At 38.6% G+C, this 287,497-nt stretch overlaps 18 protein-coding genes, 1 long non-coding RNA gene, 1 other non-coding gene and 1 pseudogene across 26 annotated transcripts in view; 10 read left to right on the top strand and 11 right to left on the bottom strand.

Annotated features, from left to right (window-relative positions):
- LOC146464510 (uncharacterized) overlaps positions 1–34,982 on the bottom strand; it is a 46,773-nt gene extending 11,791 nt beyond the window's left edge. The window contains exons 1-27 of one of the 4 annotated variants that reach the window (XM_085129698.1): positions 34,843–34,982; positions 31,642–31,725; positions 30,062–30,190; positions 29,647–29,739; positions 28,908–28,932; positions 27,755–27,840; positions 27,051–27,139; positions 24,462–24,499; positions 23,681–23,823; positions 20,198–20,250; positions 19,862–19,907; positions 18,571–18,681; positions 16,247–16,310; positions 16,020–16,146; positions 11,172–11,349; positions 9,894–10,043; positions 9,032–9,229; positions 8,253–8,450; positions 7,872–7,938; positions 7,630–7,730; positions 5,914–6,082; positions 3,339–3,488; positions 2,949–3,235; positions 2,044–2,145; positions 1,266–1,457; positions 926–986; positions 88–210 (exon numbers count right to left, since the gene is read on the bottom strand). In XM_085129698.1, coding sequence (XP_084985824.1) covers positions 88–210; positions 926–986; positions 1,266–1,457; positions 2,044–2,145; positions 2,949–3,235; positions 3,339–3,488; positions 5,914–6,082; positions 7,630–7,730; positions 7,872–7,938; positions 8,253–8,450; positions 9,032–9,229; positions 9,894–10,043; positions 11,172–11,349; positions 16,020–16,146; positions 16,247–16,310; positions 18,571–18,681; positions 19,862–19,907; positions 20,198–20,250; positions 23,681–23,823; positions 24,462–24,499; positions 27,051–27,139; positions 27,755–27,840; positions 28,908–28,932; positions 29,647–29,739; positions 30,062–30,190; positions 31,642–31,725; positions 34,843–34,956 — 3,178 coding nt within the window. In that variant the 5' untranslated portion in view covers positions 34,957–34,982. Of the gene's footprint in view, positions 1–87; positions 211–925; positions 987–1,265; positions 1,458–2,043; positions 2,146–2,948; positions 3,236–3,338; positions 3,492–5,913; positions 6,083–7,629; positions 7,731–7,871; positions 7,939–8,252; positions 8,451–9,031; positions 9,230–9,893; positions 10,044–11,171; positions 11,350–16,019; positions 16,147–16,246; positions 16,311–18,570; positions 18,682–19,861; positions 19,908–20,197; positions 20,251–23,680; positions 23,824–24,461; positions 24,500–27,050; positions 27,140–27,754; positions 27,841–28,907; positions 28,933–29,646; positions 29,740–30,061; positions 30,191–31,641; positions 31,726–34,842 lie in introns of all 4 variants that reach the window. The other 3 variants (XM_085129699.1, XM_085129696.1, XM_085129697.1) reach the window with 3 other exon arrangements.
- Positions 34,983–36,703: 1,721 nt separating this feature from the next.
- Positions 36,704–101,469, bottom strand: LOC146464509 (bridge-like lipid transfer protein family member 2). The gene is made up of 70 exons (XM_085129750.1): positions 101,310–101,469; positions 100,524–100,647; positions 98,915–98,964; positions 98,181–98,299; positions 97,328–97,377; positions 96,825–96,940; positions 95,030–95,087; positions 93,864–93,953; positions 91,916–91,961; positions 91,555–91,679; positions 90,234–90,289; positions 86,264–86,373; positions 85,764–85,831; positions 85,452–85,618; positions 83,550–83,722; positions 83,202–83,235; positions 82,303–82,480; positions 81,153–81,348; positions 79,697–79,756; positions 79,458–79,582; positions 78,669–78,755; positions 78,161–78,269; positions 76,960–77,098; positions 76,365–76,476; positions 75,687–75,778; positions 74,871–74,940; positions 73,790–73,888; positions 73,574–73,633; positions 72,687–72,783; positions 71,975–72,045; positions 71,102–71,238; positions 70,242–70,317; positions 69,840–69,936; positions 69,172–69,270; positions 68,858–68,929; positions 68,113–68,168; positions 66,722–66,860; positions 66,228–66,324; positions 64,869–64,965; positions 64,306–64,386; positions 63,517–63,588; positions 62,603–62,697; positions 60,929–61,199; positions 60,054–60,106; positions 59,305–59,377; positions 58,960–59,061; positions 58,225–58,290; positions 57,125–57,241; positions 56,385–56,475; positions 55,152–55,318; positions 53,916–54,212; positions 52,565–52,660; positions 51,306–51,371; positions 50,389–50,486; positions 49,859–49,942; positions 49,171–49,263; positions 49,024–49,073; positions 48,422–48,536; positions 47,707–47,803; positions 46,934–47,021; positions 45,082–45,240; positions 43,808–43,851; positions 42,747–42,881; positions 42,034–42,096; positions 41,775–41,846; positions 41,448–41,588; positions 40,297–40,367; positions 39,559–39,595; positions 38,874–38,955; positions 36,704–37,985 (listed from the first exon to the last, which is right to left on the bottom strand). Exons 1-70 carry the CDS (start codon positions 101,372–101,374, stop codon positions 37,852–37,854), a joined length of 7,026 nt encoding a protein of 2,341 aa, XP_084985876.1. The 5' UTR covers positions 101,375–101,469; the 3' UTR covers positions 36,704–37,851.
- A 96-nt stretch (positions 101,470–101,565) lies between these two features.
- LOC146464508 (putative tRNA (uracil-O(2)-)-methyltransferase) lies at positions 101,566–113,249 on the top strand. Its single transcript, XM_085129749.1, has 12 exons — positions 101,566–102,010; positions 102,553–102,706; positions 105,206–105,440; positions 106,206–106,274; positions 107,035–107,142; positions 107,870–107,941; positions 108,542–108,648; positions 108,831–108,891; positions 109,430–109,552; positions 110,125–110,680; positions 111,145–111,261; positions 112,200–113,249. The coding sequence occupies exons 1-12, from the start codon at positions 101,572–101,574 to the stop codon at positions 112,436–112,438; spliced, it is 2,280 nt and encodes a 759-aa protein (XP_084985875.1). The 5' UTR covers positions 101,566–101,571; the 3' UTR covers positions 112,439–113,249.
- Positions 113,250–117,579: 4,330 nt separating this feature from the next.
- On the bottom strand, positions 117,580–123,134 carry LOC146464507 (uncharacterized). The gene is made up of 2 exons (XM_085129743.1): positions 123,066–123,134; positions 117,580–119,495 (listed from the first exon to the last, which is right to left on the bottom strand). The coding sequence occupies exon 2, from the start codon at positions 119,473–119,475 to the stop codon at positions 118,453–118,455; it is 1,023 nt and encodes a 340-aa protein (XP_084985869.1). The 5' UTR covers positions 119,476–119,495; positions 123,066–123,134; the 3' UTR covers positions 117,580–118,452.
- A 63-nt stretch (positions 123,135–123,197) lies between these two features.
- On the top strand, positions 123,198–134,816 carry LOC146464506 (uncharacterized). 3 transcript variants are annotated; one of them, XM_085129744.1, is made up of 9 exons: positions 123,277–123,380; positions 127,531–127,548; positions 127,646–127,749; positions 128,280–128,377; positions 129,276–129,340; positions 132,163–132,277; positions 133,274–133,335; positions 134,134–134,261; positions 134,508–134,816. In XM_085129744.1, exons 3-9 carry the CDS (start codon positions 127,693–127,695, stop codon positions 134,787–134,789), a joined length of 807 nt encoding a protein of 268 aa, XP_084985870.1. In that variant the 5' UTR covers positions 123,277–123,380; positions 127,531–127,548; positions 127,646–127,692; the 3' UTR covers positions 134,790–134,816. The 3 variants fall into 3 exon arrangements, with proteins under 3 accessions (XP_084985872.1, XP_084985871.1, XP_084985870.1); XM_085129746.1 differs by having other exon boundaries at positions 123,198–123,380; positions 127,531–127,749; XM_085129745.1 differs by lacking the exon at positions 127,531–127,548 and having other exon boundaries at positions 123,244–123,380.
- Positions 134,817–136,817: 2,001 nt separating this feature from the next.
- On the top strand, positions 136,818–141,642 carry LOC146464505 (uncharacterized). The gene is made up of 4 exons (XM_085129729.1): positions 136,818–137,130; positions 139,277–139,401; positions 139,927–140,042; positions 141,222–141,642. The coding sequence occupies exons 1-4, from the start codon at positions 136,849–136,851 to the stop codon at positions 141,335–141,337; spliced, it is 639 nt and encodes a 212-aa protein (XP_084985855.1). The 5' UTR covers positions 136,818–136,848; the 3' UTR covers positions 141,338–141,642.
- Positions 141,643–142,590: 948 nt separating this feature from the next.
- Positions 142,591–143,473, bottom strand: LOC146464504 (carbohydrate sulfotransferase 1-like; annotated as a pseudogene).
- Positions 143,474–149,997: 6,524 nt separating this feature from the next.
- On the top strand, positions 149,998–152,873 carry LOC146464503 (bile acid-CoA:amino acid N-acyltransferase-like). Its single transcript, XM_085129702.1, has 2 exons — positions 149,998–150,557; positions 151,052–152,873. Exons 1-2 carry the CDS (start codon positions 150,065–150,067, stop codon positions 151,768–151,770), a joined length of 1,212 nt encoding a protein of 403 aa, XP_084985828.1. The 5' UTR covers positions 149,998–150,064; the 3' UTR covers positions 151,771–152,873.
- Positions 152,874–156,256: 3,383 nt separating this feature from the next.
- On the bottom strand, positions 156,257–158,811 carry LOC146464502 (uncharacterized). The gene has a single exon (XM_085129723.1). It carries the CDS (start codon positions 158,567–158,569, stop codon positions 157,721–157,723), a length of 849 nt encoding a protein of 282 aa, XP_084985849.1. The 5' UTR covers positions 158,570–158,811; the 3' UTR covers positions 156,257–157,720.
- A 321-nt stretch (positions 158,812–159,132) lies between these two features.
- On the top strand, positions 159,133–161,449 carry LOC146464501 (uncharacterized). The gene is made up of 2 exons (XM_085129725.1): positions 159,133–159,312; positions 160,811–161,449. The coding sequence occupies exons 1-2, from the start codon at positions 159,169–159,171 to the stop codon at positions 161,006–161,008; spliced, it is 342 nt and encodes a 113-aa protein (XP_084985851.1). The 5' UTR covers positions 159,133–159,168; the 3' UTR covers positions 161,009–161,449.
- LOC146464500 (uncharacterized) lies at positions 161,197–164,054 on the bottom strand. Its single transcript, XM_085129724.1, has 4 exons — positions 163,987–164,054; positions 163,758–163,879; positions 162,885–163,181; positions 161,197–161,432 (listed from the first exon to the last, which is right to left on the bottom strand). Exons 2-4 carry the CDS (start codon positions 163,842–163,844, stop codon positions 161,355–161,357), a joined length of 462 nt encoding a protein of 153 aa, XP_084985850.1. The 5' UTR covers positions 163,845–163,879; positions 163,987–164,054; the 3' UTR covers positions 161,197–161,354.
- A 558-nt stretch (positions 164,055–164,612) lies between these two features.
- LOC146464499 (uncharacterized) lies at positions 164,613–167,778 on the bottom strand. 2 transcript variants are annotated; one of them, XM_085129754.1, is made up of 5 exons: positions 167,613–167,778; positions 167,000–167,067; positions 166,550–166,694; positions 165,444–165,667; positions 164,613–165,013 (listed from the first exon to the last, which is right to left on the bottom strand). In XM_085129754.1, exons 1-5 carry the CDS (start codon positions 167,668–167,670, stop codon positions 164,855–164,857), a joined length of 654 nt encoding a protein of 217 aa, XP_084985880.1. In that variant the 5' UTR covers positions 167,671–167,778; the 3' UTR covers positions 164,613–164,854. The 2 variants fall into 2 exon arrangements, with proteins under 2 accessions (XP_084985880.1, XP_084985882.1); XM_085129756.1 differs by having other exon boundaries at positions 167,000–167,064.
- A 113-nt stretch (positions 167,779–167,891) lies between these two features.
- Positions 167,892–188,501, top strand: LOC146464498 (uncharacterized). The gene is made up of 16 exons (XM_085129751.1): positions 167,892–168,054; positions 168,360–168,472; positions 169,805–169,911; positions 170,840–170,938; positions 171,620–171,718; positions 173,875–173,933; positions 175,253–175,320; positions 176,523–176,901; positions 177,734–178,008; positions 179,258–179,420; positions 180,318–180,415; positions 181,410–182,534; positions 183,968–184,224; positions 186,767–186,913; positions 187,038–187,646; positions 187,739–188,501. The coding sequence occupies exons 1-16, from the start codon at positions 167,985–167,987 to the stop codon at positions 187,905–187,907; spliced, it is 3,837 nt and encodes a 1,278-aa protein (XP_084985877.1). The 5' UTR covers positions 167,892–167,984; the 3' UTR covers positions 187,908–188,501.
- A 927-nt stretch (positions 188,502–189,428) lies between these two features.
- Positions 189,429–214,914, bottom strand: LOC146464496 (uncharacterized). The gene is made up of 17 exons (XM_085129752.1): positions 214,472–214,914; positions 211,552–211,849; positions 209,652–209,993; positions 208,320–208,446; positions 207,669–207,842; positions 206,885–206,968; positions 205,958–206,128; positions 205,212–205,292; positions 202,876–203,062; positions 202,242–202,461; positions 201,099–201,229; positions 200,821–200,927; positions 200,318–200,420; positions 199,592–199,734; positions 193,887–193,979; positions 190,749–190,833; positions 189,429–190,137 (listed from the first exon to the last, which is right to left on the bottom strand). The coding sequence occupies exons 1-17, from the start codon at positions 214,847–214,849 to the stop codon at positions 190,012–190,014; spliced, it is 2,850 nt and encodes a 949-aa protein (XP_084985878.1). The 5' UTR covers positions 214,850–214,914; the 3' UTR covers positions 189,429–190,011.
- Positions 193,986–199,555, top strand: LOC146464497 (high affinity cationic amino acid transporter 1-like). The gene is made up of 2 exons (XM_085129753.1): positions 193,986–197,964; positions 198,661–199,555. Exons 1-2 carry the CDS (start codon positions 196,260–196,262, stop codon positions 198,939–198,941), a joined length of 1,986 nt encoding a protein of 661 aa, XP_084985879.1. The 5' UTR covers positions 193,986–196,259; the 3' UTR covers positions 198,942–199,555.
- Positions 214,915–237,091: 22,177 nt separating the features above from the next.
- Positions 237,092–248,778, bottom strand: LOC146464495 (splicing factor, suppressor of white-apricot homolog). The gene is made up of 12 exons (XM_085129769.1): positions 248,439–248,778; positions 247,278–247,441; positions 246,788–246,928; positions 245,171–245,325; positions 243,009–243,528; positions 242,088–242,213; positions 240,974–241,348; positions 239,939–240,250; positions 239,072–239,192; positions 238,730–238,792; positions 238,112–238,232; positions 237,092–237,453 (listed from the first exon to the last, which is right to left on the bottom strand). The coding sequence occupies exons 1-12, from the start codon at positions 248,636–248,638 to the stop codon at positions 237,412–237,414; spliced, it is 2,340 nt and encodes a 779-aa protein (XP_084985895.1). The 5' UTR covers positions 248,639–248,778; the 3' UTR covers positions 237,092–237,411.
- Positions 248,779–248,869: 91 nt separating this feature from the next.
- LOC146464494 (uncharacterized) lies at positions 248,870–258,477 on the top strand. Its single transcript, XM_085129770.1, has 9 exons — positions 248,870–249,062; positions 249,796–249,881; positions 250,901–250,955; positions 252,414–252,479; positions 254,003–254,070; positions 255,196–255,351; positions 256,468–256,534; positions 256,891–256,971; positions 257,910–258,477. The coding sequence occupies exons 1-9, from the start codon at positions 248,969–248,971 to the stop codon at positions 257,957–257,959; spliced, it is 723 nt and encodes a 240-aa protein (XP_084985896.1). The 5' UTR covers positions 248,870–248,968; the 3' UTR covers positions 257,960–258,477.
- A 2,994-nt stretch (positions 258,478–261,471) lies between these two features.
- Trnas-aga (transfer RNA serine (anticodon AGA)) lies at positions 261,472–261,545 on the bottom strand. Its single transcript has one exon. It is a non-coding gene; the product is annotated as a tRNA-Ser (tRNA).
- An 859-nt stretch (positions 261,546–262,404) lies between these two features.
- On the top strand, positions 262,405–265,598 carry LOC146464492 (carbohydrate sulfotransferase 3-like). Its single transcript, XM_085129721.1, has 2 exons — positions 262,405–262,967; positions 263,079–265,598. Exon 2 carries the CDS (start codon positions 263,100–263,102, stop codon positions 264,294–264,296), a length of 1,197 nt encoding a protein of 398 aa, XP_084985847.1. The 5' UTR covers positions 262,405–262,967; positions 263,079–263,099; the 3' UTR covers positions 264,297–265,598.
- Positions 265,599–268,588: 2,990 nt separating this feature from the next.
- Positions 268,589–269,891, top strand: LOC146464491 (uncharacterized). The gene has a single exon (XM_085129700.1). The coding sequence runs from the start codon at positions 268,793–268,795 to the stop codon at positions 269,435–269,437; it is 645 nt and encodes a 214-aa protein (XP_084985826.1). The 5' UTR covers positions 268,589–268,792; the 3' UTR covers positions 269,438–269,891.
- Positions 269,892–277,500: 7,609 nt separating this feature from the next.
- On the bottom strand, positions 277,501–279,944 carry LOC146464490 (uncharacterized). The gene is made up of 3 exons (XR_014868480.1): positions 279,790–279,944; positions 279,569–279,650; positions 277,501–277,881 (listed from the first exon to the last, which is right to left on the bottom strand). It is a non-coding gene; the product is annotated as an uncharacterized LOC146464490 (long non-coding RNA).
- Between the last annotated feature and the right edge of the window lie 7,553 nt (positions 279,945–287,497).

The following is a 287,497-nucleotide window of genomic DNA, read 5'->3' as shown; positions in this document are numbered from 1 at the left end:
CCTCACCTCACCTCTCCTGTTGTTATGCGGCAAACTGACTTAGTGGCGGAATAACAAGTGCGTTAAACACCATTCTAACTTGTTTACCTTGTTCTGATCTTGGTGTAATTGGTGTCTTTGTGATAGACACCTGAAGTGGTTTCCAAGATCTTCTCCTGCCGAATTTTGTTCGCTTTTGAATATCATCCCCAAATGGTGTTTCACCGATACCTAAAATAAAAACACAGTGCTCAAAGGATATTGTTAACCAAGAATAATGCAAAGCACAGAATGAAGGCACTGTAAACAACAATTATATTATTAATTTATGCAACGTGATCGGTTTCACAATTACAATTATGCAAGATTATCAACCTGTGATTTTGGTCATCAGTATGGAATTTCCTAGGCTATATTGCAAATGCTGAGTGGGGCAGTGAAGGGCAGCTGTATTTGCAAGCTAAAAACACTCAAGGTCTCCTCAAATGGAAGGTCAACTTATGGTTTTGTAGAGCGGCTATCTTGCAAAGAAAGTAACCAAATGGTCTTAAGGGAATGCAGAGAGCCAAAAGGACTCTAGAATCTCTCCGAGGCATCCATGTCGCCATTGTCTATCAATTAAATGGAGTCTTTGACACGACACATGCTAACGAAAAGAAAAAGCTTCTATGAAGCAAGTTTATATCTGAAGCACCACAGTATACGATAGAGCATCATACACAACACTGCTTTACAAACGGCTTAACATTATCGTCGTCACCATCAACAACAACAATAATGACCTTCAAGTGACAAAACCAAGATCTTGATAAAGGGCAACAAAACAATGCATGATCATTTTGTAGGTAAAGCACCCGGCCACTGTCAGAGTTATCATGCCTGAGGAAGAAGCATGGAAGCCATGATTTATTTACACAAAACAATTTTAAACTTGAGACCTAATTACCTGAGTCATTTAACAGGACAGAACGCTTTACAGAACTTGATCCTCCTGAATCTGGGGCCTGCTGAATTATTAATAACATTATTATCTGTAGAATTTGGGCGACGTCATGAGGATGGTGTCTAAAGCTCTCTCAAAATAAATGCGTTTGGAGACAGTGTTCAAAACAATGGCGATTATCTTCGAACGATTTTAGAGCTGTTGATGGAAATACTCTATCTGAATATAATTTTGATGTTTTGACAAGTTTCCATTACAACACCTTCGATTTAAAAGGTTCATTTTTTTTAAATAAAAAAGCAAAATAATACAAGGGAATAAAACAAGGAAATAGACATCGTACCAATCTTCTATGCTGTTTGGTGTAATGTGTTTGATAACGAGGTGTGATGTTTACATTGAAGTCGTAATCCAGTTCAGTTGGTTCAAATTCCGATTCTTCTTCAGTATCATCCTTCTCCCCATCCTGTTCAGTACCATTACCAGCCTCTGATGGCTGTGATAAATTGCTTGGAGTTTTAACCGCCACACTGGTCTGGAAATGACAGTAAACAAACGACATTGATAGTCAAACAACAATGACCCAAACTGGAAATTGTCTGTACAATAAATGCTAAAACAACACTTGAACTCGTAAATAGTACTTGATTTAAGTACATATTAAATAATGACTATTCATGAGCCATCATAACTTTTGAAAGCACGCATGCACGCACGTTTGCGAGGAAGAAGGATCATGACGTAAGGATTGAAGCATTTGCTTCCACCCATGTAACCCAGGTTTGATTCCTGGATCTGGCCTCACATAGGTGGAGTTTGTTGGTGGTTCCTTTCCTTCCTTGTAGAGGTTTTTCTTACTTAATTTTAGTTAATTTGCTCCTCTTTTCAAAACCTCACATTTCTAAATTCCCAGCAAGATCTGGATAGGGTCCCAAATTAACACTTGATACTATTGACATTTAATTGGGTGATTAGTCAATTAGTAAATTAATTAATTAATTAATTCATTTAACCAGAAGTTGAATTATGTACACAGGCAATCAGAGCCAAAATTAATTAATCAATATCTGCACTCAAGACTAGCTAAGCTGAGGAGGAGTTGAAACTGCCATGTGCCTAACCTTGGAGTGTTTTAAAGGACTTGCTTGAACGTCTTCTTCTTCTTCCACTTCTTCTTCCTCAGAATTTTCATCGGATTTATCTGACTGTTGAGCATGTAGGGACTAATATACAAAATAATGAGATATCAATAAAATGCAACAAGATTAGGTTGAATAGCCAATAGTCTAACAAGGAAATGAAGACTTGCTGTAGACAAAAAAGTCCAGTGAAACTGGGTAAATAACAAAGCAACAAATACGCACTTTCCTCAACACATCTATTATTGAACAATTTTCCACAGTATTATAATTATATAAAAGGTGAATGCAGCAAACGTATTGATAAAACAGCCATTGCATAACTAATTCTTTGAAATGTTTCCCGTTAAAAAGCTCTATAACTTTAACGTAAAATAGCTTCTATAACCAAAATAATATTTTAAACATAGTATTTCTAAAGAGATACAACCATTTTTTCAGGTCAAACAACCAAGCATGCAGTATAAATGAAAAAAGGTGCTAAAAGAAAAACATCATATGGGCGTATGACTTCATGTCCACCCTTCAAGAAAATAAAGTAGCCTTAATCACTTCCCTTAACACATAGGGCATAACAATGTTTTAATGGATATCTTATCTTTCAAAGTACCTCTCACAGCGAAGTCAGGAAAAAAAACGTCGCTGGACTGTTAGAGATGGATTATGAAAATTGGCGAGGGCCTGTCAAATTCTCATGTGAATAATAAATGAAGCCATTCTTTAAACCAGAAATTCAGTCTTCAAATGAAAAACTGATTATTGAAGGGAAAAATGAAAACAATATCGCAATAACCAAATTTAAATTTTATTCTTGGTAGGAACGCTCGACCGGGCTTCAGTGTAAAAGCCCAATAGTGGTCACTAAAATGCACCAACAGTTGACTCACCTGGGGAGTATTTTCTATGCTCATTTGAAATACATGTTCATGTTGACGTGCTCTGTGGCTACTTCTCCTATTGCTATTGTCACTTTCCTCTATAATTCGCCTCTTCTCCTTTGGTTTCTCTACCCTTGGCGAGATACCAGGACTAGGATACCTAGAACAGCTGTCTTTCCTTACTGATTTTTGCCTTCTTGTTCTGTTTCCCATGGGAGCAGCTCGTGGGGAATTTATGAGAGGACTAGTGTCTTCAACATAGCATTCTGTAACTTCATCATCACTGCCACCATAACCTACATTACAAGAAAAAAACAGAAAAGAGGTGTCATACTCTGGCTTGTTTGTGAAAGCAAAAGGGAATTTGCAGGAAAATTCATGATTATTGACTTGTTTTACCTTCCAACGCCGGCTCCTTTAGATTTTCATGAATGTCATCACATTCATAGTTACTGAATTCAGGCTCATCCACATGAAGGGGGTCTTCAAGTTTCTTATGTTTTTGTTCAACGCTCTGTAAAGCCCTCTTCTTTGTAGTCCTTCCCTTAACTTCTGGAAAGAGAAACATACAACAAATCAAAAACAAAAATTAGAATAACGCGTCCTTACAATCTTTATCCCTATCTAGACTGGGTTCCCACCTTGAAAACTCTAAGAGTATTAAGGCTATGACAATAAAACTTAGAAGGTGAATAGTATGCTCAGGGATTATCTAAACAACATGAAAGTTACCGTAAGAAAGTTCTGCCCATTACAAACATGAATTTTCTCATTTCTGAAACGCTTGCCTACCAAAATTGGTTTCCATGGGAACATTAAAGTCAATGAACGTTGACCTATCACATCGTAGAGCTCAACCAGTCCGGTCAATAACAATAACAGCAACAGCAACAACAACAATTAATTTGAGAAACAACGGAATGAACTGTTTGTCCCGCAAATAGTTACAAACCTAATCGAGGCAGGACAAGACGAATAAAGGAACACTTGAGAAAGATAACAAGACCTTTTAATTCGTCAATCTCGTTACGCAAGGCTTGATTTTCTTTTCGTTCCAGGTCATAATAAACAGAACAAATATGACAAATTGAATGAATTTGTTTATAGCTTAAAGAGCGCTGAAACACACGTCCGCCCAGCTCGAGCAGTCACAGCACTGTCATGTAACTTAGCTTGCACGTGCTTCATAATGATGAGAAAAAAAGTCATAGTAAAATGCCGCTGGCATCTCTCTGGGGCTTTGAAAATGTTTGCTCTGGTATTTCAGACATTGTAGCCCATCACAAAGACCTTTCCCATTCCTTAAGGGGGAGGGGGGAAGATTCTGCTCTCGGTGACTTTGAACCTCTTTGAACCTGAATAACGTTTTCAACATTCGTGCAAACGCCATGAAACTTCAGGACTTTTTCAGAAATTTATCTGGAAAAAAATGTAATGTGGTCGGTTAGTGTTCATTGACTTTGATGTTACCATGGCAACCAATTTTTTGACGGGCAGTTTTTTCAGAAAAATCCTTTTTAAAGTGAAGGAAAACTTTTATTACCGTACCTTTTGTGTTCTTATCTCATATTAATGTTCTTTATTGGTTTTGATTACTTTCCGCTCAATTTCGGCACTTTTCTGAAGTTTTGGGGAAATCCAGAAATCCAAGATGGCCGCCATTTGGCAATCATGACGTAATTACCTCGTCAAATCAGGTCGTCACGTCACGTTGCGAACCTAAAAACATATTTGGACGTACTTTCTACTCTCAAGCCTCATTGTCATAGCTTCTATAGTTGCGAAGTTATGGTTTTGGGAGGAATCTATAGGCTTATATTTTACATATTTCTTTTCATAGCCACGGAGTTAATGCCCTCTGTGGTATTGGTAACTTTATTTATACACGGTAAATCCTTCAGCAAAGATTATAAAGAGATAAAAGATAAAATGTAACCAAAATCATCCCTAACTAAACTAACTAACCTAAAATACTATTAACCACATGCTAAAAGCTGCTTTACAATGATGCCGTGTTAAGACTCATTCGAAACTGTGGTGACGTAGATTAAATTTAAAACTAGAAATACGTGACTCGCAAAACCTCGCGAAGCTGGGGCTGGATGGAAAGCCCTCTTTACTCGCATTGTAGCATGAAATGAGGAGATTTTAACCAAGCAACTATTTTGATGAGCATCGTCTTTTCGTAGTCCCACAGGCTAGTTTACGGTTGAAATCTATTCCTAACACGACGAAATGTACAACGGGCGTGCAGCGCTGTCGTGTTCGATGAATTTATTTCCCACGGAAAATTATTTTACAGCAGCCAAAAACGTATAATTTCTTTCATCAATGAGTTTGTCATATCAGCCACATCCCACAGGTTAACCATTCTTGTGATGCCATCCAGCACTACCGTAAATGGTCTAATAAACGCCGGGGGCGTTTATTGAATTTGAAGGTTCCGAGGGGGGCGTTTAAAAGAGGGAGGCGTTTATTCTAATAAATGTAACATGGTAACCTAAATACGGTATTATAATAACCTAAATGACAGAGCTTTAGCAGACTATCAAGTCAAACGTGAAGTAGGCCTTGTAATTCCGGGATGCTATAATGCTAGGACAAGCCGAAAGAAAATTGTTGGTATCAAGAACATTAAAGAGCGCTATCCTCACTTTGAACTGGAAATTGAGCAAGACGCAACTCGCACCCCGATGTTAATTAAGCAACAACGCAAATAAATTGATTGATTGTATAATTCATCTGTTTCTAGTTTATTCGTGGTTTTCAGGGAAGGGGGGCGTTTATTATACAGGGGGCGTTTGTTAGAGAGGAGCGTTTAATACAAACTTGTCAGCTTGGGTGGGCGTTAATTAGATAGGAGGCGTTCATAAGAGAGGGGGCGTTTATTAGATCATTTACGGTATGCATATTGAAATTGCCCTTTCTTGTTATTTTCACTAGGAACTTGTCTCTTGGTCACTCTGTTTCTTACCTGTAGTCTTTCGTTCTGGTGCCTTTTCAGCTGGACTTTTTGTCCTCTTCCTCTTCCTGTCAGTGGCAGCCAGTTCCAAAACCACCTCTCTGTTTTGCCTCCTTTGGTTGGTTTTCTTCTTGGGAGCAGACCTTTTGTTACCACCTGTGTTGTCTCGTGCACTCTCATTCTAGAAAATTTATATTTTTTAGAATATTTACTACCGGCCGTCTCCTATTTCCTTGTCTACAAACGGAAAAGAATGCCGTTGCCAGCTTGTTCCAGTATACCGTTGCTGTTTGGGTTTGACAATTTGCCCGAATTATGGATTTGCTGGCTTAGTTTCCTTTAACTTGTACTGCGGTTTACAGGTATTTACAGAGCCAGAATGGTCTTTATCTGATCACTCCAAGATTATAGGCCTAACAGGAGTAATCGAATTGTTCTAACAGAATTCTTGGGACGGTTTTCATGGGAGTTAATTATGTAAGTGACGAACTAAGAGACTGTTTGAGGAACAAGAAAACTGTTTATTCTCAAAAATTCGTTTCTTAGGAGAAGCCGACGTTTCCAAACTGTCCTTTCCAAGTGTTGGTTTGACTGTCTTCTTCATTTGAAAACTTAAGAACTGTTAGTAATTAACAGTTTCCCCTTGATTCTTCACAACTTGTTGTAAAGTCCTGGTCGCTTCCATAGCGTAGTAGGGAAAGGACTTCTATGTAAACGTTTAATTCTTAACGACCTTGAACAAGATTTCTGTCTATATACTTCATAATAAGCGAAAAACAAAGCACAAAATCACAAAAAAAATCACTTAGTGTAATACTTTGTAAGTTTTGTACAATACTTAGAATACGTTAACTAAAAAAAGAGTTTTCAGTAGACTAAAACGCTTCTATATAGAAAGAACCACGTTCTACCATAATCTATTACAGTTACTTTGAAATTATTCTGCTGGATCGCTAGCATTTTAACAGAGCGGGAGATTCCAGCATTTCTTTTCGATCGTTCATGACATGGCCTTGCTTGAACAGGTTCAGGTTAGTTTTAAAGGTCACAATACCAAACCAACACTTCTACCAAGAACAATTTGTCTGCTACGCGCTTGTACATTTCTTATAACGATTCAACTGATTAAAAGCAGTTCAACCATAAAAAAGTTGTCTTTTAAATATTTCAATGAAATGGGAAAGGGATTGTGAATTTAGAGAATATTTACGGATTAAGAGGGAATATTTATGCAACGTTGACTTACATTTGAGAAAACTGCAATAGTTACCATTGGGCCGGGGCCCAGTTGTTCAAAGCCAGATTAAGCTAATCCTGGGTTAACGTGAACTTTGATTCGAGTATATTTACTAATCCATAAGGATACGTCCAAAAGATTTTGTCCCTAAGTTTTCCCTTAGACTTTTCTTCAGCAGTAGCTTAAAATGAGCCTTTAAAATCATTTTTACTGAGCGAGATGATAACCTCGGTTAACTTTTAATCGTGGATAAGCGTTAATCGGCTTTCGAACAACCAGGCCCTGAAAGGCAGGAGGTTTTCCTGGAAGCCCTGGAGAACATGATGGTATGTTTTGACTTTCAAAACAGACAAAAAAACTTTTAATTTCTGTTCCTGCCTTCAACTTACAAGAAAGCTTTTCAAATTAACCAAAAAGCAGTCCATAAAATAGAAATACTAACAGAAGTTGTGAAACAATTTAAGGTTCTGTATTAAAAAGGTCTTACTCACCTCCAAGCTATCAGCAAGTGGCAAAGAGTCTTGTATAGTATCAATATGTTCCTCTTGATTGATTTGACCACCACCTTTAGTTCTATTTCTTGAAACCATACCTTCATTATAACAAGAAATATCACTTGTCACAGAAAACACACTTGATGAGGATGAGCTGAAAGCCGATTTTGGCTTTTCTGCTTTCCTCTTTTTATACCCTTTAATTGGTAAAGGTGTGTATTTGCCGATTCTTCTCTTACCAGATCTCGGTTCTCTTCGTCTCGCTGGAGCCACCATGTGTAACTTCGGCTTGATTTCCTCGAGGTTCTGTACATTCAAAGAAAGAGGGGTGTCTGAGTGTCTAAAGGATGGCCGCTTTTTTGACGAAATTTAAGGAAAATAATTTAACATTTTCTTCCCGATTTCAACACAAAAGGACACTAGCTAACGATCTACTATCATTTTCCTAGTAATTCAACCTGATAAAGCGGCTCAAAATTATAAATTAAAATGCAAAGGAAGGAAAAATGCAAAAGTACTAAAAACACGCGATGATTCTCAAACACATGGAAAGAAAGAGTTAATTAGAATTACACATCTCATTTGTTTGTAATTTAATTAGGCCAATGAATTACACTCACCTCTAAAATTGGAGAAGAACGGACTGTCCTGGCAAAAACTTTTTCCTTAATGGCCTTGCGACTTTTTGCAGCATCTGACAAAGATTTAGTTGGAACAGATTTTCTCTTCCTGGCAGCTAACCTTCTGCTAACATTAAAGGCTGATGGAAATGACTTCTCTGAAGAATCACTTTTTGGATTATCACTTTTTCTGGGGTGCTAAAATTGAAGAGGTGTATTACAACAAATTAGTCCATACCTTTTTGAATTGCTACATGTAATGTTACCATTTCCCGATTAGGTAATGAAAATTGGAAACGTTTGGGGTATGTTTTTGAACATTCATTGCCACTACTATTTGACATCACCTGTAATACACTGTAGCTGTCTGAGACTGAAAAAGAAATCATAGGGGTCAAAACTAGACCTGGGTTGGAAAGTGGGTCAGTTCATTAATAAGAAATGATAAAGAATTCATGGACGGAGAGAGGGCACGTAATATCTTCCACCCAGAAATATTGTTTTAATCATTAATCTGGTCCGTAAAATGGCGTGTAATCAGGACCCACAGATACACTGCAGGTGGCTCCCAACTTGGAGTTTGAAAGTGACCAAAACACATCATCCAGCTTCTGGAATCATTCAACACATTTTCAACTATTCATAGCAAGTTGTTGATTCAAGGGAGATGAAAGAGGCAGTCGTTCAAGCAAATGGAATAGTATAAGAATCTATAGTGGGTGGGTGTACCCACTGAATAGCAAATAGGTGTTCTGTTAAATGCCATCGATAAAACGTGCCTGTTGTGAGGGCATTTTAGACTGTAAACGTTTTGAAGTCCGTTTTACAGGTTTTCTCTCGGTTTCCACTTTTTTAGTGCGTTTATGATCCTCTGCTTCTCTTCTTGTCACTGGTTCACCTTGCATTGCTGTCCGTTTGGATACATTTTCATGCAGAGTTTGCACATCATCCAAATTACCATGAAGACCCTTGCCAGTCTGCAGCAACACAACAAAAAAATATAGATCATTTATTCATTTATCAAACTATTTCTTACGTCACACCTTTTTAAATCATCTATTGTTCTTTTTTAGTATTTATAGATTACAATTTGCAAACATTTTTGACTTCATAATGACGTTAAGCTACGTCGGAACGTCGTCGTTTTTTAGCATTTTTTTATATCTTAAAATGTTTTTAAGCAATATTTCATCGCCAGTATTTATAATCAAATGTATTTTATTTTACACACTAAAGGGCCTTTTGTATGATCTACCTCAATAAAGGAAAGACCATGCAAGTAAAACGTGATGGGAGACTTCAGAAAGGGGAAGTGAAATGCATCCTTCCACTGGAACTATCTGATTAGTATTCAGTCACAGTCACTATTCTCTCTATGTTCAGTCATAGTATCAGAGATTGAAGTTGCTCCTTTCTTTCTTCCTTTTTATTTTTATTTATTTATTTATTTATTTATTTTTTGTTTTTGCCTTTTTAGCCTGTTAAGAATTAGCCTTGATAATTTTTCTGTTAACAAAATGGAGTGCCACCATTTTCAAAGACAGTTTAAAGTAACATGTCAATAGACTACAATCAGTGAGTGATATAACTAAGAGGAAAAACAACGGGACCGGGCATTGAATAGTAACTAAACACATTTACTTCACGCTCAACTTCATCTTTTTCTGTGGAGAAATCCTTTTCCTGAGTGTTCTCAATACTACTTCTTCTGTGCTTCCCATCGATCGTTCTGCTAGCTTTTTTCTGTGTTTCTACGGTCTCCTCTTCATGTTCTGTTGCACTTTCAGAGAGCTACAATATAAAACAAATATCATTTCACTGAGTTTAACAATTCAAGTAGCAAAAACGTTACAGACTAATCCTATGGGGGGCAGGGATGTTACAGAGCAATGGCCTGGCCTGGGTTCAAACTCTATGTGTGGGTTGAGTTTGTTGTTGGTTCTCATCTTTGCTTTGAGGAAACTCGTAAATTTCAATTCAACCTGGAATCCGTGGGCCACAGGTTTGTTCTTTACTTTTTAGAACTAACAGCAAGATTGACTCCTACACCAGAGAAAAACCGGCCTTGCGGGAAGAGTTTTCCCATGTACTGCTGGAGATAACATGACTGACCGCTAGAAGATACTTTTGATAGCTAATTGACAAAGTAGGAAAACGTCTTACAAGGCACATCTAAATGATTGTGCATGACAGAATAAACTGGGCCGGGGGAAAAATACTATCCTTCAACTATTTCTTCCCAAAGTCAAAAACACTTGTCCCTCGAGCCATTGACACTTTTCATTATACATTTTCACATTCAAATGGAAACTTTTTCAATGCCAACAAAGGCAATTAAAGAGGGCGATAAAACCACAAAATACTGTGAGAAGAAAACCAAAACATAAAAAATGAAAGAGAAAAAATTGTCTCTCTGTGGTTTCGTCTCAAAATCTGGTTTTATGTTCATACCCAAAAATGAGAAGAGGATTAATGTTAATTATGATGCAAACAACGTTTTTGACAGTTTGGCAGGAATTTGTCAGAATAAAGGCCACAAAAAGGCTTCCGTGGGTTTGAATTGCCTCTTTGCAAAACTCCGCAGTTTTTAAGTTACCAAGAGTCATTTTTTGTATTATATTGATATTTATATGAATGTATAACGAGATCATTAATAAAAATGTCACCAATTAATGAAATCTTGCCAAAACCTATCTGAGCAGTCGCATTTTATAAATAGATGTTCAAACGAGTCGCTCTCTCTTTAATAAAACGTCCATATGGAGGAAGATACCAAGACAATGCTGTGGTGAAACATATTCTTCACTAAATAGCGGAGTCATTGTGTGAAATAACACAACTATCAATTCTGAGAATTTGGAAAATAACAAGTCTTGTAAAAGAATTCATTTGAAGAACTCAGAATAATAACCAGCTTACCTGTAGCATTATACTAGCTGTAGGCATAACAAATGCCATTTCGGTGTTCTTGCTCCTTATGTGCACAGGATTAATAGCCACTGAAGCTTTCGAAGGAGTTGAGTTTACATCTGATTCTCCACCACTGTTCTGATTTTTGATGGGCCTTCCTAAAATCTTTACTAACACAGATGATAACCTGGAGGTATGTCAGCAGAGTTAAGGGACCTTTGTTATTAAAAGTGTGACAAACTACAGTGCCGCATAGTACTATTGCCAATTGACAAAGTTTTTCATTAGTTCAGAAGAACGTTTTGACACTTGTGAGACCTTTTGAAGCCTGATGGCTTCTATTCCAACTAGACTTTCAAAATACATGTAGGTGGAAGCTGCAGTTGTCAATCATTCGAAAGCAAATATCAAACTTGAGATCATATTAGATTTGACAAACTTACAAAAACCCAAGACAAAACAGTTTCATTACAACAGAAAACTCACTAGATAAGTACTGCACACCATAATAATATTTGCAAGAAATGGGCAACGCTAAGTGCACATCCACAACATTTAAGAAATAGAAAACATAGTTGATGTTGCTATACGGTCGTACACTTATTTCTTTTAAAAAACAAGCCCCTGTACATTTATCATTTTTATTATTATTATTATTTAATATTTCCTCCATTTCCCCACTTATCATGTTTCTCATTTGGGTTGGCTACAGCTTGGTGCCTTAAACTCTTGGGAGGGGGGGGGGGGAATGGAGGTACTGCACTGCCTCGTGGTTCCCTGATTCCCTTGTAGACTGATATGGGCAATACTAGTACATATGTTGCCTGGCGTGGGTACCACAACATAACAGAAATGAAGCAGATGTGCCCTTCCTCTCAGTAGTGAAGAGTGAGGTCGTATCGATTGACAGTACAAGGGTGGAAAGGAGAGAGCAGCTCCAATGGCTTGGGGACCAGTATTGCTCATATCAGTCTACAAGGGGTTCAGAGAACCATATCCACCCGTCAGGTAAGTACTAACCCTCCAAGGAAATAATACATTCTCCTTCACCCCTCTCAACTGGTAGTCGCAATACTGGTGCAGAAATCCAAAGCAATACTGCCAGGCGAAAGGACAATGCACGTAACATAACCAAAACAGTTAAATACATTCTATAAGAGGCTAGCTGTACCATTAAACAAAACCTTAAAAACAGTAAAACAGAGGTAAATTCTGCAATAGAGGCAAAAAATCACATTCCACTTGTCGTCGGAATCTTCTCCTTTACAAAGAGGCGTACTATATCAATCGCCTAACACCTTCTCAACAATGAATTGAAATCCAGCGGAGAACTTCGCCTTTTCTCATGAGTATACTTTTTGTTTCGTTTTCTAATTGTTGCTAGTCTGATGATGGTATAGTTCGTACTGAACCGCAACTTTTTCCTGTCATTTTTTGTCTAAATATTTTGAAACAATGAACATACTCGGAGTATCTTTCATTCTCTATGTACTAAAATTATCAACAGGTACTGGGTTTTAGTGCCTTTAAGGGTAGAGCCGCAGGTCGTAATTCCAAGGCATTGATGTGTGCCTTCGTAGCTTCTTTTACATTCCAGTTGCCCCTGTCCGATAGATAATCCCTCGTACGCTGCGCCCCAGCCCTTCCTAGAAGCACCGGTCCAAATGGTAGCATCCACAGGGTGGTGTTAAATTAGAAGGCCATTCAGATGTTTGCTCTCAGAGACCCACCACTCCAGGTTCTCCAGGGCCCGATAGGTTAAACGGATTATCACTTTCCTCCCATGGTCATACTGGGCCACTACTTGTAGGTGTAAGCGCTGGAGACCTCTGTAATGAACTGGGGCAAGCATGATCCCCGTCTGAGAACCATGACTCATGCGTCCAATCCGAGTGGACAGAGTCCTCATTGACCAACTCCTCTGAACAAAGAGAAGTTGACATGCGTCCAAACTGCTGTTTAGCTTTTGATAAGGAAGAGAGTGTCATTGTTGTCGAGTCCAACTGGGCCCCTAGAAAGACAATACACTGGCACGGGGTGACTGAACATTTCTCTTCCTTGACCAGGAAGCCCAGCTTTTCCACTGTAAATGTGAGTGGATGAGTGTTTATAGACCTGGGAGCAGATAGTCAGCTGGAACTGGGTCTGGTACCAGAGAGCTGGGAGGAAGATTCTTCTGTTTTATTACGCTTGGGGAATTGGTGGTAAGATTTTGAGCCATATCCCCATTTCCGTTTTCTTCCAGTGCAGCGGTTGTCAGTGGAGCAGTAATCTGAATGAAAGGACTGATCCTTTCTGTAGGGTTGTTTGAACTGGCGTTTTGCAGTGGGGATTACTGATAAATTTATCCGGGAAGAGGTACTTATCTGTGGGGATACAGTCCTACAAGGTATGTTTGCCCACTTCAGTAAGAAACTCAGCAAACCGCTTTTGCCTCCAGGAATTCAGCCAGAAGTTGGCAATGTCGAGTAGACCGAGAGCATCCTCCAATAGATCGTTTCTTGCATCCTTCATCACTCTCATCTTCCCCGCCTACATCACTGAGTACTGACAGGGCTGCTACGATGGGGCTTGCTACCGCTATAACGGGAGACTGGCGTTCAGCAAGACCATCATCAAAGGTAAGAAGCTTCTTAGTTTTTGTGCAACTGTGTCGTTTCTTCATATCTTCTTTCATGCCAGCACCAGAGACTCCGAGTCCTTAATATGACGATAAGAGGTAGTCAACTCCTCCCACTTTTCCTTGGTCAGGGCCTTGTAGAGTGCCTTGATTGCGAAATCCAGCAGGTCTTGGGAGATAGTGGTCTCCTACTCATTGCTGTAAAAACGGTTGCCTCGAGAACTACTTTGGCGTTGCGTCAGTTGATTTTTTCACCATTACGCATAGCATCAGTATTTTTTAAAAGGGTTATCCAGTGAGCAGCAGTTCGGCGAACTACTTGCGTAGTAAGACTTTTTTATTTTCTCCTACGCGTTTCGTGTGACTAGCGCACACTTCATCAGGGAGTTTTACAATACTAACAAGTATGCCTATATTTATACCTAGCACAAATAAAGGAATTTTACAAATGATAAAAACACACCTACGGATATGCGTGGCAAAGCTACGCCTGTATTTGCGTTCAGGAAATAGGCGGCAAGAATTTTAAATGCGTGACATATTTTGAGCGTTACATAACTAGCTGGGGTCCAGAGTTTTAGCTAAACCTCCGGACCCCAACTAGTTATGTAACGCTCAAAATATGTCACGCATTTAGTTGGGGTCCAGAGTTTTAGCTAAAACTCCGGACCCCAACTAGTTATGTAACGCTCAAAATATGTCACGCATTTAAAATTCTTGCCGCCTATTTCCTGAACGCAAATACAGGCGTAGCTTTGCCACGCTTATCCGTAGGTGTGTTTTTATCATTTGTAAAATTCCTTTATTTGTGCTAGGTATAAATATAGGCATACTTGTTAGTATTGTAAAACTCCCTGATGAAGTGTGCGCTAGTCACACGAAACGCGTAGGAGAAAATAAAACAGTTTTACTACACAAGTAGTTCGCAGAAGTGCTACTCACTGAATAACCCTTTTAAAAACTCAGACGAAGTGTCCTTTTAAGACAGCTGTTTTTGGTACAGCATTCGCCACTAACCTCTCGATATTTTGTAGTCTAAAGACAACAGAAGGCGGTCATGACTAGTACCTTTGATTGTGAGCATCACCTGCAAAATATTCCAAAAGTTGGAACGACAAACTCACAGAAATGAAGGTTCATTGTTCGAGGTTCCATCATTTATTTTCAATGGTTTGACTTGCAAAAGGTAGGAGAAATAAATAACGGTAAAGAAGAGGAGAAAGAGAACAACGTGGATGGCCGAAATGAGCCTCGAAACGAAGAGGAAGAGCACATGTGCGTCATTTCCTGGTACCCAGGCCATGCACCGCACAGCTGCAACTATCAGTCGGAGAGAGGGGTGAAGGGGAACCTTATTCAAGTTTACTCCACCCTTGTTGGTTTTGTGCCAGGGTCTCAGCAAAGGACTTACTGCTCTTTTATGTAAGGAAATCGTCTCCCTGCCTGTTGCTTTTTTTCTTCCTTCCGCAGTGCCTTAAAGGATGGATTTGGTAAGGCCAGTGGATCTTTTGACCACACATTCTCAAGTCTTTCTCTTCACTGTTGTCAGGAGATCTTAAAATGGAGCAATATGTTGTTGGATATGTTCGTTGGTGAAATCGTCATTTTAGGAAATGCCCAACAACTTTGATGACAGTTACATGCGTACAGAAAAATAGAGAGAACTATTGCACGGTGGAGTCTGATCATATACTTTACGGTGATGCTTTTCTCCTTCTAGGTCGTTTTGAACTTGGACAGTGCTGTAGTCATTTGTACAGCTCATACAAGGATTTCCGGTTTTGAAACCTCACCACAGAGGGAAGAGTGATGATTAATGACTGAGTCAAAGGAGTGGGCCATTCGCCTGTCTGCCAGATCTCATTGCAAAGTGAGGATGGATGGTGAAGATGTCTATGTTTCTAGAGAGCTATAAATACGGATTTCAACCAACTACACTGTAGTTTTTGCTTCCGGTTATGTTAAAACATAAAATGGGTGCATAAGAAAGGTTGGCAAGTTAATAAAAAGAGTGCAAACGTAAACAATGTTGCAATTCTCAAGTGATCTAAAACCCTCCCTTTGTGCGTCCATAACTTAAAATTTTAGACTATAGATAGAAACATTACCCATTTAACATAACACAACTTCTTGACCCCAGACGGAAGATAAAAAGTATATATGGAATTCATCACTAAGCTAAAACAACAACAAAACATCACTAGCTAAGCTATATGAACCATAAAAGTCTAGTATACCAAAGGATATAATCTCCATTAAAAGAAAATTTGATGTACTGACTGGGATTATGAGGAAGAAAATTAACCAAAGTGGAGGCAGCAAACTGCATCTTTAATAGCAGTGCAATCTCGTCATTGTTAGTTCCTGAAATCCAAATATCAAAGGGGTAATTATGTTATAAAATATAAGGAAAGAAACTTGAGTAAACTGTCAACAGTTGCTTTGATGCAAGTGGCTGCAGTACCCGTCAGGCGATAGTCCTTGACATTCTCTGCCTTAATCAGCACTGTCTCCCATAAGTTCTCGTCCTACGAAAAACAAACAATTTGTAAAGAAAGGAAGGAGACATACTGTACATTCCTTGCACAAAAACATTTTTGTACATAATAATGCCACTTTTGTGAATGAGATATGAATCTCCTACAGTTGGAAGTTAAGCTTATGGAAGTCTACACAGAAGCGGGTCTCTGCACCATTTTCGTAAGTGCACCAAAACTAGAAGATGACGCGCATCGCTAATCTTTTGAGTCTGCCTTTTCAACTCTCCTACCACCAACTAAGAAATCAATTTCTGTTACGTTTTTGTTGGGAAGTTAACATATCATGGTACTTAACAAACGTAAGGCTGAATTTGCTCCTAAATGCAGGCGACGTTTTGTTCTACTCAACTAGTACGGCTGGATGTTCTTGAGAAATGTCCACAAAAATGGTCTCTGCAAAAACGGTCACACTGTACGTCAGCAGTGTAACAGGGCTGTCCTTAGTAGCAGGTAGCAGGCTATTTCGGCTAGCAACTACATGAAGATAGCCAGCTACCTAGGGTTTGAAAATGACTAAAGTACAACAATAGTGCTAGACTTTCATTTCCTTACGGACGGCTACTTTCCTTGTGAAGCTGGCTTCTCCAAAGCTTAATGACAGCCCTGTGTGTATTGTAAGCTTAGGAAAACAAACGTTTCAGACATTGCCCTTCACTGCCGTTATATTCATGAATTCTCCACATTCTCATTCACATCGGCTGTATAAAGACCAACACCTCACTAGTGTCTTTGCTGGGATAGCTCACTGCCAATGAATGTCAACACCAAGTTTGGAGTGCGTTGCATAGGGCAGCCACATGAAGAATACACTTTGAATAAAATAATGAGAGACCATTACAGTTATGTACACAACTTAAGCCGTTGCAAAAAGAAAGCCTGGAAACAAATTAAGGCATCAGCCCGCTTGGGCATGATTCGAACCTATGATCTCTGCGATACTGGGGCAGCCCTGGACCAACTGAGCTATCAAGCCAACTGGGGGTCGATCATTGTATGATCAACAAACCCCTTGGACTGTTGAAGAGAATCAAGTATCTACTACCACACTCGGCACGGCTTCTGTTCTACAATAGTCTGGTGTTTCCACTTCGATTATGGCGACCTCATCTTTTTTTTTTGGGGGGGGGGGGGGGGGAGGGGGATAAAGACAACATCGTGTTAATGGAAAATCCTGAGATCCCACAGAATAAGGCAGCTAAAGTAATTCTCGATCGCAGCCTCCATTCGTCAGCTACTGGCGCTTTGAAGACATAAGAATGTAGAAAGCTTACGGTACGACGTTTCTATAACAGATGCCTGCACATATTTAAGTGCATGAACGGTCTCTGCTCTTCAGACGTGAATCTTAAGACCTCCCAAGAAACTCATAAATACAACACAAGAAACAAACGTAAATTACCTTTACCAGCAAGAAGGCGCAACTGGGGAAGCCAAAGACTAGCTTTTTAAGCTTAAGACTGGAACTCATTAAGCGAAGACATTAGATTGTCAGGTGTGAAGGGATATAAAGTAAATGACATACATATATATTTGAACTGTGGATGAAGGAATGAATTTATGAGACCGTTGCAGTTATGTATGCAACTTAATAAGTTGCGAAAAGAGAGCCTAAATAAAATTCAGGCTGCTCTAGTTTCAACCCCATGACCTCTGCGATACCAGTCCCAAAGAGATGAAGAAACGGAAGTGAAAAATATGAAATAGTACATAAATTTGAGCTGTGGATGAGGAATGAATAAATAAGAGACCACTGCAGATATGTATGCAACTTAAACAGTTGCGAAAAAAAGCCTGATAAAAATTCAGGCTTAAACGGAAGTTGTTCCGATTTATCGATTCTTTCATCTGCAATTCATTATATTTTACTTCAAAAGAAAGAAAGATGATACAAATGTTTTTTTTTTTTTAATTTTTTTAATTGTGATTTTACTCCACATGGGTTTCCTGTGGCAAAAGATCAATATTTTGGAACTTCCCCGAAACACGTTCAGTACAGGTGTATACTGCTGAGTGGACCACCCACTTATGCAAAAGAGTGAGATAAATTGAGGCCATAAGTTTGATCATGACCATAAAAAATTCAGATTGACTGGCCTTATAGCTTCTCTAGAGATCCTGTGAATTTCAACTTCTATGTTAATTTAAAATGCATGGTTTAAATCTTCCTTTGGCAGTGGCAATTATTCCCTAATTAAAAATACTGGTAATAAATAAACAAAAAATAATAATGAAATAAACTAAACTAAACCTGGTAATTTCCTTCAGTGTCCTTCTCCTCAGCAAACAGTGAGATAGACTTGCTTTTCAAGTTGAAATCCACCCAAAAGTCTTGTATTTTAGGATCCATTGGTTGGTACACCTATGAAACATAAGGTCACTGTGAATTTTGATGACTGAAACATGCAAACTTTAAAGGAATCTGAGCCAACCCTCCATGATAGCTTAAACAAATTACAAAATAGGAAAAATTGTTCATTAGATGATGTAATCTGCATGTACTGTAATCAAACTGAACTGTTATAAATTTGGCTTTTTGGTCTGCAGATGACTTCAGCTTCCTTATATGCAGTCAGCAACGACAGCCCTTCTCAAATCAAATTGGGTGAACCATTGTATTCTGAAGAGATTACTAAAAGACTTCTCATTTGCAAGCATTTGTTTTACAGTAGACTCTTATGATAAAAATGCCAACCAAAGTTGCTTATAGACCTCAAGAGGACTAAGGCTGTTTGATACAGTGGTATGGTGACTCATATCTAACGAATCTGCGGCACAGATATATTGTATAGTGAAAATTGGACGTACCAAGAGTAAAATTTAGTATCAAGTTCATTTCTATATTTTAAGGACGGTGCATACTACTAAGGAAGTATTTTTGTGTGGTTTATGACTATGCGGGTAACGAAGATCTTAGAGAGGGCTATTGAAATAACCATGCATTTGTTAAAGATAATGAAGCAACTATTATTCTCAAAAACAGTAAAATACAAAGCAATGTATGGCATGTTTTTCCAAATTGAAATTATTATCTCTGAAAAATGCATGGTAATATCCCCAAATTTTCTTTTTGGATACCAAGAGCATTTGCTAAGTTCTGCTTTCTCCGCATAGTTTTAAAACGCGCAAAAATATCCCTGTATTAGTGGGCCCCAACCTATAGGGAACCTGAGAATCTCGAGATGTGCAGAACGTATGTGCAGTAACAAAAGTAGGCACCGTCCTTACGTTATGCTGAAAGCAAAATCATGTATATTTACAAGCTGCCATAGAATGATGTTGAAAAAGATCAGGAGAGTACTCTGAACAACTAAAAAGTTTAAAGCAACGGCGTAAACTAATCGTCGTTGCTTACAGGAAATCTTGGCCAGCTCTGTTCAACTCTAGGTAAATATCACTTCAATTGACAAGAGTTGTACGCACCCACTGGAACACTCGATATATTAAAAATAAATTCTGTATGAGATCATTTTATTATCAGATAGTATCACGACACTATTAGACTTCGAAAGTTGCACATGGAACTTTTGATCACTACCCACCTCTGCTGTTCCAAATTTAGCTGAATAGCAAGGAAATGAAGTCACACTGTCAAAAGAAAATTGAAATAACGATGTACACATTGGTGTTAGAAAGACAAAAGTACTACATCTGATGAAACAACAACAACATAAATGATTTAAGATGGTTCTAGGGGACTCAGGAGAGGAAACTATAGCCAGGGTGAAATTGAGGTTCCTGTTTTTAGAGCAATTGTGTTTTATACAATACTTTTTGAGAAGAAGCTACACTTTCCAGCTACTTAATATTCACGAGTTGTTAGAAAAATCTGATAAAAGGCACTCTTCCAAAAATTAACACCAACAGCTGTACTATACCTTCGCTTTTCCTTCTGACTCTCATTCAAAATGTTAAGGAAGATCCGACAGCCCTACAGACATAAGGAAAGTATAAAAGTATAAAAGAACATCTGATGTGACAGGTACAGTGCTGTCTAACAAGAGGAAACCAAGCACAAGACGAACAAGAACTTTCAATGAAATTCCTTTGATGACCTTTTTCATTCCACACATGGAGATCATAAAGTTTTAGAACAACCAACATCATCATTGTAACCATGACAACATGACGATTGATTGACTGATATCTGAAGTGGCTAGGCAATGTTTTTCGTGAACATGTGTATTGTAATTTTGGTGTGACACAAGTTACACAAAAAATTGCTTGGTGTAACAGGCCCGGAAATGAATGCCTCACAATATTTTTGTTGCTGCAACTGTTGCAAGAAGTACAAATTGATTTCCCTCATGCAATACTCACTGCAACAAAAACATTGCAAGGAAAAGAAATGAAAAACAGCAGTGGATCAGAATACCATCTGGATTAACAAGTTTTTTACCAATGCTTCATGGAGAGCTGTTTAGAGGGGTTATGCTATGAGATTTGCATATCCTACTTAGATGACATTATCATGTTAAGTCGATAATTTGAAGAACATGTTGAACGACTCCAATTTAAGGGGGTGAAGTCAAAGCCTCGCAAGTGCAAGTTGTTTCAGCGAGAAGTACACTACTTGGGTTCCATCGTATCAGAACAGGGTTGTTGCCCAGACCCAGGTTATGTGGAAGCAGTTACAAAACGTAAGGTTTCTGGATGATATTGGAAAGCTGTTAGGATGGGATATACAAGACTCTGCTCGTGTTGCTAAACCACTGTTTGACCTGCTAAAGGATGGTAACGAAAATGGTAAAAAGATTCGATCTTCACCAAGGAGCAAGCCTAAAGGCCAGTTATCATCTAAGACACCTTTCATTTGGAGTAAGCAACACCAACAAGCACTAGAACACCAAATCACCTGTTTGATACTATCACCCATCTTAGCATGTCCAGACTACAACCAACCATCCATTTTCCATACAGACCCCTCAGCGGATGGGCTAGATGACAAAAAGGTATCGAGCGTTATTGGCTATGGATCTAGGGCCTTGACTTCAGCAGAGAAGGGTTACCATTTACCTGCTGGAAAACTCGAGTTCCTAGCCATGTGCAAACATTTTCGCGATTATCTATTCTATTCCCTGGGTTTTACAGTCTACACAGACAACACCCTCTTGACATATATACTGACATCGGCCCGCCTCAATGCAACTGGACACCACTAGGTGGAGTGAAATTGCTTATTTCCAGTTCGACATCACTGGCACAGGGAAGGAGAAATAGAAGGTACAAGAATCCTTAGGCGGGAAATTGGAACTGACTCATACTGGGTGAAGACCAGATCTTACGAGGAAGGAAAGGAGACAATCTTCAGCTTCTGTTATCACAGAAGTATCATCGTGAAGTCCTGAAACAACTCCATAATGAAATGAGGCACCTAGGTTCCAGTCGAGTGTTCCAACTTGCGCAGGATAGATTTTTCTGGCCACGAATGCAAAGGGATATAGAACTGCAGTTGTTTAAAACAGAGAAGGCCCAACTGTGTTGATCGAGCACCATTACAGCATCTTACTTCCTCAGCTCCATTTGAACTAATCATCAATTGATTTGTTTGCAGTCGGAATCCATAGTGAAGGATATGAATATGTACTTGTCACAATTGATCATTTTACAAGATATGCACAAGCATGATGTACAAAGAACAAGTTGGCCCGAACCGCTGCAGAGAAAATGTTCAATGGTTTTATCCCCCGCTTTGGGATCTCCAGCCAGATTCACCACGACCAAGGCCAAGAATTTGAAAACAAGCTATTTCATACCTTGGAAAAATACTGTGGAACAACTCACACTCGCACAACTCGATGTCATATCCTCGGGGGAATGGCAGGGCAGAGAGGTCCAACAAAACCCTCCTTGCCATGCTACGTACGCTACCTGAGTCACAGAAATCTCGATGGAAGGACCATGTCAACAAGACGGTGCCTGCCTACAACATTACAAGGAATGAGGCAGCAGGGTACTCACCCTTCTTCTTGTCATTTGTTTGCCACCCAAGAATCACTGTCGCTTGTATCAGCCCTTCACACCTACCAGCTACCCAGAACAGCAAAAAATGGAAAATATTCTCAGCACTTGGCTACCAAGAATGAGGACCGGTATGATCGCAGAACCAATGCAGCTTTCCTTGAGCCTGGTGATAGAGTTCTAGTCCGCAAACTCAGTGAACGAGTGGGACCTGGCAAACTGAGGGCACTTTGATAAGACCATGTACACGTGGTGAGAAGAACACTTGGCAACGTACTAGTGTATGGAGTTCAGCCATACATCAAAATAAAATAATAAAACCAGAGAACTAAGATGATCGCACAAGGCCGATTCACAGGAACCTTTGCCGCCTTGCAACTCTCTACCAGTGGAACAGCCAGCTCCCACTACTGTCCATTCCCGTTATCCAGAACCTAGCCTTCCTCAGCAAAACAGCAACCAAAATGTTATGACAGATGAAACAAAACCTGGATGGCAACGACCAAAGCGATAGAGGCGACCACCAAGACGCATTACCAGCCGTTAGTGTACGCTTGCACAGCTTTCAATCAACAGAAACCTATGGCTGTGTCACCATGGAGTACAGTTACAACCACCTATTCATATCCAGTCGTGTCATCACATCCCAGTTGGCCTTGTTCAGCCTACTGGCCGATCCCTTGGTGTTGAACGCCATTCATGTTTCCAATGTCGTGGAAGACATTTTTGTTTAAGAGGAGGAGTAAATGTAAGATGTACAGAACTGTGCCCACAGGAAGACTTACAGTAGGAAGAGAGAGAAAAGACACGTGCGGGGTTCGTTTGAGCTTATACTGCTTGAAGTTAACATACTCAAAGGAATTAAAATTTCCAAGCGGAAAGTTCTGAGTGCAAACGCGCAAAGCAAATATAAAGAACAAATCATGGTCATGGATAAAGATACCCGCAAAGTCAGCTTAGTGGGCATGGGTGCGTTCAACAATGTTGAACAAGGTGGCCAAACGAATGCAACATTGTTGTTCACACGTGAGAACAAAAGAAATGTTGGACGATGTTGAAGACGATGTTTGATGGAAATCAAACTTCGTTCAACACTACACCCAACCTCATGCAACATCGTGCAAAATTGTAGCCAAACGAGTGCAACATGTTGGATTCTACAACGTTGGACAATGTTGCATTGGTTTGGCCGGGCTTTAACAGCTTCGGTGGATAAAACAAGCCAACTGAATTTCCTGTTAAATAAGACAAAGAGGTCCAGATTATTTTGTATGCAAAAATAGACCAACTACCCTGTGTTTTGACCACTATGACTGTGTTGTATTCTGTGCTAATAGATTGGATTTGTCTCTAAAAAGAAAGAAAATGTGCTATGACCATATAGTAAATTTTGAACTTACTGCTTCAAACTCTGAACTGGTGATATCACTAAATGCCTGAGCTACAGAGTTACTGCTGAAATACTGTTGAGCCTTCTCTTGTCTGACATCAGGAGGAATCAGACGGAAAACAAGTTCCACCAATCCAGCTTGAAGTTCAAAATCTGTAAAGAAAGCCCCCGATATAACTGACAAAAAACACAAATGTTAACTTTTTCAAGAAGCTTGTTACAATAGCCACAAAGCCATATTTCAGGTCTTCTATTTTAAGCCAAAGCTGCGAATAATGGCCAATATTTGCTTTAAAATACATAACAAAATTTTTTTCCCAGCCTATTTCCACTCTGAGAGAACGAACTGGTGATAATGACAATTCCATCTGGGGTTGGCTAGCATTATTAATGATGGATATCATTTTGTAAATGAATAACAATCTACCTTAAGTAATGTTTTGTGTGCCTCCAAGATACTGGTCCTTCAGAAATAATAAGCAATTATTACATCATGTGACATCACCCCATTTTGTGGAAATCGAAGGAAACAGTTTTGGATGTGCCATATATAGTTACACTGTACAGTTTAATTGTCACAACTTTAAGCTTTTTAAGTTACAAAGTTGGCTCCCACAGACTTAAAAAAGACCAGGTGAAATAGTTAAAGCATATCACAGTTGTTCAATTGCAGGGTTAAGGCTAGAGCAGTAGATGAGGTGACCATTCTCTTTTACAAGTTGAATTCTACGTTACAAGAACTGTTGTGACCTTACAATAACAAATACTACAAGTGAGTGAAATAATTATACCTCCAGCTGTAGCAAGTTCGTGCTCCATGTTATCCTCCCTGTACAAATTAATTTGAAACAGTTTCTTATCACCTTCATTTTATCTTGATTTTTTTAATATTAACCCAGACGTTGATACCAGAAAAGATAAATGATTAAGAGTGAGGGGGAAAAAGAGCTCCACTTTGATCCATAAGAAAAACAATAGACCATTTCCGAGTTGCTTTGAACCTCATTTAAAAGCGAGGCTAAGTGCAAAGTTTCCCTTATGAAAATTAGTTTGCTTTCAGATGCAAACAAAACTAATTTTCATATGAAAGGTTTTGCACTTAGTCTCGCTTTCATAATGAGGTTCACAGCAACTCGGAAATGGCCTATTTGTGTTGACCTAGGAAACTTACAGTCAGGACAGAGAAGGAACTTTTCTACTAGGCAAGACGTTCCAATCATTACAACTGTAATGTTTACAATAAATCCTCAAATAATGCTTCAATAGCGGTACAACCTCTACTCCTTGGATCACTGAGTTTGCTTGCATGCCATTGCCCTATCAGATGCACTTGTTACCATGAATAGTGCTGTCAATAGCGCGCTACTAGCTGGAAAGCTGCTTACAATGACCTGGAATTTAGTTTGGTCTATTTACAGCTAATAAGATATTTAATTGTTGCATGTTTGATGATTTATTTTTTGTAATTTTCATTACTACAAACTTGCTTAATGGCATAAAGCAGTTGTCCTTTTTTCTAGGAACATGTGTGGGGTCTCAGTTCACAGAAGAGATGGAACCAGACCTTCCATTATTTTAAAGTAGACAGTGAGACAACACACTACAAAAAGAATCCAGTCGTGTACTGGCACTAAACGCAGTCCCTGACTATTCCCATTAGGAGGAAACAGCTTAAGGTGAACGACAGGCAAGCAATGATCAATATACAATAAAAAGTCACCTCAATGCAGACATGGCTTATAGTATCATTGCAGACATTTAGCCATCACAGGCATATAGGCATTCACAATTCTGATCACTCTCCATTGATACACTTTATGTTCTCATTTTGGGAAAATTATTAAATTCAGATTCCAGCTACAGATGATTAGTGGATTTGATGAAGCCTAATTTTTATAACTGAAGACCAGAAACTGTTGACATAAATTTCTTTTATACAAGTCTTTGAGAAATCATTAAACATCAAATGCAAGAACCCAGAGTGATAGTTGAGACGCACTTTTAAGAGACCATGTTTCTAGCAGTTCATTATAGTATCATGAATGCTGTGCCATGTCTGACATGGGCACTTTTTAAATGACACAAATGACAGATCAGAGAATTAACTCTTTCCAATATACTTATATGACTTGCCAGTATGTATGTTTACTCAATTTTTGAGTCAAATAAAGTCATGTAATAACTGGAAAAATGAACAACTAAAGTTTGCAAAAATACAGCAAATTTTAAAGATTGCCCCTGTTGTGAACCATTTGGATTTGTATCCCATATGAAAATACATGTATCTTGCCAGGCCCTGGTTGTTCAAAGAGTAGATAATTTTATATAGTGGGTACTAATCAACTTTATCCTGTGGATAAAGTTATCCATTCTTTGAATAACTGGGGCAAGGAGTCACCCAATAACTCAGTGGATTTAAAGCATGCATTTGGTGTATGGAAGGTCATGGGTTCAATTCCCATTGTGACTCAGATCTTTTCTTTGAACTGCCCCCTTCTGGAGACATGCTGAATATCACATTTCCTCAACATTTTGATTCATTTGCAAGCAAGACTTAAAATCAACTTGAGAAATCTTACTAAAGAAGATCTTAGCTACAACCGTAGAAGACAGAGACACTTGCTTGATTGAACCAAAATTCTGTTAATGTGAACATGTAGTTTTGACAAGACTGGGCTCAAATTTACTCACAATGCAGTTTGTCCTCACAAATTCAAAAACAACAAAGATTGCATGCTCTCCAAAAGAAAATGCAGGAGAAACCCCACAAAATGGTCCTCTAATATGCAGGTTATGATTGAAAGGTCATGTCATTACACACTGTATTTGAAACAAAGGAAGGACACAAACAAACACAAAATGGCCATTCCGTTTTAGTAATCAAGATAAAATTAATGTATTTGTTCTTCAAGAATTCTTACCTAAATTGTCGGTGTTTCCCCCCCCCCCCCCCCAAATGACAATAACCAAATCTTGGGGAGAGGGCACATGCCTATGAACACCAGAGTTAAATATACTGCACTGGCCTTGTCCTGTTCCAGCATGCATCATAAAACGTTTCACTAGGTACTGCACGGTTCATAAATAAGCTTTTATAACTTTTTAGAAAATATTATTATCTGTTTCACCACAAAAAACTATCATACATGTCAAAACTTGACGTAATTATTTAAGTTAACATCTCTTGATGACTACTAGCTACATGTACACTGAATAATCTGCTGTACTTTCCACCCCAGAGCTTTCACACTCTTTCCTTAATGATGCTGTACAGTTTACAAGACATTGAATATTCTAAACAGAACTAATTAACACTTGGAAAAAATAAAAGTTATACATATTAGTTCAAGTAACTAAACATTGGGAAAAAATTGACATACAATTCCTTGAATGCCAAGTTGAAGGCCTCTGTTTGATCATTTCCTTCATTTTCAGTTTCTCCAAGTGTCAAGTTTGTTAACTTTATTGCCTAAAAATAAATAATAGTCCAAATAAACAGATTCAAATACACCAATTGATGACTTTAATCTTGAAATTAATTTTTCAAAGACTTCTAGAATATAAAGTACATGTATGCAAATACTTTAACTTTTTTTAACACTCATTTGCTTATTCAGATTACAAATTGGCTCTCAGTGCTGATGTGTTTGGTCTGTTTACCATTTAGGCCATCCTCCATGTTTTCTGTGATCACTTGGAGTGAAAAAAGATTTAACAAAAAAGGGAAGAGAAGGAGTACATAACCAGGAGTTGCAGCAACCCAAGATGGGTTTTAAAAAAAAACAACAGATGTTGGGGCCAGAGTTCATAGAGCATTATCACTAAATACCAAACCGTTACCTTAAGTGATTAAATTTAATTTGGTGATCAGTAACTTCTTCAGGAAAGAAATGAGCGTGTATACTGGACATGGAAGGAATACAAAAATGACAAATGAAGGGCTCAGTGGAAAAAGGGCACAACTTAGTGACAATTTGGCCTGATAAAAACCAAATTTCCTCCAAATTAGTTCAACCTTGGCATACAGACTTAATTGCTATCATGTTATGGACACAGAATGAAGTAGTTTATAGTTAACACTTACTTCGATCCTCAGAGGAATGCCTCTTTTCTCATTCAAAAGAATGTCATGAATTAGAACTGGAACCAATGAAGACAACTTTTTCTTGCCTTTCATAAAAAAGAGAAATATGAATACATCAAAACCCAGGAACAACCACACAGTCAATAAGGAAATAGAAACGGCCGAACAAATTAATATAAAGAGCAGAGTAGAAAACTGCATGATAGTCAATAATGATAATTATATTGATCACAAGCTTAATTTAAGGGGTAGAAGGAAAAAAGGGTGTAAAATAATAATGTTTAATTTTGGCTTTGAAATCCAAATTAGTTTGCTATATAGACAGATGACTCCACCAACTAAGAACGGCTGTGTACCACCACCATAGAACCAAGAAGTGCATGCAGCCTGGTCATCATGTAAGAAATACAGTTCTGTGTCACTACATTTTAGCCTTAAGGTTTAAATTTAAAGAAAATCAGCTTTTTACTTTCCCTTAATAGCTAAACCAGTGCAAACAGAAAAATAATAAATGGTTTGTTTTGTTTTCTGTGTAGTTGGACAAATTTTGTGCCAAGATTTAAGGTGGCAGCCAGCAGTGAAGACAGAGGGGGATGAAAAGGTCTATGGATCGGCGGATTTGGTAAATATTTTAGCCCGGATTCTGGATTCAGAGCGAAATTTTAACCGATCTGCGGATCCTATGATCACAGCGGATCGCGGTTTTATCCAGTTTTGGGGCCCGGATTTTGGATTTTGGTTGTTAGGAAGTTCAAGTTTGTTCTTTTTTCTCGTATGTGCAAGATTTTGTTTCGATACAGAGGCTGGTTACATAAATATTTTGTTGATAGTCATCCTCAACGCTAAAACACAATATCACGCAAGGCAACTCCAACAACTGAAGTCGGTTTGTATCTCGCGTATCATCTAACGCAACAAACAATTTGTGGATTTCGGATTTAGTTGATTTTTTGAGTGGATCGACGGATTCAGCCATTAATTTTAGCGGATCGGCGGATTTACATACCCCTATTCACCCCCCTCAAGACAGGTAGCTATTTAGAATTTGAAAATGACTAACAGACATCAACAAGTTGGAATACTTTCTTTAGATAATGACCGTGTAATTTAAATAGATAATGACCGTGTAAATTATGATATTTCAATTACTTACCTAGAGAAGACTTCTCACATGAAGCCTGTGGATGTGTGAAAAATAATTTTGTACTTTAAGACACGACACCAGAATATCACCGTTAAAAATATAGCACACATTCTTTAGAATTAATGGTTTTCTTTTTTAAGGTTTCTTTTATAGTTTCTTTTTGTAGCTGCTTGAGTTACGTAGAAACTGTGATGGTCTTTCATTTATCACGGTTTTTGTTAAATTGTCAAACAGATCTGTTATCTGGCTGGTTGCCTTGGCTCTTTTATTAGCTTTGGCTCTTCTATTGGCTCTTTAGATTTCATGTAATTTACATGATTTTTCATGATCCTGACTGAATTTTCATGATTTACTGGGTCCTTGTTTAATGACATTGGAAAATTCCATCTTCAACTATACTGTATGAGTGACCTTTCTTTTTACAGCAATAACTTAAAAAGTAATTGCCACAGTTTTGTTAGCAGAAAAGTGCAAGCTGAATCTCTCACTGATGTTCTTCCAACTCAGGCTCTAACTACACAGTTGCTAGCTTAGTTTCTCTATCTTAAAATATTCATAACTTCTGGTGAGAATATTCTGAAATAGCAATTTTCTATGGAAAGATGCCAATATTTTTATTAAAAGTATGGCTGCACACATTTCCAATTTGAAACATAAATGATTTAGGCATATACATCTCTTTAAACTGGTACATGTATATGTATTGATTTATTTTTTTAATGCTAGTATAGAAAATCTTCATACTTACACTGAGTAAACCAAACATGGAAAGCAACAATTCCACAGCATCTGGTGTGCATGCAACATCATCATGAAGCACCACTTCAAGAACTTCAGGGAAGTAAATTGGAAATAAAACAAAACATACAAAGTTCAAAGTCAACTGAATCTACTCCCTTGAAGAAACAGTAAAATAATAAATTCTGCTAAATTACTTTAAAACAGAAAAACCGTGCACTTTTATAAATACTGCTGTGTTAAATAAATCATGCAAGATACAAATTATAGTTATTATTATGCTAACAAATAATTTAATACAACAGTTACTCATTCTGGAACCAAGAAAATTTGTTATGCACCACACAAAACACATGAAGCATACACTGTACAAGCTTGACACAACAAGCTAACACAAACAAAACAAAAATGTTATGGAATGGTATAATTAAATGAAAATCCAATTCAAAGAGCTGGTCAAGAGTGGCATTGTCTGTCTCACTGAGTTTCTCAATAGCATCAGTTATATTCTTGAAACAGTCAGTCAGGTGGGCTATGTGTCCGGTGTGTTGCTCCTGAGAAAAGTAACATTGAAGAAACTCAATAATATGAATCCTCTACTAACAGTACAGAACCCTCCTGAAGACAAAATATGGGTTAAGATTTGAACAAATGCAAAATTTACTAAACAGTCTAATATGTTGAAGTTAGTTCTTCACTTTCTTTGGGCATATCTTGGGGTAAAACTCAGGCTGCAGCTAAAAAAACCACTACAGTTAATTTATACTAACACTATTTATAAAGGTGTTTTCAATGAAAAGATGTTTAAACAAATTTATAGGATGAGATCTGCACATTGGGTTAATTATTAACAATATGCTAATTTGTGAAAATGTCAAAAACACGTGGGCTGCAATGGGTTAAGTAAAAACCTGAAAATAAATTAACTGAGGCTACATTTAAAAGTTTCAGAGACTTTTTCTTAATCAATATAATTTAAATACATGCTATAAAACATGTCTGTGCTACCCCCTCTACCAAACCCATACTCCCCCATAAAATACATTAGTGAAAGTGAACATGACAAGCCTGGCAAGACTGAAAAATAATATTGGTTTTGCCAAGTAAAATCAAACCTGTCACTAGCTACTGGGCTATTAAACTGAAAAGTTTCAAGGTCTAACATTCCCGTAAATTCCTGGCAAAACCATAGGTGATTATAAAATAATTTGACCATGGAATTTTTTTTACTAATATCACTTGCTGACACTGGACAGAGAAATATGTTTCGAATTTCATAAAAGCCTCCTCCCAATTGGGATTTTAAGCCATGTCATTTTTAGTTTCAGTCATTTGTTTCCAATATCTGAATGCTTGGCCCCACCGTATCGCATTAACACTTACCAACACCAAGGGTAATAGATGATAATGTACTGTATTACATGTCTTTTAAGTTATTTATGTATTTATTGGTCAAACATATGCATTGGTGCCACATGTACATGTAATTTGAATAACCAGGCCCTGGTTTAAAGAAACTAGGGTTATATAGTAAGGGTAGTGTGGGTTCTTTGAACTTTAGAATAAAAGAAAAGTACAATTTCACTAAATGTAGAATAACATGTGACAAGTTTGTACTGGTGGTTGATTATAACGACAGTGTAAATCTGAGTAGACAGGGGATGTCATTAGTATAGTAACTGGCAACTTCAGTGGAGCAAATCAGCTATTTTTCTTGCATGTAGAGCCACATACATTATTCAAAACTTAATGAGAGCCAAGAGCCAAGGTGATTTATTAAAACTTAGATTGATGAGGTTAACAAGAATGCTGTCCAATAATCAGATCCACCACACAACTGTCAAGTCACTAATTTATAGGCCATTTCACCTTGGAGTGACTCATGTTTCCATCAAGAAGCTACAATAATTTGTACAAGGTGTTCTATAAATGCTCTGTATTTGATCAAGGCTGTTGTACTTAATTTACACGTATGCTAAATTAATTACAAAATGTAACTGCTCACCTGTGTTATGTACTTAGTAAAGTTTCCAACTGATGTTTCTGCAGGATTCTCAAAAAGCTCCTTACAAACCTCTGAAAATTTATCCTGCAAACCAAAACAAAACTATGGTACTAGTAACCTCATCTTTTTTTAATAAAAATATGCAATTCTTGCATTAAAGGCTATCTAAGAATTTGTGCCACATTTGTGCTATGAAGGTCTTACACCACCAATCAAGGACAAAAGGTCTTGGGTCAAATCTTCCAAGTATACTATTAAAGTGCTAATTTAGTCTCACCCAACTAAAGAAGCCATGTTATCTATTTACCATGCATTTTACTCCCCCATACAATGTTCAAGTCCCACGAGGCATTTTCCTTAAATGGACTCAACATCGTACGGGGGTGGAGGTCAGTGACTGGACATTTTTGTTCTCGCTTACCACATTGGTGGGAGGCAAGTGCTCTCACCACTGTGCCATCCCTGCTCCCCCCAATTTTGACGACAATGATTTATTTGTACCAAAAAAGAAAGAAATTACAATTAATTGTGATTTGAATAAGAAAGTTGTTTGTATGGAACCCGAAATACTGAACTATGACGACCTGCAATAGTTGAGTGGCAAATGTTTACATTTAATTTGTTTGATCAAGTAAAATAATAAATAATAATTAATTCATTAATTAATTGAAATAAAAAAGTGCAACAAGTACATACAAGTGTCAACTAATACAAAGTAATGTATTATTGATAAAGGCTCATGAATTTTACTTCAATTTTTTGTTAAACAAGTGATTACTTTAAGAGACTTGATTAAGTCTTTGATTTTGTTCCAGATTTTGGGGCCTGAATCTAATATTATATTTACCACAATAAGTGGCAACCTAAGGAAGATAAAATTTAGATTGAGTAACAAAACAGGTACTGTAGCTGTGCTTATTATGAGTTCAGAGGAAAAGCAATTTAAAAACTTTGGGAAATATTAATTTACCATTAGAAAACTGATGCATGAAATAGACCAAGTTTAACTGAGCAAAGACTGGAGCAGAATGATCGCACAGCATCAAATTTGGAAAAAGTAATGAGGCAAATAGATTTCTTTTGCAGAGCAAATGGGCAAATGGTTACAGGTGAGAAGCTCACATGTGTCTAAAACCTTAAAGGGAACCTCTGCTCCGAAAACAAATGGACGGTAAATTGTTAAAAATGGAGTCTAAATTCAAAATTTTAGTTTAAGAAGTTATAGAAATAACACTCAAGTGTGCTTAAAATTAGACAATTGATTGTCGCCTATTTTTGCTTTTCAATTTCCCTGGCGCGGCCATCTTGGATTTCATGACGTCATTGTGTCGCTGCTATTGTAAATTGTTATTGGTAAATTGTTGGAAATGGTGTCTAAATTCAAAATTTTAGTTTAAGAAGAAGAAATAACATTTAAGTGTGCTTAAAATTAGACATGATTGTTGCCTATTTTCGCTTTTCAATTTTCCTGGCCCAGCCATCTTGGATTTCATGACATCATTGTGTCGCTGCTATTGTTAGTAAACAGAAGTTTTTTTGTGTGAAACAATAGAGAACAACAGTGGCAATGCAATGAAGTTATGAAATTTATCCACGATGGCTGCACCTGGGAAATTTAAAAGCGAAAATCATATCTAATATTATTTAGGTTGATATTATGTTAAACTTGACCATCACTGTTTCCATTTGTAGTAATTTTCAGTAATTATGTTGTCTATACTGTACTAAGTCAGTTACACTATTATTTCTATCAGGAATGGGTAGGTTGCATCTCAAAGACCAAATTTTGTCACAGAAACTTTAAGTTGGACATAATTGGCAGTAAAGGTCAACACAACTGTGGGGACAAGTTCCTGGTGCTTGTTACAGGGACTATTATGTCCTATAATGCGAACTGTTTTTTTGTTGTTGAAAAGTTAGTCCCAGGGACCAAATTTTAGCCCATATGGACACGTCAAACTAGTTTCAATCAAAGGGACAAGCCCTCCTCAATATTTATGACCATTATGCTTGTCCCTTTGATCAACTGTTTGTGGATCAAGTTCTATAATAAGTCTCCTTGTTATATACCTAGACTTTTATTCAACAAAATGAGCACTGTGATTGGTTGATTCTTGGTCACGTGCCCCTGATGAAATACAAATGTATCCCGACTGGGATACAATTTGGCAGCTGTTGCCCTCTCAGTTGTTTGTTTGTTTTGCTGTGATTGTTGAAGGGAAAGTCTAAATATATAACAAAGTACTTAATGTACGCAACGGTCCCTCGCCGCTGAAACTAGTTGGTTTTGTTTTCCCTCGAGTCCTGGTGTTACCCTTAACTTCGTCTCTGGAAACATCAGGTCTCTCGGGAAAACAAAACTTACTGTTTCCCTCGGGGCCATGCATAATTTTAAGTGTATAATGTGTGAACACTACAAGGATGCCAAGCTTAAATATTCCAAAAATGCTTTCTCATCAAATTTACTTCCAATTCATATTTTTTTTTCCAAAATGCAAATTTATAGATCATTACAACAAAATAACAAGTCATTGTTGTCTAATTAAACAGATTTAGCAGCCATTGTTCATCTCCCTTCTTTTCCAAGGAAGTTGAATGTATGTGAATTCAAATGTTTCACGTGAATATTTTCCACATAAAGAAGAGAAAAGGAAAAAACTTGAAATAAAGTTAGAAGATCAGTAAACTCTAAAAGCAAAACATTACACAAAACTGACAAGCATCACCTGGTCTGGACAAGATAAAACTTGCCGTGGAAACCCTCACTTCCTTATTACTGACGACCAAATTGTTTTGCCTCAAGGTAAACAATTTCGTCCATCAACTATTTTCTAACCTAAATATCGCATTAATACGAAGTCTGTCGCGTCGGTGTTCATTCGGGATATCACTAAAGCTTGCGTACATTAGCTGCATGGAAAGAAATATTGGCTATAAGCTTAAATATAGAAAATAGTTGTGAAAATACCGAGGAATTGGCGGAGCACATTTACAGTATGAAAATTCACTTGTCCATTGTAACGAGAGTTAGAAGCCCAACTGGGAACCGTCCTTTTCAGTAGCAAATGTAACGCACAAACTCGTCGCAAAATGTAAATTTTACAAACAAATTTTCTAACTGCTTTCGGCCGAAAGTTAGACACTACAAGTTAATGTTACAACGCAGTAATTGGAAACGACAAAGGAAAAAAATACGCTTACCAATCCTTTCTCCATAAGTGATAAACTCCGTGTTTTGGCCTTTTTTGTGTGTAGCTCTGGACTTGCTAAAAACCGAATAGACGAGAAGAAGTGACAAGGAGACTTTCCCGCCATACAATAGCATATCCATATTTGGACATGAGTCATTCCCAGGCTTTTTCATCTGTTTCTCGTCAGCTGAACAGCAAAAAATCCTCATCTATACCAACTGAAAGTTTAGATAAACCAACATTTCCTGCTTTCAGAAATACTGTAGACACTAGGCTCACACAACACTTTCGCCTTTCTCTTACCTACATCTGTCGCGGATATTGAAAGCGCGCAGAAGACGCGTGGTGATGCTCGCGCGCGCGCCTTCCCCAGTAGTAAGATGGTATGCGAGGAAAACTTTAGCGAAAGTAAAAAGAAGATTAGAATTGTTGTCCTGTGTCTTTTTTCTCTGCAATCTCTTTACCTTCTACCACCACCTTTCCGATTCATTCCCAATATCAGGCCGTCTCCGGGACGAGGTCTGTGATTGGAGAACGAAACAATAGGTCATTGGTTGGGAACAATGGATCCCCAGCAGAAAACAATGGGATGTACAGTACTAGAGGACCAATGAAAATAGAGGTCTGGAAGAGGTACTGTATATCCGGGTCTCCAGGGGTAGCCGGAAGTTAAACTGGAAACGGCTGACATTTAGGCTACTCCTAGACTGCGTTTACCAAAGAATGAAAAACTGGAACAAACGTAATATTGCATACTTTGCTAGCAATGCAATTAAATGAGTGTTATGGCTCTAGGCACCGTGAACACTAGTGTGCCAAGCCAAAGCCCACGTGTATTCGGTGCTGTGGGTTTTTAAAGAGCTCTCTGTCAGTCCTCTTTGCAGTCTACTTGTTGTACCAAGGCAGTCAGTACATAGCTCCGAAAATACTTGTATCAAGTTCAAAGAACAAACGCATACATTAACTTCGAGTAACGCCATGGCAGTAGAATGTAGAGCCCAGAAAAAACTAGGTTAATATACGTTGGCAGCGACAAAAAAGACAAATCCGGCCTTGTCCCCCAAAAAAGTGTGGTTATAAAACACCCGCTAGGATTCTTAAGCCATTACGGGAATACTAATACATGACGGTAATTCGTAAGATCATTACCTCTCCAAGAGTTTTTATATGCAATTCTCTAACGCTAGCAGATTTCTATTCAACAAGGAAGATTTCCCTTTCCTCCAAAGAGCCACAGACTCAAAGGAGCTCTGAGGAGCGCTTGACCAATCCTCCACTCACTCTGCGCAGCGACTGCGTTCAAAACGCCGAAACTCCCCATCGAATCACGCACGAACAAGCGCAGGACTAAGGCTTTATTTTTGCCGTACGAGTTTATATTAATTTAAGACAAAGTGTAAGATTGCAAAAGAACATCAAGGATATAGCACTCATGGAGGCTCAAGGTTTTATAAGATTTTTTCCCAGAAAACTGACCTATGTCGGGTGTTAAGTTAATTGCCGACCGTGTGCTCCTTGAGCCATTTCGAAGCCGTTCAGGAGTGGTTAGTAGTATAATATGCATGATCTAGACCCATTCTTGGGAAAGGAATACTAACACCGCCACCCTCGTAGACCAGCCATGGGTGGAAGTTTTCTAAGGCAGGAAATGAGTTGAGCCATCGTATACACCAAATGACAGGAGGCTATTAAACTGAAAGCTGCAAATACAGTGTCGGTTGTTTTAGCTTATTCTCAATCCTAGAGACGAGAACACGAGAGGGAGAGCAAGAGAACATGAGGTAACGTTATCATTTGTTGGAAGCCGATGATAAGGGGAAGACGAGGAGTTCACGCGCGAATTTGGTAGGTGCATAAGTTCACAAGAAGACTCCAAGTAGACATGTGTGGTCTTATTTCTCTTTCGTAATACACATACATCATTCAAAATGTACAATCGTTCATAATTTAAAAATCCCCACCTATACAATTCAAATATCATAGATATCATCTGGAAAACTTGCAGTACGACGACGCGTTCTGTAAATAGTAAGTTTCAAGTGTTCAACGTTGTTAATAAAAATCTTCATCTTTATTACTCGGGCCCTTACTGGTTGCGGGTACAATATCACGCTACATTTTGTACGCGTTAGTTTAGAGCGGTTTCCAATTGTAGTTCACATTTCTGTTAGTTTAGCATTAGAGAGATTAAGCGCCAAGTTTACGGCAAACGTGAGATTCGCGTTTATGTTTTGTTGAAAAAATGAGTGCATATCTGAAGATAGTGCAAAATTATTCTGGCCTTTAGATGCTAACGCAATTCTGCTCAATTTTTCTGAGAAACTGAAAACAGCGAGCGGCAAATGAAGGATAATCATAGTCACGTGGTCATCTCTGCCGTTTCCCGTTTGCCATCAACGTGGTGCTTAATCTCTCTATTATTAGCGTTGTGATTGGTTAAATTGTGTCACCTTCTAACCCAAACTTAACTGTAGGCCTTTTCTCAAGCTTGGCGCTGATTATAACCCCAAAACACAACGTTCCTATTTTTGGTTAACATTCTGACTGGTTGAAATATTTTTGTTTCTCTTGTGAATTAAAGTAATTACTGTGGTTTTGTTTTTAAGAGCAGAAGGGAAGGATTTGGGAGAATTTCAAAGAACTTATCCAAGGCTCGGTTTACATTAACTTTCAATTCTCCCAAACTCAGACCTTGGATTTGTATTTTATTAAATAATTCACGTGTATTGCACGAGTAGAATCATTTACACCATTCACTTTGAAAGTAGACTGTAAATATCATGTAATGAATCGATCGCTGTTTCAAAAATCCTCTGAGGACATTGAAGTGTCCAGTCCTCCTGTGCTATTTGATATCGTTGCTTCCAGTCCCTTCCGCAATAATTGGTATGGCAATTTCGGGACCCTCTGTTACAACAGGAATCGTAGTTTCCCCATCTTGTGTCAAAATGGAATCGTAGTTTTCAGACCCCTTTGTGATTCTCTGCGCGAAATGTAGTTGTTTCGAGACCCTTCTACGTCAATTGGCATAGTCGTTTCCAGACTCCTCTTCCTCTTCTCCCGGTTGGTCGTCCAGGGTACCGAACTCCTCAAAATCCTCGTCCTCTTCCAAATCTACGGGCTCAGGTCCCGCTCCGTCGGGCTGGAGTAGACCTGTGTCGAATGAAAAATTCGCTTTAGTTTGCATTGCAACAATGACGACTATTAGTGCCAGGTGTATTTAATTTTAACGGGCGTTGTAATGTGCCTTAAGGCTGATTTAGATATGGCCGCCAACGATCGCTCGGTAGCTCTAAAAACAGATCAACGATCGTAAGCGATCGAGTCTAAGGACCACAGTAACTGAGCTTACGAACAACATAATAAGCGTCGAAATTAATACTAACTTTGCTATGTGCTAAAATTGCCCTCGTAATCCAAGTTTACGCTAAGTTGAATATATCAAGCCACCATCGGAGCCCGTATAAATTTTAAATTTCAAATATTTTTATTGTATTTAATCTTTCCTTTTTTTTTCTATATTGTACATAATTCAGTTGTACGACAGCGAGGTATGATGTCTAATAAACGATTTATTTTATTTATAGACACAAGGAGAGATCACGGTCCTGATTCATGTTCTCCACAGAATCCAGAATTTGGTACCCTGCAAGCAGAGGCCCTTCAATCTTTCTAAATAAGTTGAAGGTCCTCCGCTCGCAGGGTAAGAATTTGGTGATTTCTGTTTTCAACCTTTGGCGACTAAACGTTGCGTTTTACCTTGCCGTCTTTGTTGTGCCTTCTGTTTGGTGGGCTCACTTTGGTCCATTTTTTGTTTGTTTTCTATTTTTCAGGGATTCATTGCGGATTGACAGCGCTTTAAAACACAAACTTCAGTCGAGTATTATCTTTAGCATTCGTACGTTACTAACAATCACCGTAGATTGTACATGCAGAACCATTGTAAAACCTTAACACTGCTCCTTTTTCCACCACCACCTGGCAAGGAGTGTTTAAACTTCTTACTTTTGCTAGAGCACACGAAAGACTCACGAAACAAACCTTTTCGTTTTGATCCACGGGCAACTTTAACCAACTTACTCAGCAACTTTTTCTTGGTCTTCTTCTGCTGGTCTTTTGGCTGCTGAAGTAATAAGAACAACAGAGTTCAACTGAGGAAGTTACACAGCATCACCCCGAACGAAGAGTGCACACTTGACTGTATATGTGCTATACTGATTTAACCAGGCGTTTTTAACAGAACGGGTTAAGGTATATAATTGATATTCTAGACAGAGAAATGGCCAGCGACCACAACTGATGTCAAATTACCTGTACTATCTTATGGCCATATGATAATGTACTTTAAAGGAGACAGCTTTTCAGACCTGTCACCAGCATATATTTATTGGATACGTAATGCCTCATACGATTGCACTGCTCCTGAAACAGGGGATGTCCCTCCAGATCCCAGTTCCTACGTATTGACTACTTCCTTCACAATGTTAAAAAGATGAAGCGATCCCCAGCATTTTGAATGCAAAGTTTCCAGAGGTTTCATAATAACGCTACGTAAAACTAGCTTTCAAATTCGAGCGAAAAAACAATACAAACGGTACAAGAAGGACATCCTAATCATTATCGTCCCTAAGTAAATGGGAAAAATTTTAAACACAAAAACAACAGATTACAGGGGGAGGGTGCTGGGTAAGCGGAGAATCAGGGATAAACATGACAGCCAACTTACAAAGCCGCCTAGCAGCATTCGTGCCTTGTCTTCCTCTCTAGGATAAAAATTAGAAGAGTTATGATAAATAAAAACGTATATAAAAAAGATAATTCTTTCCTTTTTCCGAGAACGGATTGGTGGCTAGTTAACAGGCATTTTGAGCAGGCCATTTCCGAGATGCTTCGAATCTCATTACGAAAGCGAAGCTAAATGCAAAGCTTTTCATGTGAAAATCAGTCTTGTTTGTATATGAATGAAATCTAATTTACATATTAAAACTATACACGAAGCCTCGTTTTCATAATGAGGTCCAAAGCAACTCGGAAATGGCCTATTGGTTTAGTAATATCAATCAAGCCGAAAACGTGTGTCCACGAAATAGAAGGGTGGAGTTGGGTGAATATTGCACACAATGTTTTACGGTCTTTCCAAGAAAAGTATTCGGTGGTTGCACGTAATGTCAAAGAAAAAGCAATCCGAGATTTTCCTCTTTTGAAATAATCACCACAAACAGGAAAAGATCATAAACGAGAAATACATTATTACTCCGTAATATCTACAACACACGCCCGTCCTTAATTATCATTCACCAACAATTAGTGCACGAAGTACATTCACGGAATAAATACTAACTTCCTCAAAGTTAGAACAATCTTAAAGAAAAAGAAGACATGTAAATTTTTCCTGCACTGTTGTCTCGTGATTGCGTTCGATAAACCGTGTTTGCACAAAGTACATTTGCTAAGTTTGCCTTACTTGGCTTGTGATTTAGATTCCTTGGTTTCCGCGCCATGTCCGCCTACAAGATGAAGCTTCTCTTTAATGGCCTACAACCAAAAGCAAAACAGAATCAGAAGGGGCATCAGAGAATCAATGCAATTTATGAATACTAACATCACGATAGGAATTTTAAACCATGGCAGAAAGGGAGGCATACCTAGCTCAGGGGTTGCTCGTCATACTTTTGTGGTTTGATACTACTTAGGCTGTTTAAATATCAAATTAACACCATAAGAGCTATCCCATTACCTTTTGGAATGTCAAGCGAAAATGAATAAACGAACAAAAGAACAAATGAATAATGACAGAACAAGATTCAAGTAATTTTAAGGGACTGCTTTAAAACAAATCCTTACCACCAAATGCTCTGTAACAGAATCAATTCAGTGTCAAGCGTTGCACAAATACTGTATGTGGATTGTGGAGAATACTGTGAATAAACCAAAAGCCTTAGACAGCGAGCCAAAGGGCCTTCGAAAAGGAGTGAACTTCGATGCAAAAACCAGCATCGATTCCCTGTTTGTAAGCGAATGCACAATTGTCTTTTTCTTCACGGAAGCAAATTTCACGGTCTAAAATGCTCAGTATTAATGACAGACCTACCCGGTAAATAAATAAATAAATTTCACTTCCTCAACAAATATCGTATGAGCGCGCAAACGGGAAAAATTTTTGGTAAAACGATGAAATTCAGAACTGTTTCCGCAACGAAGTTCCTTGTTTGCGCGTTTCGTGATACCGTGGTTTCTCGTGACTAGTGTAGGACAGTGCCTGCTTTTGTTACTGCGCATACGTCCTGCGCATCTCGAGATACTTGGGTTTCCTGTGGGTGGTGCCTTGTAATACAGCGATATTTTTGCGCGGTTTAAAACTATGTGGAGAAAGCAGAACTAAGCAAGTGCTCTTGGGATTTAAAAAGAAAAAAATGCCATACATTGCTTTGTATTTTAGCACTTTTTAGAATTATTGTTTCTTAATTATCTCTAAAAAATGCGTGGTCACCCCCAATTCTCTTTTTGGATTTCAATAACCCTTGATAAGATCTGCTTTTCACGCATAGTAATAAACCACACAAAATTACTTCGGTAATAGTAGGCACCGTCCTCAGTTAAGAGACATTTTCTGACCTGTGATACTAGCACGTTAATACAGTCTTTCTTCATGGCCATCAGAAGATCGTGCCACGTCCATGTACGATTGTGATACTCCAGGGTGGGAATCACCAAGCTAAAGTCATGCACGTCTATAATGTTTCGATCTTTCTCACCCTGCGGAACAACAAATAAACTAGTAGATTTTTTTGTCGCAGTCAAATACAATTTGGGCGTGGTTAACCTCGCGACTATGCGCTCTAGTCAACAGCTACCCACATTAGGAACATGACATACAGGTTACATTTTGTTTTTTGATTTTGCTGGATAACTTTATGGACACCAGGAACTTTTACAACAAACCTTGTAGCTCACTAGCAGGGACACTTCAGGGATCTTCACATAGATGAAAGTGTTATTTTTGGAAGCTCTTTCCTAAAAACGAGAAGAAGAACCTGTCAGTTACATCTTTACGCTGTTTTTTTTTTTTTTTTTTTAACTAACAAAGACCACTTAACTAAAACATCAAACAAAAGGGGTCAAGCGGACATCTTTGACAGTTGGCTCGGAGATTTGCTCCTCGCCGACTCCTTAGGCGTTATTAGCACAGTGGTCCGTTTACCTTCATTTTGTCCAGGTCATCATAGTCACTGATTCGTTTATAAAATTTGCTCTTCGTTTTGGTCTGAGTAAAAAAAGAAATAATAATAATAATTAAAAAAACAAATCAATAAAGAAACAGACAGATAAGCAAACAAAACACGGTATCCGCAAAATGTACATCATGTATCAAATTTTCACTTGCAGAATCATACTTAAGATTACTGTTTTTGGTATCAGTGGATTAATTGCCAGAGTGTGACCATGAATTTAAAATTGTTGGACAGTCTGACTTTCCCGCAGTGCTGTTTATGATTACCAACAAGGTCTTACTAACTATTGAGTCAGAGCAATAAATGTTAAAATTGACCAGAAATTTTCCTGTGGTGGTTTATGTTTAGAATTGATTTAAACACTTCAATCTTATACGTGGGCGTCTTCCAGAAAGCTCACTTAAAGAAGATTGTAAGTTAAACTCAAAAGTAAGCTTACACAATAGGACAGCTGAAGAGAGGGGAGGGCGTGTTGTAATTTCTAGTTTCCAAATTCATCTCAGCTTGCCTCCTCTGGTTAACTGTTGTCATATCGTCAACTAACAGAGCACTACTTTTTAAAACAGACTAAAATCGCATAAAAATCGCGTAAATTATAAGTCGCCCGTGTTTCCACACCAGGACATTTTGCTGCCCTTATCTCTCAACCGTCCTATTCACACTTATACTAATGACTGTCTACCGGTTTGTCCTTGATTGCGGGCGACATCGGAGGGGAGTCCGTGACAGTCATGCCAGATTTGGATGAAACCGTGGATACAGAGCTGGGTGATCGCTTTAGAGAAGTGGTTCTCCCAGTGGGAGGGGCTAACATGTCCTGAAAAAACAAGCAAAAAAAGATGATATTCTAGACAGGAAGCCATATATAGGTCGAGGATGGTTTTCAGGCAGGTCTTCTGCAATCCAAATAGTTAATAATTCACACTCACATAATAGCCACTCTGTGCTTTAAAGAAGATACGTTATGGGCGAAAAAATTTTGCTTAAGGCGCAGAGTAAGCTGAGGGTTTTCCAGCGTCGCTGAAAGGGAGGTGGGAGGGGAAAAACTGGACAAACCCAAAAACTAAGAGTGGACTTGCGGAAAGAGGGCGAAATATGCCAAGCAGGGCGTAAAAAAAACCTTATGAGGACCCCACGGACTTGAAGGGCCAATAGGAAATGGACAATCCAAAAACACGTGGTTTAAAGAAGTGACAAGGAGCACGTCGCGGCTTTTCCGTGAATGAGAATAGAATTGGAATATGCCGGGAAATCTGGTTCTTGAGGAGTGTGGGTTGGGAACCCGGATCATAGCCGTGGCAGACAATCAGTGCTCGGGCACCATTGCGCCATCCCTATATCAAGCTAAAGACAGATGTCCAACTTGGATCAAGCTTTAAACTCAAAAACACAAGGGAACGAATGCTACTATAAATTTAAACAACTTAAATGTCTTTTCTTGGGAGAATTCCAAGTGTTTTCCATTCATTACTCATGAATGACTCTGATCACTTTGAGACACTGAATTTACATTTCTATAGAAAGGATATCGTTCATCCCGACCAGAACAAACGTTTATCATAAACGCATACCATTGTACATGTAGCCCTGTAGTTACCGCAAAATGTTCGAATTAGCGCCCGGGCGCTTATTTAATTTTTTGGTACGAGGAGGCGCTTATTTCGTTATTTAACATCATTAGCGCTAATTCGAAGGGGGCGCTTATTTAAAGGGGGCGCTAATTCAAGCATTTACGGTCATTACCTCGTCATCGTAACTAAACACATCCTTGTCCTCCACTTCCATACCTGTTAAAGCAGCGAAATAAATTTTCTGAGTAAATGACACTAAACGAGCCACGCAAGCCAACGACCGTCCGAGAAAACCATCGCGTTTATTTATCTATTTTTAAATTATTACTTGGGCCGTAAGGCGGACCGAGTTAAGGTTTCGGCAGCATTATCAAATTCTTTTTTCTTTTTGGGGTCGCGATGGGCCGAGAGATAAGACTTCGGGCCACGAGTTATTGTTCTCGGTCTCGTTTTTTGTACTCGGCTGGTACGAGTTACGTTTTCTGTCGTGTTATCAAATTCTTTAAATTCTCGGTAGCGTTCTTTGTTTTCGGGCCGTGAGGAGTGTTTACAATATGCGAGCCAGACGTGCGAGGCATGAACAAAACATGCGAGGCATGCGAGGCATGACCGTTAAGCTAACCGGGGAGCTATTTAAGCTAACCTAAGTGCTATTTAGGCTAACTGGAGCGCTCTTTTAGGCCAACCGGAGTGTTTTTTAGGCTAACCTGAGTGCCTCAAGGTTAGTTTTGTTTAACCGAAAATTTGGCAACTAAATCAGTCTAGGACAAATGGTTTCTGTCTCTAAACGAAAGGTGAAAACGTAAGGATTAAAGCCCGGGGATTATAAAAAGCATTCGTATGACAAATGTCGTTTTCCCCTGTATTTCACTCTGACTGCAAGAAATGCAATTCTATCTGGTGGTAACTTATTGCCTCACTATATCTCTGTATCTATCTATTTGGTAGCCTGCGAGCAAGCTGTCTTGGGGGTCGGGGGCGGGAGGGGGAAAGAGGATCCACCCCCAAGAGAGCTTGCTCGCAGGCTATCTATTTGAGGGAATTGGCGATGCTGGAGGTTATCACTGTTAAAAGATTGTCGGCTTTACGCACCACACAGTCAAATATGGCCCGAGTATAAGCTGGAAACAGCTTCCTGTTTATTAACAAACAGGTTGCTTTTATCGGATGATTTATATCTTGTACGTTTACTAGTCTTTTTTTAATTCAACCTTTCATCTGGAGGGTCAAGTTGTCAAGTTATAAATTCCAAATGCCATGCTAGGATTGGACTACTGAGCCACATCCGGCACTGCTCTCAGCAGAAAGACTGACCCAACAGGGCGCACACCATTGTCTCCCGAGACTGAAGGATGCCTACTATTATTATTATTATTATTATTATTATTATTATTATTATTATTATTATTATTATTATTATTATTATTAGTGTCCTATAGAGCTGACCTCTGAAGCCAAGTTCAACTTCTCCCACTTCACCCTCGTACTCATGCGCTCTTTGAGGAAAGAAAAACACCATAACTTTCTTGAACATGCGGTGCGTTAGACGAACGGCCAGTGGACACACGTTCACTTCAAAATGTTCCTTGACTCCGATGCCGCCAACTGCAGAGAACAAAACAAAACACATAATACAATGTAAAATAATTTGTTATTGCAGAGAGCCTCCTAATTATGAACAATCGCACGTTCTGGTTTGTTTATTAAGGCCCGTTTAAACCGTTTCAATATTTGCCCAACATTCGTCCAACAAAAGTTGAAAGGATGTTGGGCAAATGTTGGATGAACGGAGTGTTCAAGCGGCTTCAACGCAATTCAACATTTTTAAGAAAAAAAAAAACGCTGAATCGATGTTGAATGAAAGTTTATACCAATTTAAATTTGATTCAACAAACTTTCAACAAGCTTTCAACATTTTTTTACGCTTTCAACAATGTTGAACGACCTGTTCAAACGTCCCCGACGTAATGGATCAAAACACGAGGAAGATTGTTTCCTCCGATTTCCAAACACCGAGAAGTAGGTTGGAAAAACGAGGCGTAGCCGACTTTTTTTTAACCAACTTCGAGGTGTTTGGAAATAGGAGGAAACACTCTTTCGAGTGTTTGATATAGCTTTTCAAACTATTGATAATTCGAAGCAATAGTTCACAAAATTTTATGATAATTACGATCACATTTCCAAACCTCCTACACGGTAATGATTTCCTTTGTTTTCTCTTCATGAATTATTAATGAGTTTGAGAAATTTAGTTTAATAACTGTTGAACGCACGTTGAAGGAAATGTTGAAACCGTTTAAACGGGCCTTCACTGTTAAGCTAAGTTCACCTAAGCAGCGAAACGTGTTTGGACTAAACAAGGTTACAAGAAACACGTTTCACCTTAACATATTTGTATTTGCATTTTGCACATTCTGTGTCTGTTTAGTTCAAACCATTACGCCTGGTCTTATCATTGATTCGATTTTTGCGCAACAAGCATAAATCTTTATAATTATACATGAACCGAAAAGTGAAGCTCGGTCGTACTGATGCATTCATTCTGTGGCTTAATGTCAATCGCCAAACCCTTCACACACGCTTCCTCTTCGCTCTCGGCCCCTATGTTTAACCGACGTGTTTCGTCTGGTTTCAATCGAAACTACCTCATGAGACAGTTGATGATTCGCACCGCCATATGTGTACACTTCACATAGAGAAACATGTTTATTCGTTATCAGACTAAATACATTTCGACCTAATGTGAACGCAATACTAGACTATCAGTTCATATACATATTGAGGAAAAGCCACATAAGTAATGTATCCTTAATATACATAGATACTAAATACATATTTGATTGAAATTATTCTCTTGGTCAGTAAACACACTTGCCTCGAACACATGGGCTGTCCGCACGCTTCGTTGGCTATGAACCGTGTACAACTCGATGTGTGAATGACTGCCTAATGCACAATTCCAATGACTAAACTACTTTTTATCATAATGCCATTATCAATCCTCAACATTATCGACATATCTTGCAACCCTACAATTAAGAAGTTTAATAATACCCACAATGTTTTCTTGGGCAACGCCATAATAGCGCGAAAACCTAAAACAAATTAGGTGGAGCTTCAAAAGACGAGTCCCACAATAAAATAACGTCAACGGCTAACAAGCTGACATTGTTTTCGATGTGAAAATAAAAAAAAAAAAAGAAAAAGAAAAGCGTCCAAAACGAAAGGCCAATACAACCTTAACAGCCTGTTTAAAACAAACTATGACCAAGTTCTGTAAAGAAACTTATCACCACACCTGGAGGCCTCACTCGACTGAATAACCTCACAGCTATGGCTCTGTCCACGTGACCCTTACCACTGACGTCCAGCGGGCTCAGGGCATCCTGCACAACAATGGACAGAAAATGATTTTAAAAAATGACTGGGGTTTACCTGTGCTCATTTTGTTAAGAACTAGAAAAAATCTAAAATCGAAAACCAAAGCTTTAATTGGAAACTGCAAGGTAAGGAACGCCCTAGGAACAACGAAAGGACCGAACCGGAGAAAGGCAACGATGACTGGAAACGAAAGAAGCACACTGTAAGTCGGAGTACATAGGAAGGGACGGCTCATAACCAAGTCTGTACATCTGCTTTCTTTGGTAGTCTATGAGCTGGGAAGGAGTGCAGACGGTTCTAAAAGCCGGGTTGTAATCGCACCTGGAGGATCTCATTTCTGTTCTCAGACAGTTACCATGTAAAAACGAGAGAGAGGTGACCAAACTGACCGCACGTTCATTTGCTTAGTCGCGAGGAAGAAGTATGAGGCAGTGATAAGAACAATTGCCTACCAGCGTTGTGGCCCTAGCTCAAATCCTGGAGTTGATGCAATGAATGGGTCGAGTTTGTTGGTGGTTTTCGCTCTTGCTCTGTGCGTTTTCCTTTCCAGTCCATAAAAGCCAACGTTACTATTTCGAAATCGATCAGGTAATTGTGGAAATGAGCCACTCGCGTGGATGCTCTACTATAACTTATTCACAATTACATTATTCAACTAATTTACGTAACAGCAGATCAATCAATCCTTACCTTGTAGATGCTGTTTGGCAATAAGTTTCTAACATGAAATTTTCCCAGCTCTAGACGATGCTCCATTGTGGCACCACTAAGAGTTGTTTTCCTGTAACTAAACAAAGCCAAACAGAAAGCAAATTTGTTTATGTTGTTGGCAACTACTGCTTCCCTTCTGTGTCTGTCCAGTTAGAAAAGATATTCTCACTAAAGGCTTCCTCATTTCGTGCATATGCAAACAAAACTAATTTTTTATAATAAAAGCTTTGCATGATTCCTTGCCTTCATAATGACGCTCAAATCAACTCGGAAATGGCCTATTGGGAAACCTGTTGTTGATATTTTGGCGGCAAATAGAACTAGTCTCTAATATTGCCAACTAAGTTCTCAAAACCTTTGGTAAACTCGTATTTGACGTGTGAATGTTGGCAGCACTTGAAGGAAGCATAATCACACAGGATGAATTGCCATCAAACTCGGAATTAAACAATAACTGGACATTTTCAGGGAACTGTCGAGTGTACGTACTTAAGATATCGGTTAAGTTCATCTTAGATAACTCATTGTTTGAAGTCCCTTGTTAACTAAACCTTTGACTCAGGAACAGGATCATGTATGACTAGACATCAATCTTTTTGTTTCACTTTCTAAAGTTTCTGAAACGCTCTGAAGTAGAATGCACCAAACTATCTTCTCGCGCAAAAGATAAATTTTGCAAACCAAGAGACTGTACCTGAAGTTAGTAAAAGTAACGTCAGCTATTGCCAACTGTCCATCTTCCTGATTCAGCTGCCATGAGGCGTGATTAAAGTAAACCTCAGCCAGTTTGATCACCTCTGAAGTGGGAGCTGAATATAAAATCAATAAAAAAACGAGTTCACTTAAAGCTAGGACGAGCAAATGGCATAAATCCAAGAAACTCCGAAAATGGCGAATTCATACTTCACCAAGGGGGTCTTGACAAAATTTGTGAAGTAAATACAAGTCTTGACTTTTTTGATTGTTAGTTGTCACCATTTTCACGCCTAAATCTGTAATAATTGATCTACGAATACGAATAGGCCATTCCCAATTCCGAGTTGCTTTGACAACCACTACGAAAGCGAGGTTAAGTCCAAAGCTTGCCCCGTGAAAATCAGTTTTGTTTGCATATGAATGAAAACTACGCAAGAAGCCTAGCTTTCAAAGCAACTCGGAATTGGCTATTGCTTGAGTGGTGCACCTTCATCTTGTCCCTTCTTGACACCTGTTCTGTTGTCTATGAACAATGATGCAACAATAGACATAACAATACGAGTTATTCTTTTCGATAACTTTTGTGGTCTCATGTTTTACCTTTCTCATGTGTGGGTGTGTTCAAATTCATCAAGAAGTCTTTGTATGCACTGAAAAGAAAACAAACAGTTTTCAATCGAGTGTCAATTTCCAACCCAGCCAGTACCTAGTCATTGATGAGCCAAAAAGCTCACAAAACATTCGTACCTTATCATAATCCGCAGCTCAGTGCTTGATGAACTTAGTTCCTCCTTTTGTTTCACAATTTCCCTCTCCAGTTGAATGACAGCCTCAGTCAGCCTATGGTAACATTTCAATTGTTTTGAGTGAAAGAACCTTTCTGAATCCATAACAGGGGAAGGGCGAACAACACACATACAGTTTAGTGCTAACTGAACAAACTATGCAATTCCTTTTAAACCAAACGGAGTACTAGATGGGTAGCTTTACACTAGTATCACAACGTGATGAGTTCGAGTCTTGTTCTGGCTCTTATTATTTACCCGCAGTCCAAAGACATGATTATTAATTTTCATACATTCACTTTTAAATGTTACGGCTGGTCTACTGTAGTAAATTAATGATTAGACATACATTCACTTTTAAGTGTTACCAATATTTGTGTAAATGCTAGCGGTTGGTTTACTGTAGTAAATTAATGATTAGACATACATTCACTTTTCAGTGTTACGAATATTTGTGTAAATGCTACCGGTTGGTTTACTGTAGTAAAATAACGATTAGACTACGAGTTGGCTCTAATTTCTCTCAGGGAAAGTAGGATGGGCAAAACACGCGAGCACGCGTGAAAACAGTTTCCTCGTGGGAGGAGCGAGGCGATTTTCGCTAGCTCGCGTGTTAAGGTGGTAGTGATCTATAACAATGATACACGTACTCCTGATCATCAATCGCCTGCTTTCGTAACAAGTTTACTTCGTACAGTTCTCGCTCCAGTCTTCGCATGTCTATGTGATTGGACCTGAAAGAGAAACGAACAAACAGTGCATGTGGTATAACTAATAATCCAAGTTTTTGAGTGCGTGGACCGACCAGAGAATATTTTCCATCATCATGATGTAAAAGCACCGTAGAGATTCTGTAAAAGATCACTTTCTTTCAGCGGAAACTCACAAGTGGTAAAAGACAAGGATACATTCTGTTTTGATGGAAACTAACATAAATTCGCACGGTTCCTGTCACCTGTTTTATAAAACTGCATTATTAAAAACATTCACATAGCCCTCGCCAACTTTCTGATCAAACCATCGATTGTGAGAAAACCGAATAAAATTATTTTCAACAGCACCAGTTACCATTTTCCCACACTCAAGACTATGAACGGTAGCATAGGTGCTGAAAGGTACTGAATGTCTTTACTGGGCACAAATTCAGCAACGAGAGAAGGAAACTGAAACATTGCTATACCTGATGGTATTCTGTAGTCTGAGAATTTGTGCTCTTTGATCTTCTGATGTGGAAAGGCGCAATTGAAACCTCATTCTCTGGAGTCTGTCAGAAGCTTCCTGTTGGAAAAAACAAACTCAATGAACTGAGCATAATTGGAAAAGGTTAGACTTAATCACAATTTCAAACAAGTTTTTGAGAAAAAATACAAGTAATTGTTTACCAGTTACACACGAGGTCATCCTTTTTTTTTTCGTTTTAAACCAAGTCTTTTCAGGTAAACTGACTGGTGATTTTTTTCCCAAAGCAAAGTGTCAGTGTAAAAAGTGATTTGAACACGTGTGTGTATCTTAAATGCTTGCAAAAGAAACAACAAACTGTCACACTAAACGGATGAACGAAAATCGTTCAACGGGGATTAGGTAACTGAGGGGCTGTGTAATTAGATTTTAGAATCACTTTCAAACGACCAAAAGAACATTTGCATCAATGACAGTCTCGTCATAATGAACAAATTCTGTAAGGCTATTCAATTGTATAGGAACTATTAATTTGGCCAGGATGGAAATGAATTACGCCTTGACAAAGTCGGCCCAAGTTCACTAGTTTCTTTGATAAAATCGGTGGAAACAAATTCACTCCATTCGTCCCACTGGAGGTCTGGAAACAACTAAGAGCAGGCTCCTTCGATATAAATAAATTCAGCACATTCTCTCCCCCCCCCCCCCCAAACAATCCTACAAAAACAACAAAAAATAAACATAGTAACCAACCAACAAACAAAAAGAACAAAACAAAGCCATCAAAATCTTACCAAGTTGCCCCTTTAAGAGAATTGACTGGATAACATAACATAACATAACATTTATTCCAGATGACTAAAATAAAAATATAAAACAACATCTTGAAAACGAAACAAGAGGTTAGCCCTAACGCACCTTCTTTTTAGGTTCTGTGTACAACACAACATTATGGGCGATGTCAATAAGCATGGCATACTGGGCCTGAAAAAATAAATACACATAGGTTAGAATTCCTAAACGGAAGATAGACCACTCAAAGTTAAGCAGACGATGCGAGAGCTGACGTGCGTTTCTCAAAACTTCCGAAAACATGCCGGGCCCGAAAAACTATTTTATGTGCTCAAAGTTCATTACCAGGAAACACAATAGGCTAGTTTGCACTAAAAACTACTATCAATCGATAGTGAACGGATTTGAAAAATATTTCTCGGGCAAAAAGCTCTTCGGAACTCTTGAGAAACGGACTCCAGACGTGTGGATCCTATACGAAGCAATAGGCCATTTTACAGTTGTGTGCTTAGTGACTTGGCCTTAGATTGGAAGCGAGGCTGGGGTTGACCTTGTTTTGATACAAACGTCACTGCTTTTCATATGTAGATCATGCTCTTCTTATGCTAACTAGTTTCAATTTACATATGAAAAACAGTGAGGTTTGTATCAAAAAGAGGTCACCCCCAGCCTCACTTACAATTCAAGGCCAGGTCACTAAACACAGAACTGAAAAATGGCCTATTAGGGCCATAACTTCTTCTGGGCGAAGAAATTGTGGACTAAGGTAATGTTTCTCGTACAACACGATAAACTAGTTTCTATACTCGAAAAACGGCGATTCAACCATAAACGCCACATCTTCACACTACTGGGTGACAAATGACCATTGGGTTTACACTGAAATACGTACTATAGACTGCAAACGTACCTCGATTTCAGTAATGTTCCATAACGAAAATCGGCCAAAGATCTTGGACAAGTTTCCGAGATTTCCGAAGATTTCTCTAAGAGTTATTGAAACGTTTCCGATCATTTTTACAAATTTCGGAAGAATATCGAGCATTACCGAAGTCTCCCGACTATTTTTCGAACATCTCCGAAGACAGTCTAAAAGTTACTGAGCATCTCCGACCATTTTCTGAAATGTCCGTAAATTGCTGAAGACTTCCAAAGGCGATGTTTCAACTTTGTCGAAGATACACTTCAAGCTCAGTTTACCAGTTCAGTTTACGATATATCGCCACGCAAAACGTGACTAGTGCCGAGAAACTGCCATAAATACGACCCTTGGAAATAGGTTTCCAGCTTTCTAAATGGTTGTATTTTTCATGACATAGATTGAAAATTATTACACAAGGAATTTACACATGACGTTTGATTTTACGAATTGATGTAGGACATACGGAGTTTGTAGAGATCTCCAACAGCTTGTGTCTGATAGTGAAGGTGTTAACAGCAGCACTATCCTCTCGAACGTGACTGGAGGAAGGCGGGGGAGGCTAAAATGGAACATGAAAAGAAGAATTTTGCTAGTAAATACAAACTATGTGCTACGTTTAAGGCTTCTAAGGGGAACATGAGGAAATCCTTAGCGATCCACAGCCAAATCTGTCATGTCATGTGGCTCTAAACTTTAAGTTCGTGGAAAATATTACACGGTGTAAAATTCAAATGGAACTCTTTCGCATTACATTCCCGTGGCGCTGTTTGTTTCTCAGTAAAAATTTATTGTATTTTGACTTTGGCCGCTCTTAGGAATTAGTGGAATTAAGTTAAGTGCATACAAACCATAATAAATTTGTGCGGTTTCACAGGAGTCTCGATGGAATACGTATATCGTGCATATAGGATCGTATAGGGTGGTCAGTAATCCAGTGGGTTAAAAGTAAACTAAGAAATAAGCTCCCCAAGGAGAGGGTATTTCCCGCCCGGAATAATTTATTAAAAGAGCCTGAGCATAAAAATGTGTCCAACCATCGTACGTTGATTGGTGTCACTTGTTTGTTTGATTCTTTGTTTGTTTCTCGCACCTTTTAATGGAAGCGTTGATTTTAGTTAAAGTGCCCCTAACTCTTCAATTTGTTTTCTTTTGGTAGATTTCCATATCTGTGAAGAACTCATTTTCGAAAATTATTTTTAGAAATATTGAATCCTTTTTTTTTTTTTACGAGCGCTAAAAGTTACTAAAATTTTTAAATTTTTGCGCGCTTTAAGCCCTGCTGGAAAAATTTTTGTCTCGTGGGCTCATTAGGAACGAGCCAATGAAAAGCGTCCGATATTTGACACTTTCTTAGCTGTGACGTAAGAAAAGGACACCAGAAGGATTCAGAAGGAATCTTATGTCTGCTGATTCCTTTCTCTACATTTCGACAGTTGCTGCATCCACAAACCACACATTTTTCAACCATTTTCTCTGTTTACAATTGAAGCATTACCGCGAATCTTCGGATATTTTTGCACGATGTCCTTTTCTTGCGTCACGCTCCATATTTTGACACATTTGGCCGAGTGGGGGACTAATGCGAACGATAGGTGAAAATATCGACAAGACTGCCTTCAGCGCTCGTAAAAAAAAAAGGATTCAATATTCTCAAAAATTTTTTCGAAAATGAGTTCTTGAAAGATATGGAAATCTACCAAAAGAAAACAAATTGAAGGGTTAGGGGCACTTTAACGTAACTAATGAACTTTTTAACCCCAAGCAAGCTCGACTGAAACGACCAGTCCCAGCAAAACACTCTCGGGCTAACTCACCACAATCTCGGCAGCATGCTCCTCTGCGACAGGATCCAGATCTGGGCTGAAACTAACAAAGTAGAATTCACAGCTACATCGCGCTACAATCCTCTGCAACTGTGTAGGCTCCTGGCCTGTCGCTCCTCCAATCACAGCATTCACCATGCCTCCAACAGCTTCACCTGAACCCACAATATTGGCAAGATCAGCAATGTCAAAAGAGTTCTTGTCTAGTCTCCCTGTTATAACAGACGTGCTTAGCCAGGGAGTGCTGTCTAAACCAATGTTGTCCTCTGCACCTATCGTAGCAAAGTACTACAAAAAGAAAAAAACAGTCTGTTAATAGGGCCGTAACCTACGATAGCTGTAGATCATTTGCTACCTATAGGCAAAATGTGATAGTTATCTTAAAAATTTGTCTACCCTTTCCAAAAATTTGTATATGCTCTCTAAACAGCTACAAAATGGAGAAGCTTTAAATGTGCAATCAGCTACATTGTAGTTTATACTGTCAAATGTTAGACTTAGATCGTTGTTGCCAGGGACATAGGAGACAGTACACTCAACAATGTTCAAACTTACTGTGCACCAGGAAGTAACCCACTCGCCGGAAATTGCTAAATTATTCCCAGCCTAAGCCACGTGTTTGGTACCATGTCTTTCATTCGACGTGATTACAAGCTGGTTTGTGTCAAAACCATGAAACAGGTTACCAAAACAGTTTAAAATGTCCTAAACACTAGACATTTCTCTGAAACACGTGACTTCAAGCTTTTTTCCAGGAATATACAAGCTAGTACACTACAACATTCAGAAACACAACCTCGTTTGGTGCTCACAGCATTACTGCCACTAAACGAATTTCAAATGCCTCAGTCAAACTGCTCTAGCTACAATCGGTAGCTTTAGAAGCGAGTGTACTAATGATGCTGGATGGGAATTTTCATCTTATGGATGATCTTGACTATCTTAGATTCATTTCAGTATTTACAAAACAGGTTTTTATGAGTATATAGTTCAATGCAAAGGCTTCGCACTTCACGACACTCTTTTCTTAGACTCGACTTTCATATAGAAGAGGAAAAAAGGACTTTCTTTAGCTTTGAAAATTAGACGTTGATTCCGCGATAGTTACTTGACTAGTTACAATAAGTAACGTTTTTTAAATCCTCAACAACTTAAAAGCTGTTGAGAATTCAACAACGAAGCAGTTGCTATCTTAAAAAAATGGAAATAAAAAAATCATAAAGTTACCTGCAAATTTTCTACATTTCCAACCCAAGTTCCCTTATTGAAGATCTCTCCATTACTCCAGACTGGTGTGTGAAGTCTGTTCAGGATCCTTGCGTTACCAGCCGCTACAAGCACACATCCCTCAGACTCGTTTCCTTTCAATACAATCTGCGAGTTCACTAAGGCGACTGGTGAAGGAAAAACATTAATAACAGAGAACTATTTACAAGCAAAAGGATGCCAGACAGCGCCATTGGGACAACCAATGTATGAACGGAGCCGCGCCTTCATAAGAAAGGGATGTTCGAAAGCCGATTAGCGCTGATCCACGATTAAATGTTAACAGAGGTTTTCATCTCGCGCGTTAAAAATGGTTTAAAGGCTAATTTAAAGCAAAAGGTAAAGAAAAGTCTAAGTCAATACTGAAGGACAAATATCTTTTGGAAGAATGTCTAAACTCGGATCAAAGTTCACGTTAATCCAGGATTAGCTTAATCGGGCTTCGAACAACTGGGCCCTGAGGTCCAGCCAAATAAAGTATTTTGTGACAGAATGTTTAACGGTATATACATATAAAGGTAGTTCATTGCTGTAAAGCCAAGGAAGCAATTATTGTCATGGAAACACAATTCTATTATTTGTTGAGACGCTCTTTAAATGTCAGGTCTCGATAAACAAATACCTAATATATATGGCATTTGATTAGAAGAAAAATGCATCAACGGAGAGAAAATAAAACGCTAGCAAACAGATTGTCTCTAGGTAAGATATGGACAAAAAAGATTGCAATGGATAGTTTACGATACTAAGGGAAAGATTTTTCTGGTTGAATTTGAAGGATGTAGCTGAGATACAAATGTGGAATCGAAGTTTCAATGTATACATCAATCTGCAAACCTCTGTCAGAAATCGTGCGGAAGGTTTACAGGGAGGTGACCGAATGCATTGAAAATTAACAACGTGATTGCATGTTTCATACCAGAGCTGCATCTCGCGTTTTAACGGAAAAATTTTTTACCTGGTACTGACATGTATCTGAAGTTAAAGTTCATAATTCGTTGAGATTTTCACTCTCAGAAAGATTGTTTGCGATCACTTTTCGATTTGCCCCATTCAATATTTTTCCTGTTTTCAAAACTGCAAATCTGTTAGAGTGTACACGATTCCAGGAATGAAGTGCAGATGACGTCATCAAAAAAGATGACACCAACACCACCGCCTAAACAAATGGAACAAAACTAACAAGTCACTTACTGTGCCATCTGTCCTCAACAACATCATTTGCACTGCACAATGCCACCCCGTGGAGGTGGGCCTCAGTAACATGTTCATGCTCACCAGTCCCCTGAAAAATGTTCACGACACTGTTAGGTCCTTCCCGCTGAGGGTCAAAACCATGAGTCGGCGTAACGTGGAGCTAAAGCTTCTTATGCTATACGGCGTTGTACTAGCGTATCAGTCCATGGATTCAGACCTTAAGTGTGCTGGTTGAAATGTTTGTGAACTGAACTAAGCTAAACGAGACTGTGTTTCCACCAAAATAACAGCGAAAAACCCACCTCACTAATCAACAAATGTTTCGCGACCTTATGCACACAAAAGATGATGTTTTGCGCGGTCTTGGGTTTATGTATGAACAGAGAGTAAAGGTTGGTTTGACGGCACAACCTTGTGACGGTTAAAATGGTGGTATAAAAACTCTAAACAACAGTAGGCAAAGATTACACTGAATGACGGGAGTCATAAGCAAACCTCGCATCGTCTAAATTAGCCTAAACAGGGTGGCGGACCACATCAGGATAAAAACACTGAGACTGCATTCAGGCAATCTTGCTTACTTTGAGGGACAAACTGCTGAGAAATACTCGGGTGGATAGGGATATTGAAGGTACAGAAAGAGGGGTTCATCCTTTACTAGATGGACACAAATGCAATAAACAAAATCGGAAAGAATAAATAGCAAGCCCGGGATTGTGAGAGAGTGTATACTGTACCTCTTCAGTAAATGCTACAAATTTCATATCTTTTTCCATAACCAGCTTTTCCAGCATGTTGGTATAAGAAACAGATCGTGCTTTGCCGCTCAGAGGGGTCCCAGCATTTTCGGCATCCTGAGGCAAAACATACTTTTCAGGTCACTCTTCAATTCATGAGCAACTGATGCTCCAAAGCCTTGCAACACTAGCTGCATTTAACTGGTCATGGCATCATAGCATCTCTCAAGACAAGCAGTACTCAGGACACCAGGCCCCGGTTGTTCAAAAAGCGGGTAACTATATCCAGTGGATAAAACGTACTCCAACTAGTACATTTCATCCGCTGGATAAAGTTATTCGCCCTTTGAACAGCTGGGGCCTGACCTATAACATATGAGGTTGTTCACCAAGGGCTCAGTAATTAGAGCACCCGGCAACAGGAGTGTGGGAGCCGGTCATGGGGAACAAAGCCACTTATAGGCTGTATCAAAAGCTTTTCTGGCTCAAGTCCGAGGAGGCGAAAAAAGAGAAACGAAAACGTTTTCCTTCCCTCCTCCGTCGACTATCGCTGGTTAAAGAGTGCATTGACAAAAGGAAGAGCGCTAAATAAGCTAAGGGAGGCAGTCGGAACTTTTATCTGGAGCTCCCGGGTTCCAGTCTTCCTTTATGAACACTTGGATTTGTTTGACAGTAGTCTCCTGTTCAATACTGGGCCAAGCTAGTCTATTCTGCGGTTAGATAAAAGTTGGGATTTTTAAGAACGTTTATGTTTTGCTTATGTTACTCGCTTTCATTTACAGCGTCCCAATTAGCTCTGCCGTGCTAAATAATTCGACACTTAAATAAAGTGACTTCCCCCCCCCCCCTAGGGTCGCAGAGTGCACTACAAACTTCACATCCTCCTGCAACAGTTGATAGCGCTTGTCCCACGAGGTGTACCCTGTTTTAAAACAAGTTCCGACAACCACAGACAAGTAACGTACACAACAATCTCATTCACTGACGTTCTTTCGGCTTGTCCGCAATCCCTAAATTACACGCGAACAACGTTCATGAGGAGAGATGAAATTGTTTAATACATCACATTATACTGCATCATAACATACATAACGATTTACCTGCTCGTCCTTCTTTTCCACAATTATGAACTTCAGAGCATCAGCAGAGAGATTTTTCTTTAGAACCTTAATATGACACAAGAAAGAAAAGAATATTCCATTGGGCGTTACACATTCACTGTTGGGAAGATTGAAAACAATTTGTTCCTGTAACGTGGTGGGTTTGTCAGGTTAGAGAGTTACTTTCCCTTAAATATAGCATAAAAATATATCTCCTTTTTCTGTCCGAGAAACTAACAATTTTGTACGCCCAATAGACGACAATTGCAGACAAAAGTCTCGCGACAAACCCTATTTACCCTATCTGTGGACTTTTGCTTGTAAACCCAGGACGTTATACAAAGTTCATTAGTCTACTGCTAATAGTTGTCCTGAGAGAAAAGCAGCAGCATTTATTGCAAAGTAACCTTAACTGAAATGGATTTTCTTCCTTTATCTCTGGACGTTTTTTCGCAACAAATATAAATTGGATGGTTTAATGTAAGAAAGCACGCACGCTATTCGCTGCGCTCTAATTCAGGCACTACTCTATTACATCCAGCAGGGAAAATGAAAAAATCCTTTGGTAACAGATCTTTTAGTGTAGCTGCGCCTACACTGTGGAACGCGCTCCCAGCAAGCCTGCGCAATATTGATTTTATTTTAAATCTTGTCTTAAAACATATCTTTTTAAGTTAGCTTTTAGTCTTTATTATTATTGTTATTATAGTCGCTCATTTCAACATCTCTTCTCACCTCTGCGTTCGTGTAAGCTTCAAACAATCCAAATGCTATGCGGCGGTTGGTTAGTGTCCAGGCTCCCTTCAGGTCATGACATACAAGACGATGACTGTAATTCTTTAAAAAACCAAAAATATAAAAGACATTAATTTAAATAGCATTCTTTCAACAATACATATGTTAAGTTTTACTCATTTTTTGTATAACATTTTTTTTATCACCAATGTACTGCGCATTTTATCATATTTACATATGTTAATTTGCGCATTAGAAATATTAAACATAATTGTTATTTATACATGACAGCCTTACAGTTTCCTCTTTTGTTCTGCAGTATGTATTTTCAGGTGTCATCTCTACCTTAAATTCAGGTGATGGACCATCCACATATGAGTCCTTACGTTTGGTGCCCTCCTGTCGTGTGTATTCCAATCTTAAAAAAACACATCAATATAACAAACATTTGGCTTTCACCCAATACCAGGAATCACCTTATCCCGCATTAAAAGAGAAAGAAAGTGTTCCAAGTATACTAAACCGTTTTAAGGGAATTAGTCACTACAATTTACCAGTGATATCAATAAGTTACACCTTTCCTTGAACCCTTGGTGACTAGTTTCAGACGCAAAAAGTCTCAGTCGTCATTTACCTATTGCACTACAGCTAGTGCTTAAGAGCCCACAGCGCGCAGATAAATGCCACATACAGATGTTCTTGGATAAAAGAAATATATATACAGATGTTCTTGGATAAGAAAAAATACGAAACAAAGCACAATGGATATTTGGGAACACAGCATTGCAAGCCTGTTAGTAAGTACTCGTTTCTGTTTGTTGATATTCAAGAAATTATTACTCCCACAAAGTTTTTCGAGTACATTTATAGGTCTGTTTTTTTTTTACTACAACAAACACAGCGTCTGAGAATAAAAGTAAATTTTCCCACTTTCCAGAAAAACATTGGGTCGTTTCATTCATGGCTTAAGCTTTGCTTATTGCTTGGATGTATTAGAAACCAATGTTGACCAAATTATGACGTTTATGTATCATTATGGCACCGCAGCAGTAAAAGGGAGAACTCGGTCCTTTTGTATTGCCTTTCATGCTTACCTTTCTGCTGCTAAAAGATAATACTTAGTAGGCTCCAAGTCAATTGAACTAACCTGCACAAGGGAATAAGTAAAAACAGTGAGGACAAGAAAAGAGAGTAATCTAATCTGTCTGAAAGTAATTTCAACTTTAAAATATTTACCGCCTACAAATATTTGAGATGGTCATCGCATTTATTCTTAAATTACAAGAAATTTCCAAACATAAAAGTTCACCAGGGTAGAAAAGCACGAAAGGAAAGTTTTTTTAAAGCACCCATATTAGGCCAAATTTCAAAATACTTTATGGTTTAAAATTTTACAGCTTCCATCATTAGGCCATTTCCGAGTTGCTTTGAACAACATCATGAAAGCGAGGCTAAGTGCAACGTTTTTCATATGAAAATTAGTTTTCATTTCTTTGCAAACAAAACCAACAGTTTAATATTAAAAGCTTGGCACTTAGCCTCGCTTTCAAAATGAGGCTCGAAACAACTCGGAAACGGCCAATTCAAAAACTTATTTGCAGCAGAAATATTCTCGCAAATACTTACTTGGCTGTTATCATTACCATATCAATGCCACAACTGCCAGACTTTGGCGATATCTAGACTTTAAAACAATCTGTCCAGTTAAATGGAATCGCAAAAATGAAATCCTTGTTCGCACACACAGAAGATCCTACAGACCCAAAAGATCGCCAATTCACCAAACAAAACGGAAATGATGTGCCACAGGTATACGGCACTTGGTTACTTTACCAGAGACAGTTCAACTTTGATGGCCTGATTAGTTTAGGCCAGGTTTCCACAGTCAGATTTTCTAAAAGATTTGGCCGGGGCTAGAAGCTACCTAAAAAGAAAGGTGTAACAGTTACTGTAAAAGCTGATAACTTACCTCAGCATACTCATCACTATTCTCTTTGCCATCCACTTCCTCCAGACCATACAAATGACAAGTCACATTTGACAATTCACTGCGCAGTTTTGCTGCACTCCAGTCAGCTGCTGGTCTCCTTATCAGGCCATCAGTGTACTCTCTCAGTGCCAGACGGTATGTGGTCTCTAGGTAACCACTGCCGAGTGACAGCTCAAATCCTCTTTGTTGAGTGAAAGAGCCCCAATACCAAACGGACAGTTCAGGGAACTGAAGCGACAAGCTCGCCTCCCTGCCAAACACATAATTGAGCCACAAAAGTTGTCAGCTTCTAAAAATGTGTTTTTCCAGGAATTCGAAATATCCATAACCCCTTCCATTTTCAACCCCTTCCCCTCTGAAAATTTCAATTTAGCTTCCTACGTTCCTTTACAAGATGGTGGCTTCGGAGACCACTCCCTTCTCGGAATTTGCAATAAATTTCCATGGGGGAGGTATGGACATTTTATGGAACTGCACGAGAGGCTTCATGATGGACAACCTAGGGCCACAATTTAGTGTTGCAAAAGGGATCATTTTTTCAGTTACAAAACGAGCATCATCATGAACATCTTAGTGTTCACATCAAGCTGAAATGGTTTCACTCAAATTTCTTAAACTTGAGGAGCAGTCGAGAAGGTCCATCTGTGCAAGCTAGGACTATGTTTACAAGTTCGGTTTAGACTGTTATAGTACAACAACTTAATACATCTAGATGAAAAAAGGAATCGCAGAGACCTATGAACTATCATTTTAAAATGTATGTACCAATCAGCAATGCAATGTAAAAGCTACCTAACTTTGTTACCATTTCCAAGTACCAACAACATCTAAAGTTTAAATAGAAGAAAGACCCTCGCAGTTATTTACGCAACTTAAGCAGCAGCCATGAAGCAGTAGGATCTTTCTTCTATTTAATCTTTCATCCGCAGTTCAAAATATATGTTTCATATATTGTTATTCATTTATTCACCTTCCACGGGTATATTAGGAACTCACAATATGGCCAGGCCAGCTCCCAGTTGGCTTGACAGCTCAGATGGTAGAGCACTGCATCGGTATCGCAGAGGTCATGGGTTCGAATCGCGTTCAAACCTGAATTTTTTTCAGGCTTTGTTTTCGCAACTACTTAAGTTGCGTATTAACTGTGAGTGTCTTTCTTTTACTTAATATTTCACCCAGAGCAGGGATGCGTGCAAGACCTCAAGCTATTGTTTTATCGATACATGAGCGGGCGGCATCCTAGAAATCCTGCAATTGATTGTTTCTAGCAGCAGACGGAATGGACCAATTTGAATATATTAAAATTCTAGCTTGGCTACGAGGCTAAGGGGAATAAAACAACAGAAATTACATTGAGGCTCAGATGAATAATTAATTTCTTTTGTTGCATTCCCCTAGGCCTTGAGCCAAGCTGGAAGTTTAATATATCGAAATTGGTCTATTTTCCTATTCCCGATCGCGATACCTGCGTAAAACCAGTGAGTGAAACCACATACCGACCTCCCCACCGGTAAATAACACAGCCTACCTCGATGCACAAACTACCTTTTAGTACTTGGACTTTCCAGTGGATGTGACTATGATTTGATGTAACTAGTAAGAGTCCTTGTATAACATATCCTAATGCATGTTGTGGTGGTGTTGGGTACAAACCTATAATGCCTTCCAACAGATTTCTTCTTCACTCGTTCACGTCTGAAGTAAGTGCCTTTTCTGATGGGTCGTGACACATATGAAAATACCACAGCCTGAAAGAAAATAAAACAATTTACATGTAAATGGTGTCTGTGGTGTAAAACGCAAATGACAAGGACCCCCTGGGGTTATCAAACGGTCATCGTATCCCACCCCATCCCAACCGGTAAACAAATGTTAGTAACATGTGAACAGCGTGACTATAGCGTGATGCAATAACAATGCTTAAAAGGTTATAATTTAGTCTATCATTGCAAGCTATTAGTACAATATGAATGTCTATACCTCTAAAATACAACTACTTTCTTCTGTTAGTTAATCTGCCAATACACTGTATTTTCCAGCTAATTGTCACTGTGTGTTGTTGTATATGTTTGTCTTTAGTAACCGACCCTATAAAAAATTGATGTAATCACTAAGGATGGTTGTCCAGCTTCTAATTAGCACGTTATGGTTATTCTGGGCAGCCATGTACTCAAATTTTTTTTACTTTATTTATCCTAATTTTGTAACATAATTCTTTAATTTGGGTACAAATAAAGTTGTTGTTGTCTTTGCGACGTCATATTTACAGTGGATGGCTCAGCGTTTCTTGAGGACATTGTCGTCGGTGAGTATTGAATGCAGGACAAGTTCACTTTTAGCAATAGCTACAATAAAGGTAGCAGTGGCTAATCTAAGACAAATAAAAATGCAGTGAGGCCTAATGTTCACTTCAGTCAGTGAAATGGAAGACAAGAGCCGTGATTTTGTTACATGTTTCATTAACAAGAAAATGTCATGTCTGTGATGTTAAACACACATAAAAGTACCACAGCCTAATACAGCGTGAAACAATTCCGATTAAATTCCGAGTTTAAATGTACACGTACCCGATAGTTCTGAAACCATCTAAATGTGCTGGCAAACATGAAAAGTTGGGGTGGGTCAATGACAAAATGATCCTGTGAAACAAGATGAACAAAGGTTAACGTCAAAATTTGCATCCAGTTTGGTAAGTAAAGGCCAAGACTTCATTATACCATATGTCCACAATTGAGACTGCTGCGGCCAATATGGCTTGCAGCAAGCCCAAAGTAGAATGGTGAGTGCAGTCAATGGACACCTGATACGATTTTGCTGTGCGTATTGTTGACTGCAAATTTATACCATGTGCCAGAGCCTTAGTCGTAATTTCTGTAACAAGAGAATACTGAAAATGTTGCTGATCGGCATGAACAGAAGTTAGCTAATTACAGGTTACTATTGGAAGTTTTTATTCTACTGCATGTGGGTGAAGAGAGGTAAATACATTGGGTGGACCTCTGGACACAAATTGCCCAAGCTGGTCACCATTAAAACCAACATCAGAATGCTAGTCAATGCTTCTCCATTTGATCACTTGGAAAAAAAGGCAAAGTAATGAAGCCGTTTGTGTAGCGACCATGACCATGTCATTCTTTGCTATTGGTTAAGCTGTTTGACAACCTCACTTCCACTCTTTTATTCCGTTCTTATTAATACCTAGTTAACAGACAATTTACACTGTCTTATAAAATCAATGTTGCCTAAGGCACTAACTCTCTTCCACAAAGGCTACTTCATAAGAACATCAAAGAGAGTTAACAAAGAGGTAAGACGTTTTGTCCGCAGTAAGCACACCTTTTCATTATTTTACAAACCTTTAGATTGCTTATTGCTGTCTCAAGAGAAATGTCAAGAATAAGGTTCTGGGATCTGAAAGCAGCATACGAGTCGTGAACCTGAAAACCAACAAAAACAGTTAGATCCAGTTTATCCATCCCGTAAAGCTCATATCTCCACAATGCTCACGTTGTCTTGCACTGACCACCGATCCATTCACTCTTGCTGAAACCACATAATAACCGCTAAATCCATTAATTGGCCATGTTTTCTTTCTTAAACAACCGATCCATTCACTCTTGCTGAAACCATCAAATTATAATAACTGGTAAGTCTGTAAAATGGCCATGTTTTTACCCCAAACAACCGAACCATTCACTCTTACTTAAACACTTTCAATAAAAGACACTTATATATAATGGGCAGTAAATTATGTCGAGCGTGGTGTTGTAGAAAGAGTTAGAATTCTACAGTTAACGTTGGAATTCTTGGTTAACGACTCTGATGTAATCATATTCAAATACATATAGTTTACAACCAGCTTTCCAATTCTGATTAGCTCCACGGTCCAGACAGTCCTTTGTTGTTTTGTATCGCTTACCTGGTTAGGAGCCAGTTCTGGTATCTTGTCTGGAGCACACTGGATCACTGAGTGATGATCATTAGGGTCTCCTTGACAAATCCACTTCATGTTAGAACTGTTAACAACAAACACACAGAAGATCACACGGGACGTAGGATTAGCCAGAATTTGACAAGTCAGTGTCTCAAAGCATACAAGCCAGAAGTGTTATGAACCCAAAAGAAACGTGAGTATATTGATTACCTTTCACATCCACAAGATAAGTTAAAGACCCTTACAGCTTAACTTGGAGACAGGCATTACAAAAATAGGTATGTCGTCCAGGAAAAATAGGCAATCATATTCATTAGCCTTGCTTCAAACAAATACCCTTTAACAAACGTAACACGTCCAAATAACGACAGTATAAGGTATTCTCGGTTTTCACGTGACGTCACCAAATTCTAGAATTCAAAACTGGGAGGCCTACAAGATTTTTACCTTCATTCAAGGAAAGACCACCTAAAAATATGTCTGTTCACAATTTCTTAGCTCGATGTCGTGCTTCCTTTTGAAAATAGAACAGTTTCAATTTCCGAGTTTCCATCGTGCGTGACATAAGGAAGACGGCCGTGACAGAGCTTTTCCGTATCTTAAAAATGACTCTTCGGGTGATTTTCAGCATTCTAAACAATTTAAGTTTGAGGAGAAATATTAATCTAAACATTCGAAAATTCACAAGGGCAAACAAACCTCTTTTCTGGCAAAAGTGAACTCCAGATGTTTTTTCGTATTTCCGGTCGCCATGTTTGTGCCCCTCAGAGGGACACAAACATGGCGTCTCCATACTAAGCTCTATAAATTTATGTGGAACATTTTTTCAAATAACTCGAGTACGGAATGCCGCACAGACCTGACACTTGGACAGATGCCTTATTTATTTATCCTCTATACCATGTCAATTTCTTGACTTCATTCATGGAATGGTTTCGATTTTTTTTTTCAATGGCGTGACAATGAAAACCGAGAATACTGTCGTTATTTTGATTGACTATGCAATAGTTACAAGCAACAAAAACATCACTACTGCAGACCTATCACAACATGAAGCACTTCCAGGTAGTTCAACACTGGCATGTCATTTGATAAGCTTGGTAGTACAGTAAAAAGGTTAATTACACACTGAGTATAAAAATCATTTATTACGTTGTTGACTGGTTAACTAAAAAGTTCAAATAGAATTTATCTCTATCATTTCTCAAGACTACATGTTAGGCTGTACATTGTCGGGGCAGACGTAACACAAAATGAATGGGAACCAAAATCAGTTGATGGCGTTCAGTTAAGTGCAATCAACATAAAACAAAGACTGATGATGGCTAAGGCCCTTCAACTTACCACACTTTAAAAGAAGGCAAATGAAGAACACGACAATCATCGTATTTCGATGCTGCTCTCGTTTGCAAGTCAAAATCACCCTCAATAACAATTCGACCTACAACATGAAGCACATTTAAAGCAGTGGAACGACACTAAGTTTGTTAGGTAACATTCCATTTAAGAAACTAAGTTCGCTTCACGCCATAATCTAAGCATCGCAACGATTTGATTAAAATAGACAAAAATCGCATCAAAATATATCAACTTTACTTCAACAAAAGAGTCAAATAGCGTCTGATCTAGACTTGGAAATGTTCGTAATCGGAACATAGAAACGTTGCTTTTGAAGAAGGAGGAGGATTGGGCAAAATCTTGGAGCAAAGATGGGACGAACAGAGTTGAAGAACGACCTGGGAGATCTCACTACTATGTCATTCTTGCTGTGCTTATTAGTTAAATACGACGCTAAAAACTGAATATGAATGAGTTCCTTGATTTTCCATATACAGTACCATTTGTCCAATCAAAGTTGGCTTGTCTCCACTCCCATTGCATTCTCTCAGTTGTATCGTAAGGATTCCTGGATGCACTGAAGTACCAGTACCACTCATTAATGGCCATTTGGAGATGACCATGATACAGGAGACGCATCTAGGCAGAAGGAAAGTAACTCAGATTAAAGTTTCCTTATTCAACTGGCAATCCAACTCTTGTGTAAACTCTTGTAAGGATTCCATTACCAATTTAGACAAAATTGGGTAGACAAGAGAAAAGGCAAATCTTGAACCCTGGTGGGTATTTGTTGGTTAGGGTGTCCAGAATTTACGAGTTCAAATTCCACCAGAATCTTTGTATTCCAAGCGATTCAATTTTTCTTTCTAACGATAGTGGTCCGCTGGAATCTCCGCTAATAAAGGTACATATTTTTAAAAATCTGCCGAAGTTTCCTTTTTTCCGACCACAGGAGGAGCGTGGCCTTCCTCTAGCTTTTTAAAGAAACTTCGTAGCTCTTCACTTAACGTCATGATGGAAAGGATGACCCTCCCCCAGTAGATGTAACGCAATTTTGAAAATCACCTCACTAAAAAGCAAGCAACTGTTAAAGCAGTTTACTGAGACTGTGGCATGCGCCATGTTGGTAACTTGAGCACTCCACTTAAAATGGTATACGTATCGGCAAGAAAAGAAACAAATTTTGAAGTATCATAATGCCCATCCTCGGAGACCCACAGGCAGTCAATCGGGGGCAGGCGAAATGGCGCAACTTTCGTCGCGCCACTTTGCCCGCCTCCGACTTTCTTAGAAACAGTTTCGTTGTTGTTGGTGGTGGTGGTGGTGGTAGTGGACTGCTTTTGACACACCATCACGCAAGTGTATCTGTTGACAAAAAGTTTGTCATTTAGACACTAAAATGTATGTTTGATACAAAATTCAAGAGACGTCTGGCTAAAGGGACTTAGTAGTGTAGTTACAAGCCTGTTTCCAAAGCTACACAGTGTAAAACATCTAGTATGGAATATTGTCTGATGAAATGTACAATGGGTATGGTAATGTAGTAGTGCAACACCATTCAGTAAAACAGCAGGATGTTTTCTTTCAACGATAACCCTCCCCCACTATGGAAAATTAAAGGGATCACCCTCCTTCCAAAAACTCCAGCTCACCCCTTTTCATTAAAAAAGTACCGTACTTAGATTCTAGCAATCTCGTATACACTAAATGGGTGTTATGTAACCGGCACACATTGTATCACATCTTTCATGTTTTAGAATTAGACATGTTATAAAAACTACATATATAGTTACCACTGCTGGGAATGCATTACCGCCCAACAAACTATCATACATTCCCTCAAGCATGTATAGCCAAAAAAAGACAAATCAAAGCATTGTCAGAGCTGTACCTTGTCAAAGAAGGGCAGGTTCTTGCTTGGATCACGGCTGGGAGAACTCAAATTCTCTGAAAGGATTACATGTCATATGCCTTTTAGTCAAACTACAAGTGTTAACTATACTCTACTGATTATAAAGCAAGCTTGTTTATCTTGAAACAGTCAAAAACGCATCAGAAGCAGAAGCTTGTTGTAAATAAATGTAAATATCCAAGGTGAACAAATTTCCGTTCAATGAGCCAGACGGTGTTTAAGAGAGTGGAGGTGTACTGTATTCTTTGATTCATTTTGTCCTTCAAATTGTGATTACTGGAAAGTAGTTCCTCTGAGTTACTAACATTTATAAAAAATAATTTAAAAAGTCACTTTCAAGAAGTATTCTCACAGGAAAGAGTAAGCAAAATGGACATAAAGTCCGGAAACTCTACGAAGCAACTTCAACTTCAACTTATTAATCTTTGTAGTTAAATACAGTTTATAATAACACTGGACCCGCAAGTGCCTTTGCTAATCTAGGCGGGTAGTGTAGAAGCGAATTAATATAAATATAAATTAAATATTTTTACAATAGTTTTAGAATGAAAGAAAACGTGTAAATAAATTAATATTAACATAAATGACAAACAAAAACGGTAATAGAGTAATAGAGCAATTAAACGAGACAATAATTTCAATGACAAGGGCAAAACCAGAAGGGGAAGAACTCTAAAAAAAAAAAAGAAAAAAGAAACATTCAACAAAGAAATACAATGCCTACCGAATGCTATGGAAACCATTGCTATAACAGGATCAATGTCCACACCCCAAGCCAGCTGCATAATATCAACATCTAAAGTTTGAAAAAAAAAACAGCATCACCTCTGAAAAGCAGATAAAGATCCTACAAAACAGTCAAACAACGCTAAGATGACAGTCATCCAAGCCTCACACAAAATCTTTGAAATAGCATTTAACATAATTATTTCATGAAAGCAATTTGTGGAAGAGTACATCAGCAAAACTTGGATTGATGTCTCCAGTGCCACATCTGTCATGCAAATGAGCTGATAATTGTCACAAACCCTCACATACCAAACTTCAGGTCATAGAAGAACTTGAGTGAGCTTAAACTCCGTGACACAGTGACATTACTCCAAGGCTTGCCAACTTCCACCACCGCCTCTCGTTTACCTGTTGGTTAGATAGGAAAAGGTAAATGATGCATTACACTGAGTAGGATTACACTGTAGAACCTGTATTAGCAGGAAACAAACAATGTGTTTGGTCACTTTGTCCACTCAAAAGACATGAAAGTTAATTGTAATCTTGATCGATTTCAAGTAAAATCCCTGATTTAAAAACTTGAAAAAATGTCACAAAAACAAGTAAAACTTATTTAAAAAAAAAAAACACCTGATTCACTAACATTGGTGCATATTACAGTATTGTAACCAACAAACTCGTAGTCCTTGGATCACATAAAATCGAGGTTTTGTGATTTTGTAGAGGTCAAAGAAAAAAAATAGAACCTGTCAGACAACCCCTAGAACAAGGCAGGTGCTTGAGAAAAACCCTACTATTCATATGGTGTCTGGGTGGATTCAGACCAAGAGAGAGAGAGAGAGAGGAGAGGGAGGGGAAACACACAAATTTCATTTGTTGCCAAACGTCGGAGGTGTCCCAAGACTTGATCAACATTGTAGTTCTTCAAAATGACACATCTAAACGAGATTCGTAAATTTTTGCACAAAGATACATACTTCTATTCGCTGGTTTTTGCTCTGCACCAAGAAAGGTCCCTTTTACTTCAACAGACTGTGACGTGAATATCGCCTGGGGAAAATCCCTAAGACGACACTGGAAAAAAAAAGCAACAAATGCAACGGACTCAAATTGTTAAGCACATTTGAACATGCTCATAAGGAGTTTGTACTACAGAAAAGGGTTACAACGTTCTCAGGGAAAAAGGAGAAGTTAAAAAAATATGTATACCTATTACAAAAGCAAAGTTGACGTTAGATTAAGGACAATTAAAATTGATTGTTCCACGATCCTGCAGCATTTGAACCTTATTCTAACAGCTCATAGAGACAAAATCTCTTTCCGCATGGCCCAGTTCAACCGCTATAATAATACCAAAACAAGCGCAACTAATAACAAACCTCATGTGACTGAAGCTTGCATTGAACTGTGCGACACCAAAGTGTTGTAAATTCAAGTCCCGATGCTGGATATGGGCTAGTGGAGGAAAGGAATAAAAATTTACTAGTACAATCAGAGAGGTGAATATCTTAATAGCACAAAGAAGAGTAAATACCACAAAACACCTTGTTTCTTCTTGGGTGAATGGGCCAGATAGAGACAGTAATCTGGAGCGCTTACCATTTACACGGAAAATCCGAAAATTCCAGTTGGAAAATCAAATGGTACGCGTCATTCCATTTGGAACATTTCTCAAATTATGGGCTCCCGATGGAAGTGCATTTTACTCGTTATCCATTCTCTGTTAAGCCAAGTTAAATCATTTCATATTTGTGAAGAAAATATCCAACCGGATGGTTTAAAAATGGTAAACGCACCTGTTGTCTCTCAAGCAACTAGGAACATTGTCGCTGCCCCCTCCCCTTGCAAGGAATGCTATTGCATTCCACGACCACCCTACCCAATAGTCTTTTATTTGATCATGCACACTGAGACACCTGGATGGAGAGAGGCAGGACAGATTCCCACTGACCTTCTTGCAAAATGTTGGATGTGCCAACCGTGTGGATTGACCCTCATGCCTAATAATTTGTGTATTTACTACATGCACCTTTCAACAATGCATCAACTCTTGAATTTATATGCCAAACAAAACATACCCTTAATTGACTTAGGAAACTTCTTAAATATACAAACAGTAACTGAGATTAAATTCAAAGCATGCGGAATTCGCGACCCATGGATTTTGTCTGTCTCTTTTTCTTGGTTATCATGGTCCTCATCAGTTCAGTGCGTCAACAATAAAAATTTGAAAATGTACCTATCTTTGTCAAGCTGTTTCATTACATCAATTGCCTTCTTTGAATGATAAGACTCATCAGCGAGCACGATGAGTTCCAGGTTTTGAAACTCCCATGTCAGCAAACTGGTTCTCATGGGCGTCTGCTCATACAGCGTCTGTAATGATGATATGTGATCTGAATGATTACATCGATAAATACTAATAGATCCGATAAATCCATTTTCTATAACGTTTAAGTGGGTCCTCAAATACTACTTAGATCTATGAACGGTCAGTTGTTAATGGTGCAGACACCCGAAAGGCCCCGATAGAAAGTGTACCATCAATTATGTACTTAAACTTTATATCCAGAAACTGCGATTTTGAGAATTTGACACAACGTCGTGAAAATGCAACAGTAATTTTGCACCTCCGTGGCAGAAACTGAACACCAGCGTTCTTTAGCAATTTCTTTTCAAACATGGTACTGCCCAGATGAAAGGAATATTTACACCCTGTGAGTGCGCATTACACATTTTAACCCCCTTAAAGCCAGTTTTACTCTGAAAACGTTTATACCTACGTCAAAATCAAACTGAAATTGCAGTTTTGTTTTGGGTATACATACTGAACAATCATTCCGCAGCCAGTTGCCCAGATGGGAGGCTAGGGCAACTTAATTTACAGGTAAATGGTACACGGTTTTGTTCGGAGTTTGTGTGAGATCACCAATGTTCATTTATAAACTGATGGAGAAGGATGCTGCCTCCGGTGAGGGTAACTTGTCCAAAACCACAACACAAGGTAACTGACCATCGCTTCAGGCTGTGCCCTGGCCTCCACAGTTCAATGCATTAACCAAGCGATCAATGCACATAACTGTATTATTTTCAAAAAGAGCAAATAGCTTGCCTTGGAACGTCCAATGTAGATTTGAGAATTTTTTTCCTCCAGAGACCGCTTGAGGGCTTCTTCTTTTTTCACTGGAGAACATAAAATTGCATGGTAATGTTTTTTAAAAGCAGCGCAGCAAACTGTGGAAGAGTTCAACTGATCACCTTTTGAACAAAATAGTGCACAAGTGACTACAAGAGAATACCAGACAGTTAGTGCTTAGAGTGACACTTCCACATCAGAGAGCATTGTATATTTGAGAAACATGCTCTTCACGTTGGCCTGGTCCAATCAAAGTTACCCCCCCAAAAATGTAGTTCCTTGTATTAAACACAGCAAGAACTTTTGTATATCCCAGAATAAAATCTCTATAATGCGACCAGCATTGCAGATAAAAAAATACTGCTGCAAAAAGCATTTAAAGAAAAATTGGAAGAGGGACGTCTGACTGTGTGACTGAAAATCATGATGAAGCGTTGTGTGATGTTTCCATGAATGCGTGAAGTATGATATGATTGACAATTGCATTACATTAATGATCTAGATAACGCCTTTAGACTGGATACTGTTTTCACGGGCTACTCCAAAAGGCAGCAGCAAAGTAATATAGGACTGGTTTATAATGATGTCATAACACTGTGAAACAACGGTCCATTTTAAAAGCTCAAAGAACTGGAGCCCATGACACTTGTGTTTAAAGAACAACAAAAGCTGTAATTCAGGCCCATACTTGTAAGCGAGTTTCCTGGCTTCTTTCTGATTTCATCCAGCTTGGCCTCCAACAGCTGTTGTCTTTCATTCCACTGCTCCATCTCATCCTGCAACAGCTGAAGCAACAGTAAAAACAGTGAATAAGTGAATGATCATCGCAGTTATATACGCAGCTTAAGCAGTTTTGAAAGAAAACCTGAAAAAAATTCAGGCTTGAACGGGATTCGAACCCATGACCTCTGCGATGCCGGTGCAGTGTTCTACCTACTGAGCTATCAAGCCAACTGGGAGCTGGTCATATTGTGAGTTCGTAATATACCCGTAGAGGTGATACAACCGCGATGATCATTCATTTATTCATTCTTTCTTCGGCAGTTCAAATGTATGAATTTTCATCTATTCACTTTCAGTAACAACAGTTTCACTAATCAGGATCCATCACTGGTTTGATAAGATCTGGGAAGGAAGTTAGAATCGTGTCAGCCAGCTTGTGGGATACGACAAAAAATAGCGAGACATACAGGATGGAATTACCATGCTGAGAGACAAGACGTGCTCTCTTTCGTACACAGGATGCAGGAAAGTACCGAAAAAAACAGGATCCAAAATTGCAAATTTCAGTAGTTACAGTTTCTGTTAGCATGCGAACGCAGACGTATTTCCGGCTGTCACTTCTCTCTGCCGAAGAGAAGAGAGAAGCAACAGTTGGAATACGTCTGCGTTCAAACGCTATATTTTTGTGGGAGCTAATCCCGATCCAATATTCTGCTTCACTATTTTAATTCTGTTGATATCTGGGTTAACTGCTCTTTTGGGGACAGGATGATACTGCCTTTTGTGTACACTTTTGCCTACATTCATCAAATTTTTTGACACAAATAATGGTAATATAAATTAATAACATACAGCATAGTTGTCTCTAAGCTTGACTTCAAATGGATCATCTTCCATCTCAAATAAGATATTCTGGTGATTGGAAAGTGGAAATAATGACAGTCATACATTACAAGTCAAAGCCAATGTAAAATATGCAGAAAAGTAGGTAAATGAATAAAAGAATGGAAAGTGTCACAATTGTTATAATTATTACCAGTTATTTTAATTACCAAAGTTTGAACTCACCTCAAACTGGAGCCACAGGTCTAGAGGGAGTGGTTCAACATAAGAAGCATCTCTGGGCTTTTTGTGAAGTGATTTTAGCATTTTGAACACATTAACAAGCTAGGAGCAAATGAGACAAACATCTGACTATCAGTAATATTGCCCTATAAACCAGGAAAAATTGAAACAGTGAACTGTGCAAAGAAGACTTTCACACATATTTCATAACAAAAGAATAATACATTGTCCCAAGTAGAATCAAACCCGCATCTCCCCAGTTACTATTGAGGTAACCACTATACTGCTGAGGGAAACATGATGGCAACGTTTCCACTTTATATATTAAGCACAATCGCGCTTAGGCTTAGGTAATGATTTTTTTTCTAGGCTTTACGTTTTCATGGCTTTTCAATCCCCATACAGGATTAGAACATATCTTAACAACTATTTTGAAACCAGGCAAGTCTCATCGTACAAATGATCTTCCACGGTGAGCTGTACAAAGAGGACTTTCGAAACACATCTCATACAAAAGATAAACAAGTCCACTGTGAAATTCATTCGTGCAATGAGACTTTCTTGGCCTTGAAGTAGTTATTCAGAGATAATTAAAGTACACTAAAAACTTACTTTTCAAGACTCATAACTTTCCTGAAAATTTTAGTACTTCTTCATACTAAGAAATAAACTCACTTAACATAGACACTTACAGTGCACATGAAAATGGCATCTTTGATCAAAATCCTCTTACAATGGTTAAAATAAATTATCCGTTTACTGTAATTAAATGTCTGGTTTTGTCTTGCATTTCCTGTGTTCAATTAAAGATAAGAGGCATGCTCTGCTTGAGTGACTAAGTTATGTTATTTTCTTGGTTCCTACGTTTATGAATGAAGTCAGAGGCAAAATTATGTCAAATGTAAGACTTTTGAATTTTTTTCCCAAGGCTGGTACCACCAGCATATTTTTGCTTTTGAGTAGCGCTATTGAATGTGGTCAGAAGTGATTACTCTGGATTTAGTTTCTAAGCAGTGGCTGGAAATTATTACAGATAGCTGTTCTTCTACATTATATTTAGAAATAACAAAATCTAAAACCTAACCTCATCTCTTGAGGCAGCAAAGTTATACATGAAGGGAAAAACTATTTCAGTTGTTTCCACCTTAATAACCCTGTTGAAAAAATATTGAAAAGAGCTGTTATCATTGAAGAACTAAAGGGTAAGCTGACAACAAGGGGAGTACAGTACTTGTTGTGGACTGTCAACTGGACTGTTCAACAGCAACAACAAATGGTAAAAATCTTGAGACAATTTTAAGCTTATTTTCATATATCTTACACTATTATTCACCTCTCCTCCCAACACCAATCCCCCTCCCCTAACCAATGTTGCTTCCGATATTCTACAGTGGATGACCCATGCCGTGGAAAAACTTGGAGTAGGGGGAGGAGGTTTATGTACCAGACGCTCATTTTGTGAGGTGTCTCAAGTTGACTTGTCACCGAGTGAAGGTACAATATTTCATCCACTAGCTGAACTTGGAAATGATTTATGTAAACATTGTGTTTGTGCTTATCCTATGTTACAAAATACATGTACATTGTAGTAGATAGACGTCTGCTATTTTGAACACTCAAGGGAAACAAAAATTTGTAATTGAAAACATAGAGTTTCAAATAAACAGTAGTAAATAATTACTGTAAACAGTGTCAAAGAGAAAGATGCTTCTGTTCAAGATAGAGGGAGTTTGCTAACGTAGACAGATTGGAAACTCTTTTGGGAAAGGGTAACCAGTCTACTACTTAATGTCAGCTAAAGCATGTTGTCCTAAGCACAGCATTCAATTATATTAAATGTAATATTGGTTACAAAATATCATTACTTCATTCCTGCCCCTATATTAGTAACAGAACAAACCATGTTGTATTGCTTTGTGTTTCCAGCTGCTTGAATTCTCCTCTCACTCTGAGAACTTCATCAACTTGTGCAAGCCTCTTGATTAAAATATCCTTAAGAAATAACATTGACAATGGTGAACAACAGAAGCAAGCATCATATTAAGTCATGCCAAAGACTATAAAGCCAAATGTATTGAAGGCAGTAACTAACTTCTTTATAACTACCATCCACCTAGGGTCTGACTTTCTCAAAGGTCCCGAGAACTTACCGGGCCTAAAAAGGGTTTCTCAACAGAAGTCAATTTTTATTAGCTTTGAATGCTAAATTTTAAAATCTCTATAATTAGAACTACGAAAACATTGGCCAAGTACCACGCCTGTAATTGGCATAAAAGCATTTAAAAATATACTTATCAGGCCCAGTAAGTTATCAGGAATTTTGAGAAACGGGTCCCTGGATAGCGAGGAATAACAGAGGACACAGGGTGAAACTTTCCAATCCCTCCATCACTCACTCATAGTCCCCTCCCCTTTGTGGTGGCTTCTGCAGCTTTGCACCACTTCTCCTGCCTTTTGAAGACTTCCAGCATTTGCTGGAAGCCTTTCAACTGAGCTGTGCAAACAGAAGAAGAGAGCATGTGCTTTAAAACAAAAAGGTAGTTTATTACAGAGCATCAGACTGAAAAGTGCAGCTCACCTTGAATTTAAATATTGAAAGCTCATCAAAGACCAGTCCAGTGTATTCTGATGCGACATCTAAAGAACTGCCTTGCAATGAAAAGGAACAGCTTCTGCACTCTACACCAAAGCTTTAGAAAAAATGAAATACAAATTAAAGTTTTCCCATTTTTGAAACAGAAACAGCCAATACTGAAAGGGTTGTATACCACATACAAAATCCCAAGTGACATCACAAAAAGCACAATGGAACAACAACAACAATATACCAAACTGCCAGATCTGTTTTGTATTGCTGAGTGGTACGTTGTAGCTCTGAGTGTGAACTAGCCCCCAATGTGTCTTTTAGAAGCATGTCAGCATTTATCTTTAAATTCCTATTGTTGATCACTATCCATAGTTATTGGGGGATGACATGTTTTCACAAATAATTATTGTGGTAAACACAAGCCCCCTTACTAAACAACAGACCTTCCAATATCTCTACAGATTGGTAAACCACACTGCACCTCCAAAGAGGCTCTCAAAATTCTAAATATTATCTGGTTCCAATATTGGATAAAGAATGACCAAGAAAGAAACCTTCAAGCCTCTATCAAAGAAATCATTCATACCTTGTCTTGGATGATGTTTGCATGCGAAGTTTAAACCACGAAATGTCACATGTAAGGTGGACAGGTTTGCTTTCTTTCTTGGATAAAGAATTGTTGTCTGAATTGTTGTCTTCATTTGTAAAGGTCCTTTTTACCATGGCTGTAAAAAGTAAAGATTAAGTAAGAAGAGCAATCAACAATTATTTACAGTAGAAACAAATGACAAGAAAAATCTTGCAATCAGGTACAATGTAGTCCCTGGTTAATTTCTTGACTGTTATGGTCATTGGTCATGCATGCCTTTTCATTGAGAAACAGCTTGTTAGATTGTAAGGCTTGACAATGAAATATAACAGTTTTATCCATATGGTACCCATATCATAGGTAAAAGAGTTTTGTCCATATGCATCAGTGTGGTACCCACATCCTAAGTGATAGTTGCCGCAAAGGTATAGAATAGACATCAAAAGGTTAAAAGTCAAACCACAGGCATAAAAAGTAGTCACAATTGCTAATGAGAGGTGATTGCTTACACAAGGTTTCTGTTATGATTAACTGATGGTGAAAATTTTGGTCTTTTTTTTAAAGTGGTCTAGCACTAGGTGTTGGCCTCTGAGAAGTGGTCGCTTAGGGGGGTTGACCAATAGTACTATTAGATTGAGAGGGCCTTTTAGGCCTTCTTGATACTACTTTAAATACTTTTGTTATATTTGTTTAAATGATTATCATGGACCCCTTTTGTAAATAAACTGAACTTGACTGAAAAACACTCTATCCAACGGAAATAGTTTTCTGTTCAAGACAAAGGTTTGAAATAGTTACTGCTTGCATGCAGCATGAGATTGAGATCAATTTGTTTGAGACAGGTGGTAAGCTAGGTAGCAGGAGCCTAGATGTGTCACTGCCCTTTTCATAAATTGTGAACTGCATTAGCATGGTGGCAAACAATTACCAGACTCTTAACATTCAAAACGCAGAAAAAAGATACCACTACCCACCAACCATACCCCAGGCATGTGACAATTGACCAGACTATTTAAACTCTCTTCCCCACAGAGGATTATTTGGGTAATTGAAGCAAACATAAAACAGGACAGAGAGGAGAAAGCACATTGAAGTAAACTGTCTGCAGTGAAAGAGAGATAAAATGAAATGGTTGCTTTATGTTTTAAACTACAGAGCGGTACGACTGGTAGAGGTAAAGTTAAATCACATTCACAACCTTTGAGGTCTGTGCTATCTTGAGTGGCCTCTTGTATTCTCTCATGAATAGCCATATGCAGATTAGGATCCCAGCTGACTGTGATTTCTTTCACTGAGATCATCAAAGGCTTCATCATAAAAGGCAATAATGAAACAAGCAGGTTAGGACACAGAATAGGCAGTACTATGCTGTTTCCTACGCACGTCAAAAAGCAAGACTCAAAACTAGTCAGCCTTGATTTTTAAATATTGAGGGGAAATTAAATGAAAAGAGTCAGAGTGAACAGTTTGAAGATGTTCATGTGTGAAGTTATCAGACAATACATTATCAAAGAGTTGTTTAAGTTAATATGACAAGATCATAAGTTGCCCAGAAGTGTCATGAGGGTGATTATGATGACAAAAGAAAGGCCCACTAAATATAAGTTTAAGATAAAAGATCACCAAAGTTTGAGTAACCCATGACTTGTATTGTTTAAACTAAACATGTTTAAATCTGTTGCCTACTTCCCACACATGCTCGCTACCTTGAGACTGGAATGAAACACAGTAAGAACAGGTATAGTAACAAGGTCATTGTCTAATTCTGCAGAACCAACACATCTGTATGGCACCTGAGAACAAAACAAATGAAAAAAAAAAACTCAGGGCAAATTCTTTTAGAACTATTCTATGGTTATTTAACAATAGGAATAAGACTAAAAAAAGCAAAATAAAAAGAGGATGCTGTATATGAAATCTACTGCCAGTTTCTAAACTTTCCAGAATGTTTACCTCCTCTTTGTAACTGTGCAAGCTCAGCATGGAAACTGTGCAGTTTACTACCAAATCACATCCAGACAAAAACATTTCTCAACTAATCAAGGTGACTTCCAACAGGTTTGCTATGTTTCTGTAAGTGCTGGCAAGATGCATGTTGCATACAATAACTCCCAGGCCACTGGGATCAAGAGCCTGGGCTAGATCCAGGAAGCCCTCCTAGGTTAAGGTGTATTCAAAGAATTGTTTTTCCAACAAAACTCTATTGTACAAAGCAAGCGTATGGATACTTTGTGAATCTGGCTGCTGGACAATAACTATCATAACAAATCTCTTAAGACACAACATTGCAGAAAACCAAGTTTGATAGGCAGGGTGAAGGTATCAGTAGCTTCTTATGGGTTGAGTTTGGTCTAATGTGTTACAGCGCAAACCCAAAACGTATATCACTGAACACTTTCATCTTGGTTGTGGCAAAATTAACAAATGTTAAAATGAAATTATAGTCTTCATGCTCTTCAGATTTCCACAGTAACAGCATTATCACAATTTCATACCTTTTCCAGTCCAACCAGTCGGCAAAGTTTCATTCCATAGATTTCACTGTTTAACGACCAATCAGGAATAGATGTTGCTGTAACTACAGCCCTGTCAATTCTTTTCATGAAGGAATCAGCTCCCCCTGCATTACAAGAAAATCCAGGGTAAATTTTTCAGTTGAAACTGCATGTACACGTTCACTTTTAAATGAATCTCAATAGCTGAACTGTCATAATACATGTATATACATTCTCACCCTCCAGTCTTCCAAGATAAAACAGGTTGACTCCTGATACCCTAAAATCCATGTCCAATACTATTAAGAAAACATACCAAGAAAGAAATGTTAACAATGTCAGTCAAAAAAGACACTGTACTTTTTACAATGTTGCACTAATAAGCCATATACACAGCTTATGTAAAGGGAGAACCTGCCTTCCTTGGTCTTACTGTCTGTTACAACAATGTAACAAAACTAAAATTTCTTGTACTTTAGAAGTTGTGATTGTCTATGAACACCATTATAATGACTTAATCTTCATGCCCTACTTTAAAATGACCATAATAATCACATTTTGTAACAGTTGAATAAACTGCAACCACACCCCCATGTTACTGACGGTATGTCTCATCTCATCTTGCATTGTGCAATGGCATTAATAAACAGGTCACAGCAAGTTTCATCTACAACAGTTGGTCTTAATAGTTTCCGATAGTATGTCTAACAAGTTTTTATCAAATTAGCATCTTCTATTGTAAACCGCTTTATCCCTTTTACATGAAATGTAAAACAACAGTTCTCTGATCCAAGACACACAAATGAAAATGGATGCACCAAGTATCTTATAATCAAAGAGCTGTTTCTAGAATCCCCTTTGAAACCAAAATTGCATGCTAAAAAGTCACTGGGTATCCATATGGCCCAAAAGGCATGGTGCCTGATGCCTACACTGGAAATGGGCCATTTTTCGGTTCCTTTGCATTGAAAATCTCTTGGCATTGCAGCAGTAAAATATCATTGACCTAACTGTTCCTATCAATGATAACTCTTTGTGCTATGTTGAAGAGTCTATAGTCTACACAAAATCATGTCTTGTCATCTTCCTTCAGTATCAAGTAGGAAGGTAACAGAGTCACAATACGTCGGTGCACGCCAAGTCACTGGATGAAGATGATGGCATCAACAAATTTTAAGAAGGCCTTAAGGCTAACATTCTCTAATAATTGATGAAATTCTTAATATTTAAATTCAGTTTTTTGTTAATTGTTATTTTCAGTAATAGTTTATTATCATGTTTGATGGGTTTGTATGCATACTGTCCAAAAGGTCTGTCCTACTACCGATAGGATGCTTAGTTACACCTCTATATAGCAAGGATTGTTGTTCAGACTGACACTAAATTCCACCAATGTGTTTCTCAACTCTTTTTTATGTGTCTGGATGATGTCTTTGATTTGTTTTAATTTGCATCTTTGTTTTCTTATGCTTTTTCTATCCCTTCTCAAACATGTCGCCACAAAACTTGTAAACCTCCCTTCGATGCTACCAATCTCCATGGCAGTCAGCTTTTTCAAATCTGTGGTTCTAACAGCTCCAAAAATTTCCATTACCAACAACAGTGGCGTATGCTCTTATCTGGAATAAACACCCTGGCAAAAAAAATACAAGCACATAATAAAGTGGAAAATCAGGTTGAATTGTGTATACTTACCAAGGCTTTTGTCATAAGTACTCTTGCCCTCTCTTGATACTTGAGAAGATTTGAAAAGTTTCAACTCCAAACCAGGTAACCACTTAAGCAAGAATCTACACACATCATGTGACCACTCAACAGCCAGTGAGCTTGCTTCACCAGTCACCTTCACATCAAGAGGTTTTCCAGCATACTCCATGACTTCTGTGTTACACTATAGCAAACAACCATTGAACAGCACTTAAGATACATGTACCATGACTGCTTTATCAAGCTCCTGGGGGTTAATCATTTTCAGGAGGCTGGCAATTATGCAGGGCTGTCAACCTCACACGTCTACAAATGTGCAGAATATGACTTCCCCACCCAGCAATAACAAGTGCCTTGTAGAGGCGTCGCATCAAGGCCAAATTCACGGGTTCAGTTGGGGGGAAGGGGGTAGTACCAGAAAAAATGCTAAACATTTAAGATTTTCTTGTCAGAAAGTCGAGTCTATGACAAATAGAAAGCTTTGTCGATTATCTGGGAGATTACAGACATAAATCTGGAGACTCCCGGATTATCCGCGAGAGCTGAAAGCCCTGATTATGGAAAGTCAGAACTATCACCTGACAAAGTAAGAATGCTTTTAACATGGAGCAAGTTTAAAATAGGAAAGGACACATCTGCTCTGAAGCACTTTGTTCGCTCAAAACAATACTGGGAGATGAGATAACAGTCATGAATCTTCAGGTAGTGACTAGTGAAGGGTTTTTCCTACAATCAATGTAAGTCAGGCAGTTTTTATTTTTTTCTTCTTTATTTGGATAAATTAGACATAGCCAAGGGGTTTTTCTATTTCATTGATGCTGTACAATAAATGAAATATGGTTGCAAAGAGACTTGCATCCAGCTCCAGACCAAAAATACCGAGTAACACTCCATTAATCTTAAAGCACAGGCTACAGTTTTTTACTTCTAAGTTGTAACCCGTTAGGGGTTGAACAAAGGAAAAGCCAATAACATGAACCAATGCAGCAACTGGTAAAATTTGTGCATGTGATCATTGGTTCAAACTATGTTATGACCTTGGTAGCCGTGTAACTCCTTGAACTGTTTTTTTTTTTTCTCAGAGGCCAGACATTTCTTTGCATGGACTGGCATCTGAGCAACCATTTTGTCTTCTTACCTTAACACTGCAGCTTCCAAGAGCCAGCACTCTACCCCACACATGCTTTGCAGTACTTGGGAGAAGGGAGAGGTAGTCTTGTGAAGTACTGGATACTAAACTGGTGGTAGAACCATCTGTTAATAGGCTCTGGCTGGTGTCCATGTGCAGGTATGAGTTTTCTACTCTTATACTACAGCTGCAGACCAGAAATAAGTAGGAAAGGAATATATGAAACTATTTCTCATAACAATCACTCCATGAAAATTAGGTGCATTTTATAAAATCATAGCCAATGGGACACATGAATTTTTGTATTAGGAATAAAATTTCAATTTTCTGAGGGTCATATTTACATCAACATGGGCATTGTCAATAACATCTGGTAGGGACAGTACAGTGCATACACCTCAAGTGAGGAGCCATTCAAATTGATTGAAAATGCAGTATCCTGTGGTGAGTATATTATCAAACAGGATATTAAGTTAATTATGTGTTATTCATGAAAATCAGAAGTGGTAGCTCCTAGTAATATGTAACATGGATAGTACAGTGTAAATTCTAGTCACTGGGGACCCGTTCCATTTTCAGAAACAGAAGAACACCATTTGTTTTCCATTCTACTTCTAACAGCAGTGTAAAGATTATAACAGAATGCATCAGTTTGTGGAGAAATATAGGAATAATTCTCTTGTTTTGCAGAAGACTTTTGTTTAGTCATGATATAACGGATAGTGTGAAATCGGAAATGGTATCCTTTTATCTGGTCACTCTTTCATTGCAATAAGAATAGACTCAAAAGAACGTAACCTATGAGAGCAGAGAGCAGAAACATCACAAACTGCATCCTTCTCTTTACAATGAAATTCAAAGTTTTATACAAGACTTCTAAGTCAATCATTATAAATACATTTATTTACCTCAGTTCTCTTCCTGAGTTGACCTGCTGCATACCTGTACAGTTGATAAAAAGAAAACAAAAATGTTTAATTTAATACAGTGTAAATTTAACTGCAGTTTCATCTCAATTATTGATAATTGGCAACCAATGTGTAGTTGCAAAAAACAAATCCATACCCATGCCAAGGAAGGTCACTGGAAATTCGGAGGTGGAGAGGGGTCTTAAAAGCCAAAGAAAAGTATGAAGTTTACACAAATCCTTATGTATGGGGGAACTGAAACCATTAAACCCTTCTGTGGGGGTAGGGGTATGGATATCTTCTGGAACAACACATTAGGAAAAATAATCGTGAAATTCAACTTGTTACCTTGTGCAGACATTTTACCATTGACAATGAGGGAGGCAAGTACTGCATGACAAAGAGGCTGTTCATTTGGAAGTGGACCAGAAATAAACATACTCGTGGAGCAATCAGTCACCTCCACAGAGCCTGTGATCTCTAACTCAGCTGGGAGCCTTGACAAAATACCTGGCTTGGGCCTGCAATGAAGCACTAATTTGTCAGAAGACCCCTTGGTACCAGAGATCCTGGGCTGTACTTTTAAATCACATCCCTCAGGTATTTGTTAGTCTGTTAAGATTTTGTGCCAACTCAAGAAAAGTTAGAAAAAGGAAAAAGAACTGCACTGGAGAGAAGATGTAGGAATACCTCTAAGAAAGGGAATGAACAAAGGAACATGGAGTTTTAACTATTAAAGTGTTGCAACATGTAATGGAGAGAGGCACACCATGTTGCTCCACTGAATTAATTAAGACAATAGATTGGCTAACAGAGTCACTGATAATAATGTAGTGTAGTGATATGAAAATTCGAGAAACAACAGAAACTGTAGTCAATGTAGGGTGGACAAGATTTCCCAGAAAATGATAATGGTAGGCTATATCCAAAGATGAATGAGCTATAATTACATGTACCTACAACAGAACTACATTCTACAGCTTTAAGCTTTAGTTAAGGTGGCTGAATACAGTTTTCCAGTATACAGGTGTTAGTAAACATTATTAATTTGAAAACTACTTACTTCTGAACAACTGAAATTAGCATGGTGCAAGATTAACTAAGAAGGAATAAATTTTGATACTTCTTGTTGAGCAAGGTGCCGTTGCCGTGGCAATACAGCAAGCTATTAACCATCCACAAATAATGGTTTTCCTTAATTTTTAGAAAATGCACTGTTAGATTTTTTCCATTTTTTGTATCCAGAAAAACTAACAATATACTGACAAAGCGATGCTGCTTTCATTTAATTTTAACAGAGAGATCTCTTGTAAATGTTGGTTTTGCACTTTAAAGTGCCCCTGGGACGAAAATTTCATTTTCCATCTTTTTGCATTTTCGTTAGAATATGACCTTCTTACTCGTGTTACCAAATTTCAATCCTTCACGGCAATTGGAAGTATTTTTTTTTTTTTAGCTTTTTATTATTTATTTAGTTCGCAAAAGCAGAATACAGTTTATGAAGTAGAATCCATATGAAAATTAGCCATGTGGAATTTTTCGTGTTGAGCCAATGACGTCACTTCCTGTATTTGAGCCTTAACTTCCGGAACAAGGCCAAGTAATGGCAGCCGTGAAATCTCGAATAAAAAGCTAAAAAAAAATACTTTCAATCGCCGTAAAGGATTGAAATTTGGTAACATGAGTAAGAAGGTCATATTCTACACGAAAATACAAAAAGATGGAAAATGAAATTTTCGTTCCAGGAGCACTTTAATGTTATTTGAAGATACCATCTGTTAGATTTTGGTTTTTGTTTGTAGGCAAGTTACGCCTTTAGAGAACTACTGTTTTGTCAAATTTCACGAAATTCTAAAACGAGCGGTTCCTTAAAAAAACAGTAACGTTCATTTCCATTAAAACAACCAGTCACAATTTTCTTATCAAATGCGCATGCGCGGCTTTTAAGTAGGTTTTCTCAGCGGAGATGAAAAGCATACAAAAAGGCGCAGCTCTTCTTGAACTCACTTTCTTTGTTCGGTGATAAATGAAGAAGGATTCACAAACGAGAAACTGGGTTAATTTAAGAGCAAAACTCGCCTTTGTGATCCATTTGGTATAAAATCGAGGGATCGATAGTATTTGCTTACCACAACCCTAGCGCGCGCTTAATAGCATCACTAACAGAATCTGTAAAGCGCGCACAAACTGTGTTCGGCCACCTTAAGTAGACAATATAGCTACTAAAATTTTCAGAACAGGTGTACAAACCCTTGAAGGACAGGCATGCCTTCTGGGGCATGTTTTACTTTTAAGTGTCTTCTCCTGGACTTGAAATATTCTAGCCAATAAGTAAACTCTTCCTGGATGTGGGCATAGCGAACTGACTCGATGTACAGCATGGATGCCACTGCTATGGTGCCATAATGACAAGACAACTATAAAAAATAAAGTACCATAAAGTCACATGTGAACATGTGGTTTTTCCAGGGTGACATAAATCAAATACACACATATTTGAAATGCAGCAACCTTTTATAGCTAACACACTGTATTGGTGTAAGTTACAGTTTTCCACTGTACCTTAGATGTGACTCTAAGTCTGTTTAATTCACACAATCTGTAACATTTTGTATTTGTTAGCATAACTCCTGTTGATATAAAAAGAAAGAAATGAAAGTACAAACATCACTTGTGAGTTAAAAATGATCATAAATGTTCTCTCCAGTAAATCAAACAACCAAAAAAGTTATGTCCACATGTTCACACTTCTGTGCCTAAATCTATCAGACAAGATGTAGCATATGAAAAGTTCACAGACAAGTATCCTGGGACCCCTTTTATGAACATGTACAGACTCTTTAAAAACCACATCAAGGGCCCTCATAAGTCAACAATTCGTAAAAGAACTCCAGGATTTAATTGTAGTACTATAATTAATTAACAAATGGTTTGTCCTTAATCTCTGAGCCTATTAGATAAGTCAAAGCAGGTTACATTTCTAAGGAGACTGCAAGTAACATGCTATTCAAGAAAGAAGAGTTGGTGATCTTGCCAATACCCAATAAACATGTCCCATATACCTGACATTCGTATACTCAGATCACACTGAGAGGAATCCTGTGAGTTGCTATCCAGAGACTTCTGAGTATGAAGATAGCTGGCTATTTGGCTCACTTCTAGAATGAGTTTTCTGAAGAAACAAAATTAAACAAATTGATAGACTTAAGGACAGTGCCTAATGATAAAGAAGTATTTTTGTGCGGTTTATGACTATGCGGGAAAAGCAGATCTTAGCAAGGTCTATTGGAATCCAAAAAGAAAATTGGGGGTAACCACGCATTTTTCAGAGATAATTAAGCAACAATATTTCTAAAAAGTGCCAAAATATAAAGCAATGTTTGGGATTTTTTTCTAAATTGAAGCTTAATTATCTCTGAAAAATGCATGGTTATCCCCAATTTTCTTTTGGGATACCAAGAGCACATGCTACGTTCTGTTTTCTCCGTATATAGTTTTAAACCACGCAAAAATATTCCTGTATTAGCAGGCACCACCCATAGGAAACCCGAGTATCTCGAGATGCGCAGAACATATGCGCAGTAACAATAGTACGCACCATCCTTAAACAGATCAATAAATTACTGGGACCATTTCCAGCATATGCACCTTGCAACAAACCAAGTTCTTGAGATTAGTATGATTAATCTCACATTTGCTGTGATCATTGTTCTTCTATTTTATTATGAGAAGCAATCTGGGAGGATAGTGCAAAGTGGCTGGTAGGCTAAACTACCCCTTTCCCTGCAAGTCGAGACCCTAGCTAAGCAAATATACCAGTCCAATGTATACAAGAAATTTGAAACCTTTTGGCTATAAGTTGAGACAGATGCGGAAAATAATTGAGAAACCACATGCTGTGGAATCCGCTGAATGACTTACCTTGAGCCCGCAAGAGAGATCAGAATGCGAACATTATTGAGCATGCGCTGAGACAATAAGAACTGAACTGAGTCGCCATCTTGATTTGTTTTATTTTCGTCGTGTTACTGTTGTTGAAATTGAATCGAAAGCTTGTGATTACATTAAATTGAAGGTTTTCACAAATTGGTGCCGGGACCAGGATAAACAGAGCCTCGAAACCTGACAGCAAGAGTACAACAGGGTTGCCAGTGAAATTGAAAAGGCATCTGAGCTTATCACTCCACGTTATCTAGACCTTGACAAGACACTGCCTGTTGACATGCATGTCTTCTGTGATGTATGCCCCACTACCGCAGCTGGATGTTGTGTCTTCTTCGTTCAAAACGACAAAGTCAAGTTCATTGCATCCAAGGTCAAGATTGTTTCATCTAAACATGCACAAACTGTCCCCCAGTGGGAATTAATTGCCATGGTTTTGGGTGCTCGGCTCCGTGTCACAATTAAAGAGATCTTTGCAAAGGACTTTCCTTCAATCTCATCACACTACTGGACAGACTCCACAATTTGCCTCCATTGGCTGTTCAGTCACAAGTCACTCAATGTCTTTACCCGCAACCGGAAGATGGAAATCTTAAAGCTCACTGACTTGTCCAGTTGGTCGCACGTCCGTTCAGGAGACAACCCTGCAGATATCCTGTCCCGTGGCTGTACTTCTGAAGATTTGCAGCATTCCTCACTGTGGGAGAGAGGTCCTCCATGCCTGACTGACCATTCTCTTTGGCCTACTTGGAGTACTACAGGTCTCGTGGAAGACCGCTCTATTTCAGCCGCAGCTGCACAAGCCTATGACCAAGACTCGGTGCAATCTGATGCCGGCATCGGCAGTCTGCAAAACCTGATTGAAGTCGCACGCTTTAAGACGTATGAATCGTTGCTTTGCACCATGTCCTATGTCCTGAGATTTATTTTTAACCTGAAACAAGCACGCGACAAGACTCGCTTATCACAGGAACCATTATCAGTCATCCAGCTGGAAGTCCCAGTTCCTACCGCATCAGAAATATCACACGCGGAAGTCATCCTCCTTCGAGCTCATTAGATACAGCATTTCCGTCAAGAAAGAGAGTACTTGCTGCAGGTGCAAACAAGGTTCACACGCAAGACGCGTCCCCACCTCGTTCGACAGTTTAATCTGAAGCTTAATCCATGTGGCCTTCTAGTTGCCCCCGGGAGACTTGAGCACGCCATGCTCAATAGAGATGCCAATAGGCAAGAAGTATCAGTTCACAACACTGCTCGTTCGATCAGTTCACGAGAGACAACTCCATGCAGGAGTTAGAGACAGTCATTGCATTACGCAAGAGATTTTGGTTACCATGAGCTCAAGGGGAGGTGACAAAGATACTGCGAAGATGTGTCAGATGCCGTTACCATGTGGGTGTACCATTCAAGCTACCCCCTTCACCTGCTTTGCCTGATTTCCGCCTGAATAAGGTGAAGCCATTTTCTACAGTGGGAATCGATTTCATTGTCAAGGATGGTAGCAAGACACAGAAATGTTACATTTGCCTCTTCACCTGTAGCACCACTCGCAATGTTAACCTGGAGATTATGAATGACATGACCACCGATCAGTTCCTTCAAGCATTCAGACGTCACTGTGCTGTTTATGGAACTCCATCATTGATATTATGTGACAATGCTAAGACATTTGTGAAAGGCAATGAGGAAATTCAAAAGTTGTTTCAAGTCGTGGAAAATCAGCAAGTACAGCGTCATTTCGCCCTGAAGAGAGTTCAGATGAGGCACATTCCCGCCAAGTCACCACATTGGGGTGGTATGTACGAACGTCTGATTGGAGAAGTGAAGATGTCAATCAAGAAAGTCCTTCACCGTGCCTTAATTGATCTGATGAGATGCAAACACTCATCAACGAGGTCCAAGCAGTAGTAAATGACTGTCCAATCACTTATGTTTCCCATGATGTGAATGATCCAGAGCCACTGGCGCCTTCCAAGTTGCTCTATGGTTACGATGTGTCTGCATTGCCACACCCTACAGTTGATCCAGACGAGCTGGACGATGACGATTTCAATGATCACAATCAGCTAAGCAAAGTCATGAAACGTCGCGTATTGCTGTATGAACACTTTGTCCAGCGATTTAAGAATGAGTACTTGGCTTCACTATGAGAGCGCCATGCATATCAATCCAAGAAACGAGAGTCACGTGACCAGTTCATCAAAGTAGGGGATGTTGTTCTAATCCATGAGGACAATGTTTCACAGAGCTCCTGGAAATTAGCTATTATCAAGGGGGTTATCTGCAGTAGCGATGGCAGAGTCAGAGCTGCAAACATTCAGACAACTACTGGAGTCACTAATCGCTCCATTCATCTGTTGTATCCTCTGGAAGTCACACTAGCAGACCCACAAGAACACTTTAAGGAAACCGAACAGCAGATTCCACAGGTTGAAACTCTCGGAAGAAGCAAACGAATTGCTGCACTTCCCCGCCCCCAGTATGTGGAATCCGCTGAATGACTTACCTTGAGCCGGCAAGAGAGATCAGAATGCGAACATTACTGAGCATGCGCTGAGACAATAAGATCTGAACTGAGTCGCCATCTTGATTTGTTTCATCAAAACTTTGAGTATTTTCGTCGTGTTACTGTTGTTGAAATTGAATCAAAAGCTTGTGATTACATTAAATTGAAGGTTTTCACACATTGCCAAGATCTAAGTAAACTCATTAACACTGTTTGTGTTTGCATACATGTATAATGTTCATAAGTGAAATGTTGATGAGAAGAACAGCCAAGCAAGAAGTTTATACATTTGAACACATGAACTTGCTTTCAGACCAAATTGGTTGTTATGAAACAGCTTACTGGGGCAGCATTACAAATCATCACATTAGGTTCCAGAAAATATCCATACCCAAGCCAGGGTGTTGTCATTTATAGGAAATTCCAAGGGGGGGGGGGAGTTTCAAAAGCCAAACATTTAAAAGAAAAGTATAAAGCAATTAAACTGGAATTTCCAGGGGAGATGTGGGGAGGGGGCAAGTCAAAAAACCTCCGCGGGGGAGTATGAATGTTCTGTGGAACAACATACACGTAATTTATACCTTTTTTCTTTCTTTAAAAATGTGACTTTGGAGACATCTACTGCAAGCTCAACACTCTGAGAAAAATAATGGTACAAAATATGTTCAGAGAGAAAAGCCACATCAAAAACAACTGTGTAGGCAGTTGAAACCAAACTACATCTCTAATATAAGGAGAGAGAAAACTGGAGAACCAAGGTCTAGAAAAAACCTGTACACAAAGAAGAGGGCCACTAGTTCTGCAGTCTTGTTAAATTAAAATTATTAATTATTATTATTATTATTATTATTATTATTGTTGTTATTGTTGTTGTTGTTATTATTGTTATTGTTATTATTATTATTATTATTATTATTATTATTTGCAGTTAAAAAACGTATGTATGCTAAAATAGAACCACATAGGGCGCGCAGCGTAACCTATGTGATCTTAAAGAACTATAAAAAGAAAACTGCTGAGTTAAAAAAAATAGCGATAAAATATAAAAATCTCATAAAATATAAATTTTAAAGTTCTCTAATACAAAAACTATATGGTGCTTCTACGCTATTCCCTAAAGGAAAGTCAATTGACGGTAGCTTTGAAAGTTCTCACTATGTTGAGAGAACTCGAGATGGTAGCCTTCTGCATCCTTCTCAATACGTCATAACCCCTGCTGCCAAAGAGCTTCCTCATTGTCAGGTCTACATCCCTTGACCATCCCCCAAGCACGTCAATGAATTATTATTATTATTATTAAGGAACTTAAACTACAACCAACACCTGGATTCAATTACCCAAGACATGATTGTAGATTGAAGGAAAGTGCATTCAGTACTGTGTCAGGCCTATCCTGTCTTATCACTAGGGAATTACAAGTATTGCTGCAAAGCTGTAATGACTTAACCTGCTATGACCTGGATTATTAACAAACCAAATTTACCTAATCTATTGTTTGCCTGAAACCGTTTACCTTCCTTTGAGCTTTTAATTAAACACCAGTAGATATATGTTAAACTGTGGCATGTAGAAGAAAAAGAAGGCAAGACAAGGGATTGAAGATTTTGAAATGTTTACTTTTCACTTAGAAGTTTGAGTTTGAAAAGTTTATCAAAACTATATGAAAGATTTTGATGCAATGAAACATTAATTTTACAATATGTGAATTTTAAAATCTAAAAGAAATGATTGTGTATTTGGGTGTGGTCTGGGAGAATGCATGCAAACATCATTTAAACCTAATGAAATGAATCATAATTACCAGACGAGTACTATTATCCAGTCACTACTAGTGGTGCAACACAACATGGCTAATTTACAGTTACATAGTTCTGCTGATATGTCAATTATTGTGTTAATTACCTCTGGGAAGCGAGAAATATTATCTTGAATTTCAGTACATGTCATGGGTTTCACCATAGCTGATGCAATTTCTCTATTTTCTGTTTGATTGTTGACAGCTTGGTTTGGTTTTTCTCCAACTAACCCTTTATGATAAGAAAATGAAAAGAAAATGGTTATGAGATGTTAGAGGTTACAGCTGTACCTGTTCAAAGTTAAATTTTCATAATAAATAAACTTGAAAAGATAAATGTGCATTCATTTCTTCATCTTGAGTGCTGGTACGATTGTGTGCCAGTAAACAAAATTTCTGTACGTTGCAGGTAGAAATGACGCAATAATAATTAAAACATCAGAGAAAACTTGAAAGCCTGTCACTCACCCCCTAAAAGCAAAATGTCTACATTCTTCACCTTGATAGAGGCTCTCTACAGTGAAGATAAAATTAAAAATTAAAAGAGTATTTCAGCTCATATACAACTGAATCATCTACCAAGGATTTAGCTTGTATCTTTAGCTTATAGTTAATTTAACATAATGTTGAAAGAGTATGTACAAGTCTCGAATTCAGCTCATTTTGCACAAACCCCAACCATAAAAGAATGACTAATTCATAGGCAGCTGTAACTGGGACACCCTGGCTCATACTTAAATTTTCTTTGTGAGGTTTGGTACAGTAACATATAACAGACATTGTATGCGTTTTGGAGCTGCAGTTCTTAGAATGGCGGCAAGCAACAGGATCAAAAAGAAGCTGCTGCTCAAGTCTTAAACATTTAATAAAGTTGAAGATCAATGAGTCTACAACTGAAACATTTACTATCTAGATCTTAAACCCAAAATAAGGGAGACTGCTTCTGATTGGCCTCATACACAGCCATGACTAGCCATGGCAATGGAGAGGACTATGTATGCAGCAAAACACTCAAAACTGAGCTGATACCTAGCAATGTAACAATTAATAAATGGAATGATTGACAACAGCCTCTAATTTCTGTGATCAAGCTGGCTCAGGAGAGTAGTGACTGATCAACAAGTTTTTGTTGCAACACATAAGTACAGTTTATAGAAAGTTACTGGTAGAATTTGAAAACCAAAGAGGAACATAAGAGAGAGTTAGCTGAATGCATGGTTCCAGGCCTCGACAAGAAGGACCAACACTTTTTTGTGTAAAAGAAATAATAGTTTTCTTCTTATTGATCGGACTGTGTGAATTCACCAGATTGTTAATATATGGATTGTTTACCACAGTGACTGCATCCTGCAGCAACTCACACAGCAGGGGATCACTATACATTATAATCACTAACAGCATGTTGTGTTAGATAGTTATAGACTGAAGTAATGTGACACTGCCTGAGTGGCCAGGGGCTTGAGAATGCAGAACAAAAGATGATGTTTACAGAAAGAAGAGATCCTTAACTTGCTCAGCTAGTACTCCATAATCAACTTGGACTAATCCATTGCCAAACATGACCTTGTTTCAAATGTGAGGAAATAAGAAGGCTGCCATAAGAATGCAAGAACAGCTTCAAAAGCCACAAGGCCAACACAACATATTGCCAGGAAAAGTGTGTGAGTAGGCAGGAATTAAGCCAGATCCCCTCAAATAATAAACAGTAAGGTTGAAACTGTGGTGTCTTCCTTTTAATGGGTAAAGAAAGTTGAAGTCCAGGAGTGTATTTTCCATTATTGAGCCAAATAATGACAAGTCTGAAGAATATTGTGAAAGGGGTCATTGGTCATCATAGTAGAATATGGAAGAAAGAAAGATGGAACCATTGATTCTGCGTTGATTATCATAAACTAAATACAACTCTACTGATTCCCAACCTAAATGCTCACTAAGGATTGGAGGCTCTTGACCAGTGGTTCCACAGAATTACTGTGGACTCTACATTTAGTTGGCGCAGGCAACCACTAAGAACAGGGACAAGTGGAAAGAAGTCATTGCTGCGGCCCTATGCCCCACTGGGGGCTCAAAGGACTAAGAGAGAGCTACATTTAGTTGGCAACAGTTCTTGCTCATCTGTATTGCCATAACTTAACACCTTGATTCTCACAACGTTCTCCCAAATAGCATTGAAGGTCAGTCAATTAGCGTGCTGGTAGATCTAATCCAGAGGTTTAAGATGAAATCTCCCCCAGGTCACATATTCTTGCTTTGATTCTCAGTATCTCAATTTCCTTCCTTGGAAACACACTGTTGTAACCCAGTCCCTAATTGAAAACAGTCCTGTACTTTAAGTTGAACATTTGGCCATTTTATTACTCTTTGACTTAGTGGTTTTTGTTGTAAGCTACAGTTACCATTGAAAGATGCAGCTTACCAGAAACTTGAAACTTTCTAAAGGGACAAGGGAAATTTCCATGAGAAGAGAACATGATAATTCGGCAGAAGGATCTGATGTGGATTCACTCTGAAAAAGTATCAGGATAAATCACATTAATAATAATAATTATAATACTTTATTCAAATACATATATGCTCATAAACATGATACATGATACACATTTGAAAAGGAGGACTGTGAGGTTATCCCTATAAAAGGTCCCCTAACTGAACTTTTTTAAAAATATTAAAAAATTACAAAAAATGCGGATAAAAATCACTGGTACAAGTACAAAATGGTTAGTAAGAATGATATTTAATTGGACAGCATGGAGAGACATTTTCTTCACCGCAGTTGATGATTGCATTCCAAAATACAGGCAAAAGAAGTGACTCAGCACCATGGATAACTAGAGATCTTATTAAACTTTGTAGAAAGAAAAAATGTCTAATGCTAGTTAGCATACCTCAGTGACCGACTATCGCGTAACGCGCAATCTGATTGGCCACACAGGTGCCGTCTATCGATCGATAGACGGCACTTTCTCAGAGCGCGCACGATTTAGCATGCATCATTGCACAAATATATCAAAATTTATGAAATAAAAAGATTTTTTTGATTCATAGATCGATCACTGAGGTATGCTAAAACAATTAGACAGCTCGCTCTCGGTTTCTATCGCCTTTGATAGTTGGCTCGGGGCTTTGCCCATCGCCAACTATCAGCCGATAGAAACCTCGAGCTTGCCGTCTAATTGTTAATTATATCAAAAACAATTAATTGTATACACAAACGGTTGTTGTTTGACCTTGCTTTCCACTAACTTAAGTCAAAACATTTTACTGCAGACTTATAGTATGAACTTTCTGTTAGATAGCCCCATATCCCAAAGAGGAGGTCACTTTAAATAATAGGTTGAAGGGAGCCTAAACTAATGCAGTAACTGTTGTTTCTACTGATACTCATTTGTTACTATCAAACAAAAATGAAATGAGTACAGAGTGTTCTGATTTAAGCAGCTATACGAGCGTAAGATCTGCAACATGTGTATGAAACCAGTAGCAAATTGAATAGGCACAAAAAATTGCTACTCACGGTCAACAGCTATATTCTAAGTTACCATTAAACCCACAAAATAGCAACAATTTTTAATGAACCTGTACCTCTTTAGCATTGAATAACTTTGTTGCAATCTTGCTTATCTCCAAAGTAGAAAACAGACTGAAACAATAATGAGAAGACTGTATGAACATAAAATTACAATCATGTAATTTAACAGAATTATTGTACCAATTGAGAGACAAATAATAGATAAAATATTTATCAGAATATTGCTTATCATAGTAATCACTGCAGAAATAATCAAAGGCTCCTGTGAGCCAACTCGTGAATGCAGATGACACATAGTAATTGAAATTTAGACGGCTACGGAAACTTCCTTGAAAGCTAAAAGAAATTATATCTTCGCCCGATTGTGCAACCAAAAATAACCATTCTTGTACTATAAAAATGATTGTCAAACTATTCTCTACAGATTGAATAAGATTATTCTGATGCGCCGATTAAAAAAAAATCACTTGTTTTTTTATTCAAAGTTCATAGAAGCACGCCATGTGCAGCTGCGTCATGCAAATTCGAGTCTCCGATACTCCGGGGCTACTGGATTTTGCTAACAGGCTGGTGGATTCTGACCATCACTTGCCCGGCAAGTGAAGGTTTTTTGGGAATTAAAATTACAAAATTACTGTAGGGCAAGCCGATCTCACAAAGGGAAATATGTTCAACAAAGTATCGCATTACATTTCATGCCCGACATAAATGCGTGAAATTTTTCCTTTGGAGTTCAGTCCACGCAATCCTCAAGTAAAAATAATGTATCATGAGAAGCTCTTGCTAAATAAGAATTATTTATCGACCGCGTCCTTTTGCTTTCCCCTAAATTACCAGTTGTAAATTTCGAAAATGAAACATTTTTTCCCTTTGAAACCTCTATGAAAGCTGACAAGATCTTAAAGTGTTCATTTCACCAGAAATTTGCATAATTTTGTTTACGACGTCAATGATGCGTGACATGGCACGTTCCACTTTCGCGTGAAAACTGAAAAATTAAATTATTTTTTAATTAAATTATTTCTAAAATAAATTATTTTTAATTCTTAAAAGAAACCGCACTTTGTAGAAAAAACCGGAAAAACCTATAACTTTGCTCAGATTCAACGAAAAATCTCCATTCTTACACTAAAATGATTGTCAAATTATTCTCTACGGAATGAATGAGAGAATTCTGACGCGTCGTGAAAAACAATTTTCACGTTTTTTTTTTTTTTTTCACTAATTGAGTTTACGACCCCGGACTTTCTGAAAAACTGACAAAACTTGTAACTTTGCTCAGATTGAACGAAAAATCTCCATTCTTGCACTAAATGATCGGCAAATTATTCTCTACATATTGAATAAGAATTTCCTGATGCGCCGTGAACAATAAATGTTCGCGAGTTTTTTTCCACTAATTGAATTTAAAACTCATTCACTGCGCACGCCCGAAAGTTAACGACAAAACCGACCGACCAACCAACCAACCAACCAAGTCAAAAGTCAGCTATCGCTATAACTCGTCCATTGCGCTACGCGCATTCACGAGTTAAAAACTGTTACTGCTTTATCAACTGAAGGAAACTGACACTTCAAACATTGCTTAGATTGTTCATGATAGTAACATGGCAATGGTTATGAAAGATGTTTGGTCCAAAATATGCCTTAATCATCATTCTTTACTGCATGATTCAGGTTATGTGTACTTGAATTTACCTACATAAGAATTCATTCCACTGATGAAATGCTGTAAGTCAGTTATGAGTCAGTTATGGCCAGTTGTTTGATCATTCATTGATTAGTTATGTGTGTGTGTATTTATTACCTCTTAGTATTTGGACCTTGTCTATTTACATTGTATCTTACCAATCATTATCAGGTCTTGCATATAAATGCAGCCCATCAGGAAGAGTACACTGAGTGAGTGCACCGTGCTTGCTTCTGAGACAAAGCTCTACACTGGACACTTGAATTCCTAGGTACTGGTTTGGGAATAAAAAAGAAATAACAAAACTGAAAAAATGGAATGAAATGCTACTAAGAACAATCCTAGGAATATTTTTTGTGGGAAAGTATACATTCTGCTTTCATTTCACTGCTTTGTCTGTCATTTAATGATTTCACCTATAGATCTAAGGGTTTTAGAAATACATTCCCTGACATGACTCACAAATCAAATGGTTAAAATTCATAAATTTGATAGATGTTACAGATGTAGCTGCTCTGTAACTTCAAGTACCTTACAATTAAATTTAACAATGCAAATACAGTAATTGCATCGGCAATGATTTGTTTTAAATAATTTAAAACAAATCATTGCCAATGCGATTTCATGAATAAGCTTTTATTTCATAGAAATTAAAACAAACCTGGCAGCATTTTCTTAGAACTCTTGAAATTGTTTGCTTATGTTTAGCAACTGTAAAGAATGCAAACAGCAAGATCTGGTAAGTAGAGGATCCTCATATGTTCTCAACCAGGTACAGTTGTAACGTTGCACAAGACTGTTATTGAACAATGTAAACTAAACTATTTAATCACGAATACATGTAACATTATGTGGATAAACATTCTGCAGATTTCTGTGTAACACTGACTATTGGTAAACTTGCACTTGAGCTACAGGTGACCCACATGCCCAGAGTTTAACCTGGTTTCTGAAGCAAGAAGCACCTTAAGGAGTATTGCAACACTATACATGTGTTGTAGGTTAAAATGAATCCAGGCTAAAATGATTTCAACCTAGGTTGATTTGTATTTTCCTTTGTTAAGGTTGGGTAATTTACATCTGAAACCAAGGAAAATACAAATCAACCTACTGTAGGTTGAAATTATTTTAACCTGGGATTCATTTTAACCTACAACACATGTACTCCACCTTTGATGGGATGCTTGTTTGTCACAGGGTTAATTTCAGCAGTAATAATGTCACCGATACTTACAATGTACAGTGTTAATTTTAGTATACACCTTAGGGTGAACAGATAGAATGTGGAGCAAAGATTCCTGTCTAAGTAAACAAACATAGGCTAGATGTCCTGACCTTAACATCTGATACCCAACACATTAGCCACATCATGCCTCCTTCAACAATGATTACACAATAATTTATTGTGAAACTACAGTCCACTTCTCTTACACTGTAAAAGACACCAGACCTCTGTCTTGTGTGTCTCCTTTAGAGCGTGTAAACTGAATCTATATCAAGATAACAATGCCCACCAAAGCTATTTGAAGATTTAGTCTTTATTGACTGGTCCACTTGCTTGTGAAATTTACTCTCACTATCTCCTTTGTTAACGTCAATGACAACACTTCTAAACAGCACAGTAAAGAGTCTCCTGCAAACCAAGGAACATACATTTTATTTCATTAAGGGTTAATTTTATAATAAAAAAGAGAGTGTTCACGGAAAACTTCAAGGACGTGGAGAGGACCTTATTCTTAAGTTAATTTTTTCTGTCCAGCAGTTTGTTGGTAACCATTTTTACCACTAGGCTATTAAAGAGAGACAATGTGGGCCTTCTAAGATGTCACACTACTCAATATTTCTGGAAATGGTGTGTCCTACCAAATCAGCCATATTGCAACATTGTCCAGACATCCACCATCTTGGATTTTTACTCAAGACACAACCTATTCAGTATTGGTGTACATGATGTATTGAAGAGCACTGCAATGTTCTACGTGGAAATCTAAAAAATTAATGCACTGAAAGTTTCAATTGTGGGGGGTGTCATAGCAACCCCAAGGTTTTGATACAGCTTTTGGTGTGCAATGTCAGCTGAGGTTGGTTCTTTCATAAGATTTTCGACATTCCTACAGGTTAAGTAGTCTTCATTAAATAGAAATTGGTACATGTACATACTTACATCAGACACGTAAGTTGACAATAATCAACAATGGTAAAAACTATAACTATATCAACGTTACAAAAATTGGAAAAGTAAACTTACTTTGAGTCATTCAAAGTCCACTTGCAATGAAGACATATTTTTTCTATTCTCTAAAAGTGAAAAGAAAAGCAATAATAATAATAATAATAATAACAATAATAATAATAAATTTTTATAAAATAATACAAATTATACAACTCATTCCAATGTACTGCACTGCGTTCACTCATAATTCACAGGTCAGAGTACCAGTAATGCACAGTTCAATTCTTGCTATTACCTTTAGGTAAGGTAAACAGAAGTAAACTTTAGTTTGGCAGAGTAGCTCATTCACTTCAATGGCTGGTATTCAGAGGGGCCCTGCATCTACCGGTAATTACTCAATTGCAATACAATAATATTACACATGTCAAAAAATAACACTGAGAAAATATGCTTACTTTACTCAGGTCACTGTTAGGGGTGGGGAATTTTTCAAATGGGCTTGTCCTCAAGGGGAGAACTTAAGTTGAAACAACTTCTCTCACTTATTTCAGACACATTTTGATTAGTGCTTTCTACTAATTATAGGAGTGAAATATTTTAGATTGCTTTTCTGCTACTGTAGTAGAAATACTAATGTTTCAATTTTCAAAGAAGCATCTTATAGACCTCCTAACTCCAGATATTTATATCTGTACTGTTTGTGTACAATAGAGTTTATTTAGTCTTCTTCAAAAGTGTTTTGTTATTATAAAACTTCAGGTTTTGCTGCAAAAACAAATATTTTAATGTTCTTGTAAAATGAAGCAGCTTATTTTCAGTCAATGTCAAGAGTCCTGGGAGTGGGGAATTTTTCTTTTAAGGTGTGACAAGGGGTGTGGCATGGACTGTCAAAACTGCACGTCCCCAGAGTGTGCCCAAGGGATATCAACAGCATGCATTGAACCATAAACAAAAAGACAAATAATATTGACTAACGATTGTGTATGAAACTTCTAGTATCAAGGATTCTTAGCTACGTTATAGGATAAAGTTGTCTCGCTATCAGTTCACACTGATACCACTACCATTTTGTAATTTAAGGTAACTTTGTCGCTTCACTTGATAGTGATAGACCTACATGTATGCAAAACCTTATCTTGTCTTTTTCTCAATATCTAAAGAGCCAGTTGATCTGACCACCCCAGGTGTTAATGGTCAAATTATTGACACCCATTGGTGGTTGTATTGATAAGCTTCAACTGTAGCTTGAAGTTAAGAATAAGACTATTGAAGGGCTTCCCGCAAAAGGGGCATATATCACCCTCTTGGTGAAATTTTGATTTTTTTTTTTGCAGAATCTCAGTAAATCTTTATATATGGACTTCTATTGAGATGAAGAATGTCATTCTGTGAATTTTTTCGCTGTCTTTATGCTTTGTTTTCGAGGAGAGCGGGGCCAAAAAATCAAGTCGATCAAGTTGGCACACACAAAAAAAACGAAAACAATCACAGAACAACATTATTCATGTCAAAAGAGGTCTGTATGTAAAGATTTAGTGAGATGCTACAATAAGATCAAAAATTATTTCACTAAAAAAGCGACATGTGCCCCTTTTGCGGGAAGCCCCTTTTAAGGCTTTAAAGCCCCTTGAAATAACTTAGTACACAATAGACTACAGTAACAGTACTAGGTGTTTCAACTCACAATTTTAACACCACTGGTAAACTTAATCTCAATGCCATTTGCAGCAAATAACCCAAGGGTATCCAGCTTAAGATTTAGGTGAAAGACACATCGAGCCACAATCTCCACTAACCAGGCAAAGAACCTGAGGAAGGCAAAACAAACAAACTATTTGCTTCACCAATTGTAGGTCATACTGCAAGTGAACGACACCAAGGCTTTAACCAGAAGGGTATATAGGCCCCCTATGGATGCCAACTCATAAACAATAATAATTACTGAAAAGTCTCATCCAGTCTGCAGAGAATGGTAAAATCTTCCCCAGACAGAGACAGTTTCTAAAAGAAATAAGCAGAGGATTTCCTGAAAACTTATGTGTGCACTTGACATACTTTGCAGACTGGAGTCTCCTTATCTTAAAAACTTATATGGGAGAGATGCAATTTCAGACATCCAATTTTCAATAAAAACCTGAATGACAGTCTCATTCCTAAAGTTTTCCAGACACATAGTGCTCTTTGATTTTAATATGTTGGAAGGATGTAAAATTTTGACTTTTGGAACACTTGGGATATACCATAAAATTGTGGTAAACTACTGTTACACTCACAAGGAACTACTAGCTGTATGTAATTTAAGAATTGAAGTAAACAGTTGTTTCTACAGTCCTAATTTTATTTTTGGACGTAAAACCCGACTTCTCAAGCTAGAGGATTTTTGAGAGTGGTATTTGTTCTGAATAAAAATTAATAAGCTTGCAATTTTTTAAAATCGATAGTCATTAGTCCTTGCATAATAAATGCGTACCTTCCAAAGAAGACAGCTGCTAAAAGAAGCAGGAGAAATATCCCCACACAATACACAAGTAACATAGTAAAACAAATCAGAAATACATTTCTTGTTGTAGCTTGAAAATAACAGAGTACCCTTCGAACTTATTGATCGCCATATTGTTTTGATATGGTGCGCAATCTTATTCTGCGCATATGAAACATAACGTCCGCTGAGTTAACGGCGGCGCAATGAGTTTACTTTTCCCCAGGACTTTTCCATTGCAGACGAATCCAAGATGGCGGACGTAGTACCGTGGGTAAACGTTTGTTCACAAAACACAAAAGCTGATTTTTATGGGTTCTTAAAGGCGTTGGATGTATGGATAGAAAAGCCACATGTTGTCAATCGTCGTCTTATGGGTGCGCTTATTGTTAAAAAAACTTCGTCTGAGTCTTTGACCAGTAAAGACCTCGAGGGAGTATTTCTCGATCAAGAACAAGTTTTAGTGGAAGACACGTGTGTTGGGACAGCGGAATGTGAGGAATTAAAGCAGGCCGAAAGTGAACATGATAGTCGTCTGGAGAATATAAAAAGAGTTAAACCCAAAAGCGATGAAAAGGAACTTTTATCAGAGCCAGTTGAATGTGAAGAGGGACACGATTCGATCATACTCCGAAGGTTGTTACCACGACAGTTAGACAGGAAAGATGCTATGTTCGAATTAGTCATTTTAGGTAGGATTTATTTTTTTTAAATAGGTGATTTGAAACCAATCCCTGGAGATCCAAAAAGACCATGGCATGGCCGCCATGTTGGATGGCAAAACAAAAGGTTCTGTCATACCGAATGGCTGCCACATCATTGTCTATTGAATCTCTAACGACTGGTCGCAAACCACCTATAGCAAGCCCGCTAGCAGTCAGTGACTTTTTAATATGTATATTTTTTGGTGGACTTCTCTTGGAGGAATATTTTTGTAGGGGTTTTTGAGGGTTTTGCCAACATCAGCTGATGGAGACCAGGTCCTGAAGGGCAAAAATATTTTGGAAGAATCTTTATTGATTAGTAATTAAACTGGAATCAAATTTCACACTAACCATGGGTTGCTTTTAAATTTGGGCTGTGAACAACTGGGCCTAGCAATATAGTGGTCAGAATGTTCTGTTCTACATAGAAGTGACTCAATCCTGAGATAAATGATTAACTTAGCTATCATTTCAAATCATGATGATTAACGCCTTTCATGATAATTATTGTGTTTTTCTAACATTTACAGAAAAAAGGACAAGGAGAGTTAGCTTTTTTCCTCTTTCACCAAGAGTCTTATATGAAGATGACTGCCAAAGCTACCATGATTGGCTGAACAAATCAGAGTCATACTCTCTACTTTATGAGGAGGAATCTATACCTACCACAGAATTGAATGCAAGGTGAAGACTCTTCACACTTTCACTTGATTATCTAGAAAAATATTATTAAAGTGCTACTATGATCAAATTTTTACCTCGTGAATTTTAAGGTTTATCACATAGAATTCGAGGAAAGATTAAAAACGCTGTTTACCGTTTCTAAATATCTGCATTGGTTCCGGAGATATTCACATTTGAAAAATGTTTAAAATATGTAAACGAGAGGACTGATGACGTCATATTCTCAACTCAATATAACATCAAGTATATAAATAGATCTATCTCTGTCAATTTACAGCAGAGATCATTGAAACCTGGCAGGCTAATAGTTCTAAAGGCAATACACCTACGGCTATAAAAAATTTGTTCCCATGGCAACTCACTCTTTTCTAGTCCCCTCCAACCTGATTTCAATATTTTAGTGATTTTCAGCTTAACATTTAACAAGGCCACAAACTCGACCTAACATATTTATAGGCTCTCTGGATCATGCAGATGAGCCACCATTGGCAAATATCAAAATAGAATGCCAAAGGTGGCCAGCAAAGCCTTAAGTATCAGGGAGGACTGGAACCCAGTATGTTGCCATGGTAACAAAACTGACAAGCTGGTATTATGGAGCGCATCTAGAACAATGTCACTGCAAAGAATCAAGCATTTCTTATTCAAATTGGCTGAGATATCTTTTTTCATAGTATTTGACAAAAATTCGGTTGAGTTTATGACGTCATCACTCGGCTAAGTTGCATATTTTAAAAACTTGAATATCTCTGGAACAAAAAGAGATATTTGAAAATAGTAAACAGCATTCTTCTTCACGTACAGACTACTTGTTAACTCGTGAATGCGCGCATGCGCAATGAACGAGTTATAGCGATAGCTGACTCTCGACTTGGTCGATCAGTCGATCAGTCGATCAGTCGATCAGTCGGTTTTGTCGTTAACTTTCGGGCGTGCGCAGTGAATGAGTTTTAAAATCAATTAGTGGAAAAAAACATGCGAACATTTGTTGTTCATGGCGCATCAGGAAATTCTTATTCAATATGTAGAGAATAATTTGACGATCATTTAGTGCAAGAATGGCGATTTTTCGTTCAATCTGAGCAAAGTTTCAAGTTTTTTCAGTTTTTCAGAAAGTCCGGGGTCGTAAACTCAATTAGTGAAAAAAAAAAAAAACGTGAAAATTTGTTTCACGACGCGTCAGAATTCTCTCATTCATTCTGTAGAGAATAATTTGACAATCATTTTAGTGTAAGAATGGGGATTTTTCGTTGAATCTGAGCAAAGTTATAGGATTTTTTCGTTTTTTTCTTCGAAGTGCGGTTTCTTTCAAGAATTAAAAATAATTTAATTTAAAAATAATTTAATTAAAAAATAATTTAATTTTTCAGTTTTCACGCGAAAGCGGAACGTGCCATGTCACGCATCATTGACGTCGTAAACAAAATTATGCGAATTTCTGGTGAAATGAACACTTTTAAGATCTTGTCAGCTTTCATAGAGGTTTCAAAGGGAAAAAATGTTTCATTTTCGAAATTTACAACTGGTAATTTATGGGAAAGCAAAAGGACGCGGTCGATAAATAATTCTTATTTAGCAAGAGCTTGTCATAGTTCATTATTTTTACTTGAGGATTGCGTGGACTGAACTCCAAAGGAAAAATTTCACGCATTTATGTCGGGCATGAATCGTAATGCGATACTTTGTTGAACATATTTCCCTTTGTGAGATCGGCTTGCCCTACAGTAATTTTGTAATTTTAATTCCCAAAAAAACTTCACTTGCCCATCAGGCAAGTGATGGTTAGAATCCACTAGCCCGATCGCGAAATCCAGTAGCCGCGGACTATCACACGAATTTGCATGACGTAGCTGCACATGGCGTGCTCCTATAAACTTTGAATAAAAAAAACACGTGATATTTTTTAATCGGCGCATCAGAATAATCGGCTTATTCAATCTGTACAGAATAATTTGACAATCATTTTAATAGTACAAGAATGGTCATTTTTCGTTACATAATCGGGCAAAGATATAATTTCTTTTAGCTTTTGAGGAAGTTTCCGTAGCCGTCTAAATTGCAATTACTATGTGTCATCTGCATTCACGAGTTGGCTCACAGGAGCCTTTGATTTATGTTTTAAAATGGCTCAGATTAGAAAGACGCAAATTTCGTCATAGTAGCACTTAATAAAAAAGCAAATTGTGGAGTTCTAGAAAATATCCACACCTCCTTCACCCCTCCCCCCTCCCACCCAAATTTGAAGGTCACTGAAATTTTTAAATGGTTTGGGGGTCTCAAAAACCCAATTTTTTAAAGAAAAGTGTGATTGTTATTAGAAGCTAAATTGGATTTCCACAATGGCAGGGACTCCAAACCAAAAATGCATTCTTTACATTGTAGAATAGGTGTGGATAGTTGTGGAACAACATAACATTATAATTATTCCTTTTTCAAGAGACTTCTACAATTTTCCAGGTACATTTTAATATTTTTTGTAATTATACTTTTGTCCTAAAGAGTTTCATTACAAGTCATGGACGACATAACATCAAATGAAAGTAAGCGAGATGGGGTTTTATGTCCTACAGTACAGTGGCTGCAAGAACACTTGCTTCCTAAGCTGTGCAAGTGGGCAGAAGAAATTCAGCTTGATGGCAAAACCAGCAAAGGATCACTGAGACTTGTTCCACTTGAGCAGTATACTGTGCTGTACCAAAGACTGAAGCAAGATTATGGTGAAAAGCTTGTTAAGGTACAGTGTATATAGGTACAAGTGCTGTGTTAGACAAGCGTTATCGACTTTAAGAGCGGGACATGACATAAATAATTATACATGTACTCCTACAACATATAAAAAGTGGTTGGTGAGAATTGTAAGAGTGTAGTAAGCTACATTTGGGCTTGTACATTTTAGATGAAAATTTTGTCATGCACTTCCTTTCCCTTATAATAATTGTTATACTAAAACAGGGAATCAGATCCATTATCTCCACAAATTATCCGTCAAGGAAGCATTATTTGTTAAACATGATTTCCAGCCCTCCCAGATTATTATGAAGTAAGAGGCAGCAAGGACCAGGCCCTTAACCCTTTCTTAGGGATTCCACTATGAAGTTAATTTGAAGGAAGCAGCCAATAATATCTACTGCAGGCCCCAGTTGTTCAAAGGCCGGATAACTTTAACCGCTGGATAAGGCACTATTCAGGGTCTAAAATATACTTGATGTTAAACGTTGTCCAAGGTTTTCGTACACTCCCAAACTTAACTGTGGTTAGAGTGTGCATATTCGCTTGTACAAGAGGAAATACTGAAATCTTTGCACAGATTGAAACTGTCTGATAGTGACTTATCCACAGGATAAAGTTATCCGGCCTTTGAACAACTTCCAGGGTGCTGGTGCATCTTAAAATCATCATTTAAAAGTTTTTCTGGAACATTTTAAGGGGCCTGAATTTCAATTCTATTTTATTTTTAAATAAATGCAAGTTTCTAAAAATTGTTGTTCCTTTCTTCTAGATGTGGCCTGAAAGAACAGATCCTCAAAAGTTTGTATATGAGGATATTGCTATTGCTTCCTATCTGTTGGTAAGAAATCAAACTGTAATAGAAGTTCTCTTGACTGGTTTAAAGAACCCACTCACTGTTTGCAAAGAGTAGGGGATGTAGTTCCTGGTGTTGTGGTCTGGTCTTTGTGTGTATATTCTCATGATTGGGTGGGTAAATGCTCGGAGATATTAGCTGCATAAGCTACTCTAAAGTGTGAGGGTAAATAAAGATATGATGATGATGATGATGATGATGATGATGATGATGATGATGATGATGATGATGATGATGATGATGATGATGGTGATGATGCTTATAGAATATGTCTATACATACTGATTTCTTTTTCACATCTAATCACAAAATGAGTAGATTATAGCTATCCCTGTCTTGAGATGCGGCTAATATCTTGTACCAGTGGTTTTTATCCTGCAGATTGAAAAATGTGACTATATTTTTGCCATTTTGTTCACCATATGATCAGCTGGAAATTTTAAGTTGCAGTACATTGAGAGCCCTTGAAGCCACAGTCGTAGTTCTAAACCTTGCACTCATCTGCTGGCTTGCCTTATAGTTAGGAAATAATTTTTAAGATAGCATGGGAATAACATTTTTGCATTCTGCTCTCATAATACATTTCCTTCCCTGCACTTGATGTTTTTGCTCCAGGTCTTATGTGTTTAATGCTGTTATCCCTCTTAGCAGTATTCTTTTTTCTGTCAGGCCAGCAAGCTCATAAGCCATTTTTGATTCGTGTGATGTACATGTCTCTTACAACCTGCTCATTAATGTCTGACAGATTCTTTGGGAAGAGGAGAGAAAGACACTTGATCTAAAACAAAAACAGAGCTTTGTTGACCTTGGATGTGGAAATGGATTACTTGTCCATATTCTCAGTGAAGAAGGGGTAATTATGAACAATAAATTAAAATTATTGAAATTGCTTCTGCTACTTGTTACAAAGAGAAGCATACATGTAGACAATATATTTTAAAACCCATTGTCTCTCTCTATCTTAGTGTACAAATAGGTGATACAAACTGTCAATGCTGAAAAGTACAAGATTTATATACTTCTGAGGGAAGAGATATACTGGATGTACTGTTGATACAAAGTAATGGTGGCCAGGAACCAGACACATGAAGCTCTCCTGAATTACAATGACTCCTTAGCATTATTTTTAAATTCATGCAACACTTAGGACAGTTGGGATGGAGGATGGGGCAGGGGAACTACTGTAGTTTAAAAATTTCGAAGATGTCTGCCATAACTTTTAGTTTTAAAATAAATGGTCGAGTATGATTCAGGGTGCTCAACAGTGATTCAAGAGCTGGGAAAAAGATAGGAAACTTGTGCTGCTTTAATTTCAGAAGGTCTTGGAGAAAAATGAACTTGGTCCATGCACACAAAATGAGGTTTTGGTATGTTTGGTGGATTCATTTCAATAAATTTCTGATAAGCAATCCAGCTGTCACTTTATACTGTACTACATGTATAGGACTCACTGTGGCCCCCCCCCCCTCCCAAAAAAAAAAGGTTAAACCTGGCGTACTACTAAGGCCATGTTGCCTTCATCTTTAGAACATGTACAAGTTTGTATGTGATCATTCCTTGTTTGATGTGTTTTTTTTCAGCATCCAGGAACAGGCATTGATGTACGTCGTCGCAAAATTTGGGATATGTATGGCAGAAACACCAATCTTCAGGTTATCAATCATTTTTGAAAAGAATTAATCATCCAATAAAACAACATCCTGTAGTCTAGATTCCTAAGAAAATAGTCAGTCGCAGTCCCAAACTATTAGCAAATTCTATATGGGAATCTTCATTTAGCTTACACTATAAATGTTAATCCTACAATATGAGGGTCTTTTACAAATAATATAAGACCAATCTATGATGTTTGAGAAACCTCTAAATACAACCAGAGATGACAGTTGGTCGATTAAGGCATTGTCTGACTAATTTGGAAATGCATTCTTTGTCCATGCTAAAAAAAATACCCAAATTTTGCCTTGAAGATTTTGCTCTGTTGATTTGGAATGGCTGTATAATGTATACATGTAGCACTGCTTTTAGTACATCATTTCAAGATGATGGAAATCCAAAAAAATTTTGTGAAAATAATGTCCATTTAACATAAAGATCTGAAGGGCTCATGTCCCGAGGAAAAATAATCTTTATGCTGTGTCTGACGTGTACACGTACAGTAAAGGTGTGACTACGCTTCCTTCCCTTACGTCTGCCACAGATGCCTGGAACTTATTTTTGTGTGATATCTGACTCCCTTTCCTTTGTTGTGGTAGGAAAGAGCATTGGATCCCACAGTGGCTGGTCTGTTTCCAGATGTTGATTGGCTGATTGGAAATCACTCTGATGAACTGACACCTTGGATACCTGTCATGGCAGCAAGGTATTGCTTCGTGTTTGCTGGAATCTCCTGTAGTTATTACATGTATCACTATCATTGTCATCAATATTATCATTATTATCATTGTTATTGTTGTTGTCAACCATGTTAGCCATGATAGCTTTAGTTCTAATTTTACCAGCTCTAACCTAAGTTGCATTACAAATAATATAATTGTTTTGTAGATCTTCCTACACAACACGGTATTTTGTGCTGCCCTGTTGTTTGTTTGACTTCAACTGCAAGGTACTTACTTTTTCTAACGTTAGAAAACAATACATGTAGTTAAGGTAATTGGCAAATACATCAACCATGAAGATGCTCAGTGAAATGGTATTGTAAGTCCTGAATTTGATTAATTGGTTTATGCCTTGCTTAAAACTCTAACTTGCAACTGAAACAACAGATTGGTTAATTCCTTTTCTCTTGGTGAGAAGAGAGAATAAAACAAAATAATATTGTTTGTGCATGGCTTGACTTAGTTCACTTTAAGGCATAGGTACTGGATAATTAATCAAATATTTCAAGCCTTATGGTGAAAATGAATATGGAACTATGTGTTGTTATTCAGATAAATTTGGATTTTAAGGCCAGATTGTTAATTAAACCGTTTTCCTCCAAGTCGTTCAATCATAAGGGCACGCCTGTATCTGAAAGTTGTCCATGGTGATAATTTACAAAGCCAGGTAGAGTTGAAAATATAAATTGTAGTCTTTGTAAAGAGGCATCCATAAAACTATAATTATCTGTTTTAAGTGGTCCTGATCATATCTAAACCTTTAAGTTTGTTAGGAAAAACAATAAGGTGACACAGTATAGGGGATACCTGGATTTTGTGCATGAAGTGGGAGAAACGTGTGGCTTTCAAGTGGAAGAAGACTCACTGAGGATTCCATCCACCAAAAGGGTAATTAGAAGGCTGATGCTACTAATTCTACAGTTATCTGAAAGCAGTTTTCTTCATGTGAGAAAACTGTGTTCCTTCCTTCCTCTTTCCTCCTTCCTTTCTTTTCTTTATTGACAATTGTCTGTAATTAGTTACATGTTTGGTCTTAAGTTATACGGAGGTTCCTCATGTCAAACTCCTTTCACCTTTCGTTCGTTCGTTCGTTCTTTCTTTCTTTCTTGCTTGCTTGCTTGCTTTTTTTCTTTCTTTTATTTCTTTCTTTCTTTCTTTCTTTCTTTCTTTCTTTCTTTCTTTCTTTCTTTCTTTCTTTCTTTCTTTCTTTCTTTCTTTCTTTCTTTCTTTCTTTCTTTCTTTCTCTCTCTCTTTCTTTCTTTCTTTTCTCCTCCTTTTCGTTCTTTCCATCTTTCTTTCTGCCTGTCTTTTGGTCTTTGTATAAAACACAGATGTACTGTCAGAGGTAGGTCGTTTCCTCAAAAGAACAAGTTTTTAAAACTGTGTGCACCCTCTAGATCTTTTTATTATAAGTTTGCATTTATCTATTTAATCTTGCATGTCATTTCACTGATTTGCAGATCTGTCAGATTGGGAGGATAAGGGTGTATCCAGAAGAGGATCACCATCTGAGGGACACAATAATAAAGGAAATGATTCTAAGAAGAGGCTGCGACTTAAATGCTGGAAACATCCCTGAAACTCTAGTTCCAGTATCAACAAAACAATCTTTATGTCATGGGCTTAATGGACAATTTCTGGAAGAGAAATCTCCCTGCAAAAGCTTTCAACAAATTGATGATCAGATTCATGGAACTGCTGCAATTTCTGCTCATGGCTTGTGTAATAGAGAAAGCTTCAGCACCCAAACCCCAATGACTGAATGTTATTCAAACGTTTGTTCCTCTCAAGTATCAAAGTCCACTTTCCAACCTCGCCCATCTAAGGAGCCAATGAGAAACTGTACAACACTGGATCGATCACTGAAAGACTTTATTGTCAACACTGTTGCAAGAAACCTGTTAGGTTTACCATTGAAGAGTGATGAAGAACCAGTGATTGACCCTGCTTCAGGGATTGCCAAACTACAGCCTGCTTTCACATCTGGAACTTGCACTTCCAGTTGGAGAAGAGGAGGTAGGAACTAATATCCAAAGCTTCTTCACTTTGCATAGCAGCTGCCAAATGTCGAGGGAGAGGAAGGATTTTTAAATCCTTCCTAAAGGGCATGAGAAGAGTTAAAACTCTTCTCATGCCCTTTATGTGTCTCATCCTTCTTGCTGGGCCTCACTCAAACTCTCTTCTCCTTTCCTTTTTCAGAGTTTGCTTTGTCATTTTCTCTTCTTAGGGCCAAATCGTGTGGTCTGAAATGTCAGCCATCTCCTCTCCCTAACCCACAGGGGGCGTGGCCTCTACAAATCTTGTGTTCCTAATGTCATTGGTTAAACCTTGAGTCTGTGGCTAAAAATCATTTGAAACCTTTGGCCAATGTTTGGTCAGTGCTGTTCCCTCTTTACATTCGCAGTCTTGTGCTGGGAATTGCTTTCCTGCAACTGTATTTGCGTGCAAGCAAATCCAAGCCCTTTGACTCTGTTTTTCAGGTCAACTGGAACTTCCTGAAGTGGCAAATTTGTTTGACAAAAGTACTTTGCTTCAACTTAAGAATGAATGTGGGGGACTTCAGACTCTTCTAAGGAACCATTATTACATTTTCAAAGGTGAGTTAAATCTGGCTAGTTTTCATATTGTCATAATTTTGGTTTTTGTACAGAGTTGTTTGATATGTCATTTGCTACATACAAACAAAGTTTCCCCTTACTCAAAATATCCGTATTTAAAAACTTAGAATTCATTATATCATAATTATGACTTAGCATTGCAAAAAATGATAACTTGATACAAGCATACATTACAGGGAATTTGGAAGAATTTAAACCCGTTGATAAATGGAAGATTTGTAAACTATGTCATACTTCTTGTGACTCTTATGACCGAGTGCAAATATAGACCTTTTTCAGAAATGGCAGCCTATAAATAATTCTTTTATTTTCACGGAAATTAGCCTTACTAGCCTCGTTAGCATGGGCAAAATTCAATAGAATTTTTACTCTTAAACGAGGTTAGTAAGGCTAATTAACATATTTTGAAAAGAATAATAAATCGGCCGCCATTTATGTAAAAGGTCTATTTAAGAATTTATGAAGGAGATAATTCATTTCCCCAATATCCAAATGTGCTGTAAAGAACTTCACAAACTTTTTTCTGTGTACTTATTTTAGGTTGTCCCGCATTGCTTCATTCTTTATCTCTTGTCCCACCCAGCCTATTGCATTTATTTAAAATGACCTACCTAAAAAAGAATTATTTCTTTAACCTCTCCGGATAATTTGCATTACGTTTCGTTTCGCTTTACTGGCCACCGTGATTAGTTAAAAAAGCCCACTCCATTTTCTAATCATTTATAAGACAAACCAAGATCAATTCAGTCTTTGTTCAGCTTTGTTACACACGTTTTTCCTTTCTTGGCATCAGTCACATTGCTTATAGTTCTGATTGGCTGCCCACATTGCGTTCCTTTCATTAGACATGATCAGCTTATCAAGACTGGTTACTTGGTTTTACCACTCTCAGCTGAGAGCCGTTCTAATTCATACAGTTGCAGGTGGTGCTGTTCAAATGAGGGACTGGACCCAAGAGACTCCAGGCCCCAGAGGAAAAAAGGGCGACGCGGCCAGAAAGCAGCGGAGATCTCAGGCGTTGTGGAAAACCTCCCTTTGTTGGTTTTACTTGCAGCATCCAGATGGATGTCCTGTGGCCGTAGAACAGTGCCCCTTCGCACACGGTGAAGATGAACTTAGAGAAAGACCTACAGCGGAATACCTCAATAATCTGTAGAGTGTTCAAGTGTCAGCTTGCGAGTAACATAATGATTATTTGGGAAGCAAATCTTGCATCTCGAAAAACTGTGAAGAAACTATTTCCTCGACATTATCTGCTAGTAAGACCAGTCCTTCAGACCTGAGTAGTCAGTCTCTTTTTTATAAGAATATTGTTTTTTCCGGCCCAGGCTGAATATTCTTATTTTCTGCCGATGTTAGGCTGAAAATATTCTTGTGAATATTCTTAGATTATAGCATATGACATTTCCGTTTCAGAATGTATAGGGGGTGTCAATTACAAGTGTTTGGTGTGTTACATTGTGCACGTGCTACATTGCTTTTCGTTGCAGTTTTGCCGTTTAGAGAAAGGAAGAATTTTATACGGTTTAGTTAAAAACAAATATTTTTATTGTATTTACAAATTTTCAACACAAAATTATATTCCTTTAAAATCTTAGCCTCGGGTTTATTCTTAAAATATTCGTCTCAGACTCATTAATAATTCATCAAGAGAAAACAAAGAGAATCACCACTGTGACCGTGGTTTGGATATGTCTTCCTAATTACCATAAAATTTTGTCAACTTTAGCCTTGAATTTCTCCAAGAATTATTGATCATTTGAGAAGCCATATCAAACACTCGAAAGTGTGTATCATCAGATATCCAAACACCTCGAAGTCGTTTAAAAAAACTCGGCTGCGCCTCGTTTTTGCAACCTACTACTCAGTGTTTGGAAATCTGATGAAACACACCTTCTCGTGTTTCATATATCACGTAAAATTTCTCAACCTTCAGCCTAGATATTCAGAATTCTTATAAAACTAGTAATAATAGGCCTTATCACGGTTTTCGACGCCATTTTGACGGGTAGGCAAACAGCCTTGAAATAACAGTGTTTGTATGGAAATCCGATGTGAAATAATTTTCGTAAAACATCACTTCTGAAAAATTCATGAATTGGAAACTTTTGGCACTAGGAAAAGGATTTTAAGAACAAAATTAGAGGAATGTAGCTGTGACAGAAAGCGTCCAGTCGTGTTTTGAACTTTTCATACATTTCCCTGTATTTTTTCCCGCGAACTATTTTTAGTAGCAGTTCACGGCTGGTTCGCTTTACAGACAAATGTATGGAAAGTTCAAAACACGACTGGACGCTTTCTGTCACAGCTACATCCCTCTAATTTTGTTCTTAAAATCCGTTTTCTAGTGCCAAAAGTTTCCAATTCATGAATTTTTCAGAAGCGATGGTTTATTAAAATTATTTGACATCGGATTTCCATATAAACACTGTTATTTCAAGCCTGTTTGCCTACCCGTCAAAATGGCGTCGAAAACCGTGATAAGGCCTATCGGCCTATCGTAGATTAGAGTCACCAGGCCAATCTCGATCCCAGGCTCTCTCACTTTGTGATGTCATCCGCCTCTTCTAAAAAATCTGCGGGGGAAGCCAGATGTGCGTCCCAAGATCCATCGACCCATCCATGACAACTCCCATAAAATCTCGACTCAAATCCGTATTAGGAAGCGTTCTTCCTACGTCGAACGCAATAAATTCGTCTATAAAAAAGTGTAGTCAATCTTCTGTCTTGTACAGAAAAGCAATAAAACGTCTTGATTAGTTGTTGCCCTTGCTTGCTGGAAAGAAGAGTTTATTCTAGCCACATTCACAATTTACTTCAAAACGTACCTAGACAACGGACAGTCCCCATTTAAATCGTGCAATCCACGCGAGCGAGCGCGAAAATTTCCTCCCGCACGGTGAAGCGACTCACGGATATTTTGTGCTGCCCTCCGCGTGTCGCGTGTCCTCGCGGGAAGCAGTTTTCACGTGGTTTACTCGCTTCCGCACCATCCCTAAGAAGAATAAGGGACCTCTCATAGTCTACTACGTACCGTAAAGTTTAGAAGATACCCAAAGTGCTTTCGTATTACCAGCTCTCAGGGTTGTAGGTAGGATTTTTCATTTTGAAACAGACAGCAAGAAATATTCATACATAGGGAGGGCTCGAGCTGCCGTTGTTGATAGCCGAAACCTCAATAAAAGCGTCTATTTTCTCTCTACTATAAAGTGAATCAGCCATATTTTCACTTAGGATCGCTGAAATGATCTGTTATATGAAAGGAATAAGGCAAGTAAACGTGTAAAAGCAAGATATAATGTCAAAACTATGGTTCACCGGCGAGGATTTAACTGAAAAAATGCTCTTTACTATGAAATACAGCGGCTATTACTTTTATGCCGGAGAAGCAAAAGGCGCGTTCTACGCAGGTTGATCCGCAGTTTTTGCGAAAGTCGAAGAAATAAAGTGATTAGGGAAAAAGGAACATTACATGATCATTTATTTATGACTAAGACTTATTCTGCAGCGTTCTATCATCTCTACAACATTAGAAGAATCAGAAGGTACTTGACTAAAGAATGCACAAAAACACTGATTCATGCCTTTTTATCAAGCCGCCTAGACTATTGTAACAGTCTTTTATGTAAATTACAGAGAGTCCAAAATGCAGCTGTGCGACTGGCAGGAGTACCGACTAAAAACCCGCTCTGCAGGCTGGAATAGAGCTCGCTGGGAAATGAATACATTAGACGGCTAACTATTGTAACAGTCTTTAATTTGGACTTCCCAAATGCCATCTTTATAAATTACAGAGGGTCCAAAATGCAGCTGCGCGACTAGTACCTGACTGGGGGCCGCTCGACTAAAAACCCGCTCTGCAGGTTTGAAAAGAGCTGGCTGGGAACTGAATACATTAGACGGTTAACTGGCTGGAACGTTCCTAAATATCTATTTATTAAAACACTGGTTCTAGCTGGGGAAAAAAATTTCTCGTTTGTTTTTCCTGCCTGTCAGGACCCCTGTCAGGTTCATAAAAAATCGTATTTGACTTTTCGCTCTAACACCGTCTTTACCAATGAAATTTGAAGGCAAGTAGCGTGCCAGGAAATAATGGCAGCTCCACTGTTCTATGTGAAACTATTTTACACAGAACATTACCAGCGCTTTTCTTCCACTCGAAAAGGCCGTAAAATACACATGGGCCTCTAAAGGCATTTTTGTCCAATAAAAATACCCTCTTCCGGAAATTTGGAATATCCTCCCAATTTTTCGGTGACATTCACGAAAAAGATTTCGAATTTCCCGAGTTTTAATATCCTGCTGTGTCGTAATTATTTCATCCAGTTTCCCTGCCATTTTCCAGAAAATTTCTCCAGATTCGCACTGGAATTTCCTGTGAAACAGGCCCTTGATCTTAGCTGCTGTTATAGAAACAGGGGCTGACCAATTGAGCTTGTTACTGATAGTAACCCCAAGGTATGGGAAGCTATCAACCTGCTCTAACTCTACACCACAGAAGACATATTTTCTCAGGGGTGGATTGATCTTATGCAAGATCGTAACAATTTTGCATTTAGAAAGATTGAACTCCATATGCCAAAGGCGCTGCCAGGATTCTAGCCTGTGTAAGCCAGATTGAAGAAGATCGCAGTCCGCGTCGCTTGCGACAATGCCATAAAGTAAAGCATCGTTCGCAGAGCCTAACTGATGATTGCACGTCATCTCTGTTATCTGGTAAGTCGTTTATGTATAATAAAAAGAGCAACAGTCCGAGGACTGTACCTTGGGGCACGCCAGAAGACACTGGACATTGACTTGATGTTTGGCCTTCACAAACAACTGATTGAAAACGTTGTATGAGAAACGAACTCTAACCAATTTAGGAGCGGGCCTTGTATTCCATAGTGCTGCAGCTTCCTTAGGAGTCACCTATGAGGGACCTTATCAAAGGCTTTGGCAAAGTCCAAGACGACTGCGTGGATAGATGAGCGCTGAATAGTCTTTGCCATATTGTGTAAGCTGGATTTCTTTGCCCTGAAACCATGCTGACAATCCGTTAAGATGTTACACTACAATTTGAAGCCTACCTTAACCGAAAAGCAAAGAACACGCGCATATACAAGGTTTGTAGAAAAATGGTCTTACAGCAGAACTTTGGCAGACCTAATTAACGCTGGCTACCGTGCCGAAATCGATGATCGTATTTCCAATCATGATTAGATTTTTTTTTTCAGCAGGGCAAAACTGCATTTCAGCTGAGCTTAAACACTTATAGGATATTTGAATGCTATGAAACTGGAATAGATGATGAGTACACGATGAAATTCTCGGAATAAAAATCCGAGAATTTTCATCGTGTATTTATTATCTATTTCATTTTCATAGCGTTGGCTGGTTGGCTGTTTCGCTAAGTATTTAATGACACTTTAAATGTTGGATATTAATCGTTTTGAAATGACAATCTTGGCATGACAACATTTTATTTCATTTCAGATTTTTTCATTACGCGACTTTCCACGTGCCAGTAAAAACACTTTGGGTTGTTATACACGTTATTTGTCCATTATACTGAGTTTTCTAGATTCACACAGGCACAATGGACCACGTTCAACCTTCCCTTCCTATTCTCACCTCCCTCCCCACGCCAGCATTTACTGCCTTTCCAGTATACTTGTTCGTTAAATTATTCTAATGACTGCTGACCACAGGAGAAAGGAAAGAAAGAAAAGGAAAAGAAAAAAAGAAAGAAAAAATGAAAGAAAGAAAAAAAGAGAAAAAAGAAAGAAGGGGAATGGGACGAGAGAGGAAATCTTGCTAACGAACAAGGTTGGACGAGGGTGCACTCATTGCCTGTTTTTGTGACGGTCAGATAAAAACTAAGCAAGCTTTCGGTCTCCATTGGTTATTCCGAGGTTACGTCTAAATTGGGTGCAGTACTCTTGTTATCGTAGGATAAAACTGTTTCATGCAAGGCAATTTTAAATTTCATACACATGTACAACTCTCCCCTCCGCAGAGGCCTTCTTCATAAAAAAAAAATGTAGTGAAAAGTTTGAAATGGGAAGAAAAAAATCAATGGAGAAAGCACGACTATCATCCCAAGCGCTCCTCGTTATTTTACTCTCTCCTGTTCCTTATTTCTTTTGACTGAAAACAAATTCCCGCTATTACCGACTCTCGCTATTATTAAAGGACACTAACTCGCGGTACCAAGGATGTCTGCAAGAAAGGGAGTTGACTGTATATGAAGAATCCAAGTCAGTAATATTAGGTCTAAAAGTATAAACTAAGAGAATGAACAACTAAAGCAATCAATGCCAACAAAAACTGGATTTTATGCATTGTACAGTCTTTTAAATAGACATTGAAAATTTTGATACAAATGACACAGCATTCATATTACAAATATCTACTTATGCCTCTTTTCCAATAAAACAATATACACTGAGGAAGTCATTTGGCGGACAATTCTAGAGCCAAGATATTTTATTATTTTTCCATTTGCTCTGCCTTCCTAAGGTCCAAACTATTTGGAGAGAAACCATCATTTTTTAAATAAATTAAATTACATACCTTTGACTAAAATAAATTCCCGCTGTTACAGACTCTCGCTATTAAAAACACTAACTCGCAGTCCCGAGTGGTCCGCAAAGAAAGGAGTTGACTGTATTCAGAGAATCCAAGTTAACATTAGGTCTTAAGTGTAAACAGAGTGAACAACTAATTAAAGCAATATCAACAAGAACTGGATCTCATACATTGTACAGTCTTTTAAGTAGGGACTGTAAATATAACTGGAATGTAATACGCTTTGATACAAATGACACAGCATACCAGCATTGCAAATATCTATGTAAACAATAAGCGTCGCTGCTTTTTCATTAAAAAAACACACACTGATCTAGACATTTGGTGAACCATTTTAGAGGATATTTGAAACTTTTCCCCTTTACTCTGCATTCCTTCAAATCAGGAATTGCTCATTGTCAAAACTATTTAAAGAGAAATCATAATTTTTGGGCACAGTGTCAGTTTCATCAATTATTTAGCTATCAACCCAGACAATAAACTCACTGACATAAAAGAGTTCAAAGTTCAAAGTTATTCACTGATCATATGATTTTCATAATGTTCAATAAGTAAAGCCTCACAACAAAGACAAATCCAACAGATGTGTTTTTCAACATGCTATGTCTGGGGGTCCTGCAAAGAACAGGTTTGTGTTGCTAAGTTACCTTTTAAACAATCAGAAGCGCCCTTGTGGGACCTAACATGATTTCTTAAACTTTCCAAGCGGCTAAAACACTTGCCACACTGTTTACATTCATAAGGCTTCTCTCCAGTATGGACTCTTTGATGTATTATTAATAGTCTTGGCTCCCTAAAACACTTGCCACATAGTTTGCATTCATAAGGTTTCTCTCCAGTATGGACTCTTTCATGCCTCCTCAAATCTCCTCCATCACGAAAACACTTGCCACACTGTTTGCATTCATAAGGCTTCTCTCCAGTGTGGACTCTTTCATGTTTCTTTAGAGTGCTTGCTTCACTAAAACACTTGCCACACTGTTTGCATTCATAAGGCTTCTCTCCAGTATGGACTCTTACGTGAAGCCTCAATTTATGTGCTTGACTAAAACACTTGCCACACTGTGTGCATTCATACGGCTTCTCTCCAGTATGGACTCTTTCATGTTTCTTTAGAGTTCCTGCTTCACTAAAACACTTGCCACACTGTTTGCATTCATAAGGCTTCTCTCCTGTATGGACTCTTTCATGTCTCCTCAGGTGTCCTCCTTGACTAAAACACTTGCCACACTGTTTGCATTCATAAGGCTTCTCTCCAGTATGGACTCTTTCATGCTTCCTTAAACCTTCTGCTTGACTTAAACACTTGCCACACTGTTTGCATTCATAAGGCTTCTCTCCAGAATGGACTCTTTCATGACTCCTCAGATTTCCTGCTACACTAAAACACTTATCACACTGTTTGCATTCATAAGGCTTCTCTCCAGTATGGACTCTTACATGAACCCTCAGTTTTCCTGCTTGATTAAAACACTTGCCACACTGTTTGCATTCATAACTCTTTTTCTCTGTGTGAGCCCTTTCATCATTCCTGAGGCCTTCTTCACAGTCAGAACCTTTGCCAGACAGTTTCCCTTTACATCTGTTTAGCTGTCCTCTTTTGTGCTTTGTTGATCTTGACATTATGTTATTTCCTGTTTAATCTATGAAACATAATAAAATTAACTTTCAGAAAATTAAACTATTTTGACATCTCATCAGCGTTTGTCAAAAGATGAACTCCTTCCTTGTTTTGAAGCAGTGGTGCATCAATTAATTGGTTATTGTCAGATATTTCACATCATATAGATCCCTCGTACATTTTTTTTACATTGCATTATTAATGCATTCACTCATAAACATGTATGTACTAATTATAAGGAAAGAGACACAGGACACCCAAGGGAAATGATTGTTAAGGGCTGGGGTCCCCAATATGGAAATTACTCAATTTTCACCTCTGTGACAGGCTTTTGGAGACTACTTACTAGCTCTACAACCAGAGGTATAACAGAGGGAGTATAGCAGGAGACATCCATCTACGCCTCAGAACCAACTGTTTACCTTTGGTTCATGCCAAATTTATTTTATTTTGAATATTTATTTGGTTTGAACTGTGAAGCAACGTAAGATGGGCTGCTAAATCCTTAGGGTTTGGGCCATGGTTCCTACACAGATTTCCTGTCGTATATTTTTCCTGAAAGGGGGTTTTTCCGGCAGGTTTTCTCTGCCCTCCGTCTGCCGTAGTAGTGTCTGTGAGCGGTTACCCAGCTCTGTAAATCCCATTTTGCTAAAGTTTAGATGTCAGTGTTGTATACCTTTAATTACTTGGGCCATAAGGCGGCACGAGTTCAGGTTTCAGTAGCATTATCAAATTCTTTTTTATTTTTGGGGTGGCGATGGGCCGAGAGATAAGAGTTTAGGCCATGAGTTATTGTTCTCGGTCTCGTGTTTTGTACTCGGGTGGCACAAGTTAAGTTTTTGGCCCTGTTATCAAATTCTTTAACTTCTCGGTCACGTTCTTTGTACTCGGACCGTGAGGAGTGTATACAATATGCGAGCCAGCGAGGCATGCGAGGCAGACGTGCGAGGCATGAACAAAACATGCAAGGCATGCAAGGCATGAACAACCCCAATATAAACTGCTTACCGTTAAGCTAACCAGGGAGCTATTTAAGCTAGCCTAAGTGCTATTTAGGCTAACCGGAGTGCTCTTTAGGCTAACCGGAGTGTTTTTTAGGCTAACCTGAGTGCCCCACACGTCTGCCTCGCATGCCTCGCTGGCTCGCAGATTGTGCATCCCCGCCAAGAGGTGCCGAGTCTGAAGTTCACCACATGACGTGTCACATACAGGATGGCAGATGCAGGACACAAATGACTGAAAATAAGACTTATTCCTCTACAATTTATCAACTTTAACAGAAACAGCATTCCCTTACCTGGAGAGGCTTTCTATTTCCAAGGCGAAGAATCTGTTTATATGTCTATTTTTATATGTGGCTAAATGTAATTTAGGCAAAGTTAAAATCGAGGCAAGTGCTGGTCAGCGGTGCCCGCATGGCTGGGACATGCGGGGCGGCCACCCTACTTTGCAGGGGCCCCTGGGTTCTTACAGCTCACATGTTTGTGCCAATTCATTTCGCATCTGTTCACTTGCCGGAGCTTGTGCTGTTTAAGTTTGTTGCTCCCAGTCCCTCCCACCCTTTGGTAAGTATGGTTTGTGGTGGGCGTGGTAAGTATTTTTATTTGTATACTTTCTGTTTTATCTCCACTGATCTTTCAGTGTGACGGTGCCGGGTGGTTGCCGCTCACAGGGTTGCCATGGTTTCGCACCTCGCTTAGCTCACTTCACCTGTGGCACCACCGGTCTTTCAGGCACCAACCCCCGAGCTCATCCACTAACGATGAGTTTAAAGTGTCGTTTGTGCATCTTTTAACTTTCCAAGTTTTTCAACCATTAATATTTCATCTTAATATTACTAGCACTTAAAAACTTTGAAAGGTTTTTATCGTTTTTTATTTACTTCGCTTTTTTTATTTCCTCAAGGTTAGTTTTGTTTAACCGAAAATTTGGCAACTAAATCAGTCTATGATCCCGTGGGCCAAGATATATTTTAAGACGTCTCAGGTTTACTATAGAAAAACAATCAATGTAGAAACGGTTTCTGTCTTCAAATGAAAGGTGAATAACAACTGCTATCCCCTGAATTTCATTTAAAATATAAACAGTGAAACATTGAAAAACGTACGAGGATAACGTACGCATGATGCGTAACGTTACTCTAGATCATACTGGAAATTACAATCCGTCATTTATCCGGCGTCACATACATATCAGGACCGTACAAATGGTTTCTGTCTCTAAATGAAAGGTGAAAACATAAGGATTAAAGCCCATGGATTTTAAAACGCATTTGTGTGACAAATTTCGTTTTTCCCTGTATTTCATTCTGACTGCAAGAAATGCAATTCTATCTGGTGGTTACTTATTGCCTCACTATATCTCTGTATCTATCTATTTGGGGGAATTAGCGATGCTAGAGGTACTACAAAAAGATTGTAGGCTTACGCACCACGCAGTTAAATATGGCCCGAGTTTAAGCTGAAAACAGCTTCTTGGTTAATGTGTAAGGTATTGATTGTATATCAGGATTGTATCTGGTATGCCATAAACGAATGTATGTATGCCTCGGGTTGGTTCTCGGCAGGTGTCCTAAAATAAACTTATTTTGTTTACACTACTGTGTTATTTGTTGTGTAGTGGAGACAAAATTTAAGGCATTCTTCCCTCAAAATAAAAGTTGTGGTACAAATGCTCTCAAAATTTCTGTCATTGTTTACCCCTAAGTATTTTTTTTAAAATGCAAATAAAAAGAAGATAAGCTTAGGTCACAAACACTGTTATTTCAAGCCCGTTTGCCTACTCGTCAAAAAAAAAAAACCGTGATAAGGCCCCAGGGGGGGTACTCAGGTATATTAGTTACGGGGAGGTGCGAATGAGGCCAAATTTTGAAACCCAAAAAAAGTCCCGTCACGCTAAGGAAAACCCAAAAAGAGTCCAGCAGCCAACAACGTAACCCAAAAAAAGTCCAAATTTTTTAAGCATCAAAAACAATAAAAGCACAAAACACCAAGAGAATGCGAGATATTTCATGCGTCCAACTTTATTCATTCCGACTTTATTCATTCATTCATTCTTTGTCTTGTCATTTTATTTGCATGATTTAAACTTGTTAGTGAAATCGTTTTGCGTAAAATCAAGAATGGTAGGGCACGATTTTCATCAACCCCAAAAAAAGTCCTCGCCAAAATCTTAAGGGCAAAAAAAGTCCACCAGAAAATTTCAAACCAAAAAAAAGTCCCAAGCCGAGAATTTCAAACCCAAAAAAGGTCTTTGCACGTCCCCGTCACTAATACACCCGAGTATCCCCCCTGGGGATAAGGCCTATTGATAGATTAACGAATGTCTTTGTAAACAGGCATATTTTTAAACATAATCTTTAGTCTTTTACTATTTTTTTTACGATGGTGAATGTAATTAAGATATGTCATTTTATCTTAGGCGGAATAAAGATCATTATTATCCCGGGTATTATCAAAACACATGGGGGCCATGTCACAACTTCTAATCCTTCATTTGTACGCTAAAATCATCTATGCTCGTCTCTATTGAGTAATGGTTTCACCCAAAGACCTCTAAATTGGCTGAAAAGACACTGAAAAGCTCATCTTACCTTCAATAAAAGAAATCTTGCCGCTTACTCCATCACAAACCACAACAAGCTCACTTTTCGAAGCAAGCAATATACGCGGTTTCACAAAGCAACCAATCCAGATTTTCCTCTGCCCAGTCCGCGGTGATCGGCGGGAAATCCAAAATGGCGTTTGGTTGTATTTCTTGTTTCGCTGTGAGCAACTTAATTTTAGTGATAACAGGAGTGTTGTCACTGCCTTTGTACTTTTCCTTTTTTGGTTCTGAAGCAGCAGCAAGATTTTCTTTACTTCTTTGTATACACTCTGTGCTAATGGCTGCGATTCCAAAGGTTTTGGTAAGTAGTAAGTTTCTTTCTTATAAAGCATTTCTGCACGCGCATGCAGGGGTGCTTACCATTTACGCAAACCACCCGGATGGAAATTTTTGGCATAAATAAGAAATGATTTAGCTTGTCTTAACACGAGATGGATAACATGCAAAATGTATGAACATCAGCTGTAAATCCCAGAAGGAGCAATAAAAATGCATCACTTTGACCAGAAGCCCCTGATTTCACAAGTAAGCTTACTCCAAATGGAATGATGCTTTGATTTTCCAACTGGAATTTCCGGGTTTTCCATGTAGATGGGTAAATGGTAAGTACCGTATTTTCTCGATTAAACGCCGGACCCCGATTAAACGCCGGCTTCGTTTAAACGCCGGGTGCGTTTAATCGGAGCCCCGGCGTTTATTAGGGGTCGAGGTCACAAGGACCGGTTACAAGTAAATAGTAACCTCTTGAATGGCACTGTTACGACATACTAAGTAATAATAATAATAATAATAAACGCGCAAAGGAAAAATACCGGCGTAACATAACTGGGATAGTTGCTGCACAGAGAAATAAAATATAGCAATGAATGAATGTTTGAATTTCCTTATAAATCAATAATGTAACCTAGTTCTTTATATGTTCTGCATGTATAATTTAATCTATTCTGCGTCCACTGGCCGCTCCATTGCTGGATTAGCTTTGCTAATGGCAATTGTGCTAATTAAAGATTAAAAAGAATGTATCCGTGTTCGTGTTGTATTATTGACGCACTTTTTTTCTTGTGTTGTAGTGCTCACTGTCATTTGAATCACGAGGATCCCTCCAAACTGCCCCTAGGTTTCCTAGGATCGCTAATAATATATCAACCTGGAAAAATGGCTGAAAATCGCATTTCATTAATTAACGCCGGACCCCGATTAAACGCCGGCCTCGAAAAAAACGCCGGGTCAAAACTGCCGAATTTTAAATAAACGCTGGGGGCGTTTAATCAAGAAAATAGGGTACCCCAGGTTTCTTTCGCTGATTATCGATATAATCGACTTCAATCGTTAACAATGAGTCAATTTCTATCGACAGTCGACAAAATTTGTATGAATAAGAGAGATGTGAGATATTTATCAACTTTGATTGATTTTATTGATTTTCGTCAATAATTGAACAATTATTATTCTGACGGTAACCATAAAATGTTCGGCAGTTCAGCAGAGGTATTTTGCAGAATGCCAAACGCCAAACGCCGAATCCATAGTAGTCCTTTAATGTCGGAAGTCTGCCATAACAACAACTAAAAGCTAACTGTCTTTAGTATAAATCTACTATGATTGGCTACGCTACCTGCTATCTATTCTGTGATAGACAGTGAGTAGCGGTTGTCAACAAAATTCAGCCCGCTTTTTCGCATTTTCGAAGTGTCTGTGAGGAGGATAGACCTATTTGGTTATTAACCCAATGTTGTACCCAATTCAAATCCCCCGGGGTTAAGATTTTTTGTTTATTGCATTTGCATTATATTGTAGCATTTACATTTAAATGATATGGAAATACTTAGAACAAAACATTTTATGCCCAAAGTATTTGAATTGGGTACAACATTGCATTAGCCGAATAGGTCTTTTTGGATAATTTACTTGTTTCAAAGTTTATAACGACTAGTAGATTTATAATAAAACATTATTAGATTATTCGCTCTCGATTTCTATGCGTGATAGAAATCTTGAGCTCATAATCTAATTGTTAAGTATAATGCATAATCAGCCCTTAACCCTAAATAGTATAGACAAGTGCTTAGACCTAAATAATATCGTTCGTTGCTTAACCGGCAAGGGTATTTTGCAGAACGCCAAATGTCACATTCAGTACACCACCTATAACAGTTTACCATTAAGTCTAAGCACTTGTCTATACTGTTTAGTGTTAAGCACTGATTATAGAGACAGTAAGCTTTAAGTTGTTGTTGGCAGCCATTGCATAAAAGGACTTCTATGGATTTGGCGTTCTGTGTTTGGCATTCAGCATTCTGCAAAATATCCCTGCCATAAAATATTTGCAGGTGTTTGGCATGGGTGCCTCGAAAACTCAGACCTCAGACCCATGAAAAACTCAGACCCCTGGGTGTCTCGAAATCACAGAACCCCAAAAAAGTAGAAAAACTCAGAGGGTTTCTCAAAAAACTAAGAGTCCCTTAAAGAACGTTATTTTAGGGACTTACTGTTGCGACATCAATATTTAGAAATGTGAAATTTTGTATGGAATGCTTGAATACGAAACATTGATCGTTAAGACTAATTATATAATATAGTTTCGTCTCTTTGGGTTAATCTACTGCAGAGCTATTATTTTTTACCAAACATCGCTTTATATGATTGGAAAAAGCAATGTTTGCCGCAGACTGAAATTTCCTTTGCCCGATAGTAATAACAGAACTAACAACAGACCAGCTAGAATACCAGGAACAGATACTTGCCAAAACTTTTGCAAGTTATTAAAATAAGCCAAGAACATAATGTGGCAGAAACACAACATATTTTAGAGCAATAAATGATTGGGTCTTGCTCCTGATGAACTTAAGAGACTGATCCCAAAATGATTTTTAAGTGAAAATATTTGAAAAAATTTTTAGTCAATCATTTTTTACTCTAGGTTATTATTCAATTGCCATTCCCTAGCTTTTCCATAGTTTTAGATTGTTGATCTATTTTATTCGTAATTATTTTGTTGCATAAATTTATTTGTTATATTGTTTTTGGAGGACCCTCCTGAAAACCACCTTGAAGTGGTTGGAGGCCTCCTTGCAAAATATTTGTTATTTATTATATAGCGTTTCCTTCCCGTTCATTTTCTCAAGGCCGGAGATCGATTTCTGCCATAGATCACATCTTGGGTAGGAGCCACATGTAATACATCACACAAATTCCATGTTTGATCAAACACTTGCTCATGCCCAGAACATACGATTGTACATCAAATAACTTTAATGAAGCATACAGTAAGTGTGATTTTTTTTCTCTTAAAGTGATAAAACATAACAAGTAACATAAGGAGTATCCAGTCACTGTGTGACATTGTTCTGGCAAAATGTTTGAATTTTAATATAATAATTGTAAATTTTATGAATATCTTGTGTGACATTGTTATGGAGAAAGTATCATGCCATGCATCTCACTACCTCATATTACTCAAGATGACAGCTCCAGGGAAAATTGTTCATCATAATAATTTGTATTGATATTTGAAAAAACATTGATTTAAGGCAAACAATTAAGGCGAGGTCTGAGTTTTCGAGACACCCAGAGGCTCCAATAATATTCTAGTGATTTGAGTGGGGAAGTTTTGCTATTTTGGAAAAGTTGTCACTTATTGGAGGTGACTACTAGTATGAAAGGCTGTTGCACAAGGCGGGTCAACTGTTAGTAACTTTCTTTTTATTTTAACAATCGTCATCCATTCAAGAAAATGAATAAAATGAACTTGTCCCCTGTGTATCTGTGTGCATTGGTGGACTATTCCGCTGTTTTGGGTTTTCCTTGACATCACTGTTATTCCCTTCATAAGAATGACTCAGTCGGTCTTATGAAGGTAATAACAGTTTTGTCAAGGAAAGCCCAAAACAGTGGCCAGAATAGCCCTACAATACACAAGAGTACCGTACACAAGAGGTGAGTTTCTTTTAATAATTTTTTGTAAATATTAAATGAATCTTTCAAAACAGTTATGAGATTTATTTAACATTTGGAATTCACAATACGTTATTCCCCATACAACAACTTGTAAAGCACAGACTTTCCTATGGCCACCTGTAACCTGATACCACTGCTTGCACTTAAGGGTCATGTTCTGATGCACACAATGCTGTAAGGATTATAAGCAATTAATCATTCCTCACTTTCTTGTATTGTGAGCTTGGGTGTCCTGTGGGCTGTGCAAGGAATAAATTTGGTGAACAGTGCCTTTAAGAATTCAAAGTCCTCCAACCAGTCTGCTTGCCAGATTACAGCTAATGTGGAGAAGTTTGGGGTTCAATTCCAAGTCAGGACTTTTTTTATTTCTCCACCAAGCCTTTCAGTTGTTGACCTTATTATGAAGAGCTTGAGTAGGTTCCTTGGGTATGGATATTTATTGAAAATTTAAGTTAACATGTTAATTAATGCATTCCTTCTGTTCATTTACCCAGAAATCTGCTTTACCCATGGTACAGTTGCTACTGTTTGCCATTCTTCTCCTTCTTCCATTCAACACAACTCCATCATTTATTATTTGGACTTATCAGAAGGTTCTTCGTCTCTCAGAATCTGCCTTTTTGCTGATTGAAGCAGTTGTAGCTGTGGTCATTGTAATGTATATCAGCCAGTCTTTAGTGAATGAGATTGATGAACACCCTGTAGTAGTCAAGGTACATTGTAAAGTCCTCTTTTCATTTTTTGTTGCCATGCATTTGACAAATAATATTAATAAACTTAAGACAATTTTTTTACAGCTAAAATTCGTGATTATGGAAAGATATTATTTCACGATACCTTAATTGTCATGACACAATTTACAAATTTTCAACTTTCTTTTTTCATGCAAATTTCTTTTTCATATAAAATTTCAGGAACTTTAAATCAATCGCAAAAAAATTAATTTCACATAACTTAACTTTTGTGATAAGGTCGTTCCTTTATGTTACTGGACAATTTTTTCTACTTTCAAAATTATTGCCGCATAGTTTCATTAAAGTAGCTAACAGCATATCGTCATCAGTTAAAAATGTAGGTCATTTTGCTCCCAAGACCCAGGTCCTTGATCAACCAAGGTTTTAACTCAAAGTCAAACATCAAGATTTTGGTGTAATAGGGTGTGATGTAATTTGAATTGATATCGCCTTCATTCTTTGAAAGTTTTTGAAATTGTTTTAAACTTATGTTTTTTTTATTATTTCAGTCCTGTATCCTTGCAATGTCTGGAGTTTCATACCTTATGTCAATTTATCTTGGTGTTAAACTTTTTGCTGATATTCACACAACATATATAGAGACTTGGTAAGTGTACAAACCTATGAAAGGGGGGTTGGGGAATCCCTTATATCCAGAAAAACAGTTGACTGTGATTTTAGCAAAGTTGAACAAATTTTTGGAACTAACTAAATATGCTTCTATATATTGATACTCTACTGGCAGATTTGACCATATTATTTTTGTCAAGTCTGCCATTTTTGCTAATTTTACCATTTCCATCAAATTACATTATGGAATTTTTATGGGGAATAACTTTCCAACTCATCTGCATTAACTTGGCAGATAATGAAAACCCTGATGAAAATTAATTGCCATATCTGGCATTTTTGCTATTTCTATCAACACTTATGTGAACTATTTTCAGCTTTACCAATTTTGAATTAGTGTGCATTTCTGGGAGTGTCTTTTAGAGGAGGGGGGGGGGGGGGGGCTATGCAGGGATCAACAGCTGCTGTGGAGCAACCTGGTGATAACTTTCAGTAAAATGGATAGTTGATGACTGATATTGTGGGTGATATTCAAAGATGTGGGGCATCTATTACAAAATGAACATTCCATGTAAACAATAATATTAATTTATAATCCTGAAATTTTGATGTAAACAGTCCAAAAGTTAATTGTGGCGGGGTCCACCCATATAACTTACAGGATATCTCTAATGCAAGCAAACCAATGAAGCTGCACATACCTTAGAGATCTTAAAGTCTTTTTTTTATTGATACTTTGGTCTCTGGTGTAGTCGCAGACTTACTATCTGTCTCACATCAAATGTATCCAAGGAGTACAGTACCTGAGTTAGATTATTTGATGACCTCATAACTTTTAACAGCGTGCTAATAATATTGTAAGTTTTGGAAACCTGCAGCAAGTGCTACTTGATGATAAATAAGGTTCTAATGAAGTTCTTTATGCTCTGGTACAGGGTTGGATGTTTTGCAGTCATCCTCTCGCTTCTTGTGTTTTTCATTTGCCTACGCAAGGATGAAGGTAAATGTTCTGGGCTGGATTTTTTGGGAGACTCTCCTTGCAAAGATCAGTGAAGGACGTTTGATCACCAGAACCAACCAACATAAAGATCAGACTTCAGTTTACATGCAGCACTGGTATCAAAACCCAATGTCCAAAGATCTGAGTTATCTGAACATTTATACGAAAACAATAACAACAACAATAAACAAAAAAAGATAAGAAAAGAAAAAGGAATTCATTAGTAGTGAGGGGCGCACCACAGTTTCCTCTTTTTCGCGGTGGTTTCTGATTAATACGCGGTGGCATACATTAACGACGATGACGTCATCGCCTATTGTTTTGATCACGCATTATAGGATGACGTCATATTTTATTTTAGCCTTACCACCAACAGGTTATGAACTGGTTTAACAGGTTTATCAATGATGTCATGCTCTATTTTTAACTTATGGCAGTCATGGGTGGTATCACCGGTTTGACAATGGCCTTTTCTGACACTCTATATAACCTGACTTTTACCGAAAACTCGGAGATAATGAAAAATATTTGTCGTTTGTGTTTCTCGCCTAAATTAGCTAAGCACCTTTCCCGCCTAATGACTAAAAAAGATTCGTTTCAGGTTGAGCTTTGTTGAGGATTAAAGAGTTAATACAGTCTTTTGTTGGCTTTGTTTATTGCAGCGCTCGCATTAAGAATGTTCCGGTTCATAAATTCCTTGCTCCTAAATTGTGCGTGTTAAAACACACACACAGATTTTGCAATATGTATATCACATTAAAGTCGGTTATGTTTGATGTTGATGGCTGTCCACCTTAACTTACGTTAACAAGGGTCAATGCGCTTTTGGCCTTCAGATCAGAGACTTAAGCTCTTGTGCAACCTCTCTTCACGGTCCGTTAGCCACTAATTATGCAGAAGCAGTGACTTAAACCAAAACCTACATTTGCATAAAAACTCTACGGAAAAAGCCAATTAACTTATCATAAACAATAGACAGCTTAAGTTGGTAGAAATAATCAATTAAAACACAATCAAAACACGCGACTACTAAATGCTTGCTATTAAACAAGTCACATTTCTTGAGAGACCTGAAAAGAACTTTTTTGCCTTTAAATAGAGAATAAAAAAATATAAAATTGTTTAACTACCAGAGATTTTGAACAAATCAAAGTAACTCTCAGTTCTATTTCTAAATCGCCGAGTTTGCCTTCATATGTTTATAATAGTCAACTGTTCTTTTACCTCAGAAGGGGTTCCTCCTCCTCCTCCTCGGGGAAAACCACCACCACTACCACCTCCACCACCACCGCCACCACCACCGGTGGTGGTGGTGGTTGAACACCACCGGTGGTGGTGGTGGAACACCACTGGTGGTGGTGGGAAAACCACCACCACTACCATCTCCACCACCACCGGTGGTGGTGGAGGTGGTAGTGGTGGTGGTTTTCCCAAAGGAGGCGGAGGAGGAGGAACCCCTTCTGAGGTAAAAGAACAGATGACTATTATAAACATATGAAGGCAAACTCGGCGATTTAGAAATAGAACTGAGAGTTACTTTGATTCGTTCAAAATCTCTGGTAGTTAAACAATTTTATATTTTTTTATTCTCTATTTAAAGGCAATAAAGTTCTTTTCAGGTCTCTCAAGAAATGTGCCTTGTTTAATAGCAAGCATTTAGTAGTCGCGTGTTTTGATTGTGTTTTAATTGATTATTTCTACCAACTTATGCTGTCTATTGTTTATGATAAGTTAATTGGCTTTTTCCGTAGAGTTTTTATGCAAATGTAGGTTTTGGTTTAAGTCACTGCTTCTGCATAATTAGTGGCTAACGGACCATGAAGAGAGGTTGCACAAGAGCTTAAGTCTCTGATCTGAAGGCCAAAAGCGCATTGACCCTTGTTAACGTAAGTTAAGGTGGACAGCCATCAACATCAAACATAACCGACTTTAATGTGATATACATATTGCAAAATCTGTGTGTGTGTTTTAACACGCACAATTTAGGAGCAAGGAATTTATGAACCGGAACATTCTTAATGCGAGCGCTGCAATAAACAAAGCCAACAAAAGACTGTATTAACTCTTAAATCCTCAACAAAGCTCAACCTGAAACGAATCTTTTTTAGTCATTAGGCGGGAAAGGTGCTTAGTTAATTTAGGCGAGAAACACAAACGACAAATATTTTTCATTATCTCCGAGTTTTCGGTAAAAGTCAGGTTATATAGAGTGTCAGAAAAGGCCATTGTCAAACCGGTGATACCACCCATGACTGCCATAAGTTAAAAATAGAGCATGACATCATTGATAAACCTGTTAACCAGTTCATAACCTGTTGGTGGTAAGGCTAAAATAAAATATGACGTCATCCAATAATGCGTGATCAAAACAATAGGCGGTGACGTCATCGTCGTTAATGTATGCCACCGCGTATTAATCAGAACCCACCGCGAAAAAGAGGAAACCGTGGTGCGCCCCTCACTACTTTCATTCCTGTTTCCTCATTTCCATAGAGCAGTTTTTAACTGAGTGTCAAAGGTAATTTTGCATTTGGTTTGGTTTTGCATTACTGCACTCTGTGATTGGTTAACAAAATTTGCACCACTTTCTCAACCAATGGGAATCCAAATCAAAATCAGTTGTGTTTTGGCCACACACGTTTTCCCACACTCAGTTCCAGCTATAATTGTGTATTGCTTTGAATTCTGATTGGCTTGTTGTGTTGTTTACATCTGTTGCGATTGGCCAGAGTAATTACTTTGGTTTTGGTTTTATGACAATCAATTGAAAACGGCTCTAAAATAACATGTTGCTAATCTTTGCATTGTCATGCTGCCTGTAGGTATCATCTCTGATGCAGGTGTTGTCACTCTAGTGATGATGTTTATAGTTTGGGCAATGAAACAAGAAAGACTAATGCAAGAAAATTCTTTTGATGCTCCAGCACAGTGGCTACAGTAAGTGTATATAGAATAATATTATGCTGCTTTACTAGTATGTTTTGTTTAATGAAGTTTGTGTTAAACTTGTCTTACATTTAGTAGTGTTTGATTGTGGTTAAAAAATGATCAGCTGCCTTGTTGGAAATCCTTGAAAGATCTTCAAGGATACTGATGATCTGCAAAGGATTTTATTAGGTCTTGAGAGGGATCCTCAAGGATCTTGACTTTTAACATCCTCCTTGAAGTTCTTGCCAACTTCCTGCAGGTTTCTACACAGATCTTGAAGGATCTTTGTATTCTGATCCTATAAAAATGTACAGAGGATCCTTCAGGAATCTTGTAACATTTTACAGGATTCATCAAAATCTTATGATAGTCCCTAAAGGAATCTGTAGGATTTTACAAGGACCTAAAAGATCCTATGAAGAGTTTTGCCACGGTACTGATGTCAGACATTCTAAACGCTGAGTATAGTGGTCCTTGAACGTTGGTCCTTGTATCTTGATCTTCAATAGCTGTTTAAAGGCCCCATCAACAGAGATGCATTTCTTTATCCACACAACCATTTTCAGATCTTTTTACACATTAACACACACAATAATCATACAAAGACAAAATTAACGCAAGTGACACAGGGCCTTAACTTGACTCTTTTTGAAACGATTTCTCTCTGGAAAACGTTATCAGAAGTGAGTGAACATTTTGCATTTCTGATGCATACAGTGTATTTGTGTGGACAGAAAACGAAAATGAAATGCAAAGTTTGTGTTTTCAAATGAAAACGCATCAGTGTGAATTTTTCCTTTGTTCAAAACAACTAGAAATGAATCATCGGAGACAGATTCTGTCATAATTTTCTTTCTTTTTGAGCAATTCCTTAAAAGTATAGCTTAATATCTGCCACACCTTTCTGTTCTTCTTAAACTAAACAATGTTAAAACTTGAGTTGTAGATGAAAAAAGTAAAAAAAAGGTCAACGGACTAACGTTTTGTGTTTATTTTTTTGGGTAGGTCATTCACTGATAACCGTTCATTCCTTAGTGTGTTTTTGTCAATGGCTACAGCAAGTATAGGTAATGCCTTGAGTAACTTACATGAAGTATGAATGGTGCATAATGCGTCAGAAATGTTCGGTATGCAGTCTATTACTGTATTGTGTCGTTACGTGTCGTGTCATTTCAAGAGAAAATGGACACTGATATGAAATCATTTAACTCTATCTTAGCTTTGACTTGGTATCTAGACCTCCGTCATTCTTAGATTTCTCTGTTCAAAAATTGAAGAATTATTCATGACTTTGGAGAAGCTGGAAAACAGTCTGACAGTTGATAAAATCTACTAACTGTGTTTCTATTCTGTGAGAAGATCCACCAACTAAACGTTTCACGTTTCAAACGTTTTACTGCTAAGAGATCTTAAAGGCAAAACCTTTAACCGTTTTTTTTTTAATGGCTTAACATGGCTTTGGTTAACTTAGCGGGCCCGAAAAGAATATATTTTTATTTGCCGATTACACAGTGATTACAGATATGGTACTTTGCCAATGTTTTCATAGAATTATAAGATTTTAAAATTTAGTATTCAAAGCTAACAAAAATTGACTTTTGTTAAGAAACATTTATCACCAAAGACACTTATCGGGCCCGGTAAGTTACCGGGACTTTAGAGAAACGGGTTACTTAAAAAAATCCCCCGCCACTTTCTTAGCAATTAGAAGTTAAGCCAATAGCGCTCATGTTTTCCCGCGCTTGACGCTGGTTTTAGCTTCAGGTGCCGCACAGGATCATTAAAAGTGTTCTTCTTATAACATACAGTAGCCACAATTATTAATTTATGCCAATGTGTTTATATACAGTTTGATGTCGTTGTAGATCACGTCACCCGTGTGCAGAGAATAGTATCCATCTTTCTGTCACCCACATGCCTGCTGTTCGCGTTAGTGCGAGTTGCAAGTGTTCTTGGGTTTGTGGCTATCACACAACTCTTCTACTCCGAAGAGGTAGGGGTGCGCCTTCTGTTACTCCATGAATTTAGCAATCACAGGAAGTACAACCCCAGTGGAAGTCTACTGTAGGTACCCTTTGCTGGGAAGTCTCCTAGCAGTGTTGTGAGGTTTGGGTGGAAAACACGTGATGGATGCCTCCTCCAAAAGCAGTTACCATTGGGAAAACAACTTCCTTTTTGCTAAATTGTGCATGCCTGAGTAAAGCAGTTTAATGCTGTTCCCTTTGTACTTTACTTGCAGGATGAAGAACACTGCACTCTTTACGAGGAAGAACCAAGAACTTTCGGGAATCTTTTACGACCTCTTTACATTCGATTGATTACCATTTTCGTGTACACAGAGGTAGTAGTTCGCACTATCGACTCCACAACAGTATACAGTGCGCAGGATGTCGCTAATAGGGCTGCCAGCGTGGATATGTTACCAATGTTAACGGGCATCAGAGTATGGCGGATTATACAGTTGCTAACAGTGACATGTACTTATCTTTATCAACTATTTAAGCATCTCACGCAAGATTAAAAAAATTAAAGCTTGGCGTTGTCTGCAGTGTTCCGTTCTCAGTGTGTGCTTATCTTTATCAACTTGTAAAGTACCTAACGGTGGCAGATTGTATAACCGTGACATACCGGCTTCTTGCGGCAATTTTATGAAGCACCAAAGGGAGTAATAGAAATTAGTCCATGCTTATTTGGGAGAGTAAGTTAAGATTTCTGAGCCGCTGACTATGGATTCATGCATGGTTAGGAAGCTACAGTCGGTGAGAATCTTCTGAACAGGTGTACCAGCCCAGTTGTTTATTAACCATCATCTTGATTAGGAAACACCTCATTTACATTTACTCTCAACACACTTATAAATTGTAACACATGTAAATTATTTGAAAGCAAATGAGGTGTTTCCTGATCAAGACTAATGTCTACTTGGCTTCAACAAACAATACTTCTCAGAGATGCTTTCTAATCGATATGCCATGTTAGGAAGGAGAATGTTACCAGGACAGAGAAGAATCCATTTTCTTCTGATCCTCCGATATTGAGATGGCTTGAGAAGGCGGTAATTTCCAAAATTATGAGGCTATAATTACAAAACCTTGGAAACCTGTATCCTATATTTCAGCTTTCCTTGAAAGCTGATGAGCCCTTGTCGTTTAAGCATATACAGATTTTTCGACAAAGATTGTCCAAAAAAAGCGTACAAGCGTACGCGACAATGCCGTAAGGTAGTCTGGGAAATACCCAATAAATTTCAGTGAAAGCTCAGAATCCATAATGCCTCGACCGTACAGCGAAGACTTGAGATGACGGGCAATATGGATTCTGAGCTTTCATTGAAATTTATTGGGTATTTCCCATACTACCTTTCGGCGTTGTCACGTACGCTTTTACGCTTTTTTGGACAACTTTTGTCGAAACAGCTGTATTGCAAGAAGATAGTTGATGGATGCATAGTTCACGTCACGTCGCTGCTCCTTTAGCGGCTACGCAACTGCGACACCTAGAGAAAACCCTTATTTAAGCAATCTGGGAAAAGAAACACTCAAAGCACATCTGTAGTTTCTGGTTCACTTGACAGAGGTCCGAGCGAACAACCTTCTTCGCCAAACTGGAGATAGTCTAGTTAAAACATGCTCTCTGTGTTTCCAACGAATTTTTGAATTAGATTATATGTTCAATAATTTAACGTCATTTTCTTGTCACATGTGCCCTCGATATGAGCATGAACAAACCACCTCCAAGGATTATCAGTTCAAACCACAAACTACAAATCACTGAACTCAGTACAGAGAAATACTATATTTCACCTGCACTTGCAAAATGTCCCGCGATCGGTTTGCAAAGCTCGACGACCTAGTAGGTGATGCATACTGGGGGCAATCCCGCACCCCGCAACATCAACATTATCTAAAGCTAATCACTTCCGTAAATTCAAATGAATCTGTCGGCCACAAGAGTCTCGAATTGATCACTGAAAGGAAGCTAATATATATGTCGAGGGTTTCCTCTGTAGAACGCTAAGGTGCCAAACGATCATTAAAATACATCTGTATAAAGATTAATGTTACAATTTTTGTGTCCCTCCTGAATAAAAAATTCTTCTCCAACTGGTACGGGCAAACTGTCCCTTGCTCGAAAACTCCTTTCTACTATCCAAGCTGTGTCTGAAAGACCTGAAACGGGCTCAATCTTCATGTGTTACTTTTTTTTTAAAGGGACACTTTTCGTACTTTTCCAGTCGTTTTTATAGATGCAAGAAAGCATAGTTGAGGGTTTTTTGTTTGTTTGTCTGTTTGTTGTTGTTGTTTAGTTTTCGAAGCTTTTTATAACACTCTGAAAGAGAAACTCACAGATTTTGGTAGTAGGAAGATTTTTCAGTTTTGTTCAGTTTGAGGGCTCTGTTTGAAAGCTAAATACTATAACTGTCAAACAGTTCATAGAACGTTGCAATGAGTCACTGTCAGTTGGGTGCCCTGTGTGCTTGCGCTGAGTCATGAACTCGTGACGAACGCATGAGGACGTTAATATAAATAACAATGTTAACAACTTTATTGACTTCCGTTAGAGTTGTCTGAAGTACAAACATGCAATTTGTATCCTCGTATATGCTGCTTTTTGCGGGACTTATCGTGGCTGTGGAATCACAAATTCCTTTGCCCAGACGTCCGTTGGGTTTTGTTTACAAAGGAGGCGAGCCCAGCGCTCCAATTCACCTGACAGCTTTCGTGGATTTGACCTGTCCAGATTGTAAACAAGCATGGCCGACTGTGAAAAAGATAGCAGATATGTATGGGCCTACAGTCATACAGTTTACGTTGCAACTGTTTCCGTTACCATATCACACTAATGGATTTTTGGCAGCTCAGGTTAGATCAAATCCACCACCTATCATAAACATTGTAGCTACATTTAATATTGATTGCATTTGCGATGAAGATTCCACTGACCCCTTAGGGAAAGTTCTTTTAATATGACAAGAGGGGGGGGGGGGGGAATGAAGATATTGAGGGGGGGCTCCGAAGATTTTTAGACACCCGAAGAGGGGGGGGGGGGGGGGCTCTGAAAAAATTGTTGGGCTAGGAGGGGGGACTCCGAAAATTTGTATACTTCAAAACCAAGACATGACATCATCATACAGATCGAATGGTTTTCAACTCAACAATTTAATGACCTGTGCAACTCAGCTATATCACGTGGTTTACAGATATAACAAATGTAGTCTCAGTGATTATTACACTCTTGTTCATCCCAAAAATGCTTTAGAAAATTTCAAAAATTAGATATGCTCAAACTTTTTTTAATAAACTGGCATTGATTGAACAAGATTAGCTGTCATTAGCGATAGTGACACCGATGAAGACTCTACAGTTGAGCCACTTGAGACCACGGAAACAGAGACATGCCAATTTTCCAAAAAAAAATTGAACCGCTAGCGAGGGGGGCTGCTAATTCAAGCTTCGAGTTTCAATATCTTCATCCCCACCCTTTGTCATATTAACTGAACTTTCCCTTAAGGCCCTTACAAACCATACTCCATCCTTAAGTACAAATTTTATAACACGCTTGCTGTTTTTGGAAGAAGGTTATTATGACAGTTGTGCATGTATAATTAATGTATGGGGTGTGCGGAAATCTTTCCCAACTTCCAAGGTCCGATTCAGAGAATATTTGGAAAGATTTCAGCACAGCCCCATACAGTAAAATTTATACATGAATCACTGTCATACTAACCCTCTTAAACAAAGAACAAACAAGAATAGAGTTTGAGTCGCAAAATGTGTGCTTAATTATTAATGTATGGGGCCCAGGGGGAGGGGGGAGGAATCAGATATAAAAGTAACAGGGGTCATCATAGCAGAATTCTGTTTTGTACTACAGTGCCTGGTGATGGAATTTATTTTAGATTTTAGCATCCTAAGGGGTACCAAACCACAAATTTTAACCCCTGAAAGGTATGATGATCACCCCGGTCACGTATAGGGCTGTGCAGAAACTTTGCTGAATATTTAGAGGTAATGGAGCTGAGTACAAAAAGGAATGGCCTTGATAGGTACCTTAAGCAGCAATGACAATGGAGCCAATGGGAACATCAGAAAGCAATAGTTTTAATTAGCAAAACACTGGCTTTGCACTTGTATTATACACTTAAGGACATTTCTTTGCCATCTGCTGCAAAGCAACAATGTAAATGATCACATTCAAGTTTTTATGGAGAATGTGAATGCATGATGATTTATTTCCTTTCTTTTTCTGATCTTTTAAGCCGCTCCTAGCCTACAATGTCAGCTACTGGATAGTTCGGCCACATGACACAAATTAAATGAGTAGAAATTATCGCTAAATATTATTTATTAAAAAAGTGCGGATGCAATTTTTAAGTTCCGTTTTCATTGGCATCATCACTGTACATCGCTGCCTAATGATTCTAATGCCTGGTGGGTCAGCCGGGGGAGGGATGGGCACTGCTGGAAATGACTGGACCTTAATTTAAAGGACCTTAATTTAAAGGACCTTAATGATATGCCCCTGCCCCCCTACCCTCAGACAATGTAAAGGGGGAAATGGGTTTGACCAATTAGGAACATAATTTGGCTTTAGTATTTCATTAACCAAGGAATTGTCCTGTTTGACCTTGACGCTCAATGTATTTCTGCCTGTTTTGTCGGGACAGTTTAAATTCTGGTCTAAATAGTGTAATGATCGAGTAAGGCCTAGACCTATAGTCCAACATAATTTAGTGGAGGCTTAGGCACTAGTATAGGTTACTTAGAACATTAAGGTGTGTTATTATTATTGTTTTTCCTGGTGTGCTGGCATTTCTTAAATCTAATCTTAAAGGAAAGCAAAATTTATTTATAGATGTTTTTGCTGAATGATAGATTTGTTTGTGAAAATTTCCACCAAAGCGTAATTTTTCCATGTGGTACTAACGTAGCTGAGCATTTTTTTATTTGCCAGGTACATTCAGACTGGTGATATTAGTGATCAACTCAGCCTGTTTTCATTTTTTAGAGTGTTTATGCTGTGGAAGCTTTCAATTCTTCTCTTGTTATCAGCTGGATGGATGTCATTTTTGAGAACCAGGAACAATTGTACAATTTTCAGACCATGGACAAAGACAGATATGATGTAATAAAGTAAGCTTAATTTTGGGTGTTTAAACTCATCTTTAATATGTGAGCTTGGAAACAATAACATCTGGACTTCGTTGACCAATCAGGTTAACAACCAGAGACGTATATACCACCTACTGACGTTCTACAATTCACTTGACTCTGAAGATGACTTCCGCTCAGGTTGTCGAAACGTCAGTTAAAGTCACCACAAACAGTCCTTCTCAGGACTACACTCACCCGGATGATCATAACTTACGTACTTATTAATTTAGTCAGGCCATTTAATGTGATGAAATGCTTCAATCTTTTACAAAAATATTAAGCAAACATGGGTCCACATTTAATGCAAAAAGTCTGCAATGGAGGCTAAAACTGGGCAATTTAGGAACGTTTTTCTGACATTTTTGGTAAATTGGTATACAGAGTATTGGTCATTGGACCCCATTAATTATTCTTATTACAATAATTATTATTTAACAACCAAACAGCAATGCATTGTAAACAGGCTAACATTTCATTCTGTTTCTCTCATAATGCTTGACATAGCATTATTTCAGACCTGGGAAGTAAAGTTGGTATTGACAAGTCTGTCATTAAAGATGGCTTTTCAAACACTGAATTTGATGAGCACACAAGGATAAATTGGAAGTATGGCTGTTCAAGTAAGCAGAACTGTCTCATATTGACTAATCCATAGCTTTAATTTTAATAACTTTTGAAAGTTATATGTAGTTTTGCACATATGAGGGGTGTGGTCTGAGGGGGGAAAATATGTCCTGTTTTGGTCTGTTAAAAGAGCATATCAGATGTTAGGACTCTGAAGTCCAAAATAGAGTGTTAGGAATCATGTTTTGGCTTGAAACATAGGCCTACAGGTTTTCATTCAAGTGAAAGGACCTGGGTGTGTTGCAATTGTTGGAGTACACCTTTCAGTACTGTTTATATGAAGCTACTAAGACAATTATTTAAATCATACTGCTTGTCCATTGGTAATGCAATTTCCTTCACAAATGTCACCCCCCACTAAACAATGTAAATGGGCACCTGGAAGTCTGGTTCACTTTTCAGTTATGAAACGGGATGCAATTTACGGCAGTTACAAAGGATATTGGTGGGAGGTGGGAGGGGGGGGCTAAACATTTGTACTCACCACCAGACTGTCAACTACCATGCGGGTTGTTAGTATACATGTTTATACATGTTCATATATGATGTATACATGTTTTTTGCACCTTTTAGTTTTTAAACTCAAATCTTTTTTCCAATCTTAACTCCTCCCCTCCCTATAAATCCCTTCTCTTCTTATGTTCCAGAAGTCATGAAGATTTATTTAAATTTAAAGATTTATTGAGCATTGCACTTCAGAACTGATGTAAATTTATGCATTTTGAGTAGCTTAAAACTTTGAGGAGATAATAAAAACTGAGTATTGATAATTATTACGGCCCTATTCTCCCAGAGGAGATAAGGAACTAAGTCATTGATAATTATTAACGATCTTTAAACTAGATTTCACCCTTAAAAGAAGCTGTCAAAATGTGCCCCAAATATCCCATCCATTGGGGGATTTAATTGCTGAAAGATCATTTGTGTTGCTTGAGTTTGAGTCTAATGAGAGTGTTTCAGGTGACACTTATTTACCAGCCTGTATACCCGCCCAACTCTTTGACAATATAATGAGTCTCACGTCCGCACATTCAAAACATAAATCAATTATCCATGCAATCTCACACTGTTTTTTGGCAGGTACACGCGCGGGTGCTTTGTCTGTAATCTTGGGGGTCTAATTTTAAGCCACTTTATCTCTGGGTGGTTGATGATTTATTGTCTGTATTTTACAGGGACAGTATCTGGTACTCCGTTCTTCTTCTTGAATGGTATTTTTGTAAGTGAAGCATCTTCAACTTGGACAGTGGATGACTGGAAAAAACTCATAGACCCTCTTCTGAAGTCATAGTAATGGCAGATATTTTTTTTTCATTTGAAGGACACAATCCTGAAGAACTTAATTACTCAATAAGGCCGGGCTAGCTTTGTGCAATTTAGACCACTATAATTTTTTCAGTTTTGTAACATGGCACGTTGAAAGATTTCTCCCAACAATTTTATTACAGCAGAATTACTATTGAATAAAGTTGAACAAGTTTAAAAAAGCGCACCGCCTCATTAAAGGGGGTATACTTTACATTTTCAATTTTGTAAAGAACTTTGTTCCAGTGAAATAAATGTCACGTGACTAAATAAACGTATACTTAAAATCAATCAAGTGCTTGCAATACTCTCTACACAGTATAATCAGCCTGCAGATGAAACAACCATTGGCCATTCTTATGCTAGAGACGTTAAAGTCGTCGAGACGCATTTAACGTCTCGGACGTTAAAGTCGTCTGGTATAAAAACGGGGCACTGCAAAGTCATGCAAAGTACAAAGTAGACGTACAAATTTCTGAGTGATACAAATAGAAAGGACAAGATTTTCTTTAAAAAAAATTGGGTTCTACTCTCAGAAGAGTGTAATTGGAGAAGGCTAAACTCGGCGCCAAGTAAATTTTAAAAGGCGCTGATGGACCTGGTGAACAAACAAATCCACCTACATGTAAATCTGATGGCGGAAACTTTGGTTTCTTCGCATCTTCTTAAATCTTCCTTATTTCTCGATGTTATCGAGAAAAACAAGAAATCGAGGCGCGAATGTTTTTTGAAAAGAGAAAAATCAGTCAAGGAACGGGGATCAGCGTGGAACTAGATATGGCCGAAGCACTTGGCTTGTTCGGTGTGCGGTTGAACGGATTTAACGCCTGCGACGTTCAATTCGTCTGACGTACTTTCCGCTTTTGTACCAGACGTTGATGTCATCTTCGTCTTCGTCGAATTTAACGTCTCTAGAATAAGAGCTGCCAAACCCATTAACTTTAACTTCTGAACTTGCTGACATTTAACCTCAACTCTGCATGATTACTACCTTTTTTTGTTTTCTATCAAACTGACTATAAAGACCTATTCAGAACTTTTAGGTACTGTCACCACCCTCTCGTGTAGCTGATGAGCCATTAATTTTGCTTTCATGGCCACTTGGACTAACAGTCGCTCTCTCTGTGTTTTTTAATATACTACAACTTTAAGAGCGAAGAATGACCAAGTTGGACAGAAGTTGGAGCACGTCATTTTGAAGTGCAAACTAGTTTGGTTACTAGATCCCTTGAATTGTTTTTGGAATTCGACTTGATTACTGGATTTAAAAGTCGTCTGTCGCGTTTCAATTTTAAGGTTACTTTGGTGAAAACCAGTCCTTTGCTTCGTAATCTTGGCTGTAAAGAGGAATTGATGTGTTTCTCTATAGCTCGTATAAATTGTCTTCTCGCCTGTATCCCATTAACTCCATGATGTGTTTGCAGTACAATTCAATGATACTTATATCGTAGGGATTCACCTTCCATTTCCACCGACTGATTGCAGCCTGTGCATCATCAACAGTAAAAGCAGCTTGGTTGCCCTGTATTTTCATCTTTGATCCGGCTTTGTATCTTCGGATGTGTGGCCACATTCAACCAAGTCTTGACGCTGTCTAAAACCGACAGTCCCGCAAACTTGTACAAGCGCCTCATTTCCTTTAGTGGATTCAGATTGCTGGCAAAGTCTTCGTATCGGAATAGTGCTACTCGGTTATGAAGCCAAGGAGGCAGATTTTTCAACATTTTCAAGTTCTCTTCGTTGTTTTTGCATACTTTATAGCTGAACATTCTCGTACCCATAGAAGCCCACACTCAATGATGAAGGAATCACCGCGCGGGGACCTCTTATCAAGAAACAACTTTACAGTCAACATCTTCATCGTCACAAACAGAGAAAATACTTTGTAGACTATTGTAGGGAATGCGGCTCATAAGAATCTTGATGACGGTTAGCTGATAGCGATGCTTACACGCATTTCCCAGCGATTGTTTTGCCATTTATGGGCACTGATTGTATTGCCATCTTTCGTCAGACATATTGTATGGACAAAGGGGTGGTGAACCAATCGCTCGACTGATTCGAGGGTGAAGCGGTCTGCGATAGTACCATTCAATGTCTTCTAAAAAAATCTGGTCATAAAAATTACATCGCAACAAATGTTTTCGTAATCTTCAGTGAATTTAACGTCTCTAGCATACAAATGGCCAACGGTTGCTTCATCTGCAGGCTGATTATACTGTGGGAGTATTGTAAGCACTTGATACATTAACAAAAGGGAAATACTTGTTCGCCCGAAATACATATGTATAAGATCAGTATATGAAAGAAATGTGATGGTATATTTCCAGCCTGGTGAATGAATGAGAATGATGATTATTCAAGAAAGTGACGCAGGTATACTCGGAAAAAAGAAATCCGAGTGCTCCTATCAGGAGTCGAACCTAAGACCTTCCGATTACTAGTTCGGATGCTCTACCACTGAGCTACAGGAGACTCGTGGGAACTAAGGCCATTGAAAACTAGGTTCATGTATGGATTAGAAGTGTGGGGCTCTGCCTATCAACGAACTGGTGAAATATTTGGATCGGATTGACACGTTTTTTCCGGCGAGCCTATCGTTTTGGCTATACAAGTGAAATCATTTTGATCTTACTTGTAATTCCGATGTAATTACGAATAGGGACAGTGATCTTTTCAAAAGAATCACTAATGACACTGGTCATGTATGTCCCGAGTCAAATGTCAATTTCACCAGTACTTTGTATAATTAATAAGATGTAATTTTTCTGGCGCAAGTACACGTAACTCTTCACTGCAATATTTTCAGCAAAATTTATGGGTTGAAAATAAACGAACACTTACCTTTATCGATAAAAGAAGATCAAAAGTCTATTCAGCAAGAAAACAAACCTCATCCGGAACTTGGCTGGAAAAAAAATCGTTTGATGCAACAAAAACTTTAACGCCATTTTCGAAACTGGACAAAATCCCGCGCTTCACAGGAAATGATGTCACGATGGCCCGTATCATCCGGACAGCCGAGCCCACGAGTTGACTTCTCCCTCCTGAAATAGACCTTTATTGACTTGGCAAAGGGGTCTGAGTCAACGAAAGAGAGGAGCATTTTCAGTAATTTGCTGTACAACGTTCACTGTTTACCACCGCTCAGTTTCATTAACACATATGGGTCGATTACTACTCAAAACTTTTTTTTTTGTTTCCTTGCCTCTGCTTTTGTTTAATTTTAGTAGCCATTAATAGAGCTAAAAATAGTGATAAAAGTGACCCCTGAGGGCCGAGCAGTTACTAGCGGCCTTCCATCAGCACGGAGCGTACGTTCTTATGTAAGTTCTAGCAAGCCAATGACTTGTTCTTTCATCAAGTTAATGACTGCCCAGTGTATTAAAATCTGAAATGCGACCAGTGACGGGGGTGAGCGTCGTACCTTTAAGGGGTTAAGATTTGTGGTTTGGTACCCCCTAAGGTGCTTAAATCTAAAATGACTTCCGTCAGAGATATGGTGGTACCTTTCAGGGTATTCAGCCGAAAAATATGAGAGGAGGTAAATGTCAGACAACTGATTAAGTACCTCTTAGGGGTAAAAAATTGTTCGGACCATGCCCACAAAACAGAATTCTGGTACCTTTTAGGGGTTCTTTTTTAAATTTTTGACTTTCGCCCATGTCACTTTTACATGTAAGTCCACCTCCCGGGCAGCGTTGTACCAAGAGAGGATGTTGTACTTATTGCACTAATTGACAAGATTACCATCCATTGTAATTGGGATTGCTAACGCTAGGGAATCGAAAGGGAAAAGCAAACATTTTACAAGGTGAGGGGAAAGTCAGTGAATTTTGCGAGAAGTATGGAAAAATCTTAGTTCATGACAATGTCAGTGAAAAGTAGGAAAAATTTCACCTTGCCACAGGGTTTTATGAAAACAAGAAAGAATGATGCGGATTCTCCAAATCCCGTAAAACATCCAAATCTCTTGTAAAACGAGAGAAAGAAAATATTAGGTGTAAATGGCCTGCAAAAGAAGGCCGGAAGCCCGGAAACTTTGGAACTCAAGGACAGGGAAAATCGGGTTATTATTATTTTTTTTGTTGTTGTTTTTTGTTGCTCTAATGGACGTGAGGCTTAAGTTTCACAAACGATTCATGAGTCTGTAACGCAGCAGCTAGCCTCCTACGCAGTCGATTTTTAGAGGACTCGGCGTTTGTGGGGAGGAGGTAATACGAGTCCCCTAAAAACGACTGCGTGTCTAGCCTGAGTATCAGGCCTTCCTATGCGTGGGAGGTTATCTGCTGCGTTACAGAATCATGAATCGTTTGTGAAACTTGAGCCTCACGTCCATGCTGCCCTGGAAATCGACGAAAACTACTTCACCGATAATTGTATCTTTTTGTCAAATAACAATCATGCATACCCCCACTTCCAAACATCTTGTCTGCATTAAAAAAAGAGTACTTTGTCGCGGTCTCAACGGCCATGGCTTCTTGTACTGTTGTCACATATCCGAAGTACTTGTTAGTCGCGTATTTGAATTTCGTCTACCATGTGGATTTGCCAGCAGTCTGTCTCACTACCGAGACAAGACGATTGGTCCTCTTGCCCCAAAGTACCGCTTCTTGCGGGATTTTCGGGTGAAGACATTGGAAGCCAAAGGCTTTCGAAATAAAAAGAGTTGTAAACACTGGTATATATTTGCACAAGTCTGGCTTGCAGACACTGCCGGAAATGATTGTTTTCTTTTTGAAAATGCCCGCCAAAATAAAACAATGCCTGCTGGCCATGGGAAAAGGGGTTTTCGCATTTCCGAGTACATCATTATATTCGGTACTTTTTCAGGTCATTCTCGCGGATGGAATTGCTTTCCAACTGTCAAAGTCTCGTAAACCATTGATAGTTTTCGGGTCAGGATACGCCATAATTGCAACCACTTTTTCAAAGTTTTGCTAGATTATGGACTTTAATAAGATAAAGAGGAATACAAAAACAATTGTGAAATCATCCTCCAATCTATTTAACTCTGATTCCGATAAAAAGCCGATGTGAAAGCCAAGATTATTCACGTCAGTTTGGAGGATGGACACAACTGACGACCGATTTACATTGGATCTGTGAATGGTTCAAAAGTAGCCTCCCACTTAGTCCCCCTCGCAGCCGTTCTGTGTCTCGTTACTTGGGGAGGAGCGTTGCGTGACGAGACACGGAACGGCTGAGAGATCACGCAATCTTTCCTCCCCAACGAACGGAGGGGAGGGGTGAGGAATGGGGGTGGGGGGTGAGTTTAACAGACGTGGATCTAGACTCTCATATACGTGATAAACGAACATCCTGCAATCTCACACGAAACCACCAGTTCGGGGGTGAGGGTACGTTTAATTTGTTAATGGCGCGAGCTGTGGGGATCTGCGATCCACCTTAACATTATTGAGTTCGACAAACACATAAAAGTAATGCAAACTGTGGCTATCGTTTATTGTATTGCTTTTTTGTTTGAGACTCGTAAGATCTTGGATCTTGGATCGACTAAATGATACAACTGACGTCATATTGGTTTTGATTCTTCAAAGTGTAACAAAACTGTAACTTTATATATACAAATAAACTAGATTAACTTTCCCTGGTTAATCAATTACCATATGGCCTTCGAAAGACCGGTTGCTAGGCTGGTTTGTCAATGATACTAAGTGGAGCAAGCGTCAATACTACTAAATGTCGCTATTGTCATGATACAATTACAAATGTCGTTATTGTCATACACAAACAAACGTTCTGCTCTTGAGATATGAACCCTCTACTCTCATATTAATTCGGAATCTTAAAACAGCAACACAACTGTAACTGTAAATAATCTGGATTAACTTTTATGAATTTGCCAAAGTGGCTTGTGAAAAACCGGAATCTAGACTGGTTTTGTTGAATCGTTACTTTAACTAGCGAGCAGTTTCCTTCCTTCACCTCCCCCCCTTTTTTTCGGTGGGCAGGGAAAAAATGTTTTTCCCTTTTCTCGTTTGTATTTGGGATTTGAGCATGTTACATTTCGAATCTTCATTTCTAATCCTCTCTAGGATCAGAGGAAAAAGAAAGAAAAAAGTTCACTGCCTTCAGTTTATAATTTCTTTCAATTTCAGATTTCCGTTTTTCCCTTCCTTGTAATCAGAGTTCCATTAATAGAAAACGGAACATAAAAATAAACAACAAACATGTTTTTAGTAACTAAAATATGCTGGTATCACTTATATTCGAGAGATAACTCTCACGACAATAAGCTCTAGTGTTTTTGCCATTGTCGATTAAGGCATTTCAATGGTCCAATCGTCCAACTGAGTGAAGCTTGAGGTTGGCCGCTGATAAGATTGGTCCTTAAAATTTTTAACGGACGTGCGTAAATAAAGCTGAAGTAACGTGTACTGGAACTTCAGTGGCACAAACAATTACAGCTGACGATAAAATTATCAATTCAATTCGAAAAACAAACTTAACACATAAATTTTTTGCGACACTTTCTAATTTTGCACATTTTGTGAAAACGGGAAAATTCAGTCACGAAAATTAAATTTAGTCACTTGCCGTGCAAGCCTTTAGAAGATTGGCCAAAGTCAAGTGCTGCGATGTACACTTCAAAATCTCGAAATTCACGTGTCGCGAAAAATTCATTTAATAATGTACACAAGCCAACGAATTTCATGTTAGTTGTGGTATTCACTGTAGTCATGTTGGTGCTTACAAGCGGAACTATACTGAACGAGGATGCACAGGGGGAAATTTCCGTCCTTTGCTGCATGCAATTACGATGACATTTCTATTTTTATGTAATTTTTTTTCAGTTTTCGCTCGCACCAATATGATACCGTGAAAATAACCTGCATGGATTACATCTTGACTTGTATCCCCCTCAAGAAAATTAAGGCATGGGTCTCTAGTTATTTACTTGAAAAAATAAGAGGGTTGCCTATCATTTGAAGATTTAGACGTAACTTCGTGGGACTTTGGCAGAGTAACATGGTTGCAAATGTCAAAGTATTGACATACTCGATGTATGTAAATTGAGTTACGTGATACGGCCGTAACGTCGTGAGACTATGGTTGCAAATGTCAACATATATAAGAGTCTATGAGCGTCTGTTAAACTCACCCCCCACCCCCACCCTCACCCCTCACCCCCTACCCTCACCCGTCACCCCTCACCCCTCACCCCCTCACCCCCTCACCCCTTTCCCCTCACCCCTCACCCCTCACCCCCACCCCCCACCCCTCACCCCCTCACCTCCTGAATAGACCTGCCGACCAAAAGAGCGTCTGCGAGGGAAGCAAGTTCAAACGTAGCTCTTCTGGTTTTGATACATTTCAATTCAAGTTCATCCAACTTCATCGCAAGAAAAAAGAAAAATGTATAGCTTTTTGCGTTCGACGAAGGAGAACGCAAGCCTAATTTCGTTTTTGCGTCCTGTGTCTTTCGAGTTGGTGTGCCTGTGTACGGCTATGCAGAATTTTTCGAGATTGCTGTAAGGACACCCAAATGGCGCCCCCGCTTGAGTTTTGCAGGGGCATGTGTCGGCCAAGAAACTGGTGCGAACTTATGACGACATCTGACCTCGTTTTCGCGCTAGAGCCATCTTTTTAGTCTCGTTTTCGTATAAGAGTCGCCTCCTCGTTTTCGCGCTATTGCCTAAATTTGCATACCTCGGGAAAGTTTTACATTCAGTGTACGGGATCACATTTCAACTGCAATGTTCATCAATGTTCACTGGATGGGAATATCTCTAGACTACAAAATCTTTTCCCTTTCTTCCAGAAATCTTTTTTGTGAAAGATTGCATTGAAGAAATTACACGTTTTGTGGCCGCGGTAAAATAATTTTCCGTGGGAAATAAATTCATCGAACACGACAGCGCTGCACGCCTGTTGTACATTTCGTCGTTTCAGAAATAGATTTCAACCGCAAACTAGCCTGTGGAACTACGACAAGACCATGCTCATCAAAATCGTTGCTATGTTCAGAAACCTTCTAATCTCCTCATTTGATGCTACAAAACAGGTAAAGAGAGCTTTTCACCCAGCCCTAGGTTCGCGAGGTTTTGCGAGTCACGTATTACGTTAGTATAAAATCAAAATACAGAAATATCTGAAATATACACACATTAGAAACTGACATCAGGCCCCGGTTTTTCAAAGAGCGGATAATTCGCTATCCAGCGGATAAAATCTATTGGTTGGAGAACATTTTATCCACTGGATAGAGTTATCCGCTCTTTGAATATAAACCTTGGCTCTGAGATGTCTTTCAAAACTGTATGCAAATTAGCTCGCTTCAGTTCGACATTTTTACGGCTTTATAGTCGCGTAAGTTTCGCGGCATTTTGGTAAAATACCTTTTGAGTAGAAGACCAAAATAGTATGCTGGCCTGTAAGTTTCGTTTTTCTCAAAGATTATAAGCGTTATACCGAAAATGATGTGCATTATTTTAAACTTCAACGGTGTCACGCAACAGGCGGACCGAAAATACTTTCTATTTTTTTTTAAAGTTCAACAACGTAGCCGCTGAAATTTTAAACTCAGCTTCGTTTATTGCAAATATTTCACCTTGGTAGTTACACATTACGTGCAGATATAAAAGGACGAACGCACTCTATAATCTTTGATTACTACTAGTATAGCAGACTTTTTTATTTCACCCGAAAGCAGTTCATCGCACCATCTACTTTCAAAAGGAGCTTCAAAATGGCGAGATCGGCTATTTCTGTAGAACCGAATTCTGGTCTTGTTGACGACAAAGTTAACATCCTTGTAACCGGACTGGAACCAAAACAGAATGTTACGCTACAAGCAAGAATAGAGGGCGAAAAAGGCGAAGTGTTTGAGTCATACGCTCACTATATCGCTGATAAAGATGGCGGAGTTGATGTTAGCTGTGACTCGTCCTTGGGAGGATTTTATCGCGGAGTTGAACCCATGGGATTGTTATGGAGCATGAAACCAGCATCAGGACAGAGAAAAGGACTTCGGTTCAGTAAAAGAGATGTCACCAAACCGTTTGAGGTCGTGTTCAAATGCTTTGATAATCACATCTCTCCAAACGAGAAATCAGAGCCGCCTATGTCGAGCGCGACATTTGAACAGTGGTACATGGCAGATGGAGTGGAAAGGACTGTTGTGAATGATCAACGATTCCATGGATCATTGTTCATTCCGCCGGGAGATGGACCTTTTCCAGGTTTGGTTAAATTCCGGTAATGTTTTACTCGAATTCTTGAACGCGTGCTTGGTTGACCAGAAAAAATGGCAATATTGATCAAAACATTATGGTAGTAAAAGTGATTTTCCTTGAACAAAATCGTGTCTTTATAAAATATATTTTCTAATTTTTTGTCAAACGGAGTGACTAGTTTTTCTTTTCAGGAAACAATAAAGAGACCTATGAGATGACCACCCTCAATCTTTCATTCAGCTAATTTGGAAGATTGCGTGACACAGGTCGACCGGAGGCTTTTTGTATGCGCGCCTTGTTGTTATTGGGTGTTCCAATACGGCTTACCAACTACCTTTACATTCCTATTTTTTAAACAGAATTTGTTGGTGAAATGAGGTTGAAAACATTAACTCATTAACAGACTACGGTTGAATGCTCTGATTGGTTGGACAAAAGCCAAGAAAATGTCATCATTTTACATTTTTCTTTCATTTTACTGAAATGTGTTTCCGTTGCAGGTTTGATAGAGTTAAGAGGTGGAACTGCAGGCATAAAGGAAAACAAGACATCAATGTTTGCTTCACGTGGATTTGTGACCCTAAATCTGGCCTACATTCCTCCGGGTGATTCAGGAGTGTTGCCACCACATTTTGAGCTGGAAAACTTTGAAGAAGCAGCTGAGTGGCTCTGCAAACATCCCAAGGTTTTACCAGGTGGCATTGGACTGCATGGGAACTGTTTAGGGTCCTATATTGCATTGTTGTTAGCAGGTTTGAGAAGTGACATTATTAAAGCTGTTGTTTCAGTTTCCTCACTGACATTTTCCAGTCTTTCCTCTTATAAATACCAAGGAAAAGTATCAGCGAAACTTCCCAGTGATCACAGCAAACTAATCATGACAGAAGATGGTGTTGTGGTGCGATTCTCCTTTAGCACAGAAACAGAAGATAATGGATCAGATTCTACATATTCTGCAATAATTCCCTGTGAAAACATTTCTTGTCCTGTCTTATTAATCTATGGTGCAGATGATTTGTTCTTAAATGGAGAATTTAATGCTAAACAGGTGTATGATCGAATGAGCAAGAATGGCAAAGGTCACCTATGCTCTATTTTACGTTATCCTGGTGCCGGACATCTGATTGAACCTCCTTACACTCCTCTTTGTTATTCATCACTTGATCCTGTAGCTAGAGAAAGTTATGGGAATCCTTGTATGGTCTGGGAGGGGAGGTAGAAGCGCATGCGCGAGCACAAGAGGACGCTTGGCCAAAAGTTTTGGCATTTTTGCAAAAAAATATAGTACAGTCAATTTACTGAATTTTGTATAATAAGTGATTCGTGAAGGCATTCAAATAAGAGCAGGAATCTCAACACGTTGTGGATAGGTTGGCACTAATAGGTTGGCATCAATACTATCACTTCATATCAGTTGATACAACAATAATGGTATCAAACAAACACTCACTCATTAGTGAAGAAGTTATGCTCATTTCCTCGACAGGATGGGTTTCGATAGGAGCAGTATAACCTGTTACAAAACCCCTAATTTTAACTTCAAGTGGTTAAAACTCAAAAACCAGCTGGATGCTTTTGTTAAGGAACTGTGATCAGCATATTTAGACACAGATTTTAAAAATTCGGTAGGACTAGATAAAAGACAGATAAAGTCGGTAGAACATTTCGATTAATTGCAAAATTAAAACACTTTTACCTTTACTGACTCTCTTGAATATTTATCAATCTATTGTTCCATATAAAACTTATGGGCTAACTGCCTGGGGTCATGGATAAAATTTGAATTCTACAAAAATGGGCCTTGTGCTTTATGTACTTTGCTAACAGAAATGATCATGCAGTTCCATTATTTATTGAAGCTGGTGTCACACCTCTAACTTTCTTACATTATAAATCAATATCTAATTGTATGTATGACTTTAGCAACGGCAAAGCACCAGCCAATATATAAAACATGTTTACTTAAACTTCCAGTATTTATTCTTACAACACACAAAAAACAAACAACAACAAAACAACAGTTTATTAAATTAATAAACAGAGAGTTACAAGTTAGTTATATGCCTACCCGCAAATAGCTAAAGCTAGTCGAGGCGGGAAGGTATGACTACATAAAACTAAGTGCAAATAAATTTTGGTGTTTACAAATTGACATTGTTAACAAAGTTTACAAAGCAACAGCAGCAACTAAAATAAAACTTAAATAAGTAGTAAACAAATAGTGAATATACAGAACCAAAAAAGGATTCGCAAGTTATATTGATAGACGATCCTCTACTTTCAAGAATTCTTACATAAAAAAATTGAGACTCAAAAATAGGGTATGAGATACCAACCTGTCTTCGGGAAATGCTGAAACAAGCCTTCAAAAGAAAGCTCAGCAATACACTTAACGAAATTTTAAAGGAAGAAAATTCCTATCATGATCAGTATATCTCAAATCATTTCAAAAGTTAAATCTAAAGTAAGTAATAAACAATAGTATGTATGTAGCAGAAAGCAATAATCCTTAGTATGTAAGTAACAATTTGTTCCTTGATCTTCTTTTCCTGCACTTTATTTTATCATTTATTATTTATTTATGTTAAAGAATAGACATTCGTGGCCTCTCGGCCTTACTTCGAATATCGTGTTGTAGATATCTGACGTATTTGCAACTTCATTGGTACGTCATTCACGTCTGCAGGAAGATGTTGTCTCCACAATAACATTATTGACCATCATGACCCTTGAAAACGTCAGGCGGGGACTTCTCAAGTTTGATTTACCAATTCAAAATGGTGTCCACTGAGTAAAGCCGGCGCCAGGTCAGTCATGATCTCTAGGCGAAGGGTAACTTGATGGTAAAAAAAAATGTTTGGTGTAAACCTCAGGCATTACCACTGGCGTTTACATGGCGGGAGGGAGATCCTAGCGCTAGGAAGATCCGAGAAGGCGGAAAAACTTTTCGTTTGTTTTACATGCAGAAATTTCGGCCAAACCAAGTGGTGAAGGAAAAGAAGGATAACTGTCGGCCTTGAGCAGCTGATCGCCCGACTACCGCTATCTTTGTTCTTTTTGTCCCTAGTACTAGGATTTTCCGAGCGAAAGTAGTTTACATGGAGCTAAGATCTTCCTAGTCCTAGGATCTTTCTATCTTTCAGCTAGGAAGATCCTAGCGCTAGGGCCAAGTACAACCTTTTGCATGTAAACTGAATACAGAAAACATATAGCGCTTGGATGATCCGCCCAGCATCTTCCTACATCAGTGTAAACAGCCCCTTACTGGTTGAGAAAGTGGCGCGAGTTTTGTCAACCAATCACAGAGCGTACTAATGCAAAACCAAAGCAACTCACTTCAGATTGAAAACCGCTCTATATCTCTGAGTCAAACTTTTCCTGTCTCTATTATTATTTTAGAAACGTGTCTCCAGCGTTTCCGCAGAGTTTGTTTCCGCTAACGTCCGCGTGTGGCCAATGAATATGGTATAGTTCAGTGCCCATCGTTTCTTGACTTTCTTGTCCACGTCCCATTCTTCTCTTTACAGGGTTACCAACTGAACACGCGACCTACGACATTCAAAAGAGTCGGATAAAGTTTCGTTTTGGTGGACGTCAATCAAAGAAAATAAATTATTTTGAATTCTGACAAGATTCCAAGGTAACCCTGCAAGAAACTAAGAATTTTACCTCGCTAAGACAAGGTGAACTTTATTTAAATTTATTCTCCAGCCAGATCAAACGCAAATAAAAGGTGTTTTTGAATTAAAATTTCGATTTTCACTGCACGTGATAATTTGCTCATGATCACTTGCACGCATCGCTGATTTAATTGTCCGGGTGTAGCGATTTCAAATGTTTCACTAAAAAATACGGCTTCGTCTAAACAATGCGCATTTTTTACCATCCGTCAGCGGATAAAACTGTCAATTTCTTCGTTCTGTTGCCTTGAAATGTTCTCAGAATTCAAAACAATTTCAACGGCTTTTCTTTGATTGACGTCCACCGAAACGCAACTGACTTTTGAAGGCGGTGGGTCGCTTGTTATTGGTAACTGCTGTAATGCCTACCAAACCCATGATACAATCGCGGTCACAAGTTAGTTCCTGAGAATCAATATGCAACACTCGTAAATTTGTGCAATGAGATAAGCCTGTCCCTCGTCGCCTTGACTATCATAAATGCTTCTTCGTCTATTGGTATTTCAACAGGAGAGAAATTTGCTGAAATTGATAAAATTGGTTTAAAATTGTGGTAAAAAAAATATGAATGCTAAGAGAACAGTACAGATGTTGGATTTGTCGAGCCATGGTATTCGAGAAGAAAGCTAAGGGCTAAAAATACCGAGACAGGGTACATGAGTAACCACACACGGGTCAAACCCTGCCGAGACTGTTTTACTCAAGTTCAGTTTTCCTCCCCAGTTTTCCTCATTCCTGGAAATGATTCAAAAGTGCCACAGTGGTGGGATGTGCCACATTATTAAGCCATTTGAACGCCATCGCTGAGGAAAGGAATCAAACTATAACCTTGATAAAGCCTATTCCAGGCATTCAGATAGTGGGGAGAGGAGGAAAAATGGCGAAGGAACTCGGAGGGGACGGGGAACTGACTATGCACATTTTTAATATACTTTCGGATCGGTCAATTTTGACAGTTATTAAAAAGATTTAGAATTATTTTTACGGAAAACGGCAGAAATGACAACGTGGCGATATTTACCCTATATTTGCCGCTCGCTATTTTCAATAAAATTGCATAGTTTTGCGTTAGCGTCAAAGGTCAGAATTATTTTACACCATTCTCATCTGTGTACTAATTTTTTCAAGAAAATATAAACGCGAATCTCACGTTTGCCGTTTGCCAAAAATGTGATTCTAAATCTCTCTATTGTTGTCACGCGAGTTTTCTACACGTTGATGAGAAATGCGATATGGTTGGTGGCTGTCGCGAGACAGCCGTTAGAGTACAAGCAACGCGTTTACAACCTCATCTGCGTTGTACTCAAACACTATGAATGGAGTCGATTGGCCTCTTTTGGCCTCTTCAAAACCTTTACATGAGCACAGGGCAATGACGGAAATAAAGTTATTTACTATCAAGTAGAGCGATAGGAGAGATTGGATCTTCCGCTCTGCGTATAAACAGTCTCTAAAACTAGTTTCGTCGAAAGCCCTCGTCAGTTGCTCGCCATGGTTGTTTTGAATCTAAAACGATTTCATATAACAATACGCATAACGTTACCCTAGTTCCCTGGTAACTTACAACATACAACAATTCTCGGTTTTCACGTGACGTCACGAAATTCTAGAATTCAAAACTGGGAGGCCTACAAAATTTTTACCTTCATTCAAGGAAACATTACCTAAAAATATGTCTGTTCACAATTTCTTAGCTCGATGTCGTGCTTCCTTTTGAAAATAGAACAGTTTCAATTTCCGAGTTTCCATCGTGCGCGACATCAGGAGGACGGCCGTGACAGAGCTTTTCCGTATCTTAAAAATGACTCTCCGGGTGATTTTCAGCATTCTAAACAATTTAAGTTTGAGGAAATATTAATCTAAACATTCGAAAATTCACAAGGGCAAACAAACCTCTTTTCTGGCAAAAGTGAACTCCAGATGTTTTTTCCTATTTCCGGGCCGCCATGTTTGTGCCCCCCAGAGGGACACAAAACATGGCGTCTCCATACAAAGCTCTATAAATTTATGTGGAACATTTTGTCAAATAACTCGAGTACGGAATGCTGCACAGACCTGACACTTAGACAGATGCCTTATTTATTCATCCTCTATACCATGTCAATTTCTTGACTTCATTCATGGAATGGTTTCGATTTTTTTTTCAATGGCGTGACAGTGAAAACCGAGAATATAAAATAAAGAAAATAGTATAAAATAAAATAAAGCACAATAATTGTTTCATGTAGTCATTTCCGTAACTCTACTTTAGGAATATCCATTCCCTATATCGTGGCAACAGTCCTTGAGATGCGGACACAATTCCTTTCGCTTTTGGAGATTATCACTTCACTCTTTTGAACCGTATTTATCATGACTGACTCGGTGATTTGCGCATCGTTATGAAATGTTCCTGACACATTTATGACGAAGTCTGGAGGAACACCAGGAATGTGACAGACATTGCTGAATTTTCTCTTCTTTGTTCTAGAACATTTCGGTACTGTTCTTGTTCTAGTGTAAGTACTATTCCCAAAGAACAGACGATCCACAAGGAAACTGATTGAAAAGAAAAATACTGATCACGTGACGTGTGGAATAAAGCCGCCAAAGAAAACTTGGGAAAGAATGTTATGATATTGATATCTCAGGACAATTCTTTCGATTTCTTACGTAAAATTTGCGTAGAATATTAAATCTACTAACCGGATAGAATTATGTTGTACAAACAAAGATGTCTAGAAAGCCTGAAGCTTTAATAGCTGCAGAATGCTGTTAGAACGGACGAGCCACTTTTAAATAAGGTGAAGGCATTTTCTCCAACTGCTCTATCCTCATAATCAACCACCCGCCTTAATCAAATGGACCACCTTCAAACAATCCTACTTACTCAGTCACACAACGCCTTTAGAATTTCTCATGCATATACAACCATCTCACTTCAATAATAAACCAGAGATAAACGAATAACGTTGTGAAATCCTCGTTCGAATCCAGAAATTCTCAGCCAAATGTTATGTTCAACTTCATGTGCGACCGAAGCCAGTTACTGAAACGACAAAGCTAGAGATGAATTAGAAATTTAAGTCTCATCGAACTTCACAGAGGCTTGTAAGCAGGCGATTCACTGAGTGAATAAACCTACATAATAATCAATAGGAACCGACCACTCTATTTTCCCTCTTATGTCCCCTGACAAAACTAAATTATAATTAAGTGTTCTTATACATCAGTACTCACTATCTCTATTTTCATTGCCTACGAGATAACTATTTCTACCGGAAACACTCTCAGTTAATGCACATGACATTGAAGTCGTTTTTCTTTCGTAAATGATCTATTTTATGAATGCCCTCTGTGCCTATTCCGAGAAGCAAGGCCAAGATATGGCATGAGGAAAGTAATTTGAACTCGAGTTTTCTTTTGCCGTCTCTTTGGGTGGCTGTCACTCAAGCCACGAAGTGCACGAACAAAACCTGAACATTTTCCTGACAACTGGGGATTCTAAATTTAATCCCAGTCGGATTTTGGTTTATCATCTTGAATTTTAGTGACAACTGATTTTCTCAAACCAATGTATGGCATGTTGTCTAGTTCAGTGGCAATATGAATCATCTTGTCTCCAGACTCCTCTCTGAACAGCTGAGGCTGCCCTTGGAACTTTCGCTTGCTTGATGTTGTTGATGATGATGATGAAGACGATGATGGGGTTTTATTAAGGGAGATATCAACTCCTCCTGATTCGCTGCTTAGCGTTGTTTCGTCTTTTGTAACGTGCATTTTAAGGTTTCCAGCATTACCAGTGACATGGAATCCACTATATTTAACATCAGATTTTTTACTTCCTGAAACCTCCTGCTTATTGGAAGGCAAGATTGAAATATTTGGTATTTTCTTCTTTGGTGTGAGAAGTGAAGGTGATGAAGATTTTTTCTTTAATAAGCCATTTCGCCGTTGTAGCTCCAGCTTCAGCCTCTGATATAAACTTTTCGAATGAGCCATTTGTTTCATGACCCTTCTCCTTTCGTTGACCTCATCCTTTTTCCCCTGCTTAGTCATTTTTGTTTTGAAAATAGCAGATTTTCGAAAGCTGAAGCTATGCCATCCCGGCTGCGTTACGTGTACTATGGGCTTGTCTGATTTAAGGACAGGATAATCAGCCGTGCCTGGTTTAACTACCACTTGAACCGAGTCCGCCTGGGCTGTAACTTTTGCTAGGTCTTTTGTTGCCGAGATTTTGAGATCTCCTGATTTGTCCTCAACTTGAAAATGAGCCTTTTGTCCCTTACTGTCAGCGGCCAATACGGCAGAAATCAAAAGCGATAGGACAGACAGGGAGACAATACACGACGTCAACATGTTCCGAAGTAACAAACCCTAAGCTGCCTTGGGACGGATTAAGCGAGTTGTAGACGACTTTTCCATTTTGGCGTCAAATGCTATTGTTTTTACAAATACCGGATGAATAATTAACAACAGCTTTCTATGGTTCAAAAAAAAAAATCCAAAAATTCGTCTGAGATCTACAACCATTGCAAAAACGACTTTACCATTTCGCAATGCATTAGAACAACACTAAAGGCAATGGAATTTTATGCTATTAATACAAAACTGGATAATTTCACTTTAAAGGATGTTAAACCACCAGCTAATTCTGTCTCGGGTGATGAGCATGTGATAGCCTTTTGTTCTGACGACTGGTACACTAGAAACTGCTGATATGTTTTTGTTAATTAAAGGACGTTTAGTTTCTTGAAATAAAAACGTTTGTTTCTGTGGCATAATAAAATATGCCGGAACATTCACTTTTCTGCCTAGAACTGATATACTCCCTAAAGTCATTTCAGTAACGCCATATCTGTCAGAGTTCTTTCAATATTAATTCAATGAGCAGGTTGAATTTGATCCATCTATTATTTGCATTGAGACTCACTTCACGTTTCAGAATTGGTTTCCTCATGGCGGTAAATTCTGCTCACAAGCGTTTCTTGAATATCTGGCCCTTGACTGCCTACTACGGTCTTCTTTTTGTTGCCTCAATTTACTTATCTGTGATTCACTCTTCCCCGGTTCCACAAGAGTTTCAGAAGCCACATTTCCAGGTATCTTTAAACATTTCAGCGGGGATTTGACATGACTGGGGTGCTAAACGACGTCAAGTGATTTCGCTCTTTTGAAATTTCTCTAAGATTGACTGTAAGCTTGTTTAACAAGTAATATTTACCCAGTATTTACCTGTTTCATATTAACATTGTGATACGAAGCCGTGTTTATTAAGGAGGTAGAGTTGTGTTGTGCTAAGCTTATTCTAGTTTTGGAGTCTTAAGATAGACCTGTTCAACTGCTCAGTTCATTGACAACTTAAATGTCACACTTCAGTTGGCAGAGAATTAGTCTAAATGAAAAACAAACAAAAACAAAACATATTTCTCATCCTGGTTTCCAAATTCAACATGGATTTCTGTCTCCAAATTCAAGCCTTAAGACTCACGTATGAGCGGGAGTCTGTTGATGAGCCCCTTTGGGTGGCAATTCAGTTGACAGCTATGAAGTACATTGCTGCCTAGTTACTTGTATTTTATTTGCTCCCTGCTTCGAAGGGACATTAGCTCGAACATCCCTTCGTAGTGCCGGATTTTCAAGCTATGCAGGGTATTATCTCCTTGCGTCGCAAGTGGGAACTTTTTTTGTTATTTTCAAACTTGAGCGCCTTTGATAATACACCAGTCACAATTAGCACTGGGAAGAAACGTGAGAAAAACAAAAGAATAAAAATGTTATATAAATTTTAAATTAAGAACCAAAAAAATATTTGACTAGGAAAAAATTGGTTCTCACGAACGTTTTTGTTGTTGAAAGTGAATATATAACACGATCATTTTTTCCATCCTTTTTCAGTCTTTGTAACTTCTGAAGTTGCTAACATCCCACTTCTTATACAGTATTCAATCACATTCTTTTTTCCACTGTTCATGGGAATAAAGGCTGGTTTCCATATGATCGCGGATCGCAGATCGCAGATCGTAGATCGCAATAAGGTCTGCGATCGTCTGCGATCCTGCGATCGTGATCGCAGAAGATAGAACCATGTTCTATCTAAAGGCTGGTTTCCATATGATCGCGGATCGCAGATCGCAGATCGCAGATTGCAATAAGGTCTGCGATCGTCTGCGATCATATGGAAACTACTTCTGCGATCGTCTGCGATCGTGATCGCATACGATCGCAGAAGATAGAACCATGTTCTATCTCCTGCGATCGTCTGCGATCAATTGCGATTGTTTGCGATCTGCGATCCGCGATCATATGGAAACCAGCCTTTAGATAGAACATGGTTCTATCTTCTGCGATCGTCTGCAATCACGATCGCAGGATCGCAGACGATCGCAGAAGTAGTTTCCATATGATCGCAGACGATCGCAGACCTTATTGCGATCTGCGATCTGCGATCACATGGAAACCAGCCTTTAACAGAAGCTCACAACAAAGCTGACCAGCTCCCTGTTGATTTTTAAAATATCTACACCGCGATCACTTTCAAACCGCAGTTTCTAACATTACAGACATAACTCACTCGCAATTTTGTTTTGTTTTTGTCAGGTGGAACACAAAGCTGGTGTTTTATCGATCACAGCCACAAAGGACAAAGCAGATGTCGACGTGAAGTCGGACACTATTCGTTTGCTTGTGAAACCAGGAGATAAAGAATTCCCTGTCGCCAAACTCCCTGAAGTCAAGACGGTTCATGTGGAACAAAACTGTTGTTTACCGCAAATTTCTCCCGCCTGTCACTGTTGAACTACAGTTACAATTCTCTCTGGGATCTTCACAGTAGAAGGCAAATTGCGAATCTGCGCAGTAATCAACAAGGTCTTCCTTGATCATTGGTCATGAAAGATTCCTTAACAATGACTGCACGGAGCCATTTTAAAAGCGTGGGGGCGAGGTTTTTAGGCGTGTATTTGTTTCAGAAGGCAGTACATGTCTACAAAAACGTTTTTTATTGAAACAGGCTTAAAATTAAATTAAACTGCGTGACGTTTCTTTACAATGTATTATCAAATAGAGACTTTATTTTCCACAAATGAACATAAATTATTTTAAAAACGATAAATTTCACTCTTGTAACAAAGTGTAAAGAGAATTATGGATTAACAGCGTGAAAACATTGCTGGCAGGCCCACAAGCCGTGATTTTCACATTTCCAGACAGTCAAGTCTCGCTGAAACAAAACAAAAATGAAAGATATAAGTAAGGGCCACTAAAATCTGCTTGCAGTTTTAAGTTAGCTCTTCATTCGCAATGGGGTGAGTTTCTTTTCCAAAAAAAATTAATTGTCCCGCAAAAACAATAAAACAGCTGTGAGCAAATCGTACTTAAAACTTCTTTGTAAGCAACTTTTAAAGCGTCAAAAGGCTTAAGACATGGAGAAGCGCAAAATATTGATTACAAGTAAAGAAACGACTGGATTCAAGCGTTAGCGAGGGCAAAAGGAAAACGAAAAGATTTTAATCCATTTGTCTGCTACTATATCAGTGGTAGTGGTGTCCAGTCTTTTTGCGGCCTTTATTTCCTTGTCAGGCTTAGCAAAGTAGCTCTTCGTAATACTACAACTGAGTTATAAAAAGGCGTTTGATTTGGAGCAGCTTTTGATAATTGTAAAACGTAGAAAGCCGTTTGCTTTGTCTTTTAACTACACTCTGACGTTGAATGGTTTAAACGGTTTGCGCTACTTTCTCAGCCATGCAATTTGAAATAAATCCGATTTTGTGTGCATGTCTTTGTCGAACGCATTCTTGTGCCTGGCGCCTGTTGCATGAACATGACTTGAGTTCTGATTGGCTCACCGGCTCAGTCACTGGGTGTTCGTCTGTGTTGTGATTTGCGCGGTTTTCAAGTTAAAACAAAAATAATCATTCTATAGCCAAACAAAAGATACAAATAACATAATGAACCAAAGAAAACTCGAAGCAAACTCATGTAAACTACATAAAACGCGGGAGAACGCCTTTCGAGCAAGTCTGGTTTGGTTTTGGTATTACTTGTTCAGAAAGTGGTGCGAATTCAATTCAACTAGTCATAGGGGCTCCCACAGTGGGGCATTGAACGAAAAGAAGAGAAAAGAGAATGGAGAGCGGAGCAGAGTGAGTCGAACGCGGTCTGGGGGCTAGAAAGAATTACTTTGGGTGGCTGAAACGAAAAATGCTCTACCCAGAGTAAAAGCGGGTTACACTGTTCAATATTGCGTGCATCACTGCACGCAGTATTTCGCCAATACCATGTATCCGCACCAGAAAAGTGTTGCCGCAACATCCCCGAAGAAGAATACTGGAGTAGAGTCTGGGATAAACGTACACCAGAACTCAGGGGTAAAAATAAATGTCAAATTTCATTTTTCTCCAAAATAGTTTCCAGTTCCCTTTCAAATAGCTATATCAAATTTTACCGGCTTAACTTTTTACGTAAATATGAATAGATGAAACATATATTTTGAACTGCGGATGAAAGATTAAATAGAAGAAACATCCTCGCACTTAATACGCAACTTAAGCAGTTGCGGAAAGAAAGCCTGAAAAAAATTTCGGGCTTTCTTTTCGCAAAGAAGTACTGTTGAGTACTAAGTGCAAGGATCTTTCTTCTATTTAACTTTTTACATACACATATTTAAACTCACGGGCTGAGAGGACACATAGTGATGGTAGACATATCTTTCATCACCAGTTGGAAGTGCCGCTGCCACAAAACAGTTTAGCTCGGCTAGAGGTGACATTTGACTGACTGGGCTCTGATAGGGGGCCTGGTGAGGAGCTTCTGAAGCAGTCGGTAGCTTACCATCAGTTGCAACATGTGCTGGCTGAACACTGGACTCAGGTTCAATAACCACGGTCTTATAATCAGGCGGAGGAGCTGGGGCTGAGTTGCTCAGGGCCAGAAGTGCATAAGCTGCTTCAATCTCGTCTGCAGAATATTTCTGGTCAGGCAGAACAGAAACAAAGTCAGATTAAAGACAAATATAAATAATACAAATATTTGATGACAAATAAACGAACACAACGAGACTTAGGTTTTCCTGGGACGATGTATAGGATGCTGTGCTGTTGTATATGTTGCCGGTCAGTAATAGAGGTTATTCTGGATCTTAACCTAGATTGGTCAAACAGGACCTGACCATACCGCGCCTGGATCTGGTTGCAGGTAACGTAGCTGACAAACTGGTCACCATCACTCACGCAGGAGCTCCATAGGGACACTCCGTCGAGCAAGTTTACTATTGGCTGAAAAGATATATTCGCATCCCCACTGAAACAGAGGTAAGGATGGCTACAGGGTCTGTGCATAACTGACCACACAAGATTCAGCAAAAAGCTCGTTGATAAGGTGGGGGCACATGCCCAGAGAACCTAACGGAACTGACGTACTGGGGAGGACCCTTAACTCTGCAGGCGCCTTGGTCAAGAGTAGGCGCAATACAAGAACCATACTTCAGTTTACTCCATGAGAACATGGTTATACGCTAGAAGCTACCCGGTTACCAAGTTGTTCTTACCTGTTCAAATGCAGGGCGACTGTCTTGCTTTAGTTCATTTCCTGGTTCATTACTGTTTGAAGTTTTGTCGCTAATAGAGGCCATCATAAAAAAAATCTTGAATTCGTTCAATTAATTGCTATCTGGGAGAGAAAAAAGTTTCGTTGATTTAATTTCTAAATTTCCCAGATTAAGTTGATCTTTTCAGTCCATTTTCGGTTAAGAGAGCGCAACAACGGTAAATTCTTACCTGACGTTCAGTTTTGTTGTATTCCTTGAGATTTTAGTTTTGCCGCTTTGAACCATGGAAACTATGACATCAACAATGCATGAAAAAAAACGTTTGAAACTGAGCGCGCGCGCGCGTGCTTATTCTGTTTTTCTTCACTCGAAACGAAATTGCCGACAACAAACAAAACAACGCTAAAATGAGGGAAACAAGCAGCAATATAAAAGTAATGCACGCTTCCTTAAAAACATAAAAAGAAGGGTGAATTTGGGACGCTTGTTCTTTTTGTGTTTAGTTTGCTAAAGTTTCGAATTTCAAGTAATATGAGAGAATACGTTAAGAGTAGATAGGTTTAAACTTGCTGTTATCATTAAATTTTGGCAATGGTGCACAAATGTTTTACGCGTTTGTAGTAAAATTTTTATTCAGCTGCTCGAAACGCGCTTAGATGAATATATTGAGGGGAACAAAAAAATCACGAAGTGGAGCAAATTCATATCTCTTGTTCGATTGCCACTCTTTTAGAACGTAAAGTTTGATGTATGAGATTTGTGCATGTAACTTAAAATTCAGTGTAGTTACGTCCTCTACGCAAGTTATAACACGTTTGTACACCTGTTTCTCGAAGAAAATGTACGTCGCTTGAGTTGATTTCTTTTGTGCTATTTTATTGTCAAGTCTTTCGTGTGCTAAAATTCACAGATAAGTGAGTTTACAAGAGTCAAAGGTAATTGTGGCAAAGAAGTTAAGGTGACTCCTCAGTTCAGTTGGAGGAACACCAAACAACGCTTTTAATGGGGAGTCTGTAAGGGGGCAGTGATCGATCACATGACCGCTGGATTTGTTTTGAGATTTTATTCGTAGTCATACTTATTCAAGTTAATTTCATTCACGATAGATTTTCTACAGCAGTAGACTTCAGTCCCCGGCATGTTTCCATATGTGTCGGCCAGTGACTTCTTTGACAGTCCTCTCCACAGTAGCAAGCTGACCAACACCCGCTGCACATAAACAGACGAGGGGTAGTGAGACTGCAGTGGGTACAGACCTAAAGAGAGGAAGGAAATCGATCCAAATTATTCAACGTGATAACTACAAAGCAAACTTGACAGCCGTCTGGGACTAAATAAATGGTAAAGGACAGGAAAGGAGGAACTACAAAGAGACGCCAATGTTGACGTATGGAACAGATATGAAACAGTCCCACAGGAAAGCCCACTGGTTGATGCTGTACAAGGTAGTACTAACGTTCGGGTCTGCAGATGAAATTCTCAAATGTGACCGCAAAAATGAAAGTGACTAAGCAGTACTTTCCTGTGGTGCTGTTCATTATGCTGTACAAGGTGGTTCTAACGTTTGAGTTTATGGTTGGCTTTCTTTTCAAAGTCTGATCATTGAAATAACCTGTACTCTTCTGTGGTGCTGCTTGTTTTCCAATTCTTCCCAAACTAAAAATTGGGAATTTTGATATTATATACCATATTCTTTTGTAGCAGATGTCTCTGTTGCCGCATTCCTTCCAGTATTCCCTCTCTGCGCGCTCGTTCCAGTTCCTGTCTGTGTTGTTGTTGTGTGTCCTCCATTGTCTTTTTGAAGTATTCTTTCACCGTCTTCGCCATGTTAAGTACAAGATTCTGACATGTCGAGCGCACTGCCTGGATCTTTCTAGCGCCTCTTTCTCGCTCCTGTTGTAGTCGAGTCTCTATGAATTGAAAAACAGTAAAACGGAACACTAAAATCTCACCGTGACTATCTAATTAATAGCACTCAGTGATAAAGACGGAACACGGAGTGGCTCATATGTCTTGCTAGCATTAATAAACCACGCGTTCCAATCGGCTTCTCCATGTTTGGCAGTTAGTGCATGGTAGATAAACCGAAGCGTAGTTTTAACTCTTCCCGGATATCTATTCAAGCTTCTTAAAAGTATTCTACAAGAGGACAATCTGCATACTCAGTATAGGGTACTGCAGTTTTCAGCAATTGGAATGGTTTCCTACTTAAGGTATTTGATGCGGGTTTTTCCTCTGTCGCTTTTCCTTCATTTTCCTTAGCTAGGTATCTGGCATTATATCCTGTACATGGTTGAGTTTATTAGGAAACAACTATTCCACTCAATTTAATTCTTCGTACACGAACTTGGTTTCATGGATAATGGCAATCAAGAATTGAAAGTCTGATCGCTTTTTGAGTTGTTTTTGCTTTACTACGCTCTGTGATTGGTTAACAAAACTCGCGCTACTTCTTATAACCAATCGTGGCAGTATCGTGATCTGTTCGCACGAGTTGTCCCTCGCTTGGCGCCGGTTACATGTATTTGCTTCGAATTTTGATTGGTTACATTGTGCTCTTAGCGTCTGTTATGTTTCGTTAGAAAAATAACTTTACTTTTGGTTTTCCTTCAGTCAATTGAAAACTGCTTTAAACGATGAGAAAGCCAATCAGATTCGCATAATTACAATAAACCCCAGCAGATGAACAGCAGATGTCTTTCCGAATGTCTTATCATGATTAGACATGGTGTACGCGTTTTGATGTGTTGAATACACAGTTTTAAAATACGAATAAGTAGTATTAGCCTCACCGAATGACTCTAGTTGTTGTTCCAGATGTTGTCGAGGTTCATTTTTTGCTGCAACGGCCGCGTCGCCTATATTACCAGCTACTTGTACAGTGACATCCCTCATTTCACTCAAAAGGCTTTGACAGTTTTCAAATAACAGCTCAAGCTAAATTGTACAAAAACAACGAGAATTCTGTCAGACTTTAAATGGGATAACGACTTCGGATCATGCGAACATTTTCGACACAGTGGCTGAGTGATGAAGCAATTCCGTTTCAGAGAAAGAACATAAACTGGAAAAGTATCAGATTTCTCTTTCAGATCTGGCCGACCGGATTATACCATCTACGACGTGGGTTATTTTAAGTCATCTTCAGTGCTCTCATCATCGAAATACGTTGGAGCATATGCACAGCTTTTCCTCTGAACTCCCCCAGGCTCGTCCTAAATCAAACCTTGCATTTTACCTACCTGTTTAAACTGTTTTAAGCCTTCTTGTGTCATCGTCCGCTGGTCCAACTCAATTTGACTCATGTCTTCTATTGAAAAACACCAAACGTCATAACTGAGGATAGTTGGTAATTAATAAAAACCATGTCCTGACAAGTCAGTATAAACACTAGTATCATAACAAGATTCTTAAATAGAATGTAATACATCAACTGTTACCAGTCAAGTTAACTCAGTATCCGCTCACATTCGATTCTTATACTTTTTCCAGGGAAAATTGGTGGAAACATTTTTCTTAGTGTCTTATATTAAGTTAATGTTTTATGCAATCTCCCGTTTGTAAAATATTTGTTAGAGTGTGGCTAACGTAAGAGAGACTGGTCTGTTTTGAGCACATTGTTGTGACAGCAAACGTTCAATTTTCCTTTCAAACATGTTTTGGAAGCAAATCTTTCGTCAGATGACACAAATTTTGCCCCCGATGCTTCCAGTTATTTCTGGCCTTTAGAAGAAACGGTTCTTCTGCAAAAAAATCTTTCCCTGTTAACGTATGTACAAACTGTTTTGAGGTGCTAATTGTCAGTGTAATTGTACAAATTTAGGCTACGATTTATGGCACATATTTTGTTATTACCTGTCTCTGTTGGGTTATTATCATGGACACGAGGAGCTTTTTCCTCAGGAGAAGCCATTGATGTTAACAGGAACTATTTATTAGCTCATTTTTGCTGCGAAAAATTATTACTCAAAGTAGCCGTTATCATTTTGTTGGATACACGCGACACGTAACTTCTCACGCGTCTCTCTCGCGCGCAATGACGCAACTTCCAGACGGCGCACCAAGTAGTCAGCGGAAATTATAATGCATTCGGTAGGTACTTCATATTACCATATATCAAGTACCTGCCGTTTTTTCAAAATGGCGGAAGATCTGGCGAAGCTGGAAAATGCTCGGTATTTGTTTTGCCCTGTGAAGTAAAAGGCTATTTATTTTGCACTTTGAGCAATGAAGGGAAGTGTCTTTTATCTTGTTTTCGTGTTGATGTCGAGATATTCTATATGGAGGACAAGTGGAGGTGAGAACTATCACGATATTGTAACTTGCTGTCTAAATATTTGTCTCACAAAGTAAGCTTCGTAACGTTGTTCTTGATCTGTTGACATCTCCAAACGTGTTTGCTGCTAGTAAACAGAACATTACATATTGACAGAAATAACGGATAGATTGTGTAATTATGAGATAAAACGTCCCTTCGATTAATTGATTTGATCATATAAAAAAAGTTGTCAGGAACTAAGACAAACTTTGCCAAGGGGCACTGTTTATTATCAATGTTAGGAATTTTCCAATTATACAAGTTTTATTAATTTTCACTTCTAGCGGTAGTGAATATCAAGTTAGTTGGTTTCGAGGAGGGTATCCTTCATGTGCCCGAGAATCAGGAGGAAGGCAAGATAGAAGTCGAACTAACAGAGGCAGTGAACTCTGCTGAAGTAAGCCAATGTTTTTTGTAATATTTGTACAGAAGAATGTACATGTATGTGCTTTACTTGGTATGCTAAGAGCTGCAATTTCAGTTTTAAAACTACTGATTTCTTTTAACTTGATAATCTTATAAGGACATCCAGCTTTTTAATTTAATTTTCAGTTGTATTTCATTTACATGATTGCATGTATAACCTCAGCTGGAGGAAATGTTTGAATTAGTTAAGGCCAAGTATTAGCGACAATATGTCCTGAAACTTGTTACACAATGTTTTACCACCCCCTTGCACAACAAACTTTCATGTTACAAAAAGTAGAAAAAGTGTCTTCGTGTACTTTCTGGAACATGATAATTTGTTGTCTACAGAGGTGGTAATACGGTGTAAGGGCAACAAACAATCTCAACTTGCCGTAATGCAACATTTGTTGTGTGACAAGTTGCAAGAAAATATTGCCTGTATTACGGGGCCTGTGGTGGGAGAGAAAAACAAGATATGATGACAAGAAGGTACAATATCTGAGTTTAATCAATTATAATATGTTACATTTACTAAACAGTCACACACTTCACTACACAGGTTCACATGTTAAGTATGTATACAAAGTGGTATAGGTAAATTGGTGTGAGTGAGTACCAAAATAAACTTCTTGATTTGATTTGTTATTTCAGTGTGATGCTGCAGGGTGGGCAAGGGGCATATAGACATCAAGGGGCATATAGGCATATACAAGGGGCATATAGACATCAAGATTTGGTGTTAGAGTTCGGGTTTTGTCCCTCAAAACACACCCTCATACTTAAAAGTAGTTAAGTTGAAAAATGAGTTAAAGAATACCCAGGGTAAATGCAGATGACAAGTTTGACCTAACCTCTATAGAACCAGATTCCACCTGCAACATATACACCTGGCCATTTTTAAAAACTTTCTTCATGGGGAATGGGCTGCTGCTCATCTCAGGAGCTGCCTCAGGAACCATGAGGAGTGTTGATGGCCAATTATATATATATATATATATATATATATATATATATATATATATATATATATACATAAAGGAGGTGTTCATACAGTCTGTAGGAAACTTTCCACCATGGTTTCTGTAGTGTAGGATTTTGGCTGTAAAAACTGAGCTCTCAGTGACCAGGCCAGCCTGCCTTCTTACATCTATCCATTGATGTTTGTACAATCACAATATCACAGCTTGGAGAGAATTTAGGACTGTTTTTAGCCAGTTAAACATGATTAATTTACAGATGACTGCATCAAGCCACTATAGAATGTTTTGCAAGTGTTGAGCTCTTTTAAACTGACCAGTGCATCAACTATTTGTATCTTTAGGTCACAGTTTTCTGCAACTCCTTGGAAACTGGCCCTGGTCTGACAGCTGTGGAGTTTACACCTTCACCAGCTCCTGTTAATACAACACAAGTGAATGTTACCTTCAGGTAATGAAAAATATAATGACGGTCAAGCCATTCCCAGTTAAGACTTCAAAACTCATGATATGGTCCAACCCTCCCCCCCCCTACTTCCCCAGTCCCACTTCCTCATCCCTAGGTGCAAGCCAAAGAGTTCCAAGACATGAAGAAAATGTAAGCTGTTCTCAAGGCTCTGGAAAATTTTAGCCCCAAAACTTGCTAAAGCAGATCACAATCTTGAAAATTTTAAGAAGCATAGTGATTGTTTTGCACTGGAAGCTACTACCAAAACATACTTTGTGGACCTAGCGTAGACATCTAATGTTATTTTGGTTGGTTTTAGCATAGTTTGATTTGGTTCAGTATGGTCGGCAATTTCAATCTTCATGTTACTATTATGTGGCTAAATGTTTTGCACAACATGACTGTGGAGTGAAATATTATCTGATTCATTTACAGGGTACACCTCAATAACAACAACAAAAACAACAACTTTATTCACTAGCACAAATTACATCAATATATTATTGAATAAATTGAAGGACCCGCAGCTAGCTTTTGAGCTATTTGAAGCAGGCCCAAAGAAGGGGATATTAAAATAAAAGAATGGAAATGGTAACTTTAGAAGTAACCTAAGGTAATTAACCAGTTAATCAGTTACAGCTATCACATGCTCAGTAAACCCTCTATGCCATGTATGACAGAGATGGCTAACTAAAGATATTTGAATCAACAGCCACTCAATTGTCAAACCTCCTACATGTACTCCTTGGAGATGTGACAGTGCACCAAACTCAATATTTTGTATATCTTCCTAAAAAACTCTGCCACAGCACTTAATCACAGCATTGCCGTGCCACAGTGAGATGTCACATGTGAGAGTTACAAATATGATTTACCCTCAAAGCATCACATGTATTTTCCTTGAAGATGATTTATTATTGATGTCTTGTAGGATTATATCACCTGGCAGACAAGTTACAATCCAATGTACTGCTGGTAGTCCAAGCAACAACACACAGTTTACATTTTATGGATCAAAGGGAAACACTAGGTAATTTGGATGTTAAGAAATTTGTTGCTGAGTATTTAGACAATGTTTGCATGGTCTCTTATTATTATCAGGGGTAGTAGAGCAAACTAAACATGTGAATGAAGGTGAAAATCAGTCTCATGAGGAGACATCACGTACAGGAGTCGATTTTCAAACACACTCACTCTAGTATTCCTGAGAAAATAAGATGCCACTTGTCTTCAAGTCAACTGAGTATTATAACGAATGAGTGTACAAGTCATGTAACTCCCACTGTTTGTGTCTTTGAACTCTGGCTATACAGAATTCTCCATTATCTTGGATTAAAACCTGTTTTTCTAACTTGGGTTTGCTGACTTCTTCCAGTCATATATATTACTCTGGGGTTATGAGACTCAGACTCAGTTACAGTATCTTTGCTATGTCCAACATTAGGTTGATTTACTCTGGTGTGAATTAAGATCCTTGGCAATATTATCTTGTGGCATCTTTTCTTTGAGTACCTCTGAGTAACAGTACATAACATGAAGTTACAACATGCTGAGGGTTAGCCTTAATTTTGTTTCATAAACTGAGTTCAAGAACATATATATAGTGTGGCCTATTAAGAAGTTAGCTGTACAAACCAGTTGGCTGACTGAGTGATCAAGTGAAAATTGATTACAGTTGTTGTAATTCTTGTCATTTCTACTTGTTTTGCAGAAGTTTGCAAGTCAGTCAAGCACCCACCATTCACATTTGTCCTGACCTTGTTTTGCTTCACAAGTATCAGACCAAGTCAACTGTTCAAGTGCAGTTCAGGTGCAGGCAAATTCATGAGAAGTACATGCACCTTATAACAGATATGTACAACCTGATACAACAAGGTGTTCATCAGAGATAGAAGAATTTTCTTGCTATTTCGCAGTGCAGCTAAATTTTGATTATTTATTTGAATTGAAGGGCTGGGAGCATAACTGACCTATGTCGAATTTCTGCCCGTGTTTTCGATTTGGCTCAGATTTGTCCAAATTTTGGCATGTTAACTGCAATTCCATTGTAAACCATTGTCCAGTAGTTATTTACGCCGATTTGTGTTTTGTATTAATGCCATTGGGAAATTTTACCATCTTGTAAAGATATATTGATAACATTATAGACACAAGATGACCAAAAGGACAATGCACTGAGTATTAATCACTGGTATTTAATATACACTCGTTGTCTTTCAAACATGGCACACGAAAGCAGTCTTTTTCGCGGGAGCAACGGAAAGAATACTGTCACTCTTTTACTTGATTCTGTTACAAACAACTACGTGCGTGACAGGAATGTCAGAAATGTAAACAGTTACATTCTCCAAGAGAAAATGTGTCCATTGCCTGGCGTAAAATCCAGCTTTGTCCTGTTTGTCGACGTATCACTCTTGATAACGCAAAATACTAGAATTCCACACGATTAACAGGAAGAAATGTAGCCATTTCAACGATTAACAACAATTAACGGCAGATCTATTAAAAGGTACTGACTATCTATTCTTTTCACTAGCAGTTGGTGTTAACCATTGAAAATCTATGTTAATCGTACTTTTATTGAATCATTGCCTTGAAATTGTAAAGTTAATCGTTACTTACCGAATTTCAAGCCTGGTAAACCACAACTAAGGCTTGCAAACCCTTTGCACATGGCGGGATTTGTCTCTGATGCTCCCGCGGGATTTGATAATCGAATCGAAAATTTCACCACGGCACAGTCATCATTACCAAGGAGGGATTCTTTGGACAACGTTTCGACCAGTTCCTGTGAACTGCATTCGTCAATTTCATAACTTTTCAGAAAATCCATAGATGTAGTGCATTTACAAACTTGACCAAACAAAAGCGAAACCAACAAGCCAGTCCGATATACAGGTTGTTTATCCCTACCACCTAGATCTATTTTGGGCTTGACTTACAACCCGCAAAAGCAAACCATGATGTCATCACAAACGTTACTTATAGAAACAACAACTGCTGCGACTAAACACGGCTCGTGGACAGTGGAAAATTTTAGGCTACTGGTAATTTGGAAAACGAGTCTGACGTGGACAAAACCTATTCTCGGTTTTCACGTGACGTCACCAAAGTCTAGAATTCAAAACTGGGAGGCCTACAAAATTTTTACCTTCAATCAAGGAAAGATTACCTAAAAATATGTCTGTTCACAATTTCTTAGCTCGATGTCGTGCTTCCTTTTGAAAATAGAACAGTTTCAATTTCCGAGTTTCCATCGTGCGTGACATAAGGAGGACGGCCGTGACAGAGCTTTTCCGTATTTTAAAAATGACTCTTCGGGTGATTTTCATTATTCTAAACAATTTAAGTTTGAGGAGAAATATTAATCTAAACATTCGAAAATTCTCAAGGGCAAACAAACCTCTTTTCTGGCAAAAGTGAACTTCGTATTTCCGGCCGCCATGTTTGTGCCCCTCAGAGGGACACAAACATGGCGTCTCCATACTAAGCTCTATAAATTTATGTGGAACATTTTGTCAAATAACTCGAGTACGGAATGCCGCACAGACCTGACACTTGGACAGATGCCTTATTTATTTATCCTCTATACCATGTCAATTTCTTGACTTCATTCATGAAATGGTTTTGATTTTTTTTTTCAATGGTGTGACAGTGAAAACCGAGAATAAGAAAATTTGCCTTCCAAGCGCGTTCACTTGTAGACGAGCAAACTCACAAACGATATAAAACGTTAGCAAACAAAAGGTGTCAACCTCAGAAGAACAATGGTGTGTGAGGCAACAAAAGGTAGAAAACAAAGAAAAAATGTCATGGGTTTTTACACCGAGTATCATCCCAAGTGAGAGAGACATGTGAAGTTTAAGTTAAGTTTAAGCTGTAGTTATTAAATTACAGTTTGTTGTGTAGTTTATCCTTACAGTTAATTTTAGTAAGATTAAATTGTATTTTTGGTTTGTCTCACAGTGAAAAGATCCAGCAGTTTCTGGTTGACGTGAAATGTTCTACAGTTGAGTCTAAACCTGGTTAGTACATAAATTATTTATAATGTAATGACGCTTATAATTGACCACAAGTGTTGATAAAGAAAGAGTTTATCAATTGAGAAAGTTGGCATGTTGAGCAGTCATGAATGTGATATAATGCAAAACATTCTGTAGCCTGCAGAACAGTCGTTATTTTTTTGCGCTTTTTCAGGCTAGCAGAGACAAGCACAAAGTGAGCATGGAGTGTGAGTCACACACCACAGAAGGGGCGTGACATGAACAATGTTGTGCTGACAGGTGTTATTTTTTTTTGTGTTCCTCCCATTGCGTGTGACTCGTGCTCCACGCTTGCCTCGTTTTTGCCTCCGCTTGCCTGAAAAACGCAAAAAAAAAAAATAATAATAATAATAACAACAACAACAGCAACAACAACAACAATAATAATAATAATAATAATAATAATAATAATAATAATAATAATATCGCCTGGTCTGCAGGCTAAAAATTTCTGTGTCCCTGAGACACCAGTCAGATGCTCTAGGCAATGGGCTACTGGGAAACTCTGTCATGCTAGGATCAGCAATAGAAAGCGTCATGTGTGGTGGTAAGGAAAGCTTGAGCAGTGTTCAGCACATCATAAGCATGGTACAAAGAACATGTTTGAGTCCCTGGTGGAAATCCATGACCTTCCATATAGTATTCAGCTGCTCTAACCAATGAGCTAATGGCAGACTCAGGGTTTGCCAGGTCATTTAGAACATGCGTTCTGAATACTGCTAGGATCATAGTCCTGTGTGGTGATAAATTAATGAGGATCGTAACTTTTAAGTTAGCTCGTGAAATAAGAAGCATTGCCAAATAATGGAAGGAGGGGGTAAGTATGTGAAAAAAAATTAATGTTTTAATGGCAATTGAACAACACCCTTTGGTATATTGATTAAGTTTTTTATTGGCATGCATACTTCTAGAATAAGTGTTGTTGAATGTTACAGTTAAATTTTATTTCTGTTGCAATTGTTTTACACCAGTTTCAGGTAATTTCTTCCCCTGCATAATGAGGAAGGTGCTACACTGTAGCTTGTGTAGTATGCACACTAGAAGTCACCTTGTAAAGTGCTTCTGGCAACTGCCTCACCCCACCCACAAACAAATGTGTGCCACTGATGGTGGTCAAAAGAAAGGTTTTTTTTGCCTCCATATTTCTACCGTGGTATTCCAAGCCACATGAAGACCAGTATAGTCATTATTTTGTAGATGGTGTAATGCTTGAAAAGGGAACTCTAACCTCTTGCACAGAATTTGCCATTCATTATAACACATGTTGTCATATAGTTTGATTGACCTCTCTGTTTGTCTAGGTGGACCAGCAGTTTTGCAGTTAAAATTTGAAGAACCTTTGGTTGATCTTGATGCAATAACAGCTCAGGTATTAACCTAGTTTCCAAAATCATCACTTTTTTCCTTTGCCTTTGTCTGGCTTAAATCGGTTTAATTTCTAGGTTAAAGCTCATGTAGTAATGCCAGTTTTCGAGCAAGGTAATAGATTTATCGTCAGTCTTGTAGGCGTCCCTGTTGGCTTTTCCATACATTAAAAGTATTTTTCACTTCATTGCTGCACAAAAGTTGGATTGAGTGCAAAAAGTTATTTTTAAAAGGGGCATGAATCGTCTGTTTGGCCAAAAAGTAAAAAAAAAAAAAACAACAACTACAACAACAAACAAACAGACAAAGGAAAAAACCGCTCCAAACTCACCCAGTTTTAGCTTGCCTGTGGATTTTTTGCACTTAACCCAAGAAGGTTTCAATTTTTTGTATCAAGGCTGATTTACGTGGAATCGTACCTCTGTTTAAATGTAGTGGCAGTTTAATGTGATCAAATAATTAGAAATTCGGGCTTTAGGCAAAAAGCAAAATATGGATCCACAACAAAACACAAGATATACATTGTCTGCTGAAACTGGGCACGTCCCATTGTTGAACTTTTTGGCTCAAAAAACGATGACCACCACGTAGGAAACCCTTCAATAAATGAGAATGATGCATTATTTAGTAATGACACAGACAAACTCGGAAAAAGAAATTCCGAGTGCCTCTATCAGGAGTCGAACCTAAGACCTTCTGATTACTAGTTCGGGTGCTCTACCACTGAGCTACAGGATACTGGGAGCTAAGGCCATTAAAAACTAAGTTTATGGGACAAATATCCTGCATACTGCTAGGATTGGAATGTTTGGAATGTCAATGAGTGGCATGTGCGCAATGAAAGGAAATGTGATGTAAATGTTTTGTCGTATCATATTTTGAAAGATTTACTTTTTAGACAAAAATGTAACAATGTCATAAATTTTTAGTGTTCTGTATTGTTGGTGAATCTTATGATTTGAAAAAGGTGATTGTTGAAAACTCGAAATAGAATAAATTTGAAAAATTTTATCCGAGAAAAAATAGTCAAACAAACATCGCCATGGAGAGGAAACTACTGCTGTGTGCTGGATGGCTGTTCGCTTTTATTTTTGCAGAAGCTTTTCATAACTGACTCTTAGAGTTTAAAAAAAAAACAGGCAATGCTTAATTAGTTAGGTGGTCAAAGCAGTAAATCCCTCACCAATATCTTTGTATTAATTCAAGGTTCCTTTTGAGATTGTGTCCCTTGGTGTTCCTGTGCAAGTGATATGCAGGGCACAGTCCACTAATCTGACAGCACGGCCAACACCAAAGCCTCTAGTTTCAACACCGGTGACTGGGCTGGCGGGCAGTATAAACCAGACTTTCAGTGTAAACCAGACTGCTGCTATTACTGCAACTCAGACAGCTACTATCAGTGCAAACCAAACAGCTACTTTCAGTGTAAACCAGACAGCTGCTTTCACTGCAACCCAGACAGCTACTATGGGTGCAACGCAGACAGCTGCTCTCAGTGCAAGCCGGACATCTGAGGTAGGAGGAAAGGAAGGACAGCCCACCATTGATGAAACAGGACTTCAGTATCAGTTCAAGACTTCAGCAGGTGATACATGTGGCTTGACTTGCAAACTAAGGGCTTATTCTTTTGGAAAAATTCTGCCGATTCTTATTCCGGTTCAGGAATAACACCGAATACACAATGTCAGTTCCCAAAAACACAATTCAACCTTTTCCCGTTTAACCGAAATGCTTTGTCAAAAGAACGCTATTCGTTTTCCTGTTCATCCTGCTATCAGGAGCAGAATGAACACAACATTATTCTTTTCATTTTGAACCAGAAGAACACGAATACCTTCTATGCCGTGCATTCATATTCTGGGATGGCACCAATTTATTTCGTTCAAGCATTTGGTTATTCCGGGCGCGCCCTGTTTTGGCAACATCAAGATTGTTTCTGGTATGCGAACTGTATATTTTAACTGTAAGTATACTACATTGAACTGTAATAACTCTTACGCGGGGACTCCAAGGATGCCTGTGGGGGGCAATAAGAAATAAACAGCAGCCGGATGAATATTAGAAGAAGAAGAACCTTTATTGATTTATACCGCCCAGGGTAGCCCCTTCAGATGCAAAAAGCTGTCTGTTATCAATGGGAGCCCTGAGCACAACAATGTACTAAAACTATAGTATACATATGCATTAAACTAATACTGATAATAAGATAGATAGAAAACTATGTACAAATAAAAGATTTAAAAGCAAATAAATACGAAATACCATCAAGATAGTTCGTTAAAAAGAGTGCAACCATAGCAATAGAAAGATCGTTTTGCGATCTCATTCCTTACTGCAGGCGGATGTAAACTATCCGCTTAGTGTTCTTGAATGAACCTTATGTTACAATTTCAATGTCGTTAACTGTTTATCTACAGGACCTGCCGTGACATTTGCTCTGGATGTGTCTCCGTTACGGATTCTCCCACCGGTGGGCTTCATCCGGACGCCTAATGGCAGTTTTAGCGTGGTCCTGGCACTAGATCAGCCAGCTGACAACACCGTGGACATCACGTGTTCTTTGGATGCTGTGTCGCCTGGGGCCGAGTTACACAACACTACAGAGCTGTGCTCCAGTGCACTCACGGACAAAGTGACACTCCCTAACAGCAATGTAGAGATAAAACTCAGCAACAAAGAAATACAGTTCCAGGTCAGGATTACAATTCCTTGAAACTTCTCAATGAAATCAGGTTGTAATTTGAACTGGAGAGTTTTTGCAGTTAATTTCTAATGGCCAAAAGGTGTACCGGATATGATCCTACGGGATCGTTATGCGGAGAAGGCAGAACTTAGCAAGTGCTTTTGGTATCTAAAAGAAAATTGGGGTAACCATGCATTTTTCAGAGATAATAAAGCTTCCATTTGGAAAAAAAACGCCATACATTACTTTGTATTTTACTGTTTTTTGTTTTAGAATAATTATTGCTTAATTATCTCTAAAAAATCCGCGGTTACCCCCAGTTTTCTTTTTGGATTCCAATAGTCCATACTAAGATCTGCTTTTCCCGCATAGTCATAAGCCGCACAAAAATACTTCTTTATTAGTAGGCACCGTCCTTAATCCCTGGCTAAACGTTCTAAAGTTTTTGCACGATGCATCGAACATTTTTTTGTATTATAGTGTTGGGCGTGCTAAACGTCCTAACACTGTTGAATCAGCAAGTGTTTCACAACGCAGTGCTATAATGTTTAGCCAGGACTTTAGTGTTGATACTCTGATACACTTGTCGTTTTTTCACGTTCATATTAATTACAATAACGAAGTCGGAAACTTCTGAAAAGGAATAAAAAAAAAAAACGGAAAAATAAAAAAAGAAAGAAAGAAGGAAAGAAAGAAAGAAAGGAAGAATCGAAACCTTAAGGAACAAACGCATAACCATTTAAAAGGAAATCATTACTTTTGGTGATTAGTCACAATAAACCCGCGAACAAAATCTTTCTTTCGCGTAGTTACTCCTACCTCCCGAATCTTGTTCTCAGGGGGTGGGGTTCGATAAAAACTTACCAGCAAAGACCTTGAGATAACATACAGTGGCTTTCGCTTAGAGCTCCGGTGTTAGAACTGACAAAGAGATAACGATATATTAGAAGTAATAACGGCGTTTAACACTTAAAATCAACTACTACTGTACGCTGCTAGCAGAGGTTTCTCTCTGGTAAGTCTTTTGGCATGTATGAAGTCGTTCGCATCTCCAGTATTTCGCGTAGTCGGCTTGTTTACTTCCCCAAGTTTCTCTCGGGGAAGTAAACAAGCCGACGACGCGAAATACTGGAGACGCGAACGACTTCGTACTTGCCAAAAGACTTGCCAGAAAGAAACCTCTGCTAGCAGGGTACTATTGCTGGTATTTTTCTTAAAAGATTATAACTTTGATTTGAACATTTGTTTATTCCAACAGAAAGATGAGTTGTTTAAGAATATAGATTTGACACTCAATGGAAGTGCGAGTGAGGGTTTGGTGCGGGTCGTGTGTTGCGGCCGGGATACTGGGTTGAGTCTTCGATATGTAAATGAGACAGCGGTGACTTTTGTTTGGGTTGAAGTCCGTAATAGTATCACAGGTGAGTACAATCTGCAAATTACAGAGGGGTGAAGGCCTGAAATTCACTACCTTTAGATAATAGTAAATTCTTGTCACAAGGGCTGAGAAATTAGAGCAAAAATGGAGCTTTCGACCGTATCACAGTCTTCATCAGCAAAGTGAGCTCCACGTTGTCACATGATTACATGTTGTCTAGTCACGTGACAACAAGTGGTTAAAAATGGCGGGAAGATCATTGCGCCCATCTCTGTTTAACGTGGTGTCTAATGTGGATGGCCTCCTTGATTTTCCTTTTGATTTCCGCGGACTCTGCTGATGAAGACTGTGAATACGGTCGAAAGCTACGTTTTTGCTCTAATTTCTTAGACCTTGTGACAATAATATAATATTATTTAACATATTCCGGATCAGGAATAAATGTACATAGTCATTTCCTTTAGACCTTAAATATTTCAGTTTATATAGGTGAACAATTTTTTATCCGTAACCTCTTATTCCTTTTACAGAATTTCTTCTTAGTTTTCTTTTAAATTTAGAAGCTATTTATTCGTGGCACGTCGTTACTTTGAGTGTCCGCTGAGAAAATGTGCCTTAAAATCTCATGCTATCACCGCAGCAAAATGGGACATCGGTTTCTAATTCGGTTGCCGGGATGTATTCCGAAAACTAAGCCAATTTTATCAGTAATGATCGTAGAAAAGGCGCAAGTTGTTTACGCTTTGATGGTTGATTGACAACTGAAGTTGAGAATGGCCAGGCCAGGCCAGGCCCCTTTTATACCGGAATTTCCTGTTTAAATGTGGTTGTAATGATTATGATAACTATTAAAAAGTACTTTTTCAGCATTAAAACTAAACAAATGTCTTGATAACGATTTGGTTGAGTATGATCTAATTTACTTTTTGCTGGTTTGAAGGCGGGCAGAGGAAGAGCACGCTGGTGTCTGATATAGATTTGACTTGTCCCTGTGATTTGAAGGAAAACTCCTGTGATGCCGGCTGTTGCTGTGATCAGGTATTCCTGCTACATGAACGATTGATGTAATAAACCGAACCAAAGTCTTTGGTATTTGAGTTTATATAATATCTTATTATAGGAAATTAACGCGAGTTTTAAAAATTCGCGTTTATTAAGGTCGCGTTAATTTTTGTTAACGTTAATTTCTGCGTCATTAATTAAGTAGCGCGTTCATTTCCGTGACGTTAATTTCCATTATTGTCGCCCCAAATTCTCGATACACTCCTGAAAGGAAAAGGCATTGTTTTATCAGTGTGGATATCCGCCGGTATCATGGACACTGTGAAGAATGCTTGAAGTGCCCAGATTCCGTTGTTTAACCCCTACGTTTAGGGACAATTCCACGAACATTGTTGCATTTCGGATTTGTACACTTAATTAGTTTTAAAATAAATTTGTCCTGTTGTCTGAACAAATTCTGTTTCTTTGTGTTAGTTGCGTTAAGTTCCCTCACTTTGAATTTAAGCACCTCTTTCTCTTTAATTTCCATTTTTGGGAAGTTATTTTTCCTTCAATTCGCGTTAATTTTAGTCGCGTAAATTTCGAATACCTTAATTACAAGCGTTAATTTCCTTTAATTATGTAACATAGTTTCTCCGTGCACGAGGGAATCCTCCAATCCATCTCTTAAAAAACGTTTCTGTTATTACTAAGAATGCTTTCAGGTGACGTTTTCAGTACACTGTGATTTGTCCATCAAATCAAGATAGCGCATGCGTTCAAAATGAAATAAATAAATAAATAAAATTAATTAATTAAACTAATAAAAAAAACCCCGTCCAATTGCTTGAATCCGTGTGTTTAAATAACTGTGCATGTGCTGCGGGTTTCTCATGCAGTTGGTTAAACATTCACACGTGATTTTCTGTTCTTCGTCATTGCTTTTAAATGACTTGCTTTGCCGTGTGAAAAGCGTTTGAAAGTCTTGCTCATGTCAGTTAACTCGTACCCCATTAATCGAGGAGTCTATAATCTTATTTTCTTTTCTTAGGATTGTAGTGACTTCGAGAACGAGGCTTCCACATGTATATCAGGATTCTTTGGAGGGGCCACCTCAGAGAAACCTTTCGAGTTTAGCTGCCAAGCCTCCTGGCCTGACGCAAGGGACTGGCAACCATTCCTGTGCGTTGCCATTAACAACAGCCCTTTTATCGGTTACTTTTACAACGTGACGAATCCTTCTCTAGCTCAGGACTCTGCCTCATTTAACACACTGGCTGAGAACAAAAAAAGGCAAACGTTTGCGTTTGTGGAAAGTGAAGAACGGCAAGGACAGATATCAGGCGGTTTGTACAAAGCGGGAACAACAATTAAAACAGCTGCCAATACTGAAGACGAAAGCTATGTTGGAGCCACACTGGGTGTGTTGAGCCTACCGCGGACTGTTTTCAATGGCTTGTGCTCTCAGACTGCATCTGTAAGGTTTCTTGAAGAATTTTCATCTCGCTGTGTCCTTGAGCTGGAAGATTCTCTATGTAGCTCACAATCAACATGGAGCGCTTTGAATTATTTGATGCCCATTAGACTGAGCCGTCCCACATGTTCACTGCCTCCTGCAGTCCTGGCTCAGGGAAGACTGAATGATACTGTTGGGGGAACACATGAGCTTGCCAGCACAGACGTGCAGTATCTCTGTGGGGATGTTTCATCGTATGTAGCTATGGCAACTCAGCACTCGGAAGACGCCGTTAGAAGTAACTCTTCATCGTTGTTTGAGAGCAACGTACAGGAAAGCACAACACTTGAGAGATGTGCGTTTGATGATGGCGAAACACTACCACCATCACCGGTTTTCAACGAAACTACAAGATTGTGTTCAAATGTCGTAGTTAAGGTTGAATATGAGTTTAAATGGCGTGAACAAAGAATTGACACAGTGAAGGCGAGAATTACGCTTGGAAACGTTCAAATTCCCGCATTCAAACCAAAGCCTAGCCTTGTAACATCTCCTGGCACTACAAACACTATCAGTCAGGCATTCTCCGTGAAGTTCCTTCACTCACTACTCCTCCACTCTTCGAACATCACCCAGACTCCATTTCAGCGCTCAGGGAACCCAGGTTACCTGCGCGGTCGGCCAGTGTTAAGTCGTGACCTGGGTAATGGCTCAGGAGAGGTGAGTTGTTGAAATGGTTTTTGCTTTCATCGTTTGATGGAATTTGACTGACGTGAAAAAAGACCATGGTGTTTTGAGTGACTGCTTTTAAGGAAAGAGACTGATAATGAGTTGTAAATGAAAAGAAGTGATTCAATCACAGGACTGTATGTTCCTCCCTGCCTTCCTCCCACCCTTTCCTAGACCGAACAGCACGCAACTAACGGCTGTCATGCCTCGTGTGACCAATTTCGTCAGATTGGTCCAAAAGACTATTTTCATGAGCTTTCAATTATCACATTTTATTGGTGTGAAACGTGAAATGACTTCCTGTGTTGTATTAGCTGCCTAAATAACCATAACAATAGACCCTTATCACTCGGCAGCCATGTTGAGTCTCGGGGGAATAAAAAGCCTTGTTTTCGTACAGCAAGCCTCGGCCAGACGTGAATTCAGTGCGAGGCTTGCTGTGCAAAAACAAAGCTTTTTATTCTCCTGAGACTCAACATGGCCGCCGAGTGATAAGGGTCTGTGGGCCATTTCCGATTTGCCTTGAACTTCATTATGAAAGCGAGGCTAAGTGCAATGCTTTTATTATGAAAATTAGTTTTCATTCACTAAAAAAAAAGTTATTTTTATATGAAAAGTATTGCATTTAGCCTCGCTTTCATAATGAGATTCCGACAACTGGGAAATGGTCTATTAAAATGACTAACTAGTCGTGAACTGGGACTTGGTTTTATTCAATTCATGTCAGTAATTAGTACTGGTGTGCTTGTGAACTGCTGTGAATTTCGTACATCATAAAATTTTGCAGTACATTTGGGCCAAAATCAAGTCAGCTTGCAGGTAAAAGGGCCAAAGGAAACAAACAGTTAATCATTTCTCTCTTCATTTTACCAATTGCCGAAGAAAGGACCTACACTGATTACAGTTAATCAATGGCAGCTTATCGTCTTCTTACAGAGCATGTTGTTTGTGTCGCTTGTCCAATCAGATTCAACTCCGAAAATCTTGCTTCGGTTGATTCACCACTAAAGTTTTCCTTCAGATTTTGCTTACCATTATGATCTTGTTTTGTCTTTGCCGTTGTCAGTAATCTTTATCAACAACAACAACATCTTTATTGAATAAATAGTAAAATTACATTCAACGACTAGAGAACCCGCAGGAAGCTATCAAGCCATTCGAGGCGGGCTCAAGGAAAGGCAGAAAAAAAGAGAAAGAAATACAAAAGCATTGATCCCAAGACTCCTAGATGCACTCTAGTGTTTAGCATAGTCACATGTCTATGTTTAATTTAAAAGGAATAGTGGTGATATGTTGTTAATATTTTAACTTCAGGATGCATTGTTTAATTTTCATTTTACATCTTTTGTTTCACCACCAAATCGTATTTTCCCACGGAATTGCTGTTCCTTTTTCCAGAATTGAAATCTGGTTTTAATTTTCAGGTTACTGCTGGAAAAATCCAAGTGTGGTCACCAGGCCCTGACAGTCTGTGCTCCGGCCCTGCTCTCACCCCAGTCCTTTACGGCGAGGATGTATTTTCCGGCTGTTTACTGAGGTTGTCATTAGATGACATGCGCAACTGCACTTTTCTGAGGGAAATAGTATTGACCAATCAGAATCGTCTAATTCAGGCCACGCATGTCGGGCGCAGTGGTAACGCTGACCTAAATGTCCCCGATGATTGGCTCCCAGTTATAAGGTAATAAAGGGTTCATTTTAGCATTTACAATACTTTAAGACTATAAAGTGAAATAGTGTTGAAAAGACTTGTGACTCATATTACACCCATCCTTATAATGAGTATCACCTTTTTAAGTGCTCCCAAGTATTCCTCCTCCGTTAGGATAGGATATTAGGCAATCGTAGTGTCCCCCCCCCCCCCCCCCCAGCATTTTATGCAGTACGCTGATACGTTTGCTGGTCCTTATTTATTTGTCATGGTGGAATCATTGTTCTTAAGAGTTCTAGATAAAGAGTCGAGCGGCAAGGAAACCAGCAAGGCTTTGCCATAGTTCATGTTGTTTGTGTTGATTACCTTGTTTTTCCCGCTACCTACACTTTAATCATTAGAGTAGGAACCTTACGCAAAGGCTACGGTGACGGCAATGAGAACGTCAAAAAACAAAAAGCAAAACAATGGCTCTGCACGTACGTGATAAATTTTGAGACATTCCTTTAACGTCCTCTGCAAAACAACGACGCGTAATCAACAAACTGACAATTTTAAGGAGAAGATGAGCTGCGGTGAAGACTATGGTGCGTTTATCTCTTTTTTTTTCTGAACTTTAAAGCTGTTGCTGTAAATTATATTGCCGGGTGATTAGGTCACCGGGTTGGTTTATACACCATGGTTCGTACAAGCTTGAAAAGGTCTTGAATTTTAGTAGTCGTCTTGAAAAGTCCTTGAATTCGGTTAAGGTCTTTGAAAAGTACTTGATTTCTTTATGAGGTCTTGAAAATTCCTTGAAATTTCGTAATTTGTTTATTCCATATCACTTTTCTGAAAAATTAAATGATTTTGCCGGGTAAATTTGTGCATTGACGATTCATAACTGGCGATAACAATGGGACAAATGGTCGTCTCACCAGGTCATGGGGGTTTGTCCACCAAATGTGTTTGTTTTCAGGGGTTATGTGATCGGTCGTGTGTAGTGTTTTTTTTAAGCGAGGTATTTTGATTTTCCCTTTGTTTGCAAGTTAAGCTGGGTGAAAGGATTCAAAGGCGACAAACACAAGACCATGTGTTGTGTTTGTAATGAAGAGATCAACATAGAAAGCATGGGAGAAAGCGCCTTGAAGTGTAGCATGAAAGGGGAGAAACACAAAAAGAATGCTGGAACTGGATACAGACTCACTTGTGAAGTCAACAGATGATTTGAGTGTCGAAGTTGAAGAAACTGGGCAGCTGACTCTTGCCAATAAGTCCAATGCTCTTTAATAGAAAAGCAGCCAAAGATAAGACTCATCAACTGCAAGAAGTTGAGGAAAAACTAAATGGAAAGTTAGAAGCTCTAAAAGGCTGCTGAAACATAAAAATTTTATCATTTTTGTTGAACAATATTGTATTGCTGTATCTGCATTTCAAAATGTATTTCTGTACCTCAGACGTAAGTGCAAGTAAAATAGCCAGTGGTTGATCATTTTACAGAATTTCATGACAGAGACTAACTTCATCAACCAAGGCTGAACTATTTGAAAACCGGAAATAAGTTATGACTGAATTGAGTGTTTTAGGTGTAAATACTGAATAAACATATGGTCCTTGAAAACTAGTTTTTCTCCTTGAAAAGTCCTTGAATTTTGTTTGTCTGAAGTTGTACGAACCATGGTACACGAAGTAGACCAGTCGACGTGATATGTATTTTCGTTGCCGTTGCGGTTGCGTAAGGTCTCCATTATTTTACATAACAGAAATCTTTCATGGACCCGAAGACAGCCCTGGACGTGGCAAGAGGGGAATGTAGTTACTTTAGCGGGATTGAAAAGATTAATTATGAGTCCTCTTTAAAGTGCCCCTAACCCTTCAATTTGTTTTCTGTTGGTAGATTTCTATATCTGTGAAGAACTCATTTTCGAAATTTTTTTTTAGAAATATTGAATCCTTTTCTTTTTACGAGCGCTAAAAGTTACTAAAATTTTTAAATTTTTGCGCGCTTTAAGCCCCGCTGGACAAATTTTTGTCTCGTGGGCTCATTAGGAAAAGGCCAACGAGAAGCGTCCGATATTTGATTCTTTCTTAGCTGTGACGTAAGAAAAGGACACCAGAAGGATTCAGAAGGAATCTTATGCATGCTGATGTCTTTCTCTACATTTCTAGAGTTGCTGCATCCAAAAACCACACATTTTCCAACCATTTTCTCTGTTTACAATTGAAGCATTACCGCGAATCTTCGGATATTTTTGCACGATGTCCTTTTCTTACGTCACGCTCCATATTTGGCCGAGTGGGGGACTAATGCGAACGATAGGTGAAAATATCGACAAGACTGCCTTCACTTCTAGCGCTCGTAAAAAAAAAGGATTCAATATTTCTCAAAAATTTTTTCGAAAATGAGTTCTTGAAAGATATAAAAATCTACCAAAAGAAAACAAATTGAAGGGTTAGGGGCACTTTAAGGATAAATACCATGATTGGTCGCACAGATTGCGTTGTCCGATCAGAAAGAAAACGCTTGTTTGAAAGGCACGAAAATTTTAAAAATCGTTGATAAAGATGTCCGTTCCCTAATTGCTTATTTTAGAGAATCGATCAGCAACAATTCAGGCTCCTCCTGGGAAGAAGGAACTTGTCCCGATATTCCTAGCGGGCTGGTAATTGAGATGCTTGTGACGGATGCTGGGAAATACGCCGGCGTACCCCAGATGGAAATAGTAGGAACAAGAATCAGGTAAGAGGTCCTGTATTGCAGTGTGCGCAGACTGAAGACAATCTCGCTTGCTTACACGGCTTACTTGGTATTGTTTTTTAGTTGAGTAATTTAGCTAAAGTTTTGTTTGATTCCTTCATTCCAGATTCCAGTTCAGTACCTGGCGGTTCAAGTGTGTCAGCGGTTATGGCGTGAGCTGTTCTGCCTCCAACAACGGTACTGATACAGGCGATCAGCAGATAGTACTCAGTCTGCCCCCTGCTGCTGCTCCAATAGTAGTAAGACCATCAGTGAGCCAAAATGTCACAATCTCATCCGTCACACCAGGTAACATCACTGCGGGATCATCAGTCACGCCAACAGCAAGCTCTTCCGTCACACCAGCCAACATTACTGCGGGATCATCAGTCACGCCAACAGCAAACTCTTCCGTCACACCAGCCAACATTACTGCGGGATCATTAGTCACGCCAACAGCAAGTTCAGCCGTCACACCAGCCAACATTACTGCGGGATCATCAGTCACGCCAACAGCAAACTCTTCCGTCACACCAGCCAACATTACTGCGGGATCATTAGTCACGCCAACAGCAAGTTCAGCCGTCACGCCAACAGCAAGTTCATCTGTCACGCCAGGTTCCCAGGTTAACGGCTCCGGAACGAGGCAGTATCCCCCTCGTTTTGAGTATTTCATGGTGAGAAGCTCGGTTATTTTCATCAAAGTACCCGCCGAAAAACCACAGCGAGTCAAAAGGTCAGTCTTTGTAGATGTGTTGAAACATTATGTTTGGGTACGTCTTCCACTGTAATGTGAATTGCGATCATTTTATGTTCTCTCCTTTACAGGACTGCGGATCAAAGTGGCATATGTTACAGAGATGTGTGCAAGGAAGAATTGTTCTTTCCACTGACCAAGGCATACCAAGGTGAACCTCGTGAGAAGACTTTGGCTCTTTCTCTGTTTCTAATATTCCTGGTTCTGGTTACCTTTGCTTTGACCAAACCTTGGGGCTGAGTGATGTCAGCATGGTGAGCGGTGCTACTACTGCTTTCAAAACAGCTTCATCACCGAGTCCTTGCCAAGACTCTTACAAGTGTTGGAAAGAGTTTGAAGTTCCTGCAAAATACCGCCCTGTGTTTGCCTGGACTGGTGTGCCTTCTTGAAAGGATTTGAAGAGTACAAATGTGATGCCCATGAGCTCTCACCCGGCGTCTTATTCAGAACGCGTACCTTCGCAAGTAAGACACCTGCAAGCTGCAGTCTGTTTCTTGCGTCAAGTTGTTCAGACATTGATGAGATTAAAGTGTGTAAAAGCGGATCGATCTCAGTTGGATTGGAGTAAAAAAAGAAGAGAATCCTGTTTGGATTGCGAAACTGCACCTAGGCCTCATCTTAAATTGGCGTGGCTCTATTCCCTTAGTATACACTGACAACGAACGCAGATACAAAATTTATTTGGTGGTGAAAATTTTCAATTTGCAAAATGTGTTCACTGACTTTTTGTAATTTGAAGAGGTCTGGTGTGTTTCTTGAGCATCGGCAAAGCTGTTGTACTTTTATTAGCGCACCACTTCAAAGCTCCAATAAACGTCAGCTGAGTGTCGCCAAGTAAGGCTTCTTCAGAACGATTTCATTAAACCGCCTGGAGTACTTCCCATTTGACGAAAATTTCCGGTTTAACTGGTTGAAATAGATAGACAGTAGACAGACAGGCAGACAGACAGACAGACATATAAAACATTTGGAATTATAAACCGAAAATTTTGGCAAAATGGAAAGCGCCCCTATATTGCTGGCACGATTATTTTGGAGGCTGAGCCTCTTCTTTAGCTTGTTGCATTTTTTCTGTGAAAAACTTGCGTGGATCCGAATTGTGCCCGTACAGTTTGGATTCGTGCAGTTGTACCATACATTTAATCTAAAATCCAAAGACGAGCTTGAGACCAGGGTCCAAACCTATACCTGCTTCTTTAGCAACTTACATGGATGTGAGGTCTGGATAGCAGGCATAGTGTGAACAGGCGGCTTATCCGTGCAAACTTAAAGTGGATTCAAAATGACCTCGGTTCAGTGAAACGTAGCCTTATTACAGTTCAGCTTTACTTGGCACTAAACAAATCTGTGTTCGTTCCTTTGATCCCACGTGACTCATCTGCTATGACCATTTCCTTTGGGTATAAAAAACTGCGTACTGGAAGACAGGAAGCGATAGTAACAAATGGTGGGCGATATCACTTGGACTTTCAGAGTCAATCAGTGAATGTGATTGGAACTTCTTTGTCTGTGGATGGCATGTTGCCATTTATTTTCCCAAATTTTACAAAATGGCGTGTTTACTCTTTTGATGTCGTGCGCCCTTGGGAATGAAAGCGGGGCCAACGTTTTCTTCCAGCTACCATTGGAAAATAGCTTGTGTACACGCTCTCCGTTTTTCAAGTGTAGGTGCACTCGAAGATGGACAGCCGGTGGCGGTTTTAAATACAGACACGCACACTCACTCGTAAAAAGGAGACGAAGTCAATGAAGGCACCCGAATTGCAAAACAACGTCTTTTATTTCAGAATTGGTGCCATTTGTACAGTACCTGAAAACATACGTTTTGTTGAAGAAAAAAGGTCAACAGTAGTTTAACATGGCTCTTCTTCCCTTCGTTTGTTCAATCTCCCGTGGTTTTAATTTAGGCTTTCACCACGTCATCCAAGATTTTTTTCTGTGAAAAACTTTACTTTCGAGACCAAGTTTAGTTATTTAACGTGAGTCTGTATACGTTTGTAAAAAAAGTAGGATAATCACAAATAAATTGAACTTCTAAAAAACAAAAACAAAACAAGAACGCGACGCAGATGTAGTATATAAATTAAAAATCACTACCTTTTCGGTGAAATTTGTGTTTAAAAACACTTCACATGTTTGCTTCTTAACATGGGGCCCTGCCACTTATCTTATAAACTCAACCAATTTTAACATTATTTACCATTTATATTTTTCCATATAAATAATTTACCCTATTAAAAGTCTACATATACATTTAAATAAACTTAACAAGAAACTTAACGATATTGGAGTATGTATATTACTCATTGAAAGTCCCTAGTTGGGTATGTGCGGGTATGATTGGTCACGTGGTATCTAGTCGGATTGTGCGCAGTTTGTTTTGATAAGCCAAGATACACGCGGCTTCATTGGATCCCCCGCAATACTGCGACGATGAAAATACAGTCAGTAGTTTTCCGTTCTGTTGAACCTGTGGTGGCAGAAACAAAGAACTTGTTTAAGTAAATGTTCCTTCGGCATACATGATGCCATCAGTGTTTTAATTATGAAAAAAAAATGACGCAATAAAAACTTTCGCTGTTTTTCGATGAGAGCGGCCACCATTTTGATCAATTTACGCGCTGTCGACTAACTTGAGGATTGGGACCTAGTTTCCTTTGGAGACAGTTCGGAAAACTCTTATGATTCACGGCGCGTGGTCGGAAATTTACGAGGAATTCCGAACCCCATTCCTCTCGATAGGGTACCGAACCTAAATTATTAGATTATTAAGTTAACTTATTAAATGGCCGCCACTCGCATAATAGACGCGAACAATATACAGTCGAACCTGTATTAAGCGGTCACCCTCTATCAAGCGGTCAGTTGTCAAAGTCCCGAAAATTACTTCCCTTAATTACTGTAATTTTGACCTCTATTAAGCGGTCACCTCTATTAAGCGGTCGCGGTCACCTTTTGCTAAGTCCCGACGAGCTGTTTCTATTGTCTTGACCCACTGAGAGTAACTCGATTTATTTTTTACTGAAAATCGAGGACAGTATCACGCCACTACTCCGCTCATTACTCTTTGGATAAACTAACCTGGAAGCCAGCTTGCTGCACTTCATGCGCCCTGATCACGTGAGTAAGGCTGTTCCTTTTCAAGAAGGCGTCTAGGGCGTCCGCGCTATAAACGAGAACAGAAAGAACTGTTTTTATTTTAAACTAAGGTTTGCCACCTCTTTACCTTTAGGGTCCTCTGAAAGTGCCCAGGACCAGACATGAAAACTTTCTAATTGTTTTTTTACTTGGGAAATATTGAACGACTAACATAAATGAGAGACTACCGCAGTTGTGCACGCAACTTGAAGAGCCGCGAAATGAAAGCCGCTTCATGTAAAGGTAGTGGAGTGGCTTACTGCATTTTCAGTTATAGACGGAGAAACTGTTTTCTAATCGGGCTTCGAACAACTCCGCCCTTGAATTTAATTTAGTGGAATTTAATAGTTGTTCCCGGCACTGAAAACAAAACGCTAGCAATTGTACCAACTATAAATCCTAAGCAATCCTAACTCAAGTGGTGGTACTGCCCCGGTAGAGCAGGACAGAACTCACCTTGCTGCAAGGCAGTGGAACGTCTTAAATTCGAATTTAATGCGATCGTTGAAACGGACCAATAAAATGGTAGCACAGGATCAGACGTTGCGGACAGTGTGAAAAAGTTGATTGGCAATTAGAATGTATCCTCCGCATGCAGTATGTGGTGACAGAGTTGAGTGCACTGCTCTATCCCAGAATCATTATAAATCATGGCCATTGGAATCTTAGTGAGAAGTGCGGTTTTGAAAGGGAAGTAAACTGGTACGATCATAGACCAGATCCACTGGTGTGTGATTCAGGAAGATACAAACAGACCGCCATATTGGACACAGTAAGCCATGCAGATATTGTTCTAAATAGGGTCTGCCCCTTTGACACCAGGACGAACAGTAAGGAGAGAGAATATTGAGGACTACCATGATTTAAAGCATGAGATCAAACCGATTTGGAGCTGCAAATCGGTCCTGGCCACACCAATAGTTATTAGGAACCGTTGAAATCTGAGTACAAGACTAAGGACGAGTACGACTTTGAAATTTCAAATCAGTCACATCCCCAGAACTCTCGCTCCTCCTCCTGTTCACCAGCAGATAAGAAGACCCTAGAAACAAGATTGGTGTGACAAGGGGTTATCCAAGCCAAGCAAACTAGATTTGAAAAGTCGTACTCGTACTCAATCTCGTACTCGAAATCAAATCTTGAGCACCCATTGGTGTATTGGGCACAGTCTCGAAAGTATTTTAGAAATGGTTGAAACTATTGGGGATGCCTTATAACACGGTGTGTGTGTGTGTGCTGGGAACCTTCAAAATCTTGACAAAAATACTAGACACGTAGTGAAAGATACACAGACGATATTTATAATTTATTACTACTATTTCTGTTAAGCAAATTAAATAAATACAAATATGATGCATGTGATAAAATATGAAAACTATATTGCGATTACTGCTAAAAATACTTTTGTATATATAGCTTCAATGAATTTCTATAAAAAGGCCAAAGCTAATATGCATTACGAAATAAAATATAAATATACGTTAAGGGGTAAGTATCTTGAAGTTGATTCAGTATTTTACAGGCAGCTAATGTAAATCAGGAAGAACTGGAGTTGTATAGCTAAAACGCGCAGTCCGGAATGAAATGACCGGCATAACTACAGCATTCCACATGCGTTGAAAGTTTTATTAAGCTGTCATACTGTAACCAATATTGATGACGAATGACAGTGCTTGACCAAGAAAGTACTTTTACTAAACAACTTTAAATATCGCGTAATGAACAACGAAGTAATCAATACACTCGACTTTATTAACCCGCTTTCACTAAGGCCTCGCTCTCGTGATATCAAATTAAACGCACTCAACTTGAAATGATTGCTCTCACCCAAATAATAGGTTAAATCCACCAGGGGAAGTTAAGGTGGATTTGCACTCTCGCGTAAATTTACCTGCATATGGATGTATATTGGGTTGGCTTTACGCTCAAAAACAAAATAAGAAGCGACGTATGAACGGCTTACGTAAACGTAAAACGTTGAGTGCCGTTCATCTTTTTACGTTTACACACGCGGCTCAAACATCGCCTCCTATTTTCTTTACGTAAGCAAAGCCAGCTAAATTTACGCCTGTACGCACATCAAAATTTACGCGACAGCGGAAATAACACCTGGTGTTATGCTATTATACTGCTACCAATATTTGATGCAAGATGAAAGTACTTGATCGAGAAAGTGCTTTTATTAAAGCAATTAAAAATATCGCGTAATACGTTTGAAGGCGCAGACTGTGCAGACAACAGTATCGCCCGCCCCCTGTTAGTTTACTTTTGCTCTTCTTGCTCTTTTTTTTTTTTCCTTAGCTTTTTGTTTCGTTTATTTTTAACAGTTTACTAACAAAATGCAAAGGCTTTTTCGGACCGTTCCTGAAGTCAAAATGGCAGGCAATTTTCCATGAAATGTTGCGCCTAAGTTGGTCTCCAGTGTTCTTGCAATTTCTAGGTTTAACCACATTTAGGACGGTGCCTACTATTGGTGCTGCGCATACGTTCTGCGCATCTCAAGATACTCGGGTTTCATATGGGTGGTGCTTACTAATACAGGGATATTTTTGCGCGGTTTAAGACTAAGTGGAGAAAGCAGAACTTAAGTGCTCTTGGTATCCAAAAAAGAAAATTGGGGGTAACCATGCATTTTTCAGAGATAACAAAGTTTCAATTTGGAAAAAAAAAAAAAACGCCATACGTTACTTTGTATTGTACTGTTTTTAGAATAATTGTTACTTAATTATCTCTAAAAGTTGCGGGGTTACCCCCAATTTCCTTTTTGGATTCCAATAACCCGTGCTAAGATCTGCTTTTCCCACATAGTCATGAGCCACACAAAAATACTTCTTTATTAGTAGGCACCGTCCTTAATCAAACTAGACAGCAGACGGGCATGTTGTGTCACCACACCACGTGGAGGTTCACCTTCCTTCTCTTCTCCTGAGTGTACGCCTGGTCGGGAGGGGAGGGAGGATGTTAAATCTCCAAGTTCACAGACAATCTGCCTACGGTGCCTTATAAGTTGAGCTAACCAAGCGACAGAGATATTTTAGAACTTAAGTAATTTACAGGAAGTTAAGAGTAGCCATCACCTACCTGAACAGATGAGCAGTGCCTCGCCTCTTGTTATGAACAAATCCGTTGTTCTTTTTCAGTTCATCTACAATTTCGGGATTAACATCCTCGGGCCTAAAACACGAGACATTCTAAGCAGCTTTAATTCAGTTAGTGCCCTTGGAATCTATCAAGAATCAAATTATTGTGATACATGTGTGGATTGAGGAGCTGGACTGGTCTAGTTTAGACTGCATATAACATCCTTTCCCGTCCATTTACCATATCAAACTTTGCGTTTAATTTTTAGTAGACATTGGCAGTGGATTAACTTCCTTTTATGGGCATTTTTACTGTTTGCAGCTTTGTGGCTTTTTTGTTTCTAGAACAAAAGCTTGGAAGAACCGACGCTCAGCAAATTTACGACCGCGAGATTCAAAATCTTCGTTGATGACCAGATGTTGACAATATCACCCTTCTCGGGGGTGGGATAAGGGAAATGTCGCTCAGAACAACGACAATTTTACCGGGGTACGGAAGGGAAAATTTGTTACATGACGCGAGGGCTGTCGACGTTTCAATGTATTTCCCTTCTTCGCGCAAACCCGCAAATGGGAACGTTCAGAAGCACACCAAAAGGGCAACGGTTTGTATTCTAAAATACAAATGGAAAAGCGCAAAACAACTACAAGCAAGAACCAGTCATCGGATAAGAAACTGAAAATTTATGAGAAGTAATAAGGATTTTTTTCTGGTTTGTTTAATGATCGGCAATAGGCCAGGTGCTTTTAAAGCCCGTGCGAGGAAAGAAGCCTACCTGCAGCGAAGAACTACCGTATATAGTTACGCCACTATCAATTATGTTCGAAATATCAGTAAACTGTTAGGAGGATCAAATTGTCATTAAAAAGTATAAGAGAACAAAAGTGTCTTTCGTGCTGTTTAAAAACACAATTGTTGCGCTATTACTCCCCCAATTCGATTTTAAGCTGAAAGGATCTCTTTGCAAACATATGTTTCGGAGATTACGTATGTCAATCTCAAAAAATGTAACAGGCTTCTTGAGGAATTTAGTTACGAACCACTTTCAGTGCAGTAGTTCCACTAGTGTATGTATAACTTGAACGCTTTCATGGCCGTTGTGCCAACAAACCATTAAGTGACACAAACTTAACTTTCGAGCGTTCGTAAGTGTCCGCGGCCGCTTACAGGAATATCCGCTTACGGAAAGTGTAAATACAGAGTTTGTATGGGAGTTCAAACGGGGTTTTGTGAAGGCGGTCGTATGTAGAGCTGTCCGCTTACGAGAGCTTCCACTGTATTTGCATTTTAACGAGTCTTTGTTCATATGCGATATGCTACTTATACTTACCAGGGTACGTTTTTTTGGCAAAGTCCAAACACGGATTTTGGGATTTTTACATAAAATCTGCACTTCGAATGGATTCATCAAATCCAATCTAAATCCAGCGGTATAAGATTCATGATCTGGACATATTTTTGGGAAAGGATTCAAAAGAGTACATTTCACCAGCGATGTTCTGTGCAAACTTGTTCCGGTAAAACGTCGTTTAAGCTTGGACGGAAGCTCAAACCGGAGGGAAAATGATATAATTTCATATGGATTGTTGTAATATCCTAAAAATACATTTCCTTTTAATGAATTAATTTCGCGAATGCTCAACAGGGCATGAAAACAGTCAAAATGAAACCAAATTATTATGATTAATTAAATCAGAGCTCTTGGTTCTGAAATATATTGTCCTCAGGTGGCTGATAATGAGACGGTAGTTTATCAAGGGCAGGAATGTATTCTTAGACAAAAGATACAACCAAGCTTGAAACATTCTTCTGCGCCAGGAAGTTGCTTGGTAGGTCAATTCAGTTTCTATTTGAAAAGAATTTGACGCCTGACAGTAAAGCGGTGATAAGGAAGAAAGAATATTGACAAAGAAATGTTTAAACAGATGACGACAATGCAACGAAATCGACAGACCAAACAAACAAAAGGGCTGACTTGTAATGAGCTAATTTGAAAGTCATAGTTTAGGAGTGGAAATAACGGGTTTAGGAAGCAGAGGAATACTTCTGTTCTGTGCAAAGGAAAGAACATCGGATGTGTTTTGAGAGGTATAATTTGAATACTGTAAGACGTAACTTGAAAAGAGTTTCAATATCATGAAGAATACGTGAGAGACAAGAGCAAGGAGATTAGGAGGAAAGGAATCAAGGACTAATATACTCAAGATAAGACACTGGAAAAAGCACCGGCGAAACTAAAAACTACAGACCAGCTACAACACAATCAACAAAGTGAACCTTCACGCTTCGCAATTCAACGATTTTCTTTTGTTTTAACGACAAAATTGCGTGGCTCTCAACGCTAATAAGATTACTCCGGCTACTGGGCCAAACATGAGTTGCATCAACTTCTTGAAGCTTCTGTTTCGCTCGAGAAGACATGATCTAACAGATGAAGACACATTATTCAACCGGTGTTTAACAGTTCTAGACGTGATTTTACTTGGCATGGGATCCATGCTCGGACCGGGTTTGTACGTGGCTACAGGGCAGATTGCTCGGGATACCGCAGGCCCTGCCATTGTGATATCTCTCGTTGTAGCAGCAATCCCGGCCATTCTGTCTTCTTTATGCTACGCTGAATTTTCCGCTCGAGTTTCGAAAACGGGCTCGTCATATGTTTATACTTACATCGCCCTCGGCGAGATATGGGCCTTTGCAATAGGATGGAATCTTATTTTGGAAAACGTCCTTGCTAGCGCTTTGATAGGCAACGAGTTTAGCAAGTTTATGAACTCCATCAGTGGCGATCGAATTTACAAATTAATGACAAAACATGTGGCGCACTGGAGTGTGAGGGGATTTCGGCCATTTCCCGATGTCATTGCTTTTACAATCATTATGATCTTCACCGTTCTTTCCGCTACAGGACCGCGTAAACCAGCTCTGTTCATGCGGGTGTCAACTCTGATCAATCTCTTAGTCGTACTGTTTGTCGTTCTTTCCGGATTTTACTTCATGGACACGACTAATTGGGAGACACTTGAAAAATTCGCACCGTACGGATTCAACGGGATCATGACGGGGGCTTCTCTCTCTTACTTTGCGTTTCTCGGTTTTGATATCATCAACTCTTCGAGCGAAGAGACGAAAAACCCTAAGCGGGTAGTGCCTTTCGCTAATGCGGTTAGTACATATATTGGAGTGTTCATTTACCTCATTACAGCGGCTATATTAACGCTTATTATTCCGTACAAGAAACTCAGTTTTTACAGTCCGCTGCCTGACGCGTTCTCGTACAAAGGTTTTTATATCGGTAAATATTTCGTCGCAATCGGAGGTTTCTGTGGAATGTCTTCGGCTTTGCTGACTTTCATTTACGCCGGCGCTCGCTTGATGTACGCCATGGCCAACGACGGGCTGTTATTTCAAGTATTGGCCAAGATAAATAATAGAACTAACATCCCTTTAAGGGCCGCGCTATTGTGTGGCACGAGTGCGGCAATACTAGCGCTGTTCTTGGACTTGACTGATCTGGTTGAGATGTTGTCGATAGGAACACTTCTGGCCTATACCGCGGTACCTTTGGCTGTTTTATTGGAGCGGTACAGACCTCTAGAATTGTCAGAATTTCACACCGAGAGGCAGGAAGAAGACATGCCGGAAGATAGCGGTGTCACTTGCTGTGGGAAGCTTCAAGCAAGGATAAAGACAACATACTCCACATTCTCAAAAGAACACGACTTTCACAGGACGCTGGGTGACGAGCCAAGTGAAGACACTCATCGTCTGGCCGGTGTAGCTGCTGCGTGTCTTTTATTTGCTTTTCTTGGTTTTTCTCTAACTGTGTCTCCAGGTGGAACCCTACCCCTCATCATGAAGAGGAATCTAGTCGTGCTTTTCGTGTCTTGCCTCATGGCAGTCATCTTTATCCTGGCGTTGGTGTTACTCTTTCTTCTGCCCACTAAACGTATCCGGATTTTCCATGCAGTTCCCTGTGTCCCATTTGTACCCCTTACTAGTATTCTCATCAATATTTACTTGCTGACAAACTTGTCTCGCTGGACCTGGGCGAGGTTTGCCGTCTGGATGTTCCTTGGTAAGTACCTTATCACAAGGCTTGCTTGGCTATCCACTTTCATCATTCTTCTGAATTTACGAATCTCCAACATCCTTACATTATTGATGTACCAAGAGTTTTTGTTTGTAACTTTTCGTAATTTCATATTTGATATAATTGTATTTTTTTATATATTTTATTGATTTTTTTTTATGAATGTACTAAACAGATAACAAATAACTGTAAAACGATTAATAGCCTTAACTTGGTATATAACCTTAATAAAATTAATACGAACTGCAAGAATTACATATAAGACACACAAGCTAATGTATATCAGTTTCCACTGAGTGAATCGCTTCCATTAGAGTCAGCGATCCAAGTTTCAATGGCAACTTTGTTTTTTTCATTTTTCCCAAACACAGAATTCTTAAACTTTTCGAATCCACTGTCACGTGGTTTTTTTAAATTCATTTCTATTATCAGTTTTTCCGAATAAACAAACAAGGAAGTAAGTTTTCGATTGTCCCACTAATAAATTTTTGCCAAAAACTTAAACAAATCCCCGGTTTAATTAACAAGAGGACGTGACCTTTTCAGTAAAAATGACGGGCTGTCAGCTAAAAATATCACCTATACGGTGAAGCAGCAAGCCCGTAATTTGACACCAAACATTCAAACTGAATTTTCGCGATCCTTTTGAGGCCCTTATCATCACTTCTTTCTTTCTTCCAGGTATGGCAATTTACTTCCTGTATGGTGTACACAACAGTAAGGAAGGCTTGGGTGGAGATAGCCGATCACGTGACTTCCTCCAGCGGCTCACGGGGTCCGCACGTGACGTTCGCGTGCGTGCCAGGTCAGTCAGCAGTGATGAAGGACCGCTATCCCCGAGTAGCGAGAGCGAGAACGATGAAGGGTTTCAATCCAACCTGATGACGAGTGAGGACGAGTCTCCGAAACACGTGCTAATCAAACAGAAAGAGACGATATCGGACGAATACAGAGGGAAATAAAACTGAACGTCACAGAACCGACAAGTGCTGAACAGTTCACGTTGTCACATATGCACTTGGAACGGATGAATCTTGTCGCAAATCAGTAGTCAACAACTTCGTTAGAACTTACCTCTCCAATAATTCAATCTTACTGTCTTCATTCTGATAACAGAATGAATAAAACACGTTCTTCCAGGAAAGTACTGGTTTTAAGGCGATACTTGTAATCCAGTCCATGGACAAAACCAGCCGATGTAAAGAGTTATTTTTTATTTATCGTAACTCGAAACCGCGAAATGAATTTTGAACTCAAATTTCAAGTTTGAGGCAGTTCAAGGCCGAAATCGCTATTTAACGTTTTCTGTGATAACTTGGAAAGCGATTTTTCTTATTATGTCTATATTTTTATAATAGTAAGTTAGAGTTGTTAAAATTTGCGTTGTATAAGACGATCAATCAAACCTACAACTTAACTTGTCTACATGTCTGACAAGTTGTTCAGGACAGTCGTCAGTACTAAGACAAGGACGCAAACGAACGTCTGGACCTGCAGGGTAAATGGGTGTTACATAGTATTTCAAAACAAAGAAACTGCAAGACCAGATACACAAATACAAAGTATATTTGTACGATCTTGGTTGTCTCCTCAGTTTAAAGAAAGTAATTACCTTAGGGGGTCGCCCCACATCAGTTCCCAGGCCAGTTCACTTTGTTTCTCTGGCTCGGACAGAACAGTGGGAATGTTGTCAATCGAAGAGACGAGCCCACCTCCTTGACTGGACAGCGGAATACCGCCATGAACGCAAAAGATCTGAAATTTAAGAGCACGCTGATATTGAATGCTCATTATGTCGGGAATATCACACAACAAATAGCCAACAACAGGTGGAGCCTGACACAGTTACCAAGGACCTGACAATCCCCTAAATGGTATGTCTGCAATCACAAGTCCCCCTCCCCCCCCCCCCCCCCTTATATAAGAATATCTTCTCCAACACCCGCACAGTTCTACAAGGGCAGGGTGCCTTCCGGTTGGTGGCAGGAAAATGCTTTACAAGCAAAAAGGCGCCAACATTCTTTGTGAATGCTTGAGTGAATGAAATGAAACATGTAAGACAATGTCTGCAACGAATACTGCCCGTTGATTTATTCCAAGCGTGTTCGTAACAATGTTACGTTTTACGGTTAAATCATCCAATTATTAGAACGGATTCCAGACATACTTGAAAAAAGAAAAAAACAAAGCTCGCGAAGTCTTTTATTACATACAGCATTCAATTGACAAACTACCAGGAGAATCGAGCTCGAATTATCCCAAAAAGCAAGGCCATCAAGATGAATGGTATACTGATATACTGATATGTTAGACTTGTATATATCAATCAAATCTTCACCTTATTATCCACAATAGCAGCTAAAGGGAGAACATCGAATATGGCGTTAACTGCATTCCAGACCTCCTCACCTAGGACAGCACCAAACTTTTGTACACATTCACTAACATGCGGAAAAAATATAACGGAAAATTGTCGTTACAGTAAGGATATTTAAATTCCAGGCAATTATAAGTTAACAAACGATGAAGCAAATAGAAATGGAAGCAAAAATATGTCGGCATTCAATGCCAACCGGAGAAAACAGGATTGAGCTACCTGTAAGTCATTATTGATTGGCGCGTTTGCTAGCGATTGGTTTAAAAAAAGTGGAAATATTATTCTACGTCTGGTTAAAGGAAAATGTTTGTTCTGAGTGACCGGAGCACACTGTATGCACACTATTCCCAGAAAATGCAAAATAAGTCTGAAGATCGACTACTTCTGCTTCCACTGGCGCTAAAAACACAATTCTCTCCCCTCTCATGTGCAACAGCTCAATTTTCCGCTCTGAGGCGTCTCACCTATGAAACGTGAACATTTTCTGAATGCTTCTAATCTCGTGGTTACCACGAATCAGGAAAAACTTGGACGGCGCCAGTAACTTCTGCGCAAACAAGTAGGCAACAACCTGCCGAGAAAACAACACCACATCAACATGAGATGACGAGTCAAAGTCATACAGCCTTATCTTGGCCTCTGGTGTGTTTAGATTTTCCACAATACGAACAGATGACAGGGAACACTGAGAGCCTCAGTCGTTTGCTCTGTTTCCCAACACTTACTTCTCCATCAGACATACCTCGATTCCATTCTCCCCTCGGTCGACATAGTCCCCCAGGAACATGAAACTAGCAGGTGTGAGAACTGGACCCATGCGCCATAGAACCTTCTCAAAACACACCAAGTCATGGAAATTACCATGGAGGTCGCCTGTGAAAACGATGGAACCAAAATGAGTTTGTTCACAAAAGCGATCTATGCGCGAATTCAGAGAATTATTGCTACAAAGTAATGCTTACACGTGTTCAAAAGAAAACACAATTCTTAGATTTTGGAGCAAGAAATTACTTCACTGTAAAATTTTGTGACTCGAAGGATGCTAAAGGTGGATTACGTCCAATTAATTTTCAGCATGAAATTATCGCACTGTTGTAAATACTTAGTGGCAAGTTGTCAAATGAAATTCTCAAGTTTCTACTGATGAGAGACATAACCAATTAACAAAGTCGATAAAAAACGACAGCGAGGGATGCCTCATTGTCTTGACATAACCTGTGAAAAAAATCTATTCAACAACGAAATCCCGTAAAAGTACTTGTTTTGTTGGCTCAGTAATTCTCTTTGCCTCGCACCGACGGTAATCTATCGAAAATTAGAACACCTTCGTGAAGCCAATCAAATTGCAAGTTTGTCTAATAGTGGGTCATCGGGTTATACTAAGCTGAATGGGCAATTGAAATGACTTTTTAGCAGTCAAATACAGGAAAAAGTTATAAGGATCGCAAAGGTTTTTTGGTCTAAAATATACCAAAAGCGTGAAGATTTCGTAAGACTGCTTTTTCTGTAGGAGAAAAATATTAACGTTATCCTGAACAAAGTGCAAGAACTAAAACGAAACACGCATCAACAACAACATGTTTAAAACTAGTAATAATCAAAGATTAGGGAGTGCGTTCATTCGATCTCAGGCTCTCTCCTTTGCAAAGTTGGTGATAATGTCATCCGCAGCTGCAAAATGTGCAGTGCTGCAAGATACGTGTCCCAAGATCCATTCATTCAATCATTGTTGTCCCATACAATCTCGACTCCAATCTGTATTAGGAGTGCGTTTTTTCTACGTCGAACGCAATTACACGCAGCTGAAATCACAGGAACAAATGAACACAAAGGAAATGAAAGTGGAATTGTTTGAGCCTACATGAATTTAATCATGAGTGCTTACCTACAACATAGGTGGGTGACTTGACTTTAACAAGCCGAGGTTCCTTTTTAATGATCTCCAGAAGGGACCGACAGATGCACACCAGACAGTTCCCTAGCGACGACATCTCAACACAGCCCCAGGTGAAGCTGTCTTTAGGACCTCCGGTTCTACTACCAGCAACTTTGATTGCACGCTCAAAGTACCTCAGGGCCGACAACATTTGATTGGCATCTGATTGCTAAACAACAACAACACGTTAGGCTGTCGACATTCGAGATGCAAGGCAAATCTTATTCGACTCTCGATTCACGTATCACGTAGTTCGAACTTCAAAATAATACAAAATTAAAGATGCGATTTAAAAGGCACGAAAAACACGAAAAAAAAGTCACGACTGAGAAAGAACAAAATTTTAGGGCCAGAAATACAGATGAGGCTGATCTGTTTAATAATCTATTCGAGAAAATTAATATATATGTTATTTTCCATGATGTCCATTATGTAGTATGAAATTGAAAGCGACTCAACAATTCTTTCCTCTGCCGGGCACTACACACTACTAGGCTGTTTTAACTTTTGCTGCTGTTAGTGGATAACATCCTCATGTGTGGTCTGCAAATGGAAGTCTACCTGGCCCATTGACTATACATGCCTGGTTAAAGCAGTTGATGGATGGTAGGCGCTCAATTTTTAACTTAGCAGAAGACAGTTGACTCTGAGCGGACCCCGTTACCATGGTGCTGTTACTGGTATCCCATAAGGCACTGACGTCACTCAACATTCCACTCCGCCGTACTTTCACTGTGTGAGTGGCCAGTACGTACCGATCCGAGACAGCTCTGCAAGGAAACAAGTGAAACCACACATGAAATTTAACTCCAGCCTATTCTTCCAACTTATATTCGCGCAGTTGATTGTTTAATAAATTGTTCTGTGTGAGCCTTAGGTGCTGGTTTGCCCAGTTTTAGTCAGTTGTATCGACTGAGTACTCTATGCCAGTTACATTGGTTTCTTTTACAGTTTAAAAGTCTGTCGGCCAACCGTCGGTCGTTCGACGAAGAGCTTTCTTGTCAAATGTTGTTGCCCGTCTTCATACAAACGTCTATAACAATTTTCAAACTTAAAGAAACTATATCTTCGCTACTTTAAAAGATAAGACTCTCAACCTTCGACAGGTCTTTGAACAGCCAGAGGACTGGACAAAGACCCAAAAAAAACGAGAAAACAGGTTTTAAAATACAGAGACAAGTAGTGCACTGGGAAAGAATACTACTTTTAACACCTGGTTTGTCCTTTTTTATGGGTCTTTGTCCAGTCGCGTAGGTATGGGAGGGATTTAATGATGCAATCAGCGTAGGTGTACGAGTTAATTGTATGTGAAGCGAAGCTATAGTTTGGAATTGAAGCATAAACTGTACACTGCTCTATCGGTACGTTTCCGCCCAACCATCCGGGACTTTAAAAGGAAAGGCTGTGAACCAATTACACTCCTTGGATGTCATAAAGTAAAACCGGTTGTAATGGGCCCAGACTGATAGCTTTGTGTAAAACTGGTCAAACCGGTTTTGCCCTTGGTTGGACCGAAAGACGACACTACACTATATTTCAAACAATCAGAACTCTTGTTATTGAAGCGAGCAGAAAAATTATTACATCAAAGAAGAAAATATGGCATTTATATTATAACAATTACATCACGAAAGTTGACAAAAGGAAATATACTAATAAAGTGAAATTGTGAGCTTACGTCGTTCGTTTCTTCTGGCTTTTTTTTTTTTTTTTTTTTCACTATAAAGTCCGGAGCCGTAAAACCGTACGTTACCTTGGAGACATACAACGCAATGGATTGCGAAACCACCAAAGTCATTTTCCATCTGAAGTAAACAGAGGTTGGATTTAGGTGACCTTGATTTGCTCTTCGCGCTACCTACGCCATTTGAGGATTATTTTGGGTCGTTCTTCAATGCGCGTAACACTAACGAATAGAGAACAACAAAACTCCTTTTTGCTCATTGCGAAAACATTTCCAAATGAAGCGATTTTGATTTTGAAACGTTTACGTTCTGAAACCTTCTTGTTGTTCATGGGTTCGAATCCCGTTCAAGCTTTCTTTTCGCAACTGCTTATGTTGCGTTAATAACTGCGAGGGTCTTTCTTTTATTTAATCTCTTACCCATTCAGTGCTATGTTTTCCACTTTACTCAAACATTAAATTCAAAGTTTCCGATCTGGTGTGCGTTTCTCAAATATCCCGAAGAGCTTTCGGATTGCCGGGCTTTTTTCGTATCAACTAACACAATGTGTTTCTTAATATTGGAAAACTTAAAATGTTTAATCTTTCAAAATTATCAAAAACTGAATTGAAACTGGAAAATCTTTTCAAGAGTTTGAGAAACGCACGCCAGAAGACTGTCTTCAAGCCTTCTTAGTGGGTTTCTTTGGGAACAATTTTACCGTGCGTTTGTTCAATTTACTTTTTTTCTCTATGTTACTTATACTCTGTTTGTATGAAGATATTAGTTTCACTGTTCTTCAACTCTGTTTAACTCGTCTCGATAGCCAAAAATATTACATCAGAAGTGTGACTGTCGGGCCTACCACTTTTAGTATCAGGTTTTCAGTTTCTCTTATAATTAACAATTATTCCACGAGCGCGCATTGGATATGAGATGATAGTTACACGCATCGTTGGCTATCTATCATCTCATATTATCCAACAAGCAATAAGTGGAATAATTGTTTTATTTAAAAAAAATCACGAAATATTGCTAGATCTTGCTGATTTCGCTTTGCAAGAACAACCAGAAGACAATTTACTGGTCGCTATTTCTCAGGCATGGTATAATGGCTCATATACCATGGCCACTAAGCCAATCAAATCCCTGGAATTGTATTATACAATGATCCAGTTAAATAATTATTTTGAGTGCAGACGGAGGCGTGTAATTCTTCGTAACAAAAAGAACCGTTAATGAAATATTTACTCACTCAACTGAAAAGCCATCTCTTTGAAACTTCATGGCGTCTTCTGTGTCATTACTCCTCCGTTTTTTCAATGGAGACTGAGCGCTGCAAGTAAACAAGAAAGATCACAAACAATGTGCACTAGATGACACCAGAGGATGGATTTTTTTTAAGGTTATTCTAAAGTCGCCACTGCTTAAGTTACTCACTTCCAAATCACTGCCAGGGTCGAATCGTTCATAAGATATTTCATCTGCTGTTCACATATATGATCGTTTCATATACCTACATTCAATTATTCCCTCACAAAATGACCAGCTTCCAGTTGGCTCAGTTGATAGCTCAGTTGGTAGAGCACTGAGTTGGTATCAAAAGGCCATGGTTTCGAATCTCCTTTAAGCCTGAGTTTTTTTTACCGGTTCTTCTTAACAACTTCTTCTTCTTCTTCTTCAACTTCTTCTTAACTTCAGAGCGAAATCATATGTGTATTGCACGTGTCTACTATGACTGCAAGACTGTGAAAGCTGGAATAGAAATCAGTGATCAAGAGGAAAGAACTACATGGCGCTGGCTGAAAGAAACTATGACCTTGCACCCCCCCCCCCCCCACAAAAAAAAAAAAAAAAAGCAGGCAGACAGAAATGAAAATGTTTCTCTCATTTTCGTATCATAAGCGCCTGAGAATAATAAAATAAAAGAATTATCTTGTTTTACTCTAGTTCACCCAGAGAAAACGGGTATTGTTAATAGAAGAGTGACAAACAAGCTACCTAGATTTGTGATCTCCGGCAGTCAGACTCTCACACATTTCATCTTGAGCGAGCTTAATAATTGACACAGGCAGGCGGAACAGCACAGACGTCCCACGGAACCTCAGGGTACCCACTGCTTCCAAAAAGTCCACCAATTCTAGCTTGTCACTGTGGCCTGTCCCGAAAAGCCTGACAATTAGAATAAAATCAACACAGTGTCATTAGAAAGAGTAAAATTTCCCTTTTGTTCTCTTGTCTTTGTTTATTTCTAGTTGGAAGAACTGGCATCTAAAACAAGGCAGTGAATTGACGAAAAAAAAAGAGAACACATAAACGTATCCAGTTTGTCAAGATCGTGGCGCATAAATGGAGAATATCGTAAAAACTGGCAGAAAAGTCACCCTTTTACCCAAAAATTTCGCTAGAATCGTTCGCGCAGCTTTTCAGTGAGAACATCTTAAAAAAAAACAATACATCTTGACAAATTACCCCTTTTAAGAAAACGCCAAGTCTATTTTAAAATTATTTACTGCATGAAGATATAACAGAATAATAACTGGTTACTGCTCTTGCGGCGATTTTGGTTGCTCCTAAAATGGTGGTGAAAAACTTGTGCATCTAAACTCGAGGTGCGGCTTACTTGTCCATGTTTGCTTAACAACCTGAGAGGGTTAAAATTATAAGAATGAATATTTCCTGAGATTTTCTTAATTTTGTGGTTTATCTTTTTACTGAAACGATTTGTGACGTCATCAATTTTTGAACAAAAACGTGAATATCCAAGGAACAAGAGAAGATATTCAAAAATAAAAAAATAAAACAGCATTCTTGCTCTCTTTGAAAGACCTTTCAAATAAGCTTCTGATCAGTTAATTTTTACTTCATAGGGACTTTAAAACAATCTCCAGTCATTTCTAGGAGTGGAAGCAAAAAGGTTTCATATACTTGGCCTTGCTCATTGCCTCCTCTAACACAACAGCATCCTTTGTATTCTCTCCTTTGAGTTGCTGTATATCCCTGATCATTGACCTGTGAACAGTGTAATCATTGGAAAAATTTATTGCATCTGCTATCATAAAGTCAACTTCCCCATTATAGACTCTTAAGTGGGCATACAACCTCCTCCTCCATCCCATCACCCCCCACCCCCCACCTGGGGAGGCTCCACCTGGACATTCCACAGCCTACCCTTTTACATACCAAGTTTGACCGCGATGTTATCCCTTTCACATACATAGACCAAAAAATAGTACTGATCAAGTCTTATACCTAAAGATATAAGCAAAAGACAGAAGAATATCCTCTATGTCATTGGCAACAAGTGAACCTTCGCCCTGTTCATTACTGCCAGAATTTTTTACTCAGATTTTTGCACTCTACTACTCTACTATACTTGGATATTTTAACTTTTTGCTGCCTTTTTGGTCCAGTCTTTTTGCAACCTTGAACATCAATAATATTTATAGTGAATCACCCTAAAGCCATTTTTAGGGCCATCAGCTAATTCAAAGCCACTTCCTTCGAATCCACACAACAATTTTACACTCACCACTATTTGGAAATTAACAAAGACTGTCACCCCCTTTCTGCATCCACCAACTTCCATCACTTTCCAGAGGATTATTTAAATAAGCAAACTCTTAGTTTATAGTTTTACCCTTTGCCATTTATATCCAAGCATTGTAACAAGTTATTGATAATTTTTGCTAATTAAACAGCTACTACCCACTTAAATTCCTCAAAAGAAAGAACAGCTTCTTGTTCAGCAGCATAGAACTTGAAAATATATCGACAACGCATCTCCCCAGAGGGTCCCCCATGGGGTGTGGATGGGTCCATAGCTGCTACTCCAGAGAGTACCTCCTCATATGTTAGTTGATTGTGATGGTTTAAGTCAAATGACCTGAAAATAATCATTTTAATGGTATAATAATAATTATGTTCTCTACCCTCTGGAATGCTTCTATCTAAGAAAAAATTGAAGAAGAACTTGAGGTTTTTATACATGTATAACAGTAGCAGAGTTGAAGAAGATGGCATGGTTTTGTTTTGCTTTATAGCTCTCGTTACATTCTTGACATTTATAAGCTGGCATGCTGTCACAATAGTGGCGACCAGTTCATAACTTAACCTTTTCATTGGATAATTTTTCTAGGAAATGAGAACCACATTGAGGAAAAATAAGGGGCAGTATTTTGGGAATGAATCAAACAAGTCAGTGAGAGTAAAATAAAAGAAAAATTAACAGATTCAATTAATAAATTTAAGGAGATATAACATGCCTTCTTCATCTTCTTGGATGCGACAAGAAAAATCAAGACCAAGCAAGGGATTGGCACCAAACCCTTTACATCACCATCAAAATAAAACTTAAATTTACCTGAACAAGTCTTTGATTCTGTTGGTTTTTACCCCAAGCTCTTCCATAAGTAGGGAAAATCTTTCAATATCTAGAGCCTTAACTCCACCACTGCACTTTTGAAACTTCTCTTTGATAAATTCTTTCTCTGTGGAAAAACAACAGAAGAAATCTTTAAGAAATACAATATATATCAGCTGCAAATCATTCTCAGAGGGTGATGATGGGTCAAGTTGTTAGAAACAAACAAAATTAAGTCCTTAATTAGACTAAACATGGACCCAAAACTTAAGTCCAGTGGCCAGAACGTAACCTAAAGAAGTCCATTTTTCTCCACATAAAGCCCTTAAAATATTCTTGCCAAGATCATTTCATCCCAAATAAAGTACACCAGAAAATTTCTACCCAACGGAAAAAGTCTCCAGTTGCTAGTTTCAACCCTGAAAAACGTTCTTTGCATCTCTGATTCACTAAATGAAAAAACATAATAGTATACCTGACTATTAGTTTTTTTATGTGAAAAAAAAAATAATAATAATAAAAAAGTAAATATTAATAGTAAGTAAACTGAAAAGGATTTAAACATTCCATGGTTATTCCTGAACAATTTGTATGGTTTTTAAAAGCACAGTTCAAATTTAAGCTGCAAATCAGAAATGAATCTTCAGTTCTATATTAAAGTGAACAGGGTGTATTTAAAATGTCCTTTCAACTATTAACTACTCCTTCTGTTTTTTGACCACAACTGTCATTTCAAAATGGTGTTAAGCAATAATATTACTAATTAATAATTATTAACCTCCCAGTCTGACACTTCTCCCTTCCTGTCTTGGACTTATTTACTGAGACTGACTGGGTGCCCAAATTAGGAAACCCCTATAGCCACTGAATAAATACCAAATGCTGGGGTGGGGGAGTACTCAAGAAAGTTTCATAACGGGAAGCTCTGCCCAGAGAATCAACCTCCTACCCTTTCATATACCAAGTTTTACCAAAGTAGTGCTCAGCTGTCACATGCATTCAAAAAAATTTTACCTCCTTCTTAAACTTCAGTGATATCCAAAGCTTTCTTTACATTCCAGCAGCAAGTGTAATCTTTGTAATTGCTGCTCAGGTTTAACTGCCCTTTCCATTACTTTGATTTTTCAAAATCACAACCTTTTCGGCTCACAATCTATTTTTTGTTTTCTACAACCCTAAATATTAACCACCCTTTAAGGGTGGTGAATATTTAGGGTTGAGGCTTTGACATACTGTGGGTGGAGTGTCCTCGTATAGGCCTGCCACTAATTAAAATGAAGTATCCCCCTGACGTGAATCCTAAACACAAGTAAACAGGTGCTAAATTATTACCTAGCTTTCCAAAATGTGCTGACTCCACAAGTTTTTCCATAGCAGAGACAAGACTGGGTTTCTCTGTCCTAGCTGGTCCGAGAGGATTCTTATCATCCTTCCTTGTTAAAATCTCTGAATTTTGAATATTAACTCCAGTTGACACTTTGCATAGTTTTTGATGTTGTTGCACATGACTGTCTATACTTGCTGAGCCACTTGAGTCACTTGTACATGTGCTTTGAGACAATAGACTGTCAGTTGTAGCACTATTTTCACAGGCTCCTTTTGATGGTGATTCTTCCTGTACATGTATGCCAGAGGAGTTGGTAAATTCCTCAAAAACATCTAAAGCTATCAATCCTGTAAATGGTGATTTTAAAAAGAAATTGAATGGTGGAACATTATTAAGCTGGCATTTATTCAGAAGAGAGCATGGCTATTTTAATACACTCAGTGCATGTTATGCCCACTATAGACCTTTGAAGAGCCATTCTATAAATAATTTCATTTAATATTTGAGATACAGTGAACTTCCTGACAAACAATTTTCAAAGTTTCTCCCCAGTATTTTCCATGTGGTCACTGAGATCAGACATTTAAATCAAACAGCTGCTGTTACTTAATATTCACTCATCCTCTCCACCCGTAGCAGGGATAAAGCGTACAGAACAGCTGCCATCTTGCAAACAAGAGGAGAGGTGGTATAGCATGGGGAAGATGGGTATCTCTTATACCCATGCCTGCCCAACCCCCACACCCCCCTTCTCGGTAAGTTTGGCATTTTTCCCCAAATGTGATCTAGCAATCACATGCACTAAAAGACAAAGGAATGTATCTGAAAAGTTTAGCAGAAAGTGTCAGGTAATGAGATTGACAATCAGGCCCCAGTTGTTCAAAGGCCAGATAACTTTATCCGTTGGATAAGGCACTTAATTCAGTGTCTAAACTATACTTCACGTTAAATGTTGAACAAGGTTTTAGTACACTCCCAGACTTAACTGTGGTTGGAGTGTGCATATTCGCTTGTACAAGAAGAAATACTGAAATATTTGCACAGATTAAAACTGTCGGATAGTGACTTATCCACAGGATAAAGTTATCCGGCCTTAAATGTACAACTGGAGCCAGATGGATAAATAGATAAACTTCCTTTATCCCTGGTTCCCTTGGCATTGGCTTCTTATGATTTTCCTTTTGCCTGCTAATTTAATTTGTAACATTAGAACAGTCACTCAGCATGGATCAAGAAAAAATCCTGACCAATTTCCAACAGTTTTAAAACCAAAGGCATTAGTCAGTATGTCTGACTGGGCTCTCCTAACATGGCATTCCCTTTTCTTTCAAGTTATTCAGACAGATATTGATTCTTGCAAATTTTTGCTAGTAATCTCATCAACATTACAAAACATGTAATGAGTAAAGCAATTACTGACTGCTTGTCGCATTTGCAACATAGTATTACCCATATATTAATTCTTGAGTCACCTTCATGTAACAGCAAATAGGGAAGCAAATTAATTTTGCAGCACTCTATGTTTCTAAGGGCCATTTAACACTGTTCCCGAGTGGTTTGGTAAGTCATATGCGACAAAGATTTTATCGACCCTGCTGGAAATTAGAGTTTTCTTGTTCTCAAAACAATTTACCTGTAAATGATGGAAACTGGTCTCAGGATCCTCATACGAAACATCTCTTACCACTACCCTTCCTCACCAAACCACAACTGCTACAATTTTTTTTTTATCCCAGTTCCTAGCCCCTTCTTCCTCTGAGGTTCCTCCCCCCTTTTCTCTGAGGTTCACCCCCTCCTCTCTATATTTCTACAAAATATCTGTTTTAGGATACTGCACTTATCAATAACCTTAGAAACACTAGTCTTGGCTGAAAGTGTTGAAAAAATAAGTTTAAATTAAATTACCTTCCTTTGATGCTTTTTTGATCCAGTTACAAACATCTCCTTTTACGGTCTCCCTAAATGATTCCATATCAGAAACTAAAAACCACTTAAAACACGAGTCATTTGCACTTCCTACCATGCTGTTTGGGTCACTGTGATGACAACTGTTATTAAATTGTTTTTCTGTCTGTTGAGCGATGTTCTGGTAATTAGAACAAGACACAAAAGATGTCAATGTTATAACTCTCCCTTTGTTGTTGATGTGATGCTTGATACCAGCTACACCATGGAGATTGAGTTCCATATTCTCGCCAGTACCCTGTAAGAATTAAAAGATACTGTTAGCTTCAACTACATAATGTACAGAGGGTCTCAAAATCTGCTTGGCACTTGTGACTGTTAGTATTAAATATAACAAAATAATTATCCACTTAGGATGGGATGATGGAGGATTACTCCCTCCTTTTTGTTGTGTTGTTTTTGTTTTTGTTTTTTGGTTTTCCTACAGTTTTCAGACTAAATCCCTCAAAATTTTGGTCTTGTAATTTGTGGAGCCTTGTGTTGTAAGTTTCTCATCAAAATCACATTGATCAGATCTCCCCTTTTCTGGCGTGAATTAAGCAACCATAGCTGGCAATACGTTATTATTCTCCCTAATGTAGCTGATTGCCGGGTTATGATAACCAGGTCAATTCTTTTCTTAATTTGTTTCCTTTGCAGGGCAGCCAAATCACACATTCGCCAAGGCTTTGACTTGTGTCATACTTGCATTTGTGTCAATAAGTCATCAAATGTGCTCCCATGATCTTTGATTACTACTAGTTATTGACCATAAATCAATTAAATAAAGAAACAAATAAACACGAAAGCAATAAATAAAATACCCTCTTCCAGCAAAATGGATAGCCCAGGCCAGTTTTAAGGGGAATTTACCAGTTGCCTTTTTCTATCGTAGGGTAGGGTGGTGGGAACAGTTCAACTAAACACCAACCAAAGGATGAATAATGCACGTCCAATCGACATATATAGCGCCTAAATCAGCAATAAAATACAGTCAAGTCTGTATTAATTGGTCACCCTTAGGAAATGGCCAAGTGACTGCTTATTACAGGTTGACCCCTTAACACAGGTTGTACAGAATACACATCAAACAATAAAAACACCCTTGTATATCGCATAAGATCAGTTGCAACAAAGAGAACACAGTATATATTAAACGGACTCAGTATTGCAGGTTGTTAGAATCATTTACCTGGCTGGCTATTTCTTATTATATTTGAGTGGTTTCCGTGTGACCGTGACCGTTTAACAGAAGGCAATAGAAACAGCTTGTCCAGGGTTTAAATAAAGGGTGACCATGACAACTAATAAATTATAGAGGATAATATTATTATAGTTATTAATTAATTATTAATATATAAGGCAAGTAAGTTTTGGGAATTTGACAACTGACCACTCAATAACTGGTGACCGCTTCATATGGTACCACTTATACAGGTTTGACTGTATTATAATATTGATTACCCCGTTGATTCTATAGAGATTCAACTATTAACATAAATAATAAACAAATAAAGAGAAAGAAAGAAAGAAAGAAAGAAAGAAAGAAAGAAAAATACCCTCCTCTCCAAGCCAAAGGAAGATTTTTCTTCTTGTTTTTTCCCATGGGTAATATTGAATAGTAGGTGCCATAAATGGCCACTGCTCAGAAAATTTGACTGGACCTGAGGTAACAGTGGAATAGAGCCAAGGGTGATAGATGTAAAAAACCGCTGTCAAAAACCGATATAAAAAACTGCTGAGTTGAACAGCCGAGCTTTGTGAATCGCTCTAATACAACTTTTTTTTGCTTTCTTTAAAAAAAAACTTATTAATTTATTAGATCCAAACGACTTGTAAGCCATACTTATTTGCTTGATGCTATGCTATGCTATGTAGGTGGAGGCGCGGTGGTGTAATGGTTAGTGCGTCGGACTTTCGATCGAACGGTCAGAGGATCTGAGGGTCGTTGGTTCGAGGCCAGGTTGGTCTCCTCATTGCTGTGTTGTTTCCTTGGACAAGAAACTTTGCTCCACATTGTCTCTCTTCACCCAGGTGTATAAATGGGTACCAGCAACATACTGCTGGGGGGTAACCCTGCAATGGACTAGCATCCCATCCAGGGGGAAGTAGCAATTAAGTCCTAGTTGCTTCATGCTACAGAAACCGGGCTAAGCTCTGGCCGGCCGTGTGGGCCACTTAGGCTCTTGTGCGACTTTACTTTTTTATTCTATGCTACGCCACACTGAAACATATTGGTAGCCAAATAATTTGCCACTTTTCTCATGTGCGAAGCTCAGCGCATAAATAATTTTACTGATTGTTCTATGTGCATATTAATATAAAGTGTAAGTAGTAGTGACCAAAAAAAACATGTGTGCAGCAAACTGGTGGACAAACAAACTTTTCCCTGATTTGGCTCTAGTAAAACTCTGCAATTCCCCCACCACCACCCAAAATAAAAGTGGCGGCATGCTTCAGAATTCTGACCCTATATATATATATTTTAATGATTTATACCGTAAGTCTTGCATATTTGTTTGTTCCATCTCTTAAATACACAAGCTTAAAAATATTTTGTTTTGACTTGAATATGAATATGGGACAAATACTCTTGTGTTTTACGTGTTACTGAACTTTAGCTTAGGCTTGACAAACACATCACTATTAAATTAATAAAGTCTATAAGATTTAAGCTTAATATATATATATTTGACGTCGGGAGTGTTAATTTTTGCACACTTGACATTTACAGGTATATTTAATTATAATTTATTCATTTCATCAAAAAGCAATAAGCTAATCCGCGTTAATTAAGGACTGTTTATATTTCTGGGGACCGCATCAAGAACACATTTAACTAACAGCACCGTCTCCTGAAGAAAGCTATCATCAAGCTTACCTGTAGCTGGTTGGAACACCATCTCTCGATTCCCTGCTGAAAACTTTCACTTTCTTTCAGAAAAAAACACGGCAATTCCCACAGGCTTTCATTTTCGCATCTCCAAAGTAGTATGCTATCATCATTCTTCCTCTTCAAGATAATTTCAACCCTAAAACAGTTGTCGCTATTTTTGCAATAATTACCAACAGCAGTGTTCGCCATGTTTACCTCATTCCCGAACGTGACAGGATGACTGACAGCGGAGCAACAGTTCGAAACCGGGTGAAGGACTGGAACGGAGTATAGAAATGTCACACTGTGGCGGGAAGTTCCAATCCAACATGGCGGCAAGCTCGCGGAAAGACAGAAAGAGGTACCACATTTTACTGTCGTCATTTAACAGTGAAGAGAAAGCAAAACTGTCGTTGTCGATTCAACAACTTGGAGGAAATTATTTTGATACACCGGTGAGCTATTTACGTTCTATTTATAACAGATTTGTTACAAATAATGGTGCGTCTTGTTCATTTTACACACTGCGCGCGTTGAACGTCGTTGCAGTTGAAGCTGTTTCCTTTTGAAACGGTTTTCAAGGGAATTAGGTGATTCGAAAGTTCAATTATGAATTTCGACAGACAAGATATGCATTTGGTCCTTTATTGACTTGGTAATTTCCGAATATCGTAAGCTTAATGATGAATATTGGGCTACTTGAAAAATGTAAACAGAATCTCCAGGTCTTTATTTTCTCCCTTCGAGTACGCGAATTCGATCTCTTCACAGTTGCAACATTTACTGTCCAGCCGTGAAGATATATTTAAAAAGCTGGAAAATGAACAAACTGTTAAATAAAGATTGGCGCAAAATGAAACGACGGACAGTCTTAGTAGAAATATATAAGTAGCTATTGTTGCTTGATCATCACACTCAAACAAAAGACAACCAAACATTGTATTTTGTGTTTGTTTCCTAGCACTTTGTGAGAAGTTGCTCGCATGTAATCTGTGGAAAGCCGAGTCGAGGTGAAAAATTCCTCTGTGGCTGTGCATCAGGTACATAAGTCAAAGAACTTTAAGCTCTTTAAAATTAAATACTGTAAATAATAGATGCAGTTTACGCGTCAAAAATATTAAGTGACATTGCATTACTTGCATTACATGCCACATGGGTATTACGGTTCGGTAACATCCCAAAGTATAAGGCCCCACCCACACCAATGCATTTTCGTTTGAAAACGCATACTTTTTGATACGTTTTTGCCTATCAACCACACTAAAATGCCAGGAAATTCCATTGAAAACGAAGACTTTCGAAAACGGTTTTAAAAGTGGAGACGTTTGAAAATGCTCCATAGTGTGGACAGGTGAAAAAGGAGACTTTTATAAACGGTGACGTAAAAACATGGAGGATGGTCAACACATGCACAATCCCAGGTCCCAGTCATTTTCATTGTTTTTGAGCATTTTAGTGAGGATAAGTGCAAACAATACAAAAATGCTTGTGTGGATGAAAATATTGTACTTCGTTTTCACCACAAATGAAAATGGATACTTTTGAAAATGCATTGGTGTGGATGGGGCCTGAGACGTATATAACAGACTGCAAGCTTGAGGATTGTGTTTAGTTTGCAGTTTGCATGCAAGATTCCTGTACAGTTCCATATAGTGATACATTAATCATGTATATATTTTGCGACTCACACTCTTTTCATGCTTGCTGTTTTTGGAAGAGAGTTAGTTTGACAGTGGTGCATATCCAAAAAATGGTTGCAGCTAGCGGAAATCTTACCATTTGTGACACCTCTATTTAACTGTTCCCAGCATTTTCACCTGCGGCAATTGTTCATTTTAGCAGTAGCTGCCCTCCCTAAATCCTTTAAGCCCCAACAGTGATCAACATCAAATTTCTTCTTGCAATATTAGTTATGCTTAGTTAACCCCTGAGGTCGTGAGAATTCAGGATATGATCACCCAAGGTGAATTTTTTCTCTATTTCAATAACTTCTCCCCAGTACTTTTATAAGAAAAGTATGGGGACAAGATAGGAGAATTTGTTATTTGATATTAGGGGTTAAAGGGTTATACCAGCATATCCCCTTATTGATGGCACAAGGTTTGTGTCTGAGAACCTACAGGGAATTTCCTTTGTGTGTCCATTTATGGATTGTAGAATATATTTTGATTTTACAAATAGAATAAAAATAAATGACCTGACAAGAGAGGACTGGTTCACTGGGCTCATCAACACATTTTACTCTTTTTATACCAAAGACTCATAAGGTTCTCCAAGTGTGTTATTTTGAGTTTATGTTTCCTAAAATGTTGAATTATGCACTGTTCATGTAGGTAAGTGGATTTTAAAAAGGGAGTTCATTGAGGATAGTATCAAGGCTGGGAAGTGGCTGGATGAGGAGTTATATGAATGGAATGAACAAAGCACGGTAGTAGAAGTCTCTGTTAGTCACATAGCAGCACCTGGCCGCTGGAGGAAAAGTCTACAACAAAAGAGAGGACCATTTGAGGGCTGGAAAGCACTGGTAGCTGTGGCAGATGCAAAGAAACGCGAAGCATACAAAAGGTGATTACCTTTAGTCATAGATAACCAGTGTACATGTACATGTAAATGGTTGTAGTTGTATTAAGTTGTCATCTTCCCTTCATTCGGGGGAGGGGTCTTTCACTGCTTTAAATTGAAAAGGATTGGGGAAGATACAACTCAGCACACTCATGATACTGTAGCTCTGCTGTTGCATGGACAAGAACAACTTCAAAATTCATATTGATATTATTCTACTTCATTATCCTCTGTGAGAAATCTTATAATGTATTTAGATTACACAACTTTGTGCAGATGACATGTTAACAATGCCTGTATGTCATGATGTTTCATTTCTTTGAATGAGTCAACTCCTTTTGTACTTTATTGTTTTAGGTTGCTAGAGGTAGGCTCTGCTGTTCTTGTGAGTGGCAAGCCTCCATATCCATCCAGTCTTGCTTCCAAATTGACACATGTTTTTGTGGAGAAAGCCCTTGAAGATGACATTAAACCTCTTCAGACTGCTGGAGTCCATTGTCTTTCTCCTGATTACATTCCAGAATTCATACTACAGGTGAATTTATTAGTATAATAATGTTTGTTTTGCCGCTATTGCAGTGTGCGTTCCCTTGGGACCATTCCAGAAAAGAACACATGCAATGGACATTCATGTTGTGTGGAGATAAATCTTTGGTGTGCATCATTTGTGGACTACAGTTTAATCCTAGAAACAGTGTCTTGTTCTTATGAATGGGAGAGTTGCTTACCCATCCAGTCTTGCTTGCAAATTGACACATGAATTGTATTTGTTGAGATGGCTCTTGACGATGGAAGCTACAGTTCTGTGTAGATTAGTGGTGACATTTGTTATGTTAGGAGAAGATTGGATGCTTTTGGGGCCAACTCTAGTCCCCATTTTAGGTTAGTCTGCAGCCTGAAAACAAAATATGCACATGCTGGTGTTTTTGGAGTATTACTAAATGCAACTCCCTCACAAGTATCTCCACAAAACAATTCCTCTGTCCCACATTTATACCCGTGAACACAAAACAAGATCTTCTTGCACTTCAAGATCTAGAGTCCAAAGTACATGTGCAATGGCGCTGCACCCTAAATGCACTGTAACAGTATGAAACAACTTTTCCTTGAAACTAGCAATGTAATGCTGGTGATAGTACAACTATTGCATCGCAAGTTGTAGAAAACATGTTGCACACATCACATACAGTGTATGCTGCGTAAAGTTAAAGACTAGTCTACTTTTCCCACAACTCGCAACAGAATTCTTTGTTGTGAGACAAGTTACACACACAATTTCACCCACAGCTTGTCTGTATGCGTTGCAAGTGCAGTTAGAGGAAAGATTGACTCATGTAACATTATCTTAAGACCTCAGATGAATCGAAAATAAAGCTGAAGGATATCTAGTACTGTTCACTTATATATATAATGATGGTAGTGAAAATGTGTGGGATTTAATGCAGCTTTTTTATACACATCAGGATCCCTCCCCTCCCCCTGCATCATTCCTCATCACATCCTACAAGTCACCAGTAAATCAGCCAGCAGTTGCAAGACTTCAGAGGACAGCTGGCAGACTGAAGCATACTCCTGTGCTGGGCAGTGATGACACAAGGTCTAGAATCACAAAAGAAAATCACATATCAACTCCTAAAAAGACAAAGGCACCTTCTGAATCCTTGTGTGCTTCTGAATCTCCAAGCAAGAAGCCAAAACAGGTACAGCTGTAGATAGAGTGTCAGTTAAACTTTTCTAACAAGACCACTGTGGGAAAAGAAACGGTTGGCAGCAGTTAAGAAGTGTCTGTATTAGAGGCAGAATTTTGACCCCCTCTGGAAAACATGTCTGTAGTACAGTTAGACTTTTGTTTTCTTTAGAGGCAATTGACAAAATATCTGCAGCCCTGTCAAAATGTGCCAAAGTACATGTAATATAGAAATGTAATCCCATTGTGGAGTTATCAGTAACGGTAATTAATTATTGGTAATTTAATTGAGTGGTTGAGTTGTATTGAATAGAAGTACATGTATTTTGAAATAAGGAGATGACACTTTCCAAAGGCTCTTTCTTTTCTGTCTCATGTAAAATGTAGCTAGAAGAAGACAATAAACCTTACTGCAATGACAAAATAATGTACCATCTTGTTTATGGTAGTTAAGTAATTTATAATGAACTCTGATAAGACTTACATAATTGAAGAAATATGCGTTATAACAAGTTGATAAAAGTTTAATGAAGGATTTGTCACATTCCTTCTTCTAATTGCAACTGCATTGATGGCATGGATGTAAGAAAAAGTTTTGCACGATGCCAATTATTATAGAAAGTAAAACAAAATGAAGCAATTAAGACACACTATATATATCTACAATAACACACTGTTATTACAGAAATTCTTTAACTATCATCCTGAGTACTGTTTCCTTCATTTTTTAGGACAATATGAATTACAGGGCGAATGTCAGTTGTGTGGACAAATGGAGACCAGTGTCAACTTTGGTTAAACCAGTTTGCCCTGATAAAAACAAGGTAAAAGTATCATGTCTTCACCCAGATTGCTCTTGAACTTCGAGTTGCTTTAAATTCATTCTGTTTCTGATAGAAGAACGAGAGCGGAATCCAGTGAATGTGTTCTTCAGTTTAGGAACTGACATTCTGTGTATTCTGTGTTATTCCTGAAACGGAATGAGAATTGGCAGGATTGTTCCAAAGGAGTGTATCCCAAGTGTACTTGTGAAAAGATCGTGCAAGCACCTACCCACTATGCATGTGACAAAATTTTTCTAAAAATTAGCGGTGGTTGTTTCATTTTGGTAGCGCGCCTTTTTGTACTCATTCCTCGGCCATTATTCTGTGGGGGCTGCACTTTGTTTTCAGCTTTTCCCCAATAGCTTCAGTTTGCAGGAATTCGTCAGCTTGGGATTTTCCATTTCGGTATAATTTGAACGGTATTAATTTTAGTCGGGGTCTTTGCAAATAACAGGTTTCAGGTGGTCTGTTCAATTGGTACAGGATACAAGGGCCTTGGAAACCTGCTTTACGCCAACCCTAGTTAATACAATCAACTACTCATAATTTAGTATGACCAGTGTTTGTCCTGATCAAAAGCTCAGCATCCACTCAAAACGACCGAAGACGTGCCAAACGACTTGGCTATAGTTAAGAGGCTTGCTTCTGTTAACTGGTTTAAAGTTTATGTTACACGCCATACAATTTTTCCGACAATAAAGAAACACAACACGTGGACAACTTGTAACGCATTATTTATTGCGGTGACGCGTTGCAAGGTTTTGAAGACAGATCCAATACTTGAAATGTGTTCCTGCAACAGGTTTCTTCTTTAAAAATTTCCATAAAAAGGTAATCCTAAAACGTGTTTTCAATGTAAGACCAACATTTTATGGGTCTGTCTAACGGGTTTGCTAGGGGTAGAGCATACTTTACCAGTAACATTGCTGATTGTTTTCCTTGAGTGAGAAGTTTTTCTCTTCCTGTAGTCGGTGTGCGCTACTGAGTTCCCAGGATATATTATGGATTCTATAGATGGTTATTTGGAGGAGTCTCACCAGTCTACAGTGTTGGAGGTTATTCAGTCGTTCATGACCTCCAAAAGGTACCCCCCTCCATCACTACTGCGTACAATCATGGATAACCTACTGGTAAGTGAAACAAAATTCACAGCGCCGCACAAAAATGCTTCTTTCTGTTGGTTCTTTGTTGTCTTTGCATTTCTGTTCGATCAAAGGCGTTTCTGGAAGCTTTATAAGCAAAAGTTAGCCTGCCATAAGTGTCCTTCTTGTTCTGAACATTGTAGCGCGGGGAGTGGTCGTCAGGAGACAAGCGTCCATGATTCAATCAAGATCTTTTTTTGAGATGCCTTGTGGTTGCATCAAACCCGCGCCAAGTTTTTATATACTTTTTAGAGACTGTTATTGGAAAGATACTTACACACTGCGTTTTTTAAGTTTATTACTCCTCTCTAAGGCCCGTATGTATTTAATTGTGAGAATCGTACGCTGTACAAAATGTGAGGTTCTTACGCTGTTCAAAACTACATTTACATACCTCTATTGTACATGTGTGAGAGAGGTGAAATGTTATAAGGATCAACTTCCAATAAAATGACGAAGACAGCGCGGGCCATCAATGGCATTGTTATTAAATACTTGTATCTTGTCGTCTTTTTCCTTCAGAAATCTCCGTCCCGTGGCCAGGCCATCAAAGCGTTAATATTGATCCAGCGACTGCTTGTCTTTCACCCTCCGTCGGAGAACACTTCTCTGTACCAGTGCACACTCAGCCTTCACGCTAGTGCTGATGGGACTTCAGTGGAGGCATCTGGCAGTGAATGGGAATTTCTCAAAACATTGTGCAGGTGATTAGAAAAGAAAGAGCGTTTACATTTCTTTTGCGACATTTCCCTCCTAAAGTTTCAAATTTTTACTGACGTTCCATTATCCCAGACTGCGAGGTGCTGATTTGCGTGAATGGAGCTAGTGACTCAAGGGTAAGACGTAGGAAACACCTCACACCCTCCAGATTGTTTTATTCTCGTCAATGCAGTGGAAAGCCTTATATTCCACGCCACCAAAGATCCATAAAAGTTGGTCGTATTAATTGTCTGGAGTCGGATCGACGTGGCTTTAAGTATAGAGTGAGCTTTTTGTCGAGCCAAAGAATTGGCCGTAAAGTGGTCGATTAATCCCGGTGGTCCTGGTTTCACTGCAAGACCACTCTATATATGGCCTATCGGTGGGCTTTTGAAGAGGATTTCCGGCACTGCATTCGTTTTTAACTTTCACTGCTATGTCCTACACTTCCGTTTACCAGTTACAAGTGATGAAGCAGACAAACGAGACTATGAGGTTATACAACGTTACAAGTGTTTTTTTTTATTTTACACGCTGTACCTGCAGTGCCCTGGACAGTTCCAGTCCTCGCACTCGCGGATACATTGGAAAAACTGTTTGAAGTTTTCTTCTTCACAAAAGTGAACGAGCAAAACCCCTGGTACCAAGGGTTATAGATAGTTAAAAAAAACACACACGGATAAATGTTTGTAATCTTGCAATAAACAAAACGTTGCTTGTTGATTTTCAGTAAAAAAGATGAAAACAGCCTGCTTCTACTACGGTTTGTAATAACTTTACTTGAGAGAGACTTCCATGAACGCACAAGCAACGCTGCAGGGTAGGTTGATTGAAATTTGGCATTAATTGACACTTGTCGAACAAAGGGAACTATAAGCAAGTAACCTTTCGCACCAGGCTTTTAGCCAGGCGGCCGTCCAGCCGTCCAAAGGACGGCCACTTCTCAGAAATGGGAGATTTTCGACGGCCTGTTTTGGGCGGCCATTTACGAACTTCTGTGCTTAACGTAACAAAACATAGTCTATAAATTAATAAAATTTAATATTTTTCTTCTATATTAACACTTTTTCTAGCGAGTTTCCTTTCTGTTTTGATCTCAACCGCGAAGAATATAAAATCCAAATGACGCAATATTTAGGCCCATAAGCAGTTCGACAGTTTAGACCTTATATTGGTTTATTAAACTGACTTACAGTTGTAATTGAGTAGATTTGTTTTCTTCGAAAAGGTCTTAGGCTTTGCACTACCAATTGTCTGAATGTAAATAATGACTACGCAACACATAAATTAAAGTTCTTTACTGAAAATAATAAAAGATGTTGCATTTCTGAGAATTTGGGAGACTGGCACTTGTAGACCAGAATGCAGTTCGACCAACAAAGCCATGCATATCTGTTCTTTCGTGTAAATCATGGCTTGACAACTTCAAATTTCAATCACTCTTCATAACAACTGGGCAGGAGTTCCTGTCCCAAATATAATTCAATCTTAAACAAGGTAAGTTGAGAGAAGGATAGATTAGTATAATTATCAAGGAAAAACAGCGGTTTAATAGGTAAATTGAAAGACGTTTACAGCTGTCAGAATCGCGGAAATCACGTCTAAGAGGCTTCAATTTTTCAAAATTTTCTGGGGGAGCATGCCCCCAGACCCCCCTAGCGGCATGGCGCCTGCGGCACCATGCTATGTGGGCCTTCGGCCCACATAACATTTGGACTCCCACTTTAAAAATCCTGGCTAAAAGCCTGTTTCGCACAGATACTGTTTACGAAATAAAAGGGGGAACGTTTTCTTTTAAGAATTCTGTAGCGTACTAGAAACAAAAACAGAAGTTTAAAGAAACTGTTGAAGAAACAGGAGCCGTAGGTTGGGGTTCAGTCGAGGAATCGGTTTGGTGGAATTGTGGCATGCGTCAAACCTCATAATGGTGTTTTTTTTCTACTTTGTTTTTTCGTCAGTTTACCTAAGTGTTCACTGTTTATGTTACTTGTACAGCAAAAGCTTAATAGCTGTTTCCTCAAGTAGGTTTTTGTCGGGAGAGATGCAATTGTTTGCTTTATCAGAATTTGTACTTTATACCGCGGCTTGCACAGTGAAACTGCCGAAAAATTCGTTGCACGATGTTCCTTTTATGAAACAAATCCCGTTGTATACCGGTACTCGCTAAAGGCTGATTCCACAAGAATATAATTTTTTTTATGTGGTGTTCAGTGGAACGAGAAAGGATCACATAACATCTTAAAAGACGTTAATATATATTTAGTCGCTGTGCTGAATATTAGATGACTTGCAAATCCTTTCGTCCACAAATACCTCATCTTACTAGAGACGAGTGTCTAGAAGTCTGAATTGTTTAGTGGATGCGTGTTATGGTTACCGTAGTGACTAATATGTTATAAAATCCTTTTAGCCTGTCGGCAGCCAGTGAAAATCTGAACAGCCTAAAGCATTCCTTGCTATGGGGAATGTTTTGGCCGGGTTCATCCGGGGTCTCTTTCAACACTCGCCTGCGCGAGCTGTTTGGAGTCACGTGGAGTGCAGCGTATTGTGCATGTGATGATGCAACTCAGGTTAGTGGTCAATTGGTCAATTATTGGCCAGTTCATGCTTGTCAATGAAGGTACGGTGATGAACTAGATAGCGTGCAAACTTTTGATGTTCAAGCCCTGTTTGCTTAGATATGTAACTTTGATTCACATTGACTCTCTCCTTTTAAGTGTTATAAACAGTAGGCGGCGAACATTTTAATTAGAGACAACCTAAACAAATGCTGTGAGTAAGCCTGCAAAGAACTAGCATCCCATCCAGGATGAAGAAGGAATACTCTCAGCTTCCTCATGTAACAGAAACCGGCTAAATGAAGCTTCAGCAGTGTGAGAAGCACGTGTCAGACAGAAATGAAGGAACTAAAGAGCCTTACAGTCGTACTTTTTTCCTCCGATCACGCGCGCAATGTGAAGGTAAACTTACGAAAATTAGGAAAGTGAACATCGCGCGCTACAGAAATTAGGAGAGGAAAGAGACTGCTTGCAGTCTAAAACAGACCAGACGGGAGGTGGAGGGCTTGGCAGGGTACTGTTACAAGAAAGCTGTGCATGTTATAAATGTTGCGTCATTTTTTGTTTCTTCAGATTCCCGTGTTGCATTCTTTACAAAGCGTCATCAGGATGACTTCGCAGTGCTACATTCTCTCTGATCTCAATTCAATGAAGTGTACCGAAGAGGCTCTTGGCACCAGGTTGAGTGATCGCTCGCGGACCTTTTTGACCGAGCTTGCCTTTGGAGGATCGCACCGTAGCGAGGCTTGTCTGAGGCGGTTTCTGGAGACGTGTGGCTCCACGTGGCTCAAAATGCATGTAACTGACATGCTTCTGGCAAACTACTCGGATTGTTTAGTACCTCTGGAAAGACGCCCTTTGAAAAGCAAGGCTTTATCCCTGGAGAAAATTGTAAGAGTTTAGTATGCTTACGAACGTAAAATATGAAGACTACAACTGGGTCTATGTTAAGAGCACACCTCAGGAAATCAAAACAGCCAGCAAGTGGCAAAAAAGACTTTTGGTAAAATGATCTTTCGTTTAGGATCTATTTCAAGCTATTCAGTGATGATTTTTTGCAAGCAAAACAAAATCAAGGAGTTTTACTTCAAGCTCTTGCATATAGTAGTGTCCACAACAGGATTGTATTAGTTTGGGATTGAGAAGCGACCCAATTATATCTATCAAGGCCAACTATTTTCATTGAAAGTTTTTTTTATTTTTTTTTTATTTTTTTTTTTTATATACTTTGCTTCTTTATTTTCAACACACACGTTACAAAAAAGGAAAACAAGAGTACGAAAGATATATATTACAATACATTTGAAAATACTAATGACTAAATGTTACAGTTTTTGCAGTTTACAACGAGAAAAGAAAAAAAAATGATCTAGTAAATACATTTCTAATAATATAATGTACGCGGAGTAGGACATGTTTAATAGGTAAGAGATGAAAGTTAAAAGTTAATGAAAGTTAATGTGTCAAATCATTTCTCCAAAGTGTTTTGGCAAATGGTAATAGAGTTAATACCACTTCCTTCATGCTAAGTGATTCAGAAATCATTTTTGACAAAACGCCGTACACAGGACCTCAGTTACAATTTTGCAAGCTTACTAGTTAACTTTTAAGTTAAAATTGTTGTATCCTGTTTGCCAAGTGCTACCTGTATAATCAAAAATGGAATCAAACGGAGTTAGGGTATCGAAAAATGTAAGTGCTAATGATGCACCTCTATGTGTAAGATTTTTTTAAGTATTGTTGTGTCTGTTTGGAATTTTTTTCTGTTCTTTTGTGTATGTAAAATAAAAATTAGAAAAAAAACTACCCATCAAGATATATTAGCCTTTTGGAATGAATAAGCGTCTTCATTGTAAATCAGAATACTCAATATATCAACTGAGCTTGACATAAGGGCGTTACTATCGAGCAACTGTGCAATCTTGCTGAATGTTATATTTTCCTTTTCAGGCATTTTATTATTTCTTATTGGTGCCGTCAACTGCTGCTGCAACGCCTGCTACAAAAGGCGTTCGTCGGAGAGGAACACCGCTCCAGGATATTAGGTGAATACTTTTGGCAGTCTTTAGAACGATCAAGTCATTGATCGACCGCTAACCGATCCATTATTCGGTTGAAAAAGTGATCTGAAGATGTCGACAAACGACAGCCTTGAGTGGGATGACTGATAATAACAACAGTAAAAGGAATTTACAATAGATTAACCATAAAACGCAGCATTACCACTGTCAATAGACAAGGTTTACCAGATGGCATCACTAGCGAGGCTGCCAAATCACAGTGCGCAACTGATTCCTGACGTAACACGTCAAGGCCCGGTCCAGACGCCGTAGGCAAAACGATTTTGCTCCATCGTCACCTTATGCGGTATGCCTCGCCATACCTGGTGCTTTTCTCGTATCTAATGCAAATCTGACGAAAAAAATTAATGCTGTCCTTACCTGTCCACTATCGCGTCTCTTGTACACACTTGGTGACGTGCGTAAAATGTATGTCATCTGAATGGCAACTGGGGATTCATTGGACAGCACCGCTTACCAAAACTTTTTTTTTTTAACATTTTTCCTCATGTTTCCTAGAATTCTATTTCAAATGATATTTCTTCTTTCTTTCCAGAGTTGACAAAGCACAAAATGCACCCCACAACTTGCTAAATGGTGTTGGCGGGATCAATCGTCGAAACATGAGAGGTAACTGAGTAGCGTCCAAGAAAACATGTTACTATAGTAATCAGTAAGTTGTTCCTATTACAGTGTAACGTGAATTCGCCTTACCCTTTATAAGTTACTCGACTGGGCTGTGCTTTAGCGAGAAAAGAGTTTGAAGCCTGAAAAATACCAACCAGGAGACGAACGATAAGCATCAACGGAAATGGGCAAACAGTTAAACAAATTCAAGCTTAATTTAAGCTCTTAAAAAACTCGCAAATCAAATACAAAAAAAGCCATAGTTATTTCAAAGCAAAAATGCTTTAACTATTAGCTAAGTGAATTATTTTTAGGTAAAGCTGTTCGTCGTCTTCGTAATGGGCATTCTTACTTCCTCTCATCCGCAGGCGAAACAAAGCTACATGTTGCTTGCATTAAAAATGACACCGTAAAAGTGAAGCAGCTTTTAGCAGCAGGGGCAGATGCTAACATTACAGATCATGCGGGTTGGACACCCTTACACGAGGCCTGTAACCATGGTAACGTGGAATGTGTACGAGAACTGTTGAAGGCCAGGCAACCAGTTTGTGAAATCAACCCTGAAGATGGTAAGCACCTCTTACCCATGTATCACCGAATGAAAATAACGACCGACATATGCATACTGTTTCCCCAAATAGCTGCGCTATCGTAATTTTTCTATATCGAACAGTGGAATCGTGTCTCCTTGGTGTTCCTTGGTGTTCACCTAGTACAGCTAAACAACTCGACGTGAATGTTGCAATTGGTTAGGTGATTCGACGCATTTCACAATCTGTTTAAACAACAGAGCGTTTCTGTTGAGCTACTTTCGGCTGAAAGTTACCCCACGGACATTTGACGTTCTTAAGACAACAACATTGCTTCAAGGGTTTATGTGCTAGTTTTAAAAGAACATTAAATTTTCAGGGGAACCTTTAAGACTAGTAGTCGCGAGACCACTATTCTTTTATTATTGTTTGGCACTAAATTTTCTTTAAAATTTTCTGAAACATGCATTTTGAATTTACAGCCGACCAATTTGAGCTGAAGGCGAAAGATTGAAATAAAGACGAATAAACACACAGGATATAAATACAATGAAAGAAAATTGTTTGTTAATGTGTCAGAAAGATAAATTCAGGGTTTTTGGAGTGCTATTCATTCGAGTATTTTTGCCAGATGGACCCTATCACCTGATAGTCTCTCCGCAGATGGACACTTATCACTTATGTGATCAAAAAAGACGTTTGTAGGGTGTTACTACCACGGCCCCTTTTCAGTACTATTCTTTAGTCTTTTTGGATGTCTTGTCAATCGCGACGTTTTTCTCCCGCCTTGCACCGGCCGCATGTTTCTTGCTGAAGTCGGTTTTGATTGGTTATTTGTCGTCTGCGTAAAATTACTCATGGCTGCTTGTGTTTTCAGACACGTGTCGTGTGCTCAATCTGCTGGCCGCTCCAAAGTGTGGTACGACTCCTCTTCACGATGCTGCGGGCAACAATCACCTGAAAGTTGTCGAGTCACTCGTTACTGCTGGAGGTAACTTTTTATAACTACTTACAGTTTTCTTATTTCGGCTGAGTTTCCACACAAAAAACCCTTTTTTAACGTGGCTAGATAACATCTTGGCCGATTTTCAGGATAGCACAGTTGGTATGCTAAGTTTACCTTTCTTATCCCATTAAGGGGCTTCTCAAGACAGTTTATTCGTTCTTATGTTAATTTTCCCTTTCTTTTGATTCTTTTTTAGGCTTGCCTTTACTGCAGGCCAAAAACGATCGTGGTGAAAAACCGGTTAACGTAACAAATGACAGGAAGGTTAAAGAATTTCTCGCGGCCATGGAAAACAAGAACACAGTTTCATCATTCCGCGCTACAACCGTTTACAAGCGGGCGGTGCCCAAACACAGTTTACAAGAGTGCGAAGAGTATATATTGATACTGTCATATTTAGTCCAGTCGTACTTTCGTATGACACGGGCGGCAGCTGACAACTGGATCAACTTTGCCGCGCATGTCGATAATCTGGAGGATCACGTGACTGGGATGTTGACGGACAGCCGTCTATCTTCAGTTATCAACATTAGACTTGCTGCTATGAGAATGTTGGCGAAATAATTACCATCTAGCGAGAAATTTCAGCGGCTGTTAATTTTTGTGATTTAAAAAATACCATGAAACATTTATTCAATCATCGACAACTGCCAAATAAGTATTTTATAAATTACAAATGTAGTCTGAAAATAGTGAGCAGACTTTATAATTTTGCGGTTTGGCATTTCATAAAATTCCTGTGATATGTTGGTATTAAATTTAAATCCCACCAAATAAGTGGTAACAAATTAGAGCCCATAAATCCCCAAAACAACGCATATCAGCAGAATCAGAGAAAACTTCCGCAAAAAGTTGATTTCCTACCGGGATCCGCCACATCCGCAATAGAGCGGTTGGTTGGGTGTCTTAAGTATTTTGCTTTCGTTTTGTTTGGTGAGTGCAAAAGCCTTTCGCAGCTTTTTTTCTGTAAGTTGGATACAAAAAAACTGAATGAGAAGCCATTTGCGACTCAACTAAGTCTTCCCAGACGGTTTGAATGTGGTTTATATGGTTTGTTTTGGTTGGACGGAGTGTGTTAATTCTTGGTGTCCTTAAGTTGGTCTCTAACGTGATTGATTTAGCCACTTTACTGTAACCGAACTCTCGAGAAAATTTTAAGAAAGAGACCGTTAGTTGGTGCTGGTCTCAATAGACAGAGAGGTTACTGTACTACTACTGCAAAAGAACAGACAGTTTTAGAATGATTCGAACAAATGTCACTTTACTTGTACAAAAATGCCGTTTTTGATGGCGCAAGGCTAGTTTAGACTTAGAAAGCTGTTTAATTGAACAGTAGTGACAGAAAAAAAAAATAAACCTCTTTTCCCAATGAATTTTCTTGAGTTTTTGAGCCTCATCGGGGTGGGGTGTGGGACGCAATGAGGACGGCGTTCTTAAAAACTAAAGCATCGAGACTAGCAATGAAACATTGCTCACAAACTCGTGTTGCCATGGAAACAGTCATGTAAGCCATTTTCATATCAAATTGTTGCGGAAAGATTTAACACATTACGCTTTGGTGCTTAACATGCACAAAGTATCGTTTAGTTTTGGTAGGTAGGATGAAAGTAACTTCACTATCCGTACAAGCAGATTTTTTAAAATTATGATTATGGTCCGTGATTGTGCCAAATTTTCATGAGAAAATTGGGAATGAAGGCAAGAGTCTAGAGAGTTGAAAAATAACTAGCGTGGATTTTAAGATCTTATTTTTCTGTTTTCGGAAATAATTAAATTAACAAATGGACTTTAAATTCGCTGAAAGAAGTACGCGACTTTCACCTGTTTGCACTACGTTTTATCTTTTCCAAACGCAACGACGCTACCTCTTCTGGTACCACGATCTTTTGTCTAACTGACTGTGAGGCAACCTTGAATTGTTCTGTTTTATTTTTCCAAAGCGGGTTCATTGTACATTGTGAACTTCATAACCATTTGCTTTTTCACTGCTGTCAACCATGAATATACTGCGGCAACTGAGGTACTGCAAAAACACAACTCCAGAACAAATACCTACATGTCAATCACAGAGTATGAATGTTGACTTTTGACCCAATCTCGTACAAAGTGTCTTCAGGCTTTTTTTAATATATTGGCTGTCCCGTAACGATGCTGCGTAAATTCTGCATAATCCTGCGGTAAACAAATTCCAGTCCTGTTGACAAACCGCTGGCCAAAGAGGCTGAGGATTGCTTTAATTTTGACCCTATTGAGCTGGACGTGTTTGCTTTTTGAGACGAAAAGAACATTGAATTGAAAAGGTCATTGGGGTGTCGTAAAGCAATACCTTTATTAACGGTAAAGAAGTTCAATAGTATGCCCTCTACTTTAGAAAAGTTGATAAAACCAAATATTCGTTTCCACTCTCCCACCGACGAAGCACCACAATTTCTTTAGAATCCCCTCATCTGCTTTTTGAGACGTTAGGCCACATGTTGAACTTCAAAGATCAGGGGCCCGTTTCTCGAATGACCCGGTAACTTATCGGGCCCGGTAAGTGTCTTTGGTGATAAATGTTTCTTAACAGAAGTCAATTTTTGTTAGCTTTGAATACTAAATTTTAAAATCTTATAATTCTATGAAAACATTGGCCAATTACCATGTCTGTAATCACTGTGTAATCGGCGGAAAAACATTTCAAAATATACTTATCGGGCCCGGTAAGTTACCGGGACTTTCGAGAAACGGGCCCCAGGTGTTATTGTAGAATGGAAGGATGTTTAATTAACCATAAAACGTTTTTAGAGTGGTGAGGTCATTAGATACGGGGCGTTTGTTGGAGCGTGGACATAAGGAACTTAGGGACGGACCATTATTTTTCTGGAGGGGGGTATGAGAAATATTGAAAAAATTGTTTGCAGGGTCTGAAAAGACAAAATAAATTGATTGCAAACGTGATAGGGTAAAAAAAATGTTTGCAGAGAAGTCAGGTAAGATATTTTAAACTTTTCCTACCCTGTTCATATTAGGCCCTTAAGACCCAAGGAAAGGAACCCATCGATTCATGATGTTAATCAATGCACTTCTCTTGACGCGCAGTAGTACATGAGGCGAACCTAATCATTTGGTTCGGCGCATGTAAAGATCGACGTATGAATCAGTTAGGATCGACAGATTTGTATTTGGGTCGACCCGCCGTTCTATTCGACTGCGCCAGTCGAATAGAACGGCAAAAGTTCGACTTCGATTCAGACGTCGAACTTTTCATGTGCCGAACCAAATGCATACGTTACGTATAAATTATATAAATTGTATCTATCCCAGAGGTCGGTGCATTCCATCGACTTGGCATGCGCAAAGGAATTCATTCTGAACAAGATGGCGGGAAAAGAGGAATGTGCTTGTTCTTCTTGTTTCGAAACAACTGAATATACTTGTCTGAGATGCGAAAGATTTAAAAAAAAAAAAAGAATCTATTCTTGATGTACACATGCACTTCAAAACCGACAGAAACTTTCAATACAGGCTATATCAAAGGCGAAGCCTCAAGACTTCTCAGAACAAAATCTTCAAAAACAACATTTGAAGAAAACATCACTCTATTCAAACAGAGATTACCTATCATAGATTACCTCGATAACCTTATAGATAAAACTCTTTCAGAAGTCAACCTCCGCGAAAGAATATCGGCACTACAAAACAAACTAAAAACCCACAAAAACATTTTGAGGTTTGTTATGGAATATCGCCCTTCTGTGTCTAACCTAAAACAATTCAGATGAGTAAATACAGGACCCATAATCACGGATGGAGACCGTAAGCGTGGGGTCCACGCGTCCCCATGTGTTGTACCAAAAAAATCTAGCTTTAGAAAAAATTGCCTCCCCTCCCCCTTCACGTCATAAACCCGCGTGAATACACGCAAATATGCGTGGGGCTACTACCTTATATGTGACACGGAAAGCAGCTGAGAAAAAATTCAATAAAGATAAAGAAGTCCTTACGTGTCTGAGTACATGTCCGTAGAGAGTAAGCTTTTTTCATTCATTCAACAGTAGTAACGCACGCAGCGCCACCGTTTTGGCGCCTTTTTGACTTTACTGTGAGAGTCATGTGATCAATAGGCCACTTATTCCAACTATTTCCGTCTTCTTTTAATTGCTACATTTTCTTTGTGAGGGTCTAATTCCTTAAATGTGAGTACTGAGGAGATATTCCCTGGCAGAATTTTAAAATTTGGACGCCATTTTGAACGGGTAGAAAAAAATTACCATTTCTCCGCGCGCGATCCTGGCTGTTTACACGCGTGCGCGCACGCGCGTATGGCCCAATTTTTTTTTCTAAAAATAAATTTTTTGATACAACACATGGGGACAAGCCCACAAGTCAAAATGGCATCTCGTTACGGTCTCCATCCCTGATTATGGCTCCTGGTAAATGACACTTGATAGAAAATCAGCCTCTGCTAGGGGAGATCTACAAAGACCCTTCCTTACTTTCGTACAGAAAAGAGAGATCTTTGAAAGACGTACTCGTAAGAGCAAATTAGCTTTGAAGGTCATATTCTTCCTATCTCGACCTGTAGGAGCCGTGTTTGGCCTGTCTTTATTATTTCATCAAGCAAGCTCTTCCATGTCAGAATTCATCTTTCCCGCCATTTTAAATCTTGTTGAGTACAAACAACAGCCGCTGACCACGAAAATCTACTTTCTCACTTTAGCTTTAATTAAGTTCGACTTCAGTTAGGTTCGACGTCTGAATCAACTGCCGAACTTAATTACAGTGGAACCTCGATTTAACGAACCTCTATTTAACGAAGTCCTCGATATAACGAACGATATTCTATGTCCCGGCCAAAGTTACAGTAAAATGTATGGAATAGAACCTCGATATAACGAACCTCGGTATAACGAATTCTTCGATATAACGAACATAATCCGGAAGCGCAAACGTAAAATCTACCTCGATATAACGAATTACAATGTCAACACGCGACAGAAGATAAACGCTGAACAGATCAACACTCTGAAAGCGTCGTTTTTTTGTAAATAAAAGCTGCGCGTCTGCTCAAAAGTGAAAATAATTGCTACTGAAAGCCACCATGCGTAATGAATTGCATCTCAAAACGCGGCACTTCTGGGTGACGAAAATTGCATTGAATTGCGTGACAGAAGTCACCTGTGTTGAAAATCAATCATTAATTATGACCTCGATATAACCAACATTTTGGTCGTTTCCCCTCAAGTTCGTTATATCGAGGTTTTCGATATAACGAACAAATTTGGCCGGTCCCCAGCGACTTCGTTAAATCGAGGTTCCACTGTATTTGGGGCGACCTTAATAGGTATTAGGTTCGGCTCATGTAAAGTTCGACGTATAAACCGGGCCTTAGAACCTGGAGTTGCACGTCATGAAATCAAAATTGAAAAATCAATGCAGCACACTCATGATCACTCTCCATCTTTGCTTTCGTCAGGCCCCCTGCCAATGCCTTTAAACATCCAGGAAAATTTGCCTGTTGCATTTGCGATGCTGGAGAAGGTGCCCGATAAATTGAGATGTCATTCAATCACTTTTGGACTTATTATCTTATCTTAAAATTATGACTGCCCTATAAGAAATTTAAAATCAGTTGACTTTTCCCGTAAAATAGGTCAGTAAATCTCATCGAAATTACTCTTGTTTAAATCGTGATATTATGTAACCAAGCGTATCTAGGAAATAAGCCCCTCAGATAATCGTACAAGCATTTTATGTGGATCTCTGTCATTACATGGTCTGCATGGGTAAAAATAAACTGAGTGATTCATGCTTGGTTAAGTGGTTCATATTTACTGAAAGTTAATTTTTACATAAAGTAACTGATATAACTCTTATTGGTGATAAAAGAAAGAAGACCGCAAGAAGACTTAAAGTTTTTTATTTCTTGGTTGAACAATACTGATTGCGAATGGATGAATCCCTGTTCGAACTGTTGCACACAGAAAGTCTTTGCAATAATTACAGTTGAGCCAGTCAGAATCATCCAGATTCCTTTAAAATGGTGTTGGAAGTTACCTTGAAATCTTGAAAGAGTTACATAAGAAGTGATATTAGAACAGAAATGGAAAACAAAAAATATCCCCTTTCGGTCTGCTGAACATGAACATCCGATATTACGAAAACTGAAACTGTAAAACAAAAATAAATAAAGTAACAAATCGAAGCATTAGTATAAAAATTAACTCAATTTGGGCACTAATCAAAGGCTCCTGTGAGCCAACTCGTGAATGCAGATGACACATAGTAATTGAAATTTAGACGGCTACGGAAACTTCCTTGAAAGCTAAAAGAAATTATATCTTTGCCCGATTATGTAACGAAAAATAACCATTCTTGTACTATGAAAATGATTGTCAAATTATTCTCTACAGATTGAATAAGATTATTCTGATGCGCCGATTAAAAAAAATCACGTGTTTTTTTATTCAAAGTTCATAGAAGCACGCCATGTGCAGCTACGTCATGCAAATTCGTGTCCCTGATAGTCCGGGGCTACTGGATTTTGCGATCGGGCTAGTGGGTTCTAACCATCACTTGCTCGATGGGCAAGTGAAGTTTTTTTGGGAATTAAAATTACAAAATTACTGTAGGGCAAGCCGATCTCACAAAGGGAAATCTGTTCAACAAAGTATCGCATTACATTTCATGCCCGACATAAATGCGTGAAATTTTTCCTTTGGAGTTCAGTCCACGCAATCCTCAAGTAAAAATAATGAACCATGACAAGCTCTTGCTAAATAAGAGTTATTTATCGACCGCGTCCTTTTGCTTTCCCATAAATTTCCAGTTGTAAATTTCGAAAATGAAACATTTTTCCCTTTGAAACCTCTATGAAAGCTGACAAGATCTTAAAGTGTTCATTTCACCAGAATGAAACAGAATGAATGAGAGAATTCTGACGCGTCGTGAAAAAAATTTTCACGTTCTTTTTTTTCACTAATTGAGTTTACGACCCCGGACTTTCTGAAAAATTGAAAAAACTTGTAACTTTGCTCAGATTGAACGAAAAATCTCCATTCTTGCACTAAATGATCGTCAAATTATTCTCTACATATTGAATAAGAATTTCCTGATGCGCCGTGAACAATAAATGTTCGCGTGTTTTTTCCACTAATTGAATTTAAAACTCACTCACTGCGCACGCCCGAAAGTTAACGAGAAAACCGACCGACCAACCAACCAACCAAGTCAAAAGTCAGCTATCGCTATAACTCGTTCATTGCGCTACGCGCATTCACGAGTTAAAAAGTGGTCACTCTGTAGTATTAAAGCAAATAAAAAATCTGAAAATAGCTGAATATATCTTGAAAAAATTGGAATTTATTGTGGCAATCAAATGTCAACGTTACTTGTCAACATTTTGTCCACCTACAAAACTTCATATATTGATATATCATAGTCTATTGATCAGGTATTTTTCTCAAAACTGTATTAAACAAAAAATATTCTTCAATCTTGGCTATATTTATCTTTGCTACTACATACATATTTCAGAAATCAATGAATTACATGAACGACACTACTACTTATAAGTTATTTGGAGTGACCTATGGCAAAGGCAATCATTTCAAATCAGCAATGTGCCTGCCTTCGCTCCTGGTACCACAGGCCGGGTGGTACGAGTATGATGGCTTGTGGAAACATCATCAAAGAGGATCAGGACTTCGGTACTGTGGAATCGCGAAAAAGCCCGCTACTCCCTTTGCCTATTTCCTGTTGTATGCCCTTTATTTGCGTCAGTAGCTGCCAAAAAATTGTAAAAGGCGAGTGGAGCGTACATCGACAAAGTAAGTGGCTATAGCACTATTGATTACGTTCTTCGTATAATAATTCAATAAGGCAATGCAATATTCAGGACAAATAAAAAGAACACTGAAAAAAGAATAGAAAAACAAAATTGTTTGCACGAAGATGATGTTGGGAAAAAATGTTTGGGTGGACGTGTATGTTCAAAAAAAAAAGTTTGCAGAAAAGATAATGGTCCGTCCCTTAAGCACCGACGTTTTTCACGGACGGCAACCGAAAATTGATTTTTTTCCCTTTTGGGGGCATTTTCACTGCATCGCGTTTGTAACGTCAAGCCACAGTTATCAACGAGAGCTTTTCCTGTCCGTGGTAAGGAGCAAAACCACGCCAAAAAAGGAAACATTCGACTTCCGGTTATCGTCCGTGGCTCACGAACGTCTGTGGTTAAGTTCCCTACGCGCACTTTGCACTTGATCGTGAAAGGCAAGACTCAAGTTGATGGAGTGATCTTAACTTGCCACTGACAAGCATGCAGCCTTTCTTTCCTCTTCTGCAAATTATTCATTCAACAATCATCATTACTAATCAAGCGTGGCGCGCTTATTTGAGGAGCAAGCATATGTTAGAGTGCTTTTTAGTGGCAAATGCTACTGAAGGAGAAACGCCATCAGGTGCAGTGAGGGAAGATCTAAAGAGCACCCAGCAAGGACGCAGCGCATACGTTCGAAAGTAGTTTTATTCCCCTCTCTTTTTTATTCCAGTTATTTCTCGCAGATTTAGGTTTTGTCTTGTCATTTGTTTTGCTTTATTCACGGTGGGATTTCCCAAGTGCTGGGAAACACGTAAACGTACACGTAGAAAAAGGGAACATCTAGACAGCCACCCTCCTAGCGGAGCCTTTCTTAACCTGAGAACTCGTACTGCCCAATACAAGTTGATGCCCATAAACTGCAAAAACAACTTCAAACAAATTACCAAAATACTGTTGCGGGGTTCAAAACAACTTGTACTGGCCAACAAATATTGGGATACTTTCGTCCTTCGGTTCTCTTTTGCGGTCCGTGGGCTGCCGAGAAAACGAACCTTTATCTCATCTCTGCACTTTGTTCGCTCCTTATGAACTGAAGATGTAGTACTATCTGAACGATTATTCAAACATGAAAGTACGGTGTATTGTATTTTTTTTTTATTAAATTAGTATCTTGACTGGTGGAAAATAACACGCATGTATCTCTTCTTATTTACAACTGATGAAAAGAGAATGTTAATAGTTTACAAGCACTTCTCTTTTACATTTACAAATTCCCTTCTACCCATCCAACAGTCAATACATTATGCCAATCCTTTGCTTTCGTATAGCAGCTGTCTATGTTTGGCCACTGTGACTCAATTTCACAAAATAAGGATCTGTGGATAGCTACCATGTGAGGCATGAATGCAGTCACACCCCAAACATAACTGGGATTTTTTTTTTTTCACAAATGTCACTTGTTTTTGGAAGCAGCCAACACCTTCGCCATCAAGTCCTGTTAATAAAAAACAGAAAAATTTTGAGCAATCTAAACTCACAGTTCCAAGGTTTTTACGTTGACAACGTAAAACCGACAAGTTCTTAGTGAGTCTGTGAGTTTACTAAATCACTTTACGATATATCAAAAAAGTTTAGGAACCATTAGCTCAATTGGTTTTCTGGATGCCATGCTTTCAAACAGAAAACAAAGAAACACAGTGCTGACCAGTCTATACATACTTCACAGACTCGCAGAAAACGTATCATCTGTGAACTCTCAAAGAAAAACTCCTAACTTTAAATTAAGGGACGTTTCTGAACTACTACGTTTGACCACCGTTGACTCGCAGTTACAGCACAGCTGAACGTTAATAATCTCCTAGGGTTTCGGCTGTTATCATAAGGACCACCGGCAAAAAATACTTGCCCTAAGCATAACAATAAACTGTATAAACTGCTTTGACGGTGGAGTATATATTTGGTTCTTTCAACACGTTCTTCCTACAACGTACATTCATTCAAAAACCAACTCTTACAATACTCGAAATGATTGAAAACTACGCAGAATCACAGGGACATTCTCCTAGATAGTCGTCATTTGAATTGTGTAAGATTTTGGTTCATCCTTCAAAGAAGCTATGTCTCCCCAATAAATTACTGCTATATATACTAACCTGTGTAACACGGATGCTGCCTGGAGATGGAGCTCCCACTCCTCCACTTAATGAATCATCATCATCATCATCCTCGTCATCATAATCTCTACGGCTTCTCTTCATTGAAGGGGAGTCAGGCCTAATCGATAAAATATATAAATTATTCGCCATTTTAGCAATGTCATTAAAGCACAAGGTGCAATTTCCTACAGAACGTTTTGAGGGTTAACAATCAATCAATTAAGGCAAAGGTGAAATGACCACAGTTGCATCTAAGTGTGACGACGTGATGCGAAAACATGACCTAATTAGGTTTGAAACATGGCATGTTCTGTCACAGAACACTTTGAAGTTTGCCTGGCTGAAACAATGTGAATTAAGTTGTTTCGTGTCGTAACTTTAATGAAACTATGCTTAATTGTGACTAAGATAAAATCTTTGCGGTATTCAAATAAATTTCACTCACTGGAAAACATGCTCATAAAACAAACTCGCACAAAAGTTCGCCCAACTTCATTCACATTCAAATGTGGGATGACAAAACACACCATTTCCAAACCCAATTGTATCAAATTTTTTGTCAAGTGGTCAAGGTACCAATAACACGAGTACATGTAGTTTGATGTCACAAATTACCTTGTATCCTGCTTTGTTTCCATGAATTTTCTGGTCCTTCCTGCTGAAGTCTCCGAGGAAAACCTAGTAAGAAATGCTGCTTAAGTCTTTAAAACTAATGTACAAAAGGTAATAAACCATTTGAAGGTTCAAAATAGAGATGAAGTGCAAATACGTCTATCTTTCATCAATGTGCATGGAAAGTAATTTGCGATGTTTCTGAGTTGAAATGCAAATTAGGAATACAGAGAAGATGACTAACATTAATTATTGCCCATCTGTAGCTTACATAAAAACCACTAAAAAAGGCCAACTTATGAAATTGCATGCATTAATTGTGGTTTCAAAGGCAGATTTTCTTACTGGTTTGTTTCCATCTCATCTCCTGGGTTGGTTTTTTTGAGCATGCTGATGAACAGTGATGCTTTCCTCCTTCTCTCAAGCTGAAGCTGTTTGTCACGTGACTCTGACTCCAGATGTTGAGCTGCACAAAGAAATCAAAATGTGCCCAATAAACTAATCCACATGCCACATCTGAGTGTTACACAGTTTGCATTGAAAAGGCACTTGAACAGAGCATGTAGCATTAGTATTCGTGAATGAAACTCACATGTATCTGCCCAAGAACAAAACAATACCAAAGAGCTGTCGGAACTGAACAACAACATTTTTACCCCCAGTATTTGTGTATACACCCTTCATCTTTACAATGCCCAATCAAAATACACTACTTTTAAACATACTTGAGGGCTTTAAAATATATTACAAGTCTAAACCCATTCAAGCAACTATTGGTTTCAGAGTAGGATGGTACCTGGGCCACTGCACAACACAACTCACACTAGAGCTGCATGTATGTAATGCACAATTTTGGAAACAACTGGTTCCGGTTGTTCAAAGAGTGGATAATGTTATTCGGCAGATAAAATGTTCTCCAACTAATACAATTTATCTGTTGGATAAACTTACATGTATCCACTCTTTGAACAACTGGGCCCAGGATTCTAAAATTGTTGTACCTGTCAAATTAGACATTCTATTCATTTGCCCTTGGAGTCTTACCATCAACTTGCTCTCCGAATTGAACAGCACAAAGCCATGTTACAGTCTTTTTTTTCAAAGTTCAACCAAAGCAGTATTTCAAAAGTGAACGTTGAGTCAACAACTCTTAAGTGAACAATACACTACAGCTGATATCAAGTATGATTAGTTAAAAAGAAGCCTTCATACCAATTCTCTCAGCGGCCTTAATAGAATCCATCTGTTGGTCTAAGTCTTCTGTTGGTGCTTGCTCACTAGTTTGTTGTTCTTGTTGCTGATTGTCAATGCTTTCCCCTAACTGTTTTCCATTGGTATCATTCCTCTCCTGGCCTTCAGCGTCTGATCCCTGCTCATCAGTATCCTCATCACTTTCACCTTGCTCGCAACTCTGTTTATATATGACACTTGTCCTGTACTCTATTTTGGGTTTCTTTGTGTCTTTAGCCTTGATTGAGAAACTTATTGGGCCTTTGGACGCTTCAGAAGAGCTTTCTCCATTTTCTACAATACACATTACACAACAGAATAAAACTCAATAATGCAATGCTTGTGGTACTTACATGCAGTACGAGAAAGTTTGGGATACTGACAAAGGAAAGAAAGAACAAGTTGAATAATGTGGAAAAGGAAAAGATACAAACTGCATGCAGCAGTTGTGGGTTCATACATACAGTCACAAAAGAGAAAAGTCTTAATACAGCAACTAAGTCTATAAAAATATATTACATCCCAATCCCTTCACTTTAAAAGCACTGAAGTTTAAAACTAAAAAATATTCCAAATTTTCGTCTTGCAAAAAATTCAAACAGCATTACAGGTAAGTACTGCCTGGTAACCTTTATAATAGTCACTAACGATTTATCCACACCTTCAGAAATTAAAAGAACCCTATACAGTAAACTAGAATATACAAATCAGTAACTTTCTTTAGTTAAGGTTTCACCCAAAGACTCAGAATTAACAAAATACCCTGTTAAGTATAATAATAACAAACAGCATGAAAGAAAGGAAGGTAAATGTACTGCTCTGTAGCTTTCATTGCAATTGTTATTAATAACCTTTTAAGTCTGTCACAGACTGTGACAAGGATTGAATCTTGAGCACCTTTACTGATCACCAGCAAGGGGACTAAAATATATTTCTCCTAGCTCATAAAGGATTTTGCAAGTATATGTAAAAAACTACTTTGTAGAGGGCTAAAATGTTAGTTCAAGCTGCATTAACCTTGTGTCTTCACTGCTTTGTCCATCTGTAAACTTGCCAGTGCCTCTTCTTTCTTGAGGTTGTAATAGCTGTGATGAGTGTTCCATGGATTCAAGAAATCAAAGCGAGGATCATTTTTAGCTTTGATGATTGATTCAAAGTCAGGTCCATTTTTGGCCACATACGTTGCCAGCTTGTCCACAATGGGTTGAAGATCAGGAGGAGGTGGTATAACTGGTTGTGGAACTAAAGGCACTGTGGATATCCCAGGGGGTGGTGGGGGAGGAAATGCCCCAGGAATTTCAACAGCATCAGGTAGAAAGATAGCTGGGGGAACTGGTGGTGGGGGTGGGGGTGGCAGAGGGGGCACCGATATTGTAGAATCCAACCACTCCTCTGTAATGAAAAAAAAGGCACAATGTTATCACCAGGCTGTAAAAATCTGGCCATGGACCTTCTAAATACTACATGTACATGTATCAATATCCATTAAGGCCAAGTCTTGCGCTGTTAATCAAGCTCAGGCAGGGAACTGAAGCAGGTGTGCACTGACAAAACTCATCAGGCATATACTAGCCTTGTGTTGGCAATGCTCCTTTTGTCTTAAAAATTAAAAATAACATCACCATAATTATTTCCTCAAATAAGTGCCGGGGGGGGGGGGGGGGGGGGGCGGGGAAGGTGGTGGGCTTATTCAAAGGAGGGCGGCACTTATCACATGTAAGTTTTTCTTTCAATGAACTGGAACTTTTTTTGGCTAAATTTTCATCTGTAAAAAATCTACAACATTATCCATGCATTAACTGATTCAGTGGCGTGCAAATCAAAACAAAAGAATATTCTGATAAGCCTTACACCTGTTAAATGCATACGTGACAACTGAGCAAGGCTATTGAGGCTATTTTGAATATATACAAAAGAAAAATTTAAAGGCAGCGATTTTGCATATAATCTATTACACTTTACTCTCCTCAACTTTCTAGAATGCTTTCCATTTCACATTGCTCACCAGATATACCCTTGCCAGATCTCTTAGTTATAGTTAGCCATTGTAGTGCCTATCATAATGATCTGCCTGAAGTCGATAATTTTAGATAAAACCACTTTATTTGGATATGTAGGTTAGATAACAGACCTTCTAGGGGACCTTCCCCTGGTGGAGGGGGAGGAGGAGGAATCATATCAGCGACTGACAGCACAGGTGCCAAAGGAGGATGGTATGTGTTGGCGGCAGATGAGACATACTGGCCATACAGATCATCTGAAATACCAAATAACACCACTATCACGGCAAGTACACAGTTTCACATGAAAAACAAGGGCAGAGATTCCCTCCAAGAGTAAAAAGTAATACAGTTTAATTCCATAATAATCCACTTTGCAAATGAAGAATTTAAAATGAAACTAGCAAATACCCAAATAGCCTCATTTGTTAGGTACATGGAAGATGCAGGATGGTTATACAATCATGAAATTGGTCAAATTCTAGCATACCTGATGTTTAATGTTGACGATCAAATCACACTGCATTTCATTTGAATTTCAAACGTTTCATCTTGAAAGTAATATTACTACAACTGAACACTCCAGGAGGGAACACTTCTCCTGTTTTCAATGGAATACTAACCAAATTAGCTTAAGTAAACTCCCTCCTTAGTCCTTTGAGCCCCCAGTGGGGGCTTTAGAAAACTACATTGTACTTATTCTTGTTTCAATGCAAGAAAACAACTTTCATTTAAGCGTATTTCTTGTACAATGATTTTCTCAGTTACATGTGTAGGATTGCAGTGGATTCTACATGGATTTTCTTAGTTGGACTCTACTCTAAGAGACAGCTGGGGTGCTGAAGGGTTTTTATCACATTGTAAGTGTTTGACTAGGAGGGAGGGATTTTGGTGGGGACCAAAATAGTAGATTTGCTTGCTCCCTGTTCCATACAATGTAAAAACAGCCAGGGCAAAGTATTAAATACATTTAAACAAGTACTGGTCCTGGGGCCTACTGTACAGAAAGTTGCATTTTCATCTTCCCTGAAAAAAGGAGTTCGTGTACATACCTTGCGGATACCACATGCTGTAATCAAACATCTCTTCGACTCCACTGAAATGAGCAGTGCTACCATCATTCTGGTCATGCGGCAATGCTGTTGAGTTTAAACCACTCGTTACTGGAGCAAAAGTGCGATTAAACTTATTCCCAAGAGTATGTGGTATTGGTGATGATGATGCAGATGATGGCTGTGATCTTGTAATCTTTTTATGAAGAGAAGCTTGTAGCAAAGGATGTAGTTCATATTCTCCATCAGAATCGTCTTCACTATCCTCATTGTCACTCTCCTTTGATTCTTCCTGAGCTTGTGCTGATGGTTGTTTAGGAATTTCTGGGACATATTTTCCCTCAGTTACATATTGTAACACATGTTTGTAGTAAGGATTTAGCCAGTTGTCCATGAGGAGAAAGTCAAATTGAGGATTTCCTGACTGTTTGGCTTTAACTAAGATTTCCATTTGTTTCCCTTGCTTAGCAACAAAAACAGCTGTCCTTTCAATGATGGCTTGCATTTTGGCTGTCTCAGGCTAAATAAGAGACAAGGAATGGTAACATATTAGTTATCCACTCAAAATTTACAATTTTCCAGCAATTAGCCCAGGAAAGGAAACAATACAACCCTAAAGCAACAATTATGATAACTACAGAAAATAAACAATTTTGATTCCAGAAACATTAGAGTTCAAAATGACCAGAAAAGGCAGACTTTGTAAACATGTTCAAAATTGGTCTCTAATTATCAACCTTTCTGCAACATTTGGAACTTCAGATAGTTTCTGCAAGAAAATGAATCTCTAAATAACTTTAATGGCAGAGAAAGCCTTTACATCAAGTGATATTTATGTACAGTGCTACACAAAAAAGGAATTTGTTTGAAAGTTTTGCTTTCTACATGTAGTCATTTTACTGTGAATGTCATGTTTTTAATTACAACAACATCACTAAAAGAGAAAGGCATTCTCTGGAAGCAAGAAAAAATAAAAACCTATAAGGTGCTAAATTAACTCACTTGTAGAAAAACCATTACAGCTGTAGCCATTTTACAAATAATTATTTTAGATTGAGAGATAAAATTTAACAATTTACAGGTAGTTGAAAACTCAATCGCTAGGGCTTGAATATTTGAGAAAATAGATGCTACAGCTGTAAGGTATGTGTTACACACTAAAACTGAGTGAAACGCTTGTCCATCTGATTACATTTTGTGATTGAAGTCTCTGCCACTCACAAGCATCTTACTGTATGTAGCTCAATTCCTACTAAAGAAAGAGACTGTTCTGATAAGTTAGTACAGTTGTTGGACGTTCAAACAGATACCCACTCGCTGTAATACATAGAACCATCCATGGATGATACCCTCTCAGTGATGTTAGTTTCTTGCTTACTAACAAAGTACACTGCAGACTCAAAGATGTGAAGGGGGGCTATATAACAGGAGTATTGGCTGACATCACAGCAGTGCATAGAAATAATATTATTTCTGTCTCAGGAGCAATATTCCTCAGTACAGTCCCAAGCCAGGACAGTACATGTGTGTTATTGCATGGAATTATAATAACAACAAGATAAACAGTTGACTGCAATTAAGAAACTGAATTTGAGGAACCATGGTAATACAAAAATTTAGAAGTTCTAAGTACAATATCTTGAAGATTGCTAAAACCAGCCAAACACTTCAATCTTTTCAATAAACTGAACATTTTCTGAAGGTACAGTAGCTTGCTTTCTCTTACCAATTTCTCAACATGTTCTAGTCAAACCATCATCAAAGACAACACAAAAAATTTAAAAATACTTTACTGTATATGTTCAGCTGTTTAGCCTCCTTATACACACAGTGAAACAAGTAGGAACAGAGCAACAGCCAGTCAAAGCACTCCACCAAGCCTAAATAATTATATAACATCTTATGATCACAGTTTTATTGAGCTTTCTCTGAGCAGACATTGAAAGCTGACAACACAGACACAATGGAAAACATCTTGTAGTTTTAACTCAATATAGAAATGAAATTATAGCACTACCAGACGAATAAAAGCGTTGTTATCTTTGCAGTTGTTAGTCCCTAAAATAGACTCAACAAAACATTAGAAAACAAAAACCAATGACTACATAATTGAGGGCAACAAATGGCAGGCTGATTGAACTCTCCCAGCCCTCAATACTTACAATCTCCATTCCATGAGGAATTTCTAGTGCCTCAGGTGGAACAAATGGCTCTGGTTCTTGAAACGCAGGAGGAGTGGGAGGAGGAGACAACCTTGATGTCTGCAAACTTGGTTTGGAATCAGAGCTAGCTTGTTGAGAATGGTTAAAAGAAGAACCTAGAAAAGAAGGCACAATATAAGGGTAATTTATACATACCAATTAATCGTGCCGATTTGGCCCAAACTGACAAAGAAAATTAGTGAGTGGATGAAAATTGGCCACATTTATAAAAACTTTGTGGCGGTGCTACAGATTTTTTTAATCAGGCCAATTTTCTTCCCTTGCTGAACCAACAGAACAAAGAAATCAGCTGACAAATTATTGTAATGTGAAAATTGGCCCATGCAATAATTATTGAACTTTCTAATTGGGTACAATAAATCAGTGCAATTATGTAAATAAGCCTATACACTGTAGTCACAGTGTATAACACTTTTAGACAAGTAGTGTGAACAAACTCCACCAAATACTGGCACTTTTCCAGAAATTTGCCTGGGAACATTTTAGTGTGACAGGTCAATGTAACTTCAGAGAGTTTGTTGTTATAAATTATTGCAAGTATATTTCAACAAGGAGGATTTTTTAGAATTTTGAATTTTCCTGTTTGAAATGAATGCATTAAATTTCTTACTTTTCTTACTTTTAAACACTTAAGTGTTCTATTGGTTTTATCATCTTTACGTCAATTTTGGTGGTTTTCTGAGGTTTTGGGAAAATCAACAAACATAAGATATATCCTGTTTGGAAAACACAACACAATAGCACAATTCCTAGGTGTACAATGTACAAAGATGATTTAACAAAAAATTTTACATCTACAAGAGATCTCATTAAAACTTGAAAAACAAGCTGAAATGTTTACAGAGGAATGTATAGTATATACTTCGGCAGTGCTAGCCTGTTGCCCATACATTTCTTTGGTAAAATTCAAACTTCTATATTTTCGCAAGTCTGAGGTAGATCTCTACAAAACTAGTTTCACATTCTTATGACAGGAAATTCATCTTGACAAATCTATTCATGAACTTAGTTCAGTGGTTGGTGTGACGTGGTGTTAGCGTTTGTTGGCATACTGTTTGGTGTGCTGGCAGCCCTTAAGTGTTAGGGCACTAGCCGTGTTTATGTTACTGTTTTGGGCCTGGTTTCAGGACCTCCAGTGGTTGCACAGCCAACAGTATTCTTGTGTGGTTTATGCATGTGCCCTTTGCGTGTACTCGTAATTTTACTCTGCTCAGCGTTTGTAGTGTTTTTGGTATCTCACATTGCTTAGTGCTTTTCTTCCCTCTACCTCACTGTGTAGCTTTAGTCTTTATCTTAAAAGTTTGTAGTTCTGTGTATCATTTTACTTAGTAATTTTTTCCACTGAACTTTGATGGTGCTTGGGCTGGGGCTGGGTTGCTTGTAGCGCAGGCTTATGGGGTATTTTACCAACCTAGGTTAGGGTTGGTACCAGCCCCTAAGCTCCTGGGCACCCAATCTCCATTTGCGACACAGGCGTTAATTAGTTTTTCTTGGAAGTATTAAGCACATGCCATCAAAGACATTCATTCATCTTAGCTCACCAAATTATGTACTTACTACTTTTTATAGCTTCATATCCAGTAGGGATTTGTGGATACTGAGCAGGAATCTCTGGGGCATTAAACTGATAGCTGAATGCTACTGAATTGTAAGCTCCATCTTCTTGAAGTGCTTGCTGAAAACGCTTCATTTCCTCTTCTGAAAAAAATATTGATGTGGAGTAATGAAACCAGAAAGGCAAATTCACATGTGACGTTAGCTCACAGTTGTTACTGCAACCTATTATACCATAACACAGAATTATTAACCTCAAGACTGGCTAAATACATGTAGCTACATGCAGCTGGATAGGATGCTTTCACTGATGTATTCTTACATACTATTTCACTTTATTAGAAACCTGAAAGAACAGGCCGAGCTGAATATTGTTAACCACTTCTCTGTTTACATTAGTCTTTGTAAATGGACGTCCAAAGAAAAGTGCCCATAATGTTAACATAATTGCAAGGTGGGGTCAAACTATAAAGCAAAATGCAATGAAGCTTACCCTGCTGTATTTCATGTTCAGCCATATCTCGCTGGAGGTCCATGTACCTCTCTTCATCACACAGTCTTTCTATCTCTTCTTCTTCTGGTGTGAGTGTAGAAGCCAGATCAGATGGTTTGGTGATAAACTGTGCTTTATCAGTAAAATACAGACGGGCATCATACCTAAAATAAGGTCATACACAGTCTTTCACTATGCTGTCATGAAAGTAATGGTAAAGTAAACCCAATTCATTCGTCACTAAAGAACCCTGGTTCTAGCTGTTCAGAAAGCAAACAACTTCCATTCAATTGACAAGTTGCTAGCCAGCAGATAGAATGTACTCCAACTACATTTGTAACATATTTTATCTGCTGAATACCTTTTTTTTCCAGTCTTTTTAATTTTAAACAGAATATATATACATATATATTTTTTGTACCACAAGTGAATGTGTTATGGCTTTTTGTTTTTTTTTTCAAATCAGTTTAATTTGTTTTCCTTTATTTCAGTGAATTGTCAGATTAATTTAATATTATAATCTGGTGGAAAGGAAACTAAAAATCATACTGGTTCCAAAAACAAATTCAAACAACGATAAAAAATTAATGTAAATTATGACTGATCTGTGAGTAAAAAAAAAGGACCTTATTCTGATGACTACCATTTCAGATTTACAGTTTTTATGATGATGCATGCCTTTTAACCTCTTCTTCCCTGGTTCCAGACTTCCAAGCATGTATAAAGACACTTTCAAAGTAGAAAATTTTTAATAACAATTTTAAAGTAAAGTTAGGTTAATTTTGTTATCACATTTCTATACTTACATATACATGCATTTGCATGACATCTTGTCCTGATGCAACTAACTTACCACAAGGTTTCCAATTTCTGCCAATGCTCCATGATCCAGATTTAAAAAAAATTAAAAGCTCTCATACCCTCATATAAAATGTGAAGTTTGAAAATTTCTTATCGTCTCATTCTTACATTCCATGAAAATAAATCAAAGCACTTTCTCCATTACCCTTTGTGGATAAATCCAAGAGTGATAGTTCTGAAATAAATTGCGGAGTATGCCTCCATTCAAACAACAACAAAACAAATCAACCAATCAACTTGAATTTCAACAAAACTTTTATTAAAGTTAAACTTTTACGCACTACTAAATATTAAACAGACCTGTCGATACGAAGGCTTTCATCGCCCATCCATGATATCAGGCTCTTTTCTGGATCAAAGGCCGCAGCCTTTTCACTGTCCTCAAACAATTTGCACGCGTAGCCGAACACGAGCAAGTCATCTTGTTTTCGCCTCGTCCTTGGCACGTTGTGAGATTTGGTCGGTAAACCGACTTCATGTCCATCAAATAACACCGACATGTACCCAAATCTTGGTCAAAAGTGACCTCTGTGAGTAGAATGTTCCATGCAAACAAATGAAGTCTTCTAAAATCCAAAATGTTCTTTTAAACTAGGAAGTCCATAACCGAACACGCTGAATATAGGTAAACATGGCGGCCGTTCCATGCGATGAAATGGTGACGTCATGGTGATGTCATTTCACCGCCACAGTCTCAATGCTCGGTCAAAGACGAGTGGGACTTGCCTGGAGGGCCTGGAGGCCAATTAAGAACGAGTTTGATTGGGTTGTTGTCAGAACTTTTTCTGTTTTTGTTTTGTTAAGTATCTTTATTAAACTACTTGGGTATAATGCTAGGGAACCAGGAGTCACAAGGAGAGGCACAGGATAAGCTATCTCCTCACCTTGAGCCTGATCAAGAAGTGGCAGCAGTATTAGGAACAGGTATGAAGGAGGAGTGAAAACCACGTGCTGACAGACAATGCACTGAATGGAATATATATTGATCAATACATGTACTAGTACATAAACATGACTTGTTGTTGCAACTGGTCGCATCTTTTTATGACAGTCTTAACCCAAAAACTGTACAATTATGATAATTATAGTCGTCATTGTGATCGAGTGTGTGTGTATATACATGTTTGCATACATGCCAACCCCAGGAGTACAAAGAGCGGGAGACGTCTACAAATCTTCAGGGGCAGCCTGCAGAGGGTCAGCCTGCAGAGGGGCAGCCTGCAAAGGCGAAGAGCCTCCGAGGGGTGTCCCGTCAACGCTATATGGGTTTCAGTGGGAGGGGGAGGGGGCAGCGCATCAAACAATCATAATTTCAACATTTCATGCGTTAGATGGAGAAAAAAAAATCTGCTTTCCATCTAATCTAATGGGAGTATGAACACAAAAAGACAAGGAGGAAATCGAGTGGACGTAAAAAGCGGGAGATTTTGCTTCCAAAGCGGGAGAGCGGGAGACGAGGAAAAAAAGCAAAACTCTCCCGCCAAAAGCGGGAGAGTTGGCATCACTGTGTTTGTTTTGTTTTTTGTTTTTTTTTTTGTTTTGTTTTTGTTTTTGCTTTTTTGTTCTCAGCGTTATTGACATTTTAAAATTGGAGTTGTCAATTCGTTTTCAAAGTTCCTTTATATTTGTTGTGTTATTTCATATTCCTTTGCTGCAGAACCTACCTTTTCACAGTCAGGTCCTGTGTCAGTTAAGAGAGCTTCAAGGTGTCCATCAACAAAGGAGATGGCAACTGGATTAAAGGTGGGTCTGGTGTATGAAGTATCCTCTGTCATGAGTATGCTTATATGTATGCTGCTAGCTCTCTTCACTGTTCAGTGTTGCATGCAAAACTTTTTGTAAGGTGGAGGCCTGAAATAAGAAAGATGGCTTTGAGGCCCAGAGGAAGAATGTTTCAGAGGGTAAACAAAATTTGCCCCTGGCCCGCCACTGCTGTCGTCTCTTGTACAACTGCCAAGCCCTATGGGAGGGAGTGGGACAGGAGTACAGAGGATACACTTATAGGCATGTGCTGTCCTGAGGGGTATGATTTTGGTCTGAAAGTGAAGGTAGGTTTCTCGGGAGTGGGGGGGGGGGGGATACTTGCCTTATAAGCCCTGGACATTTTTTCATTTTCTTAGTCTGTGTAAGACAAACTAGTCATATCCCCAAACTAAGTTTTACCATGCATTTTGGTCTGAATTAAAGAATGTTTTACCATTTTGCGTAAAGTTCAGATCATGAATTTGACAATTGACCGATATTATTAGCTGTGCTGAATGGCCTTTCAAAAATGTTTAGTCATCATCATCATCATCTTTATTTATTTATTTAAACAAGGTAAGTCATATTTGTGCAAGACTGTTTCAGAGTTCATTTTTCTTCTGCAAGGCTAAGAAAACATTGGGCTCACAAAACAATAATTCTTGTAGCTAGTCTAGCTGTAGTCTATAGTTTGTTGCTAGTCTAGGTTATTATACCCCACCCCTATTTTTCCTAACAAATAAAAATTTCAGCGTTACTGTGATCTTGATACAATGTTTGTAAAAAGTAATACACTATAAATTCCTTGGATGCCTAGTGAGAATTTTATAATGAATACAGCTCCCAATACCCTATTCCCTGAGTACCCACACTATAAGGCATGATATACCCACTTTAAACAATAAATTTAATAAATAATTATTATCTTTTAATTCAGTAGTATTCTTATTTATTAAAATCAGATACAGATTGATGATGGTTTATAAATTCTCTAATCTGACTTGTTTGTGTCTGTGCAGATGGATCAAGAGATGAAGGAAAATATGAACACTGCTGATGCATCAGCTGCACAATGTAAGCTGTAAATATTACCCAACCATATAAATCAGTCAAGTTAAAAATATTGATCTTGACAACCACTTTTACTCAACATACCTGGGTAAAATTTACCATAAATAGAGGATACTTAGGTAAATTCTCTAAAATTATTTTGTCAAATGCATGCCGGACCACATGCCAGTGTGCCCGTTCCCCATATATTGTGACCTAATAACTACTGGTAAAGTGCCTGAATTCAGCTTACATGTTCATCATTATCATCAGCATCAGCATCATCATCAATCTGCCACTCCAGTGTTGCATACTGGGATCAAACTGAGTTAAAATTGTGTACAGCAGTCCAACTTCACCAAAATTCATTTCTTTCTTCCTCTGTAAATAGTTTTACCTTCTGACATTCCAACAGGCAATCTCCATGTGCCTGCTAAGAATGGGCTAGTGGCTCCTTTGTAACAGCAGCATGCTGCTGGGTTTGCCTGTTGCTATTCATTCTTCCATCCTGGGTGACCTCCACCCCTAGAAAGGTTGAAACTCTTGCTCGCATTTTTGTAAGCAATATTTACAATGTGTACCAGTACTTTATGAGAGTGGGTGATTAGCCTGCTGTTTGACCGCCATACTGATGGACCATGCAATTGCACCATTTGCATATAGTGATACGCAGGAATTTCCTGCAACTTCCCTGGGATTTTCTCACAGTCTTTGTATTCCCTGTGCTCAGGAAACTGCCTTCATTCAAGTGATTCGATGTGATGCTCATGAAATCCATCAAAAAGCAGGGAATAGTCGTAGAAGCTTCCTATTTTTTAAGATGCTTTATGCTACCAGCCCCAGGGTCTGTTCTTTGTCTGGCCTTTTCTTTTCAACCAATCTGGCATGGTAAGAATTTTAAGCTCCAGCTGGCATAGCTCTTGGGATCTTAAAGACAGTCAAACTTCACCACCACATGTACATCAAGGTGACAGCCCAAGGTGTCAGGAGCCTGCATATTTCTCTCCAAAATAATGTTTCCAAAGTGCCGCTATCTCCTCTTCTGTAGAGCTGTACAAATCACTACCAGATTCAGAATATTCGTCTTCACTAGAAGAACAATTTTCGGACACTATATCACTACTTTCCACTCCAGAATCATCATCCAAATCTGACATGTGAGAACTGCCGCTATACGATGCCATGTTGATTTCAACGTGCCACGTTGTTTTTTTCAGATCATGAATAACTGGCGAAAGCACGAATTAGTCCCGTTTTGTATCCGAATTATTTCCGAGATAATTCATCTTTTTCTTAGAGAAACTTTGATTGGTTGAAAATGCTTTTGTCTTCGCTTAAACCAATAAGATTCTTTGTTATGTTTATGGGCAGAAGAGAGCGGCCCTGGCACTAATAGGTGTTTACGCTTGGGCCGATCTGATCGGCCCGTGGCACCAATAGGGTTAAGGAAATTGTGTTGATTAGTGTCTTTGGTGTTTTCAGACCCCTCTCTACATTTTCTAGCTGCTCAGGGTGAAATTGCAAAGATCAAGGAGGAAATCGACAAAGGTGTGTTCACAGAAACATTAAACCATATTTAACCTGTTTTTGCAACACTTTAACCTATGAAAGTTGTTAACCTTTTCATACTGTAATTATGGTGGTGAAAAAAGGGACTTAGTTACCAGTAGATTTTTGCTACTGAATAATGACTTATCCATTGGATAATAATTATTAAATTATCCAATCTTTCAACATTTATCATGATCTATAGCTAATGGGGTGTGTGGTCTGTAAGGCAGGGCCTCAAATAAATTTTCTTTCTTTACACTGCACGAAAAAACGCCTTTGCGCACATCAAATGTGTGGTCAAAGACTGTCAAAGGCAGCCTTTGATTACCTTTGATTCGAATCAGACAGGTGACAAAGGCCGGATTTGATTCACGGTGGAGTCAAATTTGTTTCGAATCAAAGATGTCATATATTTGATCCACCTTTGATGCGTGTCATAGGCGGAGTCAAAGTTGTTTGATTTCAATTTGATGCGCGTCAAAGGTAGGGTCAAAGTTGTTAAATATACATTTGAACTCACTTTTGATTCGAGTCATCTTTGATACGGATCAAAAAAAAAGAGCAAATCTAATTTTTCGTGCAGTGTTAGTCAAAGCAAAGTAGCAAAGTAGTCTTGACTATTAATATTCGCATCAACGAATTTACTCAGATAATTTATTTTACTCTGGAAAACTAAAGCCTCTCACAGAAAATACTTTGGTGAAACCCAATCATTGCCAAAGAAAACAGCAGCAGAATGCAACAGAAGAACAAAAGAAGAAAACAGCTAGGGATATGATAAAAAAAATAAGCATTATTTACTGCCTTAATTAAATACATGGTTGAAGAATCACTGCCCTTTAAGTTAATGCTAGATTTGTTAGATTAATCCAAGTACAGCTGTACATGTAGGCAGCTGTGCTTCATCAATGACTGCAACTGGTTACTTGAATCAAGAGCCCTTGTCACTGGTAGCAAGCGCACACTTCCTTTCTTCATTGAACAGTTTTTTTTTTGTTTTTATCTGCCCTGAGTCTTTGCTTTTTTTGCCTGGGTTTGGTTTTACCCAAGGCAATTCTCTTTCTTCTATTTCATGGCATAGTCAAGACTTCATTTCTCGTGATGAGATGAATTCTTAGCAATACCAAACTTTTTCAAATGTGATATATTAATATGGTAATTCAAGAATACAGTTGAATAATATTTGCCACCAAAAAATTATGTCAAAAAGCAGCTGGATAACAAATTGGAATTATTAAATCATGACTCCTTTATGTATTTATTTACTGGATCCTCAAAACAGTCTTACTGACATATCTTGCATTATTTTAATGTTTTTGAAAAATGTCCTTCAGAAGTTTCAACATTAATATTTTATCTAATCAAAGAGCAAAAAAAAGAAATATTGCAGATTGTGGCCAGCGGTTAGACACAGTAATGTTAAGCAAACTATTGAGTCCTTTTTTGTGGCTGTATCATTTTGCCAAATGTGTGGTTCTTAACTCCAAATTATATGTAAAAATTTAATTTGTTTCCTGTAGGAACTGATGTTAATGCTGTGGACAAAACTGGTCTGACACCACTTGCTTGGGCAGCAGCTCACAGACAGGTCACCAACACTGAGATCTTTTTACGCTAAATAAATGTCTTTTGTTGTTGTTGTTGTTTTGTTTGTTTTTTCTATACAATGGGAGGCATTGCTAAAACATTCTGGCTTGTATAAGACTAGTTAGGTTTTGCATTTCATTAAGATCCATGGAAACTTGTATAATTTTCTCTCAAGATCTTCATTTCAAAGAATTTTTTGCCAATCAAGTTATAGGCATTAGTTTGTCTATCAACCCATTCAAGTATCTCTGTTTAAACTCTCAGAGCACAAACTAGCATGCTTATAATTTAAAGAAATCAACCAGCTGGATCAAAGTACTGTTCTTCTGCTTGAGCTGTTTGAGTTTCTAGGCAAAGTTGTAGTGGCCACAGTCATGTGTTTATACTACGTCCCCAAGTCCATAATAGACAAAGTCCATCGTCTGGTGCCTTGGACATACCCTTATGTCACCTGTCAACAGGGCAGCGATCTTTTGCTTTTAGAGGAGCTCTGGAACTCTTTGAATGATAATATTAAGTCCTTGAAATGCCCCAAGAATTTTAGGCGTCATTTCCCAAGTGTTTTATTAGGTTAATATATACTTGTAATACTCTTGATACATTTATTGTAATTATAATATTGTTGAGCTTATATTCTTAATTACTTAAATTATTTAGATTTGTAATTGTAATTGTATTGAGCTGAAAAACCCCCTTAGAGAGCATCAATAAAGTTTGTATGTATTTGTGCGTATGTATGCATGTGAAGTAAGCCTAGTAAGAACCCAAATGATTGACATAGGGCGCTTTCCGTTTGACCAAAATTTTTGTAAATATTTCCAGAAGTACAATTTGTAATTAGACCTTATCACAGTGAAATCACTGAGCGGCTAAGTTATTCATGTTACTTTGTCACATCAATTTCAGCACTTGCCTTCGTCTGATTGGCTAAGTAAGTTAATAAATTAGAATATTATCACTTGACTTGACCTTTCTTCAAGTTTACTTTGTTAGCATCTAGTGTGAAGTTGTCCACTAACTTTTCTGTAGCAGAAAATAGTAAAGTCAATGCATTAACCATTCATTAAAATTATTTGTTAATTTTTTTTTATAAATGATTGATCAAGGTTAATTGCATAATTTTTAGAAAGCCACCATAACAGTATTACTTCAGAGTGGAGCGGATGCCACAGTATGCAGTCCAACTGGTGAGACAGCGTTATCATTTGCCGCATGTCAAGGTCAACTGGAGGCTGTGGAACAGCTACTGGATTATGGAGCTGATCCTGACATTGCAAATGTGGTGTGTGTCGTGATTAACTTTACAATATTAAAATAGTCATTCATTTACACAGTAAGGCCTTGACATATTTTTGAATTTTTATTTAAAAATCTGTTTCACATTCTTGTTTACTAGAATTTACAGATCCCCTGCTTTCTTGAATGGGTGATTCAATTGGATGTTATTTCAAAAAACAAGAACCCTGCATGCGTTTTTAAACTAGGCTTTTGTTTTAAATAACAAATTATCAACCATAAGTACATTTTTTATTACAGCTGGGTCAAAAGTATGTGTAGTTCTAACAATAATGCTTGGAAACTTTTCTCCCCACTTATCCATGTATATAAACTAGTTATTAAAAACTGAATCATTGTATAATGCAATTCCAGGGATTTGATTAGCTCAGCGGTCATGGTGTATGAGATAAAACAGTTATTCCACTTGCACTTGTTGAAAGATATGAGATAATTATAGCCAAGGATACGCAAGTTGCCAAGTTGGTTGGTTGGTTGGTTGGTTGGTTGGTTGGTTGGTTGGTTGGTTGGTTGGTTGGTTAGTTGCCAAGTTGGTTAGTTGGTTGGTTGGTTGGTTGTTTGGTTAGTTGCCAAGTTGGTTAGTTGGTTAGTTGGTTGGTTAGTTGCCAAGTTGGTTATAATCATCTCATATCCAACGTGCGCTCGTGGAATAATTGTTAAATATAGCATGGCTTGAGTGTAGAATTTTTGAAGGAGGGCAAAAAGGAAGAAAAAATACCCTAACTGACTTGGGGAAGTTTTAAGATAGCCATCATTATCTGACCCTCTGTCAATGTCCACATGGAGATAGCATCATGTCCTCATTGTCCAGGAAAAACTAGGAAGTTACATTACAACAGACTTGAATTAAAAAATGACACTATAATTATCAGAAACTCACTGAAATATAAGGTAAAATTGAACAGCTCCCCAATAAACATGTCAGATGACTGGCGATAAACCGTCGGCCAACAAACAAACCAACAGTCAGCTGACAAATGACCAACAGTGTCACCTTATCAGAAAATAAATTGGTGGTCGGCGGGTGGCCAACAGTTGGTAACTTGGTGATTTTTTGGGGGGCTGTTCTTTAATGTTACCAAATCTTTTATTCACTGTACAGGAGGGAGGCACACCCCTTATGTATGCAGCTTTCAATGGCTACCCACAGGTTGTCAAGCTTCTGCTAGGTAAGGAAGCGCTTTCAGCTTAAAAACATGTGATAATCGTGATGATCATACAGTACATGCAATACATGTAAAAAGACTTTGCGGTAGCAACAACAAACACATGTGCATCGCATTGATGCGATATTGGTACCCTCTCAGCTAGCTGTTTCTGTTTATGGAATAATGCACCAGTCAATTCCAAGCGTAATTTTTCTCACGCCCCTCCCGTAGTACGTGGCTCGTGCTTGCCTCCGCTCGCCTGAAAAATCACGCCTGTTCTGCAGGCTAATGTTTAATGGACCACCTGATTGAACTAGTGGGTCTCCCGTCTATGAGGGTTCAATATGGTTGAATGTTCACTTTCTTCTGTTATTTAGAACATGGAGCAGACTTAACAGCAACTAACAATGAAGGATATACCGCGCTGAGTCTGGCTGTTGGAGTAGGCAACAAAAATGGTAAGTGTTACACTGTGGTGTTTTTACTGCGTCTAAATTGGAGTACGCTTTGCAGTGGCGCTTTCCATTCAGCCAAAGTTTCGGTTCAATCGGTTTAAATGCAAATCGCACACACTTGGATTAATGCAAAATTTTCCGGAACAAGCGAACAACCTTCGGAGGTACTCCGGACCGGTTGTGACGGAAATTACCGTCCCATTTGCACAAATATTCCATTTCTGCTGCTCACACCGACAGTAACCATTATGCATACTTGAAATTTCTGACAAAACAGAGCTAAACAATAATAAGGGAAGTGGTCAAAACTACTATACTCGAACAGAGCCCATCAAACCACAAAATAGATGGTGGTCTCTGCCTGTACCTCCTTCCTCAACCTCAAAAGATGGTGTATTTATTGCATAGCCACCCCTCTATGTAACAGTAAAAAATGACAGTGGGATTCAAACCTCACTAGACTCTCGCTTTTCTTGTTTATCTGGCAGTGCTGACTCTTGTTAGCTGAATATTTCTATGTCAGTAAACTCAAAGTCTAAAGCCAGTAAAATTTTGTCGGTAATGTTCATGAGATTGGTAGTATCTTTGATAACCCCCTATCCCAGACAAGGTGGGTCCACTTCGAACGAACTGGTTATGACCAGTCAATTCCTAAGTTTCTATTGCTGAAGCATTGTCAAAACTGTCTACAATAGTAGTGGCGGTTTAATATTCTGGTGTAATTATGTGAGGCTTTCGATCAATCAGTGAGATTGAAAGTTTGCAGTTGAAGACGAGGTATTTGGAATTTGCCATAAAACCACAACCTTACTAAATACTTGAATATTGGTCATATGTTTCCCTTTGTGATATTCACAAATGAAGATAAGAATTGAAAACTTCTTAAAGGTACTCTTATGTACAAAACTTAGCAGTAATAGACGGAATTTTTCATTTTTCAGTTCAGCGTGTCATGGAAGACTATCTTCGCTCGATCTTAGAAGGCCAGTGATTGTCAGCGTTATCACTTGCTTTGGAGATAATGGGAGGCAACATCACAGGCTCAGCGTTATAATATACTGCAATACTATCCATTTGATTTTAGTCAACTATTTCAAAATCATGGACAGAAGTGCAGGTGTTGTTTGATTTACCTCATTGGACAACTCCGAACAAACAAACAAATGTGAGTTCAGTATAAAAAATAGTGCATTGTTGACCTGTTCAGGAAAAAAAAGAAACTCTAGTGTACATAGACTGGCCTGGCCTGCAGCATTTGTCAAAAAACAACAACAACAACACAGCAAGTGTGGATAACAAGAATTTAGAATTTTTTACTGCCCCATTTTATGGTGAGAATATCTGTTTTCTTGTCTTGTTGAAAAGAGGAAAGAGCTGCAACTCTCAGACGTAAGAGTTTTACATTCGATGTTTAACTCTGAATGAACTCATCATAAAAACATGTCTTTTAAATATTTATTTATATAAAGTACTGATTTTTATTAATTTATTAAAGGAAAAGAAAGCATACCAACATTTCTGTTTTGATTGATAAGTATAGTCGTAGTCATCGTCAGAGAAGGTCTGAGTTGATGGTATACAGGCGTGTAGAAAATTTTACGAGCTACAGAAGGAAATATCAACTCTTTACAGCCAAGATTGCGCAGCAAAGGACGTGGTTTCCACAACAGTGACCTTAAAATTGGTTCGACGAGTGCTCGACAGTTGATTCCGGTGACTTCTATGACAATAACTGGGAACAGACCCTCACCAGTTTGATTTGTAACCAAGGCAACTCCTTTTGTGGCTGTCGGCGGCTTACAAACCTGGGCCGGCCCAGTTCTTCAAAGCCCGATTAAGCTTATCCTGGATTAATGCAGTGAACTTTAATTCAAGTTTAATTATTAATCGGTAAAGATTCTTCCAAAAGTTTTTGGCCCTCAGTTTTGACTTAGACTTTTCTTTACCTTTAGCTTGAAATTAGGCTTTAAAACCACTTTTAAAGAGCGAAATGAAAACCACGATTAACTTTTAATGGTAGCTTAGCGTTAATCGGCTTTCGAACAACCCGGCCCTGGCCATGTAGATCATGCTCTGGATTATGGCGTCTTGCAGTAGTCTCACTGGTAGATCCTTCTTCTTCACTCGGCCAGGACCCGAAAGAGCGAGGGGTGTGCTACCTGAACTGGTTTGAAACTCACAGAAAGACATGCGCCAACTCTGCGATCTAAGGTCAATTGTTGAAACACAGCGGAAGGTGGATGTTAGTAAATTGTGGTTAGCTATAAGAATAGTTTTTTTTTTTTTCAAGTTGTTCCTTTATTGAAAACAAGAAGTTACAAGATTAGTCGCTCATGATTGCCAAAACAGCTACACGGAAATCAGAATCGGCAGCACATCTAAGGCATCGAATCCCGTTCAAAGCTGAATTTTCTTTCATGCTTTCTTTTCGCAACTGCTTAAGTTGCGTACTAACTGCTAGGATCTTTAGAAGTCTGTTTGGAAAAGAGTCTTGTTTTTGTACTGTATTTATGTAGTGTGCACACGATGCATTGGAAACTTTTCAACCAGATGGCTTTTTCAACGTCTTCAATTACATGGCTTTAGTGTTAGCATGAGTGTTTCGTTCAAGAGTTATGGACCTTTGAACATGTTCCATTAATGTGAGAGGACTGGGAAACCGCCAGAAAAGAAGGGATAGAGCTGGCTGGGAACTAAATACTGGCCGGAACTGCTGGGCAAAAAGTGTCTCGTTTGTTTTTTCTACCTGTCAGGATCCCTGTCAGTCTCGTAAAAAAATCGTTTTTGACTTTTCGCTCTAACACCATCTTTACCAATCAAATTTGAAGGCAAGTAGCGCGCCTGGAACTAACTGAGGCACCCTCATGTGTTGTTCTTTCTCTCTATATATCACGCTGTGTATGTCACCTGTCAATATCTCAGCAAAAAAGAAATCGTAATACTCGCTAACTATTTTACACAGAACATGACCAGCGCTTTTCTTCCACTCGAAAAGGTCGTAAAATACACATGCATTTTCGTCCAATAAAATTACCCTCTTCAGGAAATTTGGAATATCCTCCCTATTTTTCGGTGACAATCAAGGAAACGATTTCGAATTTCCCTTGTTTTCAAATCCTGCTGTACCGTAGTTAGTTCATGTTTCCCTGACATTTTTCCGAAATCTCTCCCTACGATGTCTTCGGGCGACTTGCCAGCCTTAAAGTCAATGTGATCATCCTGTTACTAAAATGTAGTTACTGTCTTCCACATGGCATATTTTAGACAAAATGGCTGAAAAAGAGAGAGAGACAAAAAAAAGAGCAGCTGACAGCGGTACCTCTGGACACTTTGCCTGAGCGTTGTACCATGACATTGCACCACGAGATTTCGGCCCGCGGATCGCTTATGCAAGCCGGAGATGGTTCTCGGTGCTCAGTCCGATACCTTGTCCCACGACAAGACAGGGAGGGAGGGAGGGAAAAGTCGGCCCCTAGACCGTATGAGACAGATCCCTTTCGTACTAGCACTTCCACCTCTACTGACTTAAACAGAGATTCAGCCACTTATATACATGAACATGTAGTCATTTTGTCTTATAAAAAAGGTTCTTATAAAAATAAAAAATAAAAACCAGAGTGTAGTCGGATATGTGGTAGCCTCCCACGCAGTCGTTTCTTAGGGGACTCGTATAACCTCCTCCTCCCTTGTGTGGGCAATACGAGTCCCCTAAAAACGACTGCGTGGAAGGCTACCACATATCCGACTACACTTGAAACCGTTTGACGGCTAATAATAACTACTTTTTTGACAACTGACGGTTAAATTTTAGGCTGTTTGGCAGCTCACGGTTAACCCCATTGAGACCTTCCATAAATAAAAGCCAGTGATATTATTTCTAGTTATCTATTTCTGAGCTGATTTTCCAGAAGGTGGCTACAGAAATTAAAGTTTTTGTTAACTTTTTTTTAAGATATTTATTCCTTTTTTTAGCGCACAACGATTCGCTTTGAATTCCTCTGAGCTCAGAACAAATTCATTAGACCTAGAGTTTTGTTTGGCTTCCTGAAGCAAAGTTTTCCCGAGGACATCATTAAGTCTAGTGAGGGAAGAAGTCTTACGAGTGTAGTTCTTGCCTCGTCTAATATGCTTCCTATACCTAGTACTCTTTTGAGCTAAACGGGTAATTTTCAGTTACTCGGGCGGGGACTAGGGATTGCATTTTGTAAGCTTTGCTTTAGGAGGTGACAGTCTTTGGTCGTAGAAAGTAGGTCTTGGGGGTGATTTCTAGTTGGGAAGGGTGAAAGTATCGGGAATTTTTAACAGAGCCAAAGACATCATCCGGGACTTAAGGTAATATGGTAAAACACGAACAAGAAATGGCAAGGATTTTCTCTTCAAAAAGCGTAAGTTTAAAAAGCTATTCGATTATTTTTCGCCGTTATAACTAGCGTTAACGGAGAAATAACAACAACAGGATATTAAATGTGAATTAGGGAGAAACGAAGACTCGGAAAAAATCCGAGTCCCAGATGGGATTTGAACCCACGACCCTCCGTGATCTAGTCGGATGCTCTAACCACTGAGCTACTGGAGACTCTATGGTGAGCAAGGGTCAAATCTGAACTTGAACCCACGACCCTCCGTGATTACGGAGAGTTGTGGGTTCAAATCCCATCTGGGACTCGGACTTTTTTCCAGTCTTCGTTTCTCCCTAATTCACATTTAATATCCTGTTGTTGTTGTTGTTGTTGTTGTTGTTTCTCCGTTAAGCGCACTCACTTGGGAGGTTGGTTGGATGCATCTCGATGTACCTTAATGTGACAACACGATGCTGTTATTGAGTTCATATGAGTCAGTACGCGACTGTGTAGCCGCGCGATGCGGTTCCAGTCGATACCCACGATTTGACCCTTGCTCACCATAGAGTCTCCAGTAGCTCAGTGGTTAGAACATCCGACTAGATCACGGAGGGTCGTTGGTTCAAATCCAAGTTCGTTTCCCAGATGTTCGTTCGGCATGATTCGCATTGCGTCATGGAGTTAGAGTTGAAGACGGAAAATCAATTTAAAACGCTGTCTTGCTCCGATTAAGCCGATCCTGTTGTAGAAAGCTAGACTTGAGCGTTTAAAGACCGGGTTTTGGGTGAGATTTAAGATGCGTTGGCGCCGTTTATAATTGCCAAATGTCACACTTGTTTAGTCGGATCACAGGTCTTGTTTCATTTCACTCAGATGTCAACGGTCATGTCTAATTCCAAAGAAAAGCCCCTCTTTTCTGTTGCATAGTATTTTCTGACCTTACTTTCTTGTGATGAACCGTAACTTAAGTCTTGTTAATGACTAGCATATTCAGTCAGCCTAGAAAGTCTCAAAAATGTGCTCAATTTTTGTAGCCACCTTTTGGAAAATCAGCTCAGATTTACGTATCAACCTTCTGGATGTAGGACAGTTTGTCAAGTATCACCAGGTCTTTTTTTTTTCAGTTTTTGGTTTTCTGTTAAGTGTTGTTCTTTGTAAACAATTCTAAAAAGTAATTAAATAAAAAAGAAAGAAAATTAACAAAAATCTTACAGCATACCAATCATTTAAAATAAATCGATTTACAAATGAGCGCTAAACGATAAAACGCTGCGTCCTTACTCTTCCCAACACAAATGATGTTTTAGATTGCCTAGAACATCCATTAAATACTGTTATTCGCGTTTTAGATTAGAGATGTGTACTTCATTTTGAACAATAGCACTGACAGCTTCGGCAATTTCTTTGCGTGTAGAAAAGAAACAAAAACGACACGAATTTCAGTTGGCGAAATAAAGTGACATTCTCCCAGCAACCGTTACTTGCCATTGAAGCATGCAGCTGAGGTTTGACAAATGCTGTCTAATATATGCAAAATCTAAGCCAGTGGAACTGAAGAGGTATTAAAATATTAAAATCAGTTCCTCATTATAAATCACATGCCACGTTGATACATTTATACCACGACAGGTAACAGTGTAAATCAGTCGTCCATGCCAAGTAAGAATGTCTTGTGGTAATACAGTGTACAAGAGGCTTCACTCATGGGTATATTTGCTCCTTTTAATTTTTTTCCTTTTTACATCGTTTTCTATATTTCACATGAGTAAGAGGCTCCAGTTGTTCCCAAAGATGTACTTTCCGCGATCCTTCCTTTTTCCACCACCTCACCCTCACTCATCAGCGGTCAGCCAGCAGCTACCAACCGACGTTTCTCACAAATCAAATGCAATCAGCGCGATCCCTTTCAGTAACGTTTATCTTTCGGCTCCCAACCCAGCCGCTACAACTTCATCCCCATCACAAGGATTACCGTTGACACCAATGGAAATTCTCAGCCGCAAATCAGTTGCATTAATTAACACCAACAACGTACCGCCTAAAACTGAATTCCAGAGACGAAGTCTGTTAATCTACGGTGCGGACCGCTCTGGAACAACATTTACGACGAAGATGTTCGCTGAAGATCCACAGATGTTGACTGTTTATGAGCCGTTGTGGGTTACAAGCGCATGGAATAAGGAGGATCCATCGCAAGTTACTCGTTGGAAGAGAAATGTTCTTGATGTACTGAGAGGAATATTAAGTTGCAAGTTTGGCGATTCTCAGGCAGGAACTAGATTTCTTTATCACACTCAAACCCAGTGGAGTGGCGCCTTTGTTAAGAATCCCTTTCGAAGTGCGACGTTCTGTAACGACACTTGTCAAGACCTCTCCAAAATACCAAATTACGCAGATAAAATTTGCCTTTCAAAATACAAACATAGTGTGACAAAAATTGGTGAACCAAGGATGCCAGAAGAGCTTCTGTCAACGGTTATACCTGACGTGTATTTAGAGAACCCCGAAACTGACGTGCGAGTGATCCACCTTGTGCGCGACCCACGCGCGAGTTTTAACTCCAGAATAAAATTAGGATGGATGGAAGAATTTCATCAATGGCATTTCCCAGTCACTGTTCGCAATAAATGCTCGAAATTAGTTCAAAATATCAAGTTTGGCCGAGAACTGCCTAATGAATGGCGACACAAATACCTTGAAGTGCACTACAAAGATCTAGCAAGAAACCCAGTTGAAACAACGAGGAATATGTATAGGTTTGCAGGATTTGAAATGCCGCAGAGTATTATTGACTGGGCAGTTAGAAACACTTCTCCGAGTAAAGAGGAAATATTAAGAGAAAAGGCAAATATCTTTTCTCCAGTGAGAAATTCTTCTGCGATGGTCGATCAATGGCGAGCAGAAGCCCCGATTGAGAGGACCAGAATAATAGAAAAACTCTGTAAAGAAGCTTTAGAACTGCTGGGCTTGACAAAGGTCACTAAGTAAATTTGTAAATTTTTCACAAAGTGTTTAACGGGTCGATAAACTCTAAATTTTTTAACTAGAAGGAAAGTTATCTAAAGTTTAGGTAAAATTCTTTCCTGGCGTTCTTTTTATTTTACGTTTTGTGAATGATGTAACAAGGAAACTGGTAAAACGTCAGTCCTATTTTGCTTCCTCGTCAAATATTTACTGACGTATGATAACTTTGTAAATTTTTACTGAATGGGTAAATTTTTTAACTAGAAGGAAAGTTATCTAAAGTTTAGGTAAAATTCTTTCCTGGCATTCTTTTTATTTTAAGTTTTGTGAATGATGTAACAAGGAAACTGGTAAAACGTCAGTCCTATTTTGCTTCCTCGTCAAATATTTACTGACGTATGATAACTTTGTAAATTTTTACTGAATGGGTGGCAAAATAAATTGAGTTCGGTTTACAGCAGTGGGGAAAAACAGCTAAGGTTGTCCACTTTAACCATTCACGAGTATAAAACTACAGAGAAAATTGGATTGTAAGAATACAGAATGTTACAAGAAGGGTCAATTCCCGAGGGAAAGAAATCAAATCTTCGTGCGCCGGATGGCTGACTAACCTAAATTCCACTAAAACAAGAAATGTGATGTACAGATATAAGTAGATAGAGCAGTTTTCAGTTGAGTGTCTTAAAACCAAAGTAATACATATGTAACCCTGAGCTGAGCTGAGTATTTATTTTAAGTCGATAATGTGGGTAATGGTCTCCCAATCTCCCAAGCCAGGGGCTCATGTAAAATACGCTTTACTATAAGAAGTATTAAAAATAAATGGCTTAACTACATCATTTTCAATTATTATAAACATGAAAAAGTTAAAATATTTCTAAAGTTATAAATTCTATTTACAAACTGCCCATAAAAATCGAGCCTCAACAACTTGTATCGTATGATAAAAGAGAATGACAAATAAAGACGGTCTTGCTACTGGCACCTAGGGGTAACTCGTTCCACATGTGGGCAATCATATATGAAAACGAATTGTGCATGAAAAGGATATTACATTTAAGCCACTACCACGTAAATTATATTTAGTTACTGTGTGTGTGAAAGAGTGGGAAATATAATTCGGGCCTTTCAGTCTAGAACTTTAAAAAAAAATCAGTCATTGTTTGTTACGTGTTTGCTCAAGTGCGTTCATTGAAGCCTTAGCTAGGCAGAGATCGTACCTAGCTGAATTACATTTTTTGTGAGAAGGACTGAGAAACGCTGACAAGCTGATAAGCTTTTTGCTGACTTGGAAGGACCCATCTGTAATAAAGATCCCCAAAATAAAGGAATAAATCTCATTGTTTTTTTTGTTTTTTTTTTTTTTTTTTTTAAATAAATAAATCTCAATGTTGATTAGATATAATCGTGTAAAGTTTGCTTATCATTTTTACATAAATTATGACCTAAATTTGGAAAGCGCTAAATTTCTCGAATTGGGTATTTGCGATTTTGTTGAAACTCTGCTCAGCGCAAGGCACTAATGCGCATATGTGTAGCCGAGAGATTTTTACCAAAAAAAAGCCGGCAACAGCAGAATTTCGACTCAGACCTCAAAGGGGCGTGGCACCATAACCACGTGACATTTACTCCGATCGCCCAATTTTTTTGTAAAGGTGGGGATACTAGAGAGCTTCAAAGTAGAGTGGTACCGCCAAAAAATAACTGGGTCGAGTCACCTTAATGCTGCTCAAAGGTTGGAAAGATCATTTTATTTCAGTGCATTTTTGCACATCTCACAGACAAACAAGTGTGAAGTGTGAAGTAGGGAGAATTTCTCTTAGTTTTTGTTGTGAATTATTTTCACAGCGTGCCTCGCATAAGTGTGACCGTTTATCGTATGCTAACTATCCACTCACGATTGGAGAATAACTTCATTATACAATGAACTGTGTGAAACTCGCGTTTTGATTGGTCTAGGGGAGTGTGTGATTAGAGTATAGACGCACGATTGACGTCATCGAGTGGTGTGACTGGCGCACGTGATCAGAGTCTAGAGTCCAGCCAGAGTGACTGGTCAACAAAGGTTTGCAAACTGTTTTTGCGATTAGCGGACAAACACAGGCAAATTTTCACAGGAAAGGAAAACTGCCCAATAAAAAAATTGGACAAAGACCGTTGAGAGTGATCTCAACCAGGACAAAAAAGCTAGAACTTTGTTGTGACGTGCAAAGGAAGCAAATATTTGTCGAAATATGTCGCCGATAGAAATCCGGTAATGGCGAGTAATCGATTACAAATCGCAGTGAAGCGACTTACATGCTGTAATATTTTGGGGTCAGGATTTCCTTCTGGAATAAAGGTTAGTTTTGAAAATATTAAAAGTGAAATTCTTTCCGATTATACTCCAACTTAAAAGATCATAATTGCACGTGTGTAGTAGTCTAAAACTGAGTTTGCTGGAAAGTTTTTGACTCAGCTCAGGCAACGCGATGCTCGCTTACGAAATGTGTTGAAATGTCTTGGTTATTGTATAAAACAAATACAGTCAAACCTCCCTTTGCGACCACCTCTCGTAAGCGACCACCTCTCATTAGCGACCACTTTTCCAAAATACCAAAAGTTTTCAAGTCAAATCACTATAGATGGAACCTCTCGTAGGCGACCACCTCTCGTAAGCGACCACCTCTCGTAAGCGACCACTTTTAGAGATGACTGTATATAAGTTTCAATTGTTTTTAACCTCCCGTAGGCGACCACTTGACGCTCAATCTGCTGTATGTTTCACAGGCGGAAATCGAAAAATGTGTCGCTGTAACAGACGCCGTAAATCTCACAGTCGGAGCTACAGGAAGTGTTTCCCGATATAGCTTAGCATTGAAACAATTGATAAAATACACGTACACTCGTACACTATACCTCACACTGAAATAAACTTTAATCAGATCGAATCTCTTGTAGGAGAAAACTGCCTTATCTTTTATCGTTCTTATCTTCTTTTTTCTGTTCCGTTCCCTGAAAAATTTAGACGGCGCCACCTGGAGTAATGAAAGAGTCAAGTTTCTTTCACAATAATTGTCTTAATCGCTGTATTAAGTAATTTGCGAGATAAAACAATAATCACCATAGACCCTCGGATTTTTTGCCTAGAATAATTTTGGACCAGTCTTAATATACTTGTAGCTATGGGTTTCGATAAGCACTGGCTAAAGGCTTTGGTCTCCGCAATTACCATATGTAAATTACCCGAAATTTAGACCCCCTGTGGTCTGACCTCTGGTAAGCGACCACCTCCCGTAAGCGACCACATATCCTTGATATTATGGGTGGTCGCTTACGGGAGGTTCGACTGTAGATTCCATTTTGCCGTGGGTCTGTACTCTGATAACGCACAGAGGACGTCAAAACGTGGTGAGAACATCAGTCACGCTACTCGCCTGCGACTCGTAGCGTACTTCTTTGTTCTCACCACGTTTTGACGTCATCTGTGCGTTATCAGAGTACAGACGCACGGCAAAATGGAATCTTTTTGTTAAACAAACCACACTGGATGCCAAACGTCAACCTCACCCCACTCCCACTCCTTCCTCTCCTCACTCCTACTCCTTCCTTTCTCCATTTCCGGTTGAGGAGCCACGCTAGCGTGCCGAGGTTGACCAGAAGCGCCGGTCACGCCCCTCGGATCACCAACAGGGATTCACGAAACCAACTGCGGTCTAGTCTCCGGCCAAAAGATGGCAGCAATTAAACTTGAGTTAAGTTCTTGGCAGCTGTGCTTAGATTTTGATGGGTGATCAGCCTACACTAAAGTATGCAGAATAACTAATATTGTTGCGCGTCGTGCTATATGGTTCAAAGTTCCAGTCGGGGTTATTACACATAGAGAAGCTTGGGACTACCCTGAATAGTTGTAAAATGTTTTATTTTTCACCCATGCTTGTTCCTTAGTCCACCCCCAAGCTATTTCGCGAAATTTAAAGGTAGATTTTTCCTGGGAGCCAAGAAGTGTTTTCTTTATTTCATAGTCATTATGTTTGCAAATTTTAGTGCGTATTGGCGGAATTTAATCCCCGACTAACTGCTGTGGAAATGAACAACGATGACAAGACAACAACCTTAAGGATAGAGGGACTGTACTTATATGAAGTTAAGACGGTCACGTTCATTAATTTGTTTAATCCTGAGGCAGGAAATTGCAACCGTCATTGAACCAATACTATGCTCTGTGTTGGGTAAGACATGCAAATTGACTTAAACGCAACTGAACAATCATGAAAGAACGTGCCAAGACAATGGAAGAAAAAACTTAATGGGGGTAAAGAATTCATGCTTCAAGGCGCACTTGATATACTACGTGCTTCCGTTGTGATTCACAGATGACTGAAGATCTCTCGCCAGTGAGTTTGCGATTTGTAACTGTGAGACGAATGGAAGAGCTAGTAAGCGAGAGATACGCTAAAGCTGACAGTTAGTTTAAGAAGTGATAGGAGTATTTGTTTAGTGTTCGACCGCTAATAAGCCGAAAACAAACAAACAAAGCTATGGACTCCAGGAAAAGAGAACTTACAAGAGCTCAAAGCTTACATACGGCTCTCAAAGTTAAAGACAGCAAGACAGGACAAATGATTCTGAGAGGCAACGTCTTTGAAGAAACGAAATTGGAAGGCGAGATTAATCAAATTAACCTCTGGCAGAAGAGAGAGGCGTCTCGACTGAGATGGGAGAAGGAATACGCTATCAGAGGTTTGAGGAAAAGTTTGTTGACGAGGGAGAAGTCGAATCCTGATGTATTAAGTTTGCCTCCAATTGCTGAAGGTATTTCTCGTAATTTAGAGAGAAATAGATTCGACGAGAGACGGCATTCAAGTTGGGCATGTTTATCAAGCGACGACTCGTCCCCTGAGAGAAGCCCTTACGGTTCACTTGAAGATATCGTTAAGTCAAGGTCGAGAAAGCGGGCATCGATGCCAAATAACTCAGAGTTAACTTCATTGCCTGCTTTGATATCACCACACTTGATGAGGAAAGCTGCGACAAGCGATCCTAGATTCACAAATCTTATGCGGCAGTTAGTTCCGAAAGTGGGTGAGGTTAAAATCAGCCACGAGAACACAAGCCATCAGCACGCAATCGCTGAAAAGCAGTGTGCGACTGAAGAAGATGGGAAACGTGTTAAGAACGTATGATCAGCCGAACAAAATACAGCAATAAAGGACATCAGTGGTAAAGAGTTAATATACACATAAGCCATGATGCTGGAAAGACGGAAAACTTTGGCGTTTAGCGGTATCACAGAATCCCTAAAAAACCGACATGAGTGCGCCACACCGTGAAGAATTCATGCAAATCAGTGAAATGAACTCGGCAAATTGACATTTTAGAAAAGAGCAATTTTAAACAGAAGGCGATTTCAGCGCCGTGGCGTTGCTAATGGCGAGATTGAGAAGAAATTCAAAAAATGTCGCCGCTGGTTACACTGTGATAGTGAGAGTTTGTTATGGCCGTATGACAAGAGCTATCCATTCACTAAATATGCTTCATTGACAACACACTAAAGACCCATTGAAGGGTTGACTTTTCATTTCATACTTGGAGCTTTCAACACTCGAAACGCTTATTGAAATATACTTTTTTAATGACTATTTGTTTGATATCGTTGTTGTTTTTGTTTTCTCTGTCTTTTATAGTTTTTAGTGGGTCCATGATGTAAGCTACTGAATGGTTGACGGCTTGACCTCATTAGTATAAATCTACTAGTGTTCTATCTCTAATGCTGCTCTCTAATTGGCTACGCTACTCACTATCTATTCTGTTTTAGTACAAATCTACTAGTGTTCTATCACGAATGCCGTTCTCTGCCGGATTGGCTACGCTACCTGTGATAGACAGCGAGTAGCGGTTTTCAACAAAATGGCGGCCGCTTCCTCGCGTTTTCGAAGTGTCTGCGATGAGATATAGATAAAATACTTGTTTAGTTTTGAACGACTAGTAGATTTATACTAAAACAATTAGATTATTCGCTCTCGATTTCTATGCGTGATAGTTGATTCAGGCTTCGCCCTCATCAACTATCACGTGATCGGTCGGTGTAAAATGCAGACTGTAGACTGCAGACTGGGGGTAAAATGCAGACTAAATTATAAAGACTATCCTTTTAAAGTTAAAACACTCGAGGTGATTTTGGTCTGTGTAGAAAGCTAATAAGTAAGTGAAGAATTACAAAAAGATATATGCAGCGTTGTTAGCGAAAAAGGAATTTGAGGCTTGCGAAAAAAACTTGGATTTCATTGCGTGACTTTTGGGGACGGTGCCCTACTTCTTCCAATACTTTCAACAATTATTTCTCCATGAATTCGCTTCGAAATAAAGAGAAAAACCGCTCAACAAGATATTTAAATGTTTTAGTTTTGAAAAAAAAAATGCATTTGACGATGTGCTTTCGAAATTTATCGGTAAATTTTAAAGTGCGCGGATGGATGTACCGTCCGCCGTGAATTAATTGCGTTGTAAACAAACTGCGTACAGAAAACTCAAAAATCCGTATCTCGGTAAACATATGTCCTATCGAGGTCACTTTTGTCTCTATAGAAAGCTGAGTAAATGTAGAATTCAAATATGAAAAGATTTCTGTAGCCCAGATAACGAGAAAGGAATTTAGCGCTTGCGAAAATATCATAGAAAATGAAAACAGTTCTCACGGTTTAAAATGAATGAATACTTTCCGGGATACAACCTGCCTAATCGCACAAAATTTAGTTTAATTTAGTCTGCATTTTACCCCTGGTCTGCAGTGTTCAGTCTGCATTTTACCCCGAGTCTGCATTTCACCCCCAGTCTGCAGTCTGCAGTCTTACACTGACCGATCACGTGATAGAAATCTCGAGCTCACAATTGTTAATTAGAAAGAAGGCAAGTTTCCCAGAGAAGGAAATAAGAAACATTGTGTCTTTGTTAACTTTCTATGGTAGAAATGGGCAAAGCATGAAACAGCTGCGGAAATACTCATCCACGCTCTGACGACGCATGGATTCTCCTGAAATTTTCATTCATAAGTCGATGCAGAGTCCTCAGGCTCTTTGGCCAGCGGTTGGTCGTCAGGAGGGACTATGGAGAATTCGAAAAAAAAATTTTTTTTAATTTTTTTATTGGCTGCCCCGTAACGGCTTGTTTTACCGCAGAAATCCTGTGGTTTAAAATTTCAGTTCCCCAGAGTCTCTCCTGCCGACCAACCGTTGGATAAAGAACCTGAGGACTCTGGGTACGAGATTGCTCTAACGCCTCTAAGGCCAGGGAACTGAATGCTAAATCGCGCGCATGCGCAGTCGTTTTATTGCTGCGAATGCAAATTCACCTCTCATTCTCGACTCCATAGTCCTTTCCTTTTGCGCATGACTAAACGGTCAAGCCGATAGGCTCTGGGGTCGAGAATGAATCACTTCTCTAAGTTATTTAAACTTATTAGTAACATTCAACCAATGGAACGTCAAGAACGTACTGATATCATTGGAAACGTAGTGGCATTCGAATGAAATTTCAACTGACTTATTCTGTTGCAGGTTACGCGCTGTTTGTTATGTCTGCAAGTTTCCTTCTACCACTGTTCATAATCGCAGGTTATGGGAGCATGTTCAGCGTTGCTAGGCGACACGCCCGTGATCAAGTTCATCTTTCCATCACGGAAAGCCAACACTGCCACAAGACACTCAAAAGTGATCTCAAAGCGGCCAAAACGATCGCGTTTGTCATCGGAACGTTTTTATTCTGCTGGGCTCCATTTATATTTGTTAGTGTTTGCTTCAGGTTTTGTGAGTCTATTGACCCGAACGGTGCTAGCGTACCAAAATGGCTGTCTTATCTTAATGCTGTGTTGAATCCTGTTGTTTATACATGCGTGGACAAACAGTTGAGAAGACTCGTGTGGAAAAGACTCTGTTCATGCCTGAGAGGAAGGTTGCGTAGTCTTTCCAATGAAGAACGGTTTACTCATAAAACTTACACAGAATACTCTTCTCCAATGACCCTAGTTTGAATATAGCAGGTTAGGAACTTTGACCTTACACGTTATTGTAATGGTATCATTAGGGAAGTCTTTAATTAAGGAACTCGATAGTACGTACGTATCTGTAGTCGGATAACAGATAGTATCATAAAGAAATATAAGTAGCTTTCATATAATATATCCAACACGAGAAAGAATGTCCTACCTGATTGGGAATTCCCAACCCCGAGAAGTGGGTTTGAAAAGAACGAGGCTCAACCACTGCAACGAACTGAGTAAATATCAAACTTGTTACGGGTACATTGCACGTTTAGTTAAAGGGTGATAGCGATAACTCTAATCAAGAGAGGATGCTTCATTCTCTCTTGCTCTAATATAGCAACGAATTGTTCCTGATCCTTCTGATGTGAAGTGCAATCCCTTCTTTCATACGAAACTTGATGTAAATGAGATATTTCATAGCAATTAGTACAGAAATAAACTAAACAACTATATATCTTTACAAAATTCGCACAATCAAGCGAATAAATGTTCCGCGTAAGCTTTGTTTTGATGAAAATGGAATCACACTTCAAAGTTTACATTTCGCTTTGAACGAAAGTTGCTACTCACACATCTTACTCTCTACCTTTATATCTTATTATTCTAAGTATTTGTGTTTGTTCTCTGTCAAGATTGTCACAAATCAATGCTAAAAATAGAGAAGGTGTGCAAGAAGAACTTCTCAGAGTTTAAGCCAACGATACAGCGTTGCGAGGCGTTCCGGTTTGACTATTTTAGCTAAGGATCAGATTTTCTTAAATGAAGTAAAATGGGATGAGATTAGGAACTAAAACTCCAAGAGAAATAATGAACATGGACCATAAAACATAGCTCAACAGACTGCTCTGCAGTTAGCAATATTATTAAGCTTAAGTTAAGCGACGTGTCAACACTGCAAGAAAACTGAAAAACAGCAAACCAGCAAAATCTGGCAACAAAATCACATGGAGAACAACCAATCGTTTCATTCCATTGCTGAGTTTTTCGTTCGTTTTAAAACGTTAAGTGAGCGAGAAGTTTCACTTCAAGAGGAAAAATCCAACGTTTCGTCCTGCTGGATCGGAGTTAGTTCCACTAAGCGGGGAGGAGCGTTGCGTGATAACCCTAATAACGGCTGCGAAGGAGACTAGATCGGAGTAAAATGATTTCACTTCAAGATTTCCCACGCATTCCGGATGAGGTGTTGTTACCGTGAGCCCGCTTCCGGACCCAGTCAGATTGTAGGATTTTCAAGATACCGTTTGTTCACGAAAAGAGAAAAAAAACAAATGAAAAAGTACTACCTCCGCTTCCACAAGGTGCACCGAGACGATTGAAACAGCCAAATTCTTTGTCTTTTCGGCTGGTATTCGTCAGTCGTTGTCTTCTACGTGGAACTTTGCTTATTCATCGCCTGCGATTTCATTTTCTTTCTCTCCCTCTCTTTTTTCCACGTTTGTCAGCATATTCAACGAATACATAAATTTATAGCTTTCTTCAAAATTTCCGTTTGCTTTTCTTAAAAGCAGTTGGGTCAGTTGGCCATGCAACTTCCCGCCAAAAAAACAAAAGGCAGTCTATGACTGCATGTGGCTACTGCTTTATTTTTGTAGAATATTGCAGTATAAAAACAACGTTGTATAAAATTCAGAGGGGATTAATGAAAAGCTCTAGTCAGTGCTAAAATTGTGCAGCGTAATTTGATCGTGTTGTCATATGGGCGAATTTGGTATGCACTGGAGGATTTCGGTTTGTTTACACTTTAATACACAAGGGACAGTAATAGATATGGTTTGGCTCTTCCATGTTTTACATAAGATCGCATGTTGAAGAAATTCCGTGAATCAAGACACACAGATAAACAGACAATAAGCTTTCTCTATTGAAAAATTTATTCAGACAGACCTGTGTACACGCCTGAAAAGCAAATCCGTTCAATTTTCGCCTCGCCGGAGAGAAGCTGTACGTGAAGGCGACCGATCCAAGCGAACTGAGAGTCACCAAAGCACAATTTCTCGTTTTTCAAAAATTTTGCCAAAGCTATTTGAAATATGACAAATCGACCAATTTACCATAAAGCACGGTAAAATTCGCATTCAAACCTGTAGTATTTTGTAAAGTGGATTCCCAGGAACACACAAAAGTTTCCGAGAACGTCTACAGCTCATGTGATGATTTGCAGATCTTGTTTCCGATCGCACATGTTTCGCCTTGACACAATCTCGAACAGGCATTTCTCCGCTCTTTTTAGGCAGCCGAGTGTTCCTTAAAAGTTGTTCTTTTGATTTACAGTATTGAAAACCTGTGTTTTCGTTCTAAGAACCACAAACTGCCACCATCAAAATTCACGCATGAGAGACGCGGCAGCCATTTTGAATTGAAATACAAGGATCTACGAATAAAGCCGACTGAGATCTCGTCAACCTGTCGTGGTGAACTCCACCAAACTTTGGGTAATTCTGCAATTCCGAAAGCTTCCGATTTACGGACTTACATACAACACGGTAGCATAGTGGCTACGCCTTCCCAAAAGGCAGTAGCCACAAAAACGAGGGTTGCAGAAATTGAGTGTCTCATTTCACATTGGCTTACATGGAGAGGCGGACGTATGTACGGACGGTCGGATGGAAGTGACGTTATAACCAAAACCAAAATTTCTCGCACTCATGACTTCCCAAATTATCTTACGCGCTTACCCCAATAAGTCTCTAAGGGATGACAGAAAATAAATGCATAGCCCGAGGATTGGTTTGTACAAGGCTATGTCTTGTTCAGGTGTAAGCTTGGTACTCCAAATGCTTGTGTGTTGCTTAGAGTTGAACAAGAAATGTAACAACAATATATTTTACATTTACCTGGAAGACCTAAGGTTTGTACCTGCAGTTGTACATGTTACAAAATTATCAAATTCTCATCGGATTATTTTTGTTCATCCAACATAGAACATTGCTTATTTATCGCGTATGATTTAACTTGTCTCCTTTTAACAATGGAATTGAAATTGTTAAAAAGTCCAAAAATACCAGTGTCATGCAAAGTTTAACCTGAGTATCAGGCCTTCCCAAGGAGAGGGGGGAGGGGGAGGGGGAGGGGGAGAAGAGGAAGGCCTGACACAGAACCTTTCTGAAGTCTGTGTCGAACGTCCGAATTTCGGACGTTGGCGCTGATTGGACGAAGCACAAAGGTTTACGTCACACCACCGCAAACCAAAATTATCAAGAGTGCGAGGATTATTTTGCTGGGAACCATGTTGAATTTCGAAAGACTGTGATATCAAAAAACGTTATTAGCTCAGTCGAGTTGACTTGTACAGAGTCAAATCCAAATCCACGGAAGCACTTAAAGAAGCTCCAAAGTTCTTCCCTGGTATTGAACTGAAAACAGAAGAAGAATCGTGTCTTAGTTTTTTTAAAAAAAGGTGTTGACGAGTCAACACGACTCCTGTACAGTTCGTACGTGGTATTTAGCTCTAACCAGAATGTCTTCGAGAGATTTCTACACGCATATTTACCGCTTCCATTTCGGTCTTTTCACCAATTTAGCTTCTTGTATGTTTGCAGCGGCTTAACATGATGATTTGGAGTATTTGTATGATAGACTAAACAATGCAATTGTCGCATGTTTTGTCACAGGCAGCCCAAGCTCGCGTCACTAGAGAGCGTGTAATAATTAATTTCTAGATGTCTTATGAGGGGAATGACAGTGATTTCAAAGAATGCCCAAAACGGCAAAATAAACCCCAAAAGGCACAAGAATACACCAGAGGTGAGTCAGTTTTATTCATTTTATTGAATGAAAGTTAAATTTAGCGTTTTTTTAAGCGTCAGAATCGTCGGTATTTTATTCCCCATACAAAGTCTTATAATGCGTTCAAATTCTCAACGGCTGCCCGTAACCCAATACTGTTTGCACTTAAAGGTCATCGTCTCACTAGTTATTAATTATCACACGCTCCCAGCTCTAGTGACGCCGCGAACTTGGCAGTTTTATTCGTTTTATTGAATGAAAGTTAAATTTAGCGTTTTTTAAACTTCAGAATCGACAGTACTTTATTTCCCATGCAAAGTCTCATAATGCGTTTAAATTCTCAATGGCTGCTTGCACTCAAGGGTCATCATGCCCACTAGAAATTAATTATTACACGCTCTCTAGTGACGCGAGCTTGGGCTGCCTGTGTCGTTTGAGGCCTTTTTGAAGCGTTTTCAGCGAGTTAGCGCTGGTGGTGGTGATCCACTACCTCGCTGAAAACGCTTCAAAAAGGCCTCAAATGCAGGGAAAGAACAAAGAGTACAACACGGATACAAGGTAAGGCAGTTTTATTCACAGAACATTAAATTTTAGGTATTTAAATCAAACCCGTAAAATTCCCATACAAACCTTTGTAAATCGAATCTTTGTAACGCAACGCCGCTCGAAGGCAAGAGTCACGTTCGCGTACGTGTCATTTATTCCTCTTATTTCGCGCTTGGGCCGCCTGTGCTTCAGTTAGGATTTGAACAGTGTAATAATCTTTATCCGGCCGCCTACTTGCTTTCGTGGCAAGATGTTGTGTGTCTTATCACGGGTGTTTGTCTTTTGATTAGTTACGGCTGCGTTTTTGTCATCGCTTCTTGCCTTTCTGAACTGTGAGATTTGTATTTTCCTCCTGTAATGAAGCTGTATCTAGTCGCGAATTCTGCTCAGTGTTGCTCAGCTCAACAGAAAATATTCTGTTTGTTTTCACAATGGAGCTATGTGTAAATATCTCTCACAGCGCTCATCGCTGACATGACAGTTGCATGGCCGGAAGTTATTTTGATTGGCTACTATTTGCGGTGAGGCGTCGTGCTAATCGAGGGGGCGGAATACTCGTCTCAATGCTTTCGTGTCAGGCTTTTCTTCCCTTTTCCCCTTCCTTTCTTCCCCCCTTTTCTGCAATAAGGATCACCTCACTGCCGCACGGTTGATCGATGATCAAAGGCAAAATCCTCCGAAGGAAATTAATTTATAGTCAGTAAGGGAGGGGAGGGGGTTGTAAGCAACTGATTGGTTATTTCCTTAGGATAACCATTCTATTCCCTTTTGCATGGCGATTCACTAGCGATTTCTGAGGAAGAAATATAACATATAACAGTCAATTCAGTTGGGAACAGAAATCAACAGAACTAAGCAAATTAGCGAAAATGTGATTCAGTCAGAATTTGAACTTGCATGGATGGGGTATGCCAAAAACAAAACAACAACAACAACTAAAACACAGTTTTTTTTAATTGGTTACTGATCAGTGGATAAATTTGATATGTTGTAAACTTTTAGCGATGATTTCCCGGCTACCGAGACAATGACAAACAGGTTTCGCTATAAATTCTTAAACACTTGTTATACACTCATTAACATTAAGGCTACGATAAATTCCTTGAAATTCGGTATGTTAAAACTGAAAATCAATTCTTCGAAGACAAAGATAATTTTCGGCCATTCAAACTGACAACTCATCGGGCTGACTATTTTCAGTCACGGTATAGGCTGAGAGACATCCTGGTACTGTGTTGCTCGGCACTTCTATCTTTTCCGCCATCGAAAAGGCAACAGGCAATTCATCTAGCGATTTGGTTGATACTGACTTTTGACCTGACGAGACAAACACGATGCAGATTGAGTATTATTGCCTTAAAGGGGTCTTTGATTGGATGATAAACGCCTGCACTTTTCATAGAAAAAGGTCGCCTTAAGAAGTATTAAGTTCTATGATTATTGAGGTTTGGTGCCTGTCAAGTTTAGAGAGACATAGGAATGTTAAAAGATCATACGTTCGGCGTCGATGCCCACGATGAATAGACAGGTCAGTCATCATGTGATAGCAGACACAACATATTTTACGCAAGATGCTCTGAGGGCAGACCGCGTCAAGTTCTTGGTCGGATATCTTTGTTTGTTTGTTACTTCTTCATCGTGGTCACAAATTGTAATTAATAAATTCATTAAACCTGAATCAAAATCTGTTCTCTTCTGGAAGTGAGGGATATTTTTGTCCTCTATTGTTGTTATTGTGTTCAACAAAACGGTCCAATAAGAATCCATTATCTGCGCGTATGTCAGGAGATTGCTGGGGAAAAATCAGACACTTTGCATCAATCAAAACCGCGGTTGTGATACGGTAATTATCGGGAATTTCCCTGAAGAAGTCGACGAAACGCGTCGTAAATAAACGAAAAGTATACAACTACAAGAAGTCTTCCGTTGTGCTGCTCACTAGTCTTTGTTAAAAAACATAACAAAATAAAAATTAAATCATTTTAGGTCATTTTTGGTCATTTTAGATCATTTTAGGTCATCCCTTGTTTTAGTAACTACGAAGTTTAACAAATAAAAGCGCTTGTAGCCGATCCAGTCAACTCTCTCTAAGGCGGACACCCTCGGCACCAGATTTACTGTCCGCCTTAGAGAGGTGTCCGCCTTAGAGAGAGTTCATGTAAACTAATACCCGAACATCAAAACTGAAACCAGTGCTTTATTACTTTAATTACAGTGTACAATGTAGTCATGACGGGCTGGCTGTGCCTCATTTATATATTCCTAACGGAAGCCTGCACAGTTCATACACACTTTGAACATTTGTGAATCAACCTTAACAAAACTCGTTTGTGTCGCTTGTTATTTGACAGTACGTGGAGTCGGGGTTCATAACCCCCATTCACTACGAAAAAGACTTTGAAATGCTGCACTGTTGTTGCGTTGAAAGTCTTGCATCTTGTAGGCGCTGGATAGCAAAGTGCATAGGTAAAGAAAACGAGAAGATTATAACTACGGTTGATCTAAATGAAGACGCGAAAAAAAAAAAAAAAGCCAAGGAAGAATACAAGTGACTCAACTGATTCCAGTAAACGGCAGCGCAAATGAGTTGTTCAGGTTGTTGTATAAATGATGGGAAAAGTGACTTTAATGTTGTATTAAGACATATTGTAAGGTCTGGTATATTTTATTAAAACCACTAATATCAGATTGCGCTAATTTTTCGAAATTTTGGACCTGTTATAAAATTTCAAAAACCTCCGGTGTCCGCTTTATTAGGTTTTTTGAACCAACATGTTGGAAAAAAGTGTCTGCTGTCCGCCTTAGAGAGATGTCCACCTTAGAGAGAGTTCAGTTACAGAGAAACAAGTGAAATTCGGCAGGGACTAAATTTACTGTCCGCCTTAAAGAGGTGTCCGCCTTAGAGAGGTGTCCGCTTAGAGAGAGTTGACTGTAACAGTTTAAAATATTTTGTAATGATCAAGAAGGCTTACAGGCAAAGAGTGATACTGTCAATTTTGCTCACCTTTGTCATCAGTAGTCTTCACAGTCAAAGTCTTCGGATGTTCTTCCACCGTTTGGAGTGAGTTATCTTCATTGGTCACAAACTGTGCAAACGAAAAGTAGATCGCTTTGAAGCTGAATGAATCCAACGTCAAGAGAAACAAATTATGAAAGTAACAACTTAAATAAAAAGAAAAAAAAGACTTTTTTTAAAAGACGTTTAGATTAACAATGCACATGTACCTCGACTGTTGCAGACATCCTTCCACAAAGTTGCAGTGAAAACGTCTGTCGTTGCTGTTTGCGAATAATTTTTTTGAAGTAGGTACAGCTTACGTTTTTATAGCCAAAACAGTACTGAAACCTTTGGTCCTAGCATAAATCTCGGATATAAGGTTATCTTTCGGCTCGTGATAATCATCCACCGCGTTTGGAAGGTTCTGCTTGAGCACATCAATTTCAAAGTTATGACACTGGTCAAAGTTTTCGACTACTCGTCTTACATTGATAACAAAAAACAACATTTTATTGAAAATTAGAAATATAACTAATTATATTACTTTTCCCTCGCAAATAGCTTATGAACTAATCGAGGCGGGGAGATCTGAGGACATATTACAAGTACAAAGTTTATCTGTATATAGATGGACTAAATAACAGTGAAGACACTATTATACAGCGAATAGGATAAACTAACTTAAAACACATAACAAGTGAGCGAAACAAATAATAAAAGCAAAAGGAACAATTAAACATCAGAATTTTACGAAAGATGGAAAATGTTCCGCGGAGCACTCAAACACACGTCCGTCCATCTTGGCCACACCACGTGCCAAAGAGATTTCAAGTTGACTGCCAACTAGATCGGCACCGGCGTAAAAAACCCAAATGACGTATTGCGCATGTCGGGCGTGAAATATCGAGACGTTTTGCTCCGGGGCCCGACGTGAGAAAGCTTCGTTTGGCGTTGCTCGAAAACGTGACTAGCATTTCAAATATTTTACCTCTAGTTTTTCCCTGAAAGTGATATTTTTAATATGGCTTGGTACTTAAGGATACCGTAGGAAAAGTACTCGATGAGTTGCTGCCTTATTTTTTCCCAAACTATGGATAACTTCATCAGAAAGCTAGAAAGCTAGTGCTGATGCCTGCAAAATTAGAAATGATTTGCGAGTCTGACAATATCTATCGATGTTTCTCTCTAACATCAGTGTAACATTACTTTTTCTTATTTAGAACGGGACATACTAGAGCTTTTAATTTAAGCTGGAGAAAAATAACCAGTCTTTGTTGTTAAAAAATAGCATCCAAACCACAAACCACTGTGTCATATCGTAGTTTTCAGTTCAAATTTTTAGATGTAAAGATAACGAGATTCTCACGAGTGCACGCACTGCTAAAGCGTTTCTTGAAACCCCAGCCTTCAATGCAGTGAAACAAGGTCACGCCCAGGCCTCGCTTCCAATCCAAGGCCAAGTCACTAAGCACACATCTGTAAAATGGCCTATTTCGAAAGGAGCAAGGGTCGTTACTTTGTGAATTTTACAATGAAAGTAATAAAGTGGAACCACGCTCTACGGATACGCGCTTAATACGGACAGTTTCGTTTTTCTAGAGAAATTAACCTGTTTAATACAGACACCGGTTAATACGGACAACGGACACTTTTCCGTGTCCCGAGTGACAAACCCTCATACATCGTCAGACGCGCTTTACGGACACTGGTTATATGCGTACTGTCTATTTTCATTGTCACAAGTATGTGCTACAAGACACCTATTATTTGGGTTAATTAGACAATGTAGATTGAACTTTTACCTGAATTATTTTATCCGTCTTTATAGCGTTTATTTTAAAACATTTGGTCGTATTAAAAAAGTTCTTAACTGACTCTCAGCGTTGCTAATATTTTTACATTTTAGTTAATCTAAGCCTCAACGTTCTTACAAAAAGGTTGTTATATATAAAAAAAGAGTGTAACAAAACGTTTTCCTTTTTTGACTTTAAGAATAAAAATTTTAGTATGCATATGATCAATTTCAGTTATAATAAGCTTAAATAAACGATGCACACATGGAGATTAACGTCTTGTACTTCGGACTGATTAATTGTACATGAAAAAAAAAATTATTACCCATACCCCGCTTTAACGATAATTATGATTTTTTTTTTTCAAATATGTTTGTGATCGGGGATTTGTTTATAATGATACGCCCAGATAAATTAATGTATTTCTACCAGGCTCTTGGTACATGTTTATATCTGGGCTCCACTGTACTCCATCAAACTACACTACAAGGATTCTCGTGGTCGCCATGCGGGACTGACGTGTGACCTGAAAGGTGTCTAACAAAAATGTTCACCTTGTGTTTGATTGGCCCCGTGGGGAGGGGGTGGAGTGGCGGTACTCAACAAGGTTTTATGGGCGGGGGGAAGGTGGGGGGGGGGGGGGGTCTGTCTCTTTCACAGTAGAAACAATACCTCTCTTTTAGTAAATATATAATTGATAGTTATACGCAATAAAGCTGTATAAAAATAATAATAGCAAGACTGCTGCCGTCCAAATTGGTTTAAGATTGATCAAATAGACAATCAAGAATAAATGCAGTCTGAACGATATTATAGAAAGTACGAGAACAAAAATGATAATAGCTGTGTAAGAGGATGGTTGTGCTTGAAGAACCTTTTAATCAAGTGGACGGGGTTGAGTCTAACTGGAACCCTTTTATTCACAAATAAGATCCAATTTCTCAACTTAAACAAAGTTTAAGAATACTACAGTCGAACCTCCCTTTGCGACCACCTCTCGTAAGCGGCCACCTCTCATTAGCGACCACTTTTCCAAAATACCAAAAGTTTTCAAGTCAAATCACTAAAGATTGAATCTCTGGTAGGCGACCACCTCTTGTAAGCGACCACCTCTCGTAAGCGACCACTTTTAGAGATGATTGTTTAGAATTTTCAATTGTTTTTATTCTCCCGTAGGCGACCACTTGACACATAATCTGCTGTATCTCTCATGGGCGGAAATTGCAACATGTGGATTGGCCCACATCATTACAGCGGACGCCGTATTAAAATCTCACAGCCGGAGCTACCGTAACGGTCTCCCGAAATAGCTTACCATTGAAACAAATGATAACATACACATGCACCATAGTGTACACTTTAATCAGGTTGAATCCCTTATAGGAAAGAAACTCTCTTATCTTGTAAATAGCATGCATGTACATGTATGACCGGTGATGACTTTCTCAACCTTGTATTACTCAACAGAAAAATTGTGGTGATAAAGAACGGCAACTGGATTATGTAACAAACAAACAAACGCGAAAGTTGCAGATGTTTTACGCTTGAAATGTAACATTGCCAAAATGTTTTTTACTGTTTGCTCCTAAATCAGACAGTCTAAAGAAAAGTTAGGTTTCGATAAGCACTGGCCAAAGGGTTAGGTCTCTGCAATTACCATATGCAAATTACCCGAAATTTAGACCCCCTGTGGTCTGACCTCTGGTAAGCGACCACCTCCCGTAAGCGACCACATATCCTTGACATTATGGGTGGTCGCTTACGGGAGGTTCGACTGTAGAAATATTATAAACTGAAACTACAGATACTAGAATACATTACGCTAATTACTCTACTATAATAAATCACGAACTGCATTAGAACTAAAATGCCTGCTTTACATGACTGCCGTGTGTATAAATTTCTACATTTCACTTGATGAGAAGAACGCTCCAAGCCAGCCCGGAAAGCGGTTAGAGAGTTAGCCTGCCCAGCTTGATTGTTAAGCTATTCCAAAGAACAGCTCTTGAGTAGCTGAAGCTATTTTTTACATACTTTGTGTGTTGCATTTGAATAGCAAGTTTGCCATCTGTTTTGGACTTGTATGAGGTTCACCTCATGAGTCTGTGGCTCGGGGGACTGGGAGCCACCCCCTGTGTATTTGACATTAAATAAATACCGTGACTTACTTACTTACCGTACCACAGAGCATAACGGAAATCTGAGGATTTTAATTCTTGTACTCAACTTTTCTTTGAAAGTTCTACATTATCTTTTGCGTCTAATTTTGATAACAGCTGAGACATGACGTCCATGACGAAGGGCGCTTCTGAGGAATAAGTGACCGCGCAACCGTTTTGCTCCATATTGCTCACAAATCCAAGAATTGTGGCAGCGTACTGAGAAAGTGATCATGGTTGAATCGCTCTTTACTGGTTTGAGATTTGTAATTTCTTTCAACAGCTCATCCATTAATTTTCTTTGATCTCCGAATTCGGTGTCAAGAATTTTCCATGCCTGTTCGATAGTTGTGCTGGGTCTGACTTGATCTGTCCAAAACGAATTTTTTGGTAGCGCATTTCGGAGTCTTTGCAGTTGTTCGTGTTTGTCCTGTTTGTACTTTTTTATCCAATAGTTAAACTCATTCTTCCAGGTTGTGTAGGACTTTCTACTACCATCCCATTTCGGTACGGATAATTTCTCGAGACCGTGATTTGCATTCTTTTGAGATCCCAAGACATCGGCCATCGTTGTGACTGCAGTTGTCATAGCCTCTAGCTTTTCGTGATCAGAGAACGGTTCAGTCTTATCGGCGTTACATTCTTTTGATAAACTACGAATTTTTCGGTTCACTCTAAATAATCAGACTTGACTTTGTCTCCAATTTGTTTGTTTGCACTCATTTCGTCACCTGACGACAGTCCGGCTTCAATTGTCCGCTCTTGTCACTTGCTGCTTTTTAACACTTCTGAATTTAGCCTCGATTTCTGCACGCACGTTCTCCAGCGCAATTAATTCGGATTCGCCTTGGAATGATACGTCAAATTCTTCGAATAGCTCATCTAATGCAGCTATTGTAGTGTCTCTCGTTGCAATAAGCGTTGCAATAGTCTCAACTTTAGGAGGCATTTTTAACTGCGTACTTGTTAAAATGTATAATTATGTAAATTAAAGTTACTAGTGGAAAAACTTCGTTCTTTGATTTCTCACTTCCCATGTTCAGTGTTCCGCGGGTTTCTTATCAAACAATTACAATGTCAGTTAATCTTGCTTGAATGTTCTAATATTTCTTAGATTACAGAAACAAAGTCCAAGGTAAAATACTCTTGTCCTCAGAGAGTCACTGTTCCTTTGCGATAACTGAATTCTTTAACTTCAAATCTTGAACTTGAACTTGAACTTGAATTGAACTTGAACTTGAACTTGAATGTAACTGAACGGCTGTATTAGCGCAGTATAAGGAATTATTTTACCTTAAGGCTGGTAGAATTACCAGTTTGGTAGTCGACTGCAATCAGCTTTTTCGGCTTCTGTATTTTCTTTAAGCTTCTTTCTGAGACGAGAAGACTCCTACACGCCGACGAATCCACAGCGTTGCCAAATTACTGAAACTGAAGTCCACGGCTCACGAACCGCCAAGCCAAGTTGCTGGAAGAATTTAACTGTTTTGGACTTGTATGAGGCTCACCACAGAGCACTCAACCCAACGGAAATCCCGTTTAAGAGTGTTAATTAATCTCTAGAGACAAAAAAGATATTTAAAGGGCGAAACCCACGCAGTTTACGAAAAAAAACATGCAGACTGCTAAACCAAGCAAGAAGTAAAGAAGAAGTTCATAAACTCAGTCTGCGGAAAGGATACAGAATTGTAAGTAAGATTTCCATCGAGGACTTGTTACTTCAGTAACGGACGTTCGCACTAATTATTGCATTTCCTTTTTCTCAGTTTGACCATTGTAGAACTTTCAAAAAAAAGTTGAGTACAAGAATTAAAATCCTCAGATTTCCTCGCTGAATGTGACGCTCGTATATTGGTTCGTATTTAACGAAAATGAAGCCCTGGAACATGTTTCCAATATTTCTTTATTTAGAAACACTTCAAAGCTACTGTTATGTTAGCTCAGTTGGGACAGCATCGGACTACTGTGCGGGAGGTGTCGAGTTCAAACCCCGGCCGGACCAACACACAGAAGTCTGGTTCCCACTTGTGAGATAAGCACAAGTATAAGCACAAGCCACAAGCATAAGAAAAATCGTGTGGGAACGCGGCATGAAAAAAGCGTGAGTTAAGCCTAAGCATGCTGTCCCAACTGAGCAAGCCGGCACGCAAAAGATAAATTAGCTTGTTTATTTAACTTGTTGACTTAAAATCTTCTTGTTTTTTAAAGTGAGTCTTGTTACCATCCTTGCTCCAAAGTTATTAATTGAAATGACCATGGATCCTGCAGATATACATTTAGTTTCTCGTTTTCTTTTAAATTCCATTCGTATGTGTTGCTACCGTGTAGCATGCGAAATCAGTGGTTAAATCAGACTGAAGCTTGAATTTGAAAGCTTCATTCAGGGCTAGCAGTTCACGACTTAGTGTCGTCAGGAGCCATGAAAACAGTGAAAGCTGACAGAGCTCAATATGGAGGATGCTAAAAACTGCGTAACAACTTTGCAGCATCATAACTTTCCACAACTGTTTAGACTTTCTCCAACAACAAACTGAACTTTAGACATTTTTCGGGTACTATTTGAACCATATCATACTGGCAAAAGTGACACGGAAAGGAGCTGAGAAAAAATTCACTAAAGTTAAGTACTTACGTGTCTGTGTACATATTCGTAAAGTGTAAGCTTTTTTCATTCATTCAACTATAGCAACGCACGCAGCGCCACCGTTTTGGCGCCTTTTTGACTTTGCTGCGAGAGTCAGGTGATCAATATGCCGCTTATTTCAACTTTTCCTGTCTTCTTTCAATTGTTACCTTTTCGTTGTGAGAGTCTAATTCCTTAAATGTGGGCACCGAGCATATATTCCCTGGCAGGATTTTAAAATTTGGACGCCATTTTGAAAGGTTAGAAAAAAATTTCAATTTCTCCACGCGTGATCCTGGCTATTTACATGCGCGCACGCGCGCATGGCGCAATTTTTTCTAAAAATAAATTTTTTTTGGTACAACCGGCATGGGGACAAGCCCACAAGTCAAAATGGCATCTCGTTACGGTCTCCATCCCTAATTATGCATCCTGGTGTCGTCTATATCCAACTCTACCCACTGGTCAGGAGAGACCATGTTTTACTATAAAAACAGAGGGAAACTGACTATCCCCGTATCTTCCAGAAGTGAACACTGTCACTATGTACTTTTGTGAATTGGTTGATGTCAGATTGTGTCCATGCGTAATCACGGACAGGGATCTAGAAATAAAGAAGGGCCAAGCAGGACTGTCCTAGACTGCTATAGATACTTGATTAATAGGGGGTTTCTGAATTTTTCTCATTTTAGTGTATGATTGGTCACATGAATGATTTTTATTCTTTTTTTAAATTTATAATTATTATTATTTTTTAAAATATTGTACTTGAAAATGGCTCTGTTGTGCTTCGAGATACTCTTTTTTTTAATCACAATTGAATAGTAAATAGGTTTTTTTACTATTCTTTTTTCTACTTTTAACTTGTAAATATCAAAGTTCCTTGGAATATTTTAATAAAGAGATCTGTTTTAAATTATTATCATTATTATCAATTATTGTTATTATTATTATTATTATTATTATTATTATTATTATTACTATAATTATTATTATTATTATTATTATTATTATTATTATTATTATTATTATTATGCTATGTCAGGAACTCCATTTAGAAGCCAGTATACATTTAGTAAACTAGTATACGTAACTTCAGTGCCTGGTGTACTTTACCTACTTGGCCTACTTGCTTAGCCTAGCTGCTTCAGTAATTAAAGTAAACAAAGCAAGTGAAGTAAACAAAACTAATCAAGGGTAAGTTATAATATTATGAAAAAGAACGACTTAAAGTGCCCATAACGAATTCTTTTAATTCTCTCTTCTGAATATACAAATCAAGCAATGACGTTCCCATAAGAATTTTTTTGATTCCGACGAAACGTGATTATTTTTTATGATTTTTTAAAGTCTTCGAAAA

Source organism: Pavona decussata, unplaced genomic scaffold (assembly GCF_977016875.1).
Source record: "Pavona decussata unplaced genomic scaffold, jaPavDecu1.1 SCAFFOLD_163, whole genome shotgun sequence".
NCBI lineage: Eukaryota > Metazoa > Cnidaria > Anthozoa > Scleractinia > Agariciidae > Pavona > Pavona decussata.
The sequence above is the reverse complement of the archived record's forward strand: the minus strand, read 5'-3'. Positions and strand labels throughout refer to the sequence as shown.

Bases quoted from the DNA above. Each gene is read 5' to 3' on its own strand.
- LOC146464502 (XM_085129723.1), bottom strand. From the start codon at position 158,569: ATGTTGACGTCGTGTATTGTCTCCCTGTCTGTCCTATCGCTTTTGATT.
- LOC146464496 (XM_085129752.1), bottom strand. From the start codon at position 214,849: ATGACGACAGTAAAATGTGGTACCTCTTTCTGTCTTTCCGCGAGCTTG. The intron at 200,421-200,820 runs GTGAGACGCCTC...TCCGCATGTTAG, and splicing joins AAAATGTTCACGTTTCATAG to TGAATGTGTACAAAAGTTTG. The intron at 190,138-190,748 runs GTTAGTTTATCC...CTGCCACCACAG, and splicing joins TGCAGCAAGCTGGCTTCCAG to GTTCAACAGAACGGAAAACT.
- LOC146464491 (XM_085129700.1), top strand. From the start codon at position 268,793: ATGGACTCCAGGAAAAGAGAACTTACAAGAGCTCAAAGCTTACATACG.
- LOC146464505 (XM_085129729.1), top strand. From the start codon at position 136,849: ATGCAATTTGTATCCTCGTATATGCTGCTTTTTGCGGGACTTATCGTG. The intron at 137,131-139,276 runs GTTAGATCAAAT...TTCATTTTTTAG, and splicing joins ATGGATTTTTGGCAGCTCAG to AGTGTTTATGCTGTGGAAGC. The intron at 140,043-141,221 runs GTAAGCAGAACT...TGTATTTTACAG, and splicing joins TTGGAAGTATGGCTGTTCAA to GGACAGTATCTGGTACTCCG.
- LOC146464508 (XM_085129749.1), top strand. From the start codon at position 101,572: ATGGCGGACGTAGTACCGTGGGTAAACGTTTGTTCACAAAACACAAAA. The intron at 102,011-102,552 runs GTAGGATTTATT...TAACATTTACAG, and splicing joins GTTCGAATTAGTCATTTTAG to AAAAAAGGACAAGGAGAGTT. The intron at 109,553-110,124 runs GTAATTAGAAGG...ACTGATTTGCAG, and splicing joins GGATTCCATCCACCAAAAGG to ATCTGTCAGATTGGGAGGAT.
- LOC146464500 (XM_085129724.1), bottom strand. From the start codon at position 163,844: ATGATGGCCTCTATTAGCGACAAAACTTCAAACAGTAATGAACCAGGA. The intron at 163,182-163,757 runs GTAAGAACAACT...CTGCCTGACCAG, and splicing joins GTCGCCCTGCATTTGAACAG to AAATATTCTGCAGACGAGAT. The intron at 161,433-162,884 runs GTGAGTTTAAAT...GTTTTGTTTCAG, and splicing joins ACTATGTGTCCTCTCAGCCC to CGAGACTTGACTGTCTGGAA.
- LOC146464492 (XM_085129721.1), top strand. From the start codon at position 263,100: ATGTACTTTCCGCGATCCTTCCTTTTTCCACCACCTCACCCTCACTCA.
- LOC146464507 (XM_085129743.1), bottom strand. From the start codon at position 119,475: ATGTCAAGATCAACAAAGCACAAAAGAGGACAGCTAAACAGATGTAAA.
- LOC146464509 (XM_085129750.1), bottom strand. From the start codon at position 101,374: ATGTTACTTGTGTATTGTGTGGGGATATTTCTCCTGCTTCTTTTAGCA. The intron at 68,169-68,857 runs GTAGGCATTGTA...TAATCCTTTCAG, and splicing joins AATGGTTTCCATAGCATTCG to AGAATTTGAGTTCTCCCAGC. The intron at 64,387-64,868 runs GTAAGCGATACA...GTTGGTTTTCAG, and splicing joins CAGAACTGGCTCCTAACCAG to GTTCACGACTCGTATGCTGC.
- LOC146464501 (XM_085129725.1), top strand. From the start codon at position 159,169: ATGGCGGTAAATTCTGCTCACAAGCGTTTCTTGAATATCTGGCCCTTG. The intron at 159,313-160,810 runs GTATCTTTAAAC...TGTTTTTGTCAG, and splicing joins TTCAGAAGCCACATTTCCAG to GTGGAACACAAAGCTGGTGT.
- LOC146464497 (XM_085129753.1), top strand. From the start codon at position 196,260: ATGAGTTGCATCAACTTCTTGAAGCTTCTGTTTCGCTCGAGAAGACAT. The intron at 197,965-198,660 runs GTAAGTACCTTA...TCTTTCTTCCAG, and splicing joins TGCCGTCTGGATGTTCCTTG to GTATGGCAATTTACTTCCTG.
- LOC146464503 (XM_085129702.1), top strand. From the start codon at position 150,065: ATGGCGAGATCGGCTATTTCTGTAGAACCGAATTCTGGTCTTGTTGAC. The intron at 150,558-151,051 runs GTTTGGTTAAAT...TTTCCGTTGCAG, and splicing joins GGGAGATGGACCTTTTCCAG to GTTTGATAGAGTTAAGAGGT.
- LOC146464495 (XM_085129769.1), bottom strand. From the start codon at position 248,638: ATGTCGGTGTTATTTGATGGACATGAAGTCGGTTTACCGACCAAATCT. The intron at 242,214-243,008 runs GTATGTACACGA...TTGGTATTTCAG, and splicing joins CAGCATGTGGTATCCGCAAG to ATGATCTGTATGGCCAGTAT. The intron at 238,793-239,071 runs GTAAGAAAATCT...ATTTCTTACTAG, and splicing joins GATGAGATGGAAACAAACCA to GTTTTCCTCGGAGACTTCAG.
- LOC146464499 (XM_085129754.1), bottom strand. From the start codon at position 167,670: ATGGCTTCTCCTGAGGAAAAAGCTCCTCGTGTCCATGATAATAACCCA. The intron at 166,695-166,999 runs GTAGGTAAAATG...TGTACAATTTAG, and splicing joins GCTTAAAACAGTTTAAACAG to CTTGAGCTGTTATTTGAAAA. The intron at 165,014-165,443 runs GTATATAATATC...TCCTCTCTTTAG, and splicing joins ATCTGCTACAAAAGAATATG to GTCTGTACCCACTGCAGTCT.
- LOC146464506 (XM_085129746.1), top strand. From the start codon at position 123,210: ATGGCGTTTGGTTGTATTTCTTGTTTCGCTGTGAGCAACTTAATTTTA. The intron at 127,750-128,279 runs GTACATTGTAAA...TTATTATTTCAG, and splicing joins AACACCCTGTAGTAGTCAAG to TCCTGTATCCTTGCAATGTC. The intron at 133,336-134,133 runs GTAATGCCTTGA...ATGTCGTTGTAG, and splicing joins AATGGCTACAGCAAGTATAG to ATCACGTCACCCGTGTGCAG.
- LOC146464494 (XM_085129770.1), top strand. From the start codon at position 248,969: ATGCTAGGGAACCAGGAGTCACAAGGAGAGGCACAGGATAAGCTATCT. The intron at 254,071-255,195 runs GTCACCAACACT...CATAATTTTTAG, and splicing joins GGGCAGCAGCTCACAGACAG to AAAGCCACCATAACAGTATT. The intron at 255,352-256,467 runs GTGTGTGTCGTG...TTCACTGTACAG, and splicing joins ATCCTGACATTGCAAATGTG to GAGGGAGGCACACCCCTTAT.
- LOC146464498 (XM_085129751.1), top strand. From the start codon at position 167,985: ATGAAGGGAAGTGTCTTTTATCTTGTTTTCGTGTTGATGTCGAGATAT. The intron at 176,902-177,733 runs GTGATACATGTG...GTTTATCTACAG, and splicing joins TCAGTTCAAGACTTCAGCAG to GACCTGCCGTGACATTTGCT. The intron at 186,914-187,037 runs GTAAGAGGTCCT...CCTTCATTCCAG, and splicing joins ATAGTAGGAACAAGAATCAG to ATTCCAGTTCAGTACCTGGC.